Below are 254,746 nucleotides of genomic sequence, written 5' to 3' on the forward strand. Positions count from 1 at the left end.
TTAAATTATTCAATCATGTTTGAAAAATGTATCTATTTCCTTAGACCCAGTCTTCTCAAAATGGAAAATACTTTTGTCATAAACAGCCTTGCAACCGATTTTAAATCCCTGGCCCCCAGTTAAAGAAACACAGATGATATTACACAACAATATCAGATAACCAATTAGTGCGGCAGAATATTGATCAGTAAGAATGAAGAATATAGCCTATGACGGCTCTGTGAAGCAGATTTCTCACTCGCGGTGATCTGTGCTGCGAGGGCGGAGGGGATAATCGTCCACAGTGTGTTACTGTGAAAGTCCAAGCTCCTTCTAAGAATTAATTTTGCTGGCTTAACCCTCGGACTCCTTACTAATAGTCCTAGAGTCTGAATGGCTTTTAAAACAAGCAGGACCATTCCTGAAAAGAATTAACTAGAGAGTCTTAGCTGTAGTGGCTTAATATAGTCTATACAGTTTAGGCATGCTGACCATTAGGGCCGTCGTGCAGCACATAAACAACTGTGTCAGGGAGGAAAGAAGGGCAAGTCTGAGTGACAGGTCTTGTCCTATGAAGCAGTGGTTTCCAAAGTGGGGTCCGGGGCCCACTTGGGGGGTCTTTAAAAGGTTCCTAGGGGGTCCTCAGCAAAAATGAAAGATCATTTGGTTTTACTATTAGGCGGCTGTTAGGCCAATTTCATTTACTGAAAGCTGGCACAATTAAGAAAATGTGTAAGAATGGCTGTTTTGGTCACATTTTCACTCTCTCCACTATTGTCTCTCCAACTATAAAATAAACTTTTTCTATCAAGTGGAGGTTTGTGAGTTACACAGGTCTTGTCCTATGACCCTAACCCTAACCCACTTGGGGGTCTTTGAAAGGTTGGGGGTCCTCAGCAAAAATGAAAGATCATTTGATTTCTCCATTACTGTTATTTAATTTACTGAATGCTAGCGCAATAATAAATTGTGTAAGAATGGCTATTTTGGTCACATTTGTGATATTTTCACTCTCTCCACTGTTATCTCTCCAACTATAAAATAAACTCTAATAATAGAAATCTTCTCAGATCGGGGTCCCAGGTACAAAATCCTATCAACTACGGGTTTGTGAGTTACATAGCTCTTGTGGTCTCCAAAGTGGGGTCCGGGGCCCACTTGGGGTCTTTGAAAGGACCCAAGGGGGTCCTCAGCAAAAATGAAAGATCATTTGATTTTACCATTACTGTTATTTTATTTACTGTAAGCTGTATACAATGTATAATAATGGTGGTTTTGGTCACATTTTCACTCTCTCCGCTGTTATCTCTCCAACTATAAAATAAACTCTAACAATAGAAATTTTCTCAGATGGTTGTCCCAGGTACAAAATCCTATCAAGTGGGGGGTTTGTGAGTTACACAGATCTTGTCCTCTGAGGCAGTGGTTTCCAAAGTGGGGTCCGGGGCCCACTAGGGGTCTTTGAAAGGACCCTAGGCGGTCCTATAAGCAAAAATGAAAGATCATTTGATTTTACTATTAGGCTTATCTTATTTACTGAAAGCTAGCACAATAAGAAAATGTATAAGAATGGCTGTTTTGGTCACATTTTCACTCTCTCCACTGTTACCTCCCGGACTGTATAATAAACTCAAATCAGAAATCTTCTCAGATTGGGGTCCGACGTACAAAATCCTACCAAGTTGGGGGCCTAATGCGTACCTTTACGTGGATCTTTGACATGAAAAATAATGGGACCTCTTGCTGTAAGGAACAAAAAGCACAACGACAAAAAGTGCTGCTATTGCCAATTTGCTTGTGACTCGAAATGCTGACCATGTCTACAGGCTATCATGGCCTTTATTGGTTAAAATAAGCAACGTTATTGTCTGCAACTTCTCTGTTTTCTTTGTATGTGAAAGCGTGTGGTTGCTGCTCTGTAACCTATGCGATTATCGTACCCAGGTTAGGCTACTTCTCTGCAGACGATACCATAGACACACACACAAACACACACACGGTTTCAATAATAGGCTACTACCAACGGCTATTTAGGAAGGACATTAGACTACACAAGCCGAGCCAGTGAATGTAGGCTTTGACAAGCCGATGGAGCGAGTTGGCTGACTGCTGGCTGTCAGTATGTGCTGATTTACATACCGCAGTGAAATGTTCAGGTTTCTTTTGTCTCTTAATGACTGATAGTTCAGCCCCCCCGAAAAAAAACCGCTAGCAAGCTTGCTACTTTGTGTCACAGACAAATAAACAGGTCTGTTGCATGTTCTGTCGCTTACAAATCAAACCTCTTTCAATGTTTATAAACACTTACCCAGAGTGGGGGTGGAGGAAGGCCAAACAGTTACTCGGGCACCTGTCGGGAAAGCCTGCTTGTCCGTTTTAAATCCATCCAGAGAGACTTTAAACTGTGTTTTCCCCTCCAAGCCGCCGGGATGATGATGGCCCCCTCATTCAAAGCTCAACCGAACGTGATCGCGCTCACACAGAACGCGACGCACGTGCTGTCCCGCCTCCTCTCTCCTCCTACTGGCTGATGAATCAGGGCTCAACAGATAACCTGGGCGCGAGCCGCACGTTCTATTGGCTGGAGGCCGAGTCCGTCAAAGGTTATTGCGTACAAAGGTATGTGGTGATGTTTATCATTGGACATCTTGATTGTCCTTTTCTGAATTGCATAATCGATTGTCAGTCAAGTGGTCAATGGAATATAATAGAATAGAATAGAATAGAATAGAATAGCCAAAGAGTCGTCTACTGACTGTGGCATAGACAATACTATAATATTACAAAGTGGTTACACACACACACACAAAGTGCAGAGCATTATGGATTATTGTTCTTATATCTGTCCACGGTGCAAGATGACTTTCAAGTCGTCGCTGTTTCTGGAGAAACACAGAAAAGTTTTGCATTGGTGGAGAGTTTGGAAAACAGGGGAAGGACGCCCGGTTGAAACTGGTAGGCAAAGAGAGCACGTTATTTTTATTATTATTAATCTATTCTTATTATAGTACAGTAGCCTACTACTAAGGGTGGAAGTAACTAATTACATTTACTCACGTTACTGTAATTGAGTAGCTTTATTGTAAGTCAGTAATTTTAAGTCTTTCATAAGAGAGGTGTGGGCCTGTCCTTGTGGATTTCAAACCATCATCACTTATGTCCCTTTAAATGAGATTAAAGTTGTATTTACAAACTTAGACAGACATTACGCTATTTCACCCTATCCTATAATCACTAGAAAAACACCATAATACCCCTATATTAGCGCTTGTAGTGTGTCTGCGGCACTCAATAGTGAGTATAGTGACCTTTACTGTACTTTCCTGGTATTTTTTCCTTTGTATTATAGGCTACTGTATTGTATGTTTCCCACTGTATTAACATTCATATAATATCACTATGGGGATGTATAGTTTTGCTGTGATATGCGAAGCCCATAAAATCCTCTTGAAAAGGATTATATGATTACTATAGTGTTTTATCGTAAGGCTATAACTAGTGGAAACTGCAACCGCTAATGAGATATAATTGACGAGAAAAGGTAGGGTCAACCTTTCGTGTCCTACCAATGATCCTCGTCATGCAAATATGCAGAACATGCACCTGCAGCACCTGCATGCAAATCTGTCACCAACGTCTCACTATGAGGAATGACGAAGTTGCAGCCCGATCTGAAGTCTGTGTGTATTATCATAAAGCAACCTAATGGATCAGAGTGTTTTCATCATCATTAGTATTCAAAGGGACCAGCAGGAAGGCGCGCATGCTCAGTGTGCGCTCATCAGTCTACCTCACCTGCTGACCTGTTGCTCTGCTGCGGGTGTTATTGTGTTATGAATGCGCCTATTTTGATTTTAAGGCAGGTCTTCTCCTTATCACGCATCGATATGGACTTGATTGATGTAGCCTACAGACTGGTCACGTTATAACGAGGTTATTGTCAAGCTGGATGAAAAAAAATAAAAATAAAAACAACAACACACAAATTGGACACCACAGGTCACTGTATCTTCTTTCTCAGTCGGTTCTCTCAACCGGAGTCCACTCACTTGTAAGTTGTTGTTTTTTTTCATTCATTCATTCATTAACTAAATTAGCAAGGGTTATGCCAACAAGTTGCAACAATATTTGTTAGTAATTCTGTAGACTTTACAATCATTTATTATAGGTTTGAGATATGCCAGTTGTTGTCATTCTAACCCCGTTAGTCCTATAAACAAGCACTATTTCAAACACAGTTTTTGCATGAAAGGGGAATAGATCATGTAGGATTTTCACAGTGCAACAGTCAGCAAAATACATAAAGGATGTGTGAAACCTCAAAGCAAGAAATACCCTTTTGAAAGTGAAGGCAAAATACTGTGACTGTCTGGCAGTGATGATTTCTCTTGCTGTTAGTGAGTGTTTACTCAACTTTTAAGAGGCAAGCTACAGAGGAAAAAGGGAGTTTGTCCAGCTTATTGCATCTGCATGTTCCACAGTGTGTCTACAGGGGCTGAACGCCTACCTGCAGGTAGGTATGATGCTCCGAGTCTGTGGACGAGAAACAGATAACAAGACCCCACGGAGCATCGCCAAGGAGACAGAAGCTCCTGAGGCTTCACTGTGGTTGATTGTGTTAGCTATAGAGTTTGCTCAGCTAGACCCATGTGACTGCAATGCTCTGAATTCAGTGAGGGAGGAGGGCAAATCACACTTTCCGTCTTTTAAAATCATCTGAATTCAGAGGGTAAATCACACTTTCCGTCTTAAAATTATCTGAATTCAGTGAGGGAGGAGGGTAAATCAAATTTTCCGTCTTTTAAAATCATCTGAATTCAGTGAGGGAGGAGGGTAAAATCACATTTTCTGTCTTAAAATTATCGGAATTCAGTGAGTAAGGAGAGTAAAATCACATTTTCTGTCTTTTAAAATCATCTGAATTCAGTGAGGGAGGAGGGTAAATCACATTTTCTGTCTTTTAAAATCATCTAAATCATCTTTTTATGTGTGTATGTGTGTGTGCAGGTGTGTCTGAATCGTAGGTGATGGCCCGCTGCAGATGCAACGGAAGAGTGCTATGCATGTGCCTACTGCCCTGCATGATGACCGGCCATCTTCTGATTTACATCATGGTGTCCATATTCGTCACCATCTCCTACACTCCTCCTCAAATAACGATCCACTTTGTCGCCCCGGGGGCTTCCGCTAACTCCGGGGCTTTGGCCTCGCATCCGCTGGGTCCTTTCTGGAACCTGCGCCTGGAGGAGAGTGCGCTGTGGAACCGGCTGCAGCACGTTTGGGACCGTCAGCATAATCCCATACTGCGAGGAAACACGAGCGGGGTGGCGAGGAAGCCTAACGCCAAGCTGTCTTCATCACTAGAGAAAGAGTGCCTGTCAGACTGCGTGTCGTACAAGTGTTTAGTCCCTCGAATGCATGACTTCAACAGCTTGCCGGAGCAAATGAGGGCGTTTATCAGGTCGATGCACTGCAGGGAGTATCCCCTCCTCATCAATCAGCCCGGTACCTGTGGGGAGAACAAAAGCTTTGGTCTGGACACCCCCATGCTCCTGATGGCCGTCAAATCTCAGGTGGGGAACTTTGAAAACAGGCAGGCCATCCGCGAAACATGGGGGCAAAGTGGTTTGGTGAAGGGAGAACTGAATAGGAAAGGCGGAGTGGTGCGCACGGTTTTCCTGCTTGGAAGGCAAGACTCAAGCACAGGTCCTCACCCGGACCTCAGAAACCTGCTGGAGCTGGAGAGCCAGAAGTATGGGGACATCCTCCAGTGGGATTTCAGAGACACGTTCTTTAACCTGACCCTAAAGGACTTGTTGTTCTGGCGTTGGCTCCAGCAATACTGCCCCACCGCCATCTTTGTCTTCAAAGGTGACGATGACGTCTTCGTTCGAACAGGCGCCCTTCTGGATTACCTGCACAAGCAGTGGGAGGAGTACAACATGTGGAGAGATTATAGAAACGAAACCGACATGATGATGGATTTGTTTGTGGGGGATGTAATCAATAACGCAAGGCCAAACCGGGAGCCAGCCACTAAATACTACATCCCAGAAAGTTTCTACAAAGGCGTGTACCCGGCGTACGCTGGCGGAGGAGGGGTGGTGTACTCCGCCTCACTGGCATTACGTCTAAGAGAGGTGTCCGAGAGGGTGCGGCTTTTCCCAATCGACGATGTGTACCTGGGCATGTGCCTGCACAGACTCGGCCTCTCCCCGAGCCACCACCCTGGTTTTTTAACATTTGATCTCCCAGAGACAGACAGGGACAAACCGTGCGCTTACAGATCTGTTCTGCTTGTTCACAAACGGAGTCCCAAGGAGATGCTGACTCTGTGGAAGCAGCTCCAGACGCCTCCCGCTCAGTGCTGAGGCCGATTTGTCAGTCAAATAGGATCCATTCAGTCCGGGACGAGTGCTGCACACTCATTTAAGAAAAGGTACAATGTTGTATCTTTCGTTATCGGGGCTGCACCTTCTTGTCAATGAGGCAGTACCCTATCAAGGTTATATCCATTGTACCTTCTTTCTTAAAAGTTACATAATAAATGAAAGTGCGACTGATATAGGCCTACCTTACATGGTACTTTTGTCACCAGGACATTAGACAAAGTTACATCCATGGTACTTTTTTGTAACCCCAAAAGGTGCATATTTGTACCTTTTTATTATAGGGTACTAATAAAATAACAATGCTGTCACAGGGTTACAGGGTAACAAAACAAGAAGTCCGGGAATTAAGGGGTAACAATTTTGTAATTATGAGAGATTTAGAAGGTAGTTATGGTGTAACTATTTTTGTAATTACTGCATACTTGAAAAATAACAGGGTACAGGGTACAATAACGTAATTAGGGGGGACAAAACAAATGTTATCGGTGCTTGTTCCCTGTAGTTATGGATTAAGTACAAGGTGTGCGGGCTGTAAAATAAAGCAGTGCTTGTTCCCCTTTTGTTCACTGTAATTATAGGGTAAGTATTAGAATTATAGGGCATGCATTAGAAAGCGGCTTACTGGAGAGGTTGATGACATTGTAAATATGTTTGTACTTCATATGTGTATGCGAATCATTTTGATTATTAATGTTTTTGTTTTTTCCTTATATATATTGTATTATTGAATTGAGATTGTGAACCTACACCATGTGACTTACCCCAGGTGGCCTGACTGAACTAATTGTTTGGTCTATTTAAGATGGCGACTGTATACCTTTTTCAAGTCTGAAGAAGAGCAGTGTGCCTTAAACGTCACTTACTTTGTGGTGCCAATGAAGCAGCAAAAGGGAGCTACAGTGTGCGGACTTTCTTTTTCAGATATTTTACTAGTACTCCATAATTACAAACTAGTTATACCGTAATTAACAGGCTGTAATAATTTTATGTGGGTTTTTTTTTTTTTTTTTTTTTTTTTACAGAAAACTAGTGGTGTATTAAAAGCAAAATGTACTCTCAGTGAAAAAACAGCCACATTTAGAATAAATATTGATTATGTTGTTAGTAATAGAGGTATAGAAAATTTTAATGGCCAACATATATTTACTAATTCCATTACACTTTCACTGCTTTTGGCTACAGGTTACCCATAACCGCAGGAATAAAGGTGTGTTTTGAAGAAATGTGCAAAGACACTATAACAGTAGTGTGCAAATAAATGTATTCAAATAAAATGATTCAGTTCTGTAAAGTGGATAGAAAGATGACAGGAGTTCAGAAGTGGACTGCAGATGAGAGGGCAGTCAAGCAGGGCTTTGGCTCATCTCCTTCTGTTTGGCAGGTCTGTTGGAGTGGCGTCTCTGCTGTTCTAGCCATGCAACAGCCATGTTGTCAGCAGATTTCTTGTTCTTCCCCCAGAATATGCCGGATAGCCAAGAAACGAAGCCACACTTCTTCTTCTTTGGTTTTGTTGACAGGCTGTCTTTGGCACTGGAACTCTGAGGTCCTGTAGGTTTGACCAGTTGGACGGGTGAAAGTGTCTTTTCCAGGGTCAGACCGGACAGATCCTTGGTGTCCTTTAAAGTTTCAACCACAAGGCTTGGTGGAGCTTTGACCTCAACCTGGATGGCTGGAGCCTGGGACTCCTGAAGCAGGTTGGTTGATCCTTCCTTGAGCAGGTGAATCAGGGTGTATTCAGCAAGAGAGACAGGGAGAACCTCCTCTGAGGTGGAGTTATTGTCACGTCCAGCAGAGAGGACAGTGACTTCTGTTCCCTCACAACATTCAGGTTGATGCAGGACAGTGACAGCGCTTCCAGCAGCGGCCTCAATCTGTGCACAAGAGTTGATGGTTTCCCTCTTGATGATAAAAGGACATTGTTCGTCCTCCTTCTCCAAGTCCTGGAGGAACAGCATCAGTTTAGAATCAGCTCTGACGATTGGCTCCCATTCATCAAGATGATCTTGAGTAGGGCCATGATGTGCAGCGCAGGCAGCCATACATGTAGAACTCGCTGATGAGGAAGCAGAGATGTGCTTTTCATCAAGTTCCTCCTCCTCCAGGAGGACTGAGAGGAACTGCATCAGTTGAGAATCAGTGCAGACTACTGGTTCCCATTTGTCAAGTTGGTCCAGAGTCGGCACATATTGTGGGGAGCAGTCAACTACAAATCTAGAGAGATGTAATGAAGCGTAGAGGAGCTCCTCACCAAATCCCTCCTTCTCCAAGTCAAAGTGGGATTTGACCAGTGGCTCCCACTCATCAAGGCAGCCCAGAGTGGATCCACAGGGTGAGAAGCAGTCAGCCACAAATCCAGATGTGTCACATGAGGGAGCATAGAAGTATCTCTTTCCAACTGCCTCCAGGTGGTAGTCATCGTCAAAACCAATCTCAACATGCTGAGCTGGGTGGATGGATGCTCCAGCATTACCTAACGCTGTGTCTTCAGTCATGAGAGGAGACTCTTTCTCTGTGGGAGGAAGGTCTCCTTTGTCCATATCCAAGAGAAGTTTGCATGCTGATGAAGCTGCACTGGCTATTGGTTCCCATATATTGAGGCTCTCAAATCCACAAGCAGGTTTGGAGGGGTGACCAACAGCAGACTGAGGTGAAAGGTCACAGTCGAGCTCAGGAGTCACTCCAGAGAAACTAGAGGCTTTAGCATAAAGATAATGCTCCTTCTTCAGGACTTTCGCAAACATGCAGTTGATGTTTTCATGGCGATTGTCATTAAGGGCATTGAGTTGAGCGACCATTTGTATGGATGCTGAAAGAAATGCAATAGCAACATCTTAATAATCAAATAACCATAAGGCCACCTGATGTACCTTCATTCAAGGTCAACATGCTTCATCATTCATCTTATGCTTTTCATCATAGTTTTGTTTCAAGAACAAATCTAACTGAATTTACAATGTAAATCAAACCAGTGCCTGAAATGGGCCGGTAGGCTACTCACCGGTACTGAGTACTGGCACTTCTGATTTTTGTCCACATGAGTACCCTTACTTCTTATTGCGTACCGGCATTTCAGATTTTTGTCCACATGAGTACCCTTACTTCTTAGTCCGTACCGGCACCTCCTGGTACGCCTTAGTTGAATGAAGAGAGTATCTCCGTATGAAAAAAGTACGCCATAGACTTGATAGGGCTTCATTTAAGCAGACAGCATCCTACAGACTGAAGGCAGCGCTCCGCTCACCCACGGTGAGTCAAACTGCAGCCGAAAACAAAGCTGCATAGATCAAGTGAAGAGGTGTCACTCTGGCATAAATTAAATAGCCTCTTGTAATTACGTGTTCTGCAATATTAAAACCATTCTACTGACGTTTTGCCCCGCAAAGGCAGATTGTAAAGAATATAATGGCTTACATTCTGATGCAGGACTTTGTGGGCAAAACGACAATGGAATGATATTGTGTAGAAAAAATAAATACGTTTATATTGTGAGCAGAGTGATGCCTCTTCACTTGATCTGATGGAGCAGAGCAGTCAGTGGAGCACAGGGCCGTTAAAGTGTCAATCATGAAGAAATTCATGGTAATCAAACGCCAATATGTCCAATCAACACTACTGGTCAGGTGCCAATAGAGAGAGAAAAGAAAATACAGGATGTGCAAGCACAAATGAAAGGTATGTTATTGCGCCAAGGAGGAATAAATGTACATAAAAAGTTACATAATGCTAGTTTTCTTATATCATGACTGTCAACAACAAAAGGTCAATATTGCTTTGTTGCCACTACCTCCAAAAAGCACAGACAGCTTTGTCCGTCAGTTATATAAAGACAATATTGGCCTCTGTCTATTTGCATCAGTCTTCTGTATGCTTGTAAGTATGAAATCTTTCTCTGATGTAATCTTTCTCTGATATTATTACGGCACTAACCCAGCACATTTTTCTGTGTTGATTTTTTTAAATGGCATGGTAGGTTAGGACTAGTTGTTTTGCAGCTAAACTGACTGCAGTCTTGTTTCATTTTCAGTTGGTTTTATTGTAGCATATATGCAATATTATATTTGTATGTAATGAAATGCATACAAAAATACATTTGAAGTGGGATATATTACCAAGATATGAGTATAAATATAAATATTTCCAAGACACATGCAATGCTCATGTCATGCAACTGCTGAATTAGGGTACTGGCACCTTTTTTGGTCCAATTCAGGCACTGAATCAAACTAAAGGAGAACTGGACACAAATGCAAATCCTTCAATGCAAACAACTAGTCCATCCTGACTGTCTGTCTCTTGTTTGTCTGTTCAGCAAAATCCTCTGTACTAATCTTTTCCTGTTGAATAATAAAATTATAAATACATGTGGCTTACCAAGATGGAAATCACTCTCCATGTTTTCCTTTCTAAAAGGTAGGTATTGTTGATGTTTTTCCAAATGAATGCAAACTAAACAATTCAAAGAGGACTGTTCTGTACAGTTAATGCAGCTAATTATTCAGAAATTTATGAATTGAGAAATTATTTTGTCTTTAAATTGAAAGGGGATCTTACTGGGAATGTACATAACCAGCAGGAGCGCTGTTTGTTGCCTTCCTTTGTTGTACCAAGTGTTCATACATAGAGGTGTATGAGGTTCTGGGTTAAATAAACACGTTTGTCTGTAAACCAGCATGTGTTGGATATCATTCTTTATCTGCTTTTTGTTTTTTGTGATATCTACATTATATTTTGGTATATATTTTTGGTTGCCTCTGGATAAACAAATGTGCAGTTCCTCTATCCATCAAACCTCAAAATTCAGATACTAATAGGAGGCAAAGCATAAGGCTAGCTCATTAGCCACATCAGGTATAAAGCCGCCTTGCTAGTATAGTATGTTGATAAATTTAGGCAAAGAGCACAGCATGGCATTCTGTTCTGCCCTCCAAAAGCAAACAGCAGTAACTTTTTAGGAGTCTTAAAGGTCAAAGGTTGAGTTTAGGATTCATGTCAACAGAAATTATACCCATAGTAGTTTTTAAATGATATACAGTCCACTTCTGCACCAATAAAATTTTTGTTTGGGCACGAATGAAACATTGGAAGTCCTTTTTCTCAGTTTCACTACTCACATAACTACTGCTATTTGGCTCTGTAGGTCAGTATTGGCTTAAAATCTTTATGCTCTTCTGTGATAAATAAACACTGTGTAATTTTATGCAACTTTTGTACTGGGTTATGCGCTGGCACCCAGGCTAACAATGTCTTCAGAAAGTATTCAACCCCCTTGACTTTTTCTGCATTTTAAGGTGCTGTAGCCTGAATTCAAGATGGATTAAATTGTCCAAAATAGGGATAGGGTTAGGGTTAGGGTTAGTAATGATGTTCCGTATCTCATCCCCTTAACATTAAAGACATCAGAACAAATGTGTTTGGTTAAATATTGTTTGAATTCAGTTTAGGGTAACATGTTAACATGCTGTGACATATGGTGAAGCTAGGAATTAAATATTGTGCAAGGACAACAAAGTCAAATTGGCGTGTAGCAAAAAGAAAAACATTGTACCGAGTCTTTGATACTCCACTTACAACAGACATGCTGGTCTGCATGAGGGAATTTAAAGAAAGACAGAAGAAGATGTGACTTCTCTGGCTATATTACATGTAAGGGGGAGAAAAATTAATCTATTTCTTATGTGAACCAGAAATAATAGATAATAATAATAGATCAGTAACTGATTGCACACCCGTTTCTCCTACCTAGCTGGACAAAGTCAGATTAAAACAGAGGAAGAGACAGGAGCCGAGTCTTCACTGCCCCCACTGGACACAGAGGGAAGTGCAGGAGCAGAGGGCCCAGGAGAAGACAGTAGAGGAAGAGACGGAGGAGGAGGAGAACGGGGAAATGGGGAGAGAAGAGCGTGGGACCCCAGGAGACGGATCTCCTCCTGGGACGGTGAAAGCTGCCACAGACAAACACAAGGACAGACCAAGGGCAGCCGGGAGTCCGTCGGTGAGTGTTTACAAGATTTCCAAGATTAGACTTTATAGCATAAATATCGTATTTAAGAAATTGAGTGCTTGAAAAAAGCAACTTATTGTCATACTTCTCTCTTCTCTTCTCGTCTCTTGTCATCTCTTTCTTGTCCTCTTCCCTTTTGTTGTCTTCTCTTCTCTTCTCTTCTCATTTTTTGTCCTCTCTCCTCTTTCTTGTCTTGTCTTCTCTTGTCTTTCTTGTCTTTTCTTTTCTTGTCTTCTCTTATCTTCTCTTGTCCTCTCTTGTCTTATCTTCTCTTCTCTTCTTTCTTGTCTTGTCTCCTCTATTTCACTATAAACTGTTTTATTGATTTTGTGCTAACAGGCAGCTGGTGGCTCCAGAGCGATGTGGCTGCGGAGAAACAGAAGTCTGGTTGAAGACCACAGGAGGAAAGTGGCTGAGCTGCTGAACACTAACAAGGAACTGGAGAGGCAGCGGCGAGGTGAAGCTGAGTTTTTATATAATGTTAACTGTAATAATACTATTTATTTACAAAGCACTTTACAAATAAACCTGCGAAGTACAAACAGTTAATAATAATGCTTTCTTCGCCTGCAAGTTTTATGTAGGTGTTGGGATGTAATATTACATTTACTGGGATAGATTGGTCAAATCATGGTTTTCATTGTCACCTCTTGTTTTAACTAGCTGTTAATAAATGAAAGAATTAATCTATATTACTTGATAGTTAATTTCATGAGATGTTCCCCATAAAGATTTGTTCAAGTTGCCAACATTTTTTTACATGACGATTTTGGACAAAACTTGTATGAATTTTCAACTTTATCTTCTACTACAAATACTACTTCTAATAAAATAACAATAAGTACCATAATCTGTTTTATATCTGTATTGTACCTGAGCTCCACTCTGCTCTTACACCTGCCTAGACGTTGCGGTGCATCTGGAGGAGCTGTGTGTTCACAGCAGCAGCATCAGGGAGGTGGAGAGGAGGCTGCTGGAGCTCAGGAACCAGGAGCAGAGAAACACACACCTGCTGGAAACACTGCTGGACCAGCTGCAACACCTGGAAACACAGTCAGTATCACACGCACACACATACATTGTGTAAAAGAGACCATATTTGGGTCCCTCATGTGTACAAACAAGTATTTAGTCTTACAAGACAGCTACAACCAGATGCATTTGCTATTCTATTCAATTCAGGGGAGAGCGGGTCATCAGCAGGCATAGGAATTCTCTCTCTCTCTCTCTCTCATATTATCTTATCCTTCATGCATTATTGCCATATACTCTCAACCAAAATAAAATTGATGAAGAAATTGCTCACAAAAAACAAGCAACTATCTTGTGAATAGCATATTGTGAGTAGCTGAATTGTTTTTATGACTGTCCCTCTCAGTGCCCTGCGCCTATCGTATCTCCAAAATGGCGGCTCGGAGCCGGCCATTCTGGCCAAGTTGCAGGAGCTGCTACATGAGGCTGTGCAGCTGGAAGGAAACGACCAACACCAGGAGGGAAACCCAGAGTCAGAGCCAGGATCAATGCAGACAAAGATGAAAGCAAACGTAACAAGCTGACTGGCTCAGACACTTGTAGCTCGAACAGCCTCGCTGTCACTCATCTGCATTTACTTGCATCGAATGCGACCACTGTAACACCTTGGAGGCAAGAAGCATCTGATCAAAAACTCTGACTATGCCTTCTTCCTTGAGTATATGCAAAACAGATATATGTGAAAAATACATATGTTAAAGTTTTGATTCATTGTTGAAATAAACTGAGACCGACTTAGAAATGGAAAACTCCACCGTTCACCCTACTGCACAAATTCCAAAATAAGAGATACGTGGACAAAACAACCAACTCAATAAATAGCACTGTGTGATACAACATTATCGCCTTGTATATACTCTTATTTTGAAATTTGGTCTGTGTATGCTAGAAGCAGCATCACATGGACACAGAGAACAGCGCTTGTGAATGGTTGATATGGACATGGAGTTTTCAGTTTTCCGAGACGTTTTAAGTTGATTTTTAACAATGAAATCAAACCTTTAAGTGTCTATTATATCAATCTATCTGTTTTGAATATTTTTGCAGCTAAGATTTCATCCAAGGTTTTTACATTGCTTGCGTCCAGACTCAATCTAGAAGTAAATGCAAATCAATACCAGTGACATCTTGTGGACGTTCAGGCTATCACACTTATAGACTATATGGACTCCTCTACCCTGATATCGAGACACACACACAGACTCTCTCTCTCTCTCCCTCTCTTTGTATGTCTCTCTCTCAAGGAAGACGGGCCCATGTGTCCAGCATGCTGGCAGCTGTTCAGATGGGGAACCAGAGACTAGAAGAGGAGATTCTAAGGATCCAGCTAAGGAGGAGGGCGAGGATGGACGCACACACATTACAGTACTGTCTCTCTCACTCTCACACTCACACACACTTCCATTACCACTCCAGGTAATTTTACCATACAGAAAATGCCAATATGTTCGACTATTGTTACACCAAGAAAATTACTGCAACTTTTTATTTCCACAACTACAACTTTTTAGTTCTGATGCCCCTCACCTTATACATGTTGTAGTGTGTGGTCATTTCATCTGGTTTAACTTGATTGATGTTTATGCTCCACTTTTAGATTAATTCACCAATTCATCCTGACACTTCCTCACACAAACACACACAACACAAATTCTGGTACTGACATGATTAAATTATTTCTGAGGATTGTGAAAGAAATAACTAAGAGAAACATTTCCCATCAATAGAAAATGAATTAATGTTTCAATATATTACTTAGGCTAAATGATTTTCAATTTACCCCAACCAAGATTCTGTTAAATGTCTCCATTCTATGGCTTTAATCCTCATCCAGAGTGCAGCATTAGTGACATCTAGCGTTGAATTCTGGGAAAGACAGGAAGCTTCCCGAAAGGTCTGGAGCGGTGCAGTGACGTCACCACCTGTGAGTGACAGCTCCGCCCGGTGGAGAAACTTCCTGAAAACGCTGGAGCTCCTGCAGGCAGAAGAGAAAAGCCGGGACCATCCCACTGCTGAGACAGAGAGCAACACACACTGTAACAGAGCTTCATCTCACAACACTGAACATACACTGAAGATGCTGTGCTCACATGGACTCCAGTCTGCCCTCGGCCTGTTCACACACTTCTACTGGCCTGTACGCAGTCTGTGGCCTCAGGTTGAACCTCTTCTCCTGCAGAGAAACATACAGGAGCTGCACAGCAGGCTGGAGCTGATGGACAAACTTCAACACAAGATCCTGGAGGAGATGGAGCCGGTCCCAGCCTCTGTGACCATCCAACCAGTCTCCTACCAGCTGGAGAAAGAGGGGAAGCCCTTCGCCCTGACCCTGGACACTGAAAACTTTTCCCCAGAGGAGCTGTGTGTCCAGCAGGTGGGCAGGAGGCTGAGAGTCAGCGGGAAGACAGAGAAGAAGCAGGAGGACGGGAAAGGCTGCTACTCTTACAGACGGCAGGAGTTCAGACGGGAGTTTGATCTGCCTGAAGGGCTGAATCCTGAAGCCGTCAGCTGCTGCCTGGCTCCGGACGGGAAGCTCCACATCCAGGCGGCAAAACCTCCAGAGAGAGAGCTGAGTATCAAGAGGAGCTTGGAGGAGGAGAGACAGACAGAAGGCAGCAGCTCAGAGACAGACAGCAGCACACAGGACACTACTGACAAGACACTGATCTGACCACTGGTGTGCAAACTTATATCTCACAAATAACTGTTAAACATTGACCACATATACCACATATTTACAATTGAACTATTTTCTTCTTGTGTATTTTATTATTTGGGGCAAATTATTTCTTTGTAGGTCAAAAAAATAAGTAGAAAAGCGTCAGAAAGCTTCACCTTACAGGACTGAATCATCCTGATATTATAAGACTTTATTTGAAGTATCTACCACTTCTCATTCTCTAGCTGGATTTTTACAGTATGGATCATATCGTCTACTAATACAGTATAGGTACTGGGTTGGAATCAAGTTATAGTTTTCATTGCCACTTCTTGTTTTTATCCTGGACCTTAACAAACTGGAAGATGATTAAATAGTGAAATGAATGGCTGTGATTTTCACTAAATATTCAATTTTCTTAAACTGTCATGATTCCCACAACTTTCACACTACATCCACATATTAGATATCAAACTGTTCAGCTACTTCTTCTGCCACTCACAATGTCTAACTCATAGCTTTTATACTTTTTGAGTTAGGGATGTTTGTTCAACACTAGTGCAAAACTGTGTTTTACAGTACTTTTCTCTCCTTTGAACAGCCTTGTCTTGTACACTTTTCTAAACTGTGACTATTCCCACAATTTTCACACTACAGACATATATTTTACATCAAAGTCTTTGGCTATTCCTTCTGTCACTCACAATGTAAATATCTAAGTGATAGCACTTGTAGTTTTTGAGTTAGGGACGTTTGTTCAACACTACTGCTTTACAGTAATTTTGACTACTTTAAACAGCTTTTTCTTTTTACACTTGCAGTATTTAAACTGTAGTACTTCCCAGAATTTTCACACTACATACATATATTATATATCAAACTCTTCACATACTTCTTATCTCTCTCACAATGTAAATATCTAAGTGATGGGATTTGTAGATGAGATATGGATGTTTGTTTGACACCAGTGCTTTTCCGTGTGTGCCTTTTTTGAACAGATTTTGTCATTTAACCTTCAATCACTTCCACAACTTTAACATTACATACATATGTTCTATATTAAACTCTTCAGCTACTTCTGCTCTCACTCACAATGTAAATATATAAGCAATATGATGTATAGTTTTTGAGTTATTAACGTTTGTTCGACACTAGGGCTCCACTCTGTCACACTACTTTCTGTTCCACTGCTGCTGTCTTACACATGCAGCTCTTCTCCACTTGCCCTTTTTTCACTCTTCTCCATTTTAACATGTCTTTTACATATTTTCATACTTGTCACTTCCTTACTTTCAGTTTTATTCTACTCAAAATATACCTTATACTCAACATTTGTACTCCCTATACCTTCATGCTTTTACACTTAAGCCTTCCTAAATATTTTCTTCCTGCTGATCGGCTGCTTACACTGGCTCCACTACCTCTCTCTCTCTGTCTCTGTCTCTCTTCTCTCTCTTTCTCGCTCACGTTGTTGGGAGACTTTATACTTCTAATACTTCTACTACTACTACTTCTACTACTACAGCCACTTCTACTACTACAGCTACTTCTAGTACTACAGATACTTCTAGTACTACAGATACTTCTACTACTACAGCTACTACTGCTACTACAGCTTACTACTACTAAATACTTTTCATTCTCTTTCTCTCTCTCTCTCTCTCTGTCTGTCTGTCTGTCTGTCTGTCTCTCTGTCTCTCTATCTATCTGTATCTGTGTCTCTCTTCTCTCTCTGTCTCTCTCACGTTGTTGGGAGGCTTTATACTTCTAATACTTCTACTGCAACTACTACAGCTACTTCTAGTACTACAGATACTTCTACTACTACTACTACAGCCCCTGCTACTACAGCTACTAATACTTTTCATTCTCTCTCTCTCTCTCTCTCTCTCTCTCTCTCTCTCTCTCACGGGTGGGGTGGGGGTGTGTGTGCAGGTGTGTGTGTGTGAGTGAGTGGCTGGGTTGGTTTTTAGGGAGCGAGAGTGTTGGTTGAGTGCGCAGGGTTTTAGGATACTGTGGCTGGTTTTCAGGTGTTTTTTAAGTGAGATGTTTTATTAAAGAACACCAAAAGTCAAAAGTCTCTCTCTCTCTCTCTCTCTGTCTGTCTCCCTTTCTGTCTCTCTGTCTGTCTGTCTGTCTCACTCTAGCTTTTTAATAGACTATCTTTCACAGTTTTTGAGATATGAATGTTTGTTCAACACCAGTGCTATACCGGGTGTGCTTATTTTGAACAGATTGTTTCTTTGAAACTTCAACCACTTCCACAACTTTAACACTACATACCATGACAGCCATAGGATAAGAAAGAGGGAAAGAGGAGAGTGATAGACCAGTCACAGACAGCCAACAGAAAGGGTGAGCTGTACCCACACTAAACTGCACCAGTGCCACAGTTTGCACGCTCAGCAATCACACGCATTTTCTCCAGAAAATGCACCTTTCTAGTTTAAAATATTATTGATTTGAATATCCAAGCAGCTCTTAAAAAATGTTGTGGTACACAACCAATAGTGTTACTATGAAACCAAGTTACATTTCAGCTAAAAGAAAACACTTTGTATTCTCATAAGATGTCTTACTCATCAAAGGACACACACACACCTTAGTGACATTACTGATTGGAGAGAAAACCTGCTTGGTAATTTGGCTCAAGACTCGAGTGTCGTATCCACTTCATTTTTTCTTTTACAGGATGCTCATCACAATGTCAGATGTGGAGATAAGACCCTGGGTCAGGCATGATGCACAGACCAAGTATAATTCCAAGTACTCAATAACAACAAATGCAGGATTTGACTATGACCATGAATATGCCACTCAAGATCGAACAATTGCTGAAACCCTGATAAATAAATTAGAATCTGTAAGTAAAAACAAAACAAAAAAAAAACTATGGACCAGGACAATCAATATTTATGAATATGAGTAACTCTCTTTCCAAAACCCAGAGACCAGCTTTGGTGCGGAAATAATCACGTGGCTTATGGCGTATGAAGCAAACACTACTTCGTTCAGTACCTGAATCACATGACTGGTTTGGTTTGGTTTGACAGGTTGGCGCATTCAAAACTTTGGCTGGATCGCCACAAATGATGCATTTGTGTTGGGTTGTAGTAGCAGTAGGTGTTTTGGAGTGTCATCGTTGTAAACAGGATCGGATTGCGTATTTTCAAGTGTGATGGAGCCATCAAGAAAGAGGTCTCAAGCGTGGGAACATTTTGAGTTGACTTTACAAACTGATGGTTGTACAGGTCCAGTGCTTGCTGTGTCCTCAGCAGCTGGCATATAACAACAATACCTCTTCAATGCTGAGGCATTACAGGGCGAAGCATGAGAGCTCTCAACCGGAGAACAGGCCAGCTAATGCCAACAGCCAAGGTAGGCCTACATGACTTTCTCATGCAACTGTGATACTAAGGAAATATGAATATGAAACTAATCAAAAATCCACAATAGTAGTGCCAAAGGATTATTATTTATGTAACTTTGTCGTATATTGCCCTGTGTTACTCTTACTACATTTCAATAACACTTAATACTTAATTTAAAGCAAACCTAATGAATTATATTCTATGCATTATCTTTTTTAGGCAACAGAAAACAAGAACTTGATGAAGCTCTTTTCAACTTCATAGTCAAAGTTTCCCAGCCTTTCTGATGTTGGAGCTGGACCCCACATACTCTATTCCAAGAAGGCAGGCTCTAAAGGCCATGGTGGATGAGAAGTAGGTGGAGCAGAAGGAGAAGGCCAAGGCTGAGATGCAGGGGGATGAGGCTGTGAGCCTCACGGCAGATATGTGGACCTCATTAAATGTAGGAGCCATGAATGGATTTATTGTGATGGTTTATTTTGGTTATTTTGGTTGTTTATATGATATTTCACAATCACGGTGATTGATATAATCAGGTCACATGGATGTGGGCGGTGATATTTGTATAGTTAATTTAAGCACCTGTTCACCTGCATGGCAGCTGGTAGAAAGAGAGAGGGTGAGTGGGTCGGTATTTTTTGTTGACCGCTGTTTCTTGTCTCTGATCGCTGTGATTATTTTGAGTATATTTTTCTGCACGTTATACTAACAAACAGCAAACAAGGCCCTATTTCAGCCTCTCAGCGACTCTTTACTTTGTTTCCAGTAAGCCTAGTCGCTACATTTGTCAACAAAAAATGCATTAAAAGAAACATCACGGATGGCGCATTGGATCAAGGATCAAATGGAAGGAGATTAAAGTAAGCGATCATCGGAGGTGAATGACGGAAGAAGGCGCCGGCTGTCTACTCGGGAGCCGCAGTCAAAGCCAACCATAGAAGCCAGGTGCGCATTAAGCTGTGTATTAATGGAAGGAATGCGGCTTGCATATTCGCTACTGTTTGTCCATTGGGGACGATTGGCTGATTGATTACCGGTTGAGAGTTGGTTCACCCAGAGTGCTGGCATTAACCTGATTGTACGGATTCCCGGTGCTGTATTATCTCCGTGCTGTGAAATAAGGAATCTCCGCTTTGTCTCTTTGAAGTTGCCGCTGCGCTGCTGATGTGCAAATGTGATGTTTGCTGGATGAATTTCCTTTTGGTCCGTGGATGTGTTTTAAATGCACAAATAATGTAATGAAAAGGAAATTAAAAGAGGAAAAATGAGTCAAATAAATGCTGGTGTTGCAAGTTCCGAAATGGAGTGTGGAAAAAGAGAACCTAAACTCACTGCAAAGGCCTTTGTGAATAAAATTGAAAGGCTTCAACGGGAACGCAAAATGACTGTGAATAAAATTAAAGGGCTCATACCACAAATGAAATCACTCATGAAAAAAAAGGAAAATGTCTCACATGTACAACCCCTTTTGGAGAGTTTAATTCAACTTTGTGAAAATGCCACCACGTCACATAATATGTTGATTCCTTTACTGCCAGAGGATGAACAGAGTAAACAAAATGAATGGTTTTCCAGCATTGTGGAATACAGCAGCACATTTAAAGGGGATGTTGAACAGTGGTTGAGTGAACCAGAGGAACTGCTCCACAATGACAGTCGTGTTCAATCTGATCCTGTTGGAATGAATGAACAGATGTCTTTTCTTCCAATAGCTGATGATTCTCAAATACTAATGCAGGCTGCATCCATAATCATGACAGATGACATGCAAGATGATGTAAACCCAAGCGACAGTGTGTCAAATGTGGGAAGCAGAGTATCCAGATCACAAAGCTCTGCAACAGGAAGAAAGTCTGCTGCTTCTAGTATTTCTTCTGCACGTCTTAGAGCTGAGGCTGACTTGGCAGCATTAAAGATAAGACAAAAATTATTAAAGGATAAACACGAACTGGAAGAAGAGGAGGAACGGTTACGTAAAAGGAAGGAGCAGCTTCAATTGGATGAGGAAATTGCAGCACACATGGCTAAACTAAAGGTGTTCAGATCTCAGAGCATCCTAAGTGGGAAAAACTCTACAACAAAGCATTCAGATGGAATGAACTCGTATTTGGAAAAAAGACAAGGAAAAACACAAACCCTCAGCGCTAAGGCCAATCCATTTGTGCCACAAATGTCACAAAAGGATATCAAACGTGACCACCTGGATACAGGAACAAAGGCTGAGGAGAAAAATCCATCTCAGTTCATTCATTCAGAGCCTATGTCAGTTAGATGCCATGAACTCGAGCAACATTCTGTGTATCGCAATGCTCAAGAAAATACACAAATGCAATATGGAGATGCTTTGAATGCAAATATTGGTCCAGAAAATGAAGATCAAAGCAATATGTTTGGCATTATGAGAAAGCAAAATGAAATAACTACACTGTTGTGTGTTGCAATGTCTCTCATCTTTGCCAAAGAGGGAGATACCAATCTCCGATGGTGATCCATTAAAATATCATGCGTTTATGAAGGCTTTTGAGAACGGTGTGGAAAGGAACACTGCGAGCCACAGTGACCGACTCTATTTCCTGGAGCAGCACACTAAGGGTCATCCCAAGGACCTTATATTTATGCCAGCACCATAGCTCCTGCATCACATCGCTAGCTTGTCTGGGAAGCTAAGCAGGTTTGGCTGTGGTTAGTCCTTGTATGGGAGACCACCTGGTGCTGGAAGTGGTGTTGGAGGACCAGTAGGAGGTGCTCTTCCCTCTGGTCTCATGAATAATATCTCCAATGCCCCAGGGCAGAGACAGGGACTTTGTCCTGTGAGTGAGCACCGTCCTTCGGATGAGACGTTAAACCGAGGTCCTGACTCTGTGGTCAATAAAGATCCCATCGGCAGTTATCGCAAGAGTAGGGGTGTAACCCCGGTGCCCTGGCAAAAATTCCCCCCAAAAAACAGGCCTTCCTTCCATCATGGCCACCTAATCATCCCTCGTTCCTAATTGGCTCTTTCAGTCCTCTACTCTCCACTGAGATAGCTGATGTGTGGTGAGCGTTCTGGCGTAAAACTGGCTGCCGTGCATCACCTAGGTGGGTGCTACACACCGGTGGTGGATGAGTTGAGTTACCCCCCCCCCCCATATGTGAAGCGCTTTGACTGCCTTGAAAAGCGCTATATAAATGTCATCTATTATTATTATTATTGTTAGAAGCTGCCAGCACATTGATCCTGAGAGGGGATATGTTAAGGCTAAGTCGTTATTACAGGAGCAGTTTGGAAATAAGCAGAAGGTTGCATCTGTATATATGGAAAGGGCTCTTTCATGGCCTCCCATCAAAACTGAAGATGTAAAAGCTCTTCAAGATTACAGCTTTTTCCTCAGAGGCTGCTGTAATGCCATGGAAGAGGTGCAATACCTGCAGGAGCTAGACATGCCTGCTAATATGTTGACTATTATAAGGAAGTTGCCTTACAAATTCAGGGACAAGTGGAGAACTGTAGCCTGTGACTTGCAGGAAAGGCGCAGTCAGAGAGCTACATTCATTGACATCACTAATTTCATTGAGAGACAATTGAGAATCTTAACTGACCCAGTGTTTGGAAACATACAGGATGCTCCATCGCTGACAACAAATAAAGGTGTAAACAAACACAATCAACAACCTCGTTCTGGAATTAAAGGAACTAGCTTTGCCACTACTGTAGCCCCTGTGGAAAACAAAATTCAGCCTGGAACCAAAGGGAAGGAACATATTCAAACAGCAAGGAAGACATGTCTTTGCTGTGGAGGAGGACACACATTGGACTTGTGTTCCCAGTTGGGGAAAAGAGCTCACAAAGAGAAGATAGGCTTCTTGAGGGAAAATGGTGTCTGTTTCGGCTGTTTGTGTATTGGACACATCAGCAAAGTTTGCAAAAAACAGATTTCCTGTGTAAAATGTGGTCTCAAACATCCAACCATACTTCACATTCTTCCAAAGGAAAAGGAAAAAGACTCTGACCAAGCTGAGAAGAAATCAGAGGTGTCATTGGACAGCACTCTGGTGTCGAGTGGTCTTACTGGGGCTGGTGATCACGATTGTAAACTTCCCATAGTTCCAGTACAAGTTAAGTCCAAGAGGGCAGCAAGATTGTTACCACCTATGCTTTCTTGGACCAAGTACAGAGGCTTTGATGCACAAACTTAACCTTACAGGGAAGAAGGTACATATTCTCTTACGAACGATGGGCCAAGAGAAAGTTGTGAGTAGCCATATTGTGCCAGGACTGGAGGTAGCTGGCTTGAATGAGGAGCACTTCTGTGAACTGCCCAAGGCTTACACACAGGTATGCATGCCTGTCCACAAGGGGAACATTCCAAGACAGAGTGATCTTCAGAGATGGCCTTATTTAAAACATGTCCATTTGCCCGAGATCGATGCAGGGATCGAGCTGTTAATAGGGACAAATGTTCCTAAGGCCTTGGAACCATTGTAATTCGCAGTGTTAACAATGGACCCTATGCAATCAGGACAATGCTGGGTTGGACTGTGAACGGGCCGCTGAAAGGAGACAGTGGGGATGCAATGGATTGTGAGCAGCCAGAGTTATCAGTGAACAGAGTGTCAGTTGTGGATTTGGACGAACTTTGGCAGCAGCAGTTTAAGACAGATTTCCCTGAGCGCAGCATGGATGAACAACCTGGCATGTCAAGAGAAGATCAGAAGTTTATGGAACTGGTCACAAACTCAGTAAAGCAAGTGAATGGCCACTACCAGATCAGCTTACCGTTGAGGATAAGGGACGTTAGCATGCCGAATAATAAGAAAATCACTGAGCAGCGTGCCTTACATCTGAAGAAGAGGCTTCAGAAGGATTCCTCATTTCATGCTGATTATACGGCCTTCATGAATGACCTTATTGCCAAAGGTTATGCCGAAAGGGTGCCTGAAGAGGATGTGGAACGTAGTGATGGCAAGGTCTGGTATATCCCGCACCATGGTGTCTACCATCCTACAAAAGGAAAGATCAGAGTTGTTTTTGACTGTGGAGCGAGTTTCCAGGGAACATCACTTAATGCTCAGCTCCTACAGGGACCAGATCTTACAAGTTCACTGATTGGAGTGGTGACCAGATTCAGGAAAGAACCAGTGGTGATCATGGCAGATGTTGAATCCATGTTTCATCAGGTAAGAGTGCCAGCAGAAGATGTTGATTTGTTGAGGTTCTGCTGGTGGCCTGATGGGGATTTAAATCAAGATCTTGTTGACTTCAGGATGATGGTGCATCTCTTTGGGGCGACGTCTTCTCCCAGCTGTGCCAATTTTGCCCTCAGGAAATGTGCAGAGGACAACAAAGTACAGTTCAGCCAGGAAGCAGTGGATAAGGTCCTACATTGCTTTTATGTGGATGACTGTCTTGTGTCTGTGGCTTCGGAGGAGGAAGCAGTGTCTCTTTATCATGAGCTCGTATCCATCTGTGCTAAAGGTGGGTTCAAGCTTACAAAGTGGATAAGCAACAGGTGTGATGTTCTGGCTGCAATACCTGAAAGCCACAGAGCTAAGGATATGAAAAGGTTGGACATGGACCAGGATTTGCTACCTGTGGAGAGAGTACTTGGTGTGGAATGGTGCATCCAGTCTGATACTTTTAAGTTCAAGATTGTGATCAAGGACAGACCGCTCACCAGAAGAGGAATTCTCTCAACAGTTAGCTCCATCTATGATCCTCTTGGTATCTTGAGTCCTGTCGTCTTGTCTGCGAAGAAGATCTTAAGGGATCTGTGTAGGAGTGCACTTGGCTGGGATGATGTCATACCTGAGTCGGTTGCTCAGGAGTGGACAAGTTGGCTGGATGAACTTTGCCATTTGGAGAAATGTAACATCATGAGATGTCTGAAACCATTGGACTTTGGAGAAGTGACCACAGCACAGTTGCATCATTTCTGTGATGCAAGTGAAGATGGTTATGGAGTAGTGACTTACCTGCTGTCACGAAATGCACACTCGCGAGTACACAGTGTCATGGGAAAGGCTAGGGTGGCTCCATTGAAGTCTGTTACCATCCCCCGAATGGAACTGATTGCTGCCACCATGGCAAGTCGCATTGATGTCTTGTGGAGGAAAGAGCTGCACATGCATCTTCAGGACTCTGTGTTTTGGACGGACAGTGCTTCTGTGCTCAAATACATCAGGAACGAGACTTCCAGATTCAGAGTTTTTGTTGCCAACTGAGTTTCAGAAATTTGCAAGGCTTCACAACCCTCTTAATGGAGGTATGTTGAGACTGCAAGCAACCCAGCTGATGTTGCCTCCAGGGGTGTGAAAGTGGATGCATTTCTCAAAAACGCAACATGGGTGTCAGGGCCTCATTTTCTCCTTCAACCTGAGAGTGAGTGGCCTGTCAATCCTGACGATGTTCATCAACTTCCATCAGATGACCCTGAGGTCAAGAAAGCTGTTGTAGTGAATGCTGTACAGGCCAGAGAGGAGGTTGATGCAGTGACTCGCATGATCCATTACTTTGACTCTTGGACCCATTTGAGGAAGTCTGTGGCTTGGATCTTGAGATTTAAGACCTGGCTCTTGTCTCTGTGTCAGAAGAGGAGACAACTGAGCATGGTTCTTGCACAGTCTGACTTAGATGTGGAACAACGACGACGTTCATTGAAGAAGGATATGGAAACTTTCAAGAGGAAGACTGTTTCAAGTTGTCTATCAGTGGAGGAGCTTGAGAAGGCAGAATTGGAGATCATCAAGTTTAGCCAAAGGAAGAGGTTTCCAGAGTAATTCTCCAGGCTGAAAAAGGGCAAAAGTGTGAAGGGGCATAGTCACATCTACACACTCTGCCCACTGATGGAAGATGGTGTTCTGAGAGTTGGTGGTCGGCTCAGCAGGTCATCTATGCCTGTAGAATCTAAACATCCCATAATACTGTCTAAGGATTTACATATCTCAGCCATTCTTCTAAGGTACATCCATCAAAAGGTGGGACATGGTGGTCGTAACCACATGTTATCCAAACTGCGTGAAAGATATTGGATCACTGGCGCTAGTACAGCCATAAGGAGAGCTCTATCATAGTGTGTCATCTGTCGATGGTTGAATGCTCAGCCAGTGTCCCAGCAGATGGCAGACTTACCTTCTGAAAGAGTTACTCCAGATGAACCTCTGTTTACTCGTGTTGGAGTAGACTATTTCGGACCTTTCGAGGTGAGGAGCAGAAGGAGTGTAGTGAAGAGGTATGGAGTCATTTTTACCTGCCTGGCCATACGAGCAATCCACATTGAAGTGGCACCTTCACTGGACACGGACTCTTTCATAAATGCACTCAGACGCTTTATAGCGAGACGTGGTCAAGTTCAGGAACTGCGCTCTGATAACGGGATGAACTTCATAGGAGCAGAGCGTGAATTGAGAACAGCCATTGAGCAGTGGAATCAATCGCAGATTAATGATGTTCTTCTCCAGAAAGGAATGAAATGGACTTTTAACCCCCCAGCTGGCTCACATCATGGAGGATCTTGGGAGAGGTTAATTAGATCAGTGCGGAAAGGCCTCAATTCCACTTTGAATGTGCAAAACTTGGATGAAGAAGGCCTTCACACAGTTCTTTGTGAAGTGGAAGCCATCATCAATGGCCATCCAATTACCAAAGCATCCACAGATCCTAATGACCTGGAAGCATTGACGCCAAATCACCTGTTACTTTTGAAGACCTTACCATCTTTGCCACCAGGAGACTTCCAAGAGGCAGACATATATGCGCGCAGGCGATGGAAGCAGGTCCAGTACATGTCAGACTTGTTCTGGAAAAGATGGGTTAAAGAATACTTACCTCAACTGCAGGAGCGTCAGAGATGGTCAGGAGTGAAGCGCAACCTAACTCCTGGGTCATGGGAAGAGTCCTACAAACCTTTCCAGACAGGAGAGGCTTTGTGCGTCAGGTGCGCATCAAAACAAAGAGCAGCTGCCTGGACCGGCCAATAACCAAGGTCTGTCTGTTACAGGAGGCCAAAGCTGGATAAGGAGTGGCTGGTGCACATTGTGACACTTTGACCTCTACCTTGACTCTGACTTTGACTGACAGACATAGAGTGATGGTAAAGATCACTCTGACTAAGGCTATGTGCTGGTAACCTCTGGTCTTACTGACTTATGACTCATTTACAGGATCAGAAAGAAGACAGAAATGTAAAGTCAATTTATGAACTTTGATTATTGAGCTTTTAATTACTTCATGCCTCCTATTAACTTGTGTAATGTGAGTAATTATTATGTAATAACTTAATAATTAGGGGCTGGTGTGTAGGAGCCATAAATGGATTTATTGTGATGGTTTATTTTGGTTATTTTGGTTGTTTATATGATATTTCACAATCACGGTGATTGATATAATCAGGTCACATGGATGTGGGCGGTGATATTTGTATAGTTAATTTAAGCACCTGTTCACCTGCATGGCAGCTGGTAGAAAGAGAGAGGGTGAGTGGGTCGGTATTTTTTGTTGACCGCTGTTTCTTGTCTCTGATCGCTGTGATTATTTTGAGTATATTTTTCTGCACGTTATACTAAGTTGATCCTTTTTTCATTAATAAAAGTTATAAAATGTATATTTTTGATCTCAGCGAATCTTTTTTGGTAGCGCGTCAGACAATCAGCAAACAAGGCCCTATTTCAGCCTCTCAGCGACTGTTTACTTTGTTTCCAGTAAGCCTAGTCGCTACATTAAATATGGACGCATATCTTGCTGTCACATGCCATTTTGTGGACGACAATGACAAACTGCCCACTGTTCTTTTAGTGGTGCGGCCATTTCCTAAAACCCACACAGCAGAGAACATAGCAGAGGTGAAGCAGTCACTGATTGAAGAGTGGGGCATTCAGGGCAAGGTAAGATGCCTTGTTACTGATGCAGCTGCTAATATCAACTTGAAATTGAGGCATGCTATATGCATTGCACATGCCCTGAATCTTGTAGTTAAAAAATCAATTGATGCCACTCCTGGGCTTGACGAAATGAGAACAAGAGCAAGGAAATTGGTCACTTATTTTAAAACCAGCACTACAGCAAAAGAGAGGCTGGGGCAAATGCAACAGCAAATGGGCCGCCCAGTGATGAAGCTAATCTTGGAGGTGGATACTCGCTGGAACAGCACACTGGAAATGCTGCAACGGTTGTATGAAGAGAGACAACCAGTGGCGGCAGCCCTAGCTGCAATCCCAGGTAATTTTTATTTTTGAGTTGCATTTGTATTATTTACTACATTCATTAACAAGGCCTGTGTACCCTTCTCAGGTTTTAGCACACACACACCCTTAATTCATACATTATGATAAAATTATTTGACCAAAACACTGATTTCCAAACACATAGGGTCACATTGTTGACCTGTGGATCATCTGTAATATATTTGCCTGAATTACACTCGACAATGGCAAACATGAGAGGAGCATGGCTGTGAGCAGCTCTCCAGGGTCCTACCAACAGCAGAGTCAGATGTAAACTGGCAGCCTTATATAATCTGCCACAGGTAATCAACCTGGACGCTACCAACAACAGGGGTGTACTTACCAATGGCATTTAACAATACTATATACTTCCCCTTAAACTACCATCCTATCTGTCTTAATACATACAATAAAACATATCTTACTCTCAAACAAGTAATAAATATTACAACATATAAACAATATATATTTCAGTCCAAACACAACAACACCCCCCTCTGCTATCCTATCACATGGTCCCTCCCAGAACTATATATAGGTGCTCGGACACCGCAGAACTTTTTTGCCCGAATACCCTGGAACAGACAAGACAGCACAGGTGATTAGTGATTGCAAAACTAAACAATTAAAACCCTTCACATTGCACCACTATAGTATTGCACTTAGATAGATATTGCACTTAAGCTATATTGCACTTAGAAGTATTGCTCTTACAAATATTGCACTAGCCCATACCAAACCATGGCATTTGTTAACCAAACAGTGAAAACCCATTTCATGTCAGGTTAACAACTTAACATTGTTTGTTCCCTCTACAGGTGGAGCTTAAATCTTTGCCCACACTGAGTAACTGCTCCAGCAAGATAAGATAACTCAAACAAACTTAAAATGTTTAGTAAAATATATTCAATAAAATACTTTATGTCATGACTGGTTGTGCAATTATTAATGCTGTGCAAATGTTAAACTGTGCAAATTACACCGTGCAAACTATTCAATAAACCAATGTAAATGTATTGCGTAACAAAGTGCGCCTTCGTTACACACCAATTTTGGATAAACCTTTTTTCCAACTGGCCACAGAGTTCTGCATAAAAGGCAGACTTTTTTCTAAACATAAATGTAGGGATACATCCGTCCAGTAGGTGGCACCATTACAACATCACTGGTCCCCATAAATGACTGTCTGTATTAAAAACGTTTTGTTTCTCTCAGAAAAAAACAACATGCAAAACACATGTATTTTGTAGTTCAAATTGATGTAAACCAGTGTAATGAAAATACTTAAAAAAATAAAAATAAACACAGTATCATATGCGAGATCTGCCTCAGATCATCTGGCTTTCATAATCTGCTGCCACTTTGTAAAACTAGGTGCAGCCTGGCAACCACTAATTGAGTTTGGTGCAAAATTCAGTCAATAAAGAATTGCTATTATAAAGTGGAAAAACAGAAACGGTAGATATTACAGTATTGTTGTAACTAACATTTCTTGATCTGACATTAGTTCCACCATAATTGATAAATGTTAAAACATCACAGAAATATCAATATTGAATTAGTCAGTATACAGCAGTTAAATAAAATGCTTGATCACTGAATCCCTATCAGTTTCTACTTTTGTGTTTTTATTACTATGAATATTATTTTTATCCTTAACAAGAGAAGCTAGTGTAGTTCCTGGTTTGTCAGTGTGGGAGCTGGTTTGGACCTTGGCCGAACTGCAGAGACCGATTAGAAATGGAGAAGCAGTAGAAAATTTTAAGTAAGACTTCGCAGCAGGATCCAATCCATAAACACATGAACACAAATATTGCATGTTTGTAACAGACCTACTGTTGTACCAGAGGTCAGGAGATGATCTAAAGTTCAGTCCAGGTGAAAGACAAGGGGGCAGACTTCAGTTTACGTGTAGCCTACCACAGTGGTTCTCAACGTGGGGTCCGGGGACCACCAGGGGTCCTTGGGGGTGCTCCAGGGGGTCCCCAGCAAATTGAATTGTTAAACTTTACCATTATTTAATTTACAAGAAGTTAACACAATTAGAGAGTGTAGCAGAATGACTGTTTTAGTTTCACTGTTATCTCTCTACCTATAACACAGATATGGAATTCTGGACAAAATCATATCTAACAATAAAAATATTCTGAGATTTGGGTCCGAGAGACAAAATCTCATTATTTTTTTTTGGTCATTTTTTTGGTCACTTATCATCTTGCCTCCTTAAAGCCACAATCTGCAAACCAAATGTAGACAAAGGGAAGCCCCTTGCCTTGGGGTTGGACAAATGTTTTCACTCTCAAATTGAATGAGCTCATTTTGCAATAGCTAAAAATGAGTTTCAGATGTACTTTGAAGCTGTAAAAGGTTTATGTTTGTATTGTTTGTAAACAGACTAATATGTTAAATTACAGTGTGTGGGTATGTACCGGGGCAGGGGGGCCCAACAGGATGTGTGTGAGCCCAGGGGCCCCGTGATTGGTTAATCCGGCCCTGCATGTCAGCAAACCAGTATACTGGTCAATCCTTACCACCACCCTCAGCATAGTGATAGCAGTATTGTTTTTTATTCATAATCATGACAACATAGAAAGTATTCTCTGTAGTATCTATGAAATAATTCAAATTCATGTGGTAGAAGATTCAAATTTATCCTTCAAACTCTGTTGCAGTGAAAACAATCTCATCTGTGACCACTTGGTGGCGGCATTTCAGTAAGAACTCGTGTGTCTCTCTCTCTCTCTCTCTCTCTCTCTCTCTCTCTCACACACTCACACACACACACACACACACACACACACACACACACACACACACATACATCTTTACCAAAAGACATTTTTTAATCCCATTTATATATATATGTGTTTTGATCAGAGGAACAACTCCATCCCTGTTCTCAATGAGCTAATCTCCTTTTAATTTGCCATTGTTTGTTTTCATGATAATCTTGTCAAGATGTTAACTGACAGATTACATTTTAGTTAGTGACCGGTGATACGATCATCTAAACTAAATCTAAACTAGGCCTACTCCTTCACCCTTTTTACTGGAATATATAGATCAAAAGACATGCAGTCATTCAAACAAGACGACTTGTAGAGGAAATGATTGTTCATTATATAAAAATAAGCTCTTAATACAGTTGGAATTTCTTTAATTGTATACTGCTGTTTCAAAGGTTAACCTATATGGAAAAAATGCATTACACGTAGGCCTATGTCTAATTCTAATTAGTTGTTCCTGTCCACCAAATTTAATTGAAATCTGTTCATAGTTTTATGTGAGATATCCTGCTGACAGACAGATAGACAAACTAACATAACCTTCTTGGCAAAGGTAATCAAGTTCTCTTTGAGATGAATTTGATCAAATGAGGTTTTTCTAGCAACACATTTTTATTACATGGGGTTTTGTTACCACACATTTTATCAAATGAGGTTTCCTTGCAACAATGTTTTATGAAATGGGGTTTTCTTGCCACCATTTTTTATCAAATGGGGTTTCCTTTCAACAAATATTTATCAAATGTTTTGTTTTTTGCCACAAATTTGTATCAAATGGGCTTTTCTTGGGGCAAAATCATATCAAATTGGGATCATGTAATGCATATAGCTCTACCTATTTTATTCTTGATCACGAAAAAGTTTGGAAACCCCCTTGTATCAAACAACACTGCAAAGGGTTGATGCGTTTGCTTTTTATTATTATTATTATTTTATGAATGAGTACGAGTCCGCGTGATCCAATCAGCCAATGAGTAGATTGCACCTGCAGCTGATTGCAGCTCTCTGCAGCAACAAGAGGTCACTTCAAACGTGGAGGAGAAGCGCCACACACACACACTCTCTCTCTCACACACACACACACACAGCAGCAGCAGCCCGCAGCTTCACAGTCGGTTCAATCAATCCTCTTCACACGCACAGGGACATTACAGCAGGATTTCTTCTCTTTTTATTTGATCTTTTTTAATGCTCGCAACAGCGCCAAATAGCAATGACGCTGAAAAACAGCAAACCCGTCGCTCTTGAACGACGCTATGATCTGGCGTCGTTGTTCTGCATGCTCGGGAGGCACGGTCCCGCGGTGGCGATGGCTATTATAGCCATGTTATCCGTGCTGGCGGCTTTCATCATCTACCGGACCGTGAGGGGAAAGAGGAGAAAGGCCACAGCCGCCAACAAGAAGCCGGCGGGAGCGGAGGAGGACGCAGCGGTGAGCGGGGCTGGACGGGAGCCAGGCCCGGAGGAGACACACGGCTCGGTGGAGTCAACAGGTAAGATGCATAAAAAAAAAAAACCCACAGAAAAAATAACGAGGGGGTTTTAGAAAGGAAGGTACTATAGCCTGATGTCGCAATTCCTGCAAGGCACTATAGGAATGTCATAGGAATGTTATAGTGATGCCATGTAAGAGATAAAAATATCATAAAGTGATCTAAGGCCACTTTAAACTCTAATGGTAAATTCTATTTTTCATAAGGGTATCAATATTAAAGTCTGATGAAACACAGCTGGTGCAATTATTTATAGGCTACTTGAAATATATCAATACAAATGTTCTCATGCCATGGAATTTGCTTAAAAATAAGATTGTACTCGGCATGTCACAATGTAATTTTATCCCTGAAATGTCTTTAATTTCTCATTACATTAATTATCCATTGAAAATAACATAGCTTTAAAAAAGTAAGGTTAGTAGGCTATCATGGGTTTTTAAGGGATTTATTCATGGGTTGATTTATAGAGACACAAGAAATTAAGGTATTTTTCATGCCTTTTGTGCAGGTTTACAGGGTTATTAAGGAGTTATTAATGGAAGGTTCCTGTGCCCTGAATTTTACATTAAATTAGAAAGTAAGCAGTCAAACATTAGGGGGTGTTTAAGGTGGTTTTCATGGGGTCTCCTCCATTAATAACCCCCTTAATTAATTTTAAGGGGATTTTTGCATGAGGGGTGAATTAATGTAAATGTAAGGTTATTTTAAGGGATTACTGGTTCATAGAGTTATGATTCAGTTACAGACACATATTGTGATCAAAGACTAATAAGGGAAACCTAGTATGGAGATTTGATCCAACCAATCAATACACCAGATGATTGCACTGATTAGTTCCTCTTTGGTGTCAACATGCTGTCAGTCATATGGCAAATAAGACTGAATCCAGTTTAAAAATGTCTTACTGTGTTTTAGGCTGGACGTTACCTTATCCTATCGCAAAACCAGATACTCATGTCATCAGATATTAATAACAATATTATGTTTTTCATATATCTACAAATCTAGGTAATAGGCTACTTCGTAAGTTCATAAGTTTAGAAATTCACAAAATTTCTACAGTGCAGCACTTCTCAAGAGTTACAAAGTGCTTTACAGACAACAAAATAAAAAAAATAAATAAAAAATGCCAGAAATTACTTAAAAACGAGGTTTAAAGTAGAATGGTCACTGCATAATTCCATTTATGTTATTTCATAGTTTTGATGATGTCTTTACTATTATTCTAAAATGTGGAAAGTAGTCAAAATAAAGACAAATGCGTGTGTCCAAACATTTGACTGGCAGTGTAAATCAATTGCATCAGGGATAAATGAATACCTGGACCTGTTGGTTTTACCCAGAAGCATCTTGTATCTGTGTTCAGATGGAAGCAGTACAGGCAGAGCGTAATGTAATGTGAAGGCTGTGTCACTGTTTTCATCATCATGTCAATTACACAACAAATTCACACCTCCTTTGTTTAATCCTGTTACAGAAGAGAGCGATGAGGGGTCGCCAGATCTGCTGGAGGACGATGCTGATCTGATTCAGCCTCGTCTAGAAATTGAGGAGCGCTGTGCTGCTGCTGCTGTTGAAGACTCCTACGCTGAATTGGACGCCGTTGAGAAGAAACCTCCACTCAGTTCTCCTCCTAAGAGTGGAAACCAAGTACCAGACTGCCAGCACACCCATCAAGATGACCCAGAGGAGACAACGGTCGCCAGTCAGAGCCCCGAGCGTGATTTTATCTCTTCTAATGCACCTGAGATGCATGCAGAGGAGGTCGATCGGTGTTCCCCATGTGACGACCAGAATGAGGCTGAGATGAAGGCGGAGGATGTTGTCGAGTGCTGCCAGGATGCCGAGGGCGACGCCGAAGATGAGACCGTTAAGGACGTGGTGGAGGATAACGAAAGCTGCTTGAAGGAGCCGGAGTCGATCGACTATGAGAGCTGCCAAGAGGAAGAGCTGGAGAAGGTGAGATGTCAGGCTGGATGCAGACTACAGAGAAATCAAAAAGATTCTTGCGTATTTATTTCCAAAGTACTATAATAGGTGACAGAATTGTGAGATTTCCAAGCAACTGTACCACTGCACTGCACTGATGCAGAGTTACCTATTTATTGTCTCAAGTATGCATATATTTGCCTGGTGTCCAGCCTCCATGAATCCCAGTCTTTAGCACTTTTTGAATTTGCATGGTGATTCATAGCAGTCTGGACACAAGCCTATCCACCGGCAGTTATTTCAGACAGATATTGTGTTGACAAACCTGATTGGATGGTCAATGTAGGAGGGACAAACCTACTTATGACGAGCGTTCAGAGCGCCAAAGGAATTGGATGATAGCAAGCTAGATTTAGCGATCGATGAATTAAAACAGGAACAATCAGATGTTTATGATTGTTGTTGCTCTGAGGCATTTCCAGATTATGTCAATCTGCTTTGCCACTCAAAGATTTTGATAACTGAGAACTCACACCAACCAATCGGTTGGGGTGAGAAATGACTAATTATCAGTGAATCAATGATTGGATAGACTTGAGCCCAGACTGCTATGAATCACCATGCAGATTAAAAAAGTGCTAAACTGAGATTCATGGGGGCTGGACACCAGACAATGCATATAGTGTTACAATAAAGACTTAAACACAAAATGCCGATTATATGCAGTCTACTGATGCAACACATTTCTAGTAAAACACTCTTCCTAAGGCAGCTTTGCATCAGTAAACTACATACTAGTCATTTTGTGTTCAAGTCTTTATTGTAATGCTGTATATGCATACTGGATCGTCCGGTGGTTTCCCTCCCCACTTTTTTGTTTTTGGACTTCTCTGCCTCATTGGGAACCCTGTACTTTCATCAGCTTCATCAATCACAGTTGGGCAGTTAGTTTAAAGACTGACAGGGCATTTCAGAAAGGGAGATATTGGCACACACACAAACGCATAAATAAAGATTCTTGTGCCACTACTGTTAAAGTCATCAATTTTAAATGGTGTAAGGAACCAAAGTGATTATGATTCTGAAAATGGCTGCTGAGGTGATTGTGCTTGTGTCCTGACTCTACTGAATGCAGCAGTCTTGCCCTTGTTTCTATTGATTGGCTGATTACATGAGTGTGATTTTGGGCACTAGCACAGCAGAGATATTTTCCTCCCACCTGCATACCGTTTCCATTCGATCTCATTAAACTCTCTCTCTGGGGTGAGCAACTTCAGCCCACAGGCTACTAGTCTAGCACAATCCCTTTGTGTAATTTAGGGCTGCAACTAACAATTATTTTCTATTATTGATTAATCTATACATTTTTTTTTTTTAGAATAATCATGTACTCTATAAAATGTCAAAAATAATGACAAATGCCGATCATTAGTTACCAGAGCCCAAAGTGATTTCTTAAAATTGCTTACTTAGTCTGACCAGCAGCCAAAGCATTATAGCATTATAATGACATGAAATGGAGAAAAACAAGCAAATCTTAGCAAAGCTTTGGTATTTTTACTCGATAAATAAATAAAGCAATAAATTGATTATCCAAATTATAATTGATACATTTTCTGTCAATCGACTAATCGTTTCAGCAATAGTGTAATTGTGTATCGTGTCTTGCATATGTTTTTATCGACTGTCTTGAGAGACAAAGTTAACACAGGATATTAACTTTATGCTCATCTGCCTAGGTGTGTAAAGCAGAGGAGGCTGCGTCTGTTTGCCCAGATGAAGACGAGACCGCAGACATGAAACCTGGACAAGAGGACGAAGACATCCAGTGTGCTGCGAACGAGCTGCTCAGCCAAACCACACATGTCAACGAAGACGGTGGTGATGATGATGATGATGATGACAGGCTGCCGGGTAGCAAAACCACACAGGAGAGAGAAGACTTGGAGTCAGAGTTGAAAGAGCTTGTTGCCTGTATCCCTCAAGTCAAAGATGAGGAGTATGAGGAAGAGCATGACTGCTCAGATAGTATTGATTGTAGTAATTATTCTGGAGATGCACACTTCCCCTCAGAGGAAGAAAAGAAAGATGAAGGTGAAGAGGAGGAGGAATGTGTCGACCTTCAGCTAATTGCTCAACAAGCTGAGATCTGGGCCGCAACAGCTGAACATGAAGTGAACCAACTGATTGAAGAGCACGACCCATGTGAGGAGGTGACGGACAAAGTGCCCCCGTTCACTTGGGATAGTGTCGAGGATGACGATGGTGGTCTGGCCGGTCAAGTGATGGAGGAAGATATGGATGAAGAGATTGACCACTTGAGCGATCTTCCAGCTGTTATGTCTGAACCTCGCTTGTCATGCGCCAACGAGCAACAACTGGAGATTGAACAGAAAGACGAAAACCGTCATACTTGTAATGAAGAGGACCGCGTTCGCCCCTGTGTGGCCGATCAACCGAAAGAGAAAACGGCGACTAGTGATGATGCCGCTGCCTGCGTCGTCAATGAAGATCGTGACGGTTCGGGTGTGGCGCTCGACACTCTCCTGCCTTCTTTCAACCAGCCGAGTGAGCAAGAAAAGGACGAGAACGGTCATGACGCTCCAGCAGCTGTCATCGCTGAGGCAGACGGGCAAATCTCAAACGCTGTATATTGCCCTGCTCTCTTGCCGTCTTCCTGTCAACAGCCAGAAAGTGAACAGAAAGAGGATAAAAATGAAACTGCTCTGCCCTTGGATGAAGATACCGATGGTAATATACACGGCCCTCACTTGCCATCTTGTGACAGAGAAAACAGACGTGAAAAGAACGATAATGGCACAGTGTTAGCATTTGCTGAAGACGGAAAGGCTCTGGTGTCTGACCCTCGCCTGCCGTCTTTCTACCAAGACCAAGAATGTGACCATAGGGACAAAAATGAAGCTTTTGACCAGGCAACCATTGCTGCTGGTCCTGATGCGGTTCCTTGCGATGGCGAGAATGTTACTGCTCCTGTAATTGCTGAAGAAATGTCTGATCCTCACCTGACGTCTTTCTACCCAGACCAAGAACGTGACCATGCAGTAAACAATGAAACTTTTGACGAAACAAGTATTGCTGATGGTCCTGAAGATATCAACCCTCCAGTGTATCATCTTCCCTTGCCGTCTTCTGACCAAAGTGAGCAGAGGGTAACCGATGAAGACAAGATGTCGTCTCCTGGCGTCGATGAAGAGAGCGGGATTTCGAGCATGGCGTTCAGCCCCGACTTGCATTCTGCTCCGTTCTGCGAAGATGCCGATATTGAGTTTGACTTGTCGACTCCCATCACGGATGAAGATTTTGCATCTCCAGTTCTGGATCTTGGCCTTGGCCTTCTGCCATCTTGCCACCAACCGCAGCTTTTGGGTCAGATGGAGACTCATCACAGCCCATATATTGATGCCGATATATCTAAACCTGTCATTAATGAAGTTGGGAGCATTACAGGCATGGTGTTTGGGCCTTACCCATCACGTATCTACCAACAAACCCACAGTGAGGCCATTTGTGAGTCATTTGGAGGCAACGATGACGTGTTGGGCCAGGCGATCGAGGACCGCTACAACAGAGAGATCGATCGGTTTAGTGAGCGGATCGCAGCCACTATCACTAACAAGCAGACAGAGGTGAAGGATTCTGTTGGAGTGCCGGCGACGAAGGAGAAGAAGCAAGGAGGGAGTGTTGAGAAGAAGGAGGGAGCACAGGCAGAGGAGGAGAAAGAAGAGGATTATGAGAAGACGGAGATCAGCATCATGGAGGCGACCATGGACAACAACGAATGGATCACGGACGGAAACTACCAAGTCCTTCCCTGGATGAGCTTTTCTCTCTCCTCGTTTGCCCAAAACCACACTAAACCCGACCAGCTCGCCACAGAAGAACGCCAGAGCGACTCTCCTGTCGCCACGGCAGCGACAGACACTGCTTCTATGGATACAACAACAACAACAACAACAACAACAACAACAGCGGATATTACACTTGAAGCCAAACAAACCGGCGCTGTTTCACTTGCAGATGAAAACGTGGAAAATAACAAAAAGGTTGTGGCGGTCCAGCCCATGCCCCAGAACGTGAATGTGACTTTCTGTGTCCACTACCTCACCCGCTCCCCGGGCCAGACAGTGGCTGTCACGGGGAACCAGCAGGAGCTGGGGAGCTGGAAGGAATTCATCCCACTGGAGAGGGCCAAGGACGGGTACTGGACCAGTGTGATCAGCCTCCCCGCCGAGAGCCATGTGGAGTGGAAGTTCGTGCTGGTGGAGGAGGGTGAGGTGCGTCGCTGGGAGGAGTGTGGCAACCGTTTCCTCGAAACTGGGTATGGAGACGACCTGCATGTTCACAAATGGTGGGGACTCCTATAAAAGAGAGAGAGAGAGAGAGGAAGAGAAGAGTTGCAGAGGTGAGAGGAGAATCAAGTGTGTTTTGAGAAGAGTGCAATTCCATATTTCTTCCTTCTCCTTTTAAACATTAAGTTCATTCACTGTCAAGGTCTGATCAATCAAGCCAAGTTAATCACAGTTACAGGCTTCACAACGCCCACATGGTGAAAACAAGAAGTGAAAACAACACCCCCCAACCTTAGAAAAATCAATACCCGCATAGTACAGTAACCTAATGAGACTTTTCTCAGACGATTGCCCAGTACAAGACCATGATAGCGAGTGAGTTAGCGGACACTTCAGGGAGCCGAAAGATGGCAGTTGGACTGTAAAAGAAGCCTCACAAAAAAAAAAAAATGTCTTCCTTTTTTTATTTTGCTGTGGCAATATCTATGATTATGCAATTTGCACCTCCTTTAAAAGTGAGTGATTTAATGCAAGTCATTTATATATATAAAAGCAGAGAATTTATTACTTTATGTCCTTATGCTGCTTGAATACTCCCTTAACAATCTGTGAGATGAAATGCACATAGTTCACTTTTTACTACAGCAATAATCAAAGCAATAATTGTTCAGTGCATTGTATGATTGATGTAAATCAGGTATTCTAAATTGTTTACCACTATACTGTGATAGAGTTGTGAATTTTGATGCTGCTTTTTCTCCCGTGGGATTCAGTGCATGCAAGAACGTCCCATCATTGTTCTATGATATAGTGCCTTTTCAATCATGATTTTTCTATTACTGTGTTGCTGGACGTCATTTATGTTTGACCTCACAACGTTTCCCATTACAAATCTTATGGTTTTACTGATATTAATCCTTGCACTCAAATCTGATTCTAATTACGTTTTCAGTGCTGTTGTCACGGTAACAGCCCAGTTTCTTTGTCAAGTTTCAGTTAATCTCACTCAGTGTAGATTAAACTCGCTGTATCTCAGATATATCAGAGTATCTTATGCAATATTGTGATAATAATGCTACTCTTGAATGTTAATGTTAAGGTGGAGTGGTGGAGTCGTTTACCAAATAAACTAATTTTACAAGACTGTCACAGTTGGGCAGATGTGTTTCTTGTGCGCTCTAAATTCATTACGAGAACAGAAGTTTGGAGATAATTGAAGCTCTTTGTTCCAAGATGAAAAAATTGTCCCACACTCTCTTAACATAACTGATAACATGACAATGATTGGTACATTTTAAAGGATGGTAGGTAACTCATGTCCTTTTTTTTTTTTTTTGACTGGATCATGTATTCTCAAGATGTTGTATAATTGGTCCTAATAATCCTAAATGTATTTTATTTTATTTAGCCTTTATTTTACCAGGAAGTCCCATTGAGATTCAAAATATCTTTTCCAAGGGAGACCTGGCCAAGAAATGGCAGCAGGGGTTACACAATAAAACATACAAAATGGTACAAAAAAAAGAAAAATACAAAAATATGTACAATATAAATAAATAATCACCATTTAGATCAGAAACAGGAGCAAATAAAAACAATGCAAGAGTTACATTTGCATCAATCCTGCTTCATCTACCTTTGTCTAAACTGAAGTTGTTTATTCCATATAACCAGTGTTTCATTTTTGACTTCTTAACATGCATTACTTCAGTATTAACACATTAACCCCTCAGCATTAACCTTGTCCACCAGTTTTCACATTTCGTGCCAACAATTTTCTCAAAGTGCAGGTTTCCTGTGATGAACTGTGAGCGACTCATAAAGGATTTATCACCAGAAGCGATGTCCCATGCTTTAAAAGCTCTATTAATACTTTTTTCCTAGAGCCAAGAGATATTGCTCTCCCCCATTGAACCCAATGGAGAAAGCTTCTAATCAATGTGTCTGTCTTGAATAATTGCAGATTTCCATTCCATACCGCTATAATATGTAAAAAATCATTACCTCAAGTTCATAATTCAGGATCTCAGATCCAGTCTGTCATAGTGTCATCATTTCAAGGACTTAAAAAAGCACCGTAACTTGTTCGACTATTATTCTACTCTTATCATTCTGTCTGTAAAAGTTGGTTTTACGGTTTTTCAAATGGTGGAAATCTACTTTTGGGACAAATCTCTTGAATCCATCCACCTTCATAACTATAGAATTTAGGTATAATACAATATAAAAGCTGCACGACATCCTGGTTAAATTTCAGTGAATCATTGACTGATATTTCAACACACAAATGGGCTAAAACCACGGACAGGCTCACTCCTAGTCTAGAGTCAAGGGAAGTATTGACGAACTCGCTTGAATTGATGCCTGAATTTAGTTTATTTGCATTTCTTGTCAGTCAAAACAAAAGCCAAGACCACGACCTTCATTCAGGTCCAGCTGGCTGGCTGAGAGCCAGCCCATGCAGGGCGAGCGTCATCATCAGGCGTATTTCCACGCCAATTTGTCATCTCCACGCTCCAAGGTGACTCCCCTGTATATGAAAAGCGCTGCTCATCTTCCAGTCCAGGGAATCTGTTGATGGTGAACAGTACACACACACACACACGCACGCACACACGCGCACGCACAATTCTTTGGGTACAGCCAGTCCTGTAAATGATTCATCCACACTGCAGGGAGTGGGCAGGTTTTTGCGAGGTCATTTGAGAGACTAAAACCACACATAAGCACTTTGAGTGAGGCGGAGAAGAGGCATTACAGGGAGAATTTTAGCCTCAGTATACTGTATGTTTTTTAATCTGAGAGTGAAGTGGTTTCTTTGAAGTCAAGCAGGGCTGGCTTTAAACTGCTGGAGGTCCGTGGCAAAAGCTTCTGTGGAGGCAAATCCTACCCACCATCAAGCAATAAAGACCGAGTAAAATACCTTTATTTATTTTTCTAAAGTAGAAATAATAAATTAAAAGATGCGTGAGGCCCTAGATATTTGCCTATTCAGCCTATATGGGAGCACCGGCTATGAAGTCCAGCACATAGAAGGATCCAGGGCAAATCAGTCATCAAAATGCCTTACAAAGGAGTTACAAAATGCTTTCCAGGCCTTAAAAGAGTAATAAATAAAAGTCACAGAGGGAAACAAAATGTCCGACATGGATTAGAAACGGAGTGGAATCAAACAGGGAAACACAACGACAACAGCCTCCCGACAAAAATCTGATTTAAAAACTGAAAAGATGCACTCATTTTTCCAGCCTGATGGCACATTTCTCTGTGGATCAGCAGGACTCCAGAGTTCCCCACGCTGAACCTGCCTCTGTAAACCCTTTACATGTGCGTGTGCCCTTTCTGTGAAACTTAACCCCGGCTGTCGTTCCACATTTGGAAGACCCCCCTTCATCCAAAGTGACTTACAGTAACGGGAGTGTCCCCCCCGTGGGAGTCGAACCTCTAACCTTTGCAGGGTTAACGCCACGCTCTGGCCTCCGGGCCTGATGTGACCCAGTTTAAACCGGGTCAGCAGGACTCTGCCCAGCCGCAAGTTGCGTGATTTCTGCTCTCTTTTCTGTATCAAAACACGAGTTCAGCGAACTTCTGCCTGTTTGCCCAAGCAGGTCAGAAAGCCAAATATAACTGTGTTGACAAAACAGGGTTTGATGCTTGAGGCTGTTTTTCCCAGAAATGTAATTTCTCTTTCCGTATCTGATCATAATAAAACAAATAAACTTGTTATTTGTTTGTATAATAAAATCTTGTTCAGTCTAGTGAGGTGCGTAGAACTAAACTTAACTACAGGATAAAGGGACAAGGTCTGCACTCCCCAAAAATTAGAGGCTCAAAACTTATTAAAAATCATTGATTGACCCAAGTTCTGAGCCTCTAATATATATTTTTGGGGAGTGTGGACCTTGTTCCAATAGTCAAGGTTGGAAGTAACTAATTACATTTACTCATGATACAGCTGCTTTATGTACTTGTACTTTTTTGAGATCAGTACTTTTATTTTTACATAAGTACGTTTTTGCTGAAGTAGCTACATTCTAAATCACATCCATTACAGAGGACAGATTTTGTGTCTCTCCATCAGCATTAGAAACTGGACCAATGTAAATTGACCAATTGTGGAGCCATTCACAGTGAAGAGTAATCTGGTTTTACTTTGTTTGTGCACTTTATTTTGTAATTTCTAATCTTTACAATTAAAAGAACTCTGTCCTCTCTTTCTTTTAGAATAAAAATGGAAAAGATCACATATAACAACATTCTCTTTTCTAAAACTTTACATTTCAAATGCGCTACTTTTTACTATTACTTGAGTAGAAGAGAAGAGCAATCTGGTTTTACTTTGTTTTTACACTTTATTTTATAATTTCCAAATTTTCCAATTAAAAGAATCTAGTTTGGACTCTCCTCCTTTTAGAATCACATGGAAAAGATCACATGTAACAACGTTCTCTTTTCTAAAAAATCTAATAATAACTCTTACTCTGTAAAAGTAACTTTTACTCTGAGGACATTTTAAATGAGCTACTTTTTACTTTTACTTCAGTAGATTTTTACACCAGTACTTTTACTTCTACTTAAGTAAAATAGCAGCAAAGTATCAGTACTTGAGCAGGACATTCTAGTACTCTTTCCACCACTGCCTATAGTTCACTACTACAACATTTCAACATTATAACAGCATGAGCGTGTTAGCTGTGATCTCCTGAGTCATGTCTGCTGGTTTCAGGAGTGTGCAGGCAGCTCACTCTCTCACTAGTGCTAATGAGGCAGCAGGGAGTGTGTGCACTTTCTAAGGTTGAAGGTAATCCTTTATTTAGACACTAGGCTTACAACTGACACCACCCATACTCTCTCTCATGTTACTCTGTCTCTCTTTGTCTCTCTCTCTCTCTCGCTCACACACACACACACACACACACACACACACACACACACACACAATTTGTCAAGCATCTAAACAGTTAAGCCACCCTGGGGCCAGTGTTTGATCTCTGTTAAGGCAGAAGTCTTAACGCTGAGTCAGCAGTCTGATCCTGAAACTCCCATCTGCTTACAGGCTCTTCACATGGATTTCTTCCACACACAGAATTAGGATGTATAGAGCGGGCAAACCCCTTCAAATCAACACTCTGTGGAAATGGTTGTTTGCTGTTAAACTAGTGATATCCAATTGTGTGCTGTGGAGGACCAACAGTCTGCAGGGTTTCATTCCAACTTATTTCACTGATTAAGTGTGCGATCACACCTATAGTTTGTTGTCCATGGCACATGATTGGATGCCACTGTGTTAACTAATGCTGATTTTCATGATGACATGATGAAAAGTCAGTGACTCCAGGGCAAAATGGTTAAATGCTGATTAATATGATACAAAGGAAGCAACTTCTCCATCTATTTTATTTCCTCAGCACATTAGTTGTCTTGTTTCCAGTAGAACAGAGTGAAAAAAAAACATTATAGTTACCTCTGACTTTGGTGCTAGTGACATGAAACCAATCTTTGCCTTTATGGTTTCACCTACATTCATATAGCACTTAAATTGAAGCCACAAACTGCTGTGAAATAACAAACCGTAACAATCAGCTGTAATAAACTGACTCTGTTCCATGCATGTTAGACACTGAAAAATTAGCACTATGGGATTCTGGAGCTTGATGTTTTCATCAGAAAGGTTCTTCCCTTTTTAGAAAAGGTACAATAAGATACAACTGTGCTTTTCTTATGTTATCTTGTTTCTGTCCTCTGCTTGCCTTGATAGTGAAGCACTTTGTAAACTTCATTTTAGAAAAGTGCTACACAACTGAAGCAAGTTATTTGTTTTATTCACTAAAATGTCCGATCATCTCCTCACCTACAATGTAGACAGTTAAACAATCCTGTATTAATTAATATTTAACAACAAAAAACTTCTCAAATGTGGGTCGCTGGGACAAAATATCAATAATTTGAGGGACTTAGGAATGAAAAGGGACGATGTAATGCGTATTTGTGGGTGTGCTTAGATACTTTATAGGGCTTCCTCTCTGCAGGGAAGCAGAAGTTCGCCCGTCTGTGAGAGGCTGGCAGGCAGATCCACATCATGATCCTCCGTCAAACTTGGACCTGCATGTGTGAAATTCTCTTTCTCTTTGAGTCTGCCGTCTCCGCTTACAACCACCGGCCAATCAGAATGCACTGCAGCATTCCGTTTGAACTTTGACCTTGAGAGTTTGTATAATAATATCAGAGAGTGTATGTATGTATGTATGTATGTATGGCTGTATCTCATATTTATTGTTATATATTGTATTTACTATTTCTTCTCTCTTCTCTTCTCTTCTCTTCTCTTCTCTTCTCTTCTCTTCTGTCTGAAAAAAACGTTGCCTATTTTTGGCAGAGTAAATGTCACAAAGCCTATTAATAGTGTACAGGATTTAACTGTCCTCTCTTTTCTTTCACTGCCCCATCACTGCTGTGTGTATTCTAGTTTTGTTCTCCAATGACAGGACCAAAACCAAAAGGTAGGAAATGGAAATCTTGAAATGGGTCTGTAATTATTCTTGAGCCGCGTGTGGCAGGTTGAATAAAACACTGAAGGTCGGCAGCTTCAAAATAAGGTAAATTTAGCCCTGCAAGATGAGTCTACACCTGCATAGTAGGGATGGGACGATCTGCTTATCTCACAATATGATTCGATACGCGATATGGGCTTCACGATTCGATACAGCCACGAATAAATAAAAGTTTAGTGACAACAAAGTGTCTGACTGTGCAGAATTATGTTTATTTCTGAGCCACAAATCTTTCTAGCGATGGAATTGGCTTACTAAAAGGTAAAAAAAAACTATTTAAAAATGTCATTACAAAGTGTAAATAATATAATTTGGATGAGAGCTTGTGAAATTGTGATGGGTAAGCATCTCATTTATGATTACAACAGCAGAATGACATGGAGCTAATATCGCGATTCATTTTTCTGCTGCACGATACGTATTGTCACATTTTTGAATTGTGATATAATTGTGATATATCATCCCATCCCTACTGCATAGCCTTCTATTTTACGGTGTATGAAAGAAAAATCTTATGTTGTTCCATACTGAAAAAGTCTGAAATTGCTCAGTACAGTGTCATGGCACAAGCAGCTGGCCACACAGGCTATTTATAAAGCATGCCAGTCCTCATTCCTCATGCTGCGGCCGCAGCAGTGACCTTCACTGCACTGCATGTCTATGAGGGGAGGAGCGACGAGTAAGGGTTAAACTGCAGGGGAAGTTATATGAGCTGCGCTGAGCTTTTTCTTTTTTTTAACCCTTACAAACGCAGCCATTTGTAGTAAATCACTCACTCTGTATCACTGAGCCTCTCTAACCTGCAGCTGCATGTGGATCTCTCTAGGGGTTAAAATCCTAAAACCCCTGTCATCTTTAAATCGTTGCCAACAGGCTTTTCATATAATTTCTCTGTCAAGCGTCTGTCATTTTATTCTGCTATCCTGTTCTATCTATTCAGTTACTGGCTTTTATTGAAACCTGTTATTTGCTTTTGTGATGTGCTATTAATGTTATTTACTATTGGCTCTTTTTTTTCTTTTCTTTTTTTAAATGTACAGCAGGTGCGCTTCCTCTGGTGGTTCTTTTTGGGTGGGTGTGGAGTGGGTGTTCTGCCAGCACGGAAAACCATGAGGAACATGGGATGATGCAGGGGATACTGACAAAATGTCACTTTGGACAAAAGCGTCTGCTAAATGACAAAATGTAATGTAATGTAATGTAGTGGCACTCCAAAAATCCAGAAAACAGCAAGACTTGCAAGACTTGGTCTCCGGTAAACATTTTTTTAAATTTTAGCTGAATCAGGCTATCATCAGAACACTATTGGAGTGGGGTTTTTTTGTCTGTAAATCACTTTGTAACTCTGTTTTGAAAAGTGCTACAAAAATAAAACATACTATTATTGCTCTTAATACTCTTGCACTGAGCCATAAACCGTAATACAATCTGTGACTTGCACCAAAGAGCTGGAGATGAGTGGATGTGAGAGCAAACCGAGAGCCGATCTGGCTCCACGCCAGGCCGGGACAACCCCCCTATCAGTGACATCATCGCTGTCCCAGAGGACATTGCAGTTGTGGGCTGAATGCAGCGCGCGTGTGTGTGTGTGCATATGTATGGATGGGAGAAAAAAAGAAAGAGAATGAGAGAGAGAGGAAGAGATGCAGAGAGAGAAACAGAGTGAGAGTGGAAGAGCATATGTTCTTACATAATGCATGAGACCTGGGTGTTTTTGGGTTGGCACTCCTCTAAAGAGGTCAGGTCATCAAATATTTACAGTAATTACAACCATTTGTGCCCATCATGCGGTAAAGTAATGGGCTGAGATACAGATTCTCTTGATATACCATGATACAGTGTGTTTGTGTGTATGTAATTATGTGTGTGTGTATGCATGTATATAACTATTTATGTATATATGCATAGGTTTTTATATAGAGATGTAAGTATGTATGTATGTCTGTATGTATGTGTGTATATATGTCTGTAATTCTAACACACACACACACACACACACACTGATACAAAGTGATTTGTATCTTAATGCTTTGGCGATATTGTTCTTAACTTTCATGCCAATAAAGCCTGTTGAATTGTATGTATGTCTGTATCAGTGACACACACACATATCTATATCTATATCTACAGTATATCTATACATACAATATATAGATATACATAGATAGATAGATGAACAAATCTAAAATCAGCAACAGTAGTGAAATTCTTGCATGGGATCCCCAGTAAAATGTGTTCATGTGTGGAAGTTGTTTGTCCTCGATGTGAAAAAGTTTATACGACTTCTTCATACCAATTTCAACATGACGCGCTTTAATGTAGTCATGTTTCTCTTTCCATTCCACCATTGTTTGTTTTTGTCCCTATTTCGTGTTTGTGTCTTCTGTTTCACTTGAAGATGAAGCGCTTTGTAAACTTCATTTTAGAAAAGTGTACCACAAATAACACAAGTTGTTTGTTTTATTCACTAAAATCTCAGATTATCTCCTCACCTATAATGTAGACAGTCAAACGATCCTGTATTAAATCATGTCTAACAATAAAAAAAACTTTTTCCTGTGGGACAAAATATCCTCAAACGACAGTCAGTGGCACAATTTGTGTCTATTTGAAGGGTTTAGGAATGAAAAATATTGAAAGTGTGAGTGATATGCACTGATTGGACTGTCCACTTTTACTGTGAAACTGTTAGTTATCAATTTGTCTCTATGTCAAGACAAATTCCTGCACTTTTATTTAATTGACTCTAAGGGTAAAAACCCCCAAAACAAAACAAAACAAAACAAAACTCCGGTTCCATAGACTACACTGACCCCTGGCTGCACTTTCCCACTGACCAAACATGCTGTGACTCAGTGCTAAACAGTGAACAAGTGAATATTGAATGAACACAGAGCAAAATAATAAAATAATGTTTATATTTCTTCAAGTAAATAATTACGCAAACAAAATACATTGAGTGAGACAAATCATTAATTCATTCAGTTCATCATAGGCTTCAACTAAAACTTAAATCATTTAATTATCCTTTATCCTAACCTTTGACACCCTGAGTATTGACGTTTCACTTGGGAATGATAAAAAGAAATTCAAACGATACAAAAGGCAGTGTGAAAATCTCATAGCAACTTAGCGTTTTAAAATCTTCCTCATCTAGAAATCCAAAACAAATAATAAGAAAATCAGATGTGCATGACACAAACTTAATCTCATCACAAATTATAAGACACATTTCTTCAACATTAAGGCTGTAAGTGCTGCCACCAAAGCGTTTTTCACAGTTATTAACATCGACATTGATCCATTACAAAAACCTTGAATCAAAACTAGACTCAGTTTTAACGGTTCCCCTGGATACGATCCAGGCAGCGAGCGTTACTCTGTACATCCTCTCATCCTCCCAGGCTCCGTTCAAATGTTTCAAATAAAAACGTCGCTGTCAGTCCCACGCTTTCCGGATGTTTGGATTTCCCTCTGCGACAACCTGAACGCCACGGTTCCTGTCCGTGTTCACCTCCTCTCTAAAGGCCAAGTTATACTACTGAGTCAAAGTGTCGCCGTGGCAACGCTGTAGGTGTCTATAGTTCTGTCCCCGTGATTCTGCGCTTAGACCGCCGAAACACTAGATGGCAATAATAACAACAGAAGCAGTAGTGTTTACATTCTCTGAAACTCATGTTCTGGGATATTTCTCATCACAAATTCAGTGACATTTGGTACTTTGGTAGAATTTAGAGATGAAGAGACTTTAGAGATTTTGTGAACCTCCTCAGCTCATCTCTCTTCGATCTGCTCCATCTTGTCTTCACTACTGGCGAACATCAACCCCTTGCACCCTGAGTTTCCCCTTAAATTTCCCCTGAAGTAGCTTCAAAGTTATGAAAAATACCTCTTCCATACTGTACGACAATGTCACATACATACATATTCTGTATCTGCTCATTCCAACACTTCATTGAAGCTCTAGCTGCTTACATTGAGTGAAATATTCAAACCCAAGATGCCATTTTGTTATGGCTGCATCATTACAACAAATGGTAAAAATCTAGATGTCTTGTGCATCATTTTATACACATTTCCCTTTACTTCAGCCTGACATGTTTGGTATCTTTGGAAACCTTGGGATGTTGACTAGAATTTAAAATAAAGTTCAGTGGGTTTGAACAAAGCTTGGCTGCAGAACATGAGTTTGTAATGATGATCCCCCATGAGGGACCTCAGGGTAAAGTGGTTTTAACCGGATACAGTTAGGAGGAAATACGAAGCGGGCCAATCACAGTTCTTGTGCAAACTCCTACAGCGTAGCTATGGCAACACTTTGATGCAGGAGTATAAACTGCTGGCGGCTAAACGGTCTGCGGCTCCTCCGGCTCCTCGGTGATGGTGCGATAGAGCTGCGGCTGGCTCTGGGCCAGAGGAGAGTCCGTCTGGGGGAACAGGGCCGGCCGGCTCTTCAGCGGCCGCTTCAGCAGGAACCTGCCGGACGTCACCAGCTCGCCGTAACCCTGCGTGTGGGAGAAGGCGTAACCCGACCGCCGGGTGCTGATCCTCCGGGCAGGGGGGCGGCGGGGCGCGGGAGCCGGCACCGCCTCCTTTCGCACCTTGTGCCTCACCTGCAGGGAGGGAGGGGACAGGGACAGTTTTTTATGTTGTGTCATGTTATTTTGATGAATGTTGGAGCATGTGTTGCAAGACAAATTTCTCTGAGAACGGAGAATAAAATATTATCTTTTCTTTCTTATCTTATCTTATCTTATCTTATCGTATCTTATCATATCTTATGTCTCAAAGTTGTTGTTTTTTTTGTTTTTGTTTTACAACACACGTCTCCACATCACAATACTTTCTGAACACATATATGGCCATCTGTAGACTTGTTAATGTGAATATGATGCATATTTGCATATCATGTACAGTATATTACTATAAATTCACATACTTCTTCAGGTTTCACATATCTCTCCAATTGTTATATTCTGCATATATTAATAATATTTTCATAATGGTTCCGCTATTTTGTCTTGTATACTGGCAGTATATATTATATATATAAACATGCGTATGTAGTTTATAGCACATATTTCAATTTTAGTAATCTGTGTTTAGTGCATGCATGTACTTGTTTGTAATTATCTGAATGTGTGTATGTCTTTATTCACATGGCACCTTACTCATCTTTTGCAATCTCATAAATGTGTTTTGTTAGTTTGTACTAATCCTAAGAAAATAAAGATGTAAGTTAACAACGAAGTCTAACAGTGTGCGGTTGGATAATTTCTTTTTATGGACTGTCTTATTCCTGCGACCAACCTGCACCTGATCATAAGTGGCTGTGCACGGGCGTCTTGACGACTAATTCCCTGTGTTGTGTTAGTTGTTTGTAATCATTAAAAACTTAAAACATTAAAAAAAAAAGAACTGTAATGTAGCCAGGTGGAACTGGGAACACAAGTCAGGTGGCCTGTCGGACGTAGTGTAGGTGTGGCACCTGTCTTTCCTCACGTGTATTTCCGGGGGTTGGGACGGGCAAACTTTTCTCTTTGTTTGAGCCAGAGACAAGACGTGCGGATAGCGGGGCTCGTGCATTCCGTTTGCCTCAAAGGTGCTATCGGCCGGGCAGTCTCACGGAGGGTGGTGTGCATGAACCGGTGCTGCGCAGCGGCAGTTGTCCTAGCTGTTGGTCCCGGGTCCCTTGTAGCTCCAGAGACGGAAGCATAGTCTACCGTAGTGGGACTGTTGTTCATGTGTTGGTCACTGCTTTAGCCTACAGCTGCGCATGTTAGCTCTAGCTGGCGTTCATTGTAGCTTGTATTGATGCAGTTGACAGTGTTTGTGAACCTGTGGCACTGGTACACTTTAATATTGTGGAGCCAAGTTACTTTTGATGTCCAACTTGCCTCTTCAAGACCATAGTTTCTTCAAATTAACGGATTGTGAATAAAGATTATTTTTGTAAACTAATCCAGTGTCTGGCTGCTTACCTTTAAGAGGTCCAAGACCTGCTCAATATTGTTGTAAGGTCACAGTAAGATGAGATGAACTTGACTGATCCCCAAGGGGAAAAAGACACTTTGGATAAAACACCAAACGTGCTATGATGCAGTGTGTAATGTGTCGTCTCACCTTGTCGTTGATGGTGGGCCGCAGCTGAATGAGGATGAAGCGGAAAGCCACCACAGGCAGAGCACAGAGGATGGAGGTGAGGAGGATGGTCAGCCACACATTCGGCTGGTTCAGGGAGTTTCTTGCGGTGCCTGGTGTCCGCAAAGTACAAGAAACATCAGGTCAACAGTCAGAATCACAAAGCAAAAGGGGTTCACTGTTACAAAACCCTGTAGGATGTGTGCGGGAAGGGATTTAGTAGTCAGCCACACACATTAAACATGGTGAAACACAAAGGATGGATGAAAAAAAATGGAGATGGATAGACATGCATGGAGAGTCAGGGCCAAGCAGGAAAAACACACAAACCCCCTCACCTTATAGATTCCCCTCCAAACTATTTTTTAGAATATTGGTAAACCAAATTTTAACGTCTATTTTGCGTTATTGTCATTCTGTCATGGTGTTAGCCGGTCAGATGAATCCTGCAATCGCTTTTATGGCCCATGTGTGTCTGTGCAGAGGCAAAGTCATCTAAACTTGGCGAGAAAAGGCTTGAATTCAACATTGGAATTTTTTGTAATTGTATATTACAGAGAACATTAAATCACACATGAGAGGGATTCAATTTCAAGATAAAAACAATCTTCTTTCACTGACTGGTGTTACTTGTGGGCTGTTAAAGGCTAAATTGTGGTTTCACAGTATTTTATTGAATTAACTTGACTGTAGGTTATAGTAGAAATCAGCGGAGAGATTATAGATCGGCCCCAGTCCGTCTGTCCATCCGTCCCTCTGTCTGTCACACATAATATCTTGGAAGGCATTGATTGGATTCTGACGAAACTTCGGGGAATGATGTGTTTCATTGTTCCAAAATGACTGATGACTGATTGGCTATAATGTTTGTTTAATTGTCTGTACGTCACACAAAATATCTCAGATGCCACTAATCGGATTTTCACAAAACTTCAGGGAGTGATGCGTCTCATCGCTCCGTTCTTTGGCCTAAGGGGGGCGCTACAACGTTTGTTTACTTGTTACTGATTGGCCCAAGGCCTGCCTGCATCATTCGTGAGGGACGACTTGCTTACTTGTTGATAAATCCATGTAGTTAATTATGTACATCAAATTATTTTGCTTTGGTCAGTGGGAAAATGAACATGGATTTTCTCAGGAATGAACAGAACGAGCAGTGGAGGCACAGCAGCTGCCACTTTCCCTCCTTACATGAGCTGAATTTACTCACCGATGAAGGGGAATGAAGAGGTGAAAATGAGGAACATGCCGTTGCTGTACATGGTGAAGGTGATGGCGAAGTAGGCGGACAGGCTTCCCCACACAAAGAACTGGTTCACAGCCGTCCAGTAGTGGGTGTCCAGACACAGCTTTAAGAGACACACAACCACCTCAGTCTCACGTTTCACACTGGCTCTCTGTGTGTGTGTGTGTGTGTGTGTGTGTGTGTGTGTGTGTGTGTGTGTGTGTTAGTGTGTGAGTGTGTGTGTGTACATCAGGTTCAGAAAGTAATTGGTGAAAGGGGCATTGAAAGTTCAAAAAATTAAAAAATAAAAATAAGGAGGCAAGAAGTATCCTTTTTTTAGTTGAGTTGTCACAATTTTTGTGCGTGAGTGTGACTAATGTCCCCCGTAAGCCACCGTAGACAACAAAATGCCGACCAACACAAACCACTGCGTCCAAGAAAAATATAGCAACCAATATGATAAAAAAAACTCAAAAATTGAGGGGAGGAAGATGGACTGGATGTGAACAGAGAGGGGAAAACAGCACCATCCTCTTCTTTAAAGCAGTTTCCAGCAGTGGGAATGAAGTTAAAATAAATGTTAGTGGTACAAATTGAATGTTTATTTGCTAGTAAGCAAATGTATTATTTCATAGTTCAATAAAAGTTTCCTAAATGTCCCAAAAAATCAGATCAAGGCGGCAAAAGAATAACCTCTGAAAGAAAAAGTAAATTTCTGGTGTACATGTATGTTTCCAATATGTGCAGTGAGGTTTGTCTCCTCACCTGTATAGTGACGGCGATGAGCAGGCAGGTCTGCGCCAACAGAGCGAAGGACTGGTAGTCGACGATGTCTTTGCCGTCGTCGCGGACGGTGTCGTACATGGCGGCCCAGGGGATGAAGAAGAGGATGAGCGAGCTGTAGCAGCTGTGCATCATGCAGCGGACGAAGGCTTTCTTACTGAAGTACATGTTCAGCTGGCCGGGGGAGTAGAGCTGAGGATACTGGAAACTCCACCGGTCATTCACATCCTGCAGAGAGAGGGGGAGAGAGAAAGAGGGAGGGGGATGAGAGGGAGAGAGAGAGAGGGGGGGTGAGAGAGAGAGAGAGGGAGGGGGGTGAGAGGGGGAGAGAGAGAGAGAGAGAGTGAGAGAGAGAGTGAGAGAGAGAGAGAGAGAGAGAGAGAGAGGGAGGGGGGAGAGAGAGTGAGAGAGAGAGAGAGAGAGAGAGGGGGGAGAGAGAGTGAGAGTGAGAGAGAGAGAGGGGGGTACTGAATTCAGACTTTTTTTCTTGCAATTCTGACTTTATATCTTAGAATCTCATCCTCTAAAACTCACAATTCAGTCATTTTATTTATTTTATGAAGTGGCGGGAATGGGCTTCCATACCTTAATTTAATAATAACTTTATTCATAGAGCACTTTTCAAAACAAGGTTACAAAGTGCTTTACAAGAAAAGATCAAATCTGTACAGCTAAGAATAAAAACACAAACAGAAGCCAGAAGACACTCTTCATAAGTAGATTAAAAACAAGCAAATTAATCAAAAGCAATCCAGAAAAGTGAGTTGTTAAGACTGATCTAAAAGAGGAAACAGTACTGGCAGCCTGATCCAGTCCTCAGTCAGGTCGTTCCACAGAATAAATTATATGATATTAAACCAAAAACGTTGGATGTGAGTTTTAGAGCGGTGCAGTGTAACGACTCAACAGCTTACCTGGTCAAAGAGACTCATGCCAAGGACAGGAAGAGCCGTGTAAACCAGGTTGTACAAGGTGATGAACCACTCGTCATACACTGTCTGTGTGTAAGAACAACAAAAACAACATTCATCATGCAAATATACACAAAGGATATATACACCTATATGTATGTATGAATACTTGTACTGTAAACATATGACATTTGGTGGACACTTTTATCCAAAGTACCAAGTAAAGCTGCACTAGGCAACTGACGAATTGAAAAATGTACACTTTAATACCCAGAAATCCTGTAATGTGCTGTCAGTAAAGTGCAAAAACAAAACTTGCATGGAGCTGCTTTAATGTATACTTTATTTCATGTACTCTATGTATACTTATATATATGTTCTTTGTGCACTTTATCTAAGTTTTCCATTACATTACTTCTGAAGGAGTTCATCAATTTTACAAATAGTTTTCTTGAAGTGAAGTGAAACAGCATAACTGCATTATAAGCACATTGTAAGCATGTTATAACTATATCATTTTTCACATCATGCGTATTATAGCACATTATATTATGATATATAATCCTAATAATTAGACCTGTGTTCATCGCTTGCCGCCTCATAATACCTTTCTCCTCCCATGTGCCGCTCACCTGTGCAGAGAAGCCGCAGAAGAAGGCGTACCAGAAATGGACAAAGGTGAAGGTGAAGTTCTTGTAGAAGAAGTAGCGCAGGAACTTGCACATGCGCAGGTAGGACCAGCGGCCGTGGACCAGCAGGAGGCGCTGCAGGTAGCGGAACTGGGCAAAGGAGTAGTCGCTGGAGAGAACCGCCTGCATGCCCTCCTGACCGCTGATACCCACTCCGATATGAGCAGCTGGGGGGGGAGAGGCAGGTAGAGAGAGGGGGTTAACGTGTGTGTCGGAGGATTCACACACTCAGCAACAGTATTGTTCAGCATTTTCCAGGTCTACAGTTGTTCAGCATGTAGATCTATGGTAGAGATGTGCAAAAGTCAGTTTTTTCATGGATGACTAGCTGGTGGATGGTCTGAACTCCAGATCGACTAGCCGGTGTGTACAAAATATCAATCAAGTTCAATATTTTTATTGTCCCAAAGGGAAATTGGTTATGGGGTCAGGTAAACAAAAAGGTAAAAACAACATGGAACAGATACTGTAGATAAAAACCAAACACATCAAAAACATATAAGCAGCAGAATCCCTAAAATAAGATTTATCATTCATAAAGCAATCCAGTGCAAAAATGCAAAAGAGCAACATTTTATCACCTTATGAGCTGGTTAAGTGCCAAAATTCAACATAAGCTTATTGGGAAATGGGCAAAATATCAAAATAAAATAATTAAAAAAATAACTAACAACTAATATTCACCATAAAAACAAGCAGTTTTGGCTCATGAAAATGTATTTTGTCATGGGAATAGGCAATATCTATTTAAAATAATACTACACATGGCACAGCAGAGACTGGATATTCACTACTATTGCTGCTTTAGCGCTGTATCTGAAGGTGATAAATAAGAAACAGTTATATAATTTTTGAAAGATGGAAAAAGTTTAGTGCGAGACTATCCCAAAATGTTTTTCAACATTTATACATCCAAAAAACAGTAACGGCCTGCAAACAGACCTAAGAAACAATAAGGCTGAAACATTACAACGTACAAAAAAAAAATCAAGATAAAAATAAACACATCCGACACACATCCTCAACCAGTGGTCTAGTGTTTTCCAGCTCTGTGCCTCCTGTACTTTCAGCTGAGCTCACCCTTGATCATGCTGACGTCGTTCGCCCCGTCCCCGATGGCCAGAGTGACCGCCTGCTTGTACTTCTTCACCAGCTCGACCACCTGGGCCTTCTGCAGAGGGGTGACCCTGCAGCAGATCACCGTCTGACACATACAGGCCGTCCGCAGCAGCTCCAGCTGCAGCTCCTTCTCCAGGGCGAACGCCTGAGGTTGAGAGAGGAGGGAGGATTTTAGATTTTAGATTTTATTAGGAATTTGAAAGCACAACAACTCAAAGGAGTATCATGACACAAAATCCCAGAGGATAGCACTTAAAAGCATAACTAAAAACACTTATTTCCAAAGTGGTCCTCGATGGAACCAAAAACAAACACAATACATGGAAACAAACAAAGGAGGAGGATGGATGGATGGATGAAGGAGGATGGAGGGCAGTGGGGAGGGAGGGAGGGAGGGAGGGAGGGAGAGTGTGGTGTGGGAGGAGTACAGAGAAGGGAGAGATGATGAGAAAATGACTGTTATTCTGCTTTTTTCATATTGCTAATACCTTTTTACATAAATTATTACCAGTTAACAAGCAGCAGCTGCTTTGGAAAGGTGCTGCCTGGTGTGTTTTCACAGGCAGAGCAGAGCGCTTTCTGAAGCTGAGAACAGTTCAACTTTTTAGAGGAATGTACATGAGGTCGAGCGCTTTCTTTGTGAGCTGATCAATCAAAGATGAGGCGGTTACAGTATGTAGGCCAGTGACAGCACTGTTGCCACTGTTGTGACTTTGTTGCCAGATTTAGCAACTTTTCAGACGCCCCCCCAGGCAACTTTATTTCTCAAAAGTGACAGACTAGAGACAAATTTAGCTACTTTTTCAGACCATTGGGAAAACATTTAATGTGTTAACCCCAAACGCATTTGGTGACAAAATGATATGTCTGCCGTTGCAAAACACAGTGCAGTCCCCTCCTTCTGCTAAGAGTGAGGAGAGCAGGATTGGTGCAACAAATATTTTCATTATGCAAATTAGGATGTGACATCATCTGGTGACTTCTAACAACAATTTGAGCAGCCAGTAGCTTCTTTTCTTCAAAGAGAGTTGGCAACACTGGCTGACACTCAACAACAACCAGAAAGAAAATGTATTTCTTGTATGTATCTATTTGTTTATTTAACAGGGAGAATGCAATTTGACATTATTACAAACTGACATGTGAAACATATGCAATGTGTACAAGGGTTTCTAGCTAAAGCTAATTTGCAACCGCTGTCGCTGGTTAGGCTTTAAACAAATAAAAAGTACATACATTAATATTTAAAACATACACTAAAAACACGTGCAAAACAACAAATATGGAGAAATTAGCAGTAGAAAAGTTGGTAGTAGCTGTTTCTCTGATTGTAAAGAGTCAGTATGGAGCACATTGGGTGTGTTGTCGGAGTTTCTGCTACCCTTAGAGGCAGAACAGAGACAGAAAGAGAAGATAGGTGATGACAAAAAGCAACAAGATGGAGACTGGAAGGGTGACAAATAGTGAGTTGATTCAGCAGTTAAAAATGGTAATATGTGTGGAAAAAGCCTTCTTACCAGACTGTGCCCATTTATAACCAGGCCGTATTCTCCATCCACCTTCTCATCGTCCACAGTCGTTGTCTTCAGACGCCAGAACAGGCCGGCTCGGGCCTCCATCACAGTCGCCTCCTCCGGTGCTTCTGGACACATTTTCCTTCTTGCACTCCTGAACGCAGGAGGGGGGGGGCGGGGGAGACGGTTGGGTGGCTTGTTAATAAGGCATGAAACTGTCTTTTACGTCAGCCGGCCACAGGCGCTAGTTCATTCAGAATTTAAATCATTATCTGCCAAAGTAGTTTTTGAAAACGACTGATTGAAGATGAGACGGCTTACCTGCCAAAGTGTCTGGTAGAACTGACAGCCAGTATTAACTTGCCAATAACAGTTTAATGAGTTTAAAAATAGACTTTAATTAGTCCTTCCGCTTTCCTGTGGCAGTTTTGCAGCAGATATTTTAGGTCTCATTCAGCAGCCTTCTCCTAAAAATCCCCCTACCTCTTTCTTAAAGCTGCACTATGTAAGCAAAGTGGCGCTGCAACAGAGAAAAGCATCCCATCCTCCCTAAGTGAGATGCTGGACATTCACTCTATTTGTCCAAATGAAATTCTGGTGTTGGGTATACGGACAATGGTGGGAATAACAAATCAAAACTTCACTTGCTCCTGCAGCATCAAGTGAAAATTATACTACAAAACACATCATATTCACACAATACAGAGGCCCAAAGGCTGATTTGTGTCTAAGCGTTAATTTGACCGTTACATTGTGTCATATACCATTATGGCTAATTTTAGACTCAACTAATTTCTTGCATGCTCAATCAGACCCAGAAAGCAGTAAAGCATTCTGGCATTTTCAGTATCTGGATGTAGGGAGGGTTACCTACTAAACCATTTTAAATTCAGTACACTGTGATGGCCTCTGACCAGCAGGTGCTACAGTTCATGTGTTGCCGCTCGGTTGTGTCTGCTGGACTTACTGCAGCTCCTCTCTCACTCCCTCTGCTGTGTTCGCCGCCACAACAAAGATGTCCTTCATCTCCTCTCTCAGCATGTTGCAGGAATAGCCGATGTTCTCCGCCGTTTCTGTCTCAAAACATCAATAAGTGCTGTTTATGTGGCACAGTTCATCTGTAAAGCCTATAAAACATCCACTTTGTTTGTGTGACACCTGAGTTTATTCGTAACGGGATGTATGGATGTGTCTTGTAAGCCCATGTAGGCTGACACATCAATAAAATAGAATGAGATATCAATATGTTTCAGATCAGATAGTGGCAAGTGGTAAAAAGACAGATATACAATACAGAGGCCAGCCAAGGAATTGGGCATTTACAGCTAGCTAGCAAGCACTGCTACCAGTCTCTGGCTGTTAAAAACCCCATGAAGAGACATGGAGAGCGATTTGCTTCAGTGTATTGATGTATTTCTGAATGAAACAGAAAGTTAGGCATCAGCGGGAGGGGCTTATTTGAATATTAATGAGATATTGAGGAAGAGGACGTGTCAACGTGTCCAGGTTTCAAGGTGAAGCGCAGCCAAAAAACACACTCCTTCGTCCATGTTGCAGCTGAACTGAGCTGCATGCTAGGTAAAAACAGCAGGGGGTGCGGGGAATAATTCCAACGGTTATCAAAATTTCATTGGATGAAGTTTTTGTCTCCGCCCCCGAGTGCAGGATGAGTCATCAACTGAAATGTGCTGTTCACCAGAAAGAGACGGTCTGATCATTTTGATATAAAATTTCTACAAATAACATTTTTTTGTCAGTTCTTTGGCCTGTATTGGTGAATAGGTGAACACTAAGTTGAGCAATATCGGCAAAAAGGTAAAAAAAAAAAAAAAAAAAGTAGTAATTTTTAAGTAATTTTTCATTTCATGGTGTCTTTGACAAAGTTGGTAATTGTTACCATTTTACAATTTTTGACAGTCAATTAGGTAAAAGCGAGGAATGGCATCATGATAGGCTAAGAAAAATACCAAATAGATGTGATTCATTGGTGTATAATCTCACCCATCTGAAAATGTGTGGTTTGAATGGGAAAATAGTATGGAATGAGTGTGTATCCTGCTTGCATGTTTTTCCTGCTTTGCCGCCTCATTGTTCCATGTGTATCTATGTATGAAATGACACATTCTCTCTTAGTCTCTTTCAGAGTGTTAAATTATTGATGCATTAACCTGTAAGAAGTATTTTAATGTTGTCGGTCTAACTGCTCCATATACTGTTGGGGAGTTTAAACTCTAACAATGCAACATATTTTATGAGCTTATTGTATGTTTTGCATGAAAACCTTATTCTGCAAAGTAACTAGTAACTACAGCCGTCACATAAATGTAGTGGAGGAAAAAGTACAAGATTTCCATCTGAAGTGTAGTGGAGTAAAAGTATAAAGTCTCACAAAATGGAAATACTCAAGTAAAATGTACTTAGTTCCTTTCCACCTCTGAGTGTGTGTATGTGTGTCCTTGTGCATCTCTCTCCATGTATGTATGTGACACTCACCCTGTTTATCTCCAGTCAGCACCCAGATTTTGATGTCAGCTTTAGCCAGCTGCTCGATGGTCTGGGGGACGCCGTCCTGCAGCTTGTCCTCCACAGCTGTTGCTCCCAGCAGCTAAAGACACACAGCACAGGGTGGAAATACAAAGAGGAATTCATCTGAGCGATATGCATGAGCAACACTACCAGCAAAAAGCAACCAAGTCAGCCACAGGATCAAAATCCTCTTCAAATGTTTCCCACAAATAAAATGTTTCTATATGATTAAAGCAACAGCGGTGAGGCAATGCCTTACGCAAAGTTGCCCATCACAGTTTGCCAAAAAGTTTCCCTTTGTATCACAGCCAGAAGTAAAATCCACATGAATACTAACACATGATTATTAAACAAATAGCCATGCTATGCTTTTTTAAAATATATGTGCTGTTTCTCGGAGTCAGTGCTACATGAATTTCCCTTTTTGGGATAATAAAGTTTAACTTGAACTTGAAAGTTTATTTGGTTCTACTGTCTGTGTATTAGATCTTTCTTTTGGTCTGTTTTATCATTTCTTGTCTTTTTGTTTGTTGATATTATTTTTTTTTTTCGCTCATTATTCACTGTGCTCCACCTGTAAGCGTACTGGAAACAAGTGGTATGGCTTTAATGTGTTTTGTTGCAGGATATATATTAATTTATTTTCCAAGCAATCAAACAAACGACATACCAACTAACTAACCAGTCAGTTAATCAGTCAATCAACCTATCAGTCATGTAAAAAGAAGCTGATTGAGGTATTAGCTGTGTGAACCGACCTGCAGGTCTCTCTCTATCTCCTCGTACAGTTCATCCAGCCTCTCCTCTCGTCCGTCCATGGCGGTGCTGGCTTCATGGTGCCGTTTCCTCCAGTCCTCCATGTAGCTCTCATCCAGGTCCTTATAGGCCAGAGCCAGCGTGCGGAGTCCGTCTCCGGCGTACTCCTGTTTCCGTTTACATAGTTTGGAGTAGTTAACCACACACACACACACACACACTGAGAACTTGTGCATACATGTTTGTCTTATATTGACATTCATATCGGGAAAAAAACAATCTCCAATCAACAATCGCCAGGGTTGAACTGAACTGAATTGAGAATGCATGGTAAATTCCTATTATTACTATTCCTTTTATTTTGAGCACTTTATAACTTTTTGATAAATGCTATACAAATAAACTTAATTATTATTATTATTATTATTATTATTACGTGTAATCTCAATATGTGGTAAGAAAAAAACAACAAAAAACATGGAATTTCATAGAATTTCACAGAATTAAATTCAACTTCCTTCAATTCCTGTTTCCTGTAGGTTTTAAATTCCAGTTCCTCAATTGAATTGTAATTGATGAGTTCATTCCTGAATCGCCCCCTGAACCCGGCTCTTCACTCACGTTGAGGTGTCTGGTGGTGACTTCCATCAGTTTACTGCAGGAGGGGTGGAGTCTCTCGTAGACGATGGTGTCGGCTCCTTTGCAGAACAGAGTCAGCTTTCCCTCCGGGCTGCGCACTGCAGACCAGATTGAAAGTCACTTTGAGTCGTGATGTTAGATTTAAGAACTTAATTGTTCATAAAATGATAATGCTTATGTTGGTTCCAGGAACCTTTATTTGTATCTGTACAACATTAAATAACCACTAAAAATACACCTTACATGATTTCTGGGTATTGAAGTTTTGATTTTTCAAGCAGTAACCTCTTGCTGCCTACATGCAAAGTTGGCACAGCTGTAACAAACTTATAAATGTCCCTCAGCTCTGCTTTCTCTCACCTATGACTGACATCCTCTTGCGGACGTTGTTGAAGTCCAGAACAGCCAGCAGGTCGTAGGTCACCTGTCGGCCCATCTCCACCACCATGATGGTCTCCGGCGTGCGAGAGCGGAACACAAACCCAAAGTTTCTGGCTGCCGTCACCAGAGCGCCTTCATCAGGTGACTGGGCCTGATAGTAAAGCTCTCCTGCCAGGAGGAGAGGAGAGGGGGGGGAGAGGGGGAGGAGAGAAAAGGAGAAGAGAGGAGAGGAGACAAGGAGTAGAGAAGAGGACGGGAAGAGGAGAGGACGGGAAGAGGAGAGGAGAGGAGAGGAGACAAGGAGGAGAAGAGAAGAAACAAGGAAGAGAGGAGAGGAGGGGAGAGGAGAGGAGAGGAGAAAAGAAAGAGAGAGGAGAGGAGACAAGGAGGAGAGGAGAAGAAACAAGGAAGAGAGGAGAGGAGGAGAGAGGAGAGGAGAGGAGAGGAGAGGAGAAAAGAGAGAGAGGAGAGGAGAGGAAACAAGGAAGAGAGGAGAGGAGGAGAGAGGAGAGGAGAGGAGAGGAAAGGAGAAAAGAGAGAGAGGAGAGGAAACAAGGAGGAGATGAGAGGAAAGCAGAGGAGAGGAGACAAGGAGGAGAGGAGAAGAAATAAGGAAGAGAGGAGAGGAGAAAAGGAGGAGAGGAGAGGAGAGGAGATATCGAGGAAAGGAGAGGAGACAAGGAGGAGAGGAAACAAGGAAGAGAGGAGAGGAGACAAGGAGGACAAAGCACTTTGTAAACTCTGTTTTTAAAGGTGCTATATAAATAAAGTCATCATTATTATTTTGCAGCCACTTGTCATGCAGTAATAAAGACGTCCATTAGATGACGCTCACCCTCTTTCTTCTCCTCAGGCATGACAGTGTGGCACAGGGCCAGCAAGCGAAAGAAGGCCTGTGCCTCCAGATTTCCCTCTCTCACCGTCTCCACAAGACCGTGATCATGGAAGATGAACTTTGGATCAGCCAGCTCGTTCCAGGAGAAGTCCACTCTCTCTGTCTTCTGCGCAGGAGGAGTTAGGAGAAACAAGAGGAAGGAGTTTATTAACTGACACACACTTCTGTCAAATTAACAAAAACGTATAATCATGTATCACAGTGTTCTCCTCTCACCTCCGTTATTTCCACCCTTTCTCCAGAAAAGTCGAACAACTCCCCTGGATAACAGAGAAACGACACTCCGAAATCAGTCAGTAAGTTCAGCATTCAGCAGTTTTATGCCAGTGGGTCTCAACCTGGGGGTCAGGACGCCCCAGGGGGTCGAAAGATAATTTTTGGTGGTCACAATATGATTTATAGGATAGGAAAAAAGCATATTTCTCCTATAAAAATTCATTATCATGTCTATTTTTTCAGATTTTTCTCTTAATTTTTTCTTTTTTCTTGTGAAATACTGAGTAGTTTTGAGCCTCTAGGCCTCCTCTCATAATCAAATAAAGGCAAAATCATGCTTTGCTTCTTCTTTGCTTCATTTTATGGGGTCACAAGCCAAAAAGGTTGAGAACCGCTGTCTTACACATATAAGCAGAGCTTCTCACCGTATGACTTTCCGTTGATGGAGCACTTGTTGAAGCTCATGATGTTCTGCGTCAGCGTGCCGGTCTTGTCGCTGAAGATGTACTTGATCTGGCCCAGCTCCTCGTTCAGGGTGGTGGTCCTGGCCTGGGCCGGCGTGTCGTTCTTGGGGTAATACATCTTCCTGTCCCAGTCTATGTAGAAGCTGTTGCCCAGGCGGATGATTTCCACACTGACATCAACACACACAGAGAGATGAGATGGAGGAGTGTGACGAATGTGGGAGACAAAAAAAGAACAGCAGAGGAGAGGAAAGAAAGGTCCAAAAACACTAGTGAACTATTCACACACATAACAGACAGAGAGACATACAGACTGAAATGAGATGTAATCTGTTAAACTACAGCTCCCTCAGTTCCATTATTGCTGTGCATTTTTAGACAGGAGATACGGGAGATTATCAGTTATTATTCTGAAAATCTGAAAGAAAAAAGAGCACTGGTTTGTAAATGTTTCATTTTTTTTTAGGATGTAACTAAATTCAACAATGACATTAAATATGCAGTCAAGGCCTCGTGACCAACAGGTTTTTCTGGTAGCAATAGCATCAGCTACAGTATGTCATTTTGTTTTACTGGTGATTTATGATGTAATTCCATAAAAAGGGAGCTGTAATTTAAAGTGCAATGAAGTTTAAAAAAAAAAAAAACACAAAAAGACAGAAAAGATTTTTCTAAACTACATTACATAACGAAGACTAGTATAAAAACAGGTCCTCAGCTTAATGATATCCTTGATTTTCTTGTGCTTTTAAAATGTCCACACAAATAATGAAATCCTGCAGCTCAGGGAACATCATGCTCTCACCTGACGTAGAGCGAGATGGGCACCACAGTGTTGAGGATGATGACGTAGGACCAGAAGGTGAGGAAGGCGGAGAAGGCGGCGTTCACCCCGGGAGGACGAGGGAGGAAGGCGGTGAACACCGAGCCCTCCTTCACTTCCCAGATAGCGTTACCGACGGCCAGGATGGCGCACATGCAAGCCAGGAAGCCGAAGATCTGAGGAGGGACAGGAATGAGGAAGGTTAGGGATAGATAAAGGTGTCTCACCTCATTTATATCCTTAGTATGTAAAGAGTTTCATTCCACTGGAGGTATTAAAGATTTTAAAAACCAGTCTGCTTCTACAAAATGATTCCTTGCATGAAGGTAATGCACATTATGGGTTTCTATTAATGTTATGAGTCGTCTTAAAGGTGCATTAAATAATCTCTATGACTTCGGTCGACCTGTATCGATGACCAGTAGGAATGGCAACAACCTTGAATGATGTTGGCTTGTAATTGACAGAAATAATAAAGTCTAATTTTCACCATGAAGAGGAGTAGGGTAGCTAATTAAAGCAGAGATCCAATAGAAACGGCTAATGAAGGGGTGATAAGCAGGGGTGTAAAGAGTACTAAAACATCCTACTCAAGTAGAAGTACTCTTACTTTGGTGAAATTTTATTTAAGTAGAAGTAATCGTTAAGTCACTGGTATTGATCAACAACCCTATCAACCATCTGCAGATATATTATGGTCATTTTGTGCTATAAGACTTGTACTTACTGCCCCTTTAAGACCATTGCTAACAAAATCCTTTGAGAATAGAATCACCTGTGTGTTTGAAATACTGACTGATGAATTACAGTTGGTATGTCAGGGTCACTCTGATTATTCTGCTGAAGCATGTGTGTGTGTGTGTGTGTGTGTGTTGGGGGGGGGGGGGGGGGGGGGGCATGCACATTAGACTCACACACAACACAAGCACGTTCATAAGGTGATCAATGCTGGTCCGTTTGAATATCGTCTTTCCACAGTTCTGCATCAGCTTGGTGTCAGGACCTGGAAAGGTTGAGTCTCATTCAGATTCAGTTCTGTGCACTGAGAGTTGAAACACAGAGAATCATGCAGGTGGCTACAGGAGGAGTCTGCAGGACCTGAAACCTTTTTTTGTTGAAGCCTGGATGCTTTAACACTGTCATCAATCTGTGTTCAATGCATTCCAGGAGTTATTTTGTCATGAAGCGTTGTAATGTACCCACTTTCTCTCAACCTGCCTGAATTTCTACTTCAGTTAGTGATGTCCTACATTTCCCAGAATGCCTTTTGAACAAAACCCGGAGAAAAAGGGTATGAACTTGTTTTTCAATCAGATTAGGGCATATGGCATATAAATATATCTATAGCTAGTCCCCCATAACTATTTACCACGCCCCTTACTGAAAACGCAACCTGTCTTGTTGCTGCATTGCATTCTGGTCTATTGAGGCAACTGTCAGTAGAGAAACTGGTCTCTCTCCTCTTCTACAATGGATTTCTCCCTGTATGATTGTTGGACGTCTCTTGGTGCAAAATGGCGGCTCTAGAAAGAAGCCCTCGCTCTTTGATTCTGAGGGACTGACACCAAAACCTGATGTTTACTTGATGTTTTAGTAGCCTGGTAAGACCATCCTGATCACGTGACCTCACATTCTGTTTCGCTCCACGGGTCTGGACTTCTAGCCGCCCACATCGATTTCCTGAAATTACAATGTAACCGGGCCAATCAGGGACTGCGTCGTAGTTGATGACGTAACCGGGACAATCAGGGACTGCGTCGTAGTTGATGACGTGAAATACAGGCCGCTGCGTCTCCCGAAGCAACGAGCGGTAACGTTAACGTTAGTAGAGTAAACACAGCCATAAGTGCAGTTATTGCAGAAATAGACTCAATAACAACAATTAAACAAGAACAAGAGTATGCACTAGCGGAGTTTCTCGGCGGAAAAGACGTTTTCGCCATTCTTCCGACTGGATTTGAATTTGGATTCGCTGATTGGCTGAAGGAGTTTGTCTGTCAAGGCAAGTACTCCCGCCCACTGAAATCGATGTGGGCGGCTAGAAGTCCAGACTGATCCGTGGAGCGAAACAGAATGTGAGGTCACGTGATCAGGATGGTCTTACCAGGCTAATGTTTTAGATGGTGGAACATTTTCTGCTATCCAACTCCAGTGTAGCTGCTGGAAATATCTCAACTTGAGGTCACGTTGTCTATGTTTGGCCAGTTATCAGCGGGAATAACAACGAAACAACAACAAAATGGACTCCGAAATGCAAGTTATATTTCCAATGGCTGTTTTTTTAAGTCTTAGTGTTTTAGGATGGGTTTTCCCTTTAACCAGCTGAATAGGCTGGTGCATTCAGAATTTCACTAAACAATAATTTCTTATCAATCAAAAGTCCAAAGTTAGCATATGAGAGGCTAATTGAATACAGGTTGGGTAAGTGGGTAACAGAATTACTAGAAGCTAGTAGCTAGTAGCCAGTTGCTTTAATATAATAATAATTGATAATATTGATTACAAGCATTTCCATTCACCACACAGTGAGTTTACCTCCAAAGACGACCAGGCCGAAGCACCACTCGGTGTTCCTCAGGGTGCAGCCTCTCAGCAGCACCTTGTCGTTGTCCAGTGAGTGGGTTTGTCCGTTCACAGTCAGGGTTCCTTTGAATTTGTCCAGGCGGTTGTTGGGAGGCTCACAGCGCACCTCACCTGGGACACAGATAGGTCCGGTGTCAGTGAAACAGTAAAAAATAATTCAACAGTTTAGGAAAAACTAAGGTGTCTATGGGAAAATCATACTTTTGATATGTTCAGGCATAAAAATCCAGGTCCAGGTGTGACTGTCACTCGCCTGATTGGTTGAGTTAAACCTCAAGGGGCGGAGCCAAAGAGCCACCTGATTGGCAAAGAAAATGGCAATAACTTTTTTTTATTCATCCATGATCATGGCATTCATGATGTTGGAAGGTCAGCAGCTAGCTAACTAGCTCACCTAGATAGCTATAGGTTAGTATGGCTAGTTTGAACTTGGAAGGTCAGCTAGCTAACTAGCTAACCTAGATAACTTTTTGTAGGTAGTAGCAGAGCGCTAGGCGTCAAAATACTAGCTTCCTCCTCTCTTACATATTTTCTTTTTCACTGGTCTTCAGTCTAATGTTACTTAGCCAGAAAAAACTGTAGTTCTTGGCTCCGCCCACTGAGGTTTAAATCAACCAATCAGATTATTTCTGCTTCCAATAAATGTTTGTAGCTAAAACTGAAATCTGCAGTAAAACAGGTAAATACAACAGAAATGAAATAGGTAAATAAGTCGCAATATCTAGACCAAAAATTAAATATAAATGTAAATGAAAACTTTTTTTTTTCCCAAAATGGTGGCTGGTGGAGAAAATGAACAGATTACATGAAAACTCAGGGTATCTCCTTAATGATATAGCAGCCACTTTCTTTCACTCTCTCACCATTGAAGCCAGCCAGAGCCTCGATGCTGTCACCCATCTCTCCAGTTACAGTCAGCGCCTGTTTCACCTTCAGATTGGTTTCACTGGGGGAGAACAAGAGGACATGAGAAGGATGCAACTGAAGGGAAATACAAGACAGTGTGAGACATTACCCATCAGGCATGCAGACACACACACACACACACACACACACACGCGGGAATCTGCATGAATGCTTGGCTATGAAAACACTTGGGTATGCACATATACACTTAAGCCAGATATATGTTGTTGGTCAAATTTATTACCCATCTAATTAAGCAGGCTAGAAATACATACCCAATTAATTATGTACAGTAGATATACATACCCATCTAATTAAGCAGACCAGATATATTTACCCATCTAATTAACTAGACCAGATATACATACCCATCTAATTCAGCTGTTTCTATGTAGATCAGATTGAGAGGCTCACTGCTGGACAACAACAGAAGGTCCGCCTAAAAAAATGAAAGTATGATGAGAATTGAAAATATTTGACACATTGGGAGATGATGTAGCAATGACCTGCGCTATGTAGAAACTATATATGATAAGATGAGATAAACTTTATTGTCACCTATGGGAACTTGGACTCAGTTGGACTCAGTGTTGTTGTTTTTTATCATTAAAAAGCATTAAAATCAATATACTGCACAGCAATATACATATAAGATGCCATGATACATATAGATCACTCCCAAAAACTTAATTGACACGATAAGAAACAAATCTCCATTCTTACTGTGACAAATTGATTGTTCTCCAGTTTGATGATGTCTCCGACTTGAACATTCATCCATTTTTCACTTCTCAGTCTGGTGGAAACAGAAATACATAAAACACATGAAACAGCTTAGCAAAGTACAACATGACGCCACCCAGTGCAACATAGCATAACATAGCATAGCATAGCATAGTATAGCATAACATAACATAACATAGCATAGCTTAACAAAGCATAACATAGCATAGCATAGAATAGCATAGCATAGCATAGCATAACATAGCATAGCTTAACAAAGCATAACATAGCATAGCATAGCATAGCATAACATAGCATAGCTTAACAAAGCATAACATAGCATAGGATAGCATAGTTTAGCTTAGCATAACATAGCATAGCATAGCATAACATAACATAGCATAGTTTAATTTATAGTTGTATTCAGTATGCCACATCTTCAATCACACTGGAGGAAAAAAGACTCACTCTCCATCGATGAGGACATCCACCCGGCGGTTATTCACCTGCTTGTCGCTTTTGTGCCTGTTCTGCACAGTTGAGACAGGACAAAGGAGAGAGACAAAACATGGCACTTGTTTTAGATTTTACATTTGGATGAAATTACAGGAACAAAAACAAATTTAAATGTTGAAAAAATTAAGTCTAGACTGAAAATAATGATGAATTGACGATTAGATCATGAGGAATAACATAATATAAGGATTTGTGTCTAATCATTATTCAACTGATTTTTTTTTTGTTCCCCCCTTGTTTATTTGTCTTTTCTTGTCGTATCCTTGTATGGAGTTTTTCGTTCATTTCTATCTCTGTAATTGTTAAAAAATTGTCTGTAAAAAAAAATGTAAAAAATTACAGGTTTGCTCTTAATTCCCTTGTTTCCTGCTTAATGTTCATCATAATCATCATAATCATCAATATTTAATGTTGGCTGGGCTGGCCTAGTCAGTAGGCATGAACAATGACATATGTGAATATTAAAATTGGGTTCCACTTTAACTATTTTGACTTTACAAACTGTATCTTATCCATTTAGCTGTGTTTTAAACTTACTATATCATCGCTGGCATCCTTGACTGCGGTTATAGAGAGAACCAAGAGCAGAGGGACAGCCGTGGTGAACCAGGAGAGAGAGGAGATGGCTGGGATTAACTGTCAACAGAACACACACACACACACACACACACATATTTTTGAAATGCCTCATTTGCATCCATTGGATGAAATTATACACATGAATCACATATTCTAGAGACTAAACAGGGTCAAAGGACATTTAAGAAAACAAAAAGCATCGTCTCCATCAGCTATTACTGTCGGGGGGACTGAACAGATTTTTCCTTCTTGTTTGGACAGTAGTTAAATAAAACTGTAATATGACGGCTTCCAACACAAAATCTGCAAAAGCGTCCAGTGCTGCCACATCAGAACAATCAGTTTCCAAACCCATGACCTCTGATATTTGCAGCTACGTGTTGGTGTGAAAAGGATTATTGCAAAAAAATAAATCTAAAAGTCACTCTACTTCAAGAATAGAAAATGCTCTGTGTTCTTCACTGACAACAAATACATACGAGTAAAGTACCATTCAAACATGTGAAGGTTATTTATAGATATACATAATGGTAACTCCTGTCTGACAGTTGTAGCAACAAAATGAGCAACACAATCATGTCTTGCAGTACAGAGGCCTTTTTAGTCACAGTCATTCACATCATGTGCAACAGATGCTAGATGTTGAACAAGATGCAGAACACAGTGGAGAAGGTGACTGTCATGATACCATAAAGCCAGCTCGGACATATTTGGTAACACTTGTAATCTCGCTTTAAATTTAACACTGTGTTATTTTTATTTGAAGTTTTTATGCTTATATTGTTTTATGTTGTGCGTCTGTAACCTTTATGTCTGTCACTGATGCTGCTTTTCTTGGCCAGATCTTGTATTTCAGTGAGGCTTTCCTGGTTAAATAATGGTGAAATTAATATAATTTAAAGAGTAGGAATCATGAGGTTTCTAACTCTGGATAATTGTAAACCTCTGCCGTCACCCTGCACTTTAATAGCACAAATATGCAAAATGGACAACTGCTAATCTGGTAATCTGTCCTGTCTTGTCTCTTTTTGTTATGTGATTTGTGTATTCTATGTCTCGTTTTTAATGTTGTTTTTACCTTTTAATTGTGGCCTTTAAATTGCCCCATGTGGGATAAAGAAAGTTGAATTGAATTGAATTAAACTGATTTGAATTGAATTGAACACATCTCATCCAATCACAATGCATGGTTGGAAACAACTGTGGTATATTAAATTGTACACACTGCATATATGAGGTCTACTGTAGGTGTGTGTTTACTTATCTACTCTAAGCCCAACGGTATCAAAGATAACATACAACGTTATCTAGCTGCTATCATGACACGCCATCACATTCGATCATTATCACACGTGTCTTCAAATGATTATCAGTAAAAACTCCCCAACTGGATACTGCAGGTGCACAAAGGCGAACACCCCAGGCGACAACATGAGTGTAGACAAACATGGCGGCATTAGAGAAGGTAAGGCAGAAGAAAATATCTACCTGAAGGACGAAGAGGAAGAGGAAGTAGGCGTTGGCCAGCCGCTGGAACTGCTCAAAGAGGTTGAGCGGCAGGAAGGTGAAAATGTTGTATTTGGAGGTCTTGATGGCATTGTTCTGAAGCAGAGGAGGGAGATAGATCAATATGACAAGCACTGATCAATCATACATACAGTATACTGTTCCAATAGGATACAACACTGTTTACTGTCTTGAGGGGAATTCAGTTTTCAAGGACCATCAGGGACACAAGTGGACAACCTGCCACACTTTTACTATTTCTAACTACAAGGGATTAAGAATTATGAGGAAAAACAACAAAAAAGTGATTCTCCTGTCTCTGTTTTCCATTACAAATACACACAGAAAAACTTGTTTGTTTGTTGTTGTACTTACAGCGTAGCGGTAGGACAGGTTGAAGGGTCTGTTATTAGCGTGCAGGTGTCTCTCCTCCTCTGTGGGAGTCAATACAGAAGAAACAGTAAGATTCAGAGCAGAGGGACAGATATGTTACAGCATGAGGATGAATGTGTCGCAATCAGTGTCACTTTAATTGATGTGCAAAAATTTGGAAAGATATTGGCGCAGTTACATTTTGACCAACTACAAGGTAGCCTACATATTGACGAACATGATTAAGGACAAGGGTAACACTTTACAATACGGTACACAAATCCTGACCAAGGAACAAATAAGGATCTTTACCTTTCCATTGGTTACATTTTTTGTGCCCCCTCAAGTAAAGTAGTGCATCACCCTAACCTAAATGGTAACTAATGGAAAGGTAATCATGAAGTAATGATGCATTACCAGTAACCACTCAGTATGATGCACCAGGTTACTTGAGGGGGACACAAAAATATGAACTAATATGGAGGAAATAATGAAGTAATGATTTGTTATTGTTTACATGCCATTTAGCACCTTATTCAGAGCTAATCAGGAACGATTCATTAAGTAAGAGGTCATTATGTGGATTTATAGATATCCAGGTACTAATCATGAGATACTGGTTCATTAACATGGTATCTAACAGTCTGATGTTAAGTAACTTATCATTATTTACTGTATAGTACTTGTTAACTATTCGTTAACTAGCAGTTTGTTCCTGATTTATTCCTTGTTTGTTCCTCAGTAACTCAGTAAAGATTTTTTGTGTTACCAGCAGGACCAAGAGGGCCTAATAATAATATAATAATGATAATAATAATAAACTTTATTTATACAGCACTTTTCGAAAACAGAGTTTGAAGTGCTTTACAGAGAAATATAACACGATAAAAGACATAAAAATAAATTAATAGATACAAATAAAAATAAAAATAAAAGGATGGTATATGGTAAAGGGACAGTGCAAGACATACTAAGACACACTACATCCATTTATACACTCAACATTCAATATAAAGTCTGGACGCCCGGGGTCTCACCTTGTCCTTCCTGTTTCCCACACAGTTGGCTAAAGTATGACAATAGCGATCCCATCTTTAGCTCAGTTTTTCCATATTTTACACCTAGAAAAAGAGCAGGGTTGAGTAGATATTACGGCGTAACGTAGAGCCACAGAAGCATTAAATTAACTGTTTGACAGACTAAAGCAGGACAGCAGTTGAAAGGGGAAACTGTGGCAGAGTGAGGGGAACCAGTTTATTTATGGAACCACATACAGGTGTGCTTCAGTGTTTAGAGTCGATTTAAATATCTGGGCATTAGCAGAGGAAGTAGACTTGCCCTTTTACCAACAACATGACATATCTCCTATTTATGAGTGCACAAAATATTAGGAATACCTGCTGAAAACAGACTGACCACATGAATCCAGGGGGAAAACTATAATCGCTTATTGATTTCACCGATTAAATCCACTTCAGCGATGAAGGGGAGATGCAGATGAGGGACAGGAGACAGACTGAAGAAGGATTTTTAAGCCTGGAGATGGCACAAATCTGTTTGATTCAATATTAGGGAGGTGGCTCTAGTGTTTTATACACTCCAGTAAAGGCAAAGTCAAATCAGTGACAAGTTGGACTGGTCACACCCCGGTTCAGATTGTGTTGCGATTGGTGAATATAATGATCCTGGTGACCGTCATTAAACTTTTCGGTGAGAATAATTTTCCTACTACTTCTCTCTCACTTCCACTGTTTCATGTCTTATGTATCGTCTGTACAGTATATTGTGTCTTTCATTGATTCCCTTTGATTTCCCTTTGAGGGATAATAAAGTTTTCTACTACTAGGCCTACTACTACTACTACTACTACTGAGATATACTGTGCTTCCTAATATCAAGCTGAACAAAGAAACTGGTTTACTCTCATAACCATGAGAAAAAAGAAAGTGAAGGAATATTATTGTGCATTTGTTTACATATTTTGAAGTAATGTAACATTTGCATAAGCCTACATATCAGTTATGCATCACATCCAAAGGAAGATCAAAATGAATCAAAATAAATCCTTGTTTAGCCTATCAGAGGCTTTTAGACTTTATCTGTTCTAGTAGAGCAGAGCTGTTAAGACACCAGGCCGCTCCCTTCTCAACCCTTTGTACCAGAGTAAAACACAGCAGATCCATAACCATAATGAGTAAGATAGCAATGACCCTGAACATTAGACTTTTTTTTATTTTGGCTTCGCGAAGTCTCCAGTCTACACTCACATTTCCCCTTATCTCTTTCTTATCTGATCCCCAAGTCTTAATTGCGCCCAAAACCAAAGTAGAATCTACATAAAGACTTTGAATACGTAAGAGAAACTCAAAATCAAAGCATCAAAGCAGGATTTCCCGTCATATGTTTGTGTTTTTCCTATACATCTTGGTATGGTGGAATAGCACTTAGAACTTGGAGAACGTGGAAACTCTCCAATGAAATCAATACAGATAAAATAGTTATAAAAATGAAAAAAAATCAAACAGCAGTGGCTGATCCTTGTCTATTTCCTGCATAATATATAGGGGAAACACCGTACATAATAAAAAGCAACCATTTCCATATATTTCCTTGTTTCATCATCAGTCAAAATACTTATTTTGTCACTGCATGTGTCCTACTCAGACGAGAAGAAATGAGTCTTTTTCACCACAACAACATGACTCTGTTAGCAGCAGTATCCCGACTTGTACTGGTATACAAGTCAGTCAAACCCAACCCAGCTCCAACTGAAAGGCATGGCCATGTTTCCCTCGAGTTATTGTGAACCGGGTGATTGAGCCACTACAGGCCTCTAACTGTGATTGGTCATGAATTTCAAATATATCTCACATTTCAAAGAGTTGAAAACATCAGCCCCATTGCATGATCTGACTGCGCAAAAAGTGCCGGAAATCCCATATTTCCCCACTGTGTAAAAGCAAATGAAATCAGTCACATACCTCAAACAAAAATGTGATTTCCTGAGTCCTTTGGGTTCCGCGCACACACACCCACACACACACACACATGCACACGGCCACACATACAGTATATACACAGGAACAGGAAAAAAACCAAAAAAAAAGAGAAAGGGAAGGAACTACAACTCCTAAAGCACCCTGCTCTCACTCTCTGTCCGCACCCTCCCTCCTTCTCAGATAAAGTAACTCCAGGCGGCACTCGAGCAGCAGACCCGGTCCGGGACAGTGGAGGGGTTCGACCGGGGGCCTCCAGGTGGATGAAAGACACGCGGGATGGACGACAGGTGGAGCGGTGCGGCGGTGGAGAGGTTTCAGGTTCATACAGGAAGAGCCGGGATCCCCCCCCCTCTCTGTCTAACAGCTTGTGCAGGGCTTGAGCAAACACAGCAGCGATCTTTGGACCTGGATGGCGAGACGGGACACGGGCAGTAAAACAACGACACAGGGGAACGGCTCCAGCCAATCAGGGCGAACAATAGGGCTGTGATCTGGGAGGTCAGAGGATTTCAGGTATGTCACACACCCTGGGATGGGATGGGTGCACATGCTCAGACGCAAGCTGAGGAAAACACACTCACCTTTCTCTCCATTTTCAATATCAGTTCCTTTGATCATGTTTCCATTTTCCATCTTTCATCAGTGCGAGAATAGTCTAAAATTTGTTGCGTTTTCAAAGAACAAACAAGTTATTATTGACTTGGTAAAGGTGAGTTGTTATGACAGTTGTGAATATTGTGACTGCAGGACTGATATGCAAATCTGGCCGCTTTCAGAAATGGAATTTAATACCTGAGGCAGAGCACAAAGGAGTGCTGTGTAGTCCAGGGGACCTCAGCATGAACCACTGGCTAAATGAGTTACTGTGTGTGTGTGTGTGTGTGTGTGTGTGTGTGTGTGTGCAGGCATGTGTGTAACCACATGCCTGGAAGCCCACAGGCATAAATGCCAACCTGCATGCGCCCGCACACACACACACGCAATGTTTTCAAGTGGTCAAATAGACTGGACAGTTCTCTCTGAGAAGATGTAGCACCAATAAACCGTGGCATCCGAGCTCAACTGGTGTACAAGAAACACTGTTAAGCGAACAATATGCAGCCATTTCCTGACAACTGAATGGAAAAGTATGTATAAGTAGTAAGAGCATTCCTAGGATTTATAAAATAGCATTTTGTATTTCATAACTGCATAGTTGTGATATGAAATAACTCTGATTATTAAATAAGAGTCACCAGAAAACATCACTTTGACATCTTTGGATTCAATTTTCAAATTGTGGTGCAATAATATGGCAAGGTTTTCTTATGATTAAGGCCAATTAGCCATCCAACACAAATTTAAATGCACATGTGTGTGTGTGTGTGTGTGTGTGTGTGTGTGTGGGGGGGGGGGGTATCTATCTGCTGCAGCTATATCTCAGTTTAAGTGGAATTATAATCTGTCCTCAGGAAGCAACTCATAAAGATTTTTTTTATTTCTCATAAATAAATCAATATTTTGTGTTGCTCTGTTTCCTCTTCACATTACAAATACTTTCACACCAGTGAAAATATGACATTAACAAGACAGACTGATGGACACACAGCTCAGGTATTATCACAGATATGCACTCCTGTTGTCGTGAGCACACAGTCGATAAGCACACACTCATTTGTCTAATCACTATTGTTATTAGATAGATGAGGAATAGCCAAGAAGTGTAATGTAGCACCAAGGCTTTGCTGAGGCAGATACTACAAATCTGAAACTCAAACCAGTGAGAAAAATAGTAAACTTTATCCGTATAGCTCTTTTTAAAATCAGAGTTTACAAACTGCCTTAACAATAAAATAAAGGCGAATATCATCAACAAAATGAATTTACCGAGGCAATAAAATCCTTTCATGTGTGTGTATGTGTGTGTATGTATGTGCATGTGCGCGTAATATGCTTTGTCTGCATTCTTCCCTGTTTTTGTTCTGTACAGCACTTTTAACAAGTGCAGGCACTGTAAAGCACTTTGGAACAAACCTGTTTTGTGTTAAAGCGCTAAATAAAGTGGACTCGACTTAAAAATTGGACTTATCGCCCCTTTAAAATAATAATTCTCCACAACCACAACCTTGAACAACCAATGTACAAAACTTAGTTAGGCCTGCCTCATCAAAACATCAACTAAACTGGCCCTCATTCCACATGATTAAAGGACGATCAGCACAGTTACAATCAATGCAAACAATAAATAACTCCTCATAGACAAATGTTTGATACATCAGAATAATACATAACATCTTTTACAAAAAATACAAAGTAAAATATAAGAAAATAGCACAGAATTCTAGATAAAATAGTAACACCATGCTATTCGAAACAAGCACAAACTACTCAAACTTGTTAAACCTCATAAAATTTTTTCACCTAATATGTTCAATCAGTTATTAAAATACTTTATTTGTAATGACGATTGACCCACGGAACTACTCAAGCACACTTTTTCTTGAACTTATTTACAATAATCTTAACATTTCAATTGCAATATAATATATATATATTTTTAATTTATATTTGAATAGATTTTTCTGACCTAATTTACATAATAGAGAGTATACAGATGAACAATACCAAACTAACAGACACTGATCACAATTTACAAAAGAGAGAGATGGAAGAGAACATTTAATACATAAAATTAAGTTAATAGTAAGAAGAGTTAATAATAAAATGGGAATGTCATATAATTTCATATTTAAAAAAAGAAAGAAAAAGGAAATGAAATTAAAAAAAGGGATGGGGTTAGTTTTTTACTCTTATTATGAGGAAAATAAGTTAACAAAATTGGAAGACAAATGCTGCTCCACATTTTCATCTTTGGAAATGTACAATCTGGAATTATTTAAAATTGAAAAAAAAAAAAGCATCGCAAAAGAGAAAAATAAGTCCCAGTTTAAGGAAGTATGGAGTGATGTCATGGTAACACTTTACAATAAGGGTACAATTAACAGTTAACTAATGTGTCTGGTAATCATTTACTAATGGTGTTCATGTTAACTAAGGTATTAATTTATACATTATTTAATAGTCATCTTTATAAACTATTAAATAATGTATAAATTAGTACCTTAGTTAACATGAACGCCATTAGTAAATTACACATTAATTAACTGTTAATTAAGGGTTAGTTAATGTTCATTAAGCATTAACTTCCCTTATTAAGCATTAACTAACCCTTAACTTAGTGTACCCTTACTGTAAAGTGTTACTGATGTCATGAACTCCCTAGAAAACACTTTTTCTTTATTGTTTTTGTTTCTCTCCTCCACATAGTTAATATAATTCCTCAGGTGGAGAAACAATGGAGAATGCAGACTAGAGGCTGATAGAGGCTGACAGGCTTCTCAGTAACGGTCTGGTTTAATTATATTAATGTCTAAAAATTAATGTGGTAATGATTTTAAATGTTAAAATGTTACACATAGTGTGGCACCTTTAAGGAGGGGTTACACCACTGCATGTTTAACAACAGAAGGGGAAATACCAGTTGCCAGAGAGTTATTGATTATCCATAAAATACTGTGTACCGACTGTGTCAAAGACCTCTTTCAGGAATTTTGTTGGATCAACATCAAGTGGCAAGTGCTGGACTCCATATGAGTTTCTGATGGGTTCAAAACAGCTCAAAACTATAAAAAAAAATATCCCCTTTTAACAGATATGACCTGATCAGGGGGATCTGAAGCCTGATGGGATCAACTTTTGTGGTAAAAAAAAAAGTTAAAGGGGAATTTAGTAAGCTATTTTTTAATTGACCTCTATGAAATATCTTGCAATTCTGGTTGCTGGCCTGTTGCATTGTCCTCCATCTTTGAGCAACTGAAAATCTGAGTAGTGGTGGTGTGTGTGTGTGTGTGTGTGTGTGTGTGTGTGAGAGAGAGAGAGAGAGAGTGTGGCCGTGTGCGTGTTTTGAAAAGTGAGTTTTGAAAGCCACAATTTTCAGCACATGGAAAAGTAATCACTGAGTCATTGGTATTGATCAACAACTCTATTAAACCCCCTGCAGAAATATTATAGTTTTTGCTGAGAAACACAATAGCAACGTTAGTGCACCTTTAAAAACTCTTCACAAGTCTCTGGTGGCTTACATTGGAAAAAAACAACAACACTGGATTATGGCAATTCCATGATAAAAGATCACTAAAGACAGCTGCTCTAGCATCTTTAACTGCCTTTGGATATTTTCTAATGAGATTTCTAGATGTACTTGTTGCCTTCTATTGTTATTCAGCTCTCCTGCTCTCTCTTTTTAACATAATAATCTGCAGCATTTATCATATAAATATATCATATACATGACTGTCTGTTTTGCTAGAAGCTTGTATGTTACTTTTGCTTGTAATAAAATTTAAAATCAGTATTTCATACCAACTGATTGTCTTCAGTAAGTAACAATGCAATAAACAGGATAATGCACACTAACTTCATGTCGGGTCTTGATTCACCTGCTGGAGCGTATTTTGCTAAAACTCCTCTGCCACACGGGAAGTGTTGTGTCTTATGTTTCTGGTTTGTTTGAATAAACAGAAGAAGAAGAACTGGGTAGTTAGCATGAGCAGCGATAGCCACCATGGCTCAAACTAAGAGAAACTCAAACTACAGCAACAGAAAATCCAAGCCCCGCCCACACTGTTTGATTGACAGGTGATCTCTCGAAGTGCAGTGCAGAAACACCACAGCAGTGAGCGCTGAGCAACAAAGATGTCAGCAAAATAGATTTAAATAAAACAAGGATTTCACAGATTACCACCCTATTAGTGTTCTCATGGAGCTAAAGCAGTACTTTAGACTTCTTTTTCTCATAAGGAGCAAGAAAGCCAAGAATAGTCTGTCAGGTATATAATGTGTCGGATTGCAATTCTGCAGCAGTTAACAGTATAACAGCTGCCATAAAAACCTCTGACAACTTAATGAGTTAAAAACACGAGAACAGACAGGTGCGTCTTGGTTTGAGGTGAGGTGAGGTAATTGTGGTCAGACAGAGATATCCTTAGTGTCAACAGTATTTAGGATAATACCAGAAGACAACATTAAGTCAAGCATGTGTCTCTGAAGATGTTTAGGCACATGGGCAGTTTGAACAAGATTAAATAAGATTCATAAAATCTTTAAATGTGGATTTAATGTGGATGTTAAATTCACCTATATAGTCATATTTGGGCATAAAATGAGACAACAGTTCAAAAAATTGTTGAATGAACAGATTATTCAGCTGGGGGGCTTACTGCCATTTATTACACAACAGATATCCAAATTAGGTGGATTTACCACAGCTGGTGAGGATGAGTAAAATCTGGACGAGTTGCTTCAGTTGAAGGAGCAGAATCTCATAGAGTAAGCCAAGTCTCTGTAATCATCTAAACTATTAAAAGTAATAAAATCATGGCACATAAAAGATTAGTTTGACAGTGATTTTGCATTTAACACTCCGAAATGAACAGGTTCTTGAGTTGAAACACATTACTGATTGATATGGAAGATAAATAAGATTAATAATGTTGACAGCAGATGGACAGACAGAAATTGCCTGCTGTGGGTTTATCGCAGGAAATTATTTTATCAATGGAAAATGAATCGCCAGTCCCATTTTGTATCAAGAAATCTGTGTTCATCCACCGTTAATATATCATAACCTACTGGGAAAAAAAAATAAAATAGACACACACATTGATAGATACTTCTCAAATACTTTATACAAAATTCATTAATTGGAATGTTTACATTTTAATGATCAATACCATTTGTGAGTGGCGATAATACAAAGAAAACACCACAAAAAATGCAGTTACTTTGACTGATATACCATACGTGCTAAACTACTGTAGTGATTCAGTGAGAGTGCAAGGGTTCACAAGATTAGAAAAGATGCAATAAAAAAACAAAACCAAAAAAAAAAAGATCAAAAGTGAACACTTGCAACTTGGCACGAGGAACATGTATATTACAGAACGGCCAAAACATTTGACCTGAAGAAACACTATGATATAAATTATTCACAAAGGGTTAATGTACTGTAAGAAGAGTCATTTTAAGAGTTTGATTTTGTGGTTTCGACTTAGTGAGAACTATTTAAAAATGTGGGGTTTTTTTCATAGCAATGTCAATGTCTTCCTCAGGAGTGACATTTCAAAACTTCCCCATCGGTTATGAAAGAGTTCACTGGCACTGAATATCACTCCTGTGCACAAAACTGAAAACAGATCTCACAGCACAGTGATTGACGTCATTTCAAACTATCGAAAAGGAATAGGGGGGAAAAGTCTTACATCGGATGAAACGTAACACAAACACAGACGACAAAGAAAACCCAGCCTCGACTTAAAGTTAGCAAACTTTCAGTATCAGTTAAGATAAAAAGTACAAAATAACAATAAGGAACATCACTTGGAAAGTGTATTTGACATCATTGTGGGCGAAGTGACCGATCCTCATTGCTGAGAGACAAAGGGAATACACAGATTTAAAAAAAAAAAAAGGTTAAAATGATACACACACATTTGTTTTTTCCACCAAAGTAAGGCCACTCAGAGGAACAGAGCAGAAGAAAACAGAGCAGGAAAATATATGTAAACCACAAGTATAAATTTCTACACTCATCGTTGATTCAGCAAATTGAAGAGCTCGTCTTTACCTGAAGTTCAGCATTCAATATCTTTAAACTGTAGAAGAGCAAGTCTAAAAGAGAGTCATCACTTTGTCAGTCGAGGACACAAGTTACCAACTGTGCTATTCATTTCATAACAGCAGGTATCATCTGTGTTTCAAAGGATGGATATCTCATCTTGGAGCGAAACACTGCAGAAACAACTCATTCAAACCAGCCGCTGTGCAAATACTCAAATATATATATATATACTGTTCTGGCAAACAAGTCCGTTTCCAACAGTAAACAACATTAGACAAGTACAGATAAAATAAATATGTATAAAAAAAAGTTAAATAACATGGCTACATCATCATGGTTAGGCCACATCAGCCAAAAGGTGTTGACAGAGTTTAATCTCTGAACAAAGTATGGCCAAGACAGGATTCCCCTCCACCAGACAACTGAATGGCTGCTTTTTAATGTGGTTTTGGTCTGCTGACAGTTTACATGCGATTCATATCACTGCTGTTTTCAGCACTGAGGCGACACCCTGATCATCTACTTGTTGTTTTTCCTTGGGAAGGCCTTGGGAAAAACTGTAGGAATGGGAATGACCATTCTCACTGTGAAGAGCAGAAACCTTACATGGCAAGGCACACACATCTAACTGATCAGTCCTTTAAATTAAGGGGTGTTTCTTTAAAGTGATGCTGAACTTTGGTAGTAGCTTGGGTTGCGTAGCTTCCTGGACATGATATAACCCCAAAATCAGCGATTCTCTGTTATCTGCTGCTCCGGTAGAGACTCTCCAATCACTGCCATTGTGTGGAGGAACAGGTCTGAAAATCACACTTCTAGCACATAAACGAACACGAACAAAGCAGATTCTGACAATATATAAAAAAACAAGTCATGTTGCAGAATTGTGGTGAATCACGAATAGGTGAAAAAAGGTGGGAGACAGGACTTTGACAAAGCAGATTCTGCCAATATATAAAAAAACAAGTCTCTCACTTTTTTTTGCCTATTTACAATTATTGGTAAACATATTATTTTCTTTATTCCATCGACATAAGTTTCCTCTGACCGGATTTCGGTGTTACAAAGATTTGAAAGGTTGAAAGGTTTAATAAACGTGAAGAAAAGCGATTCACTTAACCACAATTCAGTAGCATGACTAGTTTTTTTTAATACATATTGTCAGAATATGCTTTGTTGGCGTTCGTTTATGTGCTAGAAGCGCGATTTTCAGACTCTTTCTCCATTCAATGGCAGTGAATGGAGAGAGAAAAAAACAAAATTCTCCAATCTCCTCTACCGGAGCAACAGATAACAGAATCACTGATTTTGGGGTTTTATCATGGAGGAAGATACACAACCCAAGGCACTGCCAAAGCTCAGCATTACTTTAAGCACCTTGCCTCAAAGCACTGATCGGACGAGATGAATTTTGCTATCGGAGAAACCAGTGAAACATATTTTCAGTATCTCCGCTCTCACTATATTCAGCATTACTGACAGGCTGCAGAACTCAAGGCCTTGCATACTAGGACTACCTGCTTTCTATCCAATCATTCATTCCTGCGTGAGATGAACAAAAACAGTTTCACATTGACTATTGGAAAAATGGGACAAACCACAGCGGAGCTAGAGAAAAAAAAAGCAAAACAGCATTCAAGAAGACTGTCCGTGTACTTCACACATTCACAGTTTGCAGAGTGTAAGGCATCAAACACATGGCCACAGGTAGAGGGGGCGGGTCGACAGGGGTATATTGCACAAAAACACAAGGGAAGGAAGGTGTGGGAACTCGTGGCGTCCTCTGTTCCCTCGAGGCTGTGGCGTTCGCCCGCCGTGTCGGACGGGTGAGAGGTGAAAAGGTTGAGTAAGCGTTCACCGCCGATCGGAGCGGCCGGTGAGTGAGCCGGTGTCTTAACGTGGCGGAGTGAAATAACGTGAGAGTGTCTGAGGAACGTGAGCGGGAAGTGAGTGTGTGAGCGTGACCGAACAGTCGACAGCAGCTAAGACACAGCGAAGGTCTAAGAAAGCGTCCACATGGAAAACAATTCCCTGCTTATTGACAAGACTGACAGATAAAATCACTCTCTTCGTGTTCCAGCAGGAGGCCGTCCATCCTCTCTCTCTCTCTCTCTCTCTTCCTCTCCTCCTCATCTTCCCTCCTCGGCCGAGCGCGTCTCCGACTTCAGCCTCACGAACTCCTTTGCCACCTCGTCGCTGGAGCGCTGGGAGAGGATCCGCATGGCGGTGAGGCCCGTGTCGTCCATGTGGATGCGCTGGCCCAGCGGGCACCAGCAGGCGCAGCTGGCCTTCTCCATGATGTCTCTGAGCTGCATCACGGCCACGCCCACCACCCGGTCGGCGCGGCCGAAGCAGTAGTCTTTCACGCACACTTGCAGCTCGTAGCAGTCGAAGCCGTCCTGGTTGCCCAGCACACTGTGGAAGGAGGAGGAGAAGGAGGAGGTTTGTGCGTTCACTCATTCAACTCAAGCAAGGTTTTAACATGTTCTCTGTTCTCATGGTGGGATTAGAAAACATAACACAACAAGTGAATCAACTTAAAGCTGCACTAGGCAAGATTTTATGTAAAAATACACCCAATTTATCGGCCTAAATCACAAAGCGGGGCTGAGGTGAGCGTCCCATCTCTAATCAGATGCCGTAGATTCGGCGTATTTGTCTAAATTAACTTCTTATTAACTTCTTAACTTTGGGTATGTGCACTTCTCTGCTCACAGAAAATGACAAATCAAAACTAATCCAAACTGTCTCCTAAACAGCAGTGAGCAGCGCTCCGTCCAGAGAAAGTTGGACTCACCAACGTTAGATCTTTTCCTGTCTCGTTCCTTTAGTATCCGTTTGTATAAAGTGATCACAGAGGGGCCAGATTGGTGAAAATGATGTCATATTACAGGATTTTGGGGTACTGAAGCTCAAATTTTTCAAACAGTTACCTCTTTCTGCCATTTTAAGCTGCAAATATGCAAAGTTGCCTAGTGCAGCTTTAAAAGTAGAGTGCATTGAGTGCTGTGAATAGATATGGTATGTAGTCATGAAGTAATAAATTACTAATAATGATAAAAGATAGTAACAATAATAACAACTTTAAGAAACAGAGATGAAAAGGAGATGAAAGTAGAAAGATCAACTATTTGCTGCACAGTCATTAGAGGTTATATGGACCAACATGTGTACAAATTGTAAAAAAAAAAGTTTTGCTTGCAATAATGCCGTTCGCTGCACATTCTTGTGTTTTTACAATTTTGTTCACGTTTTCAGTATTCTGCCTTTTTTTTTTAACTGTAAGTAAAAAGGTGCACAGCTGCTTACAAATGGAAAGTCTCATTGAACTTGGGCGCCCAGCTGTTGTTCTTGGACTTGGTCTGGAATTTGCGTTTCTTGTCGCTGAGGTGCGGTCCGATCATGGTGATCTCCACAAAGGGCCGGAACATTCCAGATGTCTGCCATTTTAAATCATTGGCTCCCACAACTACAATAACACATGCACAAACACACATACACATAAACACACACGCACCCAGAGGAGGAGGAAGGTGTGGGCAGATTTTAAGATGAGAAAGAACCAGTGGTGGAAAAAGTCCTCAAATCCTTTACTTACTTAAGTAAAAGTAGCAATACCATAATGGAAAAATACTTCATTAAAAGTAAAAGTTCTTCATTCAAAAGTTTACTTAAGTAAACGTATAGAAGTATTAGTATAAGAAGTATCAAAAGTAAAAGTACTCATTCTTTCAGTGTTAAATTAGTGATGCATTTACCTGTAAGAAGTATTTTAATGTTTTCGGTCTAACTGCTCCATATACTGTTGGGGAGTTTAAACTCTAACAATGCAACATATTTTATGAGCTTATCGTATGTTTTGCATGTAAAACCTTATTCTGCAAAGTAACTAGTAACTCCAGCTGTCAGATAAATGTAGTGGAGGAAAAAGTACAAGATTTCCCTCTGAAATGTAGTGGAGGAAAAGTAGAAAGCCTCACAAAATGGAAATACTCAAGTAAAATGCCAAGTGCCTCAAAATTACTACTTGAGTAAATCTACTTAGTTACTTTCTACCTCTGGAAAGGACACACAGCTTAACAAGCCACATTTCTAGCCACATTATGAATGTTATGAATTCTCAAACTGACCTTTGGCGGTAACTTTGCGCTCTCCATTCCCAGGATGGGTGTGAAGGTCAATCTGGACGTTGACTTCACCTATCGGCTTGTCCACCCCCGAGCCTAGTGCATGCACATGTCAGATACATCAGTGAGCTTTCATTTGGCCCATTCAAAATCTAAAAAACATTCATAATTCATAATGCAGAGCCGGTATAAGAAGAGGACACAGGCTTGGTGTCAAACTAGGAAGAGGCGGAGGGGTTGGGCTGGGGTCGACCTTTCCACCTCAGTGGCACAGAGTGACACAACCAACATGCACAAAGGGAGGGCAGGTTGGGACGGGGAGGGTTGCTGGCAGATGATTTCAATGGAAACCTACCCCTGCTGGGCTGTATTTTTTCATTGGGAGTTAACCTAATACCCTTTCCATTGTGCACTGGCATAGAGGCAGCACAAGAGATAAAGAGAAGACAGCAACAACATGTCAACAAATTCCACCATTAACAACACTTTGAAGTACAGAAAATACAGGCACAAACCCACAATGTAGGTAAAAGAGAGAATATTCAGTGAAAGGCCTGTTGTGTTCAAACGCACACAGCTTCTCTGGTGCCCTCTACTGGTCTACTACGAGAAAATATAAACCCTTTCTTCTATCCTCTCCAGAGATGTAGAAAAAAGTATATTAGAGTGTGGTGTGAACTACCTTGTGCGTGTTGGGTGGTCACGAAGGTCTTAATGAGTGTGTCGGTGGTCTGGGTGTAGAGGGAGAGAGCGTGGCGGAGCGACGACAGCTCAGGACTTTTCTCCAGGAAAGCCTTCTTTAGCCCGTTGCCTCCTGCGTGGAAGTATTGCTGCAAAGGAGGAGGCAGATGGTAAGACAGAATATTAACAGAGGCTTTATTTTTTTTATGTGCTAACAGCAGCTGCACTGGAACATTTGGAGGTAATTCAGGATGTAATGATGATTTTCTTTTTTATTACTTTTATTTATCCAGATAAGGCTGACTGAGTTCATCTGCTTTGGATGTTTTGAAATGTGTGTGCAGCAGTTTCCTATTTAAAAGAAGAAAATAACTAATAAATGATCAACTCATGAAATGACAAGCAAACAATAAAACAGAAAAAACACTGTAAAGGGTAAAAGGCAATGTTAATTAAAAGCTAGAGTGTTTTCAATACCTGTCTAGCTGATAACTGAATAAAACCTAAATGGCTGTATTTCAAAACATCACACTCGCTTTTGTGTTGTTTTTGCAGCAAAACTCTGGAAGCAGCCCAGAAAACCCACGGAAACAAGAAAAACCTCGACTGTTGGCCACTGAGAAGCTCCACTGGAGTGTTTGGGGGTTAAGTGCCTTGCTCAAGGGTAATGGCATGAAAGGCAGTGAGTTGCTGTAATCCACTTTAACTTGCCAAACTCTCCTAGCCTGTCCAGGGTTTTAAACCAGCAAACTTGGAGTCACAAACCTGTTTCTGTAACCTGTTGCAGGATGCCAGAATAATGGATGAATAGTGGATGAAGCAAATTTGACCCGTCCACCGCGCATCTTCATGAAACCAAAACCGCAGTATAAACTGACCTTGATAGTGTCCAGTGCCACATCCATGACAGCACACTGCTTGGGAGACAGGCTTTTAGCCTCTCCTGCCATGTGATCCTACACAAACAAATGATTAAAATTGAAAACCAGCAGAGAAAACCACAGAGATGAGAATTAGACAAGTTTATTAATACAATGACTCTGAATCACGAAAGACTAATTCTGTTAGTTCTTAATTGTTTGATAACAATAAACACAAACTGGGACTTTAACATGGTGTAAAGTACATCAAGGCATTATGATGGTCACAATCACAATACCTTAAGTTTGGAAAGCTGACCCAGTTCTTTGGCAGCGGAGAGGATCTGCGCTCCCTGGATAAAAGAAAGCAGTGAACTCTTACTAACGGTCACTTCATGTATGGAAGAATGATAGAGAGATTTACTGAGAAAGTAGATGTTGTATTCCTTGTTCCACTGCCAAGATGGCAGCATCATTCAAGCTGTTCTTTCAGATTAGCTTCTAGTTTTAGACAGGTATAGACATTACTGTCTATAGCAATTTGAACAGAGTTGCTTTTTTGCACCTAAATACTTCCAAAACAAGATACCAAAATGACACCTATTCTTGCAGTACATTATGGGCTGCTATTAAAGTTATGAGTCATCTTAAGACCTTTGATGACAAAACAGTAACAATAACATCCTATGTGATTTTGAAATATTGACTGATGAATTTCAGGTAGCAATTTTTTCCAAACATGTATATATAGCGTTTTGCAGTGAAACCCATCCTCATTTTACACTGTATATTTCTTCGTCTGATACACACATCAGAGGGATACACACTCTTAAACCCACTTGTAGAGTCCCATACAAATTTAATTTGTTGAATTAAATCTAATCATCTACTTTGTATTTTTATTAGCCTGTTGTGATTTTCGTCATTCTGAGTTTTACATATTGGGGTGTCTCCACTGTTGACAGATCATACAATGGTAAAATTCAAATTCAAATCTGTATGAATTTGTAATATCTGCATATGCTGAATAAAACTTCAAACTTAAAGGCGGTTGAGCTTACAAACGTGTCGTTGCCCTGCGGCAGGACGATCGTCTTCTCCAGGCTGCTCATCACAATCCTCCACAGCTCCTTGAGGACGCGCTTCAAAACAGTCTTCTCACATACGGTGGCAAACAGCGTCAGCCTGCAACACACACACACACACACACACACACACACACACACACACACACACACACACACACACGTACATATGCACATAGGTTCAACACAGCTGGAAATAACACACACTAGACATTTAATCTGATTGTAATGAAAATGACATGAAAAAAAAATCACTTCTGTATTATACATGGTTATTTCTGGAATACAGTATTATTATTATTATTATTTTTTTTTATGGATCCTGTCTCTTTGACCCTTGTAATCCTTACTATTGGTTGCTTGTAATGTCAGTGATCTAAAAATCTAAGATTATGCTTCTGTGCAATTGTATTTGGCGATAGTGTTGTCACAATGACCAAAATAGATTGTGTTTGCGAAAGACTGAATTGAAGACAGAACTGTATTTTTCTTTAATATTGTACTTTCACCAAATGTGTTCTGAAATCACCTCCAGAGGGCGTATACATGTGGACTGGATTAGGAAGAAGAAGAAGAAAAAGAGGAAGTAGAAGTAGCAGACGACAAAGAAGACGACAAAGAAGACCATGAAGCAGAAGAATTGGAATAGATGGAGTCTCAGGCTGTCTCTTGACACTGGATTGCAGAAGTCAGAGTCAGTTGAAAACATGACAACAGAGTCAAACAGTCTGGAACTTAATTTCAGTTCACCTAAACTGTTTGATAAACCTTTTGCCTGGAGCAAAATTTGGAGCTATTGTACTTACAGAGCCGACAGAGACGGAGACATAACTGAAAAAAAAATTGCTACAAAGCTGTCCAATTCAAGTGTGATGACACATTGTGTGATGTTTATTCTTGGTATCATCATAGTATCAAATATTTAGATATCAAACTTAGTATTGGTATCGAAGTTTAAGTTCTGGTATCGTGACAACACTTTTTGGCACTGGATTAAAGAGTCAGCTAAATGTCTAAATATAACTGTAATATAACCTCAAAATTTTGAGGTTAAACAGTGAGGTATCCACTCACTTTCCATCCAGGAAGTCCATGAGTGGGCGGAGCATGTTGTCAGAGTCGGCCTCCACCTGGTTTTTGTTGTTGGCGTTGACCGCTCCTTTGATCTGGTACAGCAGAGAGGCCATCTGCCTCATACAGTCATTGATACGGCTCTGGAAACTGGAAAGAGAGAAAGTAAACACAGCAGAAGCAGTGTGTGTGTGAGTGAGTGAGTGTGTGTGTGTGTGTGTGTGTGTGTGTGTGGGGGGGGGGTCGGGATTACCTGTTCCCAAAGGTGCTGCTCAGCTCATCCAGCACATTGTTCAGCTTGACTTGCAGTTCGTTCAGTAGGTCGCTGGCCTCTGTGTCCATCTACAGAGAGGCAAGTAGACAGAAACACAGGAGAGAGAGAGAGAAAAGTTTAACTGGTTTGATTAAGGGCTTCTAAGGCAAACACTGAAGCTGAGGGGAATAACAAGTTCAAAATGTGTCTGTCAACTGAAAAATAATAAAGCTGATGATCAAACCCGATCATTGTATTAACAACATTAATATAAAGATATCTCAGTATTTGGCTGCTGCACTTTGATATACAGAAGAGCACATTTTCAACAAAATTACAAAATGCAATGACAACAATTCAATTCAAGGAAGAAAATACATTCAACTAAAAACAAATAATATTACATGTGCACACCATTCATAGCATCAACGAGGACGTACAGCCCTTTTAATCATGCTTCACATTTTATCACTCCAACTGCTGACGAAATGACCTGTCGCCTTTAATCACAGATACTCTTATGGGGTTTGTACATACCAGACACCAGAATTTAATTTGGGAAAATAGGGCGAATCTGCAGGGTCTCAATTAGGGGGGATGGGACACTCTTGATACTCTGATAAGATGGGTTAGGGTTAGGATTGATAAAATGGGTGAATTTCTACATAAATCTTGCCTAGTGTAGCTTTAAAGCACAACACTTGTTAAGGGTTTTCTTAAAACTCAACACACATTTAATCAGACTAACCCACCTTTTTACCAGCAACCTCCACCTTTCGAAGGGAGCAGATTAAAAAAAAAAAAAGTTTAATATGGCATGGGATGTACTGTATGTCTCACAAGCAGCAAGTCTCACAAGCACAGGGAGAGGGGAAGATCTAAGAAAGTGGGAGAGCCATGAATTTTTCCCCCAATATACCTAAACCAAGGTATAACATCATCCAACCAAATAAGCGTTGCCTCGAGGCAGCCGTGTGCGATCCAGATGAAGCCATGGTGTGGCTCATTAAGTCCGTGATCCAGTTGGCTTCTGATTCATGGTCTGCCAGGGTTTCGTGGCGCTATTAGCGAGGAGCGACTAAGAAGTTTCTGCTACACCACACAAAGGGAAGGCTGGAGGGGAGGCAAGGCAGCTAAAAATGGATCGTGCTTGTAATATATGCTTTTTTGCCAGAGAGACAACGTTTGTGTTTGTGTGGGTTTTTATGCATGTACACTACCAGTCAAAAGCTTGGACATACCCATTTTTCTTTATTTTTGCTATTTTTCCACATTTTAGAATAATAGTAAAGACATCAAAACTATGAAATAACACAAATGGAATTATGCACTGACCAAAAAAGTGTTAAACGAATCAAAACTATCTTATATTTTAGATTCTTTAAAGTAGCCGCCCTTTGCCTTGATGGAAAGACAAAGGCTTTGGAAAGAAATTCATGCAGAGGCATCAACTTCACTATTTATATTTGTCTAAGAAACACATTTCAAGCATTTAAGCATAAGCCTTTAGATCAAAATGGCTTTAAGAGAATGAAAAACAGAGTGAATTCAATCAGGTGTGTCCAGACTTTTGACTGGTAGTGTATACGTATACCTACACTCACCTTTTTCTCTCCAAATGCATTGTCAGTCTAAGAGTGCAGCAGGATGGGGGGAGTAACACAGGACAACCTCCATTAATTGTCATTTGCCATCTGGAATCTAATTTTCGTTAATATTATGTGGAAAACTAAAGCCAATTAAGTAAAGTGCAGCGGCAGCATGACTATCATTCTGTATGCATGTGACCTACCTTCTCTACTGGTGTATCCATCTTTGTGTGGTGGGAATGTTTTTATTTTGTTTTTTGGAGAGAGGGAAAAATGAGACGAGAAACTGTCAAAGCAGCCTGTTCTGCAGTGAAACACTGAAGGAACTTGACGATCAAAACACTAAGCGAGAGTCAAGAGCTACCAACAACTACTACTCTCCAACATCAGATCTGTCTGTATCTCAGGATAACACAAGACAACTTGAATATGCGATTTAAAGAACACTAGCAATCCTGTAAGTTTTGCATACTGGAAAAAATATGCTATATTTGCAACACTGGTAGAGGCAACCCACCTTCTCCTTGTCAGTCTATTGCAAACGAAAGAGAATTAAAAAGAAAATATAAATTAAAGAAAAGGGACAACAGAAAATCCAGATATGACATTTGTTTATATGGCAATGAGTGACAGGTTTTAGGAAAGGCCAGGGAAAAATGCCACAAAGTTCACTGAAGGAAGGTGAAAATTGAAGGTGGAAATTCACCACAGATGAACCATAAAATACTGAACACGGTAAATGCCACCATGAAAAACCACAAGGAGGTCTTGATCCACCGGGAGCGAGATGCAGCAAAGACAGAGAGTATGACTGCGATGTCGCAGCTGAACGACGAGCTCAACGAGAATGAACTGGACTGAATGGGACCATGAGCATGAGGTTCAGGGTTAATATCACTTCAGACCGCAACAAACCTCAACCTCAATTTTCTCCCCTTCCTCCCCTAGTTCCTCCTCCTCCTCCTCCTCCTCCTCCTCACTCTCCTCAAGCTAGGGACGGGAGTGAAAGACACAAAACCGTAGTGAACTTTGAAAAGTCGTCTACAAGTCTCATCTGACATTTCACATTACTGAAACTTTATTGAATGTGTGGAGTAACAACTTAAAAACTCGGGTTAAAAGTTCATTTCTGTGTATATATTTCCTTTACTTATTGCAAATACCGGTACTCAAATTTTCAGTAATTTTTCAGTAGTAGTGAGATGAACATGTGAGTATATGCAGTCATGTATCCAACTGAACACATGTATGCATATACAGTGAACCCGCCCTCACCCACCTGCCATGCTAGCATTATATTGTTGCGCTGGAAAAAGAGAGGAGAGACATGGCCATGACAAGACTGCGATAGGCTTTACAGAAATAAGCTGTAAATGCATACTTCAAAGGTCTGAATGTGAAAGAGGACAACATTAGAATTAGATTCATATGTAAAACCATTCAAATAACAAATAGTACAACTTTCATAAATAGAACTCAATCAGAGAGAAACAATCATTTGAAAAGTTTGGGAACACATTGCCTTTTCTAAATTTTCAAAGTACTATTTGATTTTCTCTGTTATTTTTCAATGAAGAAGTAAGGAAAAAATGCGTGCAATGTGTTTGTTAACATAAATAGCTATTTACTAATACTTTGGATATATTTATTCAGCTCTCAGCTTCATGTTCATCAAAGTGTCTTCTTTGGTGTGAAGAGAAGGTTTTTCATGGCAAAGCATCTCTGACTATTCACATGAAGAAAGTGTGAGCAGCAGTTCCAGCTGCTAAGGAGTTTTTTTTGATGAATGTATAGTTTCATTGTTTTAGTGTTATCATCACAAATATTTGCATGTACGGTTTTCTTTTCTCAAACTAAACCTAATTCGTCTTTAATGGGGTTAAGTTATTGCAAACTGACAAAGAAAACATGCTTATTTATTAAACATTTTCAAAAGCTAGGTGTCCCCACCTTTTGACGGCCAGTGTATCCCTGGGGATGAAGATTGGGTTTGTAGCAGCAACTTACCATACAAAGTGCCACTGTACACAAACAAAGCTCGCTCAGTCACTTTTCTTTGTCTCTCTCTCATCCTCTCTCTCTGCTCTCTCTCTGCTCCCATCACCTACTCACTTCCACACACAACTCTTCTATCTCTCTCTCTATACAGAACCTGCAAGCAAACCGCCTTTTAACTCCAGCAGATCAAGTCACGATGCTCAACCAAGTATTTGACACAAACAACGTCCATAAAAGAGCCTGATACATTTGCCTCATAATGCGACTCCTCCAAACCGTGAACCTCAAAATAAAGGTGATGATCCACTTCAGTACGGCCATAACGACAGCTACAGAAAGTATCAAACTCCAACTCAAAAAAACGCCACATCTGCATTAACCATCAAAGAAAAATTCCACCCTCGGATGCTTTTACACTGTTAGATATCATCAATTTGTGATTTTCAATGCACTCCAGCAGATAGGCTACTTTGTGATGAAATGTTGTAATTCACTTTTTTGCTGTAGTCACTTTTCCTCAATCCGCCTTGTCTACTTCTACTTCAGTTAGTGATTTTCTACATTTTCCAGCCTCTTCAGACTTGCTGCATTCAGCTGTTGGTTATATGTGTAGGTGGAGAGAGAGACAGCGATGGCAACAGCGGAGCGAGAGTTTCTCCAGTCAAGAAACACAACCTGTCTTGTGGCTGCATTGCATTCTGGTCTATTGAGTCGGTGGAGAAATTGGTCTCTCTCCTCTTCTATGATGGATTTCTCCCTGTATGATTGTTGAACGTTGGTGCAAAATGGCGGCTCTAGAAAGAAGCCCTCGCTCTTTGATTCTGAGGGACTGTAAAACCTGCAAATTTCTCTGCTATCAAACTCCATTGTAGCTGCTGGAAATAACTCAACATGTTGTCACGTCGTCTACGTTTGTCCAGTTATCTACAGGAATAAGAAAAATACACCAGCAAACAACAAAACTGACCCAGAAATGCAAGGTGCAGTCCCGTTAACAGTGTTCAAGTATTTTAGGGTGGATTTTTCCTTTAACACAAGGTATCTCAGGATTTTGGAAGGCTCTAGTAGGACTAAGCTATACACTAGAGAGGGGTTGTCTATTTTAGGTGCTAGGTCTATTGGTCAGCCTTTAAACTTCAGTTTAAAGTTTCAGTAGCGTAGCGGTTAGGAAGACTGTCCCATGACTGGAAAATGTCAGGTTCACAGCCACAGCCATGTGTCCTGTCGATGCTAAATTAGCTAAAGTAAATATAAACGGCTCTAATTACCATGTAATTAGACAGTGACAATAAATTATATAGTAAATAATTAGTTGTAATAGAGACCCAAGTAATACTGCAAAAAAGAGAGCGAGACTGGGCAGTGTTCTTCTCTCAGTTAGCACCAGGTTATTTTTCTCAAGGTGTAACCGAATCTTAACAATGCCGTAAATTTTCCATCAAGTGAATTATAGGCCAATTGAATTGTCAAACTTTGTTACTGTCTAACTACACTGCAATTCAGGACAAAGGAAGCTTGAATCTAAACTGCTGCCAATTTACTCATTTACCCACCAGAGTCTTTGCCTCCTCATCCTCAGTTACGACCTGCTGTCCAAGCCAGAGGGAGAGTGAAAAGTCGTGTTTACCACACTGATCAATGCAGTGGTATACTGCACACCATCAAATTGATTAAACTACTGAAAGGCTACATTTATTTGGACAAACATCTGCTCATTCAAGCCCTGATCGATCACGATGCAAACCTACCTCCTCTCCTTCCTCCTCCTCCTCTTCCATCAGTTCATTTTGCTTTAATGGTAAAGTGAACACATTGGTTGAAACTTTAGCTACAGTGTCCAACAGCTAACAAATCCTACAACCAACCAGCCAGTTCTATAAAATACAACACTACAGCTGCAACAGGGAAATAACAACTATAACTATATGCAGACGCCATAGTAATATAATTGGGAGTCTAAGCAGAGGGAGGTCACAGCTGACAGAGAATCTATTGATTGTCCTTACTGCAGCTTCACTCAGGACACTGATATGGAGGACATAATTAAATTAAATGCTAATGCAACACTCTAGTCTATTAGCCAGCGCAGGGTCAAACCTGTGGCGATATTGATCTACGGCTCTACTTTCATTGACAGCATCACATCAAACACCGAGGTGGGACATACACTTTGCTACACAACCCGTCCATAACGTATTTGAGACTGTCCCCTAGTCCAGCACTAATGGAAATCTACTCTAAATGGCCAAAACTACCGCTACTGTACATACCATTGCTTCTTCTGTTGCAATCTGACACACGGGGACACAGACACAGTTGTTATAATACAGAGAAAGAGGACAAACCCCACCCAAAAAAATCTACACTACCAGTCAAAAGTTTGGACACACCACATTTTTCTATATTTTTATTATTTTCCACATTTTAGGATAATAGTAAAGACATCAAAACTATGAAATAACACAAATAGAATTATGCAGTGACCAAAAAAGTGTTAAACAAATCCAAACGATCTTATATTTTAGATTCTTTAAAGTAGCTGCCCTTTGCCTTGATGGAAAGGCAAAGGCTTTGGAAAGAAATTCATACATAGGATCAACTTCACTATTTATATTTGTCTAAGAAACAAATTTCAAGCATTTAGGCATAAGCCTTTAGATCAGAATGGCTTTAAGAGAATGAAAAACAGAACATTCAATCAGGTGTGTCCAAACTTTTGACTGGTGGTGTATTTTTAGATATTTAGTGAACTTCGACTCAGTAAGTTCTTCCCTCTTGGTTGAAAAGCAGGAAACATGGAGCTCTTGCTTCAGAGTCACATCTCACTCGGCACCACACCTCTTCGCCACACTCCTTCCTCACAGCAGTGACTCATCAGCTTGTTAAAACGAACCCCTCCGCCATTACATTTCTTCTTCGTTTTAATTCCCCTCCCCCCTTTTTCTGCGACTCCATCGCTCTACGTAGGGAACTTTACCAATGTCTGATGTTTATATATAAAAACGTAGATGTCAAAAGTTACACGCGAAAGAGAAAAGTTCCCTCTGACAACTTTTTTGAGGGTTTCCACCCACCCACATCGATCCTTATCCGTCTGTCAAAGAGAAGCCGTTAAACTTGAGTTGTCTTCCTTTCCCCAGCTTTGTGTTTCTGCCTACCTGTTTGGCACCCATGGACTCAAACATCTTCTCCAGCTGGATCCTTAACTGCTGCACATTATTCATCAGGACGCAGGGCTGCAAGGGGGGGAGACAGATGTACTGCAGTCAGGTCGAGTTTATTTATAGACCTCTTTATCTCAGGCAGGTCTCAAAGGGCTTCACCATATCATATACCATACTACATCATATACAGGTCATATATAGTGAGAATACACAGGTGCCCTTGGAGCCGGGACAAGTACTACACTCAAAATACTTTGTATCTGTATACAGTGAAGTATACTCTTAATTGACTCGTACTATCATCTGTGCACTTGTACTTGCACTATATATGAGGTCCTGTGAAAGTTTGTATGTTGTATGCACAGTATATGTATCATGTAAATTCTATGTAGTCCCCTGTTTAATGAGAAAAAGCAATTTTAGGAAACACAGACTAGACTTATTCATTTTTATTTACCTAATTTCCCCATAGGGCTCAAGTTTCATCTAATGTTATGTATTAAATAAGGAGGTATGAATTCAATATGCTTTTAAGAACTGGTATTCATTTTCAAACACTTGCAAGATAACTTTAAGAAATTGTTTGCAAATGAGTGAAATGATATCCACCATAATAAAAACTTTTTAATCTTGTCAAGTGTCAAAATTAAAAGATCCCAAAAATTAGATTTTATAATATGTTATTTAGGGTCTACAACAGAGAACAGCTGAAAGGCTAACTTAAACTTAAATAAGTGACTTTAAAAAGGACCTATCATGACATCTAAAATGTAAAGAATAACAAGACAGTATTATTTGAGAATTGTATGTAGAGCAGGTTGTGTTGGGTGAGATATAAATGGAGGGTAACAAAAATATTATGTGCTGTAAGGCGGTGATAACTTACAATCTTCTCTTTGTCAATGTAAGAAGGAAAGCTCTTGGTCAGAATGGCACTGTACTGCAGCAGAACTTTGGCAATAGTCTGTGTTGGTGAAGAGGAAAAAAAAGACATTAAAACTTCATATAGAATATAACAAGGATATAATTACATTTCCAACAGTTTAAAATCCTATTACTTATTCATAATAATATTGTTTAAGTGGGAATAATTCTGAGCTGTTGTGCAGTATGTCAGAGGGAAAATTTCTCGAGTAAAACTATTAGAAAGAGTCCCAGATGCCCCTTAATGTATTCTCTGGCATGCAGAAAACCAATCCCCAAACTGTGCCAGACCCGCCCCTGGGAGGACAGGATTATGTCCAATTCAACATTTCTATTTAATGAGGACATATCAAATTCCTTTTAGACAAATGTGAATGTCCCTCCAGACAACGCTGTCGCTTTTTTTTGCTGTGGCAATTTCTCCGGTCTAATATGAGGTATTACTGGAAAAACAAGAAAAACTGTTTTCGAAAGGAAGAAGTCTAGACGGTCATCATCGATCATTTTTAATAACATTTGGAAATTTCAGACCCAAACCCAAAACATGTTTGACGTAGCTCCAATAACTATAATTGAAACATAAAACAAAAGCAAGAGTTCTGTCCTGCTCTCCGAATCCAATCCTTTTAAATATCAAGGCTGGTTGGAAGGTTTTAGAGGGCATCGTTTTCCATCTAGTCATTGGGCCGACGAAGCGGGTTACCTTGGAGAAGCGGCGGCTGTACTGAGCCATGACGCTGGGGTCGGGACATTCCAGTTTCTTGATGATCTCAAAGCTCTGGTTGAGCTGGGTGAAGATGTCCACCACGGAGCAGGAGAACAGAGCGTGCTCCGACGTCTGCTGGAACTGGCATGGCGAAAAGGCGGCAGAGGAAAAACACAAACAGTACACAAACAGACTTAGCTGTAATCCATATCTAACATACTGTATACTTACACAGGAGGCAGTATGTGAAAAATATCCACATGCTACATGTCAATTTCAACATAATATGCTGAACCAAGCTGAAGCCCAAATGCTTATGAGTCTGTCAACATGGGTTTCAGTGATTTCCGTGATTTCTTTGGTCGATTTTACCATCATTATAGCAGCCAGGTAGTATTTTTGGTCTAATATTTTAGTGCTAGTACTTTTCTTTTTGTCTACTCTAATCAAATCTCAGTGAAAAAAGTACAACATTCTGGTATTTACAGTCTATGTTGGAGAACAAAGTTAGTAAACAAATTCAACATACTGAAACTACCAGCTGATCACCAGGTGAATTCAGACACAAGCAGTGTGATACCATCACATTAAAATGGACATAATGCATCCAATAGCACATATGAGAATACTGAATGCATGAATGTAGAGTGATATGTATTGTCTACTATATATTAGTATACATATGTGCATTAGTATGTATTATTAATCTAATGTTTTGTACCGAACCTTTGCATTGTATGTGAGGTCCTGTTGTCCTTGTACCATGTGTGCCTATATGTACGAGCTGTCACTATATCTCTGCACCAATGTCACCACGACAAATTCTTGTACATCTTTTTTGTATTTGGTGATTAAAGTGATTGTGATTCAACAGCACATGTGTGAAATGATGTAGTCACACTGCTGGAGGAACTGTTGGAAAGGTGATCTACGATGTAATATTGTAACAACACAAATCAAACAAAGGCTTCTTACTCCGTCTTTTTTGTCTCTCTCTAGCGCTCCATGCATGAACTCCATGGACACGTCCTCGTTTTCATCCAGCCACTGCAGCACAAACTGTAAGAACCATCTGCAAGGGAACATCAGGATGGATAGAGTTAAAATAATTTCTGAGCAATTCGTCTATTATACTTACTGGTCTTGTATAGCTTAACAGAGTATTGAATCCTGGCACCACCACTACCAGGATTTGATTTCCACTAGGGCTACCTAGCTAAAAATATATGGATTCATTGAACAGTAAGGAACTCTAAATAAAAGCTTCCACCAAATGCCTTATTATTAGTGCTGAAATGATTAGTTGATTCATTGATTAGTCGATCGTCAGAAAATTAATCGATTGTAATTTGGATAATTTGATTATAATTTGATTTAATCGTTTTAGTCATTTATCAAGTAAAAATACCAAACATTTGTTGGTTACAGTTTCAAAGGTACTAAGATTTGCTTGCTTTTGTCCTTTTCATATCATTATAAAATGAATACTTCAGGTTTTTTTTAGCTGCTGGTCAGACTAAGTAAGCAATTTTAAGAATCACTTTTGGCTCTAGTAACTTGTAACGGGCATTTGTCATTATTTTTGCCATTTTGTAGACTAAATGATTAATTAATCGAAATAATCAATAGATTAATGGATAATGAAAACAATCTTTAGTTGCAGCCCCACTTGTTATATTAATCAATCTCAAGTTACTGTTTTCCTTCCCTGTGTGTACAAGTGAACCAGTCATGGGGACTTACGATGGGTAGTCGGGGACAACGCCCTTAAAGTTTGGCAGCTCCTTCACATACTCATTGTAGAGCCACTTGACCTTGAAGTGCAGGTTCATGTAGTCGGCGCTCTTACACAGCCTGTGCTTCTCGTGTTCTGCGGAGGAAACACAAACAAAGCGGCCGGTGAGGGGCGTGGCGAGTTTGTTTTCTTGTTTCAAGGTGCAAGAGAGAGAGAATTAGAGTGGGAGAGAGAGTCTAAACCCCTCAGAGGTCTTTCCAGACTCATAAGGGGTCACTCTGTCACGCTCTGGAGGGGATGATAAACTGGTAGATGAATACGGTGCATGGGCAGGAACGCACGGCTGTACACACACACACACACACACACACAGACACACACAGGTTTGTATTACTATACTTGTGAGGACCATTGATTGACGAAATTCATTCCATAACCACTAACCCTCAAAACTACATGCCTGACCTTCGGCATTTTTACCCAAACCTAATCCTAAATTTAATCCTAAACACAAAACCAAATCCTAAATTATCCAAACCCAAACCTAAACCTAATCTTAACCTTAATCCTAAACCCATACTAAACCCTAAACTATCCAAACCTAAACTTAATCCTAACCTTAATCCTAAACCCTAAACTATCCAAACCTAAACCTAATCCTAACCTTAATCCTACACCCAAACTAAACTCTACATTATCCAAATTTAAACCTAATCTTAACCTTAATCCTACACCCAAACTAAACCCTACACTATCCAAACTAAAACCTAATCCTAACCTTAATCCTAAACCCAAGCCAAACCCTTAACTATCTAAACCTAAACCAGATTTTTGCTAAAAAAAAAATATTGAGGCACTTGAGTATCTTTTTAACGACCTGCTCTTTCAGTTCAGAAATTTTTCTACACAAGCACTCGTCCTCTGACTCAAGCAGTAAGCACTTTTTGAGCAAACTCTTTCAGGACTCTTTCCACCTCTGGATGCCCCCAATTCTGGAACCATTTTCCATCATTTTTTTCTATTAATGCCAGCTGAAAATGAAGGGGTCACCACTCCTGTATTTTATTCAGTGAAAGGGATATTTCAGAGCGATCGTCAGCGTCGGGGATTCATCTTGAGGACAGGGGGGCTGGATAAAGGCTCACTGCCTCTGGGGACAGGTGGTGCTGTACAATGCAGCACACAGCAGCGGAGAACAGAGAGACTCCTGGGAGACATAAGCAGCTTTCACACCCTGCAGTTATTATTGCACTCTTTCACTTGCTGCATGCCTGCATTGTATCTTTTCTACCCAGAATTTCTACCCGGAGTTTCTCCATCCCTCCTCCCTGCTTCATTCCTTACTTGTTTTTTTTCTCAGCTTTCCCTCTCACTTGCCTCCACAATGCAGCATGGGAGAATCGTACTATACTACCAGTCAAGTTTGGACACACCACATTTTTCTTTATTTTTACTATTTTCCACATTTTAGAATAGAAAAAGAATAGAATTTTAGAATAGTAAAGACATCAAAACTATGAAATAACACAAATGGAATTATGCAGTGACCAAAAAAGTGTGAAACAGATCCAAACTATCTTATACTTTAGATTCTTTAAAGTAGCCGCCCTTTGCCTTGATGGAAAGGCAAAGGCTTTGGAAAGGAATTCATACATAGGCATCAAATTCACTATTTATATTTGTCTAAGAAACACATTTCAAGCATTTAATGATAAGCCTTTAGATCAAAATGGCTTTAAGAGAATGAAAAACATAGTACATTCAATCAGGTGTGTCCAAACTTTTCACTGGTAATGTATAAAGAGACCAGGGTAAGACAACAGACTTTACTATAGGGTTGAACTTATAGGTACTATACTACTTCAGGGGGAACTGGGAGCCTATTGCATATTCAAACTACATTAGGACTGCGTTCTGTCTTGGATTTGGGGGGCAGGAGGATGAGATGGGATGGAGTTGATGCTCTTACCAGCATAAAATGTCTGGCCTCGACAGGCGAATGTGGAAGGGGCTAGAGGATGATGAAGATGGGCATGGAGGAATAAGAAGAGAGAAATGTATGGAACAAAAAAATGGAAATATCGAACCGATAGAATACACAGCCTAGTCAGTGACGAATTCGCTACATATTTTCTTAAGGTCTAATTTCTGGATGAGAAAGGTTTCAATGCAAAATGAGATATCCTCCTTTTGAAAAATAGTGACAGCTACGCTTATGAAGTTATTGATAGCACAAAATTAAAACAAATCATTTCAAAGGACAGAAGGTCTTTGACTGACAAAATAATAACTCTATTAAAGATTGGATTCTATTTTAGAGATATTGAATAATGAACTTCAGGTAATTATTTTTTCCCCCAAATGGATATATAGTGTTTTGGAAACTCTTCATATATTGCTGACTTTTTGAGGGCTATAAATCACCACAGTGGTTGTTGGTGTTATTGTTATATAGATGGTTTACAACTATTTGTCCAAATTCAAACAGTAGGATACTATTGTCTGTACATCTATGCCATCACTTCACTATAGCATGTCTCACCCTGCTGCCAGTGGTAGTGATCAACATTATCCATGACTGAAAAACAGGAGAGGATAAATGAAAAGATTGAAATGAGGATGGAAAAACAGGAGCTGACACAACATTTAACGTTCAGGCTTTGCATACACACACACACACACACACTAGTCTCCAATTGCAGACATAGAGATTGCTTCTCTGTTTGAAGACGCACACACATCCACACACCATTATATGCATTTACTCTGATACAGGTGAGGATTGTATTTATCATATTTGCATTACTTTGTTGAATGTAAAATGGGGAAAAGGACAACATACTGTATATTTAATTTGATACAGCAAGAAAGAAATAGACTGGGTAGATAGACTGGATATCTGACGCCAATTAAAGCTCACCTTCCATAGCATACTTCATGTCTTGAGCAAACAGCGTCCACATGACCTCAGCGGACACCTTCCCTACGTTCAGCTCTTGAGGGAACCTGAGAGAGAAATGATAGTTTGAGAAACCGTTATGCAGTTATGTACCAGTGTCAGACACAGGTAAGGACTAGTTCAGAAACTCCTATACCATTCATTAATAAGTGGTAGACTCCCACTTTGTGAGACTGTATATTTCTTGCCAGTTTAAGAGAGTAAGGGTTAAGGCATAACAGCGTATGCCGGTTACTAACTGGTTCAGAACGGGTGTGTAGGAGTTCCTGTCCTCTTCAATGATGGAGACGATGAGCGTGATGAGTTTAGGCCAGAAGTCCAGGTTCTTGATGCTTGGACCCTGCTCCTCCAAAGGAAGCTCCTCCTTGTTCTGGATTAGAGCACAACACAGTCAGTCACTAAAAGAGACTTGAGAGGGGCTAAACATAATCAGTATACACACCAGGCTTAATGTTTATAAGTCTCCAAAAAAAGACTTGTGGTCCCTGTAATGCTTGGCAGTCATGCTCAAGGCAGCTGAAAAGCATCCTGAAGCAAAAATCATCATTTCTACTTTGCCTCCCCATTTTGATGTTCCTCTTCATATCATCATGGGTGACAACATGGATTTAAACAAAAGATGTGGATTTATCCCTAATTTGCCTGTGGCTCTCCAAAAGAATAATTGCATTCATCACATGAAAGATTAAGTGCATCTCACTGTAGACGGAGAGAGTCTAAAAGTGAAGCTGCCAAGCCGCATAACATTAAGAGCTGTCAAGAAGACCATGCATCACCACTGTCCTTTCCTAAGTCGTCTTTACAGAGAGCGTCTCACCCGGGGAAAAGGCAGAGAAGAATCAGCATTCATTTGTGTGTAAAGATGCTAAGCTGGAGAAACGGTGGGTTAAAATAACCCAGTTCTGACCCGGCCCACCACCAAGGAGAACAGCCGGAGAAAAGCCTGAGCTGACCCAGTATGTGTTCAGTGGAAATTAAAGGCGGACAATAGCAGGAGCAAATACCATGGTAACCATGGCAACCATCTCACACCACAACAAGCGTCCCATCACCTGTGTGTAAGGTGGTGTGGAAGCTGGGCTATCAGCGGGAAACTGGTGATTGCTGTCTACTTGAGGTGAGGGAGAACCACAAAAAAATCAAAGCTAGGTTAACAGAGACTTTGTTTCATTTCAAGCAGGCAAATCTACAGATATTAACGGAAAAATCTTGAATATACCGGACGTATAAATGGCCTTGTTTTGAAACAATATCACACATTAATCATCCACATAAAGCTTTTTGCTGCATGAGATCCAGTCATTCCTGTGTATTCCCTCCCGCAGTGTTAAGATAATCATACCGGGTAAAAGGTGGATAAAGAATGCTTGTGTAAACTGATCATGATTCATTCTATCCAGCTCTGCTCCGTCATTTTTAGCCAGTTTCAGCTGTGTAAAGATGGCAATAGAGAGCAGAAAGCTCCTCCGCTTTCAATTCTGAAAGGAATAGATTCTCCTCCATGCCAGGACGTGCAAACCCCTCTACACACTCCTCCAAGACAAGTCAGCAGCATTTTTCACATCCCTCACAGACAGATCAGGAACCCCCACTGACAAATGCCTTGATTCTCAACTCTCCTCCCAGAAATGTCTGGGCTGTTCTCCTCCTCTTCAGAGAAGCCAGATCCTTCCTCTTCCTGTTATTCCTATGCCAGGTCCCCACCCTATATCCACAGGTGTTTGATTCCTCCAACAAATTTCCAGAAATACCCATTCCCTCCATCACACCTTGTCCAGTGTCCAGGTCCTTCCACCCCCGATCCAAAGTTGCCAGATCCCTCCACCAAACTTTCCAACCGTTCTGGGACAGACATCACACTCTATTCTAGTAGACAGGGTCCCACAACCAAACCCCATTTTATCCCCATTTCCACCTGTGCTGCATTTCAGACATGGAATGAATAAACAATATTTCATAAAATCCAGTGTTCTCCACCCCAGCCATTCATAAACATGTCCCTACAACTGCTGAATTAGCTTATAAAATTGCTATAATTAAGACAATTGAACCATTTGGAAGTACTGAGCAAGGAACATTAGGGAACTTTGTTATAAGGAGGATATTTTGTGGGTTTTTTTTGCATTCATGTCTTGCAACATATCAAGTATTTTTCTTCTCAGTGGCTGCAGAGCCAACACAAACTACATCAAACAAAAAGACCAGAACAAAAGGTGTGCATAGGTGAGGAGGGAGAGAAAGACTGATGGTCTGAAGGCTTTTTAAGCCCAAGGAGTACACCGGGCCCAGGTGCACTCCAATCAGCCTCAGCGACGACCCCACCCACCAGGCTCCTGCAAGATACAGAGCCAGGAGAGTGGGAGGGTCGTCACAAGGCTGCTGCACCAGGCTCCCTTGGCGAATCAGTACATGACTCACCGTGTCCAGAGGCTGGTACTGTCGGCTGTACAGCTCGTGGCAGTTATTGAAGATGTAGTCGTAGGTCGAGTTGAGGCAGGCCTTGACACAGTCCCTCACCACCTGGCTGGCTCTGGGTGGAGACTGCAACTCCTGGACCTGGACACCAGATGGAGATGGCAAATGATTGGTCACAATAATTTACACTTTAATCTACTTGCACAGCCTAGGATCAGTGTTTCTCACCTGGCAGGTTGGGACATAAATGTGGGTCACCAGATATTCTGACAGGGTCATGGGCAATGAGGAAGTTAAAAAGGGGATATTGTGCTATGTAATATGTAAGGTGGCAACTTCATGACCAAGGTTTTCATTTCAAAAGCAACTGAGAACCACCTGCCAAGATCCTATGGGGAGAAACTAGAGGAAAGAACTAGACACATCAAATACTGTCAGCCTACCTTCATCCTGAAGAAGGTGATGCTGGTTAGAAGGTCGACGGTGGATTTCAAGTCCTGCAGCCGCTCCTTACTGCTGGCGGGGAAGTGGTTCTACGAGAGGAAAACAAGTTTAGTTGACTTTAGTTTCAGTTTATTTTTCACCAACAAACCAAATAGAGAAAAACTCCAAATTGTGCAAGCAAGATGAAAAAAAACAAAAAAAAACAAAACACCAGTGGCATATTAAAATATCTTCCATCAGAAGAAACAAATGACATACTGTACTTATCAATTTGGAGAGCATGGTGACTTAATTTTACAACTGAGTGATGTACTCTCTGTACAATCTTATCAAACACTGTAAACTGGAGTGATGTGATGGTGTTCATATTTATAGATATTAGACATTGACTACTTAAGAGATAATGTATAACATTCACACTCCAAATGATTTAGGTCGATTCAAAATTGATTTAGGTTGGTTTTGGAAAATCAACATGGGATTTTATGGTCCATGTGAAGGTTTTGTTGGGTGGTGTTAGTTGCTGTAGTCCAATCAAGAGGACACCAAAGCATAAACCTGTTACTTGTGTTGGATAAAAACCTTATTTCTCCAGAAAGCCAGCTTTGCAAAACTTTTGTTGACTTTGATTCCAGATTGATGGCTATACATTTTTAAAAGTGGGCTACTGTGCGCCCTAAACTCATGAAACCTAGTCACCACACAGAGCTTCATGCTACCTTTCAAATCAGGAAAAAACTGAAAAACACCAAAACTGGAGTTGTGAGATTTTCATGTGAAAGCAAACATATACATTTTGAGAACATCAATCATCAATGGGTGGTGGTATTTATTTAGCCTAATCAAAATCTTACCCTATAAGTAGAGAGATCAATGCGCAAGGAGTTGTGTAGCTGGTCCAAGAGCTTGACAAAGCGCTCTTTCTATATGGGGGAGAAGAGAAAACAGAAGAGATGGAAAAAAATGAGGAAATGATGAGAGGATAAAGAACTGGACATTAGAGACACCAGAATAGACAAAGGTGGAGAGAGAATTATGGTGCTGGTATATGTATGTATTTTGTGTATTAAAAGTGAGGAAAAAGAGAGAGCGATAGGGATATAGAAAGAGGGAGAGAAAGACAGAACAAGCGTGTGTATTTGTGTGTATGTGTGTGTGTGTGTGTGTGTAAAAGTAAGAGAGACAGAGTAATAGAGTGAGAGAGAACCAGGCAGACAGAGAGAAGAGATATTGAGTGTGTTTGTCTGTGTGTTTCTCTGTGCCAGTACAAACCCCAAAGTTGGAGGCAGCAAAGCGGTCGGAGGCGGACACATTGGTGGAGGCGGTTGTGTGGGCGTAGAAGGCATTGATGTTGGCCAGCAGGGTGCTCATCACTGCAGGGACCCCGGGACACATGTACTTAGAAGACAGACAGGCAAAGTGCCTAGAGAGAGACGCAGAGGGAGAGCATGGTGAGGGCCTACGAAGCCGCGCTCCTCTCCCTGCAATTTGAACCTTCTCACAACTACACAGATGTTTCACCGTCATGGAGGCAAGATTTTGGTGATGTAATGTGGGAGTACAGCGTGACTGGCTGCGCCTCTATTTGGCCAGCTAGTGTCCTCTCAAGGGTCTCGTTTTCACCTAATGATCCCTATTAGGAACGGCCGTTTCATCTCCTCCATCAGCTACCTGGCACGTTTAGGCTGAGGGATGGCCCGCCGGAGTGCGCTTTGTGTGAATGATAGGCCCAGCTAACAGGCATCTGTATGGAGGATGACATTTCATGGAGACAGATCCATCCTCAGCCCACTTATAATTGACTTTCCTTCATTTGGAGGCCAACAGGGAATGACAACAGCACCGAATGGCACTTTCATGTGGGAGCAAAAGGAGAAAGCGAGGGACGAGGAAGAGGGGGGGGATGAAGAGACAGAGAAGGTGACGGACACATGGACAGGTAGAGAGAGAGAGGGAAAGGAGGATAGTCCATTTGTCCAAGGTGATATCTGAGACTCACGTCATGGCCTGGTAGATGGACTCAATCCCATAGCGCATGGCAAACTCGTCCACTATTTCCTGCGTCACGTCGTCAAAGTAGACTTTCCAAGCATCGTCCCCCTTGGCCTCTGGGATCTTCACCACTCCCTGGCCCAGAACATCAGTCGAATGGTGGAACAGGTTCTGGGATGGAAGGCAACATTGTGTTAATGTGTTTAGATCTGTTTAAAAGGTCCAGTGCAATGAGATTTGCATTCATCAATTTCATGGTAAAGTTTGTTAGAAGAACAATCCTCCACTCAATAGATGATTGAGGATGCAACCTTACCAAAGAATATTAGAGAGGCGGGATCTGTAAGCATTTTCAGGTGACTGTTATAAACTTATCTTTTCAGCTTAGCTTTTAATTAGCCTTCATTTTATCTGTTTAATTTGATTGTGTTCTTTTAATGCAATTCGCTTTGTCTATTTTCTTTCATTTGCATATTCTTATCTTTTTTATTTTTACTTGATTTTATTCTTTTAATGCAATGCATTTTACCTTTTTTAAATGTTTTAATTTGTTTGCCTTCTATTGATGTAAAGCACTTTGAGCTGCATGTTGTGTATGAAAGGTTCAAATACTGGATTTTTGTTCTCCAAAGAGAGAAATATTGGCTGCAGTGGAAGGTTCGGTTCTCACTCAGTCTTACAAGCTTTGTACCATCTAACCATCAAAAAAATGATGCTCATTGTGTTAGAAATCAACATCAAACTTTTCCTGCCTGATTTGAAATCACTGCACTGGATCTGTAAGGCGTTTCTGCTTCATTAGACAGTATAGTACCAATATTGGAATGGCAGGGTGGGGTTTTCAGTAGGGAGACCGTCCTTCAAGTGGAGGAACCCCAAGTTCCAGCATCAGCAAGCACCCATCCTGCTGAAGTGTCCTTGAGCAAGACACTGAATCCCTACCAGCTGCAGGGTTGCTGCTGTTTCTAAGTATGATTATTATACAGTGGAGAGGAACAGGAAAGATGGAGAGAGAGGAGATGACATGGTGACAAAGGTTGTAATAGATTTGAACCAATGATGTTGAGCATGTAGGGGTTCGGTGTCTTGCTCATGGGTTCTTCAACAGAAAACACGGCTGCTGATGGACACATTAGCTAACGAGAGGTTCTAACCTCTGACTTTTTTGACGATGAAACCGTCTCTTTAACCACTAGAAGTATAAGCTATGTGCCTTAGTCTGCTGAACCTCCAGAATATCCAGTGTGTTCAGGTTATCAACAGAAATACAACTCACGGCTTCTGTATATTTCACATAAGCACATAACGCAGACTGCTGAGTGCGATACCTCGTGCAGGCAGGTGTACTGGACGTGATAGGGAGCCACTTTCTCCTCTCCCTTGATCTCCACGCTGATTTGGAGGCGAATGGCACCCGACACGGCTGACTTGTCGGTTCTCTTTTCTGTAATTAAACACATATGTAGTCTTACAGTTATGCAGCCACACACACACACACACACACACACACACACACACACACACACACACACACACACACACACACACACACACACACACACTCTCGATTCATTACTCCAATCCAGATCTGTCACACTGAGGCAAATTAAAACCAGGTCTGTAAACGCAGCAGTAATTACAGACTATTAACATGGCAGTTCTATTGTAGGGGCACTGTTTCTCCAGTTTGATGACGGTGCAGCGCCTGCAACACTAATAGAAGTCCTCCAGCTGATAGTGAGGAGGACAATGGCAGTGGGCTGTATGGATCGGTGCCTGATAACCGAGGACACTTGAGTTGGTGCTTTTCTGGAGGTGGAGTGCTTGGTGGCTCACCCCTGCTATTTGCCCTGACAGGCACATCATTAGGGGTAATTTGTACATGTCGGCGGATTGGTCGATTTCCGACTGGAGTGCTGCTACTTGATAATCACAGATCGCCTCTCGCTGAGAGGGGAAAGGGGGGAGAGTGAAGAGGGGAGTGTTGGAGTAGAAGAAGGAGAGAGAGTAGAGAGATGGGAGTGTGGGAGAGTAGAGGAGATTCAGATGGGAGGAGGGGGGGTATATTATAAGACTGATCATTGATTTCTTTTCTAAAATTCAGTGGTATTCTCCTTAATAACTCCTAACCACATGAATCTCTCGTTCATATTATTATTATCAGAGGGATGTTAAACAGAGTGCTTCAAATTCCCCACTTGAAAAGAACAAACAGCAGATTTATAGGCACATTGATATTCCGTACAGTGTTGTTGCAATGGAAGATTTGTTGTTGCCATGGTGGAGTCAATTTCAGCGCTATAATCAAGTAGGCGCAAGAGAGACCTGGTGCCTCAGAATCGTACACTTAATCACACAAATACAAAATACACTCTGACACGGTGTGTGTAGGAGTGAGGAGTTCAGCCCAGACAGTGAAATATCCTCAGCCATCATGAAGATCAGAGCCGGGATAGATGATGCCTGCGGTGGCTCAATCTATCAGTTAACTTCTGGGGAGTGTTTACAGCTCAACAGTATGTTGACGTCTGGATAAAAGCGGTTTGATAACACCCAATAACACAGCAGACAGATTTTAAAGGGAGACAGAGAGAGAGAGGGGGAAAGATGCAGGAGTAAAGCCCCACAGACAAGGCAATAAAAATGACAAGATCAGGAAGAGATTCTATCCTGAGATGAAGGTACCCGCCTGATAACCCCAATGACATATCCGCTCTCATCCACCCCCTTCCCTCTAACTTCCAAGCTAGCTTTCTACACACTGTACAGTCGGTGCTCACACAAAATAGCACAAGGGATTAAATGACTGTATTCAATACCTCATTCTAAGATATTTTAAATGAAATTATCTTAATGCACTGGGAAATAATTGGGACATAATTGACAAAACAAGATGAAGATGTGAATTTTGCTAAAATGAGAAAAAAATGTCAGCAAGTGCAATGCAATTCATTTAAAATTTCTTAGAATAAGCTTGCCGGGAAAAGCCAATGTTGTCATTCGGGGCAATATGGGCCTTCGGGCTGCTCCTTGCCTGGGTAATTGGCCAGTAAAAATGTCGCTGCAGGCAAAAGGAGGTGTGGGTAATGAGGTTCACACAGAAACACTACAAGGACTACAAAGGAGGATGATTTAGAAACAGAACTGCTGGCACCGTACAGATGTGGTGAGGCTGTATATTTCATCATGAACTAACGCAACAGTAAATCAATCATTCATTAAGACAAAGTATTGTGCACTAGCTAATGAAATGCAGGTTACTGTACGTGACTTTCATGCAGGCTAGGAAGACAGCTTTACAGAAAGAGCCTGAGGTAGAAGAGTTAGAACAGACATGATAAATAACGAGGAACAGAGCTGAACATACTGTATCTCATGATCTGAATGCTCCAGGATAAAGTATATGTATACCACAATCTTGTCTTAATTATCTCAGATGTTGCATTTCCTCCACCGGTCTACCAGCTCCTTTCGATGCTGATTACAAAGCACTTCGACATCCGTCCTCTATACAAGTTCTCACCATAAATGGTAGCTCTCTGGGGACAATGCGGTACAAAGTGACAACTGGTGGGGGGTCTGTGAAAAGGATGTTATATCAGGAAGTAAATAGCAGCACAGACAGTCAGGCTAAACAGGAAGTATTAAGTACTTCATGACTGGCCAGGCTATATCTTTACGTCAGGGGTGAAAGTACTGGGTGTGGCTGAAACAATGGAACGAAGATAATCAAAGGGCAATCAACCTCTGACATCAGCTGTGTTGGGTGCTGTCATCACTGGCTTTCATGCTTTTTGCCCTTGCTAATATTGATTACTGCAAACAAGCAAAATTGTAATAATACTAATACAGTATTACCTGGGTGTCATTTTCTTGTTTATGGTCTTGTTTGTAAATACAGTGGAAGTACGATTTTTAGGCTAGATTTTTAGCGGCTTACTTTCACAATGAAGGCAAGAGGGTGGTAGTGAGCATGTACCTAATCTTAGTGACCATTCATTAAATCCTACAGAGGCTGTGCACTAAAATCATTTAAAAATATATCCATGGCTTTTTTACCCCTCTCCTCGTATACAGTGTATTTCATACAGGTAGTCCATAAAGAGGACAGCAGACTGACCCAGGTTGTACCAGACATCCATCTCTCCACTCAGTGTTCGAACTTCGATAATACTCTGGCCCAGGAAATCATCAGACTCCCTCTTCAGACGCTGCTTCACCCTGGACTTGATGTCATCATCCTCATCCCACACACGCACTTTGATTCGGTCCGAGGAGTTGTGGCACTCGCTGACGACAAACAGAAATGTACAAAATGGTGTGAATATGTTGTATGATACAAGACAAAATAATAATAGGGCAGTTATGTGTGAACGATTTTGAAAATAGGATAAAATTGCAAACTTTGAATGATGAATCCTACATGGCCTGAGGCTAATGTCCTGCTATTAATAGAGTAATAATATAGTAATATAGTAGCTCACGCTCATTTACAAGGGCCACTACAATTTAAGATATAAAGAACCTTGCAAGAAAATAAAAACATTTCATAGAGAGTTTCATCCCAGTTGAAAAAAAACACATAGTCCAAGTCACCAGTGTCATTAGGCTACATTTTACAACCAAGATATTTTGGTGACTCACAAGTGGAACTTTTCCTCCCAGACAGGGTTGAGGTTGCCATAAATGGTCTTGGTTCTCTTCTTGGTCTTGCCCACCTGGACGGTGACATATGGATCACTAGATCCAGTCTTGTCTTTCGCCTGAAGGCCTTGGGCACAAAAGACTACACAGATACAGAGAAACAATGACATAATGAAGAAACAAAACCATTAAGGAGAAAAATCACCAAGACGCATAAAAGATTATCATGTTGGAAATGTACTGCAGTCACTATGCAACACAGGGACACACCAATACCACTTTTTCCACTCCTGATATTGATGCTGAGCACTAAACTTAAAGTGTTGGTTGATTTGATAGATTATTTTTAGGGTACCTGTGATCGTAATCTTGGCTGACCACTTGGAGGTGCCATCCAGTACACTCTGTTTAATGGTCTTCATCTGCTGGGCATGGATGGCCTTGCTGATGACAAACACATCCCTGATGACATCAAAGATCTCTGGTTTGTTCCTCTCCCTGATCTTCATCCTGTCCTTCATGGCCATGATGATATTCTGAGTCCGGTCTTCAGCTCCATGCTTAGAGCTCTTCTCCGCAGCACCTAAAGAATCAGCGACATGCATGCATACAGCTAAACATAGCATTTGAACATAGCTAGCAATTTCAAACATGAGCTGAATGATGAATTGCTGGCAAATGACACCACTGTGGCTTCAATTCAAAATCACTCACAACCACCAATTAAGCCAAACACCCACCAAGCTGACACCCTGAAATTCACTGTGTGCTATTTCACTGGCAGCGGTGTACATACATGTACATCTTACGTACATACAGATATATATACATGATCAATTATGATAATTCACACCAGTCTATACCACAACAGTTGGCTGAGACAACATGTGCCTTGAAGTTTTAAATGGCTGTGATGAGAATGCAGTGAAATTTTCAGGAACATCTGCACAAACAACACAACCAAAATGGTATTATGGACAATCTCCCTTTTACTTCACCCATGAGCAGTTCCTTTCATCTCTCCCTCTCTGGGCCGGTACTCACGCTGCAGACAGTCTGCATTCAGCAGCTCTTGGCACTTCTCGTGGCATTTCACCCCGCACTCAGAGCAACGCATGCCTTGGCGGGCGATGCCCCACAGCAGCCCCTCGCACTCGTAGCAGTAGGTGGGCGTCGTGGCGGTCCACACCTCAAAGTTATGTGGTGTAGTGCAAGATATGGGGTAGATGAGAGCCTGTAGGGTCTTCTTGTACACATGGTTTTTCTAAAGGAGGGAGAATATTACTGTTATTTTTTACGTTTGAGAACAAAATTATGTTTAATGGAATTTCTGCATTGTTAGCTAGTGTTCAGGGGAGATACAGGAAAGAGAAAGAGAGGGGATGTTGGGTAACAAAGGTTATGTGCCATTTTGTAACCCACAATAACGTAAGCATGTGATATGTGCCTAGGCTTGGGTGATATCCAAAATTGCATATCCAAAGCATTGGAGGAAACAATATCACAATATTCACGAAATATCGCGATAGTCGATATTATCAAATATTGTCCCAAGCCTATATGTGCTCTAGCCTCTTGAGACACCAGGACACCATGAGAGCACTGCATTTTAAAACTATAGCACAGAAACTTGTAACCCTCCTACTCACCAACTCCTCGTCTTTGATTGAGGAGCGTGCAGCCATAGCAGATGCGATCCCCGCCTTCCTGGCTTGGACCAGTGACTGAACAACAGGTGACAGAGGGAAATAAATAGTTAAGCCAACACATAAACATATATACAACCCACAGCCCAGCTCACCCCCAAAATATTACTAAAAGAATGAAGGTCAGTGTGGTTAAAAAGGTGGCCAGGGGGGTTATAAGGGTGGTCAGTAGGGTTATAATTCTTTTCCAGAGACGTTAGTGGATTGTTACCAGATGATGAGAAAACCCAGGTGAGTAATATTAGGGAGGAGCCATGGAACTTTAAGCAACTACTGAGGAAGGGATTACCACCAGGGCCGAGGCCATGTTAGTGACAACATTAAGTAACAACAGAACCATCACCCACAAATTTCTGTGTGAGCGTTAGTGTGTTACCCATGTTAGTTTGCTGCAGCCCTTGTTATAGTTGTCTTTATGTGGCTTAGCAGGTGAGGATGAAAAATAAAAACCCCAAAATGTGGGAATGTATTTGATTTGTTGATTATATTTTTAATGATAATATCAAGTAGGAAGGAAAGCTACAAAGAGGATGCATGCAAACGTGTTAATTTGTATCAACTGAGAGGTCTACGATCATTATCCACTACATAAAGAGAGCAACATGCTATACACATACTTGTTTGATGCATCTACTGTTTAATTTGTCCTACTTGATATTTTCTCTTTAGTAGAAAAGGGAGTGGCAGTTGGGTTCTATTAACTTACCATAGCCTGACCAAGGAGAGTGAATGCATTCAAGAGAGTTGTGGGGAATAGTTTCGGGTTTAAGAGAGGAGGGAGAAAGAAATTATCAGTCTGATTTCATATTCGTCTCCATTTGTTGATAACAATCTCATCCCAAATTCACCTCAAAGGTAAAAGCATAACTGAGACTTTTGTGTTGGTATCACAAATAGACAGACATGCGCTCACATAGAAAGAACAAAACAAACAGGATTACTGGTAGAGCAAAGAATTGACAGGGTAGTACTGACCACATCGCTGACCAAGGGGATCGGCTTCTTTTTACGCAGGTCTGGCATGCTGTCAATTCCATACAGACCAGATCCACCACTATGGACCGAAAAGTTCAGACATTAATAAAAAAAATCCTCACAACACAGTTACAGCTTACAGCAGGGCATTTTCACTGCACTTAAAAATAAATCACAACATTCTTTATTACAAATATGCACTGAAAGTTAATAAAATCATAATACACACTACTTTATTGTTGCTTTATCAGGTTATTATTAATATTAAAAATGTACAAACATGATGCTTTCTCCAAATATTAGTGTTTAGCATCCCAAATATAGGTGTGTTTTACAACGTGACTTACCCTGGTTTGACCCAGGCCTGTCTGGAATTGGGTTCCTCATCTCGTACCTACAAGATTTCAAATGTGAGGCTTTAGGTTTACCTCTTATAATACCTAAGATTTAATGATGTATGATGAGAACAGGAAGGTAATGGAAAGTGAAATTTGGTTGAGTTTCACCTCTCGGATATTATAGAGCATGCAAAGTCGAAATGAAAAAAAAACAACAAAAAAAAACACGATGCAGTATTAGATCAAGAGTCGTCTTTAAACCACTTGCTCAAATAAATGTGTATAAGATGTCATGTTAAATGCAATGGAGGACTAAAATAATGCAGATACCAAGCCATTTAATAAGTTCTACTTCACAGGTTAAGACACATATAAAATCAGTTTAACTTTTCTGCCTGTAGATTGTTTTAAGAGTCAACTCAGATAAGTTAAGGAGAAGTACAAAAACACCAAAATGACAGCTGAGCAGCTACACATGTACATAAGATCTTTTAGTTCTTCCTCCAAGGTAAAGTTTTTCATCAGTGTCTGCACATTCCTCGCTCAGTCCACAGAAGTTGGGAATGTGGATCCCTCCGGGGCTCACTCTCACAGTATGGGTTTCTGATAGCGTTTGAAAAACTTCAGGGAAAATATGAAGCATCTGCTCTAACACCAACACTAGAAATAGAGCCGAGAGAGTCTCCTCTAAAGCTACAATGTGGACCAAATCAAAGATTTTCTATTGATTATAGAGAATAATTGAAGCCATACGAAAAATCACTGTATGTCTTTTCTACAGTGACAGGATGGAGTTTGGAAGAAGTTTTCACTAAAGATCGCTCATCTGCTCATCACAAATCATATATATACACACAGTATACACACACATATGTATACTTACTTATGTATATAAACTTATATGCTCTTTGTTTGAAGACTTAATTTGCTGTACCTTATTTATGATTATAGAAGGTATTCCTATTCTATTATATATTGTGGAATATGCTTAGGACTGCATCACAAAAGCATCCCCAAATCCAAAATTAGAAGTTACAACTGAACAACTCCAGTGAAGTGGTATGACAAGACAAATAAAATAAAAGGAACCATACTCCATGCTACGAAAACAAATATATGAGCCCAGCAATGGAAATTACACTGTAGCAATGGGGGAAAAAAATCATCACGATTTACAGACAATGACCAAGATAACAGAAATACAAGATATTAACTTAACAAGGGAGTTAATATTGTATAAGTAACCTGATCATCTTCTCTGCCACTCTCTGCAAAGGAAAAAAAATCATAGAAGAATCAACCTATGGATGCAATAACTACAGTTGAACAAACTAACCTGACCACATACTGTATGCAAAGCATGGTGCTTTAAAGAGAAGGCAACAAATATCAACTAATATACATTTTCAAATCAACAAGGCATTATAAATCATAATTCATAAATAAATAATACTAAATTCATTTAATTGGGTCATTAATTGCTTTAAGATTTATTTTTGCTTTCATTACTGGGCTTGCCAGTGCCAGTGGCGAAAGTCAAAGAAAATATCCTTAAAAGTACCTGTGTTAAACTCTTCTTGAGATTGGGATCCCTGGGACCCCTGAGACCCATGGGACCCCTGGGATCCCTGGGCAGATTTTGACAGTCTACGATGGGTTTCCCTCTTTTCCCTCAGAATGCGTTGGAAATTAGCTATGCGCTCTCTGTGACCTGCATCTGTTGGCTTTCCTAGGTCTACCTCATCAAGGGCGTGGTCTTCCCCTGTTGGACTTAACCCCAACTCATCCAGACTGAGCACTGGACCCAGTGGGCTCTGGCCCTGCCCTCCTGGACAATGGTCTGGTGTCAGGTCTGGGTTGGACAGTTCTCCATCGGTCGGACAATCTCTTCTGCCTTGTGAAAGCTCTATAGAATGATACTCAGTGGGGGTGCAGGGAGAGTGGCTCGCTTCACTGGGGGATGCTTGAAGGGAGCAGGACAGGTTCTCATGTGTTTGGCCACAATCCACATAGACTGAAGCCTCACTGTCCTCCTCCTTTGGAGTGCCAAACTGAGTGTGGTTCTCTGGCAGACTGATTTCTCCCTCTGTATACTGGCTGGTGCTCTGCTCCTCTGTGGGTTCACTGGATCGTCTGATAGGGGAGGAGGCAGCCTCAGACCCACTGTCATCTTTCACATATTCAGGGTTGGAACCTTCCAGCTTTTTCAAGGCCCCTTTTAAAGCTGACCTGAAAGTGAGCACAGCCTTACTGAATGTTTTCACATCAAATCCTACAGTGGGGGGCTTGGCTGTGCTCTCAGAATCTATTTCGGCAGGCTCCCTTGACACCCACTCTCGTGCATCGTCCCTGGATATGCTGTGGTCTGTCCACTCCCTGTCCAAACTCTCGGCAGACCCTACATCCAGAGTGTCAGCAGATGACGGGCAGCCGTCACAAGGTGAATGAGGTTCCAGGTAGCCATCATCACAGTCTGTCAGTAGCACAGTGGAGCAACTAAGGCTCCTTGAGGGCCCATTGCCCAGTTCATCTGCATAGGCATCCATGGTGTGGTAACCAGAGCTACGTGAGTAAGGGCAATTTGCAGCGCAGTCGCACTCCAACTTTCCTTCTTCAGCTTGCAGCCTGGGGGGCCTCCAGTCCACCACACTGGAGGAGCTGGAGGGAGAGTTGTAATGCTGTCCAAACAGAAGTGAGAGATGCTCAGAGCTGTTGTGTGAAGAATGACCTGGCGTGCTGCTTTGTGTCTCCTCTGTGGCACACCTGTCCCACACACCTGGGCAGTTCTCCACCTCCTCTCCGCTGTTCACACATGAGCAAATGTCCTCTTCACTCCAACCTCCTTCTCCACTCACACTGTGCTGCATGTCAACAGAGGCCCACCTGTCATACCCTGTATCAATAGAAAGGAATCTGTTACCTCTCTCTGGACAGATGGAACTGTGGCATGAGGACAAAGAGCTGGTACTGTGGCAGTCATGGCCACACTGACGCTCCAGGTAGCAGAGATCGGGTCTCCTGGGGCATAAGGAGTGCATGTCTGAACTCTGGTCTGAGTTCTCCTGGTCTGTTTGCTCTGATTGGTGAGTGACTGGATCATCTCTCCATTGTTTAGGTGACCTGTGCGATGGTATATGTCCTGAATCTTTACCACAGTCCTGTTGATCCAACTGTGGACTGGTGGCTGTCCTGTAGAGGGATGTGATGGCGTTCTGTCTACCCAGGCTCCCTCGCCTGACTTTGGGTGATTGAGGAAGAGGCTTGGGATGGGGCGTAGCTGAAGCGCCAGAGTATAGCTCCCCTATCTCACTGAGCACTGCATCCACACAACAAGAAACCTCATCCACTGAGCCTCGCACAGATGTCAGATACTCCCTCAGATCTGAAATTTCCTCCTGGATCTTGTTGATGCCTTTCAGCTCTTTAAGGATATGCTCTACTATGTTACTAGAGCCTTGCTCTGCCTCTTCATCCTCCATCTCTTCCTCCTCTTCTGCATTTTCAATCCTTTCACTGGGCCTGGGTATAGTATCCTCCACAACCCCGATGCCATCCTGGCAATCAGAACTGCTGTTTTCCCCAGATGGGGTGAGGTCTGGGAGGTCAGTTGTGGTGCGGTTAGTGTGGACAGTACAGGGAGCCTTGATGTGGCATTCCCTACTTATCTCCAGCCCCACCAACACAGGTGTGGTCAAGCCCCTTGTATGACTGTGGCCATTGGGCAACATGCAGACTTCTTTTAACTCTCTGGTAGAAGGGTCTCTCTTCAGGCCACAGATGAACATGTCCTCTTCCACCTCCACTGATGAGAGTTCATGGAGGGAATTATCACCTGGCCCTTGCAGGAACTTCTGCAGCTTCCTCCGCAGGCCTTTCCCCACTTTGGGGCTCTGGGATCTCTTTTTCCCAAGCTCTCTCCTCTTGGGCATTTGGTGGGGAAGTAGCTCTGTGTTGTAGGGTCCATCCTGTCCACTGACGTGGCCTCTGGGGAACATCCCTGAGAATTGGCAGTCTGGGTCAACTGGTTCCACACATGGGCTGACCAGTGCCTCAGGCCTCAGAGTGGTCTGAGCATAGGCAACATCTTAACCTGCAAGTGACTGAAGAGCTCAGAGTGCCTGCTCCATGACTGACATGAGAAAACTGAGAAACAAATTGGGGATAGTTTAACAAATTAAGCAGCAAAAATCAAGAATGATTAATAAATAAATGCACTCTGTGAAAAGGTTGATGAGTGCAGCATCAAAGAACACAGTTTTGCCCTGAGCTGCAATTTTCTGGTGACAAAAAAACCCATACAGGAGCTCATATCTTTCTGAGCTAATGTTCTTCAAGGCAGAAGATGAATGAACAATTTGTTGCTATTGTTGTGAGTGTCACAATTAAATGTAGGATATTCCAAACACAGGCTCATCTGACTGTTAGTTCTGGCTACAGGTGGCTAACTAAAGATTACCAAATCTTAAACATTAAACCTTACCAAACCAACCAAACCTTAGATTATATCTTAGGTTAACCATAGGTTATATCTGCTACTTATATTAGAAGAAATACCAACCAATTTTTCCTCATGCCAATTCATATAACACGTTTGAATGTTTTGCGTACCCTTTTAATAACAAAAAGGGTGGGGTAGCACAGTGCTTTAATTGCTGGCAGGCAAGAGTTGATTTAATGCAGTCAAGCACAGACAGGAGTAAGTGTTAAAACCCCACACTATTTGGGGCTACTGTGCGTCAGTACACTACTCTTTACAGTACATCAGTAGGATAGACAGTGATGCATATACTGACCTCCTCTCACTCACAGTGGCAACTTTCACATAGGACACCATGCAGCTGCCTAGCTCTCTGTAATTAGGATGCAATGGAAAGACAGCTTGGTAATTAGATGACAGGTCAATTCTCTCCTCTAAGGCTACGTCATTCTTCTGTCTCCATACCAGCTGCATGGCTCGATAGCTCTGATCTATCACCCACATTGTACACACTATAGGGATTCTTGAATACCCCAAAGATGAATCTATTTGATGCCGTGACATTACTCCACGAAAGTATGTCATCTAAAACTGCGCCAAAATTCATAACTGCATGGCTCACATGTCAGTCACTTCGTGAAAATGACAAACATTGTCCAGTTACGAAACAGAAAGGCCAAAGGTTTAGCAACTATACAGATACAGTATGCCTTATCTGCTCCTTGCCTTTAGTCATTCTGTATACTGGACAGAGCTCAGTGACACCATCGCTATCCAATGAGCATAATTATTAAAACTATTAATACCATTTACATAGTCATATCACTCATGAATTTGGAGGACACAGTTTTGAGGTCTCAATGGTAGTTTCTGCTGACTGACCCTAAAAATCACAGAGATGGGTAAGAAACCCTGTCCTCTCTGCATGGAATGACCTGCAGAAAAATTTGAAACAGGATACTCTTAGCAAATTTAAAGCATTTGTTTGGGACTACGGAATATGTATCTATTGCATATTCTACATATCTACTGTAGACTCTTTGACTCAGTTGACTGTTTTAGGACTGTGCCACTACCTAAGAATATTTATTACGGATAGCGAAATGTATGTTTTTTTTGCTTTTTGGGGAGGTTCTGCCTGTAATGAATGTGTAACATAAAACAAAAAACAAACACATAATTAAAGTATATCATGTTGTTAAACTGTCTCCCATTGAGTGGAGTCAGTGCTGTCCAATTCCCCTGTGCTCATTGTGTGAGAGTTAATCTGGGTATTTTTCTCCAGCGTTCATAGAAACAGATTGACCAAAATTATTCGGAAAATGTATACAGATTCTGTTAGATAAAATAGCATGAATGTGAAGCGCCTTGATACATTATTTGGCGATTTCAATAGCAAACATTCTGACTCGGAGATAGTAAAATAGAAAAATTTTGGAAACTCATTTGTTGAAGGAGAATCTAATTCCCTATTCCATTAAGTACATCATGCCAGACTGAGGGAATGGTTGGAAACTTCATTAACCCACCCCTGCACTGGAGGTTTCCAATAGCACTCAAGCACTGGAGGTGTGCATTAGCATGATAAGGGTCTGGTGGGCAGTAAGGTATAATAATCAAGCATATCACAAAGGAGCATGTTACCTATGACCGCCAGGAATTTGAAATTAAGCCGATGAGCATATCAGCCGAATAGCTATCAGAAATTAACCTGGAGCATTACCTTTCCAATTAAAATTACTTTTATAAATGCTCTGTCATTTCTCATCAGAGTTCATTTACTTTCTAAAAATAAATGTGAACAGGAGTATCTGCTTTAAATGCATCTGTTGTATAAAAACACTATAGACACAAATATCTTTGAACAGCTCATTCTGCTACATTCCTGAGGACCACTGGCCCATTTAGCAGAGACAGCCAACAATCCACTGTATGTGGACTGTAAGGGCCAGTGACTTATCAGTTAACCGGCCAGAATAAAGAGAGGCTGAGACGGCTGGTTGGAGTCTGGCCCATCCTCACTGACAGTCCTAGCGATAGCCTGCAGCAATATCTTTTCTCTCCTTACTAAATGGTCTGTGGCCTGGAAAAAAGATGACTCGCTTTCCTAGTTTTTAAGTGATCAACTTGACTTCTTATCAAAGCATGACATTTGCTTTTAAAAGTGGGATGACCTCAGAATTGAAATGGACTGAGCATTACTGAAATTAAGTAATTTATGTGAAGACTGTAGGAGTAATTATTTTAAATCACTTAAATGGCCCAACTGAATTCTAAGATACTACACGACATAACAAAGTACAAGACCTTTGCTCCATACCTTATTATTATTAGCCTAACATAGTGCAACTAAGCTTGAAAAGTTTCACACAGTAATATGTTTACATGTGTTAATTCAATCTCAAACAAATTCTACTCAACCTAAAAACTAAATGCGCAAGAAGACTGCAATATGTATGTTAAAATGTAAACCTTACCTCATGGAGAAAAAACAATTAAAAACAACCTGTTCATATCATCTTGCGAGATGCGTTAAATCCACACAGAGTACGGGTCAGTAGATCAGTAATGATAACTTTTAGGCGTTTCTTTCAAATAAATCCCCAAGCGCATTTTAATTTATTGCTCTGCCTTAATCAAACCAACTGGGCTACCAGTATGTCTTCTTTAGCCGACTGACAGACACGCAGAAGTGCTGAATCTCTCGTTTCTACCACTGGAAGGGCAAGAGCGACAGTGTTAGACCAGGATCACACAGCAGTTCAGCCTCAGTTAAGTACCCCTCCCTTCTTCCCTCCCACCCTCTTGCATGCTTTCCCCGTTCTCTCTCCTTCTGTCCTCTGGCAATGTATTCCAGCACAAAGCTAATCTGAGGCTGTAAGACTGCCAGCTCCCGGTCTCACTCTCTGTTGTTCTGTTTCCACATCTGCCCAGTGTTGCCATCTGCATTCATTCTTTCTATTCATTGAACTCTTTGACTTTATAAGTCAAAACATACCTGATGCCACTGCTTTGCCTAAATTCAGTGGTTTCCCTGCCTACTTTCAGCCCCCACTGTTAGAAAAGTAGTCTATAAAGCCTTTAAATTTCTCATTAGGGCTTATTGCTCAGTCAAAACAAGACAAATATAGGTACTGAAACTGATACTGTAAATAGGTCTGGCAGCGTCTCAGTTACAGCTCTGGATTTACCCCTGTCTGCCACTTCAGCCAAAAATTCTAGAGGAAACTGTAAATATGCCACGCATCCAGTCTCATTTTCCGCTTTGAATGTAAGCCAGCATGTGAGGATGTTTTACGCAGTTGGGTCCGGCACTCATCTATTATGCTGGTCTCTCTGACACTGCTGTGACAGATTAACTACCAATTCTAATTCATTACAGCCTTTTCAACATTCAGCCTTGTGTCCTAAGTGCTTCCCTATGTCCTACAATAAATAACAGTTAGACAGCTTTCACCTTGCTTCCCATTTCTCCTCCTCCTTGCCTTCAATCAGCCAGCATTTACATGGTCATTTCAACCAGTCCTTGCAAACCAATCATCATAATGGAGCCAAGCGAGGACTAACCAAGCCTCTCCTGCCATGCTGTAAAAGGCTTAATTAATAGGATGGACCCTAGGTAGGGCTCAGAGAATCTGTTCTGTTTATTATGGCCACCCACTACTGGTCTCTAACTGGAGTTTGATTGATGAAAGGCAGGATTAGACACAACATCTGTACAGAACATGTGCACAGTAGGGATAAACAAACACTCCAGTAGTGGTGTTGTATATCAGACCTACATAGCATCAGTGATTCTGACACCAAAAGCCAATCACAAAATGTCAGAGATCAAAGCAAGGCGATATGATTTTCTACCCTTTTCTTTAAAGGATACTGGATCCAATGACTCAACTCATTTTCCAGAAAAAGCAAGGGCTCAAATCGGTACTCTGTATAAACTGATACTGAAAGTTTTGTGCTCAGAATCAATACCATCAGTGAAATTGGTGGTATTGGTGTATCCCTAGTATAGAGTTTCAACTTAATCCAGTGTCTTCTTGGACCATAATACCCGAGGTAAGAATATGATGATCTATAGCAAACCAAAAAGAGGTTTGACCATCCACTTCACAATTAGTGTATCTCACAAGGTGGAATGGTTTTGCTGGGGTTATGATGCTGAGAGGTTATTATACTTGCTGATGTATTCATCTCCCTCACGCCCCAGTTTGGACACCCAGGGTTCACTGCCCTTTAAAATATTTTGGGTAAACTGGGGTCCAAAGCGCCCTCCAACTGTAGAGTGAGAAATTACTACATGGCTTTCAGCAGCCTCTCTCTGCCAATAACAATCTTTACAACAATATTTCAATCCTAATGGAATTGAGAAAATGCTGTGATTAATAATTACATAACTTAATCCAATTACGTTACTTTGATTAAAGTCATATTCAAAGCATTATACTACAATTAGGACATGGTACTGTGATATTAGTTGTGTTACAGTGGAGTTCTTTGGACATGTAAACCCCATATTCCAAGTAAGCCTGTCTATCAAGGTTTTGACAGATTGTAACACTTCATACCAAGGCAATCATCACCTTGAGTTGTCATTTGTTACAGCTACTATATCTATTTACATCCAGCCTGCCAAGTCTTAGCACTAGACCAATTATGAGAAAGCTACATTTAAGCAATAAAAATGCCAAGGGAACAATATAACAATATAACTGCAGTTTAATACAGGAGAGAGGGAAGGAAGTACATGACAATGAATTCAATCAATAACCACATATACCATATACAAGATTGGATGAAACTATGAATATTAACGGACCATTCCTCTGCTATTCAGGAAAAAAGCTTAATTCTATTATTCTCATAATCAAATTAAGTGCATTAATCAGATGACTTCATGCATGTTAACGTAATCAGTGCTTCAGCCAATTCTCATGCACCTTATTACATGCTGTTATCTGTGCTCATTTTTTAAACTAAACGCAAAAACGTAACAATCACTCTCCCTTTCCCAAAAGTGGTCACCTCGGGAGGAAAACATTTTCCCTACAATTTATATACACAGAAGAGAAATGGATGGTGCATAAACAGCACTGACGATGCACTTGCTAATTCCCCTCACACTCTTTCATCTTTCCCTCTCCTTCAGTTGTTCCATCTTTCCCTCAGGCACAAGTCACCACTCCATTAGTTCAGTCACGCCAGAGAGAGGAAGAAGGTTAGATGGTGGGTGAGAGAAAGGGAAGAGAAACTTTCCTCAAGTGTAGACTCATTCATTAAGAGTTTGGTTCATCATGCATTTCCCTTTCAGATACATTGTTTCCACAGATTCAGCTGGAATACTCAGTGATAACTTATAAGTAAACATGACAAGAATTGACAAACTAGTGTGAAGACTCTAGATGTCCTCTGCAGCACAACATGAGAGTGACTCCCATGAGTGAACCATCGATTAATGCAAATTATAGGTCCCTGAAGCACTGTGAGATGCGTTGAGCTCCGCAGAGGGATAGCATACACCGGCCTCACAATTACAATGCCATGAGAAGAGATGAAATTAACGACTGATGATTGAGGGGAAAGAGGAGGTGCAGACTGACTACATGGAATGGATGCTCTATGTTAGGCATGGAAAAGATTGTGAAGTTAATTACCAGTTTTGAAGGGCAACAAATATGAATTCCAGTTAGAATATTACTTTAAAAAAATTGGGTAGTATCATTACAGTTCTTTTTTGACATTAAGGCTGTGGGCCAATAGTAGCGTAGAGAAGCAGGCTTATGACCAGATGGTTGCCAGTTCAAATCCCAGACCAGCTGGAAAAATCTGGGTGGGTGAAACTGAATCAAAAACACTCACTACTCCCTCGATAACAACTTGTGAGGTGCCTTTGAGCCAGGCATTTAATCCCAAATTGCTCCAGTGGAGCTGCTGAGGCCAGCATAAGGAGACTGTGGTTGTACTGCACAGTTCCAAGGAATGAATGGGCCTCATTCACAAAACATGCGTACGATCAGATTTGATCTTAAAGTGTACTTACGAACGTTTCCACGAACATTTCGGCATTCATAATTTTTTTTCTTACCTGAATTTGTTCTTTGGTACAATCAAAATCTACGTGTGTTTGGAAACATGCGTGGGGGCATTACGCATGAAGTGGTTTCTACTTAGAATGCCTTATTCTTTAAGCAAAATCTATTAAAGCAGTTCCAGACCTCATATTAACAACAAAATGTGTTTCCATTTGTAAGCCTGGTGAAAATAACCATATTAACAAGGCTAGGCCGATATGAACAAATTCATAGGCAATTCTATTCAATTGTAAACATAAGTGATTAAAGTGATTAATTATTATCGTATATATATATAATCATACATATATTATATTATTTATTGATCTATAAAGTTCTATCTTATCTTACCACAGGAGAAACAGACTGCGCATCAAAGCACCGTCTCCAAACACATTTCCCTATTTAAATCGCAAACAATAACACACCATAAACATTCAATTAATTTGTGACGCCAACCTAAACCTCCTATATGTGGTTTCCCCTGTCCAGGAGGGAGCCGCGACTTGGTGCTGTAGAACAGTAGGGTGGTCGTGCGTCTCCAGCAGGTGCTGCTGGAGACGCACGGCGCATATTGGACTGAATGGAAGTTAAATTAACCAGAGTCTCAAGACTAACTAGTTTTTCTCTAGGTGATAGAGGTTCTGCCTTGACCACATTGCTAAAGCCACAACTGATAAACCTTCAGACCCCTCAGCAGCGATCATATAATTATCATATGTGCACTCACTCCGCCACAGAGCGAGCGCAGCATACTGAGCTGGAAGGCTGTTGGATGTGCTTGGACACCGCAGGAAGAAAGCTCCTGTCAATAGCAATTAAACCAGTGTCCAACTCCGCTGATGACTGGACACCTGACAGCACAGTCTCCATATTATTCCCCCAGTCCTTTTGACAGCGCCCTGCCCTCCGCCTGGAGCTAATAAACTGCATCTATTTGGAATTAGACTAGCCCTGACCTAACTTAAGTCAAACCGTTTCTTTTTCATTTAATTCTAGGTGTGTGTTTCTGATGTTGCAGCATTGACAGCATCAGTAATATCTTGCCATGTTTTTTTTTTCTCAGTTGCTGTCACTCCACCGCTTACACTTTTAAAAAGTTCACTCCCGACAACAACACTTCTATTTCAGAGTTTGAATTTTTCTTCTTGGGTCTGTTTGCCATTCTCCACCACTCCAGTAATGCTTTCCATTTGCGCACGACCCTTCAGACAGCAGGCCTTTTATGGAGTTGCCAGGGCGTCTACCTATGCTAATCAGCATCAACAGGCACGCGCATCCAATTAAGGAACAAGTGGCATTCATCATCAGATACACCTGGAATACGCAAAAATCGAGACTCTGCACATGCTTCATGAATCCCACGTTGGTTTTGCATAGGCATGTTTCTTAAGAACAAAAGTAAGAACTATTTAAGAAAAGTTTTGTGAATGAGGCCCAATGTGTGTAACTTAGTGGGCGCTGCTGAAAAAAAAAGCATGTGTTTTGTTGATCTTCCCGGGATAAATTAAGTGTGATATATTAAAACCCACACTCCTGAGTGAATGCTGTAACTCATTTCTTCTAGCTAAACCCAAATCAATGCTTAATCATTTCCACAAGGAAACGCACATGAAACTTGAGAGTAACATGAGGAAAAATCAAAATATGTAGGATACTTTTTGATGAGATGATAAAAACAATCAATCTGGCCTGATGAAAGACAAATTTAATAAAAAAAAAGACAAATTTAATTAAAAAAAAGAGCATTTTTACATTTGGTACAAAGTGGTAACAGAAAATTCCTTCAAATAGTTTTCATTGCATCATCTCAAATTACCAGAGTGGTTAAACTCAACCAATTCCACAGAGTTGCAGGTGTGTATGTGTATGTCTGCATGCATGCATTTGTGCGTATGCATGTGTGTGCGTGTCTGGCAAAACTTCATATGTCTTTGGTTTGTATGTGTGAGCAGAAGAGAGGGTAGGAAGTTCAGAAGTAGTGATGAGAGATACCATATTGGTGGAGGGAGAAGAGAAACTGCCTACCTCCCGGAGCTGAACCCTGACTTTATTGATGGCCTTCAACCAACGGACTCTGGATGGTGAGAAGGGCAATGGCGGTCCTTCATCATGGAACCTGGGGTAAATTGGGTTAAAGGGATAAAGGGATACAGAGACAAAGGAAAACTGTCAATTCGCATACATTTCTGTTATAGCACACATACAAAACTTGGCTGCCCTCTTGAACAAAAAACTGTACCTTTGGAGTTTAGTTGACCTTCTCTCTACTGGAGTGTCATTTTTAATGGAGCCATTTAATCCCCGTCCTACTTCAGTGGAGAGCCTACGTATCTCCTCCTCCCCGACCATGGAGTGTCCATTGGCAGGATGATGTCCATTTGTGCGTGACTGCCCGTTGGTGGAGGGGTGAAACCCAGTGCTGTGGTAGGAGTGGAAGGACTCTTCCAATTCTGACCCTCCAGTGCTCTCCTGGCCAGTCTCACTAAGCTGGGAGCTGGTCTGGCTCAGGTTTCCAGATGACCCAAAGCGACTACTTTCCACTGGACTAGATTGGTGAGAGAGAAGTGAGGGAAATACTTAATGTTAGAAAACTTGGAATGTTACAGAAATCAGACCTTGGTCAAATAGTATTTCCAAATATTTTCTGTGTTTTGTTTTAGCCCACTAGACAGTGCCAGATGAGTGGGGATTGCAACACAGAACAACCCATTGACAGCCAAGAATTTTGAAAAATCACAAGGAAATTTTTAAAGTTAATTTCATGTACTGATATACATACCTACTGTTTTATATACTTTATATACTGCTGTGACTAACAACATAATTAGCATTAGCTATATTAACTAGCATTAACATAATAGTTTTTTTATTGCATTGATCCCCAACCATCTACAATTTGAGGTTAAAACCAATGGCAAAAATTATTTGCAAACACTATTTGGCAAAGGTCTATTTGGATATCAATAACATCCCTAAGGGACCTTACAGAACTCCTCACTTGGTATACACAGACCACATTATGCTGTAAAAAGATACCCAACCTTACAGGGAAGCTGTTGCATGTTGGGAAATAATGTAAGTAACATTAAACACATAATGTTCTGGTTCAAATGTGACAAATTGTTTCTTAGCATGTGTATTGTACATATTTATGTATTACCATTTTCAAGGTTAGAGTTGCATTTTCAAATAGAAATGGCACACCATCAATTATGCACCTATTAACAATTGTATATAAATACTGTGTCACTATGTGGGTGTAACATCTTGAGAAAAGTCGAAGGATTGTAATGTCAACAATAAAATATACAGAGGTGATCTGTGTGTGCGGGAATTGACTTTTTTTAATTAAGGACTAAAGTTGTATTTTCCTCATCGATTTCATTTTTTGTGCAAAATGCATTATTGGATGGTAAGTAAATCTGCAAGGTTTGAGTTCTTTTTTTACTTGGTTCAAATGATAAGGGTTGTAAATGTACGAAAATGTGTGGAGATGAATTGTAAAATACTGAATGCCATTTGGAATGTGACATGTAAACAACACAAATAAAACAGAAATCCACAAAGTTTACATGTTATACATAGGATCTTGAACAGTTCTGTCTATATTTGCACTGACAGCACCTGCAATAATTTGCTGAGGATACTAGTTGCCATTTATTTATTAGTTAAGTTTAAGCCAACATTTTTTGTCTCTCGCTGTCAATGGAGTACCTAAAGAAATGATCTCTTGAGTTTTTCAGCTCCACAAATTATAATAAATTATAATAATTAGATAAATTGACAGGTTGTCCAAGATTATATAAATTACATATGTAAATTATGTTATGGAATTCTGTTTTGGAATGCTTTTAAGTATGTCACATTATCTAAATGCAACACAAAACACCACAGTTCTATACACACAATCAAGTAAAAGATCAAATGACACTAGTAGGATGGATTGCAGAGCTGGACAGGGGATACTCTTCTCCAAAATGTCAATGCATCATAAATGGAGTTGGGGGATTGCCATTTATTATGCTTTTACTAGCCTTTTTGCACTCAATAGATCCTTCTTGGACTGGTTGTCCAGCTGCACTCCAGAGGTAGGACCTGCAGAGGGGTATGTTTCTACAAGGCTTTCCTTCTCCTTTTGGGACAGGGATGCTGAAGGATCTACTTCAGGAGTGGAGATGCAAATCTGGGGGTTTGCTACATCATCCGTGGAACCTACCAATTCCTTTTTTTGGACATCAGATGTTGCACCCTTTTTTACAGTTTGTGTTTGACCACTTGTTGGCTTGTCGTTGGTTTTGGGCTGAGATGTTATGACTGTGGCAGCTTGTGACTTGGGCGGATCTGCCTGCCAAGGGAAACCTATCTTTGCCCCAAATAATGAAGGGGTAGGTGGCTCTTGCTTTTCTGCAACAGGCTTTTCATCTTGAAATAGGCCAGCAGATAGTGATTTGAATCCTGAAAACAGACCACTACCTCCTTCTGTTTGAGGCATTGAAGAAGCATCTGAGGGCATTGTTGGTGGGGATGAAAACAGAGATCCAAGAGATTTCCCTGCATCACTCTGTGCTGACATGAAGCCAAACAGGGACTTAGCTTGAGGTGGCTCTGCAGTCTTGAGCAACTGATCAACTGCGGGAGCTTTCTGAGTATCTGCTTTTTGGGTATCTGGTGGGACTGATTTGTCAGCATCGTTACTTTCAGCTTCTCCTGTAATGATCATGGGCTTCTCATGTATCACCTCCCCCTCAAGAGCTGCCTTTTCTTTTTCAGTGTTATCTACTTGATGGCTCGGGTCGCTTGTAGTGCTTATGGTAGCACTTGTGACATTAGAAGTTGCTGGAGAAGCCCCCTCAGTAGTTGCCACTACACCACTTTGTGTTTGGCTGCCGGATGTTTGACTATTACCTTTATCTGGTAGACTTGAGTCGACCATTTTATTTTCACTGTTCTCAGTACCGCTTGAAGCTACTTTGAGTGGCACACTTTCATTCTTAATGTGTGGCTGTGTGCCAGGTGTTGGCCTGGGTTGAACTGGCTTTGATTCAGATGGCTTAGGTGCTTGTCCCATACCCCCAAATAAAGATCCACCTATACCCCCCAGTATTGATGGCCCAGTCTGTGGTCCTGCAGTCTGAGCAGTGGCTCCTCCAAACATTCCACCCAGTAAAGAACCACCAGTCTGAGCTGCTGCATTTGAGGCAGCAGATCCTCCAAACATCCCACCAAGTAATGATCCACCAGTCTGGGGACCTACAGTGGACCCTCCTCCAAACATACCACCCAATATTGACCCTCCAGTGGGGGGGGTAGTGGTTTGAGGAGCAGCCTGGGGAGCAGACCCTCCGAATAAACCTCCTAGTAATGATCCCGCTGTCTGAGGAGCTGCTGTTTGGGTGTTGGATCCTCCAAAAATACCCCCTAATATCGACCCTCCAGTCTGAGGGGTATCAGCTTGTAGTGTTGTTCCTCCCAGACCAAAAAGTGAGTTTTTCTGCTGTTGTTGAGGACCTTGAGCAGGAGCAGGTTTGAAAAGTGAGGACATGAAGCCTGAAACTGCATCTGCCGATGAGTCTACAATAGATTTCTCTGGCTCTGGAGGCTTCTGTTGTCCTTGTACAACAGGAGTTGTTGACTGAGTGGCTGGTGTTGCCTCTTCAGTTTTAGGTGGAATTTGATTTTGACTAGACTGATCATTCACTAGAAGCTCTGGTTTTGCAAGTTGCTCTGATGGTGCTGAAATTTCAGCTTCTTTAGACTGACTATTATTAGCTAAACCAGGTGGCTTGTCAGTATCTTGGCCTTGAACTTCTACAGCTGCCTTGTCATCAGTTTTGGGAGAGCTTGCCTCCAGAGGTTGAACTGTACTGTCATGCTGCTTAAGTGTTTCTGCCTGCTCTTTGCTTTTGGGAGCAGTATCAACTGAAAAAGTGTCAGGAAGAGCTGTAGTTGATGTTTTGCTGTCATCAGTGGTTTTTGGTGTTGCTGTTGCTGGTGGATCTGGCCCTCCAAACATCGAAAGCAAGCCCTTACCAGGTGTCTCTGTTGGGGCAGAAGCTCCACCTAAAATGCCACCCAACAGAGATGCACCAGTCTGTGCTGGCTGAGAAGCAGACACCCCAAAAATACCTCCCAATATTGAGCCACTGGTCTGGGGTGCTGCAGTTTGGGCGGCAGCCCCTCCAAGCATTCCACTCAACAAGGATCCACTAGTCTGAGGTGCTGTAGTTGAGGCTGTAGATCCTCCAAACACCCCACCCAAAATAGATCCTCCAGTCTGTGAACCAGTAGTCTGGGGAGCAGACCCACCAAATAATCCTCCTAGTAATGATCCCCCTGTTTGAATGATTGGTGTCTGGGGAGTAGAGCCTCCAAACATACCTCCCAATATAGAACCTCCAGTCTGAGTAGAGGCCTGAGGGGTAGAACCTCCAAACATGGAGAGCAAACCTTTGGCTAGTGGTTCCTTGGGGGCTGATGATCCAGGTACAGACCCTACAAGTGGAGGACCAGTCTGACTAGCACTAGGCTCGGTAGCGGGTCCAGAAAACATTGAAAGCAAACCTTTTCCTGGACCATCTAAAACAGATCCAGCTTGTGAGGATGGAGCCTGTGAAGCTGATCCATTGATCATAGACAGCAGGCCTGAAGCTGGTGGTTCTTTACGGGGGAAAGGATCCTGATGTGCACCTTCTGAGCTTGTTTCCTTTTGTACAGTGGCACATTCTGAGATTTGTTCCGTAGTTGCACTGTCAACTGTTTTAACTGTGGTGCCCTCTTCAGAAGAAGTTGTAGTGGTCACAGTAGCATCAGTGGATGGGCTAGCATGTGGTCCACTAAACTGAGGACTAGTTTTACTCAGCATTGACAGTTCACTTGATATTTTGCTGGTAGTTGATGCCATTGGGACACAGCTACTGGGAATAGATGATACTTGGGAGGGGCCTTGTTGTAAAGTAGAAGAACTGAGCATTGGATTTAGAAGAGTAGCAGTACCAGATTTAGAGTCAGGGGTTGCACTTTGTTGTTGTGGTGGTGACATAGGACCACTAAAAATTGAGTGTATACTCTTAGCAGCTTCTTTGGGTGCTACAGCTCCTGGTATAGTAGACATATTTGCATTTCCACCTGCTGCTGGGGTTTGTGGAGTGCTTGGGCCACCAAACATAGAGAACAAACCTTTTCCTGGGCTTTCACTGGAGGTAGACAAACCACCCAGTATCCCCCCAAGAACAGAGCTGGCTGGCAGACCTTGTGGTTGAGGCTGTGCTTGTGGTTGAGATTGTGGTTGAGGTTGTGGTGGACTGGGACCACTAAACATTGACAGCAATCCTTTTGCTGGGCTTTCAGTTGAACTAGATGACCCAGGCAGAATTCCCCCTAGAATAGATCCCATTTGGGCTTGAGACTGATGGGTGCTAGGACCACCAAACATAGAAAGAAATCCTGTACTTGGGGGCTCTTTTGAGGGAACAGTTCCCTGTAGAGGCACCTGAGCAGTAGGCTTGGTTTGAGGAGGCTCGTTTGGACTTGGGCTTCCAAACATTGATAATAAACTTTTACCAAGTGATTCCTGTGGAGGAGCTTGGGGAGCAGTGCTTGTAGGAGGTGCCTGAGGAGAGGGCCCAGTCTGAGGTGAGGGCTGCGGAGGACTTGGGCCTCCAAACATTGATAATATACTTTTACCAAGTGATTCTTGTTGAGGAGGTTGTGAAGCTGCACTTGTAGGAGGTGCTTGAGGTGAGGGCCCAGTCTGAGGTGCAGCCTGTGGAGGACTTGGCCCACTAAACATTGATAATAAACTTTTACCAAGGGATTCTTCTTGTGGAGCTTGTGGCGCTGTGGTTGATGCAGATGCTTGAGGTGAGGGCCCAGGTTGGGCAACTGTTGTTGATCCTGACATCATTTCTCCAATAGAAAAACCAAACAGCCCACCAGATGGTTTAGGTCCTGCTTCCTGTTTAGTCTGTCCTGTTGCTGGCATAGTTCGTGATTGGCCTGGAGCAGGGCCTGTGGCAGAATTGGGAGGAAACACTTGTGACACACTTTTGCTTGGTGGTTGGCTCTGAGCAGACTGAGAGGCACCACTTTGGTCCATTGTTTGCTGTCTCTGTATACCCTTAGGTCTAGATGCAGATGCCTGTGAACTCTCTGTAACACTAGGCTTTGATTGATGTTGCTGTGGTGGAGAGGGCTCAGCACTAAATAGGCTGCCTATTGATCCAAAGAGATTTGATACTCCTGTAGCCTCTTTGTTTGGAGTCACACTGCCTGGTAAGGAAGCTGTGCTGCCAGTTCTGCTCTGCTGATTCAAAGGTGTCTGAGGAGATTTCTGGGGCTCTGGCTTGGGTTCCTCTATTCCTACTGCAGATTTGAAAAAGCTCATGAAGCCTGCCTGTGGTTGTTCAGCTGGTTTCTGCACTGGTATTTCCACTGGCTTGTTGGCTGCAGGCTGTGCAGGTGATCCAGATTTAATTAGAGACTCTCTTGATGCCAAAGGCCCTGTGACAGTGGGCTGTGTTGGCGGGGTTGCCTGTTGTGACATGGTGGTCTGACGTGCAAGTCTAGGTTTCTGTGAAGTTGTATGTGATTGTGCTGAAGACTGACTCATATGAGCAGTTGTTGGTAGTGTGGGCAAAATTCTCGACTGAGTTGTGGCTGGCCTCTGCATTTGTTGTGCGCCACTTTCTGGCTGAGTTACAACAGCAGGGGATTCTTCTTTGATGATCTTTGACTTAAGGCTCTGGAAACCTGATGAGAGAATGCTCCTCGCATGTTGGTCAGGGGCCTCAATCCCGGGTGATCTCCGTTGATCATGAGAGGTTATGCCAGTTTTATTTGAGTCTGATTGTGATGTCTTGCCCACAAAAGACGATATGAGAGATGAGATTTTCTTGACTTGACGATTAGGTTGCTCTTCTCCAGGAGCCACTCTCTTCCTCCATTCTTCCTCTGATATGTCATCTACATGCTTCACTGTAACCCCAGTGGATGAACGTCGGCGTTGACTAGGCCGGTAACAGTTGTAAAGTAGCTGCTGATTGGAATTTGCAGTAGGGGTAGAGTTGAGGGAAACGGCAACCTTTTGAGCAAGAAGTGTCTTAATTTCCTGGTTGTTCCAATAAGGGCCAATGTGGTCTTTATTACGGCACGAAAGGTCAATAACCTCTGTGTATGGGTCTTGATAGACATAACTTGGCTGTCTTGGATCCATCCTGACTTTGTTTAATCTGTAGGATGTGAAATCTACCGCATGTTCTCCCTGTGACAGGAATGAATTTTCAAACATTTGGGAGAAACGCTCAAGATTCAAATTCATAATCTGGTTTCCTTTTCTATAGGCAGCAGATAAATCGAGGGGGGCATTGAGAAGTTGAGAATCACTATGATCTTGTCCAGGTAGCCAAAGAAGCTCATCCTCATTGTATAGTGGGACTTTAAAGCCACAGACTGTAACCATCTCATTGTGCAGCCAAGCATTAGGGAAACTACCCAATTGCTGCACATTTCCCCAAGTCTCTCCTTCAGGGGCACAAGCATATACATATTCACCTGCGGCGTCTGTAAGCAAGGCGTAAATGTATTCATGATCCGTGTAAACAAAGTAGCCACAATCACCATCTTCTGCCGGCCACCACATTCCTTGCTCCAATAGTGCAAGCCACTGCTGGTACCATTCAGTATCTTCAAGATACATGGAATCTTCCATCTCACTATTGGCACTTGGAGGGTAATTTGAATCTACTGGTCTATGAAAATTAAACTGGCTTTGATGGATCATGCCATCAGTGTGAAAATCCTGAATATTATCCATTCCATATTGCCAATTGGCTGAATAAGATAAGCTTGGTGCAGTCTCCTCATAATAGCCTTCATGATATGAAACACCATTCAAGCTGTAACAGCTACCATCATTAAATGAGTGCCATTTCCCAAACTTAGCATTACTTTGTTGAGTAGATAAGTTCAATGCACTCTCCTCTTTGTGTGAATATTGTAAGTTTCCCAAATCTTCATAGCTGTTCCATAATTTCTTTTTGGGATTTGGATCATTGTTAAAATTCCTGTGTCCCTCAAACTGATATGGTCCAATTTGCTCTTCGTGACAAACAACACCTTGCCATGGTCTTGAGGAGTTATACTGCTGGGTATTTGAGGAGTTGCAGTGGAGAGAGGAGCCCTGTAATGATGCACCTTCATATTGCTGTGTGTACCCTTGATCCTCTCCCTGGTGTTGATAATTCTGTAACTCATTCTGAAACTGCTGCCATAGAACAGATTCTTGAATCCATTGGTTTTCATCATAAGTAGGACTTAGTCCGTAAGAGGACAACTGACCTTGATAAAGATTTGGCCTGGTTAGTCCACACAAAGAGGGATTGCTTCTGCCAATATATGGCTGCATAGGCATAACTGCAGAATTTGAATGGCCATGTGAAAGGGAATTAATATTATCTGTGCTATAAGCAATTGGGTGGACTGACTGCTGTGAACTATGATAGTATGATAACTGAGATAAATTGCCTGTGCTATTTGAAGAGTATGCTGCTTGACTCTGAAGAGACCTTGCAAAAGTAGCTGATGTTCTCAAATCTAAACTCTCAGTATCAATTGAGACAGGCGCACTACGGAAACCATGTCTGCTCTGTCCTGGAGTGAGAGAATCTGGAACAACTCTTTGCCTGCTGTCACTTTCAAAACCTGAGGTAGCATTTTCTGTGATGGTATTTGGCCTAGTTTTTAATATGCCTGAAAGCAACCCTGTGGAATTAGGTGAAGGTGTATTCTGCTCTGTAATCTGCGTTTTCAGATTTTCTGAGCAACCAGTGTAGGATTCCTCGGTTTCATTTCTGGTGAAGAGTCCAGATAAAAACCCTTGCTGGGGAGGCCGAGAAGTCTTCTTCTCTCTCTCCACATTCTGTTCTTGTGAGGATAGCTGAATTACATTGGTGTGTAACTGAGTTTGCAGTGGTGTCTGCCTTGTTAGTGTGTTATTGTTGGCTCTCTGATGCAGTGATTGTCCTGTTGATGCCTGGCAGCTAGTCTCAACATTCTCAGATGATTTTGTTAACTTGTTAAACAAGCCTGAGAATACTCCAGATTGATTTGCAGTCTCCTGCTGTGTCTGAGCAGTCTGACTATTTGGTGGTTTGATCTGTTGTTGTCTCTCTTGGATCATTTCTGGCTGCTGCTGTTGGGGCATATTCTCTGAGGAAGATTTAAATAGTCCAGAAAGGAGACCACTTGGTTGAGTTGTGTTTTGTGTTGAACTATTTTGCAGTTGATTTTTGCTTGGAATTGGGATATTTCTTGCCCTTGGTTGCTCCTGGCTGGATCTATTTGGGGTAATGCCATGTTGCTGAGCTGATGGGTACTGCTTGGTGTTTACATTGTCTGCTGAAGCAAACTTAAAGAGCCCAGATAGGGGACCACCTTTCTGAGATGGCGTTTGCTGGAGCGGAACTGTTTGTTGTCGAATAAAGCCTGGTTTACTAGTCTGTTGCTGGTCAACTTGTTGACTTGGTGATCTGGTCCTGAAATGGGGCCCTCGGTTTGGACCTTGAGTATTCTGTTGGTTAAAAATCTGTTGATTATGTTGAGCACTGCTCTGTTGCTGTTGGGGCTGGGGAATTGTTTGGCTGCTTGAAACATTTTCAGACGATGTAAATTTCAGTAAGCCAGAGAACAGCCCCCCTTGTTGAGGTTGTGTTTGCTGAGAAGAATTTGAAGACTGTTGCTGACCTGGGCAATTGCTATGGGGGTTCCTCTGCAGTTGAGCTTGAGGAGGCTGTACATTTGGTGGTATATTTTCTGTTGATGAAAATTTCAATAGCCCTGAGAGAAGGCCCCCTGTCTGAGGAGCTGGGGCATTTTGTTGTGGGGGAGGATGATGAGGGAATGGCGGGGGATTACTGCCCCTGGGTGGTTGATTGCTAAGAGGAGCCTGCTGTGGCAAATTGCCAGATAGGTCACTTGCAGAGCCAAATTTAAGAAGCCCAGATAGCAGCCCTCCTTGCTGGGTCTGATTAGAGCCTGTACGAGACATGTCCTCAGTTGAGCTCCCTTTTAAAAGACCTGTCAAAAAACTCTGTGATTCAGGCTGATGAGGGGCCTGCTGCTGTATCCCATAAGGTGTTGCTGCTGTCGTCTGATTTGATGTATGTTGTGGATGTGAGCTAGATGGCACTTGGCCCCTCTGACTTTGCTGTTGACTACTGACAAAATTCTGGTTTGAACCAGAGGGAGCTGTAGTAGGATTAAATATACTGGAGAACCACCCTGTCTCTGTGTTTTCCTGGGGCTGTGTTGAAGGGACAGCAGCAGGATTCTGTGGCAGGGGGGTGGAAATGCCTGTTGTTGAGGTTGCAGCTTGATATGATTGCCCAGGGTTCTGTGTGTTTCTGGAAGCACTAACATCTTCACTGGATGCAAACTTTAAGAAGCTAGAAAGCATTCCTCCCTCTGCTTTGGGCGGCTGCTGATTAGAGACATTTTCAGAAGTCAGGAAAGGGAGTTTGAGCTTACTACTCAATGATGGCTCCTCCACTGGTTTCTCTAGTCGTAAGTCTTCTGTGGACCTAAACACAGGATAAACTGCAACAGGTGGAGGTCCCTGAGGTGGAACAGGGGCAACAGGTGTTATCAGTGAGCTTAATGACTTCTTAAAAGGGCTAAAGAAGCCTGAGTTCTCTGGTACTGTTTGGCCAGTGGGCCTTCCTGGCCCCGGTGCAGGCACATTTCCTTGTGTGTAAGTCATAGGATTCTGTTTCCCATATACATTTTTTTCTTCATTTTGTCCAAAATGTTTCTCTTGTGATGAACTTCTTGCTTTTTCTGATTTTCTATCTTCTCCAGCTGCCACTGGCTGTTCACCTTGATGAACATATTTGTCATCCCAATGTGCATGATCTTGAGAGTAAGTTGTCACTGGGGGCTGTTTGCCTTCAGCTGAGTTCATAATGTCTTCCCCTGAAAAAAGCTTTAAAGGATTTAATTTCCCCAAAACTGAGTTTCCTGTAGCAGTTTGAGGTTTGGCTGCAAACTCTGATACTTTTTCACTAGCACCTGTTTGAGTCTGTGTTCTTATGGGAGTTTTTGCTTCTCGATTATGACCTTGTGACTTGGCATCAAGTGGTGGTTGAGAACGCAAAGAACTGAATGATTTTTCTGGAGAAGTTTCTACTGGAGATACCACAGCTACAGGAGCTGAACTAGTTGATTTAGGAATAAAGGAGAATAGTTTTGATATTCCAGTTTGGGAGGGTTGTGCAGATGGTGCTGCCGCAGAGCAGCCAGGCTGTTTGGGACCTGCGGCAACTCTGTCAGTGAAGGAACTAAATAAGGAGCTCACAGCATTTTTCACCCCTGATATACCCTGGTCAGAAGGAGTCTGTGATTGGGTTTCTACTCTGGTATCCCTTGATGAACTGTTTTGGTCCTCTCCCAAAGAATCTGTTCTGTTGCTACCCAGAGATGATAGTCTGGATTTGCTTGATTTAGGAAGAGAACCATACTTGCTTATTTCCTCCTCTTTTTCAGCAAGGTATTCAGAAACTGTTTCAACCAGACACTGGAGCTCATCCATAGGGTCTACATATTCATCACTTGGCTCCTCCACAGGAGAAAGCATTGCCTCCGGAGCCCATCCTCCGATTTTACCTTTTCCACACTTCTTATCCCGAAAACCCTGAGGATTCTCCATGTGACCCCCACAGGACAAAGAATACCTGTCTTTGCCATGACCTCTTGCATTCTCTGAGTGAATGTCTTCTGCTAGAAAGGCAGTGTCATCAATGTCCTCCTCTGCTCCTATTGGGTAGTGTAGTTCCTCAGAGCCCTCTAAATCAAAATCAAACCTTGCCCTCAGTCTAGCAGCTTCCTCTTCTTTGTATGCGACATAATGCTCCAATGTGTTCTCCAGCTCATTTTTAGCCCACATCCTTGTCTTGTAGAGAAGCCCGTTCTTGTATGGCCTGAGGCACGGTGTCATATGCTCCTCCTCTTCCTGAATCTCTGCTACCTGCCGCATAACCAGCTCCCCTCTCTTCTGGCGGAGGACTGCAAGGTCAGGGGGGAAAGCCTCTTCTCTGATTTTGTCTGGCTCTGTACTGACCAACCCTCCTGGGTCCCTTATCTTTTTCTTCCGCCGCCGATCGATAGTGTCATAGCCCTCGGGGTAGGTGGCAGGCAGGATGCCGCTACATTGAGTGTTTTGACTGACAGAGCTGCGTGAGCGCTCAGGGCAGGTTCTCCCCATTCGAAGGATAACGCTGTCTTCCTCATCGTCTAAGAAGTCACTCAGCTGAGGCTTGCCCTGCACTTTGTATTTGTTTTCCCATTCCTCTACCCCCATGCCAGAATCTACAGGGATGATCCTGACCCTGCCTTTCTGGTTTATGGATCTAATCCAGGTTAAGGAATAGGTTTAACAAGGTGATGAGAAAGGATGGGAGAGGAGACAGGAACAGAAAAGAAGAAAGAAGCAAACAAATAAGAAGCAAAAAGACTGCAAATGAAGGGTTTAGCAGTACAATAAACACAGACATTATGACGAAGTTTCATGTAAATGTGAAAACTTAATATTTCACTTTAACTCGTAATTACTGTAACAACATTGTTATTAAATAGTTTTTTATAAAACTTTAAGGTGACTAAATCTTTGTTGCTATGCAATTATGAAACAATTTTCAATCATCTCATAAAAACTGAAGACAATGTGTTACGGTTGTAATTACAGCTTCATTACACATTCAACATTTCGATAATATATCAATTGAGAAAAACATTATTTTCACAGTTCAGTATTCATATGCAATAAGACTGTGTGTTTGCATGTGCATGTGCGATTTTAGATCTTTGCAAATCCCTACAGCAATAGTCATGCTTATCAGTATTTCTACACTCGGCTGACAACTGTGTAGTACATCCATATCACTAACATAAGGGCTATATCCAACCCAGTTAACAGTTTTTATAACCAGAGAAAGCGTGTGCCTCTCACTGACCCATTCCCTCCATTCCATGTGTGACAGAAGGGATTTTGTGGGTGATGTGGGCTAAACCAAGTTCAGTCATTCAAACTACCAGGGAAGTTTCACACACAATAGGTCCTCAAGACAAAAAGGAAACAAGAACTATCAGCTTTGCCTGGCTATAATCCCATTTCTCTTTTCTGATGTTATAGAATTATCCGGATCAACGTCCTATCAGTCCACACAGGCAGATTTGCAGCAGTCTCACTGAGACCCATGTTTTCCATGGCAATCCACAAGTGCAAAAAAGTAAATTCCATCTTGGCCAATCTCCAAGCATTGAGGCCATTTGTCTTATTAACCAAATCTACTCTCTTTTAAAAAGCTGCCCCTTTATTATTATTTTTTTTTATTATTATAGATATTGTTGTCTTTTCTCCTAGTATTCTTAGCACTTTAACATAAATACATAATCGTAGTACAGATGACCACACACACACACACACACACACACACACACACACACACACTTCAGTGGAATCTCGTTTTTGGCCATAAGATATAAAACCATCTCAATTACATTCAAACTTTAATGAGATGAAACAAACAGAAGATATCCCTCCTCATGTCCAAGTCAGTGGACAACGAAAATAATATGAATGTAATAGCAAGAGGGAACTCATAGCTGCCTGCACTGAAGTATTTAGGTTGAGGATAAAGGGGGTGTGACAAAACTAATTCTGCCACTTTGCCACTGGAGAACAGATCCCTCCTAGTCTGTTGAAGCAGCTGAATGAACCATCGACTGCAACACAAAGGAAAGTCATCTCACAAACAAAAGCGCAAAGCTCCATCCAAGTTGGATTGTTGACCATCAGAAAAAAACTGAGACACATGACAATTACAATGTCGCTCCACCAACTATTTCTGTCATAAAACTGAAAACCATCTTGAAAAAGTGTCTGTCTCTGCTACATACTGTACCCTACGTACTGGATTGTTTTTGAGTGTGAGAGAGAGAGAGAGAGAGAGAGAGAGAGAGAGAGAGAGAGAGAGAGAGAGAGAGAGAGAGAGAGAGAGAGAGAGAGAGAGAGTGTGTGTGTGTGTGTGTGTGTGTGTGTGTATATATACCTGCTTCCTCTCTGGTCCCTGTAATCCATGTCAAAGCTGTGGACAGAGTCTGTGCAGGAGTCCAGGTGGTGCTGCAGCCGGGGCCCCATAGGATACTGGTGCATGGAGGAGTTGGGCTGGGCCGTGGTGTGGTAGCGTGGCGGCAGACTGTTGCTGGTCTCACTGCGGTAGTCACTGTCCCGGTCATCCACAGCACTGTCCTGGTCATCCAGAGCTGCAAGAGACAATGGGACAAGCTGAACATCACAGAATCTTTCCTGAAATTTAATGAATATCTTACCTACTATAGCAAGCTTTTCAAAAATCTCCTTCCTGCACGTACAACCCATAAGACAAATCCAAGCTGAAATCTGAGGATATACTCTAGTTTAATTCTGCATATTTGGAAGGCATGAAGTGGGAGATATAAACAGACTGGGGTCAGGGCAGCCAGGTAAGAGGGAGGTAAGAAGGGCAAAGGTCATGCACTTTTGAATGACTATAGCCCTTATAAATACATGCAAGCTCACCTGCCAAAAGGGGAGACATTGAGCTGCTCTTACTCTGTGTAATACTGTAGTTACTCTTGTCATCGCATCATATGAACATATAAATGTAGAATTCATGTATTGATCTGCAATTGCATATAATTGAGGACTTGGGTGTTATTCTACAAGTAAAATGGGGATAAAGATATTATGGAATAAGTTAGATACAGTTGTTGCCACAGTTACAGTCTTCTTACACAGACATAAGACCAACTTATAAATCTGATCTGGCAGACAACCAGAAGAGGAAAGGTACATGAAATGAAACCAAAATTAAACTGTTTGACAAGGGAAAATGTTGTTACACAAGGAGTAGTTTTGTTTAACTTTCAGTCTGACTCAGTGGGTCAGGGAGTATCATGTAATGAGATTACAGTAACATTATTACAAATAATAGTACCTATAATTTGTAAATGCACAAAACCAGTCAGATTACAGATTTCTTTTTGAAAAACAAAATTGGCAATTACATGGTGGATTACAAGTGTATTTGAAGGCAAAAGGGCCTTTAGATTGTGTGATTTAGGTAATGGCTGTTGATGATAATAGCACCCTAACAAACCACATTTTGAAAGTGACCTTCCCAATCCCACCAGTGATCCTGAGAAAACTTCTCTCAAGTGCTCCAGTGTCTGCTGGAGGGGACAGCTGAGCTGGGGTTTATCTTTTCAAAGCGATAAAGTGAGAGGATGAAGGACAAACTGATTTTCTTGATATGTCTGAGAATAAAATTGGAGGACAATGAACTGTCAAGGTGACACTTGAGTACAGTTTAGCGAAGACTGCCCCCTATTAGTATAGCAGTGCAGTTGCAATTTACAGCATATCCCTTCAGAAGTGATTGCCTGCATATTTGAAAAACTTGTATTGCATTTGTCTACTCTAAACAAAGATTTAAATAGGGATCCCACTCTCAAGAACATTTTGTTGACTTTACTGATCATTTTAAATATGTTTGATCTCAATAGTCTCAAATTATTATTATGTACACAGCAGCACCATTTTAGAGGAAAACAAATATATTCAAAGTATATTAATGTGGTGGCAGATAGTTACTTAAATTACTTATTTAGTTATTTATATTTTATGACTTTGGATCAATCATAACAAGTCTTTTATATTTTCCATGATATTCTATTTTTTCATGTTTCCCTGACACAAAAGCTAGTTTTCAAATTTCCAGGTTTTCCAGGATGTGTGGAAAAGCAATGGTGTGGTTATGAAATGCATTGGCTATGAAGATCATGTGACATCGGCACAGAGAATGAAAAAAACAGACAGAAAGCGAGCGCACGGGAAGGAAGAGAAGGGTTAAGGGGGAGTAAAATAAGGCGAGAATAAAATCCAAGTAAAATATTTGTTGATTAAATGTCGTTATTAGGGAGCATGGGGCATCAGGACATGCAGAGGGCACTGAGGATTGGCCACAGGGAAACTTTGGGAGACCAAACAATTTCATCAAAGTGTGTTCTACATACTCAGTGAGTCAGCCCATCCGAAATAGTTGCCTGGTGAGAGCGTAGATGTTAGAAGTGAGAGGTACAGTCAGAGGAGGTAGAGAGGGTGAATAGTAGAGTGGCTCTATACTGTAACTGTGGGAGGATGAGGGAAGCTCCATCAACAATTCTCAGAGTGGACAACAAATTGACACATTTTCACAACAGTGAGGAAAGATTTAAACATGCATATAGCCTCTCTGTGAGTGTTCTCAAAATATGTGTATACAACAGACAGAGTGCATGTAAAATTTATAGGCTTCATTGTCAACTCTGATAAAGGAGATTCAGCCACTACCAAGTTAGGAAGTACAATAGGGTCAAGGAAGTAAGAGACAATAATGTCAAGGCCTGAGAGCTAGAGGGGTGGAGAAATGGCTCCATCTAGAGGCTGATAGCAGTATGAAAGGCCCACTCACAGCACTGGGAGGCAGCAAACGGCAGTGGGCGATTCTGCACCTCATCCTGAAGAGGGTACTAGAGAGGAGAGACAGGAAAAAACACAACAGGAAGCATCAAGTATGTTTTTCTTGTCCTTATGATTATCATCAGAATTACTTGCCGTCATTGTCACCGTTATCTACGTGCATCAATCCATTAGCATTAACAACAACAACAAAAATAAACACGTAATTTCTTCGTCATTAGCACAAGAGGAATTAGAAGTACTAGAATTATATCAGATTTGTCCGAGTGGTTGAACTATCAAGAAAACAGATATGGAGAAGCTGATCTTGACACATTTCAGTGGTGAAAATACTCTCTTAGCAGGAATAAAACAGACATTTTCCAAAACATACTGCATCTCTCCAGTGATAAGCAAATTTTTGTTTCTTTTCAGCTCTCTTACTAGGTACCAGTAAAATGCAAAACAGCAATGTAGGCATAGTGAACAGTTGTTTTGACTCAATGTTTTGGAAAAGTAACATAGCCTACTTTACATATACAAATAATTCAGTGAAGTCTTATTAAAGCGGAGTTACTGCGAGAGGGCTTTACCTCATCATGCATCCTCATGGTATTGATGCGCTCCAGCTTGCCTGTCCAATACTGCGCCTCATCATCTGGGATGTCTGGTAGCAAAAGATGCATTCCCACACACACACGAGCATGATCACCCATACACACAAACACAAACGCATATGCGCAAGCACACACACACACACACACACACACACACACACACACACACACACACAGGCAGTGTTTACATCCCATTACATCCCGTTCCCTCTGATCTCAAGCAGTAGGCTCTATCATATGCCATGATGCCATCATAATACATTTATGCCTGTTTAATTTATCATGAGCCTTGTAGGAATGGCATATTAAAAATAGTTAGCTTTGCCCACAAACTCTTAAGGGACACGGACCAGAAATGTCAGAGCTTCATTTTTAATTAAATACATTTTAAAGAAATATAAAAAGTAAAGTATAGAATTCTGAATAGTATTACCACCCACAGCTGCTAACACAGAGTCATAAAACATCAAACAACCTAAACATTTTCCAGCAAAACAGATAAAAACTAATGCCAGTAGCCAGACAAGCATAAGCATATTAAAAAGGAGGTAGGTAGAACACACAGCTACCTATATACTGTACATATACAAGTATTTGAGTACTTGTGGGGTACAGCTAGTACAAAATGAAAGTCTATATTTGGTTCACGGCTGATGTGTCTATGAGCAGGTGATGAGTGTGTTTTTTTCCCCCACTTAACCTGGCCTCTCCATGTGTATGTAATACCTGCACCTAGACTACTGTTTCATCAAATCGGCTTCTCTCTGCGCTGCTCTGCAGAGAGATGCACATTAAAGGCCAGACACACAAAGGGCAGGACTTCAAAGATACATCAACAGACAGCTTTAGTGAATGGGACTGGTGGCTCAGAGAGTCGTGACAGACACAGCCTCCTGCAACCTTGAAAGGCCTGCTCTTAAAACACAGAAAGAGGCTCTCTCTCTCCCACTCAATGGAACGACACACTGCTTTAACTTTGATGATTTTGATCACAGGGTTTGTGCCGTATATATGCAGCATTGGCAGTGTGAAGGTAGTGCTGTGGTCAAGGGAGCAGGAAACCGGGGTGACATGGGACATTTTCCCTCAAATATTATAGAGCATTAAATTGTCCACCGCAAAAAAACCCCCAGAAATTTTCATTGCATGAATCGACTCATAGGCCATTGATTCTGAATGGGAAGTAGTGCCTGCTCCCTCTCACAAGGGTCCCACATGCTAGCGGACCAAGGATAAAGTAGAGTTGGACGCAGGATAACGAGTGGATTACGGTCTCCACCATGCAAAACAAGAAAAAAGAAAAAATCTGATACGAGGGCTTTTAGAGGAGTGCAGAAAACTGTAAGCATGGTAAACATCAGCTATAAACAGTAAGTATTTACGAAGGAAATAGTATAAGCAGCATTCAAGAAAGTGCCACTGCCCGACCATCTGTATTGTCCATCTTTCTCCACACTTTTTAGCACTACCTGTGCTAGACACATCACCACATGTGCAGGTGAAATATGTCAATAATCTAGCTATTGTTAATGTTAGTCTCCCTAGCTAACAGAACTGAGCTCTCTCACAGTCACAGTTTCTCTTGTTCATGTTAGCAATATAACAGCTTAATAGTTTCTTAATTTATCCTTATGGTCACAACGTAATACCCGGCCACGGCAAAGTTATATTTAGAGAATCTAATTCAGTAAAGAAAGGCCCAACGTTGAACCACAGAGGGAGAGAGGATGTAAGACACCAGGTATTAGTTGTTCAATATCAGTCATCCACCTCCACAACATGTAATGAAGTGATAGAAAAAGATTTAGGAAGAGTGTGTTATGAGTGGAGTTAATGCAGGATAGAGACACCCCCAATGAAACTAAAGATGGGCAGAGAAAGGGAGAGAAAATGCAACAATGAGGACAAAGTAAGGGATTATTCCATCTCTTCCCAATCTAAAACTCCTTCTTATCCCTTTGGCTGTGGTGGCGTACAGCAGGTTCTTGACATGTTGCTCATTTGTTCTGTCTGAGTGAAGATGACAGATCAATAGAAGGTGTGCTTGCTTACATAAGACCACAGGACACTGGATGAGGCTTTAATCACTAATTTGCTACACTGTGCCCGAGGCGTGCTACATTTTCCAATGTAGCCTCAGAAACCAACCTCTGACATTTCAGCAGCAAACATCTGTGGCCTGTGTAACCCTGTATAGCTCAGTGGGTCGAGGTTTGATTCGCCTTAGGGTAACCGGTACAACTAATGTGTGCACGCACTGTACTGAGAGGTGCTTTGGATAAAAGTGCCACCAAATGGCTTCAATGAACACCAGAGGGTTCCTCAAGTGCAGTTTATTCATTGGAAATACCTCTTGATATTGTAGGCCTATATGACTAACATGTAGTGAAAAATCAGGGACGTGATCAGGAATACTAAGAAGCTGGAAAAAGCAGCAAAGCCATAATCCCCCCATCAGAAATGATCAGGAGTTACACATCCAAAAAAACAACAAGAACAAAAAAAAAGGAATTAAAAAGGACATGGAAAAAAAGCCTGTAAAAACCCTATCCTTACAAACAAACAGATTCTCAGCGATTATATAAGACGGGTTGGCAGAAATGACATCTCACCAAACGGCAGCTCAAAGCGAGTGTCCAGCAGGACGCGGTGAGGCGTCGGGTTCTTGGTGCCGTATATCTCATCTGCCTTCATCAGGACCTCCGCGTCCAGGAAGGTCCACTCGCCTGAGCCCTCCTGCAATTAGACAGCGTCCGGCGTCAGTGCTATTGCAATTGGGCAAACACTTTGACTGTTTTTTAGTGCGTATACCTCTATAGTAGTAGTATCTGAACAGGCTTGTTAGCAAGACAGAGTCACCATCATTTCAGTTTGAAAACATCGCCAAAATTACTCTTCTGGCTCATGCAACCAATGCAAAGTAGAGCCAGGTAACTTGTTCTTCTGTGTGCAGACTCCTACATTTAAAGAGGTATTACAATACTGAAAATAGAGTTTCTAATACACTAAGTAATACAGAAATCAGGGAAAAAAGCCTGGAAGCTATGGATGAAAACAGATATCGACAGTAACTAATACTGGACCTTCACTGCGTCTAAACTTCTTTGGAGGTGTGCATTCTAAAAATATTTACAATGTAATATCAAAGTGAAATATCTCTTTAATGAGATACTTTATTTATCCCAGAAGGGAAATTGTCTTTTCTCTTGTTCCCCACCACAGAGAGGTCAGAGGTCAGATACAGAGCAGCGCCCCTCAAGCTGGTTGGGATTCAGTGTCTTGCTCAAGGACACTTCAGCAGGACGAACGCTTGCTGTTAAGGGGGCTCGAACCCAAGTCCTCTGGTGGAATAGTGGTCTCCCTACTCACAACGCCACCCTGCTGCCCTAAAACCCAAAGTTAAACCATACTCTTAGAACAAGAAAGGATATTTTGTTCAAGTGAAGAGTTTCATTACCAGATGAGATCCGCTATTTGAAAAAAAATGCGCTTATTACTTTTAGCAGATCTGTATGTATATTTTAGTATTCTCTGTCTCTCTAACCTCCTCTGACTGTCGGATACTCTTGAGGGGGATCCAGGCCGTCCCGACCATCGTGTCCCAGATGAGGCCTTTGTTCCACACCTCTACGATGAGCCCAAGGTCCAGCCGGTTGATCTCACTGGGAAGAGCCAAACAAAACATTCAGACATCAAGCAATGTCAACCTTCACTGATGAGTCATTCTTTCTGATAAACAGCATGGAAAAATGTCAGAGAAACAAAGACAGAAACAATTATTATACAGTTTGGGTCTATGCTTTCAGAATAAAAAGAGAAGCTCATTCTGTAGCTTGATTGTAGAGGGAAAAAAGTAAGTTTCAAATGTGTCATTCTGTTCACACTGAATGAACCAGAAATTTCAACATAATTAGTGTTAGGCCCTGCTACTGGCTGCTAACAAAGGCCACTTCCTCTCTTTCTGTGCATGAGCTGTCATAATGCATTCCACCCTTGTTTTGCCATTTAATATTCTCTTCAAAAGGCTCCAAACAGCTTGATGACAGCAATAAAATGGCATATCCATTTTGAAAGGAGCCGCATGACAAGGGCATTTGCATAATCTCATCTGTGGCAGTTTACAACTATCGACAGCACAAACAAAAGGAAGATGAGAGAAAAGATAATCAAAGAGAGCAGCTAATTGAGAGAAGTGCAGGGGGCTGAGTATCCATGGTGTCAGGGAGTCCAGGTGCAGAGATAAAGGCTTTCTAAACAAAATGGCACAGACCAAATAGCACCAATATGTTAATGTTGCGTGGTATTAAAATCACACAGTCACCGCTTTCGACTGTGACACCTCAGTTGTTTCTGTTGCCATTTAGATTCTATTATCCAGTCATCTTGATTTTTTGTTGTTGTTTTGTTGATTGTTTTGAGGTGACGTGTTTTTATGAGCCCCTTGGTTTTATTTTTTAGCATCAGCTGCACCGAGTACTGACTGCATCTCTTCTTTCTGTGTTTAACATAGTATTTCATCACTCTGTTTTTGCTTGTATCATTCTGTTTCTATGTTTTATCAATTTGTAAATAACGCTCAAGTAAACGTGGTAGAGGATTCCTCAACATCTTATTTTTGCTCAAGAGTCATTTGGCTGCCATTTTTATTCAAGCACAAAGAAAGCGCAAGATCATTTCCCATATGCACCACAGAGTGTAAATCCACTTTTGTTCTCTTATTGATTGGAATCAATTAGCAAAAGCCCACCTCAAAGTGAGCACTTATCTCAACAAGATGTGGTGAGAGTCTACGCTTGATCAGTCATTTGGACATCGCTTTAATGCCACTTTGTGCAGTACAAACTGAGGAAATTAATAGAAGCCTGTGGGCGCATTCTTGTGTAAAAGCAGCATTTAGAAATGCATTAAGCTTTAATTAGAGCCTCCCATTCATTCATGGTGCAGTGGGGATGAGCACATTTTCTCTATGTGAATTGCTGTGAGACGTAAGCAATGTGCTTCTACAATTCCTGACGCAAAAAGCTGGATATAGGTAACAGATGGCGATCACTACAGAATGAAGTAATCATTTTTAGAAAAACATATTCAAAAAAAGTGTTTGTTTTTGTGAACAGCCTTAAAAAAAGTATCGTAATTGTTGAAGAAAACTCTATGACAGCCAAAACATCAACATCATGCTAATCAACAATGCTAATGACTGATTCAACAGGTGATAGACAGGTAAAGCTTCTAGATTTTATCCATCTAGATAATATCCACAGACAAAACAACATATTTTTTAGCTAAAAATCCAGAGTCAGCTTCAGGTCAGCAGCAGGTTTCAGCTGACTTTTTGAAAAGCACATAGCTGGGACATTTGGAATTCCCCATGATTGTAACTCCAGATTTCACCCAAACTGAATGGTGGCCGCCTAGTATTTGATCAAAATAATTTGTTGTAACAGGTGGTGCTGAACATTTGCTGGAAACATTGCTGAATGATGTGTAATGCTGAATTACACATAGGAGTCACATCATTAATGGACAGCAGGAGGATGAAGGCCTGGAAAAACAAACATTATCACAAAGAGGGAGTTCACAAAAGACAAACAACAGCACACATGCAACAACGCATTGACTCGCTCTTGTCACCATAGATACCTTTCACTGGAAAGTAAACTGAGGAAATTAAACTAATGAATTGCGAGGAGGAAGGAGGAAATGAACAGCTGTGTGACAAGTGTCTTTCCTAGAAAGAGTTCACATGTCCTCAGCTAGGAAAGAAGACATATTTCACTGATAGGCAGTAGGCGGGTACTGAGGAGCAAAAAAAACAAACAAACCTCTCTCTCTCTCTCTCCTCTGTCCTTTCACAGTTCCTGTAGCGTTTCTAGAGTCTGTGTGTCTTAGTTCCATATGTTTTTTAAGACAGGTATTGTCTGAGCTATAATCAGGGCCTGTGAAGGGCTGAACAATACTGACAAAAAATCGAATTGCGATTATTTGACAGAATATTGCAATTGCGATTCATATCATATCAAGTTTTTCTTGTCATATTTCTTTTAAAGAAACTTAAAAATGTTAGTGTATGATGAAAGGTTTTTGCCAATATTGTACTTGATTCATGTACCTGCAGCTCTAAAACACCATTTTGGACGCCTCTTAATTGCAGCCTCTGCAATTTGGAAATTGCATAAGTTCAAATTGCAATTTTAGGGAGGATGAGAATTTTTTCCCAAGCTGGTATAACTCACAAGCAGCAGAGGTGTGTGCTTCCTAAAGCTCTTAAATATTGACACTTCAAACATTTGTGTTCTCAGTGTTGAAGGATGTTCTGTGGGAATGATTTTCACGGAAATATACCCATACAGTGTACAGGGCATAAAGGTACCAAGTTGTTCCACTATTGTTAGCTTAGCCATAAAATTAAATGTATAGTCTACTGTGCAAAGTGTGTCTTGCACTGTAGGTTTTTACAGTTATGAGGTCCTTGTTGCATATTTGTACTGTAAATTGTACATTTATTGTAGTTGGTGATTAAAGTGATTACAATTTAATTTGTTCTCGTAGTGTGATTCCACCCTGCGCGTGAGGCGTCTGTGTACGATGACTTACAACATGAAATCCTGTTCCCAACATGGCTGCTCCCCCCGCACAGTGATCGTTGTGCTTTTGACATTCTGCACCTTTAGTGTCACGTAGGTGTTGAACTTGTCTGAAACAGAAGAAGAGGGAGATCATGCTGTAAAACAGATATACTCAATACACTGACAGTACACTAACTGATTGTATTTGGGACAGTATTGAGCATGACAACTGCAAAGAAAACAATGAGAAAATTGAGAAGTTATATTAGTTATATTGATATAGTTAAATATTAGTTATACACACACACGCACATACACACATACACACACACACACACACACACACACACACAATGATACATGGGAGGGGACGGGATTAATTTTCTGAAATGTTGGCTAATTGATGATTAATTTCTTGTTACATGCTTTGGCAATATTGTTTGTAAACTGTTATGCCAATAAAGCACATTGAATTGAATTTAAATTATTAGTACAGTGTTTATAAATCAGCATCACTCTGCAGACTCTCAGACATAAACGGAAAACTGGGCCAAAAAGCAAACTCTAGAAGTGTCTTATGAGATGACACACAACTCATAAAGCAGGCGGGAGATCAGACGTTAGCCTACAACCGATACGAGTAATGCTAACTAGGCCAGTTCGACTTTGGCTTTGTGTTGGGAAAATGACATCAGGAGCTCTAGTGAGAGTGAAAGCAGATAAGTCTCCCCTCCCCCTGCCGTGTCAAGCCAGGCCAGGACAGGCCAGCAAACTGACCCTGTTAATCTCTGATGAGAGCCAACCCTGCACAGCACACACAGCCGCAGGATCCGCTGCCTGATCCGCTTCTCCTAGCTAGCTGCAGCCGCTCTTAAACACGTCTCTCAGACGGAGTCCTAGTGTTTGCCCTCCGCCCTTATGCAACAGAGGGAGCATGTCAGCTGATGATGTAGGGAGATGCAGGATACTCCTGACCTGTTCCTACTGCTGAAAAGGTCTGCGTCATCCCTTATACCATCAAGACTGAAATCAAGGCTAGATTAAGTCAAAGGTGATGGTGGAAGCTGTGTTTGATTATCCTGTCTGAGGCACCCATTTGGGTCATGTTTATGGTGAAACTCTTAAATCTATACTGCATTGTAGTCACAGTGTAATCAGCAAGAGTAGCTAAAACATGACAGGTCACCACTTATAAAAATATTTATTTTACATCACCAACATGTTTCGGCAATATGACTTCTTCAGGGTGTCATGATACAAATATTTTGTATGGAGAGAAGTGTGCAACCTTCATATATTTATTTTCTTAATTCTGACTCTGGACCGATGGTTTGCACCTTTTTATGGGAGTGCGCTCTACTACCGAATTACTAGGTCACCGTTTTTGCCGTAAGAGAACTGTGCTACATCAGTGACGTAGCGGCTGCTGGAACTAGTGGCTGCGACTTGTAATATGGATGGAAAAGGATTTGCCTATCTGCACGGCTTGTCAGTCTGTATAGACAACTTTCACACCCAGCGTTCTCCGTCAGCCTCGTCTCACATCGGAGCCAGTAGTGCAGCATAGCAGCGCCACAACAAGCCTCTGCACCAGCTGCCAGCCTCGGGGGGGTGGAGGGGGGTGGGATTATACGGCCCGTGACATAACCAGCACTTTTCATTTCCTGCAGTGGGGCGAGGGTGCGTCTACACGTGCGTGCTGATACGCTCGGTTTTGCTCTGGGAGTCACCGGCCCCACGCCCCCGGTGGTCCTCCCTGTGACTGCGCCCCTGCAGCACCGTGACGCCGACCCCCCGCCTGGGTGGGACAGCAGCTGGAGGAGGGGCTTAGACTGGCAACATGTAAAGTTGTATGATGAACATATCGCCACATATGTTATTGGTTTTGACAGTATACGGTTTTGTAATGGTATTATCAATGCCAATGCCAATCAATCAATGCCAGTTTAATTTTAAAGTGTCTATAATCATCCATTTTATGTTCAAATTTGTTACAATACTGCTACAATACACAATTGTGTGTGTGTGTTATGTGTGTGTGTGTGAGTATCTGTATCTGTGTGTCTCTGTACTGTATGTGTGCCTGCCCACAGATTTTCTGTCTAAGCTGAAGTATTATGATTGTTTGTTTTGTTTTTGTTTAAAAACAGACCAGATTTTCAACAGAACTATGGTTAGGTGCCAATATACACATCCAACAAATACCTTATTCTTTAAATTCAATAAATAAATTTCCCCATGGAGATCAACGTTTTAACTCATCTCAATTTTTATATTTATGGATGACAGTATTGTAGAAGTGTATAGCTTTGTGTTGATGCATACTGGTAAACCTTAAAATAAGATCCACCACACCAGGCCACTGCCATGATTCGACTTTACCCAATAATAAGAACACATGCCCGTTCCCAAATGCATGTGTCTTGCGCATGCATGTGTAGGTCCAGACACACACACACACACACACACACACACACACACACACACACTATAGGCTATATCCAGCTTTTGGTCTATGGGAAATAAAAGATAGGCATCAGCTGTCCTTTGTAGACTAGTCACCTGACCACACTAAACAAAGTTTTTCCTGGTTTCCCTGGTGACAAATTGAAACATTGACTTTACCATGCAAATAGCCTTTAACACAGCAGCCAGATAGGTAAACAGACCTCTTGACACAATGAGACTGCAAAGAGTTGACACAGGTGGGATCCTTACAACATTCCAGTGAGACACAACATGAATGCAGATCATTTTAGGCCCACGGAGCCGTATTAAAGGCACCCTGTTGTTTCCCAGATGTGACACTGGCTGACACTACTGTCTAACATGCCTGTCCCTGGAGTGACAAGACACAGGCCTAATTAGTGTCTCGAGAGGACAGTAGCGACAAAACACAGCCGTTATTACAAAGGAGCCTGGGGGATGCTCAAGCCTTTCCCTAATTAGATAGTCCATGCTTTGTGCCACACTCGGGCCAGCTCCCCTGAACAAGGGTGATGAGATAAGGGAAGAGGATGTATGGATTAGATCAGAGCCACTTAGTGGCTGTGGTCTTTTCACAGGAGGCGCTGCCTCATCCACCACAAGACTGATACTATCTACGCCATTAGGAAGGAAGCAGTAATAACTACCTGGAATAACACAAAGCATGCACACGCACGCACACACGTCACTATACTTGTTAGATAAAACCACTAAATGCCTTAATCTAACCTATACCTAACCCTAATTTGAACCTCAACTATTTTAAGTGAGGACTGTCCAAAGCCCTAAATGGGATGATATATCGAAATTCAATATATGACAATACAGAAATGTGACAATACAGAAAAATGAATTGCAATATTAGCTCTATTTTATTCTGCTGTAGTAATCACAAATGAGATGGTTGCCCATCACAATTTCACATGCTCTCTATCAAAATTATATTATTTGCACTTTGTGATGACATTTTTACATTGCTGTTTACATTCTAGCAAGCCAGTGCCAATGCTTGAAAGATTTGTGGCTCAGAAATAAACATAATTCTGCACAGTCAGACTTTGTTGTCACTGAACTTTTTTTTTTTTTATTACATCGTATCGTGGTTTTATCGAATTGTGAACCCCATATTATGTGTCGAATTGTATCGCGAGATAAGCGTATCATTACATCCCTAATGAAAACACATACAACTGCATGTGGACACATCCCCGCCAACACACACAAAGACAGCACACAAGGCACATCTGTCAGTGTGCTGTCAAGAATAGGGATCTGTTGAAGTGCATTGTGGGATGATGTAGCCTTCTTGTCACGTCCGTGTTTTGAGACAGTGCTCAGTACTCACTGCCTATGAACCTCCCACTCACCTCTGATGCCTCAGTCAAGTATCTCCATTCATTATTGATGGATGATGAGTTTTTCAATAAATTAGTCAGGAAAACGCAGGCAGTTGGAAGACCGACATTTAAAATTCAGACCACTCATCAATGTTGCATGCAACAGAAGACATACCTATTGAAGACCTTTTCCACTGTTACTGGGAACACCTCATTTGAGTGCTGTATTGAATTTAAAAGGGAAAGGTATTTGCTGGATGTGTATTTTGGCACCTAACCATAGTTCTGTTGAAAGGCTGATCTGTTCTTCAACAAAACACACACACACACACACACACACACACACACACACAGATCCAGCAACAAACAACCCTTATCAAGCCTCAGTTTCCTATGACAATCAGTGGAAAATAAGACAGCCGGCCGCTGGCCTGTTGAAGGTCATCTTGAGCTCGACCCATTTTCTCCAGAGACAACATGATGCAAGGTTTCAGCAAGACCTAAAAACTATCCAGTGCAAGGCGTGGTGAAAGCACAATACAAACACACATCACAGACCAGCCCTATGTAAACTTTGAGGGCTCTTCCTATAAGTCACACACACGTCACACATCTCCTTATACAGGGCAAGTTAGGGTTAGCAAGAGGACAGATAACCGTGACATGTTTATTGATTCATTCATTGACCCTGAATAAACAGACAAAGGGCCAATTCCTAACTGACTTTGTTCCTTATGAGAATGTGAATTCCCATGAGCCACAGAGCCACATTGGAATGGAAATGACATAATGGCAAACTGATGAGAAGAAATGTAGGAATCCAATCTCAAGCTGTCTTTCTCAGAATTAAACAGGAGAACAAGTGCAAATCTGCACACGGCTTTGATGCGTAATCGATGTTGGTGCAGCGTCCCAAGATAGTGATCCATAACAATAGCCACAGAGCCAGTGTAGCAAGATAGTGGTCCGTCACCCCTCGACGTCATCCGGCCAGGATCAGTAGCGATTTGAGTTATATGTACCGTATATATACTGAAACATGCCTGACTGAAGTGCAAAATGTGTTAAAAAGTGCTCAGCGCAATGAATCAATGTAATCATATATTCACTATTATATTCAATATCTTCGCCACTGACTTATGACATTGGTCGATCATTTTCTTCCAAATCAAAATTTCTATGCCTCCTTTTGCTTTGTGTTGCCCAGAAATAACTGTTTGTTAAGCTGTAGCCTGAGGTACTCACTCTTCAAACATTTTCAAAATCTGTATGAAAAAGAAAAAGCCTAGTGATTTACTTTGCTAACAAGGCCTAAGTAACATCTTGGCATGAGGAGTTCTGTTTGCACCAGGACAAGTGTTGGAAGAAGAGATTTTGCTTTATGACACTTCTTAGGACCCAAGTAGCTGCCACTGCCCTGTTAAGCTATAGATGAAAATGAATATATATGATGTTTTGAATCTCATGTAAGACTCTGAGTTTGCCCTGGGCCTGACTGATCCTACTTGGCCTTGTAGCCAAAAAGTAACTGATGTTTACATTTGGCCTACGGCAGACCACGGGCTTAGCTGAATTATACCTGAGTGTTTGCTCTGGGGCAGGTGTCACAGGCGGTAAGGCCTAGGGGAGGGAGGAGGGTAGCAAGGCTTACAACCAAAATTCAATATCTCAGAGGAACAAGACACCACAATAGAGCCACTCCTGACAATGCAGAAACCAAACAAAATCATGTTTCGTAGACGGGGGAGGGGCTAAGAAGAATTAGGCTGAACAAATGTAGAGATTTTCTGGATAATTAACTCTAGCAGTTTTTCCCCTGGCTAATACAGGGGTCAGTTGGGGACTTAAAAGAACGAGAGTGAAACGCCACCGCCAGATCCAAAGCCTCTGTGACTTTCTGCCATTGCTGCTGCTGCCTGCTCTGTTCAGAAACGTCACCGGGCTTAAGGATAGCCGTGAGGCTAAACACTAGAGGGATTTGCTTAGGTGGAGGGCATGGGGATTTGGGCCACCGATCTAAGCTCACCTGTACATGGGCTAGCCTAGAAAGACACAGGATTACGTAACGCAAAATCAACCTGGCCTCGGTGACTTGCCAGAATTTGACTGATTAACCTACAAGAGAAATGGGTACACTAGCCTGGTTCCAAAAAGCAAATTAGTAGTGATCTGAAAACTGTCACTGTCACATAAATTTAGGTGCTAAAATATGCAAGATCTGGGAAGATTTAGAGTACAGAATGGAAGGTTGTGTGACCAAACTAGTGATCATAATAAGTTCAGATCAGAAGGTTTATGAATATGGGTACAGGAGCTAAAATGATTGGTTGTTAGGCTATCAATCAAATGTACTCACCTGGAGGTCCTTGGAGCTTGGCTTTTTTCACTGTAAAACCAAAAAAAAGAAAACAATGATTAGCTGTAAAAAGGTTAAGTAAACCAGTTCATTTTGTATCCACTGACATGATATCATGTAATTTCGCTTTAGCAGTACTTTATTCATAAGTTGATTGACAGATAGAAAGGTGATGTTAATTCAGATCTTGGAGCAAGTACAACCAGGGAAGAAAAACAAGCCATACATGCTACATTATTTGGGCATGGGCACTGCCCAGCCATGGGGAAAATGGACAGGATCTCGTGTTATTGTGGCCTGATGAATTCATTGATATGCAGACACACACGTGTTGATGAGTCATGACACCTGAATTACACAAACACATCAACAGCCTCACATGTTTTGTCGTTCATGAGAACAAGAAAACATGTCTAGTGTGTCACGAATGAATTGATTCTTTTTGTGGGCAGCACTGGCTGAAATTTTATGAAAATACAAACAGCCAAATGTTTATTTGATCATTTAATGACCCATTCTGCCTATTTTGGCGGCTTTATGATGAGAAAAACTAGTAAACTTAACACTGTATGTAACTCATGACTTTATCATGAAAATAGCTTACTCTTCCTGCCCATTTCACATTACTCTTTAACAACTCTTTCATATTAACTCTCTCAACACAGCACTAATCTTTTTCAGTCAATCTCTTGACACACAATCCACTCCCATACAAAGGCAGCCCATCCAGAAAACCTCTCTGGCACCGGGCCCATAATCCTAACCTCTACTAGAGCAACATCTTAGAATTTAGATTAGGTTTACATGTGCAATTTTATTCTTATGCAGTTTTTACAGTTGTATATTTTGGGATCCTCAGGTATTCGTCACATTTAAATATCATATCCCATTCATCCCAATAGCTGTTAGAACCTCATATTCATACACTGGTAACTAGGTTATGTCAATATTCGCTGAGATACTAAGGCATGAGAATTCTTTATCCTAATTAATCTTGGCTTTCACAGTCTATTCAGAGTAATGTGTTGTGGCAGCGGTGTCCAAACATGTGCCATGGAGTGCCAAGAGTCTGCAGCTTTTCCTTCCAACCGAGGACTACACCAGTTGATCGCATTAATTAGTACCTCCTCTCTGGTTGAAGGTGTGTTAATCAGTGAAATCACTTGCTGTTGTGGCTGCAACCTGCAGACTCCTGGCCCTCCATCGCACATGACTGGACACCACTGTGTTATGGCATGTACAGTATATGGGAGTATTTGTATCATGAAGATACAGTACATAATATAGGCTACACTTTGTACAGATTAAGACCCTAAATGGGATATGAGTATCTGGAAAACTGTATACAGGTTAATAACCACATTTAACCCCAGTTGAAAAATGCCCTTCATTTGAAAGACACCTAAGCATAAACACTAAGCTTAATACTATAAAAAAAAAACATACAGACAATGCTGCATCACAAAGCACAACAGCTGGTAGCTAACAAACAGCCATGAACAATGGCCAAGACTGGACTGGGGCAGATGGTTAGTATGATAGCAAAACAAAATGCTAAATGGCTGGCTACAACAGCCATGGTCTTTTCCTAAAACCTCTAAATTTTGGATTTGAGGGGGGGGGGGGGAACGGTTTGCTGGTGCATTTTGGTTTATTTTTAGACTGTCCAACTTTAGCCCTTTGCTTTATCTATACAATAATGGTTATGGGATTGTGAAGTGCTTTGTAGGGGATTAATTGTGATTGCGGTTGCAGGGTTGTGTGTTCAGGCATATACTAAACCTCTGGAGCCTGGGATGGCAGATGGGCAGGATTGGATGATGGTAGCGCAAATGACATGTTTTTCATATTTGCACGTAATATCCCCTCTCTTCCTTCTGTACACATTTAGAAAAAAAACTAAGGGGAAGAAGGAGCTACCATTTGTACTGCCTTCTTTGTTGTTTGAAACGTTGCTGTTGATTATATGGCTGAATCAGAAAATCCACAGCAAACATCAGTGACCCTAAAGAAAGAACAAGCGCTGGGTGTAGTAGTAATAGTAGTGGTTTATTTGTATATTTAAGTTAAAGAACGCATATAATTGCAGGTACATGCATGTTAGAAAACTTTTTCTAATGTTGACCTTTTAGTGGACAGCAAAGGGAAACAGAGAGGAATTCTTTATCATAAAAAAAACACACACAATTTGTCCCTTCTTCCGAAGCGTTTCCTGTTTTACATACCTCGTGTGAAGAGGAAAGGGAGCAGTGGAAACGGAGGGAGAGGGAGAGTGTGACTGTGTGAGTTTTCTTGTCTTTCCACTGAGGCTTTTCTGTCTCATTGTCACCGGGGCATATGAGCTGGCACAATGGCCTTATGTCCCAATTTGCATGACGTTATCTGGGGCAGCAGTAAACAGTGCAGAGGGCAATAAACCACGGGGCCATTATAGTGGAAACCGATGCTTATCATTCCCTGTATTGGGCCCTCCGTGGCTTCAGAGGCTGTTTAGCTCACTATTTGGCAGGGCCAGTTACGCAGTTACCCTATCAACCTGCCAGCTTTTTTAATCATATTTGCTGTGTACTCACCTGATGACTTATCACATGGTTGTGACTTTTCTCAAACAAACTCACAACTCATTCATTAAATTTATCATGAGGTATCAACAGAAGGTTCAGCAGCCAGCAAGGTTAAAGAAGCTAAATGTAAGGAATTGAATTAAAGTGTTACTGTGCTTTGCTCATGCTCAGCTATCACACATAAGGCCGTGATCACTTTTTTGAATGTACCTGCAATTTTTTTTCCCAATTGTATTTAATGGTTTGGTCACAGCAGGTGTGCGTTTTTGGACCCAGCACGTTTTGGGGCGCTCGCCTGGGTGCTACAAGTTGAACATGTCTCAAATTTAGTCATGTCGTGTATCACGTTATGCAAAAATAGCCCTTAAAAAATATCCAGGCTCTATCTAGGTAGACCTCTTTGATAAGATGAGGAGGATGTCATGTACTCACATCCTTCCAGAACAGGATAACTTTCTCTTGTCCAGTTTTATTTTCAACAACGTTATCCCCTTTGTTACTTCAGGTTAGCCATCTAAGGATAGCAACGAGAATGATGTAACGCTCCTTGTGTCCTTTGAGGTCTTGCTCTCTCTGTTACTTTTGACGCGCACAGTTGTGCTTTGCGTTTGAGCATGAGAAAGAAGCCTCCTATGTGATCACAAATGCATTCACACTGTAGTAGTTTAAAAAAGCCAGTCTATTTCAGCTACTTTACAAATTCAAAAATAAGAAATTTGAAACTGTCAAACTTACTGGGAAATCACAAATAATCCTATTAATATTATTCCAACAAAACAGTGAAATGCAACAAAACTGCATATCATAAGGTCTACTTTTGTGTTCCTACTTAAAAGCCAAGGTGACTTTTGACAAGCTCAACATCTGTTGTAGAAATATACATTTGAGGATGGCAAAGCTGAAATATTTCCCCTTTCAACATAACTTAAATTTGCTTTTGCAGTCAACCTCGGTTTACGGTTTAAGGTAGCCTCTCAATGAAAGTGAAGGATATCCAGTTTTCCATCTAACTAGTGCAATATAGGATAATGCTCCCTGGGACACTGGCCTGGCTTGTGTCCACCTTAATTAGCTCTGTGGATTTGCTCTCATTTAAGTAGGGCTGCATAATATTGATGAAAACTGGTTGCAAACTGGTTGCTACGTTGCTTGCAATAAAATAATACCTTTAATAAACTGCAGCCTCCTGGGAGTTGGAAATTGCAGTAATCAATATTGAATATTACTCATGTATTTATCATTTTATTTATTTTTACTAATTGTACTGACCTATTCAAAAGCGCTCAATATTCATATTACTATAGGCCATTGGTAGACAAATGACAAAGCTCTGCTGGTTCCCAAGTACTATGGTTAACAAACTAACATGGGCCGTTTTAAGTAAACTGACAAACTGTGGAGACTTTTTCCTATAGCGTAAGATGCCTGATAATATCCAACTAAAATTCAAAAGCTCAAGGTATTTAACGACATCACTGATGGTTCAGGCAGAAAGCAGGAAGGTAGGAACAGGAAATGATGTCAGAACCTCCCACTGCTAGAGGTGTAGTGTGTTTCCGCTTTGTGCTGGCTGTTGGATCTGAATGAGGTGGAGCCTGTGGCCAAGCAAGCCAGTGAAAGAGGGAGAGAGAGAGAGAGAGAGACCAACAGATGGCCAGGGGATTACTCCCACAATCTCTAAGCGCTCTCTCTCCCTCTTTCTCTCATAATTCCACTACTCTGCTTCTAGCTACACTCAGCCACTCTGCCTGCAGTCTTTCACAACGTCCACTCTGTCTCTTTTAGTAGTACGGGGCCACTCTTTCCCACCCAACCTTTATATAGGCTAGTCCTTAATGTCTAAAAATGATTTCCCCTTGATTTCTCTACAACTGTCTCTGGAGCAGAGCCAATGTCAGCCAAGCAAGCTCCAAGCAAATATGGTTGATTTAATCATGCGTCCAGTGTGCTCTTAATTCATGGCTTGAACATTTGTCAGGCACACTGCTCTGGAGTGTGCCGCAACAAAGAACAAAGAACTACTGCATTGAAGTACTTTCAATTGAGGTGTAAAACAAATTCAACCCCATGTCAATAGCGCAATTAGCATACAAAAGCCCTGATGCTGTCTAAAAAAAACCTCAGCCTGCAATGAAATCAAGGTTCCATGCTAGGTAGTTTGGTGCCGATTCACCATCACCAACCAATTTGTGCAGCAGAGTACCTGTGCGACCTTCATTGCCAACATTGTACAAAACCTTAAGTATCAGCCAATATCAAGTATCGATCCGATTCAATACTTTCACTGAATATAGACTCAATCTATTAGCTAGTTTGTGGTTATTGGGCAAAAATGAATGGTATTTAACCCTTATTTACCCACTAAGGAGATCCAGATTAACATTCTTGTGATGTTTTTTTCAAAAACACAGCTTGCTTTAATTTCTTAGATGTCACACAAACATCCTAACAACCCTCCATCACAGTTTGGTTTTACTCTGCTTGCTCTATTCAGAGAACAAGCTCCAGCGTAGTACTGGGCCTTATGGATGAAATGAATATCCCTATAATCGTAAGACATTATTGAGATAACGACATGTGTGAAAGTGTCGTCTCTGTTGGGTGAAAATCTGTATAGATCTCCAAAATGTCAACTTTTTAGGAACTAAACTGAAACTGAAAGGGTTTCATGAGCCCAGGATGTCGGAGAATCCCATGAAAATCACCAACATTGGAGTTATGAGGTTTTCGCAGACAACAGAGATATGCAAAATCACATGTTAAATAATGAAATCGATGGTCATATAAAGTATGCGCAAACTCTGTAGGCTGATTTTCAAATAATAATCCCTAATTTGTTTCAAGTCTAATTTTGTGAGAGATTTTAATTACTCTTTGGCGTTTATCATTAATTTAAACAACAGACTATCGGATCATGATAACTCTATATCATTGCTTCATCACGATGTGATTCTATTGAAACATGATGAACGATAATATTGACATATTATAATATATTGACAGCTCTACTCCAGCGTGTTTTACACACTGCTGAGCAGATCATTGTCTGTCAGCTGCCCTCCAACAAGGAACTGCTTGACACCAGGGTGATGGAAAGGACAGGAAACACTGCCATCAACCTGCCCACACAGGCAACCATTTCCTTCAAAAACTTCTGGGAGACCAAGACCACCCATCACCACAGAAGCCTCTTCCTAAGAGCTGTCACCCAGCTTCCTCAACTAGCCCTCCTACGACTGCCCCTTCCAAGTTCTCACAACCTCTGGACTCATTCTCAACACCATATATATTGTACTAATTATGCAGTACCCACAGCGACTTTCCAGTCTCAGGAATTGTGTCTATGTTCAAGAACGCCCATGTGGGTGAATAAAGTGATTGCGTATCTTTTTATCTGACAGAAGCATCTGTACACCTCCAGTACTGGGGCATCATGGGGTCCATGTGAGCCAAGTGTCCACTCAGCCTTGCCCTGATCCACAGCGGGGGTCTGGGTAATTCTCCCCCACGTGTCCACGTGTAAGGGCAACCACTTATCTGTTGTGTAAAGACATCGCCATGGAGATGAGCCTTCTGTACTGGCAATAAATAAACAACATTGTCAAGCTGGACTACCGGGGGAAGGGATGAGTCATAACATCAGCCAATCACACAACCATTGCCTTGTCACCCAATTCTCTGTTATCTTTGGGCTTTCTAACTCCTACCAGCTTTCATCTGCCATAACAGTAATCAATAAATGGATGTAGTGCAAGCTCTACAGTGAGGAGCCCCATTTAGTGCAATAACTCTCGTATATTAGAGCTATTAGGCTGAGCTTTCTTAAGTAGAAATGGGACTTGCCGTTTTGCTTCCTGACCTTTTCCCTGCCAGAAGTCTTTCTCTTTCCTGGTTTGGGTTGGTGACTAACACTAAACGCACGTCACAGCATCATATTCATCCTACTTTAGCTTCTCTGTCCATTTAGTTAGTTTTACAGTGGATTTTTAAACTTGATTTATTACTTCTAAGGATGTATCTGGCTCCTAATTACAGCTCAGATCTTGTAACCTCTTAAGAGCCAGAGTGCAGCCTGATCCTCAGACAGGGCCCTCATAGGTATTGGAAAGTCTAAGCTAAAGACTTCAGGTGTCCAGGCCCCTAGGCTTTGAAACACCCTGCTGAGGTAACTCAGGCTGGCATTTTAACCCTCTCAGTATAGGATATGAGTTAAGGCAGATTTATAGTTCGGCCTCAAAGTGTCACCATAGGTGTCTACAGTGCCAGTGTGATCTGCAGAGGCTGCCGTCATAGCTTATGTGCACCAAAAATGTAGGCCCTAACTGTACGTAGAGACCACAAGAACTGTGAATGGTCCACCAAGCTGTTTCGCTCTGTTGTTTTTTCTGTGCTTTGATAGTACGGAAGTCATAAAAACTTGACACCGCCATCTAGCGTTTCAGCGGTCTACATGTAGAAACACCAACGCAGAACTATAAAATGTTTGCACCGCCATAGACACCGCAAGCCTTGGACGTGGAACTATATTTCGACAGTAGCCTCTATAGACCAGAATGCAGTCACAAGACATGTTGCGTTTTAAATAAGTGGCACGACTTGCTTTTTCTCAACTGGAAAAACTCTCGCTCCGCTATCACTCTTTCCACCTACACATATAACCCACAGCTGAAAGCAACACGTTCACATCCCTTCTCTGGGGTTGTTGAAAGTCACTCTGGGAAACATATGAAATCACTAACAACACCAGTTCGTCCAAAAATAACACCTCGAATGCATTGAACATCATAAATTGATGATATCTAACAGTGTAAGAGTATTAGAGGGTGGATTTTTCCTTTAAAAACCCAAAAGATTGAAAGAGAAAAACACAAGCTCCTCTATGTTGCTAATATTCGTGCCACATCTGAAAGTCTACAGAGTGTAAAATCAAAAGATTTAATCAGTCTTCAAATATATTTCAAATACTTAACATAGATACTGTAGTTGCTTTTGTGTTTTTGTTTTGTTTTTTCAATTAATTGGATTTGTCATAATGACAACATTACCTAATGGCAAAATCTAAGTTGTGATAGTCATTATTCAACTTGGGAAACTTTGCAAAGACATTAAAGCAACTTATGAGCATGACAGAAGGTGGTGGCTTGACTGTGTAAACAGGTATGGGTGGAGGGATCTGAATGTTATCTTAACATTATTAGGCTTGTCTGTGATGAGGCATGAGTCTGAAAACCTGCCTGTGTTGTGCATCAATCAAAGAATCAAAGAGAGGGAGGAGGATGTTAGAAAACTGTCAGTAGCTCACTCATACACACCTGGCACAAAAGGCGTACTAAGAATTTCTTAAAGCTACAATATGCAAGTTTTGGACATAAAAAAATGGATAAGTAAATATGATAAATCAGTCTGTGTCAGAGTGTGACCCAGAGTGTGACCCTGTGTGTACATATACGTAAATCCCCCGTTGCCTGAAATTGGTTTTGCATTGGTTTTGTGTTCGGGATGTTTTGGGGTATACACCATTTGTCTGTGTGGCCAGCGGTAAGTTTGGCACAGGGAAACCATAGCAACAACAATGGTGGAAAGCAGTCAGAAACTAGAAAATGTGCTCAGTAGAGCACAGACCTGCGCCACGTCTGACAACACCCCGCAAGGAAGTCATGCACCATTTGGTGATGTGCCACAGCCACCACCACGCCCCCTTTTGGCCAATCGACATGAAAAGTTAATCAGATCTTCCTTGGCCCATAGCCAGCCTTCATACCAAGTCTTGTGCAAATCCGTACCCAACTTTTTGAGATATCCTGCTAACAGATGGACGGACAGACAAACACTACGCGGGTGAAACACTTGGTGGAAGTAACAAAGAATAGTGAGGCTACAGTAAATGTGTGGCAGAAAAGAGTGTTCAAAAACAGCATTGTTTTTTTTGTTGTTTTTTTTCCTGCATTTGTTGTCTGCTCCTTCGCCTGTGGAGGCTTTACAGATGCTGGTTAACTCAGCCTCAGGCTAGATGCTGTTTCAAGGAAGACAGCTTATCAAGATGAGCGACAAGTGCTGGGGCGGGGACTTGACCAGCTGAGGGGGAGGAGGGCGGGACTAACCAGACAATTCCTGTCTCAAGACAAAAAGTTGCATATTGTAGGCTTAAAGAATGACTAATGTACAAGTTTCATCCAGACTCCTCTGTCAAGACAAGTTTGCTCACTCTCTGACTCTAATGCTCAGTGATATTTCATGCATCATTTCTGTAAGAAGCCATCAATTTGACAAAGAGCCACCAAGCAGATAGATGGTAATCAAGCTGCCACTGGAAAGGGTACTTCAGTCCAGAATGGAGACTGACAGATATATTAATACACTGTTATTATTGACAATAGTGTCCTTTCAAAGATAAATGGGTACTGCTATATTCTGACATAACTTGACATTTTGGAACAATTCCTTAGACTTATTTTACACCAGACCTTTGGAAAAGAAATTCTGCATCTACAAAACCCAGTGTATTTAAGTGTTTCCAAATAGTATTTCAGTCTTGAGAGGGCTATGATTACGTTTTATGTGACATGCCAATGTATTTTTGTGGTCAGCATATCCTGTCTAAGATAGTTTTCACAATGTCTATATTTCTAGTTAACACAAAAAAATAAACTTTATCTTCAGATACAGGTTCCTACTTCCTCCCCAGCTATCAATTTCAGATACCAAAAATCATTAGTTCAGCATCCTGAGGAAGGTAGTCTTCAAAAGTTTTAAGTCTTAAAACACTATTCAAGGGCTATTTTCAGTATTTGCACAAAAGTATATGAAGTAGCATAAACATAGCAGTGCATAAAGGTCAATCAGCATGATACAGCATTAATGTTATGAAAGGCATAGAGTCTGATTGTCATAGGAAACAAAGCATCATATGGCGGCTCAATCTAGCCACATCAACACAGTTATGCTGCAGCTGGCCTACTACTGCATTATTGATGTACACTGAATTTTTGTATTTAATCATTTTGTAATATTATTATATACATATTATTAATATGTATTATTTGTTGTCCATGTGTCCTGAACACTATGTCATAACACTGGCTGCAAAATAACGATAATGTCAATGTTGTGAATGTAAAATCACATTTTTCAGAAAGAAAAAGGAAAACGAAAGAGCAAGAAAAGAAGAAAAAAAGGCAAACTAAAATATTTTATCCCAGGATAAAAAACACTTATGCAAATGAGTTAAGTAAGTATACAGCTTTTAGCCACTCTGTGCATACTGAAGCAGGCTGTGCAAAAGTAGTATTACAAGTAGCTTGATAGAGGGAGATAGAGGGATAGAGAGTGGGTCTCTCTAGCTCTCTCCACTACCTTTATATAGAAAACACACAAACTAGTAATTAGCAATAATAATAATAACACAACCTAATTATACTCTTTCAACAAATATATATTCACTGGTCTTTTAAAGCTTGATTTGCTCCTACTCTGTACAATATGTAATGGATGATTGTTCCATGCACAAATAGCTTTATACATTACAGCCCGGCATGAAGCAGCCTATCCCCTAAATACTCATCTGTTATGATAACTTTGCCTGTGAAAGAGTAGGTTCTTATATTGGATTGATGAAACACAAATGTTTCTTAAAGTAAGACAGAAGACTACTGTACATGTTAATCTATTTTATACTTTCAACCATGAGCCCGATGTGCATTTTATCTACATCTAGCCTACATCTACATATATGTACAATTAAGAGTAAAGTCTGCAGCTCCACTTTCAGCTGGCTGCAACTTTTTTCTGTCTCTTTTTTTGCAGCACTGGACCAAAGTGCTGGGCACTGGTCTACTTGTCACAGATCTGGAGATTGCTTAATGTGCTTTGGTTGTTAGAGTAAGGATTCCCCAAACTTGTTCATGTCAAACAACCTCTGACTGCTGTGCTTTAGTCCACAGAGCCTCATTTGATAAAGGCTTTATTCCATGGATGCCCATATGAGAAATTGTTTGTATGCTTATACTACAGGTGACAGAAAAAAGTCATTCTTACACATTCTCCTCTAAGTTTTACAATGAAATCAAACCCTCATTTTGCTGGGGACCCTGGGGAACCCTCTGAAGGACCCTTGAGGGTCCCAGGACACCAGTTTGGGAACCGTTGAACTACAGTACCTTTTATTGATAGACATGCCTCTGCTCATCTTTGTCAGACAGAGTTTGTCAGACAGAGTGAGCTGACCAGTCTCCCCATCTTTCTTTAACATGCTCTATTACTGTTGCCTTCACAGAGATGGTTAACTTTGTTCATCTTTCAAGTCAAAATTAAAGTTAAATAAAATGGTCCCTGATTTTCACACATTTAATACCAGTTTGATGTTGCTCACAATCTGTAACTCTAATTCTAAACTATATTGTTGTAAACTGATAATTTCAAAAGTTCAAATTATGCTAACAGCTGCTGTTTGCTCATATTGTGTGGTATCTCAAGTCAGCACACAAGTCAGTGGCAGCTCTGAGTTAACAGCTGGTACAGTGCTGGTGGCTCTAACAACATAAGGATAACATAGTTATAAGATCAGACTCAAGTATTAATCGCTTTCAGTTCAAAATACTGGAAGAAAGCAGCTTTTCAACACGGAAAATCACGGCGGACAAATGTAAAACTTCTCCTCCCTGGGGGGTATCTAAACCTGTTTTGTAGGATTTCACAGAAGTTATCAGTTTAAACTAAATCAAACTAAGGCACTTTACGTCTCAAACTAACCTCGCTCACGTCTTTTCACCTGTCGTTTCCAACCGAAATGAAGAAAAACTTACCTCTTACACACAGTAAAGACATGGCAAAAGCGCTTCCAGCAGCGACAAATCCAGTAGTTTCACAGTTAGCAAAGGCTCTCAGAGGAGATTTACTCTGTGCGGTAACATTATAATGTCTTTTAAATTAGTTTTTTTCATCGGCTTCTCGTCGGTTTGTCTGTTTACAGGTGGTTTAAAGATGCTGGACTTCGGCAGAGAGCAACAGCCCCCCGCCACGGGCACGCCATGACTAAAAACTCTCGTTAGGTTAAACCTACGAACAACCTGAGGGCACCGAGATAAGAGGGCGGGGCCGGCATACTTGTTACTGGCGTCTGGCGTGCCCAATGAGGTTGCGGTACTGCCGAAGAGGGCGGGGCAGGCTGCAGAAATCTGACCAATCAACGACAACGGTGCCGCTCTGACAGGTTGAAGGAACAGGTGGTGACGCACAGCTCACAGACAGACCAAACACTGTTATAAGACCCTTAAAATGAAATGTAAAGATTTCACTAAGTATTTTGAACGCAGTGTGAACTCAGTGAACTTCATAATTAATCTCGATTGATAAATTTCGTATCCTTAAGTAAAAATGTTCTATTTCCTCTATATGTGTTTCTGATTGATTTTATGTTTTTAATACGGTCTCTGGAATATGTAAGAAAAGTGTGTCTGCTGTTAATTATTACAACAAACTATTTCAGGATGTATCTACTTAATCTGGTTTAGCGCTATCCTTGTTTTTATTTTATGTATAGATATTATTTTATTTTTTATAATTTGCAGTGTGCGTACTCATATATTTATCTGTTCTTGTTTATTTTTCATGCATAACAAATTTTTGCCAATACAGGTGAAAGAAAAAAAAAGAAAAGAAAAATGATCATAATATTTCTGCAATAATCCCATAGGGAGTGTCTGTGGTACTAAATAGTAAGTTTATAGTGATGGTATGGTATGGTATTTTTATATATACTGTATATATATCTTCAATGGTATCACTATAATATTCCCATAGTGACTTATTGTGAGTGGATGGTACTGAATGAGTTTATAATTACTTCATACTGTATAGTAATATTTTATCTCCTATGATATTATGTGCTTTTATTTTTTTATTTTTTTGTTTTACCTATAGCAGCTGCACAATATTTGAAAGTTTTTCTGTGATATTTGTATACTGATGTGACATTTGTATACAGATGTTGTATATCACTTATATATGTACTATATATATTACTTCTACTTACTTCTTCTACTTATTATAAGAACTACAGTTCTTTTTCCATACAGAACCATATGATTGTCTTTGTTTTGATTATTAAAAAAAAACAACTTTTGGCATATTTGTATTGCAGCCTAAACTCCAGTTGGCTTGTTCACCACCTCACCATTAGAAATCTGTCCCAGTGGGGCTTCCTGTGTAAATTGTATTGTGCTCAGTGAAGATCTTCTTGATTTCACAATCACATCTAACTGAAAAACATTACATAAATAAGAAAAAAACTGTCTTCAGGGCCCTGGCATAATCCACCCAGAATGATTGGGAACTGTATGACTGACCGGATGTGAACAAACTGAGGCTGAATCAGTTGTTGCCCATCTAGACCCCATCCAGAAGAGTCCTCTGCTGGACACATGCAGAGCCATGGAGCACATCAGGGAACCACACACAACAACAGAGAGGTTACAGGTCAGGAAGAGCTGCAGCACGGCTAAAACAAAACCTACAGCACCTCCCTAAGTATTCAATGCGTCACTGCATGGATGGAGCACTGAAACATTTACTAAATGATTGGATGGAATACAAAAAACTTCCTTCACACTTTCATGGGGTGTGAAGGATCCAGGGAAATGATTACTACACATACTGGTTCTTCTCTTTTCTTATATTTGAGTTTGTATTTCTCAAAGAGCTGCAATATTTCTAATAATACTGATGATGCCACTACTACTTCACCCATCATTACTACAGTTACTATTAGTACTGATACTACTAGGAAAGGCAAGGCAAGTTGCAGGCAGTGCAGAATAAAAAACTTTTACTACTATGAAGAAGAAGAAGAAGAAGAAGAAGAAGAAGAAGAAGAAGAAGAAGAAGAAGAACAACAACAACAACAACAAACTATTTAGAGAGCAATTCTCCAGAATTGACCACAGCTGTGTATGCTGTGAAATATTTCCCTCTCGAAACAACTTTTGGTGTAATAATAGTGTTGTGTATTGTAGTGTAGTGATATAATAAAATGTATGTGTAGTGATATAAGTGATGTAAGGGTACTGGGACAAGGAAGGAAGGAAGGAAGGAAAGAAAGAAAGAAAGAAAGAAAGAAAGAAAAGTAGGAAGCAAGGAAGGAAGCAAGGAAGAAAGGAAGTGATGAAAGAAAGAAAGAAAGAAAGAAAGAAAGATATTATCAAGATATTATCAAAATATTATTATAATTATAATTATAATTATAATTATTATTATTATTATTATTATTATTATTATTATTATTATTATTATTATCATTATATACGCGACGCGAACAGGAACTATATCCGTCCGGCTTGTTTCCCCCGGCAGGCGGAGTGTTTCAGCGACGCACCAGTGATGTAACTTGGCTCGTGCTCAGTGAAGGGTCACACATGAGCGCAGAGCCAGTGTTGGGATAAAGTCCAGTCTGCAAAACTACTGAATCTACTTCAGACAATCACATACATTTTGATGATGCTACGGACATTATTGTGTCGGACCGGCGGGGCGCTTCTGCAGGTAGAAGAGTTTTTACTTCCTGGTACTGTTAACACCGGCGGCTTGCTAGCTTGTGTCCAAACCGTCTTAAAGAGTTGTTTCCTAGTGAGATATCAGCGCTGGTCACGACTTGATGTTTCCTTGGCGTCCTTTCAGTAGCACCCGTGTGTTCCTCCACGATATATTACTCTTTATTCCGATATAAGTATCATTCAATCCGTAGTACAGTAAAGTAAAGGAGGTAAAGATCTTGTTATCTTACCTCAGGTAGTACAGTCTGACACGCTGACCATTCATTCTGGTTGTAAAATTAGTTTTAGTTATCATAAACCCTCTATAATTATGGCAAACTCTTATACTCTTATATAGGTATTTTACAGACATGCATGACGATCCACACTGCTAGCTTTAGTGTAGTTGGATGATCATTTATAGTTTGTATAGCTTCTACCATGTAGTAAATGCCATAGTAGAATCCAGTGTTTCCTCTGTAGTTTTATGCAGCTGTAGTGCTTGGGGGGATCATTCTAGTTTTGTCCCATATCTGTTGCTGTCTGGGTCTAAGTTATGTTTCAAGTTGAGGTTGGAGTGCTAAAAATGTTTTTTTATTTAGGGATGGGACAATACGCTTATCTCACGATGCGATTCAATACGCGATATGTGGTTCACGCTTCGATACAACCATGATACGATGTGATAAATAAAAGTTCAGTGACAGTGTGACTGTGCAGAATTATTTCTGAGCCACAAATCTTTCTAGCAATGACATTGGCTTGCTAGAATGTAAACAACAATTTAAAAATGTCATTACAAAGTGCAAATAATATAATTTGGATGGAGAGTGAAATTGTGATGGATAAGCTGCCTCATTTGTAATTACTAAAGCAGAGTAAAATGGATAAATTTTTCTGCCCCACGATGCGTATTGTATTGCGATATATAGAATTTCAATATATCCGCCCATCCCTATTTTTAATCAGAATAAAATAATTATTTATAAAACATTTGGACTACACTTTTAGATGATAGTAAGACTGAATTCCAATACTAATTTTAATTTAACATTTTCTCTAGCAGTAGTGGTAACTTCCTTGCTGTGGTGGCGCACCACTGCTAAATGAATACAGAGGAAACAATGGAATCTTTAAATTCATCTATTGTGGTGGATTGATGTCAGTTTTAATTTGGTCCCTGTAATGACTCGTATCTTCTTGTAATCACTGGTGTTTGATCATCATCGACTTGGCACGCTACTCACAAAACACAGAAATGACCTGTTTACTGATCAAAATGTGTGACTTTGTGTCCCTGTAGACAGGCCAGCGGACGGTGCCTCGGTTGTGGGCGACACCGGCGCAGCAGCGATGGGCATCCAGCCTGCCCATGAACACCGTGGTTCTGTTTGTGCCACAGCAGGAGGCCTGGGTGGTGGAGAGGATGGGTCGCTTCCACCGCATCTTAGAGCCGGTACCGTCCCTTCTTTTCACCGGTTTCCTACATCCTCACAGTGTCAGATATATTCTACAAGTACGGAAAGGTTCTAATGCTCTATATATCTTTTCCCTCTTTTCCTTCATCTAGGGATTAAACTTCCTTATTCCCATACTTGACCGAATTCGTTATGTGCAAAGTCTCAAAGAGATTGTTATCGATGTCCCGGAGCAATCTGCAGTATCGCTAGGTGAGTAACAGAGTGTTTTTTTTTTCCATTATTGGTGGAGGGACAAGGATAAAGATAATTTCCATGTGGTAATCAATCAACAAAATATCACATTCGTAATTAATATGCTGTTCAGCCTGTGGGACACAATTTAATTAAAAGGTGGTCTACTTTCAACGAGTGTATTCATTGGAGGCATTGTTAAATGTCAGAGTGATTTGGTGTTCTTGATGGTTCATCCCAGATAACACGTTTCATGGTGGATGCTACTCTCAAATAAAAAATGTCATAAAAGCTCCTGAATCAACCCGAAAGATTTATATTTTCTTATCAAACAGTTTAGCAAACTAGATCCCAAAGTTGTCCAGTCTTTAAAATACTGAATATCAATACAAGTCTATAGAAAATTGTTATTCCAGATGGAACAATTGGAAAATATAAAATAAGATGCCCTAATTTGTCCTCACAATTTGGCATAATTCTGCATGCAAATCTGGATAAATGTTTGTTTTTTTTGTAATTTTCTTTGTCTATTCTGCCCTTTAATGTCCATACAGGTTATATCTTGTAATAGTGCTTGATATACATTTATATATTAATGAACTCTTCCCTTTGTCTATTTACTCTGTATGCATGTTGCACGTGTAAATTAGAGTTTGCTTTCTCTGTTTAAATTAAGGGGGAATGAATGAATGAATGAATGAATGAATGAATGAATGAATGAATGAATGTGAGTCCTTGTAGTCAGATCAACAGACATTTCTTTGTGTTTACAGATAATGTGACACTACAGATTGACGGAGTCCTTTACCTAAGAATCTTAGACCCCTTTAAGGTATGCCTGCAAAAATGATAACTGCTTTAAATGCTAGACGAAATGTCCACTTCATTGTGTCGTTATTCTCTAATCACATAAATGCATTTCACAGAGTTTGATCACTTCTGTTTGTTTCCAGGCCAGTTACGGTGTAGAGGATCCAGAATATGCCGTCACACAGCTGGCACAGACCACCATGCGCTCAGAACTGGGCAAACTCACACTGGACAAAGTATTCAGGGTAAGAAACAGAACTGCTGATAGGAGTGATGTTTTCACTTTACTTTTCTTGTTTAATGTTGTGGCACTTTTTTTGTTTTCATGGCACTCTGAATTATCTACCTTATCCTGTTGATGCTAGAGCAGTTTTCACCTATTTTACTGTTGCACTAATTCTAAGTCACAACGGATAAGAGCGTCTGTTCTGTATTCTAGTAACGATAAGTGTGTTAAACATGCCGTCTTACACCTCTCTGATTTTTGATTTTCAAGGAAAGGGAGTCCCTTAATTCCAACATAGTCCACTCCATCAACCAAGCCTCAGACGACTGGGGAATCCGCTGCCTCCGATATGAAATCAAAGATATTCACGTCCCACCTCGCGTCAAAGAGTCTATGCAGATGCAGGTAGGCAGTCATGCTAAAGTTCCCATGAAATTAATTCCCATTATTTTTAATTCCTTGGAAAACACAGAGTATCTTTAATGGTGACATCATGCTGCACTAGTAGGCGTAAATATACATTTCTAACCAATAAAACCATCCGATTTTTGAACAAGTGCATTGATACAAGTGCATTGATACCAGTGCATTACAGAAAAGTTTGATCACATAGCTGGTTATTTCTCTGTGTAGGTGGAGGCGGAGCGTAAGAAGAGAGCCACGGTGCTGGAGTCTGAAGGGACGAGGGAATCGGCCATTAATGTGGCCGAGGGTTGCAAGCAAGCTCAGATCCTGGCGTCTGAGGGGCAGAAAGAGGAGCAGATCAATAAAGCAGCTGGTAGGTGCATTATATGAGCCACACTCTATTTACAGCAGATTTGAATGTAAGTGCTTACTCAATTGTATTCATATCATTCATATGTTCCAGATGGTTATGTACAGCGTTTTGCAAAAGTATTCAGACCCAGTGACTTTTTGCACATTTTGTTGTGCTGTTAAGTTATATCAAAATGCATTTATTTGGGATTTTCAGTCTGAGTTGTCTATGCAAAGCACTCTGTTCTATCAATTTGAAAACAAAACTGAAGAAATGTATGTGAAGGTATAAAAGTAAAATAACAGAAATCTATTTTGCATAAGTATTCAACCCCTTTTCTTTGTTTGGGCTAAACTGCCACACTTACAAAAATCATCTGTTACTAGATGTCATATTGTATTAGTGGTTGTGAACAGTGTTTTCCTTTGAAACTTTTCTTTTTTATTCATCTTTCTTGCTAACAAAGATGAGACCAGGTCCCTTCAATTGGTCTTAATGAGACTCAGTGGGTTTTAGTGTGTAGGCTGGACTCTGTCAGAAAAGTTAAGCACAGTATGGGATATGTAGTTAATTTATGGATGAGTGCTTTGCCTAGAACTCAGACTGAAAATCCTGAATAAATGCATTTTGAAACTTAACAGCACGACATGCCAGAAGTCAAGGGGTCTGAATACTTTTGCAAGGTGCTCTGTGTGATTAGACATTTTTTGGACCTGAGCTCTGCCAGATGGTTTCTGACACACCGCTCTGCTGTGTTTCCTCCAGGCGAGGCCCAGGCTGTCTTGGCCAAAGCAGAGGCAAAATCCAAGGCCATCCGTCTGCTGTCGGACGCTCTGGCCGAACAGGTAAAGTGAATTTATATCGGATTATAATTTAGATAATCGTGATCACAGTGTTATTTGTTGAAGTTATTCAGAGTATTTTGCTGTAAGTGTGATGATTTTTGTTGTGTTCTGGACAGAACGGGAACGCGGCCGCCTCCCTCAGCGTGGCTGAACAGTACGTCTCTGCTTTCTCCAACCTGGCCAAAGAGTCCAACACCATCCTGCTGCCCTCTAACACGGGAGACATCAGCGGAATGGTCACACAGGTATGTATACGTGTGTGTGTGTGTGTGTGTGTGTGTGAGCAGGCTACTTCTGCATATCTCACTGCCTTCAGTCACAGCAGTAACAGTCTTCATCCTGCACTCCCGCCCTCAGGCCATGACTATTTACAGCACTCTGGCCAAGCAGAGCCCAAAGAGAGAGAGCGTGATGCCAGAAACGGAGGAGGAGAAGAAGAGCGAGTAGTCTGCGAGCCAGTCGGCGTCGGCTCAGTAACGGAGGACTTCAAAAGGACTCGGAGCAGAAAAAGGCACCAGAAGAAGCCGGTTTTCACAGCTAAGGGGCTCCGAGGGCTTTTCACCGTCTGCTGCAGAGGACACAAGCCTCCGACTCCACAGGCAGGAGGAAAAACAACAAACTTCATGAACTCTTGGGATGTCGAGCCGCGGAGTGCCGGGAAAATCACAGCTATGAGAGGATTCATAATCTTCGTTGACCGTTGTTTATGTTGGCCAGATGTTGTCAGGAAAATTAGCACCAGCCAGCAGCCAAAAGCTGGTAAACTTTGACTGTGGCTGGTGAGGCTGTAAACTCGACCAGCAAATTTGGCAAGCTGGTAAAACGGAGAAAATTATGCCGAATTTTGGGATTTAGTAGTAATTTCTTGCCCTAGATGTTGTATGTACAGTATACAGTATATCAGCAGTTTAGTCCTAAATGAATTATTTTATGAGTAAATCTACTCATGCATCATAGCTGCACCACATATGGTGAGATATAGAGCTGCAATGATTAATCGATGAATCAATTAGTTGTCAACTATTAAATGAATCGTCAACTATTTTGATAATCGATTAATCGGTTTGAGTAATTTTTTAAGAAAAATAAGTCAAAATTCTCTGATTCCAGCTTCTTAAATGTGAATATTTTCTGGTTTCTTTACTCCTCTATGACAGTAAACTGAATATCTTTGGGTTGTGGACAAAACAAGACATTTGAGGACGTCATCTTGGGCTTTGGGAAACACTGATCGACATTTTTCACCATTTTCTGACATTTTATAGACCAAACAACTAATCGATTAATCAAGAAAATAATCGACAGATTAATCGACAATGAAAATAATTGTTAGTTGCAGCCCTAGTGAGATACAGTATGTACATGGAGTATTGATACCAGAGGGGCATAAACCTGATAGAATGAGATCTAGAGGTTTTGAATGTGGCCTCTCCACTTGAAAAGGTTTTCATTAAAAGTGAAACGTACCATTGTGATGAAAGTTTTCTCTTCTTGCGACGTGTTTTCCAGGGCTGGCCCGAGTTTTCACTGTTCAGGTTTCATAGGTCCATTAGCTAATGAGCGGTCATTCAAACCTTTGTTTTAAAAACGCCTGTTAAAAAAAACCCATAGATTGTATCTAGGCCATTAGACATTTTATTTATAAACAACTCAAACAAGCCATCTCATTTGATGTCGTCCCATGTTATCCCCACTTAATTTATTTCATTTTTTTCAAATAACTTGTGATCAGTGAAAATGTGTCAGCTGATGTCTTCAGCTTGTTTAGAAGTAGTCTCTCTCTCTCTCTCTCTCTCTCTCTCTCTCTCTCTCTCTCTCTCTCTCTCTCTCTCTCTCTCTCTCTCTCTCTCTCTCTCTCTCTCTCTCTCTCTCTCTCTCTCTCTCTCTCTCTCTCTCTCTCTCTCTCTCTCTCTCTCTCTGAGACTGAGCAGCTACTCAGCGGATGTTTTACAGCTGGCAGGCTGGGTGTTTACTTTCCCCTCAGTGATGGTGGAAACCTTCCCGACACATTTAGTCATATAATTTAACACAGATTGGCCTAACGTTATTTTGCAATAAAGCTAAACCAATATCCTCTTGAACCTCTGTACTGTTTTACAGCAGATAATTGTCCTTTGTTGTGGGGAAAATGAATGGGGAAATGATGCCTTCTCAGTTACAGTTGTTATTCAAACTTCAGTCCAGGTAACAAATGTTCCAAACCGCAGAATATTTCATTTCACTTCTTATGTTTTAGGACACATTTTCATTTAAATTCATCAATCCAGCCACAGTGAGCAGTTCACAGTTTTCACTGATGATGATTAAAGGTTTATGGAAAATATGCCAAATTAAATTGGCATGTCATGGTTCCATGTGTTATTTTAGACTCTTAAGAAGTAAAGTGACTTCTCCAGACAGCTTCCTATATGGTGGGATGGGCTGTCAATTATTTTTTTGCAAAGCACTTGTGTATGGAAACAGCCGTATTGCATATGAAAAACCCTGTTATGTTAGAAGAGGATGGAATGGAACAGCACACTGGAAACTAATCCACTATCAGGATTTTGTTTGGAAAATCTGAACTGTCTGTTGATGAAGGAAAAATTCCCACAGTGTAATTTAAAAAATAAATAAACTGGATGTTAAAGGTGACCTCTTGTCTATCGGGTCACTGTTTTTTGGCCATGCATTATTCAATTTACCATATAATAAAGAGACCTTATTGAGGAGCCGCTGTAAAATGGATTTACCACTAATGTGTTTTAATATACTATATATTAAAATTTACCATCAGATTGATTTCAAAGGTTGCACTTGGCATTATAGAGGATAGTACAAAAAGGAGCCTGGGGATGTTAAAGACTGACAGGTTAAAAGCTTTATATAAATTTAAAACCTGAAAATGGAGATTGCTTTTCTACACAACAGGCAGAAAAGTAACTTTTAGGAACATGGTGAACAAGCGGGGAAGATACTGGCCAAACAAACTGAGAGGCTCCAGGGCCAAACAGCTCATTACTGGAGAATATACAAAAGGCAGTGAGGTGACTTTAGACCAAAATGCTATCACTGATAAATTCAAAGATTTCTATTCTAACCTGTACACTTCAGAAGCTGTTTCTAACCAAGAGGCCATAGTAGACTTCTTTAGGAATCTTAACATCCCTCCTTACCTTTAGTCAGGAATTGACCTAGATAAACCCATAGGTTTACCCATAGGTATACCGCTATTCCTAAGCCCCATTGCTTCCAATCATGTTTTTTTACCCTCAGCCCCGGACGAGGGCTCTGATTGTGGATACGTGGCTCCCGAGCCCCTCATGTGCAGACTCCTGCATTCAGAGCTGCTTTGTAACACTGAATACTTTTTTTTTTTCTCATTATAGGTCAGCCTAATAGAGGGGAGTGGGGTGGAGGGGGGAAATCATCGCCTGTACAACAGTCACTATTGACTGTGATATTGATATTTGATATTGATTTGATATTTGTGACATGCAATGGAGAAACAAAGTGCCTTACTGCATTCAGCCTTACTTTGATGGATTTGCTCTCGATTTGGTGTCATGACTCCACATAGAGGTCCAGGGTTCATCAAATTTAGTAGTAGATGGTGGACTACTCTGAAATCATAAGCATTATATGAAAGGTCACGCCCACATGGACCAATCACAAACAAACTTCTTGACCCTATAGAGTATGTGTACAAAATTTCATGAAATTCAATTGAATACATTTTGAGGTGGGAATTTCTGGCATGTGTTGGCACTTTTCTGTTGGCTGTCTTCAACAGATTTGTTTCCATACTCAACATAAATTATGTGCCATGATTTAGGATGATTTGGCAAACTGTCATGAAATTAGTGTTAAATTATGGCCATTTCCACTTCGCTGGTTAATGAAGTCAACTCGACTCACCACGGTGGGAGTTTCTCATGCTGCAGTAAAGTCCTGACAAATTAATCATAATAAAGTATGAAAACAGACCAGTCAGCGGCTCTACCATGTAATCATCTGTGACTTCACCACCGTGACAAAGGGAACAGCAGGAATACGTTTTTCTGGGTAAATTCATACGCACATACAGCACACACTTTGTTAAATGTCACTGCTGCCGCATAACGACAGAAATAAATTATCAAGTAACTCTGGGCGTCACCTACTTAAAATACACAAAGGTCAAACTTTTCAACACGTTTTTTTATTTAGTTTTTCCCCCCCCACATAGCCAACATAACAAATCAATATCACAGTCAATAGTGACAGTGTTCCCTCCACCCCACTCCCCTCTGTTAGGTTGATCAATAAAAATTAGGTTGATCAAAAAATAGTATTTAGTGTTTACAAAGCAGCTTTAAATGTAGGAGTCTGTACATCAGCAGTATGGGAGTACTGCCAAGAGAAATACCTGTTAATATGGTAGGGAAAACAACAACAACAACAACAACAAAAAACCATCTATTCACAAATGCCAGAAACCCCCCCAGGGTAAATCTAATCTAAAGTTTTAGGCATGAGACCATGTCCTTGACCCAACGAGAATGAGTGGGTCAAACTTGAAATGGTCTTGGTAGTATAGAGTCGTCTGTACACAGTCTGCTTTTTGTTTCATCTCACGTTTTATGTGGATATACATAACTATTAGGTGTAAAAAAATTTCCCTGCTGGTCGCATTTGTTCCTCAGAACATCATCATAACTATTGACAAATAGGCTGCTAAATCATTTTTCACGAATATTAATCACATTCAATTGATCATAATAGTCATTTTGAATAGATAATATTGTTAAATACAGGCTCCAATTAAGGTCATTGCAATAAAACAACAAAAACTCTCAAAACTTTTTTGACTGTTTTGATGTCGAAATTTAATCCCTTTCTTGGTTCACTCAATATACTCTCTTCAACTGATTTCTATCTTCTCATGGTTAATATCTTTGTTGGCAGTGAATCTCCTTGAGTGGCACCAAATATGCTCTGGTGGCACTGGTCGTAAGAGCCAGTGCGCATGTCACAGAGCAAAGATCGTAAATTAGGAGTTTAGTTACTCATTGGTAAAAAAAACCCAAAAAACGGCCCATTCTCCGATCTGCAAATGTGGGCGTTAACCCTTTCTCATGAGTTGTAGTCATTGAAATAGTGACAGAGTGAGAGCTCTTTGCGTCTTCCTCCTCTCTGCCCTCAAAGATGATTTCAGCCCTGCACGCTGTCTTACAGACACCACAGCCAAAGCCCCTCCACTGCTGGATAACTTTAAGTAGCAAAACTGCTGTTGGCTTTATATTAGTCTGTCTTCCAGCTGTTTCTTAATAGTTTTTTCCAGATAGTTCCAGATGATCTATGTAGTAAAGTCCTGCCAGATAACTCTATGTCCCCTAATTTTATCTTTCCGTATTTTCAGGGGAGGAGTTAACCAGTTGCACATGGTACCGCAGCTCTCCGCCTGTCAGACAGCGCTGAGGGATAAACGACCCTCTCCGACCCGGTGTTACAGCGAAACGCGTCCGCCGCCGAGTTTCCGCCGATTTCCATGCGTGTAGAAGTTCCTAGCTATCTCTAGCCATCTAATCTCATTGTGCTGGAGTCCCAATGAAGGTGAGCGGGGCGCGGTACGGCTCTGTGTTTACCTGAGGCACCTGTCGCACTGCCTGGTGTTGTGAACACACACATTACCGCCCGCCGCCGGCCAAGAGAGGACAAAAACGACTGCTACAAGGTCAGTAACAGCGAGGAGCTAGCTGCGGCTAACGGCGGTTACTAACGAAGCCGATCTCTTCCCTGGCGTTAGTTAATATTACCTGTCACGTCCTGGACACTGTCCCGAGTTTATGGATTAATGCTGAACACGAGGTATTTGCCGAAAACACCGACCAGCATTAGCATTCATTGTTGTATGTGTTAAGAAACGACAGCTGTTGCTTAGACTCTTTACTGAAGGTAGTGTGAGAGAAGTGTGGCTTCTTCTGCCCGCACTGTCAGCATTGAATGAAACGTGTGTGTGTTTGACCGTAGCATTGCCTGTGAAATGTGTGTTTGACTGTAAGCAGCATGCTGAATGAAATGTGTGTTTGACTGTAGCATGGCTTTTAAAATGTGTGTGTGTTTGACTGTAGCATTGCCTTTAAAATGTGTGTTTAACTGTAGCATTGCCTCTAGAATGTGTGTTTGACTGTAGCGTGGCCTCTAAAATGTGTGTGTGTTTGACTGTAGTATTGCCTCTAAAATGTGTGTGTGTTTGACTGTAGCATTGCCTCTGGAATGTGTGTTTGACTGTAGCATTGCCTCTAAAATGTGTGTTTGACTGTAGCATTGCCTCTAAAATGTGTGTGTGTTTGACTGTAGCATTGCCTCTAGAATGTGTGTTTGACTGTAGCATGGCCTCTAAAATGTGTGTGTGTTTGACTGTAGCATTGCCTCTAGAATGTGTGTTTGACTGTAGCATGGCCTCTAAAATGTGTGTGTGTTTGACTGTAGCATTGCCTCTGGAATGTGTGTTTGACTGTAGCATTGCCTCTAAAATGTGTGTGTTTGACTGTAGCATTGCCTTTAAAATGTGTGTGTGTTTGACTGTAGCATTGCCTCTAGAATGTGTGTTTGACTGTAGCATGGCCTCTAAAATGTGTGTGTGTTTGACTGTAGCATGGCCTCTAAAATGTGTGTGTGTTTGACTGTAGTATTGCCTCTAAAATGTGTGTGTGTTTGACTGTAGCATTGCCTCTAAAATGTGTGTGTTTGACTGTAGCATTGCCTCTAAAATGGGTTTGACTGTAAGAAGCATTACCTCTGAATGAAACGTGTGTTTGACTGTAGCTGTTTGAGTGATTAGATGCTGCAGCTGCCATCTACATCCTTTAATGTTAACTGTATATTGTCATCTGTTCCCAGGATGAATAGGCTCCCGGTGCTGTCCCTGCTCCTCTGGATGTGTGCGGTCTTCTACATCGGCATCTACCTGTTTGTGGGCGGCTTCCTGCTGGTGCGGCTGGAGGTGAACAGGACCAGTACCTGCAGAGACGTGCTCCACCCCGGGGAAGAGCGGGGCGACTTCTGCCACGTCAAGCCGCGCTTCCGCAGGGCTGTCCTCCTCATCATCGACGCCCTGAAGATCGACTTTGCCCGCTTCGACCCCGCCAAAGCCACGCCCCGGCCTTACGAGAACAAGCTGCCCGTGCTGGAGGAGACGGCCTCGTCGCGGCCGTCCCACAGCCGCCTGTACCCCTTCCGCGCCGACCCGCCTACGACCACCATGCAGAGGATCAAGGGCTTCACCACCGGCTCCCTGCCCACCTTCATCGATGTTGGGAATAACTTTGCCTCCAGCGCCATCTTGGAGGACAACCTCATTCACCAGCTTGGGCAAATAGGTGAGCAGTCGTTGAGTGGGTGACAGTGAGATCCGAAGTGTGATTCCTACACACGTCTGGATAGTCTGGGAAGTATGGATTTGGAAAAGTGTGGGCAAAAATTGCGGTTCTCTCCTGATGAATACACAATTTGTGGTGTTTTTGCCTTCCCACATATTGTGATACTTGTTGTGAAGAATAATCTACATCTAGAGAGTTATAAGGCATTATTTGTATTTTTATTTAACCTTTATTTAACCAGGAAAAGCCTTGTTAAGACTAAAAATCTATTTTACAATTAACATGTTAACAGACAGGCAACATGTAGCAAATTACAGACAATAAAAGTTACAAATCACAGGAGTGAATATAAGAATCACAGTCTGAAGCAACAATAGCAGTAGCTATTCCAGTCTAGAAATTAAGGAGTGGAAAAAGTATGGAATTCTGAAATTAAAAAAAATGTGTGCAGTCGTCACCCTGGTTCTGCTCTTTGAATTTAAATGAATGTCTGTCTGACTTTCTGCATCCTCTTCACAGGGAAGCGGGTGGTGTTCATGGGTGACGATACTTGGGAAAGTCTGTTTCCCAAGAAGTTCTACCGCTCTCTGCCCTTCCCTTCCTTCAATGTGAAGGATCTGCACACTGTGGACAACGGGATCCTGCAGCACCTCTACTCCACCAGTATGTACCATCACCTGTGCTGTTTGGCGCACGCTTTTAGCCAAAATACCTTACTATATAACATGAGTGCATATACTGTATATTTTTAGCCCGCGTAGCCACAGTGGTTAAGGACCCTCTAACTCCTGGCAGTGTTTGTGCAATACTCTAATGGTGCGTTCAGATTGCAGGCTACAAAAGCTACAAAACTGGTGTAACAAGCTACACTGTCGCCAACGGAGCAGAAAAATGTTGCTGGGTGGTCGCTGACAGTTCATGATGTCATCAACTACATAATAATGTCATACTGTCTTGTTTTTATTTTATTTGGCAAATAATCGTTCTTGTTAATTGACCTAATTAATCAAGTTATATTTACTTTATTATGTAATAAAATAAATATAACTGGCCTACCCTACCATCCCTGTACTCTGATTGGTTCGCGCTTCACCGTCATCATGGCAAAAAGTTGGAAAGTGTGGAAAAATGTTGAAGCAGCTGAACTTCAGTTTGTAGCTGCGCTCGCCCGACACGCTGCTATATTTTACACTCAGGAGTTTGTAGCTTTGTGTCGCCAGCTTCCTTTGAAAATGAATGACTTGCTGTTGCTTTGTAGCCCGTAATCTGAACGCACCATAACTACTGAGCTGCACAAGAACACATAATGCTACACACATCAGTAGTAGTACATGCCAATATTTCCCACAAGCTCTGAGAAGCGTATTGAGGGCCACCACAAATATATTTATGTATGGAAGACTCTTCATGGTCTGTATTCATGGCGGACTTGTGCCTCACATCTCTCCCTCTGTCACTTCTCTCTGGTCACAGTGGTTGGTGAAGACTGGGACGTCCTGGTTGCTCATTTCCTCGGCGTGGATCACTGTGGCCACCGGTTTGGACCTGACCACCCTGCCATGGCCGACAAGCTCACCCAGATGGACGGGGTCATCAGGTCAGGCAGCACTAAAGCTATTGCAAGCTTTCTTTCAGTCATTTTATTTTCAGGTTATCAGAGAAATGAACACGACAATATCACAAATACAACTGAACTACAGAAACAAAATAAACCCCATGTGCAAACAAACTAAATTAACCAGCTCAGGTTTCAGTTGCCACTTGAACATGTAGCTTTTGTTATTATTTCAGTTCGTGCAGATAAAGAAATCTGCCTTTCAAGCTGAATTTTGATGGTTTTGATGGAAATGACTGATCTGTTGTTCACAGGGGAGAGTCTGTGTTTTCAGTTAAAGAGATGCCATTAAACAATAGTATTTGAATTCAAATATACTTCCTTTGTGTTGATTCTACATTAATTTGGGGATTTAGTGATTAATTTGGTCAATCAACAATCAACAATCACAGAAAATTGTGCGATTAATTCGTTGTTTTTTTTTATCGATTCCCAGCCCTAGTATTTACAGTTAAATGACTACTTTTGGGGGGAGATGGCCCATCCGTCATTTTACCCAATATATCTGACGAGAGGATTGGCACCAAAATAATCTCTGTGTCTGAGTCGCCAATGATTAGAACAGTCATTGAACAATAAGTTGACAGAAAAAATGAGTAGGATAAACCCTAATTACTGTTTCTTTTGATTCCTCATGTCTGTGTTCATCGTTTTCCTCCAGGTCTGTGATCGACCGTCTGCAGAACGACACCCTGCTGGTGGTGATGGGAGACCATGGGATGACCGACACTGGAGATCATGGTGGAGAGAGTCAGAAGGAGACTGACGCTGCCATCTTCCTCTATAGCCCTTCCCCTCTCTTCCCAGGACCCCCGTCCCAGGTCAGTGAAGCAGTTGCCATTTTGAGATATGCTCGATATGGTCATGTGAAGGGAATAATATGTTGACAAGGGAGGAATACGTGGTTTCTACACAGGTCTGCAAAGTCTAGAAAAGTATAAAAGGTGGATTTTGATGCATAACATGTAATTATAATCCATACATTATGATTGAATGTATTTGATTTGTTGAACTGTTTTTTATTTGATTCACAATGTTTGATTTAAAATGTTTAGCAAGTCAAGACAAACTCTCTTAGCAGTGGAATTTCATGGAATTCAATGGAAGTCAATTCTGTTTCCTGTCATTCCAATTCAATTCACATTCTGTTTACTTAGAGCTGGATTCAGTTCCAATTTGGTCAGATATTAGATAAGGTGACCAATGGGCCAAACTCCCAAAAAGTCAGAGTATCCCTTTAAATCACATATAAAGGAAACTGTAACCTAAAGTTGTACTGTTTGTGTCTCCTCAAATGTTTGTAGAGTGAACCGGACGTCGTCCCCCAGACGGACCTGGTTCCCACCCTGGCTCTGCTGCTGGGAGTCCCCATCCCCTACAGCAGTGTGGGACAGGTTCTCCTCCCCCTGTTCCCCCCTCATGGCAAGACAGAGGCTGCAGTTGGAGGTCTGAGCCAGCTGGAGGCGCTGTGGATCAACGCCAAACAGGTATTCTGCTCACTGAAGAGTCACCTTGCACATTTCTTATTTTACTGTGGCCACAGAAAGAGCTACAGACTTCACATTGTGATACATCTGATACGTAGCCTGAAGCATGTTGGGGAGAATGCGTGACTGGTTTGTGCACTTAAATTCACCTGACCTATTGATGTGACCGTTCTGTTTTTGTAGGTCAATCGTTTCCTGGAGACTTACTCCGGCATGGCCAAAGACATCCCACCAGTGAGCCTCTCCAAGCTGCAGGATGAATTCTCCCGCCTCTCCTCTGACTACCTCACCGCTGTTAGAGAGGGTCGGTCACCCTCCCCGGAGCTGGCGGCCTCCCTGCAGGCCTACCTCACCTCTGTCAGAGACACCTGCCGAGCTACATGGGCCCGCTTCAGCCCACTTAAGATGGCCACAGGTTTAGCCATCCTGGCGTTTGCCTGCCTGCTGTGTTTCATCCTCTCTGAGCTGTCCTGTGTGCTGATCAGGGAGAATGGTCTACTGAAGGCCCCTGTTGTGGCAGCAGTATTGGTGGGGGTTTGTGTGGCTGCTGGTCAGCTGTTCACCCAAGGCTACATCGAGGTAGCCTGGTGCCTGGCAGCTGCTGCCCTCAGCTCTGAACTGCTGTTCCTCTGGAGGGCTCATCGAGCCAGGACGTCTGCTGCGGCGGGGAATGAATCTAAGGCTCCAAAGCGGGCCGGTTGGTTGGCGCTGCGTTGCCTCCTTGTCCCGCCTCTCTTGGTGCCACTCCTCCGCTGTGCCTCCCTGCTCTCAGACAGCTATGTGATAGCCGAGGGCCGAGTTGTCACCTTTCTGGTGTTCTCTCTGGGTCTGTATATTCCCATCCATCTCAACTGGGACGGCCTGCTGCTGCCCCCCAGCCACGACCCCCTGAGGCCTGCTGGGCTGCTGCCTTCCCCAGTCCTGTCCCCCTCGGCTGTGAGGAAGGAAAGCAGCACCCTGCTAGCCTGTTTAGGACTCCTGGTGGGCAGCCTCTACCTCTCCCTCTCCTTCCATGGCTGCCGGGAAGAGCAGGGCTACTGCCAACCATCCCTGTTCCTCTCACCCCTCTCCCGGTTGCAGGACAGCCAGCTGAAGAACCTCCACTATGTCCTCTCTCTGGCCTCCCTGGGCCTGTGGACCTACCTGCTGAGGCGCTGGCTCCGCCACTATGGCAACCTCAACTCCTCAGGTGGGACGGTGTTCACGGCCCGCTGGATCCTCCCGCTGCTGTCAGTCTGCCTGGGGCTCCACTGGGCGGTTAGTGCCACTCCAGAGGACAGCTTTAGGAATCTGGCGGAGCTGATCAGCCTGGCCCAGCTGGCGCTCCCCAGGACGGCCTTCTGTCTCCTGGAACTGGGGCTGTTCCTGATCTGGATGGACCCTCTCACTGTGTTTGTGAAGATCAGGGCTGCGGCTCCAGCCAGGGGTTCGTCTCTGCCCCCGCCCCGCTACCGAGCGAGCACCGGCATCAGCCCGCAAGCGGAGCTGCACCACCTCATTCCCCAGATCTACCAGCGCATGCGTCGCTCCTTGGAGGATGGTGAAGTGACCGGGGATGCGGAGCCGGACAACAGGCCCGCCGTGGAGGCCTACGGACTGGGAACCGTCTACTCTGCCCCCTTGCTTCTGTTCTGCGGCATGCTGGGTATCGGTCTGCTGCTGCTGCACCCAGAGGGCATGGCTCTGTCCTTCCTCCTGCTGCTGCTAGAGATGGGAGCGCTGCTGCACATTCACGCCTCCTCCACGACCCTCAACGGCCTGGATGGAGCGCATTCTGGTAAGATGTTCATAAGTGACCATCATGTCTTTTGTGGTTTGTTTGCCTCTTTCCACAAACACCAATTTTCATCTTCAATAATGACAACTTCTCTCTACTTTAAAAAAGAAATGTCACACTGGACACCCGCCTCTCTGTGTTTCTCTCTCCCCCTGCAGGTGGGTTTGATGTTCCCTGGACTCCAGTGGTGCTGTGGTCGCTGGCTGCCACCCAGTTCTTCCACGCCACTGGTCACCTGCCCACCTTCCCCTCCATCCAGTGGGGCGCCGCCTTCGTGGGATTCCCTGGTGGACACACAGGCACCGTACTGCCCGCCTTGTTGGTCACACTCAACACCTTCGCCTCACACATCCTGTTTGCAGGTAGCCAGCCTTACTAACACTAACACAGTAGCGGCAATAAATGCTGTTTTTTGAGTAAGATCAGATGAAACTTTTAATGATCCCTGTGGGGAAATTAGGTTGCTGCTGCAGCAAAAGTAATAGGATTCAGTGACAAAAGATAAGTAGAATAGGAATATAGAATAAGAATAAGCAATAAATAAAGTAATAGTAGCTTATAGTTATTACAGACAGATGGTACTAGCAGACGCGACTGCTTACTCAAACATTACAAATAAATACAAATAAGTATGCAATATAATGGGACATAAAATATCAGGATATATAAAGTATGAAATAGTGCAACCATTATGAAAATATCATTAATATATGCAGAAAATAATGATGAGCTAGGTATGTGAAAACAGAAGCAGATAAGATAATAACTAAAAAGTGAATTTACAGCTACATGCACCATATTCACATTCACTGGTCTACAGATGGCCGTATATGTACATAAAGTGTCATGGCATGTAGAGTATGAGTTCATTTTAAATCAATTTTGTTATTCTTATTCTTTTTCTGGCTTAAATTGCTCTGTAGCCTAGTTTATGTCTTGTCAGCTCTGTGCCTATAAATGAATATATAGCCTAAAGTAACCTTTTTATTGTGCCAGGAGTTTCCTGATTGAAGCCACAGACTGAAACAGCAAAATGTGACATGACCGCCACGCCTTGTCAAAGCACTGAGCTAATCGAGGCTCATCACAAATCACCTGCTTGTTGTTTTTAAAGGATAAAACGCGAGAAAAAAGTGCTTATGAATACATTTAATCTTGAAAGAAACCAAGATTGACACTTTCCTGCGACATACTGTTGATTAGCATGAAGATGTTGTGCTCAATGGTTACAGCATGGCAACGAAACGGCAAACATTTTTGATTCCTTTTGGGGCCGCACATAGAGAGACCGTCCCCTAACCAAAAGGTCTTACTAACAGTTTTGATCCCTAATATGGCTGTGTGTCATCATGCTCAAGAACCCCTAACTGCTCACAAGAGTGTCAGCTGAACGCCCTGCAACGTAAATGTAAATTGTCAACTTGCTGATCTGTGTATGTGTACATGTCTCTCCGTCCTCAGTGGGTTGTCCGTTGCTCCTGTTCTGGCCGCTGGTGTGCGAGGTGCGTGGGAGCCGGGGAGGAAGAGCAGGCGGGGAGGAAGGAGAGGACGCTGTGATGGAGATGAGACTGAGAGAAAACCCCCGGCAGTTCGGCTCTGCTCTTCTACAACTCTCAACACGCTACCTCTTTATCCAAGGAGCACAGGTAAATCCAAAAAACCAAAAACCAAAAAATGCATTCCCTCAGTTTGTATAGATGCACACAGTGTTATCCGGGTGCTTGTGGGCTAATTCACTAGCACAGTGAACAAAATTATCAATTGTTACCGATTTACTGGCTGTTTTGGTCTAATCTCTTGTCGCCACACTTCCGTCTCAAACTAACAGAGGTCTGGAGAAATTCAAGCAGAACAGTTGGGCGCTGTGGGCTGTCATCATGCTTCAAACTGCTTCAAACCAATAGAAATTGAGAGCCTGGCGCTGGTGCTCACCTGTGTGTTGTCCTACTAGCAACTAGTCCTGACTCATTATTTTCATGTCTTTCTCTGAACTTCTAACAGCATAATGCATCAATCCTTTGGCCTTTAGAACGGCTAACTGTTCCACCATTACTGACCTGAGAGGACAGACTGCTAAAACTATACATTTCTCTCTCCCATGTAATGCATCACAGGCTGTCGATAAATCAAACTTTCACTGTAGCCTGTTGGTAAACACGGCAATACATCCCTGTATTGGAGCAGTCTTCAAGCTAAGTAGGCTCCATCGACTCAGTTTGACGTCGAGAGCATACGTCTGACAAAACAGAAGCGAGTCTTAAGTCGAAGTTTTCATCCATTTTTATCGTTGGCGTAACCAAACAAAAAAGTAAAAGTGTTTCTACCCAGACAGAAAAACAAACCAGAGGTGCCGTTTTGTCGGTGTGTGCGTTTTCAAACTGGGAGCCAATCGAATGGCTTCCTCTGTCTCCGCAATGTCTCGTTATCCAACATTTTCTGACAATAAGTTCTCCAAACCTCTGTCATTTTGACACGGAGGTGTGGTTACACAAGGTTAGTTTTGATCACCAATCTTAAAACACTTAGTTTGGATGGGAATCTATGAGCAGAGGGACCAGTGTGTTCACTTCTAGTACGCTTTTCCTGTTTTTTTTTTTTGTCTCAGCCTCGCCTTTCCATGTGTATCTACATCGCAGCACTTCACTCAGTATCTCTGCCATCTTCACAGGTCTTTGCATCAGTCTGTGCAGCTGCTATCCTCAGGAGACACCTAATGGTGTGGAAGGTTTTCGCACCCAAGTAAGTGCCTGAATGGATTTTCCAGCTCACACAAACGCACTGACAGTAAAGGCTTTTGAGGATATGGATATTAGCGCGGTATAAACGCTAACCACTTAGTCCCCACCCAGGCCGCTCACTGAATGCACATTAGCGAACGTGTGGATGCCTTTTTGTAAACGACTAGATCACTGCAAGATATATCTACATGCTTACCTTAAAGGAGGAATACCACTAAATCTTTTATGAATTCATCTGTTATTGCTGTAATCGCCTAGCACAGTCCAGTGAATATTTGTGAAAGTAAACATGCTCTCTCCCATCTCATGTCCTCAAGATTTTAAATTTAGAGCTTGTGCCAAAATAGGTTTCATTCTGTAATTTCTGAACCAAATGTGTTGTTCTCGCTCATATTTATCATCCTTCCCAGTTGACTTGACAGATTCACCACTTTTCTGGTTTCCTGCTTTGGGAGAGAGTTGCTCACGTTATAAAAAAACTAGTAGTGGGCTGTTATGAACCATAGAAATAATTTTAAATAAATAAATAAGGTTTAGAAAGTACGGAAAATGGAAATTTGAGAGTTTATAACTCTTGAAAAGTGTCGGAATTGCACAAATATGTTTTGGATATGGAAGTATGGAAAAAATATTGTTTAGTCTTGATAAACATATGACAATACATTTTATGGAGTTGCATTTGGTTGTTGGTGAGCTATAGAGTGACATCATGTAGTTGACACATTGTCATACTGACATGTAGTCATACTATCCGCATACATCATATTGGAGAGAATTAACATTTTCAAATCCAATCAATAGTTTAAGATTTGGGGAAAAATGTGGGACTTTGGAGATGAAAAATTGTAACTGCCACCTCTGTTTTCTCCCTCCAGGTTAATGTTTGAGGCCTCGGGGTTCCTGGTGAGCAGTGTGTTTCTGCTGGTCGGCGTCACTTTAGTGTTGAGAGTCGACATGGCCGTGGGCCGCTGGTTTAAGAGACTCCTCCCCGATGCCTCCAGGTAGCGGCAGCACTGCTGCTTTACCGCCGTAGCCCACCAGAGCCCACTGTGCCACACGAGGACAGACAAGACGGACACGCTGGTCACTGGGAAGTTCTCATAAAGACTCCTCACAAAAAAAAAAATTAATGCCATTAGTGTCTATCATAAGGATCCACAGAAACATGTGATGTGAGGTTGCCTCTTAACTCTACTGAGGGCTATATTGTACACTACTGACTCTGAGGCCGGCCTCCTTTTCTGCCAGAGGGATGTCAGCACATTGAACCGTGGATTGACTGAACCCGGAGCCTCTGGACTCGGTACACATTCAAACCACTGAGGGATTTTTATAGTGTTTTAGGTGATAAGCTCGTGAACCTCGTCACACAGCTGATGGGGGTCGTATCTGGTTATTAGAGAGAGGCCAATAGGAAATTGCTGAATGTTTCTCCTAAAGTTTTAAACAATGGATGAGTCCATCCAAGCCCTGCAAGCCAGACAGTCTTGCGAGTTGTTCACAGTGCAACAGTCAAAACTACGTTAAACGCATTTGAGGAAGAGCAAAACGATTTTCCTTTATAAAGATGGGAAGAGTGTTTGACTGAGACGTTAACTAAATGTTTACACTAGCTGCAAGCCAGCCGCTACTGGGTAACAACCTCAGCATGTAAACAAAACTGACTTTAAAGACCCCATGAAATGACATCTTTACTTCCTGGATTTGATTTGAACAGGAGGTTGGGGCGGGACATAACGCAGTGAGGGATCATTCAAAAGTCTGAACTAATGGAATATGAGTCAGGGAGAGAAAGGGAATGTTATTTGATGGAAGGGATGCGGTTTTATTGGTTAGAAATGTATATTTACGCCTCCTAGTGCAGCATGAGGTCACCATGAAAGATGCTGTGTTTTCCAGGAAGTAAAGGTAATGGGAGTTCATTTCATGGGGACTTTAATATATTTGAGGGTTTTTTTGTTGTCGTTTTAACATTCCGTTGTGATTTTCTGAAGCTGACAAGCGCATACGTGCGGCACAATGATCGATTTGACAGTTTAGCCTGATAGAACAGCAACGACCCCATGGAGAAACGTTCTGGCTGGGACAGAGAGACCAGACACGCCCATTTAAATTCACCTTTTAGGTAATTTAAGCTGACTCTCACTCTGATTTACAACGAGCGAGCAGCTGGGGGTTCAGTGTCTCACTCAAGGACACTTTGGCTGGTTGTTGATGGACACATCAGCTGCTGCGGGAGTCGAACCTGCGACTTTCCGGCTTCAGGACGATCACTTTAACCACTATAGGCCAAACTCCCCACCACATGTTCTGTGCTGTGATGAAACTCGCAAGCCCGTCTCGCCCCTCAAGGCTAAATCCATCCAAGTGCATTACTGCATGTCTGTCATCTAAAGTGTCTGCTGGAGGAAATTTTCCATTGTTGTTTTTTTATTTTTTTTTTAATGTTTTGTATTTTCAAGCTGTTGAAATAATCAGTGCTCCTGGTTACTGCCAACTCATATAGTATTACAACAGGATTTTTGTTCCATGTTCTTAATCTCTCCTGTTGTTGTTCTTGAGGTTTTGATTAATAATTCTAATGCCTATTTATAATTTAGATTTTCTTTTTTTTTGTAAATCACTGATGTAATGTTTTCTAATCACAGATTAAGAACTTGTCTTAATTAGGCCTCACACACCTTTTCCCACGGAATTAGGTGCCTAGCTTTAACGAATGCCTTTTTTCGTATGATGTCATCCTGTCGACAGGGTCATTAAAACTGCGGGACCTCCAGAACACACTGTCAGTTAATTTATTATTTTCGCGCGGGACGTCCGAGTCGGTGTCTGGTGAAAGATGTGTTACTGTACTGTAGTCGTAGTCAGCAGCTAAGGCTAAAGCTTATTAGCTAATTACATGAAATTGGAAGGGATGTGGAGCTCAGGTTGAATTAACCACAATGCAATAGTGCTGCGTTCCTCAGGCTGTTGTGCGCGAGCGATCGGTCTTCAGAGCGCGTGCTGCGGTGGAGTCGGCTTTGCTTGTATGGATGATGACTGTGCATTGATTCTGTTGGCACATTTGTTTAAAAAAAAAAAAAGTTTAATATATAACTGATTAATTAAATTGATTTTACATTCTGTGAAAAAATGTAATAAAACATTTTGTACATGACAGACGTTTCTTTTTTCTTTCTTTCTTTCATCGGGATAAAAAGGTACGAAACATCCCGATTATTCCTATTTGTTACTTATAAAACTATCTAAGTTTCAAGTTCAGGTTTATTTTTGTTTGTTGTTTCAGTGCAAACTATTTATATGGTAAAAGAAGTATTAAATCTCCTGTTGTTTACGAGGATTATTGATCCCGGGGCTTGATGGAGGAGATGGGTGCTGTCAAGGAGCCATAAGTTTTTAGCTCCTATCAGTCAAGGGGGGCGTGGCGCTGATGCTTTATTCATGATTCCCCCCGGGGCTTTCCACATCTCCAGTTCCCATAATTCTGTAAATCATTAACCTCCCAGTTACGCAATTATTCAAATGGAAAAAATGATTGAAGGAATTTTAGATGCTTGCTTCAGCCTGACTTTATAAGATAAAACTTTTCTTTTTTGCAATGAAAATATTCTAATTCTTGTATTCCAGCAAGAAGGCTGACAGATGATGATGACAATGATGACGGATGCATCATTATTTTAACTACATGATTTCCTTTTATTGACTTTAAATTCATAACACTAAACCTACAACAGACACTTTGTGATCACAGAGAGAATGGGGCTGCAACAGTAAAACTGTCAAAATAAAAGCTGTTATCTCTTTCCAAGCCTCAAATGAAAGACTTGGCGCTGTCGTAATGCCGTTGGAATATATTTCAGTAAAATGTCAAACTTGCTGAGCTGATTTTGAGAATGAAATCAAGCTTTTAAATGAGTTTCCTTTACATATATTTAGTTTTTTGTACTTATCCGTTGAGAATTTATAACCTTTTTCATTGACCCTGTGTGCGGGTCAATCTATCTGCCTTTACCTAGGTCTCTGGCACAGCTTACGGTGGCCTGTAAGTGACAGAAATATAAAAGTCACATTTTCACAGTAGAATGCAGGCGAAGTAATCGTTGAGTTTTTGGTATTGATCATCAACCCTTCAACCCCATGCAGATATGGTCATTTTGTGCCATGGGGACAGTACTTAATGCACCTTTCAAGTCTTTAATGCTTACCCTTTTCTCTTTTCTCTCCCGACTCTTCCTCACCCATGGGAGAGACACCTACTGGGTGTGTGGTTGGGTGGAAGAAGGGATTGATGGATAAGTGGGTGAGTTTTTTGGGGGAACGTAGTAGGTGGGATGGTGTTTATTTTTATTTTTTAGTGCAGGTATTTGCTGATTTGCATCTTTAAAGGTGCTTCTGCATAAGAGTGAATACGAATTTTCTAACATTTTCCTGTGAAATTAGTTTTACTTTCATGTTCAGCAGCGGTTATGTAAGACTAGATGTTGCTTGGAAGTGGAATTTGGAATTAGACTCATCATTTGTAAAATCCTGGTTGAATCACTGCTCACACTCCAAGCAGTTTGCACATGATGTCTGACCTTGAGAGTGTTCTCCGCTCTACTTTCATTTATTTATATTGTCCATTCATTTAGTAGCTCAAGTTCTTGGGAAAATTGCTTTAAGACCTGGTCAGTGTAGTAGAAGCAGCAGAATGAGGGCTACTGCCATCTGGTGTTGAAACTGAAATACAATTACAGAAGGCTGAATGCCAAACTGCATTGCTGCCATCAACTTTTGCCTGATAAGTAATTTAAAACCTTCTTATCTTCTTTTCAGATTAGGATAGAAAAGAAAAAACATCAGCTACTCTTGGAGGCCGTTGGATGCTCTTCAAAAAAACATGAATTGATGCAATAATTTATTTTTAACAAAATTATTGCATCAATGAAAGTGTTTTTTGAAGAGCGTCCATCGGCCTCCAAGAGTAGCTGAATTTTTTCCTTTTCTAGATATTTCCAGTTCATGCACCTTGGTTTAAAGACAAAGTTGCGACATTTCTTCTTCTTTTAGGATTAGGATGCAAATAAAATTTTGGCCAAAGCATCTGCTCTACAGCCAGGATGGAGGCAAATCTGTTTTTTTTATTTAAAGCAACCAGGCAGTAAATCCCACAAACCCAGCTGAAGAAAACTGCATGATATCCATGAATAAATAAACTGCCACACGCTGTTTGATGCGTTGGATCTCTTATTGCTCTGGATGTGAAATGACACGGTGACTACGAGTTTGTAGCGCAGATTTCCAAGCTCTCATTCAAGGCAGCAGTCGTTCTTTAATTGTTCATCATTACCACATGAGCAGCCCTTATGTGAATATTCCCTGCATTTCGGCATGCCCCAAGTATTACATTTAGAGCAATTTATGTAATGGGGATGGAAAATCATCCTCTGACGGTTGTGTTTCAGGCTCAGAGAGAAAAACTCGGCCTCTCCACAGGGAATCCAACATCAAATCAGTCATCGCTCTCAAATCAGAATGAATAGGACACAGATTCTCTGGACACTGTGGCTGTACTCAGAGTGAATTCATGGGAATATAATTACCAGCCATTAGCAGTACTTCTAACTGAGGCTCAATTACATGGAGAGGCTCAAACAAACTCTGGGAGTCGACAAACTCGGCCTCCAAAAACTGCCAATAGAAACTGGGGAGTGGGAAGTGAGGATAGATTCAGGTGGGAGATGGATAAGGTCGTGATGTGTGTGTGTGTGTGCATGTGTGTGTGTGTGTGTGTGTGTGTGTGTGTGTGGGAGGTGTGGTGTAAAAAAGGATTTTAAAAAAGCCTCCTGATCTGAATATTTCTGCTGATCAGGTTCTCTCTCTCTCTCACTCTCTCTCCCCCTCCATCTCTCTCTCTCTCTCTCTTTGCCTCTCTCTCTCCCTCTCTCTCAGGTTCTCCCTCTCCCTCTCTCCCTCTCTCTCAGGTCCTCTCTCTCTCTCTCTCTCAGGTCCTCTCTCTCTCTCTCTCTCTCTCTCTCTCTCTCTCTCTCTCTCTCTCTCTCTCTCTCTCTCTCTCTCTCTCTCTCTCTCTCTCTCTCTCTCTCTCTCTCTCTCTCTCTCTCTCTCTCTCTCTCTCTCTCTCTCTCTCTCTCTCTCTCAAGGTGTTTCCCTGCAGCCTTCTTTCTGCCAGAATCCTTCACAGCAACAATCCCAAAAAGTAGAAAGTTTTAAAAGTTAGAAATAAGTTACTGTAGATAGGAGGTGAAATACATTTTGTAGAAAGGCTTTAGCCCATCGCTGCTTGTCTCAACTTTTTGTCATTTTTTCCAATGCCCCAATTTGCAACAAAACATGCAACATCCATTCTCATCACTGCGTTGACCTTAATCTAAACTGTCAGAATAAACTAAATTAGATTGCTTTTTGATGCTTCGCAGTACCATTTTTCTTCTCTTACTCTTTATTTCACTGGCAACATTTAAACAAAGCTTACACTCAACCTATCAAGTAAAGGTTGCTTACAATACAAATCACAGAATTGATCTGTGGGAACACGGACAAGCCATAAATAGTTTTTATGGGCTATTTGTTTCTTCTGCTCTATTTGCTGTTCTGATGGAGCCGTGATTTGTGCTGGTGCTGCTTGTCTTAAATCATTTTGGTGATGTATACGGCTGAATTTGGCAATGAGGGCTTTTATTGATTTGATAGTTTATAGTTCAGGTTTTTTCTCTTCAGCAGTGCAGTTTGCTATCTAATTAGGCTAATGTAGCAGCTTACTGTTGGTTGAAGTCCTTGCAGCAGCAAATTTGGCTTTGCGTGAATGAGGAGGAATGCTGCAAAATGAGATTACTATTTGAAAATGGATGATAAATTATCGGATTATTGACAGTCATGTTTCGAGTAGAAGAGGTGTTTGGATTTTGTGAAGCCACAAACACTGTTTAGCATATTTTGAAATGATGAGTTATAATGGATGTAGATGATAATAACACAATTAAAATTACAATCTGTGAATTTGCCTTTAGCTTCACAGTCTACACATCTCAGGACGATGTAACCCAAAAGTAACTGAAACTAGTTTTTTTTAATTTACAGATAGTAGTAGATTACTGATTACTGTGGTTTGATTGTTTTTCATTATATGTTTTTATTGTGGATTTTTACTACTTGTAAATATAAATATATATACATAAATAAATATATATAAATATCCTGTCTGCATACCAAATTTCCCTCATGGCTTACTTGATTATTGATTACAATTTAAAATACATAATCAATATACAGGTTAGCTAGCTGACCTGTACAAGCTATATACAAGAAAGAAAGATCAGGAAATGATTATTGATCAGCCTCACCCATTACATGACGAATTCCAATTATTACCTTCCGGGAGGCGCTGAGGGCCAATAAAAATGTTTTTAAAGGTAATTTGTCCCTCTTGCAGTAAAGATTTTAAACTAAAACCAGCATATATACCCCCTCTCTTCACAATTTGTATCATTAAATTAGAAATGTAGTTTCAATGAGTCAATGACTTGGGATTTATTAAAATGTTTTGTTTTTCGCACCTGCACTGTCAGCTGTAATTATTTTTTACTGCTTTTATTGTCTGTGCTGTTTACAATGTTTGTAATGATTGTCTTGTCTTTCATGTGGTGAGGCCAAAGACAAATTTCCATGACAATGAAGTGGACAATAAAGTTTTCGTTTTCGTATTCATATAACCTGTGATGGATTTCTTCTGCATGTCCTTCTCGTTCCTCCCCTGCCAGGAAAGTACCAGATCCTTTTTGTTCCTGATGTGATGTTTACCCACGAAAGATGAGAGCAAGGAACTGGCAGCGGGTAAATTAAATTTTGAAAGAGTAGAAAGTGAAAGAGAATACACAATGGCGTTAAATGACATGTGTCATTTTGAAAAGCCACTGCATTGGTGGCGAGGAATTTTTATCAGTTGCACAAGATTAGACATGCAAGTCGAGTTGAACTATTTGTTGGGAAGCAGAATGGAAAATTAAAGAAAAAAAGAAAACAGCTCTATCGATGCAATATGCAGTTATACATAAATCAGAGTTCAGATGCTGCTCAGGGGAAATTTTCACATCACTTTGTATTCTACAAAAATAATAATACAGCTTACACTGCTTTGAACACTTTGATCACTTGTTTTTAAATGAGTAGGAGGACAGGAAAATGAACTGGAAGGGGGCAGACTGAGGTTCACTCTGCATATATTTAACTTCTGAAAAGCTCATTTATCACTCACTGCTTCATCATTGCTCATAAAATAACCTTAGATCATATAGCAGGCATACACAGATCAGCTGATGTTTTTTTACTTTCTGGATTTTATGTCCTATAGGCAACCTAAAGGGAGCATCTGTAAATACTGTTATACCCTGTGTTAGAGCTAGTTTTGTTTTGTTTCGAGTTTGCCAAGGTGAAAAACCAATGATGCCACCTATAGGTGAAAGGTTGACAATTGAATATAGGAGCAAATGGCTTGTGGCGCCCCAGCCAGTTATTGAATCAAGTGTGTGCAGGTGGCAGCTGGAAGACGCCGTCGAGATACAGTTCTCAACAGCAAATGTAGAAAGTAGTAGAATGTAAATGAAAACAAAAGCAAAGAAAGGAATACTTAACAGAAAGAAGAAGATTTTGAGTTTGCCCTTTTTGATTTCACTTGACTTGCAAAGGCCTATTTTGTTTTTATGAATGTATTTGAGGTCACTTTCATTTGGAGTAATGAAGCCTACTAACAAGGACACATCAAGACATCAACAAACTGTGAGTAACTCCAATAATTCGCACACTGGAACTTTACAGTGTCTAGTGGCTAAGTTGATAAAAGAAGTGGAGACATTCAGGTCTTGCAGCACATTGGAAAGTTCGACTTCATCATCGAGTTTGTATCAGTCGATCATCAGTGGAGCTGCCAGACGGTGAGAAAAACACACAAAGGAGTGTGTGCAAACTAAATGCTTGAGTGCTTATGAGAGGGTTGCACACGATAAATCTGGTAAACGCACAGTAAGGTTATATGTTCTCTGCACATATTTGTATTACTATACTTGTGAGGACCTTCAGTGACTACATTCATACCCTAAACTTAACCCTTTCTACTATACATGCTTAACCTTAGTCCTTACCCTAACCTAAACTCTAAACCTCAAGTCCTAACCATAATCTAATCTTAACCTTAACTTTATTCTTAACCCTTTCCCTAGCCTAACCTAATCCTAAATCTAGCCTTAAGCCCAAAACCAAGCCCTAACCCTAAACTAGACCCTTGAGGAAGTGAGGAGCGGGAAAATGTGGAGGATTTCATTCATATTTGCATCCTTGTGAGGATCCCATAGAAATACAAGCGCACACACACACACACACACACACACACACACACAGGCATGCACACAAACGCACACACACACACACAAACACATAAGTGTGTTGTAGGTGTTATTCATGGTAACTGTAGCTCCCTTGTAGGTGAGTCTTAGGTACTTCCCCGGTGAATGTTAACCAGTGCTGTTTACACACACACACACACACACACACACACACCTACACACACACACACACACACACACAGCCGTTTGCACCACCCACAGACAGAGGGCGCGTGACATGCAACAAATAATATCTAATCTTATCTTTAACCTCTGGCCATATCCCAACTGTGGGTTAATGACCGTAATTTACGGGAAATTGTTACCTGATATCAGAGAGAGTGAAAGTGAAAGTTTTATGCCTGGCAGGGTATATAGCAGCGAGCCGGGACCTGGCCAGTCAATTGGGTCCCAGCAATCGTAAAGGCGTAAAGGCTTGAAAGACACACTTAGCGGAGCTAAGACAGGATGTCTGTGCGGTTGACTGCTCTCCTCTTGGCTTCGGTCCTCTGGTACCTCGCCGCAGGTAGGATCTGGTATATGCTATAAATGTATTTCCATTTAGGGGGACAATGTGTCACCCGAATGCTCAGTGTAAACATTTCAAAGATTCAAGATAATTACATTCCCTCTAAAATGTGACAACTTTGCAATAAAAGTTCCTGAGGCAGCTTGAAAGTTACGAAGAATATTCCATTGAGAGTTTAACTTCCATGCCGGCGGTAAATTTTGTGAGAGCAGATGTATTTTTTAACAGTGTATATCTCACAGTGGCTCGGTGGTCACCTCACAGCAAGAAGGTCCTGGGTTTGAATCTCGGCCCTGGTCCTTTCTGAGTGGAGTTTGCGTGTTTTCGTGGGTTTCCTCCCACAGTCAAAGCCAGTGGTGGAAAGAGTGCTAGAGTGTTCTACTCAAGTAGAATTACTGTTACCTTGCTGATACTTTACTTAAGTAGAAGTAAAGGTACTGAAGTATTGAAGTCTACTGAAGTAAAAGTAAAAAGTAGCTAATTTAAAATGTATTCAGATTACAAAATTACCATAATATACTGTAATAATTTAAACCTGCACTGTAAATATTGTCATTATTTATCTTAATTTATTGTCATATTGATTGATTGTTATTATGATGTATCACTGGGTGACACACCTACTCGTGTTGTCATCACTACATAGGCTACATAACATGGTTAAGATGTACGAAATGATATGATGACAATGAAAAAGTATAAAAAAAAAAAAAATGTATTCAGAGTAAAAGTTACTGAGTTACTTTTTAGAAAAGAGAACATTGTTAGTTGTGATATTTTCCATGACGAGATGACAGAGTTCAAACTTCTTTTAATTGGAAAAATTTGAAATTACAAAATGAAGAGCAGAAACAGAAAGTCCTCAACCGACTGACCTTCACTGCAAATGGCTCCACAATTGGCCAATTAACGAGTGTCCAGTTTCTGTTGCTTATAAAGAGCCACAACTTTTGTTCTCTGTAATGGATGGGATTTAAAATGTAGCAAAGTACAATTCTTCAGTAAAAACCTACCTAAGTAATAGTAAAATTACTGACTTTATAAAATATATGTATATTTATAAACTATGTATTTAGTTACTTCCAGCCTTGGTCAAAAGACATGCAGGTCAGGTGGATTGGAGCCTCTAAATTGCCCATAGGAGTGAATGGGAGTGTGCAATATGATATGGTATGTAAAGCCCTTTGAGACATGCTGGAGAGAGATGAAGGTCTATATAAATAAACCTGACTTTTGAAAGAAATCCTTCCAATGCTGAACATTTTGGCTCGGTGACGAATGCGCAGAGAGACGGTGTTACAGATGGTGAACACAGACAGGCAGAGGGGGTTCGATCCTCATGGCTTTTTTGTCCGTTTGCCAGCAAACACAGATATGGCCGTTGACTGCTGCTTGAAAACGACCAATAAGAAGCTCTCCTCGAAACTGGTGAAGTCCTACAGCGTTCAGACACCAGACGGAGGCTGCAGGATACCGGCCACTGTGTAAGTTAAATCGGCATACTATGGATCTTCTACCATCCCCTAATTTTACAGCTTATATTTACCAGATTTTATGTAAGAACAGCTGTCTTTCATATATCATATCATACAATTTCCCACTCGGGATAATAACGTTTTGAACTGCTATTTTGCTGGAATATGTCTCATTACTTTGTGAGTGCAGTGTAAGTGTGTCTGACTTCAGCTTCCCTGTCACAGGCTGATTACTCAGAGGAACATCAGACTGTGCGTTCCACCTGCTGCTGGAAATAACTGGGTGGCCAAACTCATTAAGAGACTGCAAAAAAGGGAATTGAGAAAAGGTAAAGTTGTATGCTACAAATGTGATACAGTCTCTGTAAAATCAATTGAGGGATTAATTGCACAGAACTTTTTATGATAGAGTTATACAAGAAAAATATAATTTATTTACAACAATATACTGATGGTACATTTACCCTGTTTTCCTTGTGTTATGTTTGTTTTTTAGAAAAAAGGAAGACTCTCAAAGAAACACTGAGATGCCGTAGACGTCCACCATGCACCAGGAAAGTTTTAAAACAAAAGTTAAGGCGGCTTTGTGGGGAGTGTTGATGGTTCACTGCTAAGGGAGGGAGTTTGAACCATGGGTGTGGGGTTGCAAGGAGGGCTAGTAGGTGTATCTTGTAATTTGTTTGTTTCCATCGACCTGTTTGTTTTTTATGTATTGTGTTTGTTTGTTTCCATCAAGGACCACTTTGGAAATAAATGTTTTTAGTAATGCTTTTAAGTGCTATCCTCTGGGATTTTGTGTCATGATACTCTTTTGAGTTGTTGTGCTTTGAAATTTCTATATAAAATAAATAAAATCAAAATCAAAATCAAAATCATCAGACCAGATGATTCCCATGTCTAGATTAAGATTCAAAACGTCAAATAGCTTTTCCTGTATTTGACTCCTTAAAGGCACCGAGCCTTATGGTGCGTTCAGATTACGGGCTGCAAAGCAACAGCAAGTTATTTGTTTTCAATGGAAGCCGGCGACACAAAGCTACAAACTCCAGTGTGTAAAATGGAGGAAGCGTAGGGTCGTTATATTTACGTTATTATTACTTACTTGATGAATTAGAAAAACGGTTATTTGCCAAATAAAATGAAAACGAGACAAAACCGAAAATGTGACCGTATGACATTATCAGTTGGTGCACACAACATGATGACATCATGAACCGCCATCGACCAGCCGGGCAACACTTTGCTGCTCCGCTGGCGACAATGTAGCTCGGTACACCAGACCGTTTGTTAGCTTTTAGTAGTTTGAACGTACCATAAGTCTGTACCCTGAACCTACTTTTTTGTTGTTGTTTTTTTGTGATATTCTATTGATCCTCCCCCCCTCCTCCACAGTGAGGTCAGAGGTCAGGGTCAGGTACAGAACAGCACTGCTGGAGCTGGTAGAGATTCAGTGTCTTGTTCAAGGACACATAAGCTGCTGTCACAAAGATTTGAACCCAGTTCCTCTGGTTTTAGCACTTTAGTCTCCCGACCCAACATGCCACATGCTGCCCATAGGTTCAGTTTACTGCTTCAGGGCAAAGTAGACATTCGACTGCCTACACTAAGCAGGGAATCTATAGAAAGTCTACCATTTCACCCAGGTCTCCCATCATTTCAAAGTTCCACCACCGAGTTTCAGTCTAAACCTGCCAGACACCAATGTTTACTGAACTTCATGGCCTGAATATCATATGCGTCAGTCAATTTAATGACCAACATATTCTTCAGCAAACAAAAAAAATAGCCAATAATAAGCTTTGTTTTGTAACAACTTTCTATGTAACAAAAGTTTGTTTTCTTACAACATTAAATATGCATTGATTTTTACCATGGTCTGTGTGTCTACATTATTAATTTGCCATTTCTACCTCACTGCCATTTTTCTCATCAATTGTTGCCTCAGGTTTTGCACAATCTGACTGAATAATACAATACATACAGATTTTTTTGTCATCCAATCAATATGATGTTGCAAATATTAACAAAGTTAATTCCATAGTTCACTTGGCTATACGGTATGTATTGATGATTTTTCAAGGGCCTTTGATTCCTCAGGGGTAAAATAGATTCAGTATCTGTGATCATCTTCATTGCAGTATTTTGTAGTCTGCAGTATGTTTTACTACAGAAACAGATACTCCACATACTGGTCAGACAATACTCCTGTGGGCCTTTTCAATCCAGTGTAAATTGATTCAGACCGCACTCAGGATACTCCTGACTTCTCACACCTCGGCTACAGTTGTTATTACAGTTACAGTTATTGAGCTTGTTTGTTTCCTTGGGGCATACACACATTTCAAACATGGTAAAAGCACTGGGGCACATTAGGATTACTTGTACTTAGATTGCTCACTGCAGCTTTATAAAGATAAAACATCTGTACTTCTGTAGGCTACATTGAGCTCAACAGTGCTGATCTTTTTTTTTTTTTTTACCTTTATTCGAGGATGCATGTTCTTAAAAACATCAAATTTGCTATAAAAAGCTTGGCATCAAAATCACAATATGTATTTTTCTCTTAGTGGACGATTCTATTTCTGCAGAATTTAAAGCTTCAAAGAGTGGGTTCAATAAAGGATCTTTGCAGAGGGGTATGGTCCATTAATCACTTGAAAAACATATTTTGGAAGGATGAGGATGAGGTTCTTCAATAGACTTTTGTAGGGAATAAGGTTCTAACTAGAACTTATTGCACCAGAGAACTATTTCTGAAGTCGAGAATGATGCTACATTGAACTTTTCTCATCTAAATAAGCTTTTTTTCCTCCAAGGAGAGGGTAGGTCACTCTCCTTAGCAGGGTAGTAGGGGAGATATGGGAGATAAGACCCTGTGGGATTTGATCCCAGGAGGACAAGGATACATATTCTTTTAGAGGAGAGGTACTAACCCATAGAGATAAAACAGTTTTATCTCTGTGGGTTAATACCTCTCATCTGTTTTTATCTCTATGTACTAACCATCTCTAGCTTTGGTCATTCTTTGGATGCTTGGTGTCATCCTGAACAGTTGGAGCTAGAATGATTTATTCTCTGAGTTGATCAATGTTGTCAGTAAAAGGAAAACTCTTATCTGTAGACTTTATTTATATTGACAGCTATATATGACACATTTCTTTCTCCTGAAGCCATATTTTCTGTGCCTACAGTATGGAATGTAGGCACAGTAGGAATATTCTTACATCTATTGTATCTGACTGGCATCTCCCTAGTTATTCTGTTTATATTGATTGCTATGTTGAACAGATAAGGGAGTAGAAAGCTAGATTTGAACCCATGCTGACTGTGAAACAGAGTGTGTGAATGAGGCAGAGCAACACTGACTGCAAAGTCACACAGGTCAACTGCAGTAACATGAAAATCTCCCTTTGGCAGGAAAGGGGTCTTAAAGTGGTTTTTCTTTGTTTCTTTTTTTTACATGTAGATTATTCAAGTTTCAAAGAACCATTGTGTGTAATTGTATTGAACTGATAGGGGAATAGAAAGGTCTGCCTGCTATTTTATTATTTTTTCCTTTCCAAGGGTCATTTTCTGTGCCTGTTGAACAGAACAGAGTCAGAAGAGTCAGAATGAAATGGTTGGATTCCTACCCAGGCTGATTCTGCTGCCCAGTGTGTGCTGCTGTCAGCAACACTAACCACTACTGGACCACTCAGCTGAGTTATTCTTACTGGAAACTCATTGTATCTTTGGCACAGAGGGTTAGGGGTCTCGTCTCAAACTTTGAGCTAACAGCTCGTAACCATTCTAACCGAATCAAAAAGAAACACAGTGACCCAAAATCACTCTACTACTTCCTCTCAGCTCCAATCTTTCAATTTGTTCAGGTCTACAAAAGATGCAATATAGTATACCTTTTTTTTCTAAGAGTGTAGGAACAACCTCTTCTGTGACTTTTGTGGCAACATACTAAATACAAGACCCGTTAGTTGGACCAAGTTAAATCACCAAGAGCCAAGTTAAATCACCGAAATGGGCTTGTTGCCAAAGTGGGTGTGTCACATACCCATCTGACATGAAGATAAGTAACGGCTCTCTAATGTAATCAGAGATGACCATGCAAGTGAAACACAGGGAATTAAATGGCTTAAGGAAGAAGTAAGTGCATGAAAAGGATTGATGAACAGGGGAGAACAAAAAAAAAAGTTTAGAATCGGGATTTAAAAGTAACCAGGCATATAAGTAGCATGGTGCGCCATAAAGAACCAAATGACTGTTAACAGATTTTGATATTGGTTAATAGATTATATAGATAGATACATATAGATAGATAGATATAGTTTTTATTGTCCCGCAGGAAATTTGTTTTCATAGCCAGTACATGCACAGAAACATAGATAACCACACCATACAGATATACATACAGATACATAAACACATACCATTCATCCCCCATCTGTATCCCAGCACATATACATATATCACATTCACAGATAAGTCTGGCTCTGTACAAGGTCAGCGAGGCAGTTTGTTTAGTATAGCTATGGCGGAAGGGACAAAACTTCTGCCAAAGCGTGTTCTTCTCCATTTCAGAGTCCTGTATCTACGGCCTGACGGCAGTAGTGTGAAATATGGATTGAGGGGGTGATCGGTGTCATTCACTATTGTGAGTGCAAGGCGTGTGATGGCTCTGTCATTCATGTCTGAGAGATTGGGTGTAGGGGAGTGGATGATTTTGGAGGCAACGTGTGATCCTGGTAAGTTTGTTTTTGTTGGAGATGGTCAGCATGGTGTAGAAACAGGGGGAACAGTACAGCAGGATGGGTTGGATTATGCTTTTGTAAAGTAACAACAGGAGGTGGGGGGCAACAGAAAGTGCTCTGAGCTTGCGGATGACGTGGAGTCTCTGCTGGGATCGTTTATGGATATCAGTGATGTGTTGATCAAAGCTGAGTTTATTGTCTAAAGTGAGTCCAAGATATTTGAAGTTGTTGACCTGTTCTATACTGTCTTGCAGTGGATGGAGATGGGGTTCAGTCCAGTGAGGGGTGTGTTTGGTGTGTTAATGACCAGTTCTTTTGTCTTTTCCACGTTCAGTTGGAGGTAGTTGTCCGTGCACCATTGTGTGAAATGAGAAATGGAGTGTTGATAGGCTGTGATGGAGTTATTGTCATTAAGTTAATTATGAAGCTGAACACTCAAAGACGGGGCCTATAGTTGGCCACTCCTAGAAAAAAAAGGTGCTATGTAGAACCATAATGGGTTCTTCAGCTTGTCTCCATAGGGGAATCCTTTTTAGTTCCACTCTGCAGTAGTTTCCTCATAGAAGCTTATATGGTTAGTACTTCTTAGAGCCATGTGAAAATGGTTCCACCCAGAACCGATACACAAAGGGTTCCTCCTGGAACCCTACATGGATTAAGGGTTATTTTAGGAGCCCTTGATGGAAGGTTCTATTGCATTTACACCCAGATTTTATGTGCTTTGCTATCGAATCACAATCCAGTCACCCAGGACGCATGTTAATGCCTGAAATAGAGGTCTTTGGGGGCCTCTACGGATGCGCGGAATAGAGCTGGTGAACACTATGGGGTCAGAGAATCACTGAGGAGGAGCTTCAGTTTAGGGGTCTTTATTCAAGGGAAGAATGTGGTTATCTGTCATTGACACGCAACTTCCCCGAAACGGAAGAAAGTAAATGCAGCTCCCTAGCAAACAGACCGGGAAGGACTGGTCAGAGCCGGAAACTCCGTTCCTCTTAAAGGGCCAGTGACCTAATACCGATAAACTCAAGTACATGTACAATACTAGTAATACTAGCTGGAGCATGTTATAGTATCCAAACGATGATGTTGCCAATAACATTAACGATTGCATTAACAAAGATGGGCCTATATCTTGCCAATGAATAATAAATAATACGGGCAATGAATAGTGTGGGCAACTGCAAATAGGCTCCCAATTGTGCTCTAAAGGGCAGAGACAATTACCGACAACTAAAACACAAGGAGCCAAAGAAACTAAACTCTCTTCACAAGGGCTTTCCTACAATGCCAGATGTAAAGGGCCTTTGACACACTTTTGAAGCACCTGGAAAAACTTTAATTGAACATAGCAGACTTCCATGGACAATCCTATGATAGCAGTTGCAATATAATGGGACATAAACAGGGGCTTCAGTCAAGAGTCTTGGAGCTCAATAAGATGGCAGTGTGTTCCTTGTGAAAGTCATACACTGAATCTTGTCATAGCTGATGCAGCAAAATAATCTGTGTACTCTGTCTCCTTTTTTGGATTCTTCAATGATTATACTGTACAACCTCTTCAGCTGCTCTGTTCACCACTGGGGAATCCTACAACAGCATGTGAAGCAACATATTGTTAGGTCTCTCTTAACAACGAGGTGGGAAGCTCATACTGATTGTTTGAAGACAGTCTGTTACAGTTGCCGGAGATAGTGAAAGCTTTGTCTGATGTCACTACTGTTGCAATGGAAGAGAGGGCCTCAGACACCGTGTCAATGTCAAAGATGTCTGAGTTTAGTAATATGCTACAGCATCTTGTACCACATCAACCGTGTAAGCAGAATGCTGCAAAGCCCCAGCATATCTCTGGAAACACTTGAGAGAGAAACGGAGGCAGTGAGAGAATACTTGGAAAATTGCAGGGAAAATGGATTTTGCAGCAGCTCAAAGCGATGCAAAAGAGATCGCTGCGAAGCTTGAGACTGATATGAAATTCCCCGAAACAAGGCAGCGGAGATCAGCTCGGCATGAAGGGAGAGCGGAGAGACAAAATCCACCCCAGAGGAGCGCTTTAAAAGAGAGCTTTTCCTCCCTCTAATAGACACAACACTTACCAGCCTTAATGACAGGTTCTCCAAGTTAGAAGACTTTTAGGAATTGGATGGCTTTTTATTTTCACTGGAGAATATGAAGGCATACTCTAAGGAAAGTAACTCTAGGAAATAGCTGCAGGAACTTAGAGAAGAAGTTGGGTGAAGTTGATGCTGAGGACTTGGTACTGGAGATGAGGGCTGCTTTGTATATGCCTTTCCTGACCAGCTGTCATCTCCAATAGACATGCTTAATTACACATACAAAGAAAGCCTCATGGATCTTCATGGCAATTTAAGCATTGTCGACTGCTGTTAACTGTCCCAGTAACCGCGGCCTCAGGCGAGCAGAGCTTCTCAGCCTTAACACTGATTAAGTCATACCTACGCTCTGCCATGCCTCCAGGGAGACTCACAGGACGAGCATCGATCTGAACTGAGCAAGAAATAAGGAGAACATTGGACTTAGAGGACATTGTAGCTGCATTTGAAAAAGCTAAAGCCAGAGGTTTTAGCCTGCAAGTTTGGCTTTACAGTCTGTGTACTGTTTGTAAATCGTAAAGCAGGAAGCAGGATTTCAGAGTTATCCAGATAACTGTGAATAAATACTTGACTGTGTTGGCATATTTGGCACATTTGGATTTTTTGAAGTAATTGAAATAAAGTAATGCCATTTAGTAATTTTTACAGCATAGGGAAATCCCCAAGGATGTTCTCAAGATTCAGCACTGTGTATCTACGTATGTCAGTATGGAACATCTACAGCATTAGAATAAGGCAAGGACAGAGGCAGGCATGCATCTTCAATATTTAATAGCAAAGACAACAAACTGAAATGCTTTGCAAAACCAATAATGTCAGCATACAAGACCCATGTTACGCAAATCAATCGCTGGCCGAAAAATCATTTCAAAATCATTACAAAAATGTACAAGCAATTAAGTAGAAATATGAGCCTTTTCTACGTTCAGCTGAGACTTCAAGCTTTAGTGTCATATCCTGTAGACAGAATAAACACCACACCAAGTGTGAGAATTCAGCTGCCACTATCATTCCCCAAAGAATTAGAAAAACAGCATTAATTCAAGTCAGTGGGATTCAGTGGGGGAAATCAGCAGTGACTTGCCCACTTTGGTCACCATCACCGTGGTCGGCAAGCTAGGGTCCTGAAAAACTGTGCAAAAAACAAAGTATTCAGCTATAATGCAACATATCAGTACATAAAAGAGTAAAACTTACAGAGTAATACACACATTGCTTGTGAGATTTACCTTTCCACAGCAAAAATGAAGGAAGGGTCTGTAGGATGGTTTGTAATAACTTACTAAACTACTTAAATAAGCATTACACTGTATAAAATATTGTTAGAAGTTTATCTGCAAACATTACTATATTGATTAGGGCATTCATTATGGCCACACTGAACAACAACAAGCTTTGCTATGGTAATTAAAGATGCTTCAGGTGTTTGCTGAATGTGTTATTGCATTGAATCAGACCAAGAAAAGACCAAATCCCCCATTCTCAAGCCACTCGTAAACTTCATTGTGTCCAGCCGGTATTCAGTGGGGTGAAGGAAGTAGCCCGCACACTGACAAAAAATACAGAAGAGGCTCCTTAGATGCAAAAAAAGGGAAATATTTATTTACATAGTGCCCAACAACAAAGTGTCAAAAGTGCAGTGAACAAACAATAGGTGAACGTTTCGGTCATCAGATCATCCTCAGCACCACACAAAGACTCACTATACCATGACCTATTTATAGACTCCTCCAGAATCAGTGTGAGCCAATCAGAGATGTTAGTGGCCAACAATCAGTCCATCACCAAGGCAGCTGAGGCCATAGGAAATCTATACAATTGCATGAATACTGACAATATATAATTTAACATGAGACTCCAGAAATACATTGCAGCACACCCAGACAGAGCCCTGCAAGAAGGGACATGAAAGTCACACAAAAAGGTCACTGAAAAATGTATTTTACAAGAAATAGGCAAGAGATAATAAATCCATTTCTACCTAAAAAGGTCAGAACGTAAACAATAGCATTAACCCACTAAGTTAAATGGGATCATTGTGTTGTCAGTTGTAACACCCATGGTGGAGACAGCAGCTGTGCTCAGTCACATAGAAATGCCTTCAGCAGAAGCTACAGGAGACTGTGTGTTTTCATCTTATACCACATCACATTACTTCCCCTCAACCGTAAACCCTCAGTGTTTGTCGATCTAGTGCGTGTGGATAGATATAATCATTATAGTAGGGGGTCTCCACCATACTGCATCGACTTGGTAGATCTGAACAAATTGAAAGATTTGGAGCTGAGGGGGAGTAGCAGAGAGAGTGGTTTTGGGTTTCTTTTTGATTCAGTTAGAACGAAGAAGATTAAGAACTGCTAACAAAAAGGTTGGGTCGAGACCTCTGTGCCAAAGACACAATGAGGATCCAGTATGAATAACTGAACTGAGTGGTCCAGCAGTTAGTGTTGCTGAGAGCAGCACACACTGTGCAGCAGTGGAATCCAAACATTTCATTACACTCACAGAAAATCCTATTTTTGAAATAAATAAATAATAAAATAGCAGGCAAACCTTTTCTATTCCCTAGCAGTTCAGTGTAATTGCATGCGATGCCTTGTTGAAAAATAAAAATGTCAATATAAATCATAATTAGGGGCGTACTGAATATTCTACATTTAAATAATATAACTTGTCTATATATAATATAACTTGACTATGTCTGGCCAATATACCCAGACATAGTGTAATTGTCCTCTTTTGAATATGTGGGTGTAGTTTTGAGGGCTAAACCATCAGTCCTCATTTTAACTTTTTATAGATCTCTAAAACACACTGCCTCATTTTTACCAGAGCTATCTGAACTATTGTCTATCTGTATTACCAACCATGATAAGATTTTAATAATTGGTGATTTTAATTTCCATATAATTGACACTGCAGATTGTAACGCTAACACACGACCATGGTCACACTCTTCATCTTGTCATCTCGTATGGTTTAAATATTAGGATTGATTCTGTTATTGAAGTTACTATATCAGACCATTATTGTGTGATTTTCAGCTTAGATATTTGTGCTCTAGAGGAAAGCACTGATCATACTATAAAGAAGTGCTGTTACAATACCGAAACCATTGCTACCGTTTCCACACTTATGTTACAACTACCAGTTTTAGACAAATCCTCAAATATACATGACAAAATTGATCATTCATCATGCTCTCCTCTGTATTTCTCCAATATCATCAATGATAATGAACTCAACCTCAGAATATTATTCTCCACCATTAACCACCTGTTAAAGGAGTAGTTCACCCAAAAATGAAAATTCAGTCATTATCTACTCACCCCCATACCAGTTGAAACTCTGGTGAAGTTTGTTAGTCCAAAAACACTCTGTAGCACCGTTCTCCAAAACAATAATAAAATTACTCCATACAGCTTGTATAGCATAATCCAAGCCTTCTGATGCCATACGATCGCTCTGAGTGGAAAAGAAAATAATTGTATCCATAATTTCATGCAAATCGAGTCTTTCTCCATTGTATTTAGCTTCCGCATTACCAAACGTCACGAGGTCGCAACGTTTGTGTGTGCAACAGTGCGCGACCTCCATCTCGTGAGGTTTGACGTCACCCCCTGTTGTACTCTATAGAAGATGACATCACCTGGCACCAAAGATCAGCCAATGGCAGATGTCAATTTCAGTAGCATGCTTTTTACCATTAGATGTCAGGCTTTACACAGATTTAGGTTTGGGGTTTGTCACTCTTTAACACTGATAAAAGTTGTGTGTTGATAAACTCAGAGAATATATTATTCTAGCTCCGATGGCTGTAAATAATGTCTGTAACCATAGTAACGCTTACTTCAGACCATCACCTGTGTTTTCAGTTTACTTGACACCAGTAATACCAGTAAGCAGAGGCATCAATTTATCTGTAAGATATCAATAAACCGCCACCAACAGCGACGTCCTATTCTCTTTCTCCACCGCCTGAACTTTTAAGTGACCACAGCATTTGACCCCAAGACCGCAGAACAGGTAGGAGCAACTGCAGTGTTCAGGAAACAGGCTGGATAGAAAACTTGAGATGATAATGTTACGTAACGTAACGAGTGTTGTGCCTTATGTCACATAACAACCAGCTATCCGGTCCGGTTCTGGTACACACTACTCAGAACTGACCGAAGCCACACTCAGATTTGGTTGTCAACACCTGAATTTTTCAGGTAGTGAGTTCAGGTGTAGAATGCGGTTGTCACTCTCCTTAATAACTGAACTGTGTGTGAACGTAACAGGATTAAACACTCCAGTGAGGAGTGACAGTGACGTATTTAGCTGCAGTCTGTACGTAGTCCAATATGTAGCCCTGTCCTCCTGGGATCAAATCCCACAGGGTCTTATCTCCCATATCTCCCCTCGCACTGTTTTTCTACCATCTCAATAAAGAAAATATACTGAGAGTGGCCTACTTTGGCAGAACCATACACCTCTGCAAAGATCCCCTTTTTGAACCCTTTTTTTCTAAGAGTGCAGCCTATAGGAGAGAGAGAGCATCTTGTATGCTGTGTTGCAGGGAAAGAACAACAGTCTCAAACTCACGGCTGTAAAAGAAAACAGTGCAGTGATAGTTGCCGTGGAGTGGGTGATTCCCTGCTGGAGCGCTCAGAAGCGGACGCTGTGTTTGCAGACACTGATGTAACGCTGTACTTCTTGCAATGACACTAGATGCTGTTAGCAAGGGACGATGGTAGCTGGAAGGGATCAGATTATATCACTGAGTTTGAGAGTCTGTACGGATTGACGAAGAACTATTGATTGGAATTCTCATGAACTGCATTTTAGCCCTCCGTATCCTGGATGTATGTACAGTTGTTTGTATATTTATATATGGTCAGAGAGCGTTACTCCAAAATGACATGTCTCTGTCTTTAAATGGGTGACGTCGCTCTTGCAGCAGGATTGTTGTTGAAGTTGCTATTAACAAAAATTAATATAAATGGTCATAATAATAATAATGAAATATAATAATAAATTGAAATAAAAAACAAACACAAAAAACACTTCCATACATTCAGGTGAGTAGAGGTTACAGATGTAATGTTGTTTTATTAAAGTTGTGCATTAAAGGGGCAATAAGTAAGATATTTACTGCCCCATAGCACAAAATGATCATAATGTACTACATAATGTACTGTGGGTTGATCAGTACCAGTGAGTCAATTATTTCTGGCTTTCAAAACTCTGTTTCTGGCCCAGACTCTGTGATACTCCCAATGCCCCCCCACCCACTCACATTTTCAAGCCTAAATAGTAAATGACAAAGTATTATTATTACAGTATTTTGCATGGTGATATATTACCTCTTCAGACGTTTCTGTGGGATTTCTGCTCTAATTAGTTATCTTCCTCCTCTCTATTGTGAAAATGTGACTTAATTATTTATGTCAGTTGGGGCCGTTCCAGACACTTGTGTAGGAAGAGATGATCTGTTGATGTTGTTGCAATTCCTACTGGTCGCCAATAGAGGTTGATAAAGCTAACGGGTTACTTAATGAACCCTTTCAACATCCTCTATGCATCAAAAAGGCTGAGAACAGCATCAGTGTATCTGCACAGCCTATTTTATCAGCAGTGCTAATGGCTCCTGATAATAATAAACCTCCGTTGATGGATGGAGGTTCCAGGTGGATGAAATCCTCTAAAAATAATGCTCTAAATCCTGTATTCACACCCAAACCTGTCAAGCTAATGGATATTATGCAGCATGTGGTCACAGTCTCTTAGAGAATTACAGCTGAAACAGAACTAGACTTTCCAGCCAGACATGTCGCCCTGGATGTGGCACCAGACTGCCATGTGTTAATCATCATGCCCGAGTTAGGAGGAGACACTGAGGAAGGCCGCATGGCCGGAAACCGTTTGTCTGCTGAGATTAAAACAAACCCTCATTTAAAAACTATTTTTGTTGTGTGCGACCCATTCATTTCAACTAGATGTTTTTTAATCGTTTGCCCGTCATGCATTCACTCAGAAATCTTTATTCTGTTAATTCTAAGCTGTTGACAATTAGCAAAAGTGAGAAAATTATTCTTTTAACAGTGTGACAATCATGTCACATAGCTTATACTTACCTTGAAAAATACCTTTTTAGACTGTGAAAGAGTATCTGTTTATGAAGCTAAACTCACCCACAATCAGAATCAGATTAATTAATGTACAGGAATTTGTCTTCATGACATTGGTGCAGGAACAAATTGACAGCTTGGAGAGTTACAAAATACACACTGACACACATGACACAAGGATAAACAAAACTACACAGACTATATATGCTATTCTACATCGGCTATATATACATTTAACATACTGCGGCTGTCTGCAATTGAGCAATGGGGCATTCAGTATATGGTTGCAGCTGTAGAGGGAAATCTAATGGATGACCAATAGTGTATTGATCCAGAATAGAATGAGATGTGTGAAATAAATTAGCGACTGAAAAACCTTTGGGCCCAGTCTGAAGTACAAAGGGATTTATCTAACATTGCAGTAGAACATTTCTGCCGGATTGTGCACCATCCGTCTAGAAAACAGTAAATAGCATGGTAATGAATAGAGACAATAGAAATGATAACAGCTTTATTAGATGGTGAGGAAGGAGGCCAGAGATTGATGGGGGTTCCTTAGTGTTAGGAGGTCTGGATAAAGAGGGTGACGGCTCTCGGGAAGGAACTATTGAGGTGACGGGCGGTCTACGTCTTAATGGACTGGTACTGTTTCCCAGGGGAAAGTTTTTGGAACAGATAGTAGCCTTGGTCTGCAGGATCAGTGCCAATCCTTCATGTCCTTTCCTTTGCCCTGATGCCATGCAGTTCTTTGATCGAGGACAGCTGACAGACACTGACGACGTTTACATGGACAGCAATATGTGATTATAGAACTATTTCATTCATATTCCTGTTTACATGCTATGGAGCAAAGTCCAATTAATAGGACAAAGGATCTCAAAGGAGACACAGACAGTTTAAGCCTTTATTTCCCTCCAAATCCTGAGCGTGCTGACAGTTTCAGCCTCACCCCAAAAATGTGGTGAGACTTCTTCTTTCTTCTGTCAGTCATCTTTTTCCTCTATAAACAAGTTCACAACCTCTGGAAGGCAGAGCGAGCGTCGTCAAGCAGTCGGATCGCCGCTTGTGTCTCAAAAAGCCGTGAATCCTCCGACAGAGTCATAGTTGGATTAAGGTGTTTACAGTCTGAAACGCCCTTCAGTAATATGACTCAGAATACTCCACATGTCTTAATGCGAGGAAATCAGAAAATGCTGTTTACATGGCATTGACTGTAAACATTGTCAATGACTATGTTTACATGATCATGATCCTTATTCCAAATAAGACAGTAGTCCGATAAAACTGTTTACATGTGTTGTGTAAAGGACTATTCCATTCATATTCCCATTTACATGCAATGGAGCATAGTCTGAATAATGATGATAACGTTAAACAGTATGCCAGTTTCCCTCCTACTACAGTTCACCAACTTTATGCTTGCTGGAAGGTGAGTGTCGTCAAACTGTTATCACGGATTGCAGCAAGTGTCGCAAAAGGTTGTGAAAATTAGTGCAATTGAGGTGTTTATATGTCTAAAAAGCCCTTAAATAACGTGAATAACATGGCAATACTCTACTTGTTGGAATATGAATACTCCAATTAAGACCTTATTCGGACTATGGTAATCAAAAACACCTGTTCACATGGTCATTGCTTATTCAGAGTATTCTTAATCTTAATCAGATTAATATTGGACTATTGTTGCGCACGTAAACGTCATCACTGATCCACTCAGCAGTTTGTACAACACGCCTGAGTTTGTTGGATTAGAAGGACATGGAGATACACCTGTTTGTAATAGATGATGTGAGGATGATTTGATTATTTTACTATTAAATTAGACAAACATTGGTTCGGCCTTCTTGATTCAGAAGTGAGGACTATGACGTGAGGTGGGTCACCTTTCTCCTGTACAGGGCTCAGTGCTGCTGGGCTATTAACTCATTTTAAATGATAATTTAGTCAATTATGTGTATACTAAAGTAAATGGCCAGGATGCTGCAACATATTAAATGATAGTTAATGATAGTTCATATTTTGCAATTAGCATCTAATCCCCAAGCTCCACTACAGTCATCTATGGTGTCAGGCATTGCCACCAGCCACAAGGGAATGCTTCCTTTGAAATCAGTGAAAGCTGCTCTACTGCCTGTAGTACGTTCATGTTACATTATGTTATGTCATGTTACGTCATTTTGTATCCAGTGGAAGGATCCAAGCTCAAAAATCTAATTAATTATTGATGACTGACATGCCGGTTACATTGCATTGAAATAATGAGGAGTAAAGTTGATTGTAGTCTTGCATAGCCAGGCCATTCTCCTCACGTTGTTTTTGCACTGTGTAAGCCTAATTATCAGTGTGCTCTCTCTCTAGCAGTGAGAGAGTCTGTGAAGAAGAAGGAACCTGAGCACCGGCTGTGTTTAGCTTTGCTTGTGGGCTTCAGAGACAGCGCCTTATGGTGGTTTTGTTTTGAGTTGTACAATAAACTATGGCCGCATGCCAAACCTGCCTCGGTCCCCGCTGTCATCCATCCATCCCACTTGTGTCTTACATTGATCCTGGTCGCTTTCTAGTGTATTGACTCTCGTAAAAATATCACAGAATGAAATGGAAGCTGTTCAATTACAGAAAGGCTTATGTGTTTTTCAAAGTGACAAATGTAATCCACAGAGCAGATAATTGTAGCTTACTGTACAGGCTGTGGCTTGAGGCTGTATTGTAGCTCAGCTTTGTTTACATTTGTGCACATAATGAAAAAATACCAGTGCCATAATATATTGATGAATATAGTCCAGACGCTTTCCCCCTCTGTTCCTCTTTCGAAACAGCGTGCTTTGTGGAGCAGCTAGAATGACACACTGACATAACGCAGCGCTGATGGCGACGCAACGCTTGATGCAGCGCAACGCGTCCCAATTAGTGTTATTTCAGGGTCAATTTAAATGAATCATTTGATAATTAGATCGTTGCACAGATTCACAAGCATGCACACATCAAGTATGGTATGATGATGATGGTATGATATATGTTTTTAACCCTTATGTCTGTTTATTTGTTTTTATGCGGTATGTCTTTTTATGTCTTTTTTCCTCTTTTATGAGCCATGTCAAAGACAATTTTCTGTCATGCTCTGTGATAGACAATAAAGTTTCTGAATCTGAATCTGAATCTGAATCTGAATCTGAAGTATCATCCACCATGTTCTCAACACAACCATGCACACAAACACACAGGAGCGGTCTTACCATTAGGCAAAGGTAATAGGTGACTGCCTTGGGCTCCGGCAGCCACAGGGCCCCACAAAAGACTAATGTAGAACTAACGAACTAAAATAAAAATAATAAGCAAAGTGCCCTTGCATGCATATCTGTTGTTGAATCTGTTCACCAACATGTTAAATGTCAGTTTTCAGTCTATTTTTGTGGCCTCGTTCAAATGAATGGGAAGTAAAAATCCGAACGCTACAAACTTGTCCAGCTGCATCCAATCTTGGTGAGTAGTTTACTGTATATTCTGGTTTTCATGGCGGTCAAGGGCCAAATAACCTCCATGATAAAACTAAGAGGAATATTGCATTAAGTTGTCGTTTAAAACTGTCAGCTGAGCCAGAGAATCTAATATTCAAAGGCAGAGTGTTCAGATATGCACAAGAAAAACTTCCTCCCACTCCTTTGGCAGAAATACTCTCCTTTGTCCAGTTGAAGAGAGCGTGTTCAAATCAGCTCAGCTGGTGCTGCGGCTGTCCGTCAAGCTGGCAGGACTCGGCACTCGTGGGTTTGAGACTGGGAAGACACCCAGTCCTTTGAAGGACTTGAAAAGGAAGCAACACTCCCCGCTAGCTCAAATGACTCCTGCAACACTGGTGCTGCAACCCAGATCAAATGAGCCGGGGGTCTACATCGTGATGTTTATATGAGTGTGTGTGTGTGTGTAACGCAGTTAGAGTCAGCCAAAATTTGCTCCTTTGGCAAAAACACGATCACTTGTCTCATTCGAGTACATGCTATTGAATTTGCTTGATTCAGCTGTCTGTCTATCAGGCTGCCAGGCAGAAAACTTGTGTGCTTGACACATTGAGGAGACACTCACCCTGAAAGGAAAGTGGTCTTGTTTTTGCTACTAGAAATGACACCTGTGAAATACACTGACACACACACACACACACCCACACACACACACACGCACACACAAATATACACAGATATGAATTGCAAATGAGAGCAATTACAGAGCAAAACACTTGGGTTATTTGGAGTATTACTTTTCCCCAGCTGCCAGGTAATCCTATGAATTGGTCTCAGCTGTTCCTTCTTCTTCTCTGGGGGAACATTTTTCTTCTCCAGGGCTCCTGAGGCTCAAAGCTTTCTACAGCTTGGACTCCATAAGCACACACACACACACACACACACACACACACACACACACTCCAGATGTCTCTTTACAGCCTACAGCACAGCGTGCTCTGATTTCTCCTCTGAACCCAAAGATAACAGACCAGTTTTGACAGACCAAATCCAAACCATCATTTCATCAAGATTCACAATACTGTTGATTAATTTTTTCATCAATATTAAATGTTTGTCACGTGCTATGTATTTATTTACTATGAGTTATTTAAGATAGCATGTGAAACAGACAGTTTGATGGTTTGCATTGTGACTTTAATATCATCTCCTGTGCCTTTCATTGTTCTCCACTGTGTATTAGGGTGCGCTCACACACTATTCTGCTTTTTTGCAAAAAAAAGCGCAGCCTCAAATCCATTTTGTGCTGATAATTTGAGAAAGCGTGTCACACACGACACACTTTGTTTTCATAACAACCAGCCGCCAATATCAGTAAACAGTACTTATGTCCAATTGTCAAATATTATTAAGGAGCAAATTAGTCAATATGCTCCATACTGGCTCTTTATGACTACTACCAACTTTTCTACCACTAATTTCCATTCTGGCTGTTATTGTTGTTGTTGTCATGAACCATCAGCTGCAGTGTGAAACCCTGCCTCTTCTCCTTTGTGAACAGTTGGCTAATAAAAAAGCGATCTGTGTCATGGATGCGCCTCTAAAAAGTTGAACTTTTCTCAAGTTTAGAAAGCGCTCCACTCTGTCTAAAAACACACCAGATGCAGCACCTTTCCAAAGTGGCTGTCTCCTGTCCGCCTTGCAGCTGCTTCCCTTTGTCTTTACTGTAGAAAAGGCTTTGGCTGCTTGAGACGAGCAGAACACTGTGAACGCAGCCTTACCGTCTACTTTACCTTCACTGGTCTTGTAACGTGTGGAAAGTCCTTCAGTCCCACAGTGAATTGATTGGCTTGATTAGCTAGTAAACAATGTTACGTTGCTTAGCACACAAGAGCAATATTTACCATTTGTATTAGGGATGTTACCGAATCGGAATACCATATCTGGCAAAGCAAGAAAAAACCACACACACACGCCAATATTTTTTTCTCAGATCTGCACAATTCACGTTGGTCATGATTTCAGGCCTGAAGATCCGGAATTTTGGATTAATAAAGAAAAATCACATCCCTGATTTTTTTATGTTCATAATTGTTTACGGCTCTGGTTGTTTATGGCTGTCAGAGGTGTGTTTCCTGTGCACAGCTGTGTGTAACCATCAAGGTGCTGCCAACCACAGGAAAACAAGTCCATTTAAGAAAGGGGCAGTTTTGCCATAAAAAATGACATTTTTTATTCATTTTTCAAAAGCCCTGGGGACTCCAGCATTGTTTATGGCTGTGTTTGTAAAAGCCTGTGTTTATGGCTACACAACATCAAGGTCGTTGTTTATTTTTTTTATTATTTATTATTTAGTTTTTATACTTAATTATTGAGAGCCCATTACAAAACGTTTTGCAAAAGCTTAATGCTTTAATATCTCAACAGTAGCAATGGCAATCATTACAAGGAAATGGTTGTCGGTTAGGATTTTAAAATTCATCAAGTGTGTTCCCAGCCTTAGTTGATGATTGACCTCATTTTAAGAACACGTTTTGTTGCATTTTCTTGTGTCTCATTTGGTTTATGTTGTCTGGACAGCTGGTATGTAAACCCACTGCCTCATTTTAATGGTGGAAAATTTTGAGGACAAAGCTAATGACTGAGAACCTGAAACTACTTAGCAAATATTAATGCAACTAAAATACACTAACTGCTTCAAATTTACGGTGGTTATAGTTTTTCCTGCGTAACCTTTTTTCCTTTAGAGTGTATCTGAAGTACAAATTGGAACACACCAGCGAACCTGTTCACATGTGCTGCGGTTTTGTCTGTTAACTTCCTCTCAGTTTCGCTTAAATAGACCTAAATAGACCTAAATAGACCTTGCACTGTTCAATTTTAGTGTAACTATCATCCTCTGTTTATCGGTGCAGTCAAACAGCAGCTTCTGCATCTTGGTCTTCCCTTCGATCTCCTTCTTCTTCTGAGCCCTTGTACAACTTGAGGTAGTGACAAGGGAAGCACGGGAACACTTCCTGTATAGGCTTTTCACAGAGGCATACCTCGCCTATACATTGTGTAATATTTCCTATATGTTTCCTCTCCCCAAACAAAACCCGGGAGTGAAAGAGAGAGCACGAGACAAAGCAGTCATAGGGGTATTGAGGGGATTGGCTATTGAGTGGAGCGGAAGAACACATTAAGCTAATGGATGATGCCGGTGGGCTGCTGTTCAACCCCCACACCCTCCAAACCCCATCTACAACCTCTGCGCACTAATGCACCATCCATCCATCCATCCATCCAGGGCATACTGGACAATTGCTCCCCTCCCTGAAAGACTGTACAGGATGTTTTTTTATGGGTGCATTTTGGAAGAGATTACTGTCCTGAAGAGGCTCGCGGCTAAAAAAAGGTCTGGAAAAGGTTCATCTTAGCCGATGACTGAAGCCTTAGCGGACAAAAAGATAAAGCCATTCTCAAAGTTCAGCATCCGAGCCCAGTTGCTTTGTTGTCATGAAACACTGAAGAACTGTTTGCCAAAGGGTAGTGTTAAGGAAGAAATGGAAAAAAAAAGTGCCTAAAACTCAATAATACTGAATCTGCTTCACCATTATAAGATTAAACTCTAAAGTAACATCTTGTGTGTTTCTCACAGAACTGTGAGCCTGGAATGTGCAAATGACCAAATCTCATAGAAAACACTGACCAAGTGGCCTTGACAAAATAATAACTTGTCTTCTAGAAGAAGGTGCTCACCTCTTATTACACCTCTCCTTAAAGTGCTAGAACTAGAATTATCATTGGTTGTTCAGTCTTGTTCATACGACCTTACACATTTTGACCAATAGCTTTATTATATTCTATCTGTATTAACATAATCATGAATATTCAACACTATAAAACTGTGTGTAATCATCCAGATTTTGAGTTCCTTGGCTCCCAACCTGCAGATTGAACAAACCTGTCAAACTGCCACTCTCTCCTCCTCCAATTTTCTTCCACAGTAGTTTTCAAAAGGCATTAGAGTTCTTCAACCAAGTCCTTGAATTAACCATTTCTTGCTGATTCCTGTTGGGTCTTTGTGAACTGACTGAAGATGTTGAACCAGGGGAAATCTTAACAGAGATTCATAGCCATGTATCTGGGGTATCTGACTAAATTACTTAAGGTAGGAGAAGAGGACAGTAAAACCTGCCTCTCATGGGACTTCACGTTATTTTAGAGATGAAGCGTGACAGCTGAGGCCTTATGGGATCTGTAATCTGAGCAGAATTGTTGATAGCCTATGTGGGTTTTTTTTTTTTTTGTTGGCTACATACCCTTAGGGTTACAACCACACTGAGGTAGACTCACCTTGATTCAAGGTGGGTTGACAGCTTGTGTAACAAATATCTACCTCATGCAGTTTCTCTGTCATGAGTTTTAACATGAAAGTGAATTGTGCAAACAATATTTTCAGACAAACTTTGATGTGATTTTTTTTTTTTTCTGTTGAGCTTCATTTCATGGCAGCCCCCCCCCCCATTGCTTCCTGTAACATCTTCTATTTTTACTTCCAGCGGCTAACCTGATTGGGCAGTGGATGGGGAAAGGATAACATCTGCATTGACAAACTGAAACAGGATTCTGAATCGATGGTAATGCTCGTTAATTGTTATTGATGACGGGGAGCAGACATTGTATTTCCTACGGTCTGACGTGAATAATAAGCCAAAGCCACAGCGAGACCGAACAGCCATAAAAGGCTGCTTTCGTTCCTGAAATGTGAATAATAATGAACGTGAATAGCTGGCATCTCTTTTGTCAACTGTCCAAGTCCACTTTCCTCTTCCAACTGGCACGCTGTTACAAATTCGTCCCGTCGGCTTTTAGAGTGAGGCTTGGCTCTAAGAACCGCTGAATGCCTTACGCTTAAGGGTCAAAGGTTACGGGGCCAGTAGACTGCAGGAAATTCTTTATCTTATTGTAAATTACACAGCGAGGTCGAGACGAAAGTGGATAGGAGTCACTTATTCCCTCCTAGCCTCCCCTGTAAGTGCTCCTGAGGAGTCGTGACAGCGGTGTTGGCAGAGCCGGTCTTAGTCTCACATGCCCTCGGGGGACTATAATCATAATAAAGTCCACGCATCGGGGAATTGGGCCAACGAGCCCGGCAGCGGTCTATCACATCCATATTATTACTGCGACTCCAGGCAGCCGACAGACAACATGGACTGATGTGAGGGCAAAACAACAGGCTGGAGGCTCCCTCACCTCGGCCACTTACCTCCAGGAGGGAGGAGGATCAATACAGTTAGTGAGATTTACTACAGCGAGGAGAAGAAGGATCATTTACACTGAGGAGGACAGCGCTTTCAGTGTGGTGTTTTGTTTTTGTTGTTGCTGTTTCAGTCTCGTTTCTACAGCTTTACAAATATCTCTTGAATTCTAAAAGCCATTTATATGCTTTTTCTGACCTGGAGAAGGTTATTCATCCTTCTTTGGGTTGATATCCAGAGTTATTCATCCCTTTATTCCGTCCTGCAATGACTACTACTGCTGCTACTACTATTGTTATTATTATTATTACATAAGCAAACAATTTAGTATTTGGTATAATTTAGTAAGTATATTTTCATTCATTTACCTTCATTTAAGACACGTTGAGGGCAGGTGCTGAGTGTACAATATGAAAATACAAACATACATACATGAAAATAAAATACTGTGTGTGTATATATATATATATATATATATATATATATACACAATATATAACACAAAATATAATGGAAATATAAGGGAAACTAGGATTTGTATATAAAATAATATTTAGAGCTATACTCTTTTCATGATAAAATATTGCATTATTTTCAATATGCTATATTATAATATAATATAATATATGAATAAAAATATAATATACATAAGAAAATCCACCCATCAACCCTGCATGAGCCCCTAATTTGTCCCATTCCAGCTCCTGTGGTCGAGCGACCAGTGGTGGGAAATTTTCTCTGCGCACAAGAAGTGATTCTTTTTACATATTGGGTGAACAAGGAAGAGAATGATGCAGCGATCTGAGGACTATTTCAGATGGCAGTAGGTGCAGAGTAGCATGGCAGAAGCAGCTTCCCAGAGGAAAGCAATATCTTTATCTTCTATATTTTGACCATTTTCTCATACTTCTGAAACTCTCAATTGTCTCACTCTGCTACATCATGCTTCTCACTTCGCTCTTTCATTTTTCATGTGTCTCACATGCGTTAAAATGCACTCATTCTCTTCAAAGCGAGTGTAGCCATCTACAAATGAGACAACATGCTTTTCATTTTTGCCTCGAGCTTACAATGGCTGCACATGTATATTATCATGTGCATCTCTTTATTGCTCCTAAGGGGGGATATGGGGATTAAGAATTCAGATGTCAATGATCCTAATTTAATACAATATTGAGACATGCTATATTTCTCTAGAGACAAAGAAAAGGTTAAGTTAAGCAACAGATCTTTCCTATGAGTTGGCTTCACCGCATCCACCTTCGCACCAACTTACTCAGCTGTGCAATCATTTCATTAAGGAAAAAACTGTCCCTAAAAAAACTGTCCCTAAAAAAACTGTTCCTAAACATAGAATAAGGTCACAACAGTCAAGGCCAGACATAAGTATTTGGCCTTGTATTTGGAAGAAGGTGTTGTCTATTTTTGATACAGGTAATTCCTCTCCCTGCTGAACCACATGGACGTTTTTAACGGTGGATACAGCTTCCATTATGGTCATGTATGGACATTTAACCTTGAGCGACCCACTCAGGACATCCTCACAAACTATGCCATCTGGTGTGGCTCCTAGAAAGCATAGGCCAGGCTGCAGCAGAAGGCATTTGTAAGTGCTTTTCTTTGGCTAGATTCTCTTTGTTGTTGTCATACTGAGTTTGAGCAGAGGTAAAAGATTTACGATTGTTTATTGATTTAACAAAGAATTCTGAGACTCTTTTCTGTTTTACGACTTCCCCAAATTGTGAGGCAATTATCTGTTCAATTCTTTCTAAGTGCCGTTTTTCACTTCCAGCTCAGTCAGTGGTTTCTCTTTGCATTTGCTTTGCCTGGTTTGAGTGTGAAGTTACACTCGTGTTGAAGTGCTGGCTTGATGATGTCATTGTTGAGTGGCATTGGTGAGGTCCAAGGAGCCACATTTTGATGTATCTTCCTGTGGACTGGACAACTTGTTGATCGAGGGAATCTACGAAAGAAAAGAAAAATATTTGTGTGCGTTTCAAAAATGCTTATTTTTGAATTAAGTACTAACTGTTTTTTCCTCTCTCTAACTTTAGTTCCAACATATGACGATGATTTAGACCCTGCAGGAGACAACGGTCCTGAGACAGAAGTACGAGCCGCAGAGGTGGAGTGCTTAAGGACAAAAGTTAGTGCTCAAACTGAAGAAATGGAGCTCCTCAGAAGGCAACATTGCAGTGTGACCACCCGAATTAACTAATAACAGTGAGATTGTCAATTATTTTGACTTGCACTGGGTTCAAATTTGATCAATTCAATGACCTGTGCACTTTTGTCAGGGGACCCAGTGACACAGTCATTCCTCTTACAAAAAGGAAAATTGGCACACAAAAAACATGCCCCTGCCTAATACATTTTTATTGGTTTTAATGCAACTATGCAACAACTATGATATAAGGATCTTGCCTTCAAGGTCAAGATCAATTTGCAGAGTGTCAGTTTAATTTATCTACTTATATCACAGCCTACACAAAAATATCAGTCACATGGGAAATCATCTCAGCCCATATGCCAGACAGCTTTAAGAAGGATTTCCACACATTTGCCAGTTTAGACTGCACAGAGTTATACATTTAAAGGCCAACTTCATTGTTGCTCCAAAGTCGGAGCTACTCAGATTACAAATCCGCAAACATGCTGAATGGATTGTTTGCATGTGTCCACATCTTAATACTTTCAATATCATATAGAGAAATATTTAAACGTTGCATCATAACTACTCTACTTTCTCATCTTATTCAGTGTGGCTACTTGAACAGAGGCAGTGGTCTAATAACACACAAAGGCTTTCTCAAGATGTTGAAGAAATTGGCCTGTGTCTTAACATTCCCCCATTTGTGAGGGCCAATGCACAGATACCAGCATCAGATGTGCAGAAGACAAAGACAATCTGTGCAACATGTCGAGAGAGCTGATAAAACTCCTAACTCCATGCTAGGTAATATTATTAAACTCTGGTTTGTGGACAGGCTGTTATCAGACTTTGAACCTCACCTTTTGAGTCAACAGGTAGACAAGTGCAGTGACTGATTACCTTTCCCACTCAGTGCCTACCTGGTAAGCCAAGCCACTCCCTGCCGGGAAGCTGTCACCTCCTGCTGCTGAGTGTCGTGTGAGTTGGTTTTCTACTTAACTCACTGGAGCTCCTGTCATGCTTCTCAGTAACTCAAACTCTGCAGCTGTTACCTCAAAAACTTTCCTAGGAGCAGGAAAATATGATGCATGGTTAGATATTTGCATGAGACATGTGCATGTGTACCATAATGGAACAGTAACAGTATAGGAAATGAACTATGAAATGCCTTTGTCCTTGTTATTATCACAGACACTGATGTATAAGAACTATATAATGTATTTTATGAATTACTCCTGTCTCAGCAAAAGAATGAAGCTGTCAACAACAACAACAAAAAATTAGATATTGCATGTTGTACTATTAATTACTGTCACTATTAGCGCTCAGGCAGAACAGGTTGAAATACAAAGAGCTCAATAACTGATTGACTTTTATTTGGATGAGAGATGACCTAAGGACGATGTGATTAATTTAAGTGAATGTCCTATAATTTAATTTGTGTGATTTTCAGCCACATGAACAGTTACCATCATTGTATCATTTCACATCCAAATAAATAAATAAATAAATAAATAAAAATAATAAAGAGAGCCTATAGCTTGAACAATGTGTTACTGTCCAAATACCTAGAGCTCATTCACAAATGTGAACATGAGAAGTGGAATACATACCTGTTATCCGTGAGTCCAGTCCCGACATGTCCTGCATGTTAACACCTAATGCTTATTTCACAAAATTTCTGGAGATCAGGCTGCACTGGTAATAGTTCGGGACTTTCTCCCTTTATACCACTGTTTTATACCACCAAAATTATGGATGACACTGCTGAGGGTCTCTCTTCAATATTTTAGGCCTGCCAAAAGTCCAGTGTATGTGTTAGACCCACAATGTGTGAACAATATGCTGCAACATGCATTGAAAACAAAGTATCATAAGAATATAGTGGCCGTGGTAGAGGGGCTGATACTGCAACTTCATATCAGGCCGTGGTTGATGACAGATTTTTGCTATATGGTTTACCTGGAGTCATGGGTACATTTGTATTCATTCACTGAACTGGCATTGAGACAAGCTAATCCACTTTGTGCACAAGCGCTTTCTTAGTATTGAATTATATGTTACTGATCATTTAACTTACCCAGCAGTGCAAGAACAGTATTGATTTGCGATACTGGTGTCTTCACTCTCAACTGACAGCTGATGGTGATGGGGCTTCTCCCTCTTGCGCTGTAAGCAGAATGACCTGGGCTCGATCTTTATTGCTGTTTTGCCATCTAAGTACTTTGGTGAGATATTTTTACATCTTGTATGGAGCCTTCAGCAGCATGTTTTATGCTTTTGAGATGATATGCTGCCTGATATCCAAAGGCAATCAATCATTTGTTGTTGTAGCTGGCTTAACTGTATGACTGCTGACATTTTTCAGCCACTTTTTGACTAAAATAGCAACAGTAACCAAGAGTAGGCGAGGTTTGAGATTGGTGAATTGTGCTTCATGTTGTAAGGAGGACATATCCTGCAAAGATGAGAAAACAAAAACCATTTTGCACCATTTCTTTCCACAAACATATCGACGCTGTCAAGGTAACAAAATCCCAAAATTGGAGTTGCAATTTTTATGTTTACATGCTACATGCTCCTATGCATGGTTGACATGCTAACAAGACTATAAGTGTCTAACAGATCTGCGTCTCTGCCGGGAATTGAACTCGGGTATCCCACTTGAGAGTCTGCAGTCTAATTCCCTGCGGACCACGTGACCCATAAAGTGGTGAACAGACCGACCGACCCACCCACCGTAAATTTCAATTCCCAAAATTGGTTTGCCACAGTCTTCTTCCACCAAATTACCCTGCGGAGGATGGAAACGAGGAGTCCTATTTCAATAACTATATTTGTCCCCAATGGGGCAATTGGTTATGCAGCAGTGGGACGCATACATTTAGCACACATAAAACACAGGGCACATAAATACACAGTAAAAATACTCAGTCAATTAAAAAGATACAACATTATGCAAATAACTACCTTTTCCTCCTAGAGTTTAGGAGGGAGATGGCAGAGGGTATAAAGGAGTGTTTGTATCTGTTGGTTTTAGCTAGTGTAAGTCTGAGGAGGGTACCAGATGGCAGAAACTGAAACTGTTGATGTAAAGGATGGGAACAATCAGACAGGATGGATTCTGCTTTCTTATATAACTGTTTGTTGTAAAGATCCTGCAGAGTTTCCTGTGCAGTGCCAGTTATTTTGCTACAGACATTAACCACCTTATTGAGTACATTTTTGTGTTTTACCTTGAGAGATTGATACCAGCAGATAAAGGAGAAAGTGAGCACAGACTCAATAAAAGATCGATAAAACATTGTCATCAGGGTCCTGTCAACCTGGAACTTAAAGAGTTTCCTGAGACAAAAGAGACGCTGCTGGCTTTTCTTGTACACCATGTCAGTTTTACTCTCAAATGTCAGTTTATTGTCTAGTATAGTTCCCAAATACTTGTAGGACTCCACTATTTCTATATTCTGGCCATCAATCACTGTACTGACAGGAGAGGGGTGAGAACGTCTAAATTCAATACACATATTCTTAGTCTTTGACACATTCAGTACTAAAAACGATTCATGACACCAATTTGAAAAATAGTCAACAACAGGACCATGGGAAATTTCCTCGCTGTTTAGCAGGCTCACTATGACTGTATCATCAGCAAACTTCAAGATATGATGGTTTTCATACATGCTGTGGCAGTCATTAGTGTACAATTTGTACAGTAGAGGAGAGAGGACGCATCCCTGGGGAGAGCCAGTGGATGTTACGGACAGCTCGGAAAATTGACCATTTACTCTCACTCTTTGCGTCCTGCACGTGAGGAAGTCTAAAATCCAACCCAACAATACCGCTGTCCAAGCCAAACTTGTCTGTGAGCTTCTGGACTAGCAGATGTGGCTGTATGGTGTTGAAGGCTGATGAAAAATCCACAAACAATAATCTTGCATGGTTGTTAGAGCTCTCAAGGTGCTTGTATATGTAGTTGAGCAGAGTTAGTGTGGCATCCTGAACGCCCCTCTTGGTTCTATATGCAAATTGCAGTGGGTCAAGAAGATGTTCGGTCCTGTTCAGTAGTTATTTTTTGATCAATTTTTCAAATGACTTCATTACTAACGAGGTCAGGGCTATGGGTCTGAAGTCACTCAGAGACTTAGGAAGTTTGGTTTCGAACTAGTTTGAACCAATTCTAACAGTTGAGATTTTTTTTTTAAATAAAAGTGCTGCTTGGTTAATTATATTTATATGTATGCCGAACTGAAGAGTGGCTCCTCATGATTAAGTTAAAGTCTTGAGATAAGGGTAAGATAGTTCATTTTTTTCCTTTTGCTAAGAATGATAACTTTCTTCTCGTAGTATAAAAACTCTGAGCATAGACTTTGGGAATTAAACCCAGGTTGCCAGAATTGAAGGCAAATCCCATCCAGCACTCTGACCTCAACTCTCCTACTTTCCATGTCAAACTACTGCCTGCCTGTTTCTAGTCATGTCTCCTCCACATGATCCTTTCATGGTGGGGAAATGTATCTCTCTCACTATTCGAGCACGTTATTTGCATTTTAAGACATTGTGCTAATTTTGTGCTGTTGTGCTGCAAGGAGCTCCTGATGCATAGTTTATTACTTTACAGAGATCCACAGTAAATATATCACAAGGCTGTCCATGCTGAAATTTTCATTTTGTGATTATTGCATGAACCACTAGGAGGTACTATCTATTCTCCACCAATGTGAGATGAAAGGACAGAGTGTCCTGTCAAACGATCAAACGCAGGAAGAATTAGTTTCCACTGTTCGATGGCGATGGGCTTTTATTGTGAAAATAATAGAACAGCAAATGGGAACGAAAGAAGCAAACAAAGCCTGACTCCCTTCTGAACATCAGGCTTTCTACTTGTTTGGACGCTCTCTGGTGCAAACTCACATCAGGAAAAATAAGTCGCACACTAAGGACGTGTGTTTGCTCGAGTGCCATTCCAGTTAAAAGCCAGAGAGCCCAGTTTGTGCTAATGGTGCTGCTGTATTCACTAATGGCACTGGAAGGAGCTTTGGACAAAAGCATCCACCAAATGGCATGTGTCTCTTTCCATGTGGCTCTCTCCTGCCAGCCGTGTAGAAAAGGCCTTTGTCCATACAGTGAACTCCAGCTAACAAGCTCAGTAAAGTCCAGGTGTGTGGTGTCAGGATCGACCTGCCTACAGTTCTTCCAGTTGGCATCTGGTAGAGCCAATGGATGCTAATGTAGCGCCACTCTTACACAATGCCCCTATCCGCTGGCAGTGTGTATTGGACGGGTTTCATTCCAAAATGCATTTCATTTTGGAACATTTTTGCTATCTGAAATTCATCAGTCAATATTTCAAAAACAGAGAGGATCCAGAAAATATCCATAAAACAACAGAAGTCATAAGATAATTCCTAACTTCAGTGGTATCTATAATATATAATATAATATAATATGCTTAACTTTCATGCTTGCAATCATTTTATAAAAGGAGGCATCAGTTTTTTCTCAAGAGGTAGATATCTTGTTTTGGAATGAAATTTTTCACTGAATGACTATAATACCAAAAACAAATAAATATTATAGCAGCTTTATTTTATCTTTTTCCCATTCTCGTTGTTCTCTGCAGCCACACACCGCACATCACCAGATGAGGTTGAAAATAAAGATAGAGAAAGATAAAGGAAGGCAAAAAAAAAAAAAAAATGCAGCTGTCCAGCTAACTTGCCTCCACAATCCATTACACAGCACTATACAGACAGCTGGTGTAGAGATGTGGGCACAGAGGATGACAGATTATATAGGGGAGCTTCACTAAAACACAAAGTCAAACTTTCAGGACAAAGCAGATAAAGACAAACAGTTCTGCACTGCTGTATAGATATTATATAATTTTAACAGTAAGTCACTTGAATGACCAAGATATCGCATAATACCATAAGTGGAAATAAAGGCCATTCTATCCCTGCTGCCAGTTTGAAGCAGTGAAAAGTAGATTACTCCATACAAAGCCTAAAATACTAAAGCTATTCTTAGTCATTCATCAAAGTAAGTAATGTGACAACTGTTATGAGTGTAAGTGACAGCGACTACAAAAACGAAAAAGTGCAAGAGCCGTCCGCCTGTCGTCTGATTTCTGCATAAACGGCCATACCTTCAAACATTTATGTCCCCATAAACTCTTAAAGTGGATGGTTATAGATTTTGAAATAGGATTATAGGTTATAGACAATGTTTTTTTCATCATGGCATCATTTAAAACAACAACAACAACAACAACAACAACAACAACAACAACAACAACAAAACTCCTCCAGGGTGAAAGACTGCACAGATGTAGCAGATGACTTTCCAATGAGGTCTGAGAGGCAAAAATCACTCATTTGATGATAAAATAATTATAAATAAGACAATAAGACAATTAATAATGACTCTGATGTCATTGTATGTGTATATATTGCTTTTGTATGTGCATATATATGAATGTATGCATATGTGTGGAAGGTGTTAGTTTTATGTATGTATGAATGTAAGAAAAGGGAGCTGGGGCTTTTAACCAAAGTCAAATTCCTTGTATGTGTTGCATACCAATAAAGCCTGATTCTGATTCTGATAATAATAAATGAAAATAAATCTAAAGAATTTATGCCTAGACAGTTGCACTGGAGTCAGTGGCAGCATACAACAGTAACTTCCCAGGCTCTCTTCCTTGATCAATTAAGCTCACATCCCCTGCATATGACTGTGTTTACAGCCCTATTTATAAATCCTTCCCCCTAACCTTTTGACCCCTCTCTCTCTCTCTCTCTCTCTCTCTCTTGCTCGCTCTCTCTCTCTCTCTCTCTCTCTATCTCTCTCTCTCGAGCATTGTGTATCCATTTTGGCAACAGTCAGGACGAGTTCAACCAACAAACAACACATCCATAATAGCGCATCCGCGATAAGTGGCAGTCCATTTCCTTTCACATTAGGGCCGGGCCAAAGGGAAACGTTTTTCCGCCTCTCACTGCGCACAACAGCATATCCATCTTTCATCTAACCCAGCGACTCGATCAATTATGCATGCAAGCTGAGCGCGCCTTTCTTACTCAAGTACATCAGAGCATCATAGCTGAAATAGTGAGGCGCCCTGTTGTTTGGGTGTAGTGGCAAGGTGCTGTCTTCATGCTTTATCCTTGTGACCAGCGCCACTTCTTGGAAAGTGTCATGATGAAACATTGGATTTTATAACATCATTTGATATTTTGGTCAGAGGTATAGCTCTACAAACAAACCTTTAAATGAGTCCAAATGTAGATTTTGTAAAAAAAATATTTAGTTTAAATGTTAACTGATTAGAAAAATGGTAAAATGTAAATGCTCAAAATATCTCAAAATCTGTCTAAATTCAGAGATTCACACCTGATGATTTCACACTCAGCTCTAACTAGCCAACCTCCTCAGCCATGGCTCCTCTGTGTGTATGAGTGTCTTGCAGCAAGACATATTTTACTTATTAACATACCCAGTGATTTGGGGAGGCAGCTGTACTATAATTGTGGAAGATGTGCGGAAGAAAGTAATTAGATCATTGCAACGCAGTGTTTTGCCTGCAGCTGTCTGCTTTCCATCAGTTTCTCTAAATGGATTGTCAGATCCTCCCTTCTTTGGCTGTAAAGAAGTCCAATTATGTTTTATTTGTGTATGATAATTCACTGAACATTGCATGATGGGTATTTGATATGCATTGGATGTGGCAGTTGATTCTAAACAATGCCCATGGGGAGCGTTTGACTTGAACAAATAAAGCTTTGTTCAAATTAAGCTCTGTAAAGCGAACACCTCGATGATGACTTCATTGCATTTGCACGTTAAAACATATCCATACACTGCAAAAAACATCCATCTTAACAAGTATAGTCTCATATATTCAGTCTTCAGTCACATTCAGTCTTCTTATATTCTCATATTTGAGTTTTCTAGGAATGAGTGTCAGTATGTTGAAACAAGTCAGAATAAGGCAGATCACTGCACTACTATCAAGAAAATGACACTTAATTCTACAAAATTCTTGAAACAAATTGATTTGCATTGGAAACAAGTGAAATTATCTAACCCCATTGGCTGATTTTTTTCACTTGTTTTAAGAAAATTACAATTTTAGGACTCAATAACAGACTAAACGACTTGTTAAGATGGAGATTTTTTGCAGTGTAAGACTTCACACATTGGATTTACAAAGCGAGTGGATTTTCACCTACAAGCACAATCCAAAAATGTGTGTGATGATGGCTTGTGGTTAGTTTCTCTGCTCTCCATGTTTTTGTTACAGGCGTTCCTCTGTGCTTTGATGCTGTAACAGGCAGACTGCTGACCACATCCTGTCTGTTGTGATGTTCCCCCATCAGGACCATCTGAAACACAGGGTTTCCATTACAGGAAGGGGTCCTATCAAATATTAAATTGTGCTAAAACGCCCTGTTGGGTCGCTGCCATGGAAATATGGACTGTCATTCGTGCTGTAAACACTATCTAGTTTGGATATGTGGGTGATTGTCTGGCAACAAAAGGGGTGGGGACGTGGTTCTTATATACAGGGCTAATGCTTTTTCCATTCATTATTATCTGGCTTTAGTGCATGGAGATTACCTTACACTGTACTGAAGATGTGGATCAAAGAAATCTGCATTGCTTATTCCTGAAATGATCCTGATTCTGTCGTTTTCTGTAAATAACCAAGTGACACAAGCCTCTCTGAAAGCTTTCTGCTGCCACCGGAGAATCCTCTTCCCAAGGTGCTATTCTGAGTTGAAATTAGGAGACGAACCCGACTCTAGGAGCCGACTCTTCCCAGTGTCCCCAGTGGTCTCGCATGTTGCCTCTGTTTCATTCTGTCACTTCATGTCTAATTAATTAACTCTGCCAGGTCCTTTCAGAGCCCTCCGCAGCAGAAGTAGGTTACCTTGGTAGCCACCGCTCACACTCCCATCGCTGCGCCTGAAAAATACTGTGAGGTGGAGAAGATAAACATCTCCTCAGACTGTCTTCACTGATGTATTTTTAGTGTTTTCAAGCTGATCCTCTTTCTATTTTTGAACAGCCAAGCAGTGGCAGCATTGCTGTTTTTGTCAGCGTCATTGCCAGAGGCATTATATCTCGAATATATCATATTTATATAATCTAGAATATATGAAAAGAATATTTTTTTCATTTCATGGCTGCAGGTGCAATTATTATTAATGATGATGCATTAATTCAGAATTCTGTCTTGATTAAATGTATATTTTAACATCCTTATCTCAGTCTTTCGATGCTGCACTACACAACGTGCAAACTGACTCTCAACTTCACAAAAGAAAAGCTTGTCCCGCAGCACAGAATCACATTATCAATTTAAACTTTGGCCCAGTGTTTCTGCTGCAGTGGCAACTCTGCTGTCCATATCTGATTAGTGATGTCGGCTTTTCATTTTACACAACCTTGATTTATATTCACTGTATACATTAAACCAATTGAAAAACATACATCCTTCAAATTTGGATCTTCCATGTTTACAAATACAAAGCCAAACTAGATTTTGGACCGGGACAGGAAGATGGGTTATCGATTTCCTAAGCAAAAATGTTTATCTGTGAAGCCTTGGGGGAGAAGAGACTGTAAATGAAAAAAAGGGGGAAATTGGATATGTGAGAGTGTGTTTGATCCTGCTGCTTTAAGTTGGGAACTATTTTTGCTGCTTTGAGCTCAGTTTCTTTTACAGTATGCATTGGGTTTGGATGAAAAATGAACACAGTATAGTAGGCCTATTGTAATAATTTCCCAGGCAATATTGTATTGACACAATGATGCCAAATATTGATATTCTTAGTCACATTTCAATATTATAAATGGAAGATCAAGCGAAAATGTTCTAGCAAGTCTTGTTCTTAAGTGCAGATCTTGAATCAGGCTTATATATCTTGACTCTGGTCTTAAATAGATCCAATCCTGATTCATTTTGGACTTAGCAGCAACCCTGCCTTGAATTCAACCTCTTTATTAATTCATCGCTATTTACTCATGAGTGTAATTGATTTTGACACTTTATTGCCCAAGGGATATTATTTAAGCTTTTATCTGCAGTAGAATGAAACAAAAATAGATAATGCCCCATATTTCAGTATGAAATTGTAATACTTTGTGTATGGCATAACATCAAAGAGAAAACATGACTGATTATCAGGCCTCAAATACATTTTTCATCCTGTACGCCTTAGGACAGATCAATTTGTAATCGGAGAGAAAAGCTTTCCCTGCCCCAAAATCTGTAACCCTTTCTATGACAATGTGTACATTTTCCACTTCAGATTGGTTATCACTGCCATGAAATGAACCTCATGTGGTTGTAAAAGCTCAAACAAACCCAATATGAGTCTTTTAATGTAATGTCTGTCCCCCATCCATTGTCAGTGGGGCAGCTCTTGACGGTCCAATCTGATGACATCACAGATTTGTGACTTGGTTGTGTGGCTTCTAGTTGTGTTTGAGTTCACAAATATTGACTTTAGAGTCCCAATCTAGCGGAATGGCTTATACAAATCCTTAAATTGAGTCGTATTTCCTTTAAGGATTACAATATTATTATAGTGGGCCCATGATCATGATGATATTTTATCGGGAGCTGACAGGCCATAGTCAGCCTGCAAAGCATGTATTTATGTCGCCCTTATCTTCTCACTAACAATCTGTTTTACGCGCCTGGCATCTTGTTAAGCTACATTTCCAAGTAGATTTTGAAAATATGTAGCCCTCTGTTCACTGTGGGAGATAAATGAAGTAAATTTCTTGCTGTGCTCACAAGAGTTATAGCCTGTCCCTATTACTCCAGCCAGGCCATAAATAGGCAGAAACCTGTGACACATTTAATTAAATTCAAAAGCTCAAGCTGTCAGGCATTGTGCTTGGCCCTCCCTTCTTTGGTCCTAATGGATGCTTGTGGTCCATAATGACTGGGTGCCAGATCCACTGTGTCAGCTCAGAGGAGTGATGCTGAATAATGGGCCTTGTCAGATCTGTTGAAAAATATAGATCGCGAGACAAAGACATTATTATTATCGGAAGAAAAACGTTTATCTCCAAAAAAATGGTAATGTAAAGTCAGGAATTGAGAAATGGACCACACATACTGGACCATGTACGGTTTACATTCAAGTGAAAACAATGACAAGTTTGAGGTACGAGTTACACGTCGAAAATGCCGAAGCCGTCGGACCGAATCCATCGATTAGGGCTGATGAAGAGGAGGAATGACAGTGTTTTGGTCAGCTCCTCATTCAGAGGGAACTGTAAAGCAGCATCGGATGGCAGGTAGCATCTGGATAAAATCTGACCAGCTGTGCTTAGTCAGGAGGTAAGCCACAAGTCACATAGAAAACCACACGGTGTGACAAAGAGCAGCTGTGCTCCAGAAGTAGCACTGTACCAGATTACTGCCCCTACTTCATCTTTGCTTTGTCATAATGTTCTGCAGTGATGGACAGGTAGATAAGAGATTACTGTTTGGCAGCAGTCTATCGGATTTCAGTGTGAGGATGGAAATCCAATTACCAATTCTTTCTATCGCATCGTGCAGTGGTGATAAGCAGAGGAGAGGCATTACGAGAGCAGTCTTAAAGGGGAATAACACTCAATTTAAAGCTATAATATGCAACTTTTTTCACATTACACCTGCAATTAGCGATATCAGACCTTATAACCAATCCTGAAACTAATGTGTGCTATGTGTAGATTTCATTGAGACATAGTGATATAAAAAATATCCACACAGCAGCCAGCTGTGTTGCTGTTTTCACCTCTTTTCTAAAGCTTGTTGTCAAATTACGCTCCGGAACGAAGCTCCTCCCGCTCCATTCAGTAGCTTTACCATTTTTTTTAAACTAGCTTGTCCCCTCCCTCGCTGTCTAAAAGCGGCGCTCTCCCCCTACCATTCCTGAACATTTTCTCATAATGGCTATCGATGAAGCAAGCGAGTAAACTTGTTAAACTAGTAAACTTGCTACCGACCTCTTCACTTGTCATTGTGGGACACGTAACCTTCAGCAGCTATTAGCTTTTATGCACGGTGCTTTCCAATGTTTGTCCTTGGTAGGCCTCCGTAGTGCAGTGGCTTTGCTGTGTGATATTTACAAATGTGTTGCGGTTTCTGTCGCCCTCTAGTGGTCAGAAAATGTTGCTTACTGCAGCTTTAAAATAACAATAAATAAATAAGATATATTGTACATAATGAGTCTGTGTCTGTCTGTGACCCTGTGTGTACCTAAATCCCTCCGTTTGCCTGAAATTGGCTTTTCAATGATGTTTGCAACATTTTGGGGCATATATTATTTGTTTGGCTGTTTGACGTATGCGTATGGCCAACAGTGAACTTGAGGCTAGTGGCCACAGCACAGGGAAGTTATAACAATATCAGCAATGGCGGAAAGCTGTAAGAAAAGAAAGTAGAGCGAAGCTAAATGTGCGGCGGACAAGGCCCATTAAAAAATACGGGTGAACATCGGCATTTGTTTTTGTATTTTTCAGATTGTCTGGCTTCACTGTTTGCTTCTTCAGTGCCTTTGGAAGCTTTACAGATGCCTCTACCTCAGCCTCAGGCGAGATGCTGTTTCAAAGTGGACACATCATCAAGATGAGTGACAAGTGCTTGTGTCTGAACTTGACCAACTGAGGGGGAGGAGGAAGGGACAAACAGTACACTTCCTGCCTCAAGGTGAAAAGTTGCTTATTGTAGCTTTAAGCCATTGAATCGCAACAATGTTTTGTTCTCTGGGTTTTAGCTGGGTGAGGGATAATGAGAACGTGGTAATGCCTGCATGTCCTCGCTTCCAGTCAGACATAGTCCAATCAGAACTGATCTGTTCTCCGTTGAGTTTCACCAGATTGTTCTATGTTTTCCATCATCTGGATGGGAGCGCTGGAGCTATAGTATTTCTAAATGTCCAGTACTATTAGGCACTACCTGTCAAGAATATTGTTTGAATTTGGCCAATGAATTTAGAAAGAAAACACCCACATAACATGAATTTACCTATGAAAAACACAATACGAAAATCAATAATGTGTCAGAGACATGAGACGAAAAGAAGAATGAAAGCAGCCAATCTGCAATAAATGTATATAAAAGTGTTTTTTAGCGGGTTTTTGTCTGCTGCACATTTAGCTTCGCTGTACTTTCTTTACTTACTGCAATAACACACACCACAGCAAATGGTTTACGCCCCAAAACGTCCAGAACATCATTGAAAAACCAATTTCAGGCAGATGGGAGGATTTAGTCATGAACACACAGGGTCACAGACAGATACTGATCATGTATAATATATCCTACTTATTTATAGTTATTTAAATATGAAAAAAGTTGCATATTTTCGCTTTAAAGTCAAAGTCAGGAGTTGCTCATATGTATCCTCTCTATCAAAAATGTCCCTGCGTACAAGGAATATCACCATGGGAACAGAACTTACACAGATGATAAAATCGGAGTATCCCGATTACACAGTCTGGCTCCTGATAATTGGAATATGAGCTTATTTCTGCTATTGTAAATGGGATATTGCAATTATATGCACCAAACTTTCAAAGGAATACTAAGTATCCTGAATAATTTTGGAGTAAGTTAACATACAGAGTGAGCAGGGCATCGACTCTGTGGACTCAAAAGGTTTGACTGAACTTTCCCATCATGTGAATTTCAATCTGCGGCAGACAGCTATCAGTTCTAGCCATCAAATCTATTCATAGCCTGAGGAAATCACCTTGGTCACCTTCACAGTCACTTTTTATATCTCTTCCACTTCATTCTCTATGGAGCTGCACATCTGCGTGACATCAGAGATTAAGGAGGAGGACAAGCTCACCGGTCATCATTTTTTAAATTGGGAACGACAGTAAAGGTTCACCAATACAAACCGAATTGTCCAAGAGATAAACCATGAATGCAGACGAAATGTGATGCTATTCCCCCTATATGACGAGTCGTATAAGGCGGGTTGGTCCCAGAGGGATGACGGTGACGCCTCTAAAAGTCTCACTCACACTCAAAACTTTGAAAAACAAAATTGGCTGAATTGGAGCGAACCTAAACCAGTCAGAAGGCTGATCAGTTGCCTGGCAACAGTCTTGGCAAAGGCAGCAACAGATTCCCCCTACCTACACCATTTAAAACCATGTTTAGGGATGCTATACATGTAATACAACAATATGTAGGCCTACTGTATTTACGTTTCCTATATCAAACGTAAATACTTATGAGAAAAACAAAGTGCAGTAAAAAAAAAGTTGTATGATACAGGCCAATGAAAATAAATTCCATGCAACAAAACTGAGAAAGGGGGATTCCTCCTTTTGAATCGTGCATCCTAAAAAAATCAAAAAAGACAGTCTTTTGAACATTCACTAGCATCCCACTTGAACTCTAATTAAGTGTTAAGCTGAGAGTTGTAAGTTTTGTATTTATAGTAAAGCACTGAAATTCACATCTTTATTAAACACTTGACACCACAAAGTCTTCGGCTGCATCATGAGTCATCTCACAGTTAATCTGATCATGCTGGAACATCAAACAAAAAATGAAAATTCATCCGCAGCGCTCACTCCGGCTGATCTTCCAGCGGGGATCTTTCTGTTTCTTCAGAGCAGAATAGAATGTTGAGATGATGGGGCTTAAAGAATGCCTTATCATGTTCTCACAGCAAAGTGGATTCATCTTATTTTGTATCCACGTCTCTGGAGATACCATCAGGCTTTGTGCACGTTTGACCTCTGTGTCTTTTTGACATTTTGATGTATGTTCTTTTTTTTTTTTGTGCAGTAATGTGAGCTGAATGAATGAGGAGTTTCATTCCAAAATGATGTTATATTTCCACTGAAAAAAAAAGACAAATCTTACAAACTGATTACCAGCATAAAAGTAAATAATATTATGATATTATTAGGAGTCGTCTTAATTCATTTGCTTACAAAGTAGTTACGTTTGAAGGATAGACTCATCTATGATTTTGAAATACCCGGTACACCAAAATTGATTAATTTCAGGTGGCATTTTTTCCCCCCAAATTATACAGTATAGCACTTTGAAATGAAACTCCTCAGCGTCAGAAGTTGAATGATGATAAATGAGACAACCCTTATAACAAAGTAGTAAACTTGAAGTGCATTTTGTGTAAAAAGTGTCCTAACTTTGGTAAACTATTAGTTTACTTGTAAGTCTAGTATTTTGTTACTTGTTGAAACTGAAACAGTCCACTTTTAAGTTTATTAAAGTATATTTCTAGTATCATTAAGTACAAGTACAAGCCTAAGTATACTATTCTCAAGTGTACCTTTTGCAAGTACAACAAAAGTCAAATAAAAATATACTCTTATTTTTAAAGAACTACACTAATAGTGTTCGAAAATAATCTTTTTTATAAGATAAGATAAGATAAGACAGTAAGACACAGTAATAGAACACAGAATGGAAAATATAAGCAAAAAAATATAGTATATCCGCGAATATAGTAAATTGTGGTTTTATATCTTCTGTTGTTGTTGTACAAAAGTATAATTCAGCCCATATTACTTTACTGCTCCCCCTGTTTCTTCACCATGTTAACAGTCACTAATAGGAACCGGCTCACCCTCATCTCACACAACGCATCCAAGATCATTGGCCTTCCCACCCCCATCAGACCTCAGACCTCAATAACAAAGCCATAACACGCAGAACACTAACCGTACCTCAGGACCCCACTCACCCCCTTAATCCTCTCTTCACATTGCTTCCATCCGGTCGCAGGTACAGGTCCGTCACCTGGAGACAGGCCCGCTTTAAAAAGAGCTTTGTCCCCTCTGCCACTGAGGCTCTGAATTCAGTGCATTGAATGTCTTGTGTCAATGTATTGTTAATGTATTGTTGTCTTCCTGTTTTGTATGAATATTGTGTGGTGGGTATGTGTGTACATGTATGTGAGGCTTTGTACAAAGGGTGGAACCAAATCTCCTCTTGTAGGACAATAAAGTATCTATCTGTAAGTATATGCTACCGAAGAGTTTATATACATCTTCATATCCCGCTCATAAATATCCCTGTATACATGAAATCACAGAATATTCTGAATATTATGGTGGAGACAGCACCCAGTAGATAGGATAAGGTGTTTTACATACTGTAGTTATATTTGGGTTTCTAATTATTGGGATACAAGCTTCTCCTAGCTTGTCTCAAATGGGATTCAGTGTTAACTTGCAACACTCCTAAATAGAATAATTAAATATCCTTAATGATCTCAGAATATTAATGTGCATGTAAACACACTCATTGTTTGGACCGGATCAATGCTATCTTTTCCTTTTATATCAGTGAAGACATTGTGTCCTGAACCACATGAAAAGGACTTCATCCTCCAGAAGTGTCCAACCTTCCTCTGTGTTGTTGCAGCTCCCTTGGCTTGGGTGAACGTGCCAAGATGAATTTTTAAAAAAGCCGATTCTCCCCCCTTGTGTGTTCAATCACATATTCAACACTCTCTTTCATGTGAAAGCTGCACAATCCACAATGACGTGATGTGAGCAGCGAGCTCCACATGTTGAAGAAAATATCATCCGCTGTTTTTCAATGACTGAGGTTGTAGGGTCACGGACAAGTGTCACGCTGAGACGGCGGTTTTTCATGAGTCTAATAAACAAAGACAAGCTCCTGAAAGCAGCAAGAGAGAGGCTACGCTCTACGCACAGGAAATACACACGTGCTGTATATTGCATGTGCATGAACACGTAATTCCATGTACATATATGTAATTCCGTGTACTATTACATACGTTACATTTGAGATGTTGAGATTATTTATGATATACAGTATATGAGAGAGAAAAAGAGAGATAAATTGATAGATATATCAAAAAATAAACAAGAATATAAACAAGAATAGCTTACATCCATAGAATAATTCATAGCTCATTTCCAGAGTTTAAAGATGTATATATTTAATTTTCAAAGTACTGCTCCATACAACAAATTATAAACGCTGAATTAATTTATGAATACAATCCTAAGTATTTGTTCTGATTCAGGTTGACAATGTGATTTCTTTTTTTGGACTTCAAACAACATGGGAGATGTTTTAAAAACACAACTGGACTTTTACGACATAACTGTCATTATAGTGCAGCACTTAAAAAAACACTTTAGAGACATTTTGAATTTCAACACACACTGTTTGTTGCACATCCATGTCCATCTGTGTGTACAACTGACCGTTGTAGATCCAAGTGGAACCATGACTCCCTTGAAAATGAGATTTTGAATCTCGATGGGACTTCACCTGGTTAAATAAAGGTTAAATAATATAAATAGAATAAAAGACCTGCAGTACTATCAGCTCAGGACTGAGAATCGAATGGTTTGTGAAGCCGCTTTGAAACCTGTTTTAAATCAGTTTTATCATTTTGGTATGATATATGGTATAAGAAAGACGCACACCATTAGACTCATACTGTTATATGGGGAATTGTATAATCCATGTAGAATTTATTTTATATATATGCCATTATATTATGACAAATATACTGATGTAATATCATTGAATTAGACATAAAATACACCTTACAAGGTACTGTACACTGTAATGTTACATAATTGTTTTTCTCTTTTTTATTGCAAACCAGACATATAGTAGGCTATATTATGCACAGAGACACTGGATATTGTTTCAGACAGCATGCAACATTAATTCGCAAGGTGTGACAGCACAAGGATACAAGAAATGTGACTTGCTGCATTAACAACTCACAAATTAACACACAGAGATGACAGAGACAGTGTGTGTGTTACATTGGAATGTGGACTAGACAGACAAACACTTCATGAGTAATAATTATAATAGTAATAATGATTGTTTTTCAACTCATGATGTGTGTATTTCATGAGTAAGCCTCTTGTCATTTGTTTTTTATTTATCTCATCCTGTATTTCTCATCTAGTGTCGTATATACCTTGTGTAAAGCACTTTGAATTGCCTGTGTGTATGAAATGTCATATATAAATAAATAAACCTTGCCTTGTGGACCCATGGCTTCCAAGGTGCAGTTAATGTTGTGCGTCTGAGTCGATCTACAGAGCCTGAGCCATATGTAAACTACATGAGGTTTTATTCAGCTTTAACACGTTTCCAAATGTGACAGTTTTCATGATTTCATTAAAAACAAGCTGTGGTGTTTTAGCATATCTGCTGGACGATGGGGGAAGATATTTTAGGTTGCTCAAACTCCTGTCATTTTTCACACTGCATTCTCTTCCAATATTGGTTTTAATGCCACCAGCCTGGACCACGCTGTGTGATGTTATGAATTTCAGCATCCATGGTGTAGATGCTGAGATTAGTAAGAAAACCTTATTCTGCAAAGTAACTAGTAACTCCAGCTGTCAGATAAATGTAGTGGAGTAAAAAGTACAATGTTTCCCTCTGAAATGTAGTGGAGGAAAAGTATAAAGTCTCACAAAATGGAAATACTCAAGTAAAGTGCCAGTACCTCAAAACTGTACTTAAGTACAGTGCTTGAGTAAATGTATTTAGTTACTTTCCACCTCTGCATTATAGCTGTAGTTGGTGATCTCACAGTGAAATTCCTTTACCACAGAAAAAAGCGACACAATAAAAAGAGTGTGAGGTCCAATCAGGTACATTGTTCACTCCAAAACCTCATTGCTCAGGGAATTTATTGCGTTGCTGAAAAGGCGGTGATTGCAGTTCCCCAAAATCCACCTCCAGATCCAAGGGAATGCTAATGGAAATGCAACCGGACTGTGAATGGACGGTTAATGGTGACGGACAACTCTGCTGAGACCGTCGCAACCATTCTGAGAGGGGAACACAGGCAGCTGCTGTTTGGTTTCCCAGCCGGCTTCATTTAAAACTTTTGCCAGGCTTGGCTTTGCCTCTGCCCGTTTGTCTTCATAAAGAGCCCGTTCCTGTAAAAAAAACAAAAAAATCTCCATAGAATAATGAGCTTTAATGCCCCTGCATGTCCGCTCCTCTTAAAGACTCTGACTCATCTGTGCTGACCAGTGCACAAGCTTTATGATTTTAACATAATTGCGGGCAATAATTAGCCTGGTAAGACCATCCTGATCACGTGACCTCACATTCTGTTTCGCTCCCCGGATCAGTCTGGACTTCTAGCCGCCCACATCGATTTCAGTGGACGGGAGTACTTGCCTTGACAGACAAATTCCTTCAGCCAATCAGTGAATCCAAATTCAAATCCAGTCAGAAGAACGGCGAAAACGTCTTTTCCGCCGAGAAACTCCGCTAGTGCATACTCTTGTTCTTGTTTAATTGTTGTTATCCTATTTCTGCAATAACTGCACTTATGGCTGTGTTTACTCTACTAACGTTAACGTTACCGCTTGTTGCTTCGGGAGACGCCATTACTGTTTTGCCAGCGGCGGCCTGTATTTCACGTCATCAACTACGACGCAGTCCCTGATTGGCCCGGTTACATTGTAATTTCAGGAAATCGATGTGGGCGGCTAGAAGTCCAGACTGATCCGTGGAGCGAAACAGAATGTGAGGTCACGTGATCAGGATGGTCTTACCAGGCTAGGCAATAATTGAGCAAGACGGATGGGTTTTATGTGTGAAAGGTTGTCAAATACAACAGAATAAAGAATACAGAGAAATTGAACAGTCTTAAACAGAGTATTAAAAATACACTGTAAAAAAAACCTGTCCATCTTAACAAGTCATTTAGTCTCAAATTCAGTCTTCAAATCTTATTTTTCTTAAAACAAGAGGAAAAAATATGCAAATGAGGTGAGATAACTCCACTTGTTTCCAATGCAGTTTCAGGAGTTTTGTAGAAATGAGTGTCAGTATGTTGAAACAAGTCAGAATAAGGCAGATTACTGCACTACTATCAAGAAAATGACACTTGATTCTACAAAATTCTTGAAACCAATTGATTTGCATTGGAAACAAGTGAAATTATCTAACCCCATTGGCTGATTTTTTCACTTGTTTTAAGAAAATTATGATTTTAGGACTCAATAATAGACTAAATGACTTGTTAAAATGGAGATTTTTTGCAGTGTACTCTAGGTATTTTCCACGGTTGCATGCTATTGCCTTTTTCTATTCATTTTCCTAGTAACTATCCTGAAAAATTAACTCAGTCTGCAGTAATTGAGTCTTGTGTAGTTCATCTTAGATTAGTTAGTCAACACAAAGGAAATCCATATCTTATTAGTGATGTAAAGCTCATAGGTGACTACAGGGGGAAAAACATGTCACCATGAGGCGGGTGAGGTGTCGGGTTTCCTGTGTGACATGTCGTCGCTGACCGCCGCTTCCTCCTCCTTCCTTTCCTCCAGCTGAGAAAAGAGACCAAGTGCCCGAGACCCACGGGTCAGTGTGCATTTACTTCCTCATCAATAATGCATGGCCGTCCATTTGAACCAGCAGGCCGTGGAACCGCACAGTGGGACACGGTGCATGTACAGTCGTTCATACATTAACCATATACACTCTGCTGCGGACACTGGAAAACCTGGCTTTGAAATTTGTGTAATGATAACCGCTCAGTGGGTTGTTACACCCTATATCCTATATGAATGTGTGTATTTATCCATGTATGTATGCATGTATGTATGTATTTATTTATTTATTTATGTATTTATGTATGTATGTTTGTATATAGACACAAGGAGTAACATATTGTAAATTGGGATGCAGATTTATGGAGGTTTCTCCTTTTTTCTTTAGGCGTTATTGGCTGGAAATATGCTGGGAACACATGTGCTGTGTCATGCCAGTGATGGTTTTGGCACTGGTATTGTAATTGCACTCACACACAGCATCATTAGGGCTGGCTTGCACTGTGGTAGGGTTGATGGTGTGTGTGTGTGTGTGTGTGTGTTTGGATGAAAATGTCCAAGTGCCTTTCTCACTCCACTGAGCCACCACCAAGTCTGTGATTTTATGTCTATGTCCTTTTTTTTTTTAATCGTTCTTTCAGACAAAAAAACCCATATAGGCTACATTTATTTTGAAGTAAATGAAGACCATAGAAAGTCAAGGGTGCCAGTAGGCTACTTTTTGAATTACTGCATGTGGGTGTGGGTGCCCTTTTCAAATATACAGCATAAGTGATATTCATTGAACTTATTTCATCATTCAGTCAAAGATATTGCCAGTTTTGTCTCTTTATAGCATCATTGTCAATATATGACATTTAAAGCTCCAGTCTGGGGGGTTTTCCCAGTATGTAAATGTTGTGTAAGCCTAAACACCCAGATACTCTTAAAGTATGACTTGCAAATGGATTTTTTTTTCTTTTTCATTCCACTCTTCTCATACATTTACATGCATTTTCCCTTCAACATTACCACTTAAATTCAATAGATCTCTCTTTGTCCTTAAGGGGGGAATTGTTTTATACAGCAAGTCAATGGGCCCTTCAAAATGTCTTCATAATAAAAATTCATTAACTTCAGCTTTTCAGCTTCATGATTAAATGAAAAACACAGCTTCCAGATAATACTTGTATAGCCTACTGTCAGTATTTACATCAGTTGTTCTGTAATATCATATGATTTTGTCTTCTTTACATTGATATTAAGGATTCTCCCCCTTAATAAAGCTCTTAAAATAGTATTTTAAAATCATGATCCTCATAAAATCATAATGAACTCTTGAGAAAAGGAACTAATGACCTTTATTTCCCCCCCAGTTTTTCACCTTTGCCCCGAGACTCCTTGTGCTTTCCCCAGTCCATTTCTTCTTCTTCCTTTATAACATTATTACAGCATTTCATTTCATTTGTGCTGTGCAGACGCAAACCCCCGGCGTCTGCGCAGCATATTGGATGCCTCCCCGTTCATACATAGGCTATGTTGAAATTCGACTCCAGGATGCATTGCTATGAAACGTGCACCCCCTTCCTGCCAGTCGAGATCCAAGTGGGCCACATGAGCTGCAAACACACACACAGTCGACAGCGAGGAGCCCTGTTACGTTTTAAATATCTGCAGAAGAGTTATTGGTTGCCGAAGAAGTATCTCTGATAACGTCATTATCTGAGAACTGGGTCCTGGCCAATCAAGATGCTCCCGTTCAAGATTGAGTAGCCCACAAGTTATTAACCTGAATGATCACGACTGACTCACGGGGCTTGCGGGAGGAGGAGGAGGAGGGAGGAGGAAGAGAGAGAGAGAGCGAGAGAGAGAGAGAGAGAGAGAGAGAGAGAGAGAGAGAGAGAGAGAGAGAGAGAGAGAGGGAGAGAGCGAGAGAGGGAGGAGGGAGGGGGGGATGCAATGATGGTGATAAATCCGTGATTTAACTTCACAGTGGCCGTCTGTGAGTGTGCGCCGGGCAATAACAGCTATCAAGGGCGCGCTGCTTTTGCCTGAACTGCAAGCTGCCTCTCTCCACATGCTGAGGGAGTAGCCCAGCCTGGGAAAAAAAAAAAAAAAAAAAAAAAAAAGGGAAGAAGAAGAAGAAGATTTCAGCACCGGAGCTGTCCAAGCCTCTTGAAGAACTCTAGCGAGACGGTGCTTCCTTCCGATTGTCATTTTTGTGTGTGTGTGCGTGTGTGTGCGTGCGTGTGTGTGTGTATGTGTGCGTGTGTGTAGGACTGTGAGGGTAAGAGGTCTGAAAATAAACTGCTGTGCCATTCATCTCTCCGTGGGCTCCCACCAGCGAGTAAAGGCGCACATAGTTCATTCAAGCGGAGTCTTGCAATGCTGGACAGCCGGGCTTGAGACAGCAGGATAACGGATAAGTCCCCCCACAAGTCGCGGTGAATATACCAGCCTTAACCTTTACAGGTAAGTCCTGTACTGCTGGCTTTTCCTTACTGGTCTTCACAATGTTACATAACAAACTGAAAACTGTCATGTGGGGATGCGGTGCTGCTCCAGATTCCCCCAGTTTGTTTGATGTTTCCAGCGGTCTATATGGGCTGTGACGGGACTCAATTTGCTGGATCCCCCCCCCTCCTCATTTACCCCGATGATTCATGCTTAGCTTATAGGAGAAACGAGGATTTGCAGGGAATGTGATGCACAGCGGCGAGATTTAGGTCAGCATCCACATGGGTGTGGATGCGCGCCGCGTTTTGTCATCAAACTAATAGGAGTTTCCATGCCATTCCTGTTTTTTTTTTTCGTCTGTGTGCCCTTCGTTTCATAACAATGCACAAAATTTAGGGAGAGTGAAAAGTCAGAACTGGGCTGCTCTTTTGGACCGATTGGTCCATTTACGTCATTAGTAGGATAATGAGCATCAGAAACTAGACAGTTAAAGCGCTATAGGCTACGGCCGTTGTGTTGCACCTCTAAGTTGTGTTAATAAGAGATTCTCCAACTAATGGCATGACTGGGTGATTCTGGATTTGGCTCCACGCTTCTCTTCCCCGCAGTCTGTTTCAGTTTCAGTTGCATTGTTTGCATGGTCATATCCACTTCGCCAAGTATTGCCCCACTGTCTGGGATACACATAAACTGTAGTCGGTATGATACCTGCTATTCATTGCTCTTCATCTGCCATGGTTTACTGCCATGGTGTCTGTATCATAGTGTCTCTATCATCTATCCTGATATGTCCACAAACAAGCCCAGCTGGGGCTCAGCGGTGTTAACCTTGGACCGAGTCCTGCTCCTCAGTCTGTGACAGCTTCCCCGCAGCCTGTGCTGCTTCACTGCTGCCTGCACACTGCTTATTGTCAGAGCATTTGCTGGCACAGGCTCTCCGCCTGGCAGCGCCTGAATGCCAACGTGATGTCTCCAGTCTAAAGATGCATTTACATTTAAATTCCTCCCCCTATTCAGCCACCTTTTTTTGTCAGCTCACGGGCTGAATTTCAACTCCCCATATGCTTTTGCTGAGCTACCTGTGTAAGTGTCAGAGCCTTAGGGGAGCCTCTTGTTGTGCTCAGGTACACGAGGAAGGGAAAAGATGTTTGGTGTGATGCTGGCAGGTAAGGAGTCCTGCCAGATGGAGAGAGTTGTTGTTTCACGCAGCGAATAAGACCATGGCAGCATGATTCACTGAAGAATTTGATCAGAGACTGTAACAGAATCATCCTCCAGCTCTGCAAATTTGACTTATTTATCACTGTGTGTGTGTGTGTGTCCGTGTACACGTACATCTGCGCGTCTTTAAACGTTTGTTAATGATTCTGCTCACTAGCTATTACGGGGGCTCTGGGTGAACTCGTTAGTGTAATTAGTTCCAGGTCTTTGCTCCTCCGGTCCGTGGATGAGATCTGTGGCTAAAAGGGGGACTCGTTCCCATGAAAAGGCGAGCTTTGTGCTTTGCCTCCATTCACAGAATCTCACCCCCCGAAACAAGGAATGAAAAGGAGGGCTGGTTGGGATTCTAATCAGCACATACCAATGACATCCAACAGCCTTGGGAAGAGAAGCATACAGTCAACACACGCACACACACACACACACACACACACACACAGATGTAGTGGAGAGTAAACTCACCCCAACTCAGTCAACACCCCCTCTTTTTTTTTAAAGATGTAGTTTACCGTCCTTTTCAAGCCAAAACTCTGTACGATATAAAACACATAGAATACATTACAGTGAGTGTCGAGACTGCTGTAACTTGAAATGAAAATGAGATGTTTTTATGCCATAGCTGATGCATTAATGTGATTAGTAGGACAATAAGCATCCAAAACTAGAGTTAAAGCATTATACTGCTGTTTTGTTGGACCTATAGTTGTGTTTTGATACGGATAACTAGACGTATTATTCTGAAACTAGATCCATTTGATTATGTGGCTGTACTTATGGATATTACACTGCAAAAAACATCCATCTTAGCCAATCGTTTAGTGTCATATTCAGCCTTCAGATCTTATTTTTCTTAAACCAAGACAAAAATTCTGCCAGTGAGGTGAGATAACTCCACTTGTTTCCAATGCAGCTTCACTTATTTCAGGAATTTTCTAGAAATGAGTGTCAGTATGTTGAAACAAGTCAGAATAAGGCAGATCACTGGGCTACTATCAAGAAAATCACACTTGATTCTACAAAATTCTTGAAACAAGTTGATTTGCATTGGAAACAAGTGAAATTATCAAACCTCATTGGTAGAGCTTTTAATTTGTTTTAAGAAAATTATGATTTTAGGACTCAATAATAGACTAAATGACTTGCAAAGATGGAGATTTTTTGCAGTGTACCTAGTTTACCCTTCTTCTTGTTTACCGCTACATCAGTGTTGTCAGATCCAGTCTCATTCAACAAGCTCTATCATCAAATTTAACTTCCTCTATGCTTTTCTTTTGAGAACATAATCTGCCTTTGTGACAAGTCCTGCTTTAAAGATGCACTTGTTTCACCTACATTGTTGAGTCTGTCACATGACGAGAATGTTTTTTTCTGGAAGGGTAAATAAATGGTTGTTGTGTGAGCAAGGTCCCGTCCGCTTTCCCTTGGTGACACCTGGACAGCTGAATGGTAATGCCGCCTCTTGTGAGAATAGACCTGCTTATATGTAGACGTCCCACCTTAAAGACGAACTAGTTGAGAGTTGAGACTGATATTTCTTTTGGTGTGTCAGACTATTTTCTCTGGAAGGATAAATGGCTGTTACAGTATATGAGCTGCTTTAGATCCCAATAACTTTCCACGGTGACACCTGGGCAGCGGAGGCCTGAATACTAATACAGAGCTCAAGGTGTCCTGGTCGGCCTCTAATACGCCGCTGCTTACGGGAGAAAATGGATTCTAATTCAGAGTGAAGATTCATTTCCTGTTTTAGCATAATAGGCTCAGCCCTTGCCAACAACAGTATGTGACAAAAATAGATCCACCGACATCCAGGGGAGCTGCATGATATATTTCTCTCTGTCTGAGATGCATGAAATTCGCAAAATGATGTCAAGCGGAATCGACTCGCTTTGATAAGTGCAAAGTGATGCCGAGCTAGAATACTTGCAAAAAAAAACACCCGAAAAACACACTGTTGTTTATTGTATCGACATTGTGGAAGTTAGCGAGCTTCGGCCCCCGACACGGTCTGGTTCTGCTAAATGTCTGATGAGTGAAGTGTGGACAGACTACAAAAGGATTACTTTTGGAGCAGGAGAAAAAAAAAATCGCAGGGATTTGAAGAGCGCTGTAGTGCCGCCTCCCTCCAAAATTATCAATATTTAATTAAACCAAGATGTTCCTGAGAGCTTCATCTTTCCTGGTCACAGTCAATTGCTGACATAAATCAAGAGCTGGAACGCATATTGAGCCTAAAAAGCTTAAATGTTTCTTAGAATCACGTGCAGAACGGTACAGAAAGCGGTTTTCTTTTGGGGGTCTGAGAATTAGGAAACAAGCTAAATGAATGAGTCACTTCTCGATGTACTCTTCCTATAACTGGCTGTCACTTTGGGATACGGAGGGTTTAAAAGGCCAGATGGAGACTACGATGATGCGTTACGAGCTACAAAAAAAGTGCCTGAAACGCTGACATACCTCGCCACATTTGGGGGGGAATATTCGCAATAGTCGCAGTGCAGCTCGACAGGATGGAATTTCCTCTGCCACATATATGTCAGGTTCTGCCCCAAGGAGTGGCCCTGTTTTCCTTTCCATCATCCAGATCTTTTTTTATCCAGGGGCATTTAAATCATTCAGAGGGGTCTGGGGCGGGGAGAGCAGAGCGGAGTGGAGGAGGCAGCTGCTCCTGCAGGAGTCTAGTGAACACCAAGCCTGGGGGAGATGTAGCCTTTCCTCCTCAACCCGTATTGCCCCGGCACATAATATGAAGGGTGAACGATAAGGAAGACTGGGAAAAAAAAACTGTAGAACTCTAGAAATTCTACCGTTTTTCTTTTTTCTGCCGTGAGCTGAGTTTGATCAACAAAGATGAGTGTGTCCTCTTCAAGAAATATGAATGACTTTGTTGTGGATCCTCAGTAGAATCCCTTTGCTGTGATGTATGGGGGGAAAAACATACTGTATATATAATGTATATATATGTCATGAAGCAATGCACTCTTCTGAGAATATAAAATGTATGCAGATGTTGAGCTGCACAACTGTACTGTCAGTCATGCCGCATTCGGTGAAACTGCTGAGCGTTTTGACAGGTTTCTGGTCAAAAAGCTCGAGGTTTCTCAGATTAGCGAGGCAACCAGCTGGCAGGTTACTCAGCTCCGTCTAATAAACTGTAAGGTATCAAAGCAAGGCGCTGACCCATTTGTGTCAGATTCAACTTGCCCACAGAGGAGAAAAAAAAAAGTAAGGGGCCCTTATTTAAAATTCATACGTTCACCTCAAAATGACAAGGTCCTCTACGTGCTCAGACATTTTCTCATCAGCAGTAGCTTCACTCCCAGCTCTCTTTAGAGAATGCAAAGTGGTGAGAAGTGTAGGCTGTCCTCCCTCCGGCACTCCTCATAGAAATACCAATATGCAGGTGAAGGTTTCCATTCCAAAATGCTATAGATCTTTTATTGAATCTATTTGAAAAACGAGTAGGTGTACAGAAACTGCTAACACTGCAGGAAACATAGCGCTGTTTTTGTGACTCCCGATCCGACTATTTGGTCAGGAAATACTTCATCAAAGTCAGGTGAATGATTTGGAAGCAGCCAAACTAGCTGCGTCATTTTGTTTTGCTAATAACTAATGGCACAGTAATGATGATGGTGATATTGTATCATAGAGACATGAGATTATGGCCCAGAGGTTCGACTGAATGGTTTCTCTCATTATTTGACAATCTTCTCTCAAAGGATCTTGAAAGTTTATTCATGTTATTGACTGTTGGCATTGATTTTGATGTAGTCCATGAAGACCTTGGGGCTTGTAATAGCACTTAGTTTATCACTGTAAACATCAAACAGCATATTCAGTTTGTTGGCCATTAAAGAACAGTTTGTTTATTGTAGATTAGTCTAGCTCATTTAAAATGGCACGGCCCATTATCTGCACCGCTCAGTAATCGAGGATCCAGCTGTGATGGTAGCATTTAGCAAATATATCAGCGATACTATTATACCAGGGCCTTGGCTTCAAGCATGCACAAGCTTTCAAAGTGGCTCTTTCTTGATGTCAAGTGGAAGAGAAAATAGTCTACAAGCTGCCTGCCAGTACTGAGCTGGAGGACGAAGGTCACTTCAGTGGCTAATTTAGTCCCCACAATAATCGCTTTGCCATCCTATATGTTTCTGATTAGCATGTCTCCTGTACTTACACTCCATGTGTGAGCTGTTTAGGAGCAGACTTGTCTATACTTGTCTTATAGAAACAGACTGTGGCTGTAACAGGAGGTGGAAGCTTCTAAAAAAACCTTTGTTATTATGTAGAAAACTCATGTGGCTGCCATTAATTTGTAGTATTCAGACTTTGAAAATGAAAAAGTAATTCTGGCACAACTTCACCCACTGACAAGGTGCGTGGACTGGGCAGGTAACACTGACCCCAAACCCTGATAAAGCCCACGAGCCGAAACACATTGGTTTTACTAATAAATAT

At 41.1% G+C, this 254,746-nt stretch overlaps 7 protein-coding genes across 7 annotated transcripts; 5 read left to right on the forward strand and 2 right to left on the reverse strand.

Annotated features, from left to right (window-relative positions):
• Positions 1–5,006: 5,006 nt before the first annotated feature.
• LOC139908846 (N-acetyllactosaminide beta-1,3-N-acetylglucosaminyltransferase 2) lies at positions 5,007–6,350 on the forward strand. Its single transcript, XM_071895728.2, has one exon. The coding sequence runs from the start codon at positions 5,007–5,009 to the stop codon at positions 6,348–6,350; it is 1,344 nt and encodes a 447-aa protein (XP_071751829.2).
• A 9,128-nt stretch (positions 6,351–15,478) lies between these two features.
• On the forward strand, positions 15,479–16,091 carry LOC144542362 (heat shock protein 30-like). The gene has a single exon (XM_078288729.1). It carries the CDS (start codon positions 15,482–15,484, stop codon positions 16,073–16,075), a length of 594 nt encoding a protein of 197 aa, XP_078144855.1. The 5' UTR covers positions 15,479–15,481; the 3' UTR covers positions 16,076–16,091.
• A 33,959-nt stretch (positions 16,092–50,050) lies between these two features.
• Positions 50,051–73,109, reverse strand: LOC139908688 (phospholipid-transporting ATPase ID). The gene is made up of 27 exons (XM_071895490.2): positions 73,009–73,109; positions 71,975–72,033; positions 71,582–71,695; positions 70,052–70,150; positions 69,467–69,528; positions 68,999–69,071; positions 68,644–68,714; positions 68,233–68,315; positions 67,322–67,480; positions 65,701–65,789; positions 64,769–64,962; positions 63,925–64,133; positions 63,500–63,543; positions 63,224–63,389; positions 62,368–62,556; positions 61,990–62,105; positions 61,371–61,535; positions 60,580–60,691; positions 59,054–59,159; positions 58,090–58,240; positions 56,534–56,717; positions 55,397–55,620; positions 54,768–54,851; positions 53,836–54,081; positions 53,056–53,194; positions 51,828–51,958; positions 50,051–50,317 (listed from the first exon to the last, which is right to left on the reverse strand). The coding sequence occupies exons 1-27, from the start codon at positions 73,061–73,063 to the stop codon at positions 50,051–50,053; spliced, it is 3,591 nt and encodes a 1,196-aa protein (XP_071751591.2). The 5' UTR covers positions 73,064–73,109.
• Positions 73,110–83,582: 10,473 nt separating this feature from the next.
• On the reverse strand, positions 83,583–169,271 carry unc13bb (unc-13 homolog Bb (C. elegans)). The gene is made up of 40 exons (XM_078285953.1): positions 169,103–169,271; positions 157,738–157,767; positions 151,586–151,685; positions 148,536–148,653; positions 147,604–147,727; positions 144,968–145,041; positions 144,388–144,445; positions 141,946–142,159; positions 128,085–128,390; positions 127,871–127,961; positions 115,304–115,350; positions 114,957–115,035; positions 114,688–114,693; positions 113,925–113,999; positions 113,320–113,539; positions 112,631–112,858; positions 112,276–112,417; positions 111,752–111,921; positions 108,960–109,075; positions 107,639–107,802; positions 106,912–107,062; positions 106,494–106,562; positions 105,639–105,728; positions 105,199–105,336; positions 103,020–103,150; positions 102,742–102,827; positions 99,830–99,956; positions 99,062–99,158; positions 98,084–98,227; positions 97,343–97,420; positions 96,451–96,528; positions 89,706–89,794; positions 89,456–89,602; positions 88,358–88,481; positions 87,596–87,649; positions 87,315–87,392; positions 86,438–86,585; positions 85,759–85,851; positions 84,938–85,097; positions 83,583–84,043 (listed from the first exon to the last, which is right to left on the reverse strand). The coding sequence occupies exons 1-40, from the start codon at positions 169,122–169,124 to the stop codon at positions 83,758–83,760; spliced, it is 4,752 nt and encodes a 1,583-aa protein (XP_078142079.1). The 5' UTR covers positions 169,125–169,271; the 3' UTR covers positions 83,583–83,757.
• A 2,434-nt stretch (positions 169,272–171,705) lies between these two features.
• Positions 171,706–176,891, forward strand: LOC139921431 (stomatin-like protein 2, mitochondrial). The gene is made up of 10 exons (XM_071911658.2): positions 171,706–171,836; positions 173,130–173,282; positions 173,397–173,496; positions 174,252–174,310; positions 174,432–174,533; positions 174,785–174,919; positions 175,148–175,292; positions 176,037–176,116; positions 176,233–176,361; positions 176,474–176,891. Exons 1-10 carry the CDS (start codon positions 171,789–171,791, stop codon positions 176,561–176,563), a joined length of 1,041 nt encoding a protein of 346 aa, XP_071767759.1. The 5' UTR covers positions 171,706–171,788; the 3' UTR covers positions 176,564–176,891.
• Positions 176,892–181,720: 4,829 nt separating this feature from the next.
• On the forward strand, positions 181,721–193,838 carry pigo (phosphatidylinositol glycan anchor biosynthesis, class O). The gene is made up of 11 exons (XM_071911655.2): positions 181,721–181,811; positions 182,981–183,459; positions 183,979–184,122; positions 184,933–185,056; positions 185,736–185,895; positions 186,379–186,561; positions 186,745–188,338; positions 188,497–188,700; positions 189,800–189,984; positions 191,007–191,077; positions 191,952–193,838. The coding sequence occupies exons 2-11, from the start codon at positions 182,982–182,984 to the stop codon at positions 192,079–192,081; spliced, it is 3,273 nt and encodes a 1,090-aa protein (XP_071767756.1). The 5' UTR covers positions 181,721–181,811; position 182,981; the 3' UTR covers positions 192,082–193,838.
• A 7,024-nt stretch (positions 193,839–200,862) lies between these two features.
• Positions 200,863–203,054, forward strand: ccl19b (chemokine (C-C motif) ligand 19b). The gene is made up of 4 exons (XM_078286020.1): positions 200,863–200,976; positions 202,343–202,463; positions 202,680–202,783; positions 202,951–203,054. The coding sequence occupies exons 1-4, from the start codon at positions 200,919–200,921 to the stop codon at positions 203,052–203,054; spliced, it is 387 nt and encodes a 128-aa protein (XP_078142146.1). The 5' UTR covers positions 200,863–200,918.
• Positions 203,055–254,746: the final 51,692 nt, after the last annotated feature.

The sequence above is a fragment of the Centroberyx gerrardi genome, chromosome 2, assembly GCF_048128805.1.
Source record: "Centroberyx gerrardi isolate f3 chromosome 2, fCenGer3.hap1.cur.20231027, whole genome shotgun sequence".
NCBI lineage: Eukaryota > Metazoa > Chordata > Actinopteri > Beryciformes > Berycidae > Centroberyx > Centroberyx gerrardi.

What these genes read in the sequence shown, in the direction of transcription:
- LOC139908846 (XM_071895728.2), top strand. Translation starts at nt 5,007, where the DNA reads ATGGCCCGCTGCAGATGCAACGGAAGAGTGCTATGCATGTGCCTACTG.
- LOC144542362 (XM_078288729.1), top strand. Translation starts at nt 15,482, where the DNA reads ATGCTGTGCTCACATGGACTCCAGTCTGCCCTCGGCCTGTTCACACAC.
- LOC139908688 (XM_071895490.2), bottom strand. Translation starts at nt 73,063, where the DNA reads ATGGGATCGCTATTGTCATACTTTAGCCAACTGTGTGGGAAACAGGAA. An exon ending in ACCTGTCCTACCGCTACGCT is followed by an intron (nt 71,696 to 71,974) that starts GTAAGTACAACA and finishes CCTCTGCTTCAG; the next exon opens with AACAATGCCATCAAGACCTC. An exon ending in GATGTCCTCATCGATGGAGA is followed by an intron (nt 69,072 to 69,466) that starts GTGAGTCTTTTT and finishes TGTTTCCACCAG; the next exon opens with ACTGAGAAGTGAAAAATGGA.
- unc13bb (XM_078285953.1), bottom strand. Translation starts at nt 169,124, where the DNA reads ATGTCTTTACTGTGTGTAAGAG. An exon ending in GTCTTTACTGTGTGTAAGAG is followed by an intron (nt 157,768 to 169,102) that starts GTAAGTTTTTCT and finishes TTGGTTTTACAG; the next exon opens with TGAAAAAAGCCAAGCTCCAA. An exon ending in AGCAGCACCTTTGGGAACAG is followed by an intron (nt 89,603 to 89,705) that starts GTAATCCCGACC and finishes CTCTCTTTCCAG; the next exon opens with TTTCCAGAGCCGTATCAATG.
- LOC139921431 (XM_071911658.2), top strand. Translation starts at nt 171,789, where the DNA reads ATGATGCTACGGACATTATTGTGTCGGACCGGCGGGGCGCTTCTGCAG. An exon ending in GAATCTTAGACCCCTTTAAG is followed by an intron (nt 174,311 to 174,431) that starts GTATGCCTGCAA and finishes GTTTGTTTCCAG; the next exon opens with GCCAGTTACGGTGTAGAGGA. An exon ending in GCAGATCAATAAAGCAGCTG is followed by an intron (nt 175,293 to 176,036) that starts GTAGGTGCATTA and finishes TGTTTCCTCCAG; the next exon opens with GCGAGGCCCAGGCTGTCTTG.
- pigo (XM_071911655.2), top strand. Translation starts at nt 182,982, where the DNA reads ATGAATAGGCTCCCGGTGCTGTCCCTGCTCCTCTGGATGTGTGCGGTC. An exon ending in TCACCAGCTTGGGCAAATAG is followed by an intron (nt 183,460 to 183,978) that starts GTGAGCAGTCGT and finishes TCCTCTTCACAG; the next exon opens with GGAAGCGGGTGGTGTTCATG. An exon ending in CAGATGGACGGGGTCATCAG is followed by an intron (nt 185,057 to 185,735) that starts GTCAGGCAGCAC and finishes GTTTTCCTCCAG; the next exon opens with GTCTGTGATCGACCGTCTGC.
- ccl19b (XM_078286020.1), top strand. Translation starts at nt 200,919, where the DNA reads ATGTCTGTGCGGTTGACTGCTCTCCTCTTGGCTTCGGTCCTCTGGTAC. An exon ending in TGCAGGATACCGGCCACTGT is followed by an intron (nt 202,464 to 202,679) that starts GTAAGTTAAATC and finishes TCCCTGTCACAG; the next exon opens with GCTGATTACTCAGAGGAACA. An exon ending in AAAAAGGGAATTGAGAAAAG is followed by an intron (nt 202,784 to 202,950) that starts GTAAAGTTGTAT and finishes TTTGTTTTTTAG; the next exon opens with AAAAAAGGAAGACTCTCAAA.